The 272,740-nt window shown below is 46.5% G+C and overlaps 4 protein-coding genes and 1 long non-coding RNA gene across 9 annotated transcripts; 2 read left to right on the top strand and 3 right to left on the bottom strand.

Annotated features, from left to right (window-relative positions):
- The first annotated feature begins 28,601 nt into the window (after positions 1 to 28,601).
- Positions 28,602 to 129,198, top strand: Fgd5 (FYVE, RhoGEF and PH domain containing 5). Of its 2 annotated transcripts, none has more exons than XM_048438389.3 (21): positions 28,602 to 28,759; positions 37,041 to 39,696; positions 70,335 to 70,464; positions 83,013 to 83,071; positions 83,175 to 83,205; positions 97,835 to 97,995; positions 98,190 to 98,355; positions 98,884 to 98,971; positions 101,357 to 101,407; positions 101,960 to 102,018; positions 112,277 to 112,348; positions 113,313 to 113,381; positions 115,493 to 115,576; positions 117,095 to 117,174; positions 119,242 to 119,341; positions 119,620 to 119,757; positions 120,175 to 120,304; positions 121,226 to 121,359; positions 123,879 to 124,007; positions 126,273 to 126,427; positions 127,643 to 129,198. In XM_048438389.3, exons 1-21 carry the CDS (start codon positions 28,747 to 28,749, stop codon positions 127,677 to 127,679), a joined length of 4,542 nt encoding a protein of 1,513 aa, XP_048294346.3. In that variant the 5' UTR covers positions 28,602 to 28,746; the 3' UTR covers positions 127,680 to 129,198. The 2 variants fall into 2 exon arrangements, with proteins under 2 accessions (XP_048294346.3, XP_085542866.2); XM_085686740.2 differs by lacking the exon at positions 28,602 to 28,759 and adding an exon at positions 30,236 to 30,256.
- Positions 129,199 to 135,190: 5,992 nt separating this feature from the next.
- Positions 135,191 to 138,700, bottom strand: LOC146895209 (uncharacterized). The gene is made up of 3 exons (XR_015000951.2): positions 136,278 to 138,700; positions 136,011 to 136,156; positions 135,191 to 135,388 (listed from the first exon to the last, which is right to left on the bottom strand). It is a non-coding gene; the product is annotated as an uncharacterized LOC146895209 (long non-coding RNA).
- A 14,788-nt stretch (positions 138,701 to 153,488) lies between these two features.
- Nr2c2 (nuclear receptor subfamily 2 group C member 2) lies at positions 153,489 to 225,612 on the top strand. 4 transcript variants are annotated; one of them, XM_085686742.2, is made up of 16 exons: positions 153,519 to 153,625; positions 167,543 to 167,626; positions 193,391 to 193,430; positions 194,049 to 194,159; positions 200,390 to 200,590; positions 202,882 to 202,984; positions 204,942 to 205,121; positions 206,987 to 207,134; positions 207,761 to 207,854; positions 209,704 to 209,837; positions 210,810 to 210,987; positions 212,227 to 212,348; positions 214,880 to 215,019; positions 215,717 to 215,854; positions 216,752 to 216,857; positions 220,171 to 225,612. In XM_085686742.2, exons 4-16 carry the CDS (start codon positions 194,088 to 194,090, stop codon positions 220,343 to 220,345), a joined length of 1,791 nt encoding a protein of 596 aa, XP_085542868.1. In that variant the 5' UTR covers positions 153,519 to 153,625; positions 167,543 to 167,626; positions 193,391 to 193,430; positions 194,049 to 194,087; the 3' UTR covers positions 220,346 to 225,612. The 4 variants fall into 4 exon arrangements, with proteins under 4 accessions (XP_085542867.1, XP_085542868.1, XP_048294348.1 ...); XM_048438391.3 differs by lacking the exon at positions 153,519 to 153,625 and adding an exon at positions 154,340 to 154,697; XM_085686741.2 differs by lacking the exon at positions 167,543 to 167,626 and having other exon boundaries at positions 153,489 to 153,625.
- A 1,467-nt stretch (positions 225,613 to 227,079) lies between these two features.
- Mrps25 (mitochondrial ribosomal protein S25) lies at positions 227,080 to 239,764 on the bottom strand. The gene is made up of 4 exons (XM_048438394.3): positions 239,574 to 239,764; positions 233,228 to 233,334; positions 227,878 to 227,965; positions 227,080 to 227,408 (listed from the first exon to the last, which is right to left on the bottom strand). Exons 1-4 carry the CDS (start codon positions 239,705 to 239,707, stop codon positions 227,222 to 227,224), a joined length of 516 nt encoding a protein of 171 aa, XP_048294351.1. The 5' UTR covers positions 239,708 to 239,764; the 3' UTR covers positions 227,080 to 227,221.
- Positions 239,765 to 243,651: 3,887 nt separating this feature from the next.
- Positions 243,652 to 269,866, bottom strand: Rbsn (rabenosyn, RAB effector). The gene is made up of 12 exons (XM_048438395.3): positions 269,684 to 269,866; positions 267,575 to 267,887; positions 262,306 to 262,446; positions 260,714 to 260,814; positions 259,955 to 260,000; positions 259,695 to 259,856; positions 256,882 to 257,123; positions 254,933 to 255,003; positions 252,018 to 252,104; positions 251,199 to 251,301; positions 247,909 to 248,013; positions 243,652 to 247,191 (listed from the first exon to the last, which is right to left on the bottom strand). The coding sequence occupies exons 2-12, from the start codon at positions 267,717 to 267,719 to the stop codon at positions 246,058 to 246,060; spliced, it is 2,337 nt and encodes a 778-aa protein (XP_048294352.3). The 5' UTR covers positions 267,720 to 267,887; positions 269,684 to 269,866; the 3' UTR covers positions 243,652 to 246,057.
- Between the last annotated feature and the right edge of the window lie 2,874 nt (positions 269,867 to 272,740).

Genomic DNA, 272,740 nt, shown 5'->3' with positions numbered 1-272,740 from the left:
GTATCTCACCCACTTTCAAGTGGGAAAGACTTCTGGTAGAAAGAAGATGAGAAAGGAGAGGGACAAAGAAACGGAAAAGAGACTGAGGGAGTGGTGAAAAGAAATGAGGAAGCAGACAGGAATGAGGAGGAAGGAGGGGCAGAAAGGGATGATGAAGGAAATGAGAGACAAAGATGAAGAGGAGGAGTGGGCCGAAGGCCAGAGACCAGCAGACACCTTGCAGGCTCTCATCACCATTTAGCTCAGCAATAGAACACATGGCTGGACTGGATTCTCCTTTTTCTGAGTGCATGGGCCTGGGGTATCCTTACCAACATCCAGGGGACCCAGGCAACTGTCTGCTGGGGTGATACTTTGTCCTTACCTCTGAGAGTTGAGTCTCTCACCGCTGTGTGGTTGGTAAGAGCTGTGTCCCCATAGCAAGGATTGTGGAGGCTCTGCCTTGGCCTTTGTGCCTAGAGTAGTCTAGGCCTCAAACAGGCAGTATTTTGTGATGTATTTCACAGATAATCATTTGTGTTTCTTGCTTTTTCAATCTGAATTTGCCACAGCTTAGTATTTTGTTGTTGTTGTTGTTGTTTTCATTTTGTTTTGTAGCTTTCAAAGACATTTTTTGAGTCATGTGTTTCTTCCCCTAGAAGTGTATTTGAAGTGGCCTGCCCTGTTCATAAGTTGCATATGTTGATATTTTCAGGCCTTGAGGTTTGTTAGGGGGTTTAGAGCTCTAAGCATCCCCCATCTTTCCCCTCCAAACACAAAGACAGATAAAAGCAAGAAGACAAGGGGCCAAAGTTCTGTTCTATCCTCGCATCCTCCAGCCTGATGAAGGTCAGAACCAAGGCCTCTGCTTAGGTAGAGTCTGCAATGGCGCCTCTGACCTGTGCCTCTCTGACCTTCAGGCTGTATGCTCTGCTGTGCTCAAGCGAATATGCTAAGTAGTCAGTGCTGTGCCCACCACGAACAGAGGCAGGGCAGGTCCTGGTCCTCTGCAGGGTCCTCTGCAGGGTGCTCATCACCCTGGAGGGCTCTCTGTGAACAGGAACACCTCCCGCTAGCAGAGCAGGCAGTGAATGTTCAGGGCAACACCATCAGATCGCTCCTGGAGGAGTAGGGTAAGGACGAGGAGGAGGACAAGGAGAAAATCCTTCCCCATGGAAATGACAGGAGAGAGAGGTAGGCCTTCTTCCACAATGGCTCCCACAAAGCAGGCAGCTAGGTGTCTGAGCTGTAAACTCTGTTGATTAGAGCAGGGCTTCTTAAACTTTTCTCACTTAGTACCAAGAAATTTCTGCATAATCTTGGGCATATAGGTATGTAAAACAGGTATGCAAATCAGATTATTTACTAATAATAAATAATAAAGAAATTTATTTTAAAGCAATTCTTTGATATACCTATGATTTTCCATTTACTAAGGATGAAAGCAAATTTGCATCCTTATGCAATGAATGTACTTATGTATTTTATGTAAGGAATTAAATCTTGCCGCATATTTAATGCTATAAAAGTTAGAGCATCTTGCCACTTTGCAGAGTTGATAGTCATTCTGATTTTATAATCATCAGTGATAAGAATACCACATTACATAAAGTGACAGAATTACATTTGGGGCCATTTTAGAAATGGCTCGGGAAATTTTAAAATATGCATTACGTCCAAGTAAGGTTTTTCCTAAAGATACAAAGCATCAAACACTAGTCAACATCATGTGATGTTCTGGGATAGTGTGATGTTCCCAAGGACCTGAGCTGGATCAGATACAATGCAGAGAAAGAGGTATATGAGAACAATTATTTGAATTATTAAGCACACCTTCCCATTGCCACAGGACCCACCTCCTTGTGGGTTGTCTCCCAGGCACCAGCATCAGCAAGGGTTAAGGAGCTTGGCTACTAGCCAAGCAGAAATAGTGTTAGCCTTGAGCGACATAACATCCCACTATCTGTGCAATCTCCCGGCCCCTAGCTCAGCCTTTGGAAATGAAAGCTCAGCCTAGCTGAGGCTCCTCTGCCTGCTGCATCCTAATGATCTCCACCCGGAGTGTGGGCACCCCCCACCCGCCACCAGCTCCTTCAGCTCCCCAGTCCTGAGCCTCCCTGAAGCTGTCAACTCCCATGTGGGAAGAAGATTGGGTCGTGCCCGCAGCTGGTCCTTTTTGGAGGGAAGAAACTAGGAAAGGGAGGGCTGAGAGTGGGCTGGGGTCAGGTGCCCAGGGGCCAAGCTCATCCTGTGGGTCTGGGCAGGGGGCTTCCAACTATAGATTATGACCTGCTAATGAGTGAAAAATCCATTTGGAGGATGTGATCCACATTTTGAAGAAGAAAACTGGAATAGGAAATGGCACGATGCATGTAGAAAAGTGGCAGGCTTTGTTTGAGCCACCCTGAGTGTAATATCTGAGACACAGCAGCTTCACCACCCCCTCGCCCCAGCCGTCTGTGCATATGACCTTGGATACTATTTGAAATGAGTAATGTTGGAGGGCCTAGTCTATTGTGGGTGGTACCACCCCTGGGAAGGTGGTTCTGAGTCATATAGAAAAGCAAGCTGAGCAAGCCATAGGAACAAGTCAGTAAGCAGCATCCCTCTAGTGCCTCTGCCTCAGTTCCTGCCTCCAGGTTTCTGCCTTGAGTTCCTGCCCTGACTTCCCTTGATATGGAAGTATAAGTCAAATAAACCGCTTCTTCCCCAGGTTTCCTCTGGTCATGGTCTTTATCACAGACATAGAAAGCAAACTAAGTTTGTGTGGCATATGTGCAAATGTGTGTGAGTGTGCACGGTTGTGCATGCAGAGAGGCCAGAGGAGGACATTGGGTGTCCTTCTCTACCATGCTTCACCCTATTCCCTTGAAGACAGAGTCGCTCCCTAACCTGGAGCTAGGCTAGTGCCATTGTACTGTCTACTGACTCCACCCAAGAGAGTGCAAGAGCTTTGGACTCGGGTCCCCATGCTTGTGCAGCCAGCGCTTTTGGCCCCTGAGCCATCTCCTCAGTCCAGATTTTGGTCAATCTAATAGGCATGCAATGCTACCCCCATTGTCTTTTAAATTGTATTTCCCTAATGAGTATCTTCCTATAAGTCATCTGCCATTTTTATCACTTGTTTTTGGTTTTTCAAGACAGGTTTCCTCTGTGTAGCTGTGGCTGTCCTAGAGATCCACCTGCCTCTGCCTCCCGAGTGCTGGGATTAAAGATGTGAGCCAACCACAGCCTGGCTCTTATCTCTTCTTAAGTGCAGTGCTTATTTGGATGTTTGGTCTATTTTGTTAATAAAGTTGTTTTCTCTTCATCATATTTATATTTATAGATATTGTTTATATATAACCCTTCCCCCCACCCAAGCTGGGTATTGTGCATGCTAGGCAAGTGAGTACTTACCTCTGAGCTTCAGCCTCAGTCCTTGGACAACAGTCCTTTATTGGATATGTGTAACATGAAGGCCGGCCTTCATGTTACGCATATGGCGTCTGCAAATATTTTCTGTCGTGATCAGTGCTGTTTAAATTTTCTCTAGAGTTTTGTAATTTTGCACTCTATGCTTCCATCTATAAATCTATAATCTTTTTTGAATTCGCCTTTATGACAAGCTTGAGTCCTGTGCAGAGTCACTGTTTGGCACTTGCCCGCCCAACATGACTTTCATACTTTCTCCATCATAACACCTTTGCCCCTCTGTGAATGGATGGTTGACAGCATTCTGTGGGTTTAGCTATGGGTTCTCGGTTGTGTTTCATTGATGTGTTGGCTTGTCCTTCACCATGGCCACAGAGACTTGATGTTACCTGTGATACAGTATGTCTTAAGTCTAGGGGTGTCTCCAAGCTTTGTTCTTCTGTCATTTTTCAGAAGTGGGAATTGAGATACCAAGATGTTAAGTTGTTTGCCCAGAGTCATGCAGCCTGCCGTCTTTCTTAGGGCTGGTGGGAATGCAGGCTGACTCAGCACTCGAGAAAGCATTACAGCTCAAGTCATTGGGCTACAAAGCGTGCATCTGGGACCTAGATTAAAACAGGAAATGAAAGGGGAGGGAAAAGGGAGTAAGATATCTTGATCATCAGCTTGACGGGATTTCAGATGATCGTGGAAACAAACTTCTGGGCATGAATATGAGCGATTCTGTAGAGAGGATAATTGGTCAGGCCCACCCTGGATATGAGGGACACCGTCCCTTGTGCTGAGGTCTCGGACCACATGTGGAGAGAAAGTGCACACCAGGACTTGTGCTGCTCCTCCCTGACTGTGGGCCCCGTGTGGCAAACTCTTTTCATTCTCTTGCTAAAAACAGGAGTTTCATGACTTCCTGCCATTGTAGGTGAGCGTTCCTCCTTTAATATGTCAGGTATTTGAAGTTTTCCTTTTGTTGTTTGTATGTGTATGTCAGGCATTTGAAAAAGTAACTTCTACAGGAGATAACAAGAGAATGCCAGGCTCCACTATGTCACACAAAGTCACTAATGGTGGTGAGTAGGGTTGTGCCACAGTGGCCACTTAAGTGGCAGCTAATTCCCCCAGGAAACAAGGGTCTCTTTTCCCAGTGAAATGCGACAATTTGTGTGTACTAGAATGTGTAGCTCCTACCCAACCACAGCAATGAACCAGACAGGAAACCAGCCCCGCCTGTGGGAAGAGAGACCCCAGACCCAGTCAGCATAATGCGTGGTGTATTTGGTATTGACAAGGGCTATGGGACAATGAAGGGGGAGTCTGACTGAAGAGATGGCTTTTGAACAAAACACTGAAGGAAGTGAAAGAGGAGCCATGCAGATGTCTGGAAGGAAAGTCTAAGCAAAGGTCCTGGGGTAGGTACGTGCTTGCAGCAATGACCCAATCAAGGATTTGCCAGGTCTCAGGGGACTAGGATGAAAAGTTAGGGGGCACTGAGGAGAAAGGTGAGTCCTAAGGGAGCAACAGCCTTGGGGGAGGGGTTTGGGGTCCTGGAAGGACTTTGGTTCTTACTCCAGGGAGGAGGAGCCACAGAGGTACTGAGCAAGGTAAGACCACAGTCAGTGTAGTTTTCACAGGGTCCCTGCAGCTGCTGGCAAGAATAGTGTCTGGCCCAAGATGGACGCTGGGAAAGTGTGAATATGTTTTAGGGATCAAGCTGAGATTTCTTAACCAACCACCTGTGGGTGGCAGGGGAAAAGGTGGCAGGAACCTTCCAGAGTTTGTGGAGAAGGTTCTAGAGTCCTAAAAGGAGCATGGGATGCCAGGAACTAGGGCTTGTGTACCTTTGAGAGAAACCTCTGTCCCCCCATAGAGATTGTGCTAGTCTATGGGTCCCAATCCAACCTGTTACCTCTGCTGGTAAAGAAGGCAGAAGGGGTGGGGGAGAGGAAAATCTCTCTATCCAAGGTGTTTGCTGGTGAGGAGAGGCACTGGAGTGTCTGTATCCTGAAGAGAAGGTGTCAGCAATAGTCACACACCCATAAGAGCCAGGTGCAGCCTAGGTCCTAGAGCTCCTCAGGCCAAGATCTAGGGCTGGATGGAGAATTCACACCTTACTGGTATGCTAAAGAGATGTCTTCAGCCGCCAGATGTAAGTGCCTTCCTTGAGTTGAAATACATAGGCCTAGAGAAGAGATACCTTTGCACACTCTCCCCGGCCTCCTGTTGTATCAAACATAGTCTCACTCTGTGGATGCCACTCTGCCTGGAACCCCACCTTGACCTATGCCATCTCCCCTCTTAGCCAAGGGAGAGCAGATCTGCTGAGCCTTCTGAAGCAACATTGTTGGGATGGAATTCAGCATGTTGCTTTGTGCCCTCCCTAACCTCCAATGACCTTGAATTCCTGGAGTCACGGTAAAGACAGACTGTCTCTTCAGTACACCTGAATTGAAAATAGGCACTTGATGTCTGCTGCCGTCTCTCAGTCCCTTCCCTAAGCACAGTGACAGCGTTTGGCTCTGTGGACTCGACTCTGAGCACCCACCAAGCTCCCAGTGTACCACCTTATCTGACCCTTCTTAGTGGGCATGGAACATAGGAACCAGGAAGGCCCTCATTTTACCTATGACAAAACAGAGACAAGAGGTCAGCTCAGCTCAGTTGGTGAGTGGATAACTGGTCCAGGGTGTGTCCGCCCCCATGACAGTGGACGCCAGCCTGGATCCAAGGCCCATGAAAGGATCCCCTAGGACTAAAGGGCAGAAAGAGAATGGATAAAGGGATCTCAGAGCTATGCAGGAGCTCATTCACATGGCCAGTGCCTTTCCGGGCCTCATGCCCATCCTGCTAGGAATGAAGCTGACTCCCAGACATTGGCCCTCCCTTCTCCCCCAGGGAGCTTTACACAGTCAGCCACCATTGCCGACATGAGGAAGGTAAGGCTTTTCTGAGTGTCCTGCTGCTGCTGACCTGGACCACAGCTCTCTGTGCCAGGCACCGTTCTTAGCTCTCTCTGCAGTTACTGGCTGGCTCATGCTTCCTAACAGCACAAAGCTGTGGGTGTTTTACCATCCCCACGGCCAAGCATAGAGAAGCAGAAAACCCCTGCGGCCACTCAGTAGAGCTGCAATAGGACTAGAAGTCAAGCCCAGAGACTCTGACTGCACATGTGCCCAAACCCACTGGCCCGGCCTGTGTGGACAGAGGGGCCAACATCTCCATACTCTTCTAAGTCATGGCCACATTGGCAGGAGTCTGGAAGACCCCTCTGGGCACATGCATCTAACCTGTGTTGCTGGCCCTGAACAGTTTCCCAAGTAGATGGGCATGCCATTGTGTGCATATCCCTAATGACAAGGCTTTCATACTCTCCTGGCTGCCTGTGTCTACTTCAAAGGAACCACCTTCCCCTCTGTGGATGCAGAAACTGGCACATCCTCAGTGCTGACCACTCGCTACTCCCAGACAGTATCTCAGATCCCCAAGGCTATTATCCCACAGCTGCCTGTCCTCTGCACTGGGTCCCTAGTTCTGCGGTTGTGACCCAAAGGCCTCTGAGGCTGCTTGGGTGACTGAAGACTGCCACAGCCACCTGTGTGCTTTTAGGGCTGTTGTGTGTGGTGGCTCTAGCCTCTCCACATGTATTAGTCTGGGTTCTCTAGAGAAACCGAAAACTAATAGAATATATTTGTTATTATATATAGGACTTAGAGTGCCTTACAGGTTTTGGTCCAACTATTCCAACAATGGCTGTCTCCTGTAGGAAGTTCAAGAATCCAGTAGTTTTTCAGTCCATGAAGCTGAATTTCTAAGCAGGTCTTTAGTATACACTAGAACCCAGAAGAAATTGGATCTAATAGTAGTGAAGGAATGAACTTGCAGTGAGAGTGAGGGCATGCAAGCAAAGGCCGAGTGCTTCCTTCTTCCACGTCCTTTACACGGGCTGCCACCAGAGAGTGATGCCCAGATTGAAGGTGGGTCTTCCCGCCTCAAAAGATCCAGACTCAGGGTGGGCCTTGCCTGAGCCTTCAGATCCCTTCATCAACACTAAGCCAAGGGATATCAGGTATCTCTGGCTCCTTTCCAGCAGCCACCTTTTGACAAATGCTTCAGCCAACTATTCGAACAAACTTTGACACCTGTTTTTAAACAGTGCTATATAGACATATTTATTCTGGTTATAGATCTAAAGGCAGCTATGATATGCCGTGAGGTGCATCAGTGTTGCCACGTCTGGCATCTCCTTCAGGGAAAGTCACCGCTGGTTTAGCAAACGATGGATTACTTTCCACAGGCAAAGGAGGAAAAGGCGATACTTCAGGTGTTGGGGGTGTGGGTGTAATTTTCTGCTAAGGGTAGAGAGATTTCTTCCTCAGGTGAGAGAAACCCTTGAAAGTCTGAGGGTTCAAAGTTCTCAGTGCTAGGGCTCTTCCATAGGTCTCCCTCTTGCCATAGGATCCCATTCCTAACTAATGAATGCCTTTAATTGTCCCTATTCTCCAAGGCTAGGACATGAATTTCCGTTACAATTCATCCAATTCATTCCTCTTGTAATGAAGGCTTCAGTTTGATTTTCCACAACTTGAGCTCGATGGCTGCTGGAAAGAAGCTATTTTTCCAGAGCACACTAAGAAACCTTTAGACGGTTTATGTGAACCCAGAGCCACACAGTCTTATCACTGAGTTCGTTGCTGCCCCTCACCATATTCTGAAATGCTAGAAGTTAGCCAATTTTATCACAGAGCTCATTCTTTAACTTGGTCAGTTTATCCAGAGTTGCTAGGAGCAACCCGCCAATCTCGTCATTTTCCTCGCTTATTTTTCCACAAATTCTCAAAAGTTTAGTATACAGAGTCACCAAATCTGTAGCCTCTCATGACTGGTGAATTAGCATAATCAAACGCATTTGTCTCTTTCTGTTTGTAAAATAGTTCACGCCATAGGCTCTCAGTGCTCTTCAAGCTTCTAGGAGGGGCCTCAGTGACTGTTGGCTTCAGCAGTAACTGTAGGCCTCAGTAACAGGAAAGCCTGTTCCAGACACTTAAAGAGAGTCATCCTTATTCTTCTATTGTCTTTCACCATTCCTAGCACCAAAATCTGTATTTAGTCTAGGTTCTCTGAAGAAACAGAACTGATAGAATGTGTGTGTGTGTGTGTGTGTGTGTGTGTAATTTTCAACTATTTCAACAATGACTGTCTCCTGATAGAAAGCTCAGTAATGCAGTAGTTTCTCAGTCCATGAAGTTGGATATCTCTGCTAGTCTTCAAGTATATGCTATAATCTTAGAAAAAAAAAGTAGGCTCTAATACCAGTGAATGACTTGCCAGTGAGAGTAAGGGTGAGCAGGCAAAGATCAAGTGTTCCGTCTTCCATGCCTTTATATAGACTGCCAGCTGAGGTGTGGGCCAGACTCAGGATGGGTCTTCCACCTCAAAAGATTCAATCAAGAAAATTCCTTCACAGGTGGACCCAGAAGTTTGGGTTTTAGTTAATTCCAGATGTAGAAAAGTTGACAACCAAGAATAGCTATCACAGCACCTTTGCCCTTGCAATGAGGCCAGTCTGGTACACTGTTTCCAGGGTCTGGCCCTTTTAAATTTAGCTGCAGGAAAAAGCAGTTTGTGCAGGCCTGGAACTCGCAGACAATCAGCAACAGGAAAAAGTCATCCAAGGGGAGTGCTCAATGAATTATGGAGGCATTGTTCCCGAGCCCAAGGAGCCAGCGTTGCTGCCCTGAGCTCAGTGGCCTGAACCCAGCAGGCTCAACACTGCTGCTTGTGTCAGAACAACACAATGTGGGGAGCCAGAGACAAGAAAGAAAAAAAGAAAAAAACACTAGAGGGAGAAAAATCCTGGAAATTCCCTGTGTCTAGGGACAGAAGAGCCTTTCTAGAAAATCGACAGCCAGGGAAAGGCGGCTTCACTCTAGGGTGGGGGCCTGCTGGAACAAGAGGAAGTTGCAAGCGATATTTTGAGATATTTTCAGTCTAGTGTGATGTCGATTGATTTTCCAAAACACGGGTACCTCCTGGGGTAGGGAGAGCTGAAGTTGAACTGGGGCTGACCAGAGGTGGGGCAGGGTGCAGGACCAGCCTGGACATAAACAGGAGCTGACCCAGTTGGAGAGTTCCAGTGCTGTAGATGGCGGGTTTGCAGCCCCCGGGGAAACAGACTTGTGTTTCAGACCTCACCTGGATGGGAGAACCACAGGTGAAACTGGGGTTCTCTGCTCAGAAAGCCTGAAGCATGTTCGGCTCACCTCCCTCTCCTGGGGGTGCTCTCCATTACACAACCAGTCCTGCTTCTGCACAGCGGATGGGAAAGGTAACCATGTTTCTGGAGAAGATCCAACTGTGAACAGAGCAAGCAAAGGCTGCCCTGGTGGAACAAACACTGAGGGACTTGCTGTGTAAAAGGAATAGCATGTACAGCATGTTGGGTATGAAGGGCACCACGAGAGAAGAAAGCAGAGAGCAGGCTAAGGATGTTTCGGCGCAAACGATCAGGAGGATGTGGCCCCCCCCACCTTGGCACCTGCCCTCCTGCCTTGTGTCACAGCCTCTGTGCTTCTGGCATCTCCTTGCTCCAGGCTAAGCAAGACCAAGCTCCTAAGGGCAGCCCTATCACCCTTCTCCAGGGGCCCAGAGTTGCGCGCTTGCCCAAAAGCAGGTAAACCAACCACTTTACACCCTTCTTATGGAATGCACATACAGGTCCCTTAATAGCTGTCTTAGCAGTTGTATGCCATCGTCTCCTAAAGTCACCAACCTAATGTCATTTATAGTTAACCACATTGATCAACCACCCTATCTCCTTTATCTAGGACAATGTGAACTCACAAACCCAAGAGCTAGAATCTGAATTTGTTTCTACGGTTTCTTCCTGTGGCATTCTATCCACAAAGCTGACAGATGTCGTTTCCATACAGAGGTAAACCTCACATAAGAAAATGAGTTAATATTTACAACACACAGAGAAATTGGTAATAAAATGCAAAACAAAAATAAAGGGCACATGGTCAAAGAATATGATTAGGCCACTCATTGACACATAAATGTAAATGGCTAATAAGCACACAAAAGATGAGGGCCTCCCAGGCAGTCATGGAAATGCAAATTAAAAGAACAATAGAATGCCATTTTCTCACATCAGATTGGAGAAAATATGAAATATTGATGACATCCCATATCAGCAAGGAGTGGGGCAGCAAGCAGTCTTGACACTGCTGTTGGAGTGAGCTACACAATCTTTGGGAACAGCCATCTGTATTAAAGTTTAAAATGTTGTGTGCCCTTTGATCCTGCAATTCTGTTTTGGAGATGTGACTCTGCAAAGCCATCTCCCGGCACAGAAGAAGCTTTGATGGCAAAACCAAAGGGAATGCAAATGCGGACGGTAGAGCGGCGGTGATGGGGCTCCTGCGTCGGCACTGATGAACCTGGGCGAGTTTCTAGAGCATGCTAGGGCTCTAACGGTTTCTGCAGGGCCTGCTCATCTTGAAAGTCTTTCCCTTCACCATGTGTCTGTGGCGTGCAAGCGTATTTGTAGGTGCATCGCCATTTGTATGGGCACATGGGTAGTTGTGCATGTACGTATGCGTGAGTTTGTGTGGAAGCCAGAGGCTAAGATTGGTGTCTTCCCCAGTCACTATCTACCTTTTGTTTACTGAGGCAATCTTTGAACAGACCCAAAGCTTGCTGAATTTGGCTAGTCTAGCTAGCCAGCTTACAGTGCAGAGCCTTTGTCTCTGCCTCCCAAGAGCTAAGATTACAGGGTGACTGTCATTCACACATCGTTTATGTGAGCTCTAGGGAATTTGAATTCTGGTCCTTGTGCTTGGGCGGCAAGCACCTTAGCCACTGAGCCATCTCCCTCACCCTGAAAGTCATTTTGAGCAGTTTCTATTGTGATCTGCCTGTCATACTATCTTGTCATGCTGTTGTAAGACACCAAAGCCAGACTCAGTGCAAGAGCCAGGTGGAAGGACAACCTCCCCCTGCCCAGTGGGAGAAAGGAGGCAGCTTTACCCTGCTCTTCCTGACCGATGCTCAAGTGCACAGTGGCCTTCTCACTCATACTAACAGGAATCCCATGGTTCACTGGGCCTCGTGAGTTTACCCAGCCACCGTTTCTATAGTTTCCTTTCTTATGTCTCATCCTACCTGTCTGTGAATGGAATCAGTTCCTGAAATGGCAGAGGGGCTGGACTTGATTTTCTAATCCAGGACAGCTGTCAGTTATTGCTTCGCATGCCATTTCTGAATACTAGAGGAGTTCCCGGTAGTGCTGTGCTAATTCTAAAGTCATTTCTTGGCTTTACTGTTAAGAGTGCTATGATTGATTAGTGATGTCTGCTCTGGGAAAGCAATGAGAGGAATGCTCAAGTTACTGACTGCTATTGGACATTCTGGGTCAGCACTTCCCGAACCAAATATGCCCAGGAGTCACTTTGAATGTATTGAAATACAGGCGCTTTCCTAGCAAACGTGGGCAGCCTGAGTGTCTGCTGTCCTGACAAGCCCCAACCACGCCATGCTTCTGGTCCTGGAACTACTCTTTGAGGACAAGGAACAAAGATCTTGGAGCTGTCTTTTATAGGTACTCCCTTGTCTCTTCCAACATCTTACACATTTGCAAACAGAAGTGACCAACCCTTAGCATGTGTCCAGTGTTTTGCCTTGTTTTGTTGTTGCTCCCCCTTTTAAATCCATCACAAGTTCTGATTCTTGGAATAGCTCAGGTGGATTTGGTTGGCAGGTGGGAAGCTGTAGGGTGGGGGCAGAATTCACACAAATTCCTTCTGCCAGTATCCCCCGCTGCATTATCTCCTTTTCCTGGAACCAACCACCAGTCAGAGAAGTGCCTGTTAGTGCCTCCGAGAGCCTTACTCAGGGCCATAAATAAGGCTTCAGCCTCGCAGGCTCTTTGCTGTTCCTGTGACATCTCACAGCAGGCTGGGGCTCCCAAAGCCAGGGAGGGAAGGGACACGTGGCCAGACAGTGTGAGTTATGGGCTCCGGGAAGCCCATTAGTCACCCAAGCGAGAGAAGTTAACCCGAGCTTATTAACTCTAAATGTTTATTGTTAACATTGATCACACAGCAGACAGCACCCACCCTCCCACCCCATAGCTGGCCGGTGCATTCTGATGAAGGACAGGGATGCAGGCAAAGGGGCTCCCAGATTCTCCAGGAAATACAGATGACTCAACAACCTCCAAGGGGCCAGAAAGTGTTCTGATCTCTGACACTTGCCCCTCCCCACCTCTCTGCAGACCCTAGACCAGGAGCTGGGGAGCCTGTGGTTGGCACCATCAGGCACCCATTTCATCATCCAGGGCTGCTCAGAGGACCACGGAATAAACAGTCTGACTGTGCCACTAAGCTGATGGTGACCTTATATGTGAGTTATGTGACTTCTCTGAGAATTAGTTTGTCATCTATATAATGAAGATGCATTCTGTCAGTCTACAAATATGGATGAGGTGCCAACTCTGTGCCTGGCACTCTTTAGTCCCTAGGAGCCGGTAAAGATGAAGGCAGACACAAAGCAACTGGTGAGGAAAAGCAAACAACCATTTCATGTAGTGTGGGGTGTGTTGAAAACTATCCCTGCACTGTGATGGAGGTTTGCTGGGGGTGTCAGGACAGTATTGGCAGGTTGTCCTCTCAAAGGAGATGACATTTGAGCTGAGACTTGAGTGACAGGAAGGATGCAGACATGGAAAAAACTGGGCACAGGGGAGCCCAGGCAGAAAGAACAAACACCGAGGATGAAGGCCATGGGTCAGGTAGAGGTGGTATGTACAGTGTGATAATAGAGAAGAACCCAGAGTGGTCCAGAGACACAAGTAAGGGAGCTGATGGGATGGAGATGAGGGATCATCCTAGGCTGATCCTTGTGGGGCTTGGAGCTGCTGGATGAGATGCAATCATCCTAACCCTCCTTGGATGGGTTTTGTGGCAGATAAAGGACACTGGATACATCTATTCCATTCCCTGTTGCAGAGGCATCCACTAAGAGCTATGAGCATTTCCTGGGTGGTCAGTAGGTGTCTTGCTGGAGTTATGTCTCTTCTCAGGGATGCACTCTCTGGATATTGAAGGATGCAGGTTCATAAGGGGCCATAGCTTCCTTCTGCCCTCCTGCTTCTCTTTTTCCAGTGACGGCAGGTTTTCAGTTCATATGAATCTGGATTCCTGGCTCTGATTCTGCTCCCAGAGACCAGGACCCAGCCCATAGAGGTTCAGCCAGATGGTACCTTTACCTGGAACATTGCTGTCTACATCAGAAGTCATACATTCCAGGGAACCTCTCTAGTCATGGCAGTCATGATGCTCGATCACCCTAGGAAACAGCCATTCACGCATCCATCCAGCAAGCACTCCTTCGCCTTCCTTTGTACAGGTTCTGTCATCTGAGCCAAGACTAGCTACTACCTTCCATGTCCTGCTGCGGTCGTGTAGCTGGTGACTCAAGTCTGTGGGTCAGGAGACCCTCCTGAGATAGAAAAATGGGACTTCTCTGAAGGAGGAAAATGGACTGGCAGGCATGGGAAGGTGACGTATAAGTAACAATTCATGGGTTCTGGGGAGTCCTAGCCTAGGCTTTTTCAGGCTCAGTTTTCTTATCCAAGAAGTTCCCTCCACCACAGGAAAAAGGCCCATAATGCCTACAGGGCTCTTGAGGAGGAGTCTAGGACCGCAGGGGCCATCCTGAGCCAACAGGCTCTGTCTCGGTCCAGAGCCCCAGTGACCCAGTCCAGAAGATCTATTGTTCCCTATTTGTGGATGCGGACACTTGGGTGTAAAGAGGAATCAAGAGTTACCTAAAGTCACAGAGGAGAGCAGGGGTGGGGTCCAGGTTCCTTTGGCTCCACAACCTCTGAGCTACTTTAGTCTGAGAGACAAGGAAGGCACCGGCATTTCTGTTCTGGTCTTCTTCAGTGTTGGCTCCTCTCAGCCTCTTGCCTGCTGTGAGGCGGGTGGACCAAAGTACAGCTGCCAGTCAGCTTGCCTGGCCCCACACCTATCATCGCCATGCAGAAGTGTGTGGCCTTATACAAGCAGCCCAGTCCCTTTGTGCCTTGAGTTCCCACGTGCCAGCTTCTAGCATCTGCATCCCTCAAAGGGATGCTGGGAGGATGAAATATGTTGATCTAGACAAAGCATTTACAGCTTGGCACAGTCTGTCTCAACTACAATTACTTTTTTAATTTCCATGACTTAGAATGATGCAACTTGTAACAATAAAACACTGGAAACAATGTAAGTAGTCAGTAATAGGGAGTCACCAAGTCAAGGAGGGTTTACCCATTTTAGTGGATATTGTAGTAATTAAGATGAGGAGGAAAGCTTGGTGCAAAGGGAGATAAAGAGGCTCAAAAAAGGGTAGAAAGTCTTGAATTAGGCCAGCATGTATGGAACCGGCAGATGGCTGACAAGAAGACTCTGCAGTACAACAGTGAAGGATGACGTCAGAGTGGATGGTGTGGCGGTGGTGGTGGTGGGGAACGGGGCAACAGTGAAGGATGACGTCAGAGTGGATGGTGCAGGGAACAGGGCAACAGTGAAGGATGACGTCACAGTGAGTGGTGCAAGGGAACGGTATATTCATGGGGAGGTGGTGAGAGGAGATTCTGAGGGGGCATGTGTACCCCCTAGACCTGTTTCTGTCTCAGTGACTTCTTCCCCAAACACTGGCTATGCATACACACTACCAATTCCCAACACACATGAGAAATGGGGACAGTGAAGCTGTTTGGAGTATGCACAGTGTGTCAACAAAGCTACATGAATTCTGTGGTGTCAGTGGCTCCAGGTGCTCACAACTTGGGTCAGAATCGTTGTCCTTTTAGTGAGAAGAAGACCATTCCTTTGTTTTGGTGTTAATTCAATGTGTTGACCACTTTTCCTCATTGTTGCAACAAAATACCCGTTCCCCCTCCAAAATAAAAAGTTAAGGAAGGGTGGGCTTATTTTGGCTCACAGTTTACAGGGATACCGTCCACCAGGGCAGGAGGCATGGCTGTAAGAGTGTGAGGCAATGGCTACTGCTGCCCATAGTCAGGAATCAGAGGGTGTGAATGCTGACGCCTTGCTTGCTTTTTTCTTTCTATTCAGTCCAGGACCCTAGAACATGGCATGCTGCCCCCCACATTCAGCATGGGTCTTCTCTGCTAGTTAAACCTTTCTGGAAACATCCTCATAGACACACCCAGAGGTGTATTTCCATGGTGATTCTAAATCCAGTCAAGCTGATCATGAAGCTCACCCCTCACTCTCAGATGGCCTCCATCTGAGACCATCATAGAAGGAAAATGCAGTTGAGACAGCAAGTCCTTAACATGAAGCTCCAATTTCCTTTGGAAAAAAAGAAAATGTTTTTGTTGTCGTCCCCCCTACCAGGGCAATGGAAAAATAAAATAACCAAGGGAAAAGTCACCCCACGCTTTCCTCGGAGCAGTGGGCGCTCACCACTGTGGCACCATAAGGAAGTTAAAGGCTGAGTGAGCAAAACATGTTTTCCTTCAGCAGGATGCTGTCGGAACAGTGGGAATCAGTTATTGGGAAGCAAAAAGAAAACAAACCTCAGTCGTAGTAAACACAGCCTTCTTTCTGGGAGCAGGAAAACAAAGGCTGGGGTTGGGGGTCAATGTGTATGAGTGGGCAAGTGTGAGAGGCAGGAATCTGGGCTTGGGGAGATGCTGGGTGAGACAGGTAATGTCTAGAGCAGTAGTTCTCAACCTTCTAATGCCAGGACCCCTTCATACCCCATGTAGTGGTGACCCCCAACCTAAAATTATTTCATTCCTACTTCAAAACTGTAACTTTGCTACTGTTATGAATTGTAATGTAAATATCTGCTGTGTGACCCCAAAAAAGTCATGACCCACAGGTTGAGAACTGTAGTTCTAGAGCATGAGTTTACCTACTTGCAAATTCCCCTATATACCTCACAGAGTCAGGGACAGATACGCTATTTCAGTCACATGTATATCCACCCACACCTGTGCACATGCCCACACAAACATGCATGTGTATACACACACACACACACACACACACACACGAGCATGCCAGCAAGTTAGAAAGAGCAGCACATGGCTAAAACTTCCACCAGCTAAAGGTCAGATCCTAACACAACACCGCCAAGCTCTGTTCCTATGGCGGTGTCTAAGTTACTGAGTGCCAGGACCGAGGCTGAGGCTATGGGGTCATTACCTTTCCTTCTCGATGCATGTGCAGTATGTCTACAGAGAGAGGGTCCCAAAGAGGAAACGACTGCCTTGGAACGTGGGCTGATGTGTGGTGGGGCTGTGGCTCAGAACCCAGTGCTCTGCACTAGCCCAGCACTGTCTGAAGCTCACACTGTGAATTTTCAGTGGGTTTTTTTTTTCTGGTTTTTTGGCTTTGTTTGTTTGTTTGCTTGCTTGCTTGCTTGCTTGCTTGCTTGCTTGCTTGCTTGCTTGCTTGGAGACATGATTTCCCTGTGTAGCAGCCCTGGAATTAGGTCTGTAGACCAGGCCGGTCTTGAACTCACAGAGATCTGCCTGCCTCCGTCTCCAGAGTGCTGGGATCAAAGGCGAGCATCACCACCACCTGGCTTCAGTGGGCTTCTGAACACAGTTCCTGGTGGGGTCCATGAAGAAAGCACCCTCCCCACACTCCTCAGGCAGAGTTCCTACAGTCCCAGTGTGGTGACTAGGCCAGGGCCTAGAGCTTTAATGATGTCTCCAGGTGGGACAAAGCTCATTTCTCTAAGTGTGTGTTTTGTGGAAGGGAATCACAGCAGTTAATGACACCCGTGACAGGGGCTCTATTCGCCTCTGCTGTCCTCCATGTATGTGCACACGGTTGCACACACACACAGGCTTATTAAGCTAATGAAGAATGTTTCTCTAGAGCCGTTTCCCTCACCATTGGCCCTGGCCAGCAAAGGAAGCTCACAGTCTCTCAAATGTGTCCATAAATATGGGCTGTCTGCTGTCTCATCAGAGTGCTCCTTTTTGAGCCAGCACCTTCATGGTTCATTGGGAAAGGTGACATTGCCATTTCTCTCTCCTGCCAGCCCAGCCTTCGAGGGAATAGTTGGCCCCGTGAAGACCTAAGTTCTCTGTTCCTGGGAGGATTCTACACTGGTGACCATAACAAGTTGTTAGGCATCCCACTGCCCCAGCTCTCTGCTGAACATGCAGGGTGTGCCTAGATCCCACCTCTAGGCACAACACACACTTAGCCAGTTATTGGCCATTGGATTTTAATTTGGTGGCCGGTTGAAATTTCAGGGGTAATCCCTTAAGTCCCTGCATTTAGTGAACCCTATTGCTTCCCAGAATGAAGTCTCTCATCCCAGCCCCGAGACTCTTGCCTGGTGTAGCCTTGGAGTTTATAGTTTAATCTGCCCAATCTTATGTGACAGAACTTTTCCTGGTGTATTGAGGAGCTGCAGGCAGGCCTGCTTTTTATCCCACACAGCTCCCGCACGGCTAGCTTAGCCTCAGAAATAACAACACACAAATTGTATTCATTTAAACACTGCCTGGCCCATTATCTCTAGAGAGTTAGTTACTGGCTAACTCTCACATCTTGATTAACCCATTTCTAATTATCTGTGTAGCACCACGAAGTGGTGGCTTACTGGGAAAGATTCAGCATGTCTGACCTGGTGGCTGGCTCCATGGTGTCTGCCTCATTGCCCTCTTCCCAGCATTCTGTTCTGTTTACTCCGCCTACCTAATTTTCTGTCCTATCAAAGGGCCAAGGCAGTCTCTTTATTAACCAATGAAAATATCACATAGACAGAAGGCCCACCTACATCATTTCCCCTTTTTCTATTTAAACAAAAAAGAAAGGCTTTCACTTTAACATAGTAAAATTACATACAACAAAACAGTTATTGAGTAAGAATTACATTTAAAATATTTATAGCTATTTTATCTTTATCATAATAATGGAAAACTATAACTATAACCATTCTTCAACTAAAACTTTTGTTATATGTTTCTTGCTTAATATTGTTTATTGTTTGTAACTTTATATTTATTATTTGCTTCTATTGTATATAGTTGTATTTGGTTTGGTTCTGTCTTATTTTAGAAAAAAAGGGGGAGATGATAGGGGAGTTCAGCCAATCACATTCTGTTCGTGGGGCGTGTCGCCCTTAGGCTAAAGTTTACCTATAAACCTGGCGAATGCGCTTCTGCTTCTGCTAACTCTCTCTCATGCCTGGCTCCTGCGTCCGGATGGATCATTTGGATTCTGGTGTAAGCTGGTGTAAGTCTTCCTTCTGTTTATTAAAGCTGTATATTTTGTATTAAGATAGTCTGGAAACTTTTAATTACCGATCGCCCTGCGGCATCATCCTGGGGAGATGCAACACACATGTTTATTCACCCCAGATAGGGACCACACAACGGCCAAACTATGTACACCACCAGAGTCCACTTGGATGAACCAATGCATCTCACCTACAGGAATACAGGCGAGGAGTTATTTATAAGAGCAGAAATGAATCAAAAAAGTCATGTCACCAAAGCCCGCCCCAGCACAGATGACAGCTCACAAAACCAGGAACTTAGGACTCACTGCACAGCCTGCAGGCAGCTTGACAGGTTGGAGAGCATCCTTTCCAGGGGCCACAGTTCTCTTAACCTCTTCCAGGCAGCTTGGCTGCTTTCTGCTTCTTCCAGGCAGCCAGTCTTGTCTCAAGAGTCTTCTTTGCAGCCTGACTTTGTCTTAGAGGGACTCTTAGCTTATATTGCTTACTCTAGCAGGGAGGGGCCTAGTGGATCTGGTCAATTTCAGGAACTTCCTGAAGTTATTTTGAGTTCTTTACCTTCCTACCTAAGGAGCTTCCCTGATGAATGGAATGTTCCAATCTTTGAGGAAACTGTTACACAATACTGAGATGATGTGGATTTTCTACATCACCCTGAGGGAGGGGACTGTAGCAGTGACCTTGTTGACCCTCCTAAAGCAAATCAAACTGTTCCTTTCCATCTATCTGTACACCCCTACTGGCTTGGTGCGAGGGTGAGGACAAGGGTGGGTATTGGTTTTCTTCTGAGTCTCAGACTATCCCTCTGAGCACGGTTCTTGGTTACCACACTTGCTATGCTAGAAGTCCATGTGTTGAAGACTTGGTATCCAACTTAGTCTTCTGGGAGGTGGTGGGCCCTAGAGGTAGGGTCTAGCAGGAGAACTTCATATCATTGAGAGTGTGCTCTTGTGGATATAGGACCCTGGCCTTGGCTTCTCATTCCTTTCCCTCCCTGGCCATGAGGTGAGTAGGTTTTGCTCTGTCGCACACTCCTGTCGTAATATTCAACGGGGCCAACATATTGTGGACCTGAACCACCAAGTCATGAGGCCCACTCACTATCCTCCTTCCAAGTCGATTACCAGAGTGGTGGAAAGCTGACCTACACAGAAATCAATGGCTCTGCCTTCCAGAGCACAGTGTTGAGGTTTTGCTCTCTGGTCCCCACTACCTCCTCTTGAGAGCATGGTCTGTAGGGAAAGGTCCCCAGCCTCTTCCGCAGATAGAAGCCTAAGGCCAGATATGTGACTTTCCACTGAGCCAGCTTTACCAGCTGTCACCATGGACACTTCCGTATGCTAGACTGTGGCCTTGGGCTGGAGAGACAGCAGAGCAGCAAGGGAGCCTCGGCCCTGTCTGCTAGGGCTGGCATTCTGTTGAGAACACAGGTCACAGTCTGGTCTTGCTGTGCCCCTGTCCAAAGCCTCATTCTCATAGTTCCAGCTGCTCTGAGTCAACAACAGTCCAGAACCGTGAAGTGGAAAATTCCAGACATGAACAGTTCCTAAGTAAAAATTAATTAATTAATAAAAATTGTATTGTGGTTTGTTGTCATTGTTCCGTTAAATAAAATTAGTTGTGGTCACTACTGTGTGTGTGTGTGTGTGTGTGTGTGTGTGTGTGTGTGTGTGTGACTAATTTGCAGATTTCTCTTTATTACAGGTGTGTGAGTGCAGAAAGAACCATTTAGTATCATAGTGCTTGGTACTTTCTGTGAAAGACGTTGGAGCCTAAGCTCCTGATCAAACGGGAGCTCCTGTCCACAGGTGAGTGGAGGGATGCGGTGCGTTTGAAGGGTAAGTTCAAGGAAGGAGGAGATGTGAGCTGATGGGCAGGACAGAGTTGCAATGGTGTTAGGGAAGCATCAGGGAGGAGGTGACAGTTATGCTGGACACCTGGCACGTAAAGGGAGCCATCGTATTTGAAAATTTAGGAAACAATTTTTTCAGGGATGGGGACAGCAGCTAGAAAGGGCCTGGGGATGAAAGAGAGGAGGCTGGCATGGACTGAGTCTGGGGAGGATGGAGATGGGATGGGCTGTGTACAGGGCCAGCAGCCATATTCCCAAAGTAACGTAGGGCTTTGAAAGGCGATGGGTTTAGGCGGGCTAGACCAGGCAGGGACAAGGCTGGACTCCTAAGTAGAGGCATGTTAGGGTCACAGAGTCTCTATTGACTACTACAACACAAGGTTAGTCTTAGATTTCTTCAGGATTCGAATTCTGGGCAAAGTTCCAGAAAAATCACCTTTCAGGGTCCCTAGTGTACGACCCTGAGCTGAATCTACCAGCACCCACAACCAGAGAATTAACTTGTTCTTCTTCCTCCTTTCCTTCCTACTTTCCTCCCTCCCTTCCTCCCTGTTTCCTTCCATATCCCTTCCACTTTCCTTCCTTCCCTTTTTCCTTCCTCTCTCCTTCCTTCCTTCCTCCCTCCTCCTCTCCCTTCTTCCTCTCTTTCTGTCTCTTCCTTCCCCTCTCTATCCTTCCCTCCCTCTCCCTACCCTCCCCCTGTCCCTTCTTGGGGACTGAAGACAAGACTCACACAGGGGAAGAGTGGCAAGGGCTCTGTCCCCTAACCCTACTCCCAGCTCTAATGCAAACTTAAATTCTTTCTTTTCTGCTCCTCCCTTGGGTCTTTCCACTGTTCCCAGATGAACCCCTTAAGCCCTCTCTCACCTCTCTCTATTTCCCCCTCTCCCTGCACCTTGTTGTCCCTTAGAGAGTGCAGACCCTTCCCCACATGGTGGTCACATATCCTCACTGTCCCCTTTCCTGGTGTGCTCTCTTTGGGTTTCCTTCCCAGCAGCATGAGACCTTGTCACACCCCAGCCCTCTTCACTGGGCTCCACTATCCTCTGCTGTCTCTCAGCTGTCCTGAGTGCGGACTCCTGTCCTGGGCCCTCCCCCAAGCACGGTGCTCACCATAGCGGGAGGAGGGATGAGCTGGAGACAGTGGGAATCAACATTTATGAATGGTAACTGCATGTGTGGCCCCTGTCAATGCTCCCAGCAGCCCCTTGGGGTGGCTACTCTTTCATAGGAAGAGAAACGGAGTTTCGAGAAGCCTAAACCATTTGCTCCAGGTACACATCTGGCAATGCACCAACACTTGGAAAAAGCAGTCCCATGTCACCCCCATAGCTGCCTCCCATGTGGTCCTTGGCTATCGTGTGACCTGGCCTTAGCTTGTAGTGTTGTCCAGGGGATATAGTCAACAAGTATACAGCTCTGCCTTGCCCTCAGAATGGCTACCGAGACTGGAGAAGGCTCGCTACGGCCGACTCCCAGTCACCCATGTGAAGCTATACCCAAAGACATTAAGAAACAGCTCCAAGCCAGGCTTGTCCTGAGAAGGGTTAATGTGGCCTCTTTGTCCCACAGTTGCCATGGGGACAGTTCCTGTCCTCCAGGAAGCAGGGAGAGCAGTTTCCTGTTTTGAAGAAGGGCCTGAGTGCTGTTTTCCTCCAATAGGCCTGCCCAGAGAGGGACAGGAAGCCTAGGGCCTGGCTGCCCCTGCTGCGGGTGTGTGGTGGAGTCATGCCCACGCCTGGCCAGCCAGGAGGGGCGGTGTGTGGAAATGGAGCCTCGGGAAAAAGCCAACGTGGCCAGCACCAGCGCAAAGAAAAAAAAATGCCTGGCCGGAAGTGGGTGGCCACTTCCTCCACAGACCTTGAATCCCACCCAGTGATAAAAATCCCACCCAGTGATAAAAAACGCCAAGCTGGACCTTGCCCAGCCCCCAACCCCCTCCTACCCAGAGCTCCACCTTGCCCTGGAGATCAAGTAGAGGGCCTACTGGGCAAATGCTGAGGCCCCTGCCCGCCCCTTGGGCCCCAGTGCATCTCATCCGCACACTAGATAGTCCAGCTAAGAGGCTCCATTCCCATGCCAACCCTGTTTGGTAGCCCTCCTTTGCTTTGCAAGAAATCAAAGCCTCCCTCCCCCACCCAGCCTTCCCAGCTGGTATTTGAGCCCCTATAGCTGTAAGGCAGGACTTTGAGAGTTCAGGTCTAACAGTTCCGTGGCACCCCTGCTTCCACCTCATGGGGGTCACTCCTCTTCCAGGCATGCCCCTTGCTGGCCACACCAACACCTCCCAGTTTTCTCCCTAAGTCTGGCCATGTCACTCCCTCCCTGCCAGCACTCCGGGCTCCCCATCACTTGCAGGATGGGAAGCTGTCACAGTCTTTGGGGTTCTTTCTTGGTGTATGGCTCCTGCTGTGGCTCCAGCCCACTCCTCACTAGGCCTGCCTGTCTTCTGCTCCCATCTCCAAGGTGCTGGCTCCAGCCGGGGCACCTACCTGGACCGGTTACCTCACTCTGCCTCGTAGGAAATGCCATGCGATGCCGAGAGTCCAGTCTGATGCTTCTGTCACTCCAGCCCCCTGGCTGTAGCCCAAGCTGAGCACACTTGAGCAATCCAGAACCTGGTAGAGAAGGGAGAAAGTGTTACGCTCATCTACTGGTTCCCTCATTGTTCCATTGTACAGAGGAGAACACTGAGGCTGGAGAGGCAAAGTGGCTTGTCCCAGGACCACAGGGCCTGTGGCTGTGGGGGCTGGAGGACCCCAAGTCTCCTGATCCTCTCTGAAGCTGCTGGTGCCCCCACCCCCATCTGCGGCACCAGAAGGAAGGGAGGGCCTTGCAAACACTCCATCCCTGCTGGTAGGTATCTGGCTTGCATGTGTCCTTTCTAGAGTCAGGAAGGTTGATGATGCCACAGCCTGCAGTCTGGCCTGAGGAGCAGCAGTTAATGCAGTGGGTCTCAATCTCTCTAATGTTGCGACCCTTTATTGCAACTCATCATGGTGACCCCCAACCATAAAGGTATTTACATTGCTACTTCGTACCTGTAATTTTGCTACTGTTATGAATAATAATATAAATATCTGATATGCAACCCCTTGACCCCCACAAAAGGGTCGCAACCCCCACAAAAGGTTGAGAACCACTGAATTAGAGGCTGTAGGACCAGAGGAATTTCTGTTTCATAGGTACCTTTATCTCTGGTGACAAAAGGCATATCTCATGGAAAACCGGAAGCCCAAGGGGACCCTGCCATAGGACTGGGGAACAGAGGAGGCTAGCAGTGGAGACCTTAGGGAAAGGCCTCTGTCTTGGCAGGAAATGAAGTTGATTGTCACCTCCTCTCAATGGGGACAGGAAGCAAAGCCCAGGCCAGCCCCTGTGTCCCCTGCTGGGCTCCCATAGTGACCTCTACCTCCACCCCCAAGCCGTCCTAGTATTCAGAAGGTGCTCAGTAAGTGCTCTTTTCTGCTCCCAGAGTGTTAGGATTGCCGTTTGTGTATCCCAGTTCCTTCTCCTCTGCAAGCATTTATTAAACATCATTTGTATTCTTACTTACATGACCATAGTATTTTACTGAGCACTGAATGAGGAAGGGACAGCACCAGAATCAGGGTCCAAACTCCCCCACTTAACAGCTATGTGCCTCGGCCTCTGTGCTGTGATCGACTCCCCGGTTACATAAGGTTCTGACAGTGCCTTCCTTTGGAGGGGTCACTGAAAGGCCTGCATAAATTAATCTATACCCCGCATTTCCTGCGCACACAAAGCAAGTACTTAGCAAATATTAGCTATTATGTTTTTTTTTTTTTTATACTGAGTGAAACTGAGTACGTGGCCTGGGGTCGCCACAGGGTTCCATTGCCTGTCTGGGAAGCTTGATGCCAGGTATTCTCCAGTGTGTGGAAAGGCTGAGTGCACGCTTATCTGTGGAGAATGGCCCCACCTTGCCTTTGGGCAGCTTGGCATCGTGTGTGGGCTGCAGGCGGTAGCTTAGGCAGCTGGATTTCAGCACTTAGAATCCAGGCTGCCATTAACCTGGTCCTGTGCAGGGGAATTGGGAGCCTCAGGTTGTCCAAAGATAAAAAAAATGAAGATGGCTTGATACTATGGATAGGGATAGGGAGGGGCATCGGCGGGGGGAAGGAGGGTCCTGGGACCTTGAAGGGTCCAGTGAGGAAGATTGAACTCAGAAGCCCAGGGAGCCATCACAGTACCGTGGGGTCTGATGACCTTCTCTTGTGGGGCATGGGGTCGTATGTTCACATTAGTGCTGTATCAGAGAGCATCTGCTGCCTCAGTTACTCTGGAGCTCTGGTGGGCATGGAGTATCTGTAGCTTGCCCCAGGGCCTGGCTGGGGGTGCAATCAGGAAGCCAGAGAGTGAAAGGGAGGGTGAGCCTAGGATTCTGGCTCTGCCTCTGCTAAGGTGTCTTGAATGGAGAAGGCAGAAGGCAAGCGGTGGGCACAAGCCTGGGAGCTACACTGACTTAGACCCAGCTCCATCCCAACTCCGCGTTCTGGGTGCAACCTGACCTCTCTGCCTCCAGTTTTCTCATCCGCACAGTGGGAAGAGCTACAGCTAGCCTGTTTTGCTGCCCTGAGAAGGATGTAGGATGTGGACGGGTGAGCAGGGAGCCATCGGCGTTAGTAACCACTGCCGTGGCCTTCTTGCCTGACAGGTATTTGGGGTGTCCATCCCAGTTACTTCAGCACCCAGTTCTCCCTGCTCAGATCTCACACCTGACTGTTACTCAGGTACATCAGAGGCATAAAGATGGCACCTTTGGTGCAGAGGTGAGGTGATCTCACTAGGAGGTTCAGACAGGAAGAGCGAGAGGGAAGGAATGAGAAACATAGAAAAAGTGTCTGCTGGGGAGGCTGAGCATCCTGCCTCTGTGGGCATCTGCCTTCAAGGTATCGCTGGTGCCCTGCCCAGCTCCTCTAGAGAAGTGGGGACAGCCTCATGCCCTCACAAGGTAGCTCGGGAGTTGTAGTCAATGGATGGATAGGATTTAAGAACTGACTGGAAGTCCAGAAGCTGGGTATGGTGGCGCACACCTTTAATCCCAGCTCTCAGGAGGCAGAGGCAAGCAGATCTCTGAGTCTCGGACAGCCTGGTCTGCAGAGAGAAACCTTGTCTCACCCCCCGCCCCCAAAAGAACTGACAAGACTGTAGGGCTGCAGTTTCCATCTGTGAAATGGGTACACGGTAACTAGGACTCTTGGCAAAATTGCATTTATTAATGCAATTTATTAAGGCTCAAACAGTAACCACAACCATCATCACTCTGGGCAGGATGGTTGTGAAGTCATAGGCTTTGGGATCCATTTTCCCTCATCAGCGAAAACAAAGAAGTTCAGGTTTGATCCTTGCAGCCTGTCTCTCCTCGCCACCCTCTGCCTCAGTTGAACAAGCTGAGGTTTCCCCCACTGGCCTTGGGGCTGTGCTCACAGGTCCCACATCCAACCATGTTGGGTTGAACTTAGCTGAGCAAAGCATCTGGGTATTTCCCTGCCCCCACGCTGACCCCTTCCCACAAACCCCAGAGCAAAAACAACCCTAGAGACAGCTGAGTCACAGCAGCCTCCTCCCCGTCCTGCTGAGGCTCTGTTCTTGGGACTTTACTGCATATTCTATAAAAAACAAACTAACTTTGTTTCTTTTTGCATCTAATATGGAAAAGATTTACCCACTCTCTCAGCGTCACACATGTTCAAACATAGATATCTCCTTCCCCTCTCTACCACCAACTCCACCACCTCCCTCAAGCTGATGACTGCCATCTCCAGCAATCCATCACCTCCACCATCTCCATCACTCAACCAATCCATCATCTCCACCACTCTCATTACTGTCATCAACCCCACCATCCCCATCAACCCCTTCACCCAGACTGTCACCATCACCTTGACCACCTCCGCCATCTCCATCACCCCAACCAACTCCACCATCCACCATTTCTGTCACTGCCACCATCTCTATTACTTTAACTACTTCCACCACCTCTGCCCATGTTTACTACATGGTCTACCACTATTGCCTGTATCACTAACAACTCTATCACTTGACCATAATCTCCATCACCACCCGGAAACACACACACAAAAACATCTCTACCCTGTATGCTGTCTCCGTCATTACCACCTCTTCTATCACCTCAACCATTTTACTGCCTCAACTCTGCATCTCCCACCACTTTTATCACCTGCTCCATCTTCACTGCCCCTACCATCAACACCTCCACCATCATCACCTCCACCACCACCACCATCACCTCCATCGCCACCATCATCACCTCCATCGCCACCATCACCCTCATCACCTCCATCATCCCTCATCACCTCCATCATTACCATCATCATCACCATCATCACCTCCATCATTACCATCATCACCACCATCATCACCTCCATCATTACCATCATCACCACCATCACCACCTCCACCTCCACCGTCACCACCTCCACCGTCACCACCTCCACCATCATCACCTCCACCGCCGCCATCATCACCTCCATCGCCGCCAACATCACCTCCACTGCCGCCATCATCACCTCCACCGCCGCCATCATCACCTCCATCATCAGCTAACCACCGTGCATCGATCCAAGTCTACTAAGAACTTGTCTTAGGACTGGGTGGTAGTGCGCACTCCTTTAATCACAGCACTCCAGGAGGCAGAGACAGGTGGAGCTTAGTGAGTTTGAGGCCAGCCTCGAACAAAGAGAGTTCCAGGACAGCAAGGCTACACAGAGAACTGTGACTTGAAAAACAAAAGCAAAAGCAAAAACAAACAAACAAAAAAGAACTTGTCTTAGTAACAAAATCCAGCCAGATATTTTCTTTGTTTTAAAAACATTATCTCTTTAGTGTTAGCATGTGGGAACAGGGGCACACAAGTGAGCTATGGTGTACTTGTGGTGGCCAGAAGATAACCTTTGGAATCTGCTCTATCCTTCTACCTTTACATGGGCTCCAGGAACTGAACTCGTGATATGAGGCTGACACAGCAAGCTCCTTATCCACTGAGCCATCTGGCTGACCCCAGCTATAAATTTTCTATTCCAGAGTCATAAGTGTTTCCTTCCAAAAGGCTCGAGGCTTAGGAGTCTGGTGTGGTGTCTCTGGGATGGAAAGGTCATTTGAAAGATTCAAATTTAGTTCTTAATTGTAAAACCGGGAAAACTGAGGCCTACTCTATGCCAAGCCCATACACTTACTGGTTGGTCCTCTCCAACATGCTATGCCTCTTTATGCCTCCAGGTCTGCCCAAGTTATTTCCTTCACCTCTGGTGTGGTTGACCCCTCTCGCTGGGGACCTCTTCTGAGCTCCAGTCTCAAGTAGCAGGACTGTGTAAGTCAGGGTAAACAGTCAAACAGGGTTCCCTAGGGGCAAAGGCATCTATCTACGTAGCCATCAACGGGGCCGTACTGAGGAGATACTGGGCTCCTGTGGAGTGTGAGTCAAGCCTCCTTAGCGACCAGATAGCCCTTTCCAGCCACCTCGAAGAGGTGATGATGGCCGACAGCCATACTCTGCACCAGTGGTTTTGACTTCGGCTTCCTCAGAAAGTCCTGGCAGTTACTGTGAGTCTGCCGAGGGCCCGGAAATGCGCATTTCACACGCTCCCCATGGGCTCTGGCCGAAGAGAGCCTAAGCAGACCTTAGTGTCTTAGTGCCATGGTGTTTGCTGGTTTAATTTGTCTTACGACCCCAACGACCGCCCCATCTGAGCTCCATGAGGACAAGAACTTGTGGCTATCATGCTCCGTGGTCAGCACACCACCTAGCCTAAACTGAATTAACATCTAAATCTGAAAATAAAGGTATATATGGCCTCTGTCCCCAAGCCTTGTACAAACTCCTTAGGTCTCCTTGATCATAGCCCCGGCCCCTTTAAGTGTGCGTGGAGACGCCGGGACCCTCGGTCTCTGACAGCACTGAAGAAAAAAAAAAAAAAGGAAAAAAAAAAGCCTTCCTCTCGGGAGCGGGAGGAAACATCTAGGAGGGGGAGGAGGCGCGGCCAGAGCCTGGAGCCCCGAGCTTGAGCGGACGCCCCGCCCCGCCCAAGCCCCGCGCCCAGCGCCCCTCGCCTTGCAGCGGAGTGCTCTGCCCGGGGCGGGCCGGGCCGGGGCGGGCGCGGGTGCGGTGGACCGGGCGGCAGTGGGACTCCGACAGACGGACCCGCGCGGCACGCAGCGACCAGCCTCGGGCTTCACGGTGGAAGATGCACAGAGCAGGTAAGAACCCGCGCCACCTTCCGCATCGGCGGCAGGCTCCGCAAGTGGAGCCTGCGGAACCGGGGGTCCCTTCTCTAGGAGCCCAAGAGTTGGGATGTCCTGTCCCAGGCACCACGCCGTTTCCCCCGAGGAAGGTCCCCTCGGAAACAGAGGACACCCCTCCCTCCAAAAAGACCTAGTCGTAACCCCTCAGCCCTTCCACTCTGTCCTCTGGGTTCCAGCAGGTCCTCGCTCGCCCTTTGGTGGCCGCGCCTGGCCCCGGGGCGCATCCGCTATGCTTCCCCGACGCCAGAATCTGTTCTGGTACTCTAGGGCCCGACACACCCAACTCGGCCATCAGACGCCGCGAGCTCTGTGGTTGAGCTAGGAAGTCTGAACTGTTTGCCTAGGCTCACCCCTCTTAAAACTCCCTACCGGAGCTCCACTGCCGGACCGAGGCGGGGATCGAGGGGTTGCCTTTCTCCAGGCTCATCGGCGTCCCTCGCACCCTACTCCCCTCACGCCCCATTCTGTGACTCAGACTTCACCGGGTCAGCGAAACCCGAAAGTGTTCTCAAAGAAATTTAGCGATCTCTGCCGAGGAGTATCATTTAGCAGATTGGGAAAGTGAGCCTCAACCAGATGGGCGGTGCCTGGAAGCTGGATTCCCAGACCGTGCCTGGGGAAGCTAGAAAGTTACCCAAGCTGGAGTCTGCTAGCGTTGAATCCTAGCTAATGAAACTCACCTGCTCCAGACCGTCTGCCCTGCTTCTTTTACTGCTACCATTGCGCACAAGGGAAGCCCCTTCCCCACCCAGCACCCTGCCCAATGCCTCACTCCCAACACACATTCCCAAAGAAACAGGAAGCCACCATTTTGGCTGTCTTGGAATCATATCCTGCTGTTGCTGCTGCTGCTGCTGCTGCTTGTGGTGGTGGTGGTGGTGGTGGTGGTTGAGGTTGAGGTTTTTTTCTTTTTAACGTTGTCTTACTAGAAACAGGCATTGTCTTGGGAGTAAGGTGCGGCTAGAGACACTGGACTGGTCTTACAACAGACCAAGGAGTAGAGCTGCCACCTCCCTGTGTCCAGGATCCAGTGTTGCTGGGGGTAATTAATGTGGGCCACAGAATTGGGGGCCATGAGCAGGAGTGTCACTTTATGGGTGTGAAGAGCACTGGAACAGGGTCCCCAGGGTCTGGTTGCCCACTGTTGTCTGGGGAATGTTGCCCTCTGGTGCTGGCACGGTCTGGACAGAGATAGGCTGGCTTTCCCTGCCCTCCTAACAAAACTGCTTTGTAACAATGGAGAGAGCCAGCCCAGCTTCCCCACATTTTCCTGCAGGAGGCCAGAGCAGGCCCTCCTTCCCTGGAAGTCTGGAAGATGGGGGCAGTCCGAACAAATTTAGAGGTCGGTTTGGTCCCAGGAAGCCTTTGCGGTGGCCACCTTTAGCTGTCCTGTAATTTGTTTCTGCAGGCCAGATTCTTTTTCCAGTGCGGCAACCTCACACTGACTGACTGGTGAGTGCCATGCCTGCCCCCTTCTGTAGGACTCCCTGGGGCTGGGTCTCAAAGCCACCACCTGCTTATGTGACCCTGAGCAGGTTCCTCAGTTTATCTCTCTGACAAGTCAGAGTCTATCTCTGATTTGTCGCTAGACCAGAACAGGGTTCATCCTACGCAACCGATGAATACTAACTCATATTTCTCGGGAATTTATAATGAATTAGTTACCACTAGGATATGCTCTTCCCTTTAGTTTAGTTAGTATCCACAGCAACATGATGATGGACAATCGAGGAGTACTGACCTGTTCAGGGGCCAAGACAGGACTGAAACACGGGCCATTCAGTTTCAGACAACCCCCGTCCGTCCCCCCCTTTTATAATCTAGGCCTAACTTGTTGGGGATGTTTGCTTCTTGACTTTGTTGAGTGATTTTTGTCGGTTAGCTTCCTTGAACTCTCAATGGTTCCATGAAAAGATGGATAGTTCTTCCTTTCCCACAAAAGGAAGCTTCCAGAGGCAAAGAGATGTGAACGAGATCACACAGCTGTATGTGAAAAGGCTTGGACCAGACCCCAAGCCTCTCCCTACTCTGTCCCCCACTGTCTTCCCGGGAGGTGCCCTGTTGTGGATCACTGGACAAGCTTAACAGCATCCTAATTAGAAACCAGCAGGCTTAGCTTGGACTCTCCAGCAGGCACCTAGGAATGGATGTTAAATTAAGATGCATTGCGAGGTGAAATTGGAAGATAATTGCTCTTGCAACATATGGTCCTGAGTGTTCCGGGGGCTGTGGCGGGAACGGCAGGTGACACAGACCTGGGGACAGGAGTCAGAGTGTCAAAAGATGCTGCAAGAAGCTCTCTGAGTTGGAAGAGCTAGGGAAATTAACTCTTTGGTCCAGTTCCTTCCCTCTACAGGTGGAGAAACTGTAGAGGCATGTGAAGGGGGAGGCTTGGCCGAGGTGACACCTCCAGTTAGTGGCTTAGCCAGGAAGGGAGGTTAAGGCTCCTGGCTCCCTGTCCAGGGCTCCTTCCCAGACTTCATCTAGCCTGACTCCTGCATGGCTGGGAGGGAGCAGCAGGCATGAATGTATGAGTGACAGATATTTAATTAAAATAGAGAGAGAAAGTAGCAGCTAGTACCAGCAGCGAGTGATTTGTATCATCGGGCGCTATTGAAATGTTCTTCCTTCCTGTGCCCATGCCTGAGTTAGCATTCTGCCTAAGGGTACTCTGCATTCACGCCATCCCCGGGTGTGGCAAATTACCAGGAGTCATGGTGTCAGTGACTTGGCTAGGGCACATTACCTGTAGGGAGAGAGAAGGCCCCTGGGGAGCCAGAGGGTGCAACAGTCAGGCCCATGCTTGGTTCCACATCAGGAAGTCAAGCCCAGCCCATTGCTTAACTCAGGAGCAATCCCTGCGCTGGCTTCCCAAGTACCTCTCAAACCCTAAAAATCTGCCACTGGGTCTGCTCATTCCTCCGGTCTCTGCACACACTGTCACCTCTGCTGACTCCTCTGTCTCCATATTTTCTTCTGTTGTGGTCCCAGTCCCTTAGCATGTCCTCCAGTGCTGCTCAAGATGGCAAACTCTATCTTGGAGGCAGGTGCTTCTTCAGTCAGAGTAACACCAGCTAGGGTGGTGGGCCAGAGCGAGCCAGGCCGTGCTCTATCAGCTAGGGCGGCGGACGAGCAAGCAAGCCAGGCTGTTCTCGCATGCAGCTTGCAGTCTTCATCCTCCTCAGTCTCCTTTGTTGCTCAGGGGCCCTGGGACTCCCTCCTGGGCCCGACTTTTTCCCATCCATGGCTTTCATTACATCCCACTATGTCCGCCTGTAACAGGCCTGCCTCCCGGACCCAGAGGCCCATGGATATCTCTACTAGGTGTGTGATAAGTACTTCGCTTGAACTTGTGCACACTGAAATTCTGGGTCTCCCTTCCTAGCTCTGGCCACCTTGGCTGTTGCAACTTGGCTTTTCTAGGTGCTCGGGGTTAAATTTCAACATGATCTGGGAACTTTTCTCTCTTCCATGTCTGTTCCTCACACACATCCTCCCTCTCGGTTCTGTTTCATCATTGGAATCTGATTCCTTGTCGCACCGGCCTGGCTCAGGCTCCAGCCCTACTGCCAGGAGTAGCGTGAGAGCCTCCTTACTAGACCCTCCTGTCCATCCCCACTCCCATGCATTTCAGGGTATTCAGCCTGTGGGGGGGGGGTCCTCATGGTTAATCCCTGCTCCAGCCTGCTCCTCAGGCCCTTGAAAAACAGCCGTGGAAACCCTAAGCCTCATCTCTTGTCCCCTGCTCCTCCTGTTGTTCCCTCCCAAAAGTGCTGGCTTCCTTCCTGTCTCCTGGACACACTGATGGGTCCCAGCTTCCTTTCTACATCTTTACTGTCCCCTCAGTGAGGCCAGAGGGGTTTGTCGGTATGTCCAGAGACTTTTAACTAGGACCCCATCAGGAGAGGACAGTAAATATTATATCGCATGGAACTGGAGTAGAGAAAACTGAGTGGGAACGGATTGGAGCCAGATAGTCACACTCTAGCCAGCAGGCAGCAGTCAGACCCAGACCACACGTCACCTGACGAGCTGCTCCTAGTTTCTCTGCCTTGGTTTCCATGGATTTTCCCCTTCTCACTGATACTGGGGCTCCTGGAGCCCCACTGAAGGGGGGATACTCTGTGGGAAAAGGGGAGGCAGAGGGCTGGACTTGGAAGTAGACGATCCAGGTTCTCTCCAGGGCTGCTCTGCACCCACTGAGCAACCTCACGCCAGCCAACTGCCAGGGAGGGGCGAGACAAAGTGTCTTTGGTGGCGGCATCTCTTGATCTCCGAGGAGACACGCAGAAGCGTCGTGGCTTCCGTACGGTGCAGGAGCGAAAGGTGCTGAGTGCCTGCCATTCCTTGGGCTCCCGTGCAGAAGGCATTTTCTTGCAGGATCACGCCTCAGACCCTACCATAACCTTTTTCAAGGAACAGGCGCCCACAGATCAATAGCTTGATTGGATGAAGGATGGGTTGGGAATGGGGGCAACGCAGCCAGGGTGACAGTCATTTTTCACAGCCTGTCTGGTCCTCGGTCATGTCTCGTGGAGCCTGTGTGAAATGCCACCTGTTAGGATGAGAAATGGGAGTCCCCACCCCTGAAGAATAAGTCATGCCAATATCTGACACCTGATGTTGTGAGCTGGCAGCTGTCTCAAGCGGCGTACCAGATAGGGCTGGACTCATGCTGGAAAGATAAAGGGGGCAGAAAGGATGTCCCACCCCACAGCAACAGGTACTCCTGTGTGAGCAGTTCCTCTCATGCAAATGCCGACAAGGTCTTCTGCCTTCACAGTACCCCCAAGGGGAGATAAAGGGGAGCTATTTGCTGTCCCCATTTTACAGGGGGTAAAACTGAGGCTCAGTTCTACAGCTCCTAAGCAGCAAAACCAGGGTTTGAACCCAACTCAGCTGTTACCTAACAGTGACCAGTGGTCATTTTGTTAAACTCCCATATATATAAATTAGTAGTATACATATATGTGTACATATATGTATATTACTAATTTGATAAATATTTTTCTAAAGTAGGGATCATCTGAACTTGATAACCTGGTAGTTCTGACACCTAGTCAGGCCTGGGGGTTGATGTGGATGACCTTGGGGTGGGTGGAGTTAATGAGATTTAGTGAGGTTTTTGATAGGTGTCTTCTTTCTCTCTTGCCTTCAAGCTCCTCCTGCATCCCATCTCAGTATCCTATACTAGTGAGCAGACTACCTGACAAACACTTTTGGGCATCACAGGGTCTGTGCAGTCTTGAATGTGCCACGCTGCCCTCTGAATGATAGGGCCCTGACATTTGTGGATCACGATACTGACTTTGGCTTCATACATACTGGCACCGAGGTGTCCATGGGACAGGATCACAGAGTTGTCTGAATCAGAGGTTAGCTGCCAGTACTGAGCCCCGGGCCTGTGGCTGGTGAATAGAGATACTCTATTTTATCTCAAGGTCTTCTTGTGAAAAAGAATGCCAACTAGCTCGCTCAAAATGGCCACAGATGCTCCTTCATTTACAGCAGAGTTACCATCCCATAAAGTCATCCTAAGTCATAAAAACCCGATCAGAAGTGCAGGTCACACACTTAACCTTCCGACCATGCTAGGTCAACTGTGCTCAGAACCCTGCCTTTGCCTGCAGCTGGGTTGAATCATCCCCCACAAAAGCACTTTATACTCACAGCCAGGGTGTCTAGTGTAGCTCACTGGATACTGCATTGGAAGTGAAACACAGAGTTTATTTTTCAAACCATCATAAAGTACAGTTGTCAGGTTGAACTTTACTCAAATAATAATATTTGGAAGTGTGTGTGTGTGTGTGTGCACATGCGCACACATGTGTGCACGCGTGCGTGTGTGCAAATCAGAAGACAACCTCATGTGTCATTTCGCAGGTGCCATCTACCTTGTCTTTTAAGTCAGAATCTCTCACTGGCTTGGAGCTTGACAAGGAGACAATGCTGACTGACCAAAGAATCCTGCAAATCTTTCCTTCCTCAGAGCTTCAGTTCCAAGCTCACACAGTCGACATCTGGCTTTTTTATACCGATTCTGGGTATCGAACTTGAGTCTTCAGCTTGCATGGGAAACACTATGTTAGCCGGGCTATCTCCCCCATGTCCCCTCTTTTTTGGAGACAGCCCTTCTGTAACTGACCTTGGACTCCCGGTCCTTCTGCCTCTCAGGTTCTGAGATGACAGGCGTGCCTGCTGTGCCCTGTGATGCTTGGATTTATGGAGCTGAGTAAAATGTAGTGTTGCTTCCTTTAGTTTGTTTTTGAGACAGGGTCTCACTGTGTAACCTTGTGGTCCTGGAACTCTCTCTACAGACCAGGTTGGCCTTGAACTAGCAGGGATCTGTCTGCCTTTGTGCATTGGTACTAAAGGTGTGCCCCGCCTTACCTGCCTGCGTAAATCAGATTGTGAAAGTCACTTTTACCTACTTCTATTTCACTAAAAAAAAAAAAAAAAAAAAAAAAAAAAAAAAGATGAGGTTTCTCTGTGTTATCCAGGCTGGATGCTGTACTCTTGGGCTCAAATGATCTTCCTGCCTCAAGTTTTTAAGTAGATGGGGTGTTCTTGGGATGAATCACCACACCTGACATTTATTTTATAACATGACTGTGATCATGGATCACATGGATTTCGGCACGGTGTCACACCCATGTAATCTCAAACTCAGGAGACTGAGGTAGGAGGATCATGAGTTTGAGGCCAGCCTAGGCTACTTAGTAAGACTTTCACATGTATCACATACATGTATCGTGTATATCTATCACACGGAGTGATAGATGTGGCCCTTGATTAGAGCTGCTGGTGGTAGCTGTTAAAACACATAGGTGGCTCAGATGCTGAGGGAGGGGCTTCGTTTGCTGAGAGAACCCCAGTCCTCTGCTACATGTCCTCCTGGGTCAGGAGCCGGACTGTCATGTGGAGCTGCCGTCACGCCTAGACCTCAGCAAAGATAGACAGAAGATGAAGCCTGTCCGGGGGGCGTGGGGATTCAAGCCCACTTGAATATATGTTTCAGTTCCGAAGTGAAGGTGTCAGCATGAAGTTCCATGCCTGAGAAATTCATTTTGCTGAAGTGTAGATTGAGGCGTGAGGACCAGGCAAGGAGGCCTGAAAAGCAGGCCCTGATAGTTGCTGAGGAGAGACACAGGACTCGGACCTCGGAAACTGTGCCATTGGTCTGTTTCTTGTCTTAGCATGTCCTACGTCAGTCTTCAAAACTTCCCAGGGGTTCACCTTCTCCTGGAGGCTCCCAGTACTGGCAGTTATCCCTGGCTAACTCCTGATGTGCGTGTGCTCTGCACACATCTTTTATCCACCAGTCTGCAGGCCCCAGCATCCTTGAGGGACATAGGCATTTGCCGCTACCTGTGCTGTTACATCTATTTCCTTTCTTCCATAATATTTGGGGGTCCTCACTGGACACTCTGGAAACATGCAAACACTCTCAGCCAAAGCTCGCAACAGTCATATGTCCTTGGTGTGCCATTCTTGGAGGGACGGAATGATGGCTGTTCAGCCGTAACATCCCAAGGGGCCACAGCTCTCTCTGTTGTTCCAACTCCCCAATGGACTCTCTGCTGGAGCTGGTGAGAGCCTCTCATCGGTAGTGCTGGCCTCTTGCTTGGGGTGCTAATGAATACCAGCTCTGTGAGGACCCCCAGGGCCTGGCTGTCCAGTTCGTCTTTTACTCATGGTGGCAGGACACACAGAGATCATTCACTAAGTAGTGTTGGGTGAATGGATGGAAAGATCTTGGCAAATCGTTCAAGGCACACAGGATTCCGTTCAGCTGGTTCTTGTTAGCTGGACTGTGGAGGAAGCTCTGCATCCCCACTCACAGAATGAACTGTTAATATTAGGTCAAGGATTTCCTGGTTTTCAGATAGGGTCTCAGGTAGCCCAGGCTGGACTTGAACTCACTATGTTGCTGAGGATGACCTTGAACTTTTGATCCCCCAGACTCTACCGCTCCAGTGCTGGAATTACAGGCTCGCATCGTGCTGGGTGGGGAGCAAACTTGGGGCTTCCTGTACGATGGGCAAGTGCTTGACTAAGGCAGCTACATCCCTAGCCCTGCTAAAGGGTTTCGAGGATGTGGTAGAGATAAAAGTCTGAGACAAGTCACAGAGCTGGGGACACTCCTCCATTCTCCCTTCACCAGGCTATGTCAAGAGAGTCTGAGTTTAATTGTGTGGGTTTTTTTCTCCTTTTCTCTGTTTTTTTTCCCCTCTAGATTCACCCAAACCACCAGTTGCTCCCAAACCGAAGGTTACCACCAGTCCTTCTACGCCAGCAGCCAAGTTTCCACCGTCACCCAGGCCTGACAGTTTCCCCAGTCCTAACTTCATGTCCAGGGGCCCCAAACCTCCCATTGCTCCTAAGCCCAGGCTGGCTGGCCCCAGTGAGTGTGGAACTGGTGTGTATCTGAACAACAGCCTCAGCAAATGCAGCAATGGGAGGCTGCCCTGCCAGGACCGGGACCTGTGTGATGGGCACCTCTCCACCCTGAACTGCTCTGAGTTGGAGACTGATGAGGAATACATCATGGTCCCCAGGGCCCCACAGAGAGAGGATGCTCCCATGGATGGGGCTGCTGGAGAGCAGGGGATCGAAGAGGAAGCCCAAGAGCATGGTACAGAGCAGATGGGGACTGAGGGGGACCTGGCAGTTCCAGACGAAGAGGCACCAAGCAGAGACAACGAGGAAGATGTGGGCCACACTCCGGAAGGTGAAGAAGACTGTGATCATGATCCAGAGACCCCAACAGCCCCAGATGAAGGGGCGCTAAGCAGAGATAATGAGGGAGGTGAGGAAGATGGTGACCAGGGCCCAGGAATGGAGGAGCAGCCCGTGAGTGAGGAGGAGGAGGCGGAAGAGCACATGTACAGCCTTGATGATAGGCCCCAGGGTGAAGAGGAGTTCGGCCACAGAGAGGTCGTTCTCACACATGTCTGCTCTGAGCCCTCTGAAGTCCCCTGTTGGGAGCCAGGGCTCCCTGAGACTCCTGGGGAAGTAGAAGAGGATAGTAATGATGAATGTAACAACACAGAAGCTGGGGAGCCCCACCAGGACACTGAACAGGACACAGAGGATGCCAGTGTGCTATCCCCTGAAAATGGGGAGGTGCCCCCAGATATCCAGGAGCAAGAGGTGGCAACTGACAGCCCTGAGATCTTTGAGGAGGACTGTAAAGATGCTGCAGGAGGTGGGGGCCAGGCAGAGCAGGAGGAACCACCTGCTTGCGATGAGGAAGCCTACAATAGAGAAACTGCAGCAACCGCCGTGCAGGTAGGGGAGAACTCTGGAGAGGGTGGAGAGCAGGACCCTGCTGAGGAGGACCCTGCTGAGGAGAACTGCCAGATCATCCCCTTTGAGAGCGCCAGCATGGAGGAGGATTTCGCGTCCACACTCACAGAAAGTCCCTATGAACTCTTCCCAACTGAGAGCACATCCTTCTGCAATGACATCTGTTCCCTTTCGGAGTCAGCCAAGGGGCAGGAGCCAGTGTGCAGAGAGGGGGCTCCTGATACCGACCCTTCACTTAACAAACACGAGCCCGTGCAGGATGGAGCTGGAGATGCACCCCCTGTCCCCGATGTGGTGGTTGTGCCAGAGGATGAGGATGCTGCGGACGATGCACTCAGCAGTCCCTACGTGATGGGAGCTGGCTTGCTGAACCTCGGAGAGGGAACACAGTCAGACACTCAGGCTACGTCAGGCGCTCGAAGTGGGTACAGTACCTGGGAGGAAGGGGACTCTGAGGGTGGCCTGGTCCCAGTGGACAGGAAGAATATTGTCACAAGGGCCCGGCCTCACTCTGGGAAGGTGGCTGGTCATGTTCCAGAAACTGTTCTAGAAGAAATAGGACCAGAAGCCTGTTCATCAGCTGTGGGCACTGGAGACGCCAGTGAGGCGGCGAGAAGGATAGGTGTGTTGCCAGAGGGAAAGCCCCCTGAGTCTGGCCGGGCCTTGCCAGCCAAGCCCAGGGCATTCACTCTGTACCCAAGGTCCTTCTCTGTGGAAGGCCGGGAGAGTCCCCTGTCTTTGTTCCGGGAGCCAGAGGGGGCTGGGCTGGATGGCCACCGTGTGAGAAAGAAAGAAGACAGCCTCTCTCTGCCGGGCGCCATCGGCTCCTCTGGCAGCTTCTCACAACGCAGCCACCTGCCATCCAGTGGCACCTCCACGCCATCCTCTGTGGTTGACATCCCGCCCCCTTTCGACCTGGCCTGCATCACGAAGAAACCCATCACTAAGAGCTCCCCTTCACTCCTGATAGATGGCGACACCCTGGACAAGGCCTCCAAGAAGAAGAAATCCTCCTTCAAGCGCCTCCTGGAGCTGACGTTCAGGAAGAAGACGGAGAATAAGGTGCATATGGACATGAACCTGTCGTCTTCCAGGTCCTCCTCTGAGTCCAGCTACCACGGCCCGGCCAGGGTCCTGGAACTTGACCGCAGGAGCCTCAGCAACTCCCCCCAGCTCAAGTGTCGCACTGGGAAGCTCCGCGCCTCTGACTCTCCCGCCTCCCTCATCTTCTACAGGGACAGCAAGAGGAAAGGGGTCCCTTTCAGTAGGACGGTGTCCAGGGTGGAGTCCTTCGAAGACCGCTCCCGACCACCCTTCCTGCCCCTGCCGCTCACCAAGCCACGGTCCATTTCGTTCCCCAATGCCGACACTTCGGACTACGAGAACATTCCTGCCATGAACTCGGACTATGAGAACATTCAGATCCCGCCTCGCAGGCCGGCGCGGGCCGGCACGTTCACAAAGCTGTTTGAGGAACAGAGTAGAGCCCTGTCTACGGCAAATGAAAATGATGGCTACGTGGACATGAGCAGCTTCAACGCCTTTGAGAGCAAGCAACAGAGTTCAGAGCAGGAAGCCGAAAGGTACGTGAGGGGCAGGCCCTTTCTCAGACTGTGGGCCCAACTGTCTGAGGCAGCTAAGGTGCGAGGTGGGATGGACTTGGTTTGCAGTCTCTGCTTTTTCCTAGCTCACTTCACCTGTGAGTGGGGGCTCATGTTCTCACACTAGAATGTTACACTACAATATAAAACTGCTTATCATTAAGAGGATAGTTCTCATGTCTAAGGGAGATTGCTTTCACACACACACACACACACACACACACACAGAGAGAGAGAGAGAGAGAGAGAGAGAGAGAGAGAGAGAAACCAAGAAAGAAGGTTCTGGAAGCTTGCCAGACTAAATATCTTTCATCATCAGGAAAATACCCTAATTGATTGATATCTTCTTATTGTGTACACATAGAACTAGAAAAGACAATTTATTTAAACTGTCCAAAGAGCTCACAGTGCCTTGAGCTCAATTTCTGAATAGAAGTCTTGAAGAGGTACATCTAAGCTGAGGGGGGAAAAAACCTGGATTACTTTGAAAGTGGGAACAGAACACTGTGGATATCAAGCAATAGTGGGGTTTTCTGCCTCCCTTCCCTCTAGCTAAAAGCCCCCTCATCCCCTGCAGCTTACCTGGACTGACTGCAGCTTTGACAGGACCTTTGCTCTGTGTGCTTGTACCACTCATTGACAGTCCCCAGTAGTACAGTTTAACAGAGGAGCCCCTGGGTTTGTTCTTGTGTGGGGGACCAAACCAACCTGCCTGCCTGGTGACAGCTGCCAGGGGCATCTGTGGAGCTTCAAGGGAACTAGAGAGAGACACGCTGCTGCTGGCCTGGAGTAGACAGCAAAGGTTTACCAACTTCCTGCTCAGGAGTACTCCATGTGGTTCCCACATGGCTTCCCAGTTCTTCCTGTGGCATGGAGGTTTGTTTACAAGAATGACAACAGACACCAGCCTTGGAGAGGGATTGCATTTAATGTGGAGGGGGAGAGGAATAGAGACTGGACCTGGCTGGTTTGGTTCATTAATAATGTCACACGGCCCCAGCTAGGTCCAGCTGATTTCCACCTCTTAGCACTGGTGAAAACAAGACAATTTGAAACACAGAACCTTCAGGCGTAACATGCACTTGCCCAGCTAGTTGGTTCTTGACTTTTCCTCACCACTGGGAACTCACGACTTCCCAGCATTCCCTTGGACTGTGAAAAGAAGGAAGTTCAGTTTCACTTTGTCTCTTTGTGAGTTCTGGCTGTCCCAGAACTCACTATGTAGATCAGAATGGCCTCGAACTCTGCCTGCCTCTGCCTCCTGGGTGCTGGGATTAAAGGCATGAGCTACCATCGCCTGTTTGTCCCCATTTCCCATCCTCACCCTGTTCACACCACCTCTTCTCTTTGCTCGAGGCAGATAAGCTGGCTGGTTTCATCTCTGTGGTGACAGTCTTTCAAAGATTAAGATCCAGTTCTGTGGAGCCACAGTTTTATTGTTGAGGGAAGATTTCCCACACCACCGAGTCCTGCTATGGAAAACCGGGGGTCCGAGAGGAAAAGGGACTTGCCTGAGATCTCACACAAGTTTGGGGGGAATTTGTGCTGGGACTTTTTGACTCTTGACTTAAGAATTTGCAGTGAGTTATGCTAAGGGAGGCAGAACCCCACAGGTAGCGCCTTCCCCATTAGTGTGTACAGGTGATGCCCCATGAGCGGTACACAGGTGCTTGGCCGTATGTACAGGCCATTGCCTTCGTCTGTGCTTTCTCCTCCCCCAGATATAAAAGGTCCACAGTGGGAATAAAATACCCGAGAAAATGCTAATAGTGTTGGGTCTTGACATCCTCTGTGTGCCAGGCAGTGTGCTGGCTGCTTTCCTTGTTGGCTTCCATCTGAGACTGCAGCCAGGGCCTCGCCAGAAGGATCCTGAACTATCTTATTCTGAACTGCAGAAGTATCCCAGCCCCTCTGATGCTGCTGTTCCTCCAAGGGCTGTCTGGGTGACTCTCAATGTCTGTCAGTCAGAAGAGAGCTTAGCTCTCTTCACTTCCTGTCGGGAGACAGATGAAACCAGAGAAGAAAATCCCTGCTCCAGGCACAGCAGGCCTGGGCAAGTGAGAGGCCCAGGATGGTGTGGGACTTCCCCTGCATGGGCGTTGTGAGTGAGGCAGAGGGCATATGGAACACAGGGGCAACAGGGTGCCTGGGGTTGGAGAGCGGGTGAAGCGGGTGGAGGAGAGGCACTGCCTCCTGTCGCCTGCCTTGTCTAGAGCAAGGGTCGGAAACCGAGATCTGAAAGCTCTGAAAACCGAGAGCTCTGAAAGGAGATGGGGCAGAGCCTCTGGAGAAACAGCCTGACCAAGGTCCTGGAAAGAGCTTAGGAAATGGCTGTGGGCCCGGTGTCTGTCGGGGTGGGGTGCAGGGTGCTCTTGTTCAAGTCAGCTCATCTTCACCTCAAAAATGGATAAAGGAAACTTGGTGTGACTGGGGGTTGGGGTGTGTGTGGGTGAAATAAATGGACCCGTTATTATGAACAGAAAACACTAGTAAAAATTAGATTTTTAAAAAGTATATTAACTTAGGAGCAATCTTGCTAGAGTGAATCTGCTAGCAATCTTGCCAGGCTGTGAACCTCAGGCCTGGTGTCTGAATCAGTAGAGCCTGGCTCTGGCCGCTCAGAGTCCACTTACTCAGAGGAGTCAGAGTACTTAAAAGGCACAGAGACCTGTCACCCAGAACCAATACTGCTTTCCACTGAAAGTGTGTCCTACCAAGAAATGGGGCTGACCTGGGTGCTTATAGGACATGGCTTCAGACCTGAAGCTGGCACAGCCTGGGCCAGGGAAGACGGGGAAATTTCCTCTTTGCAGTTGCCCCCCTCTGGCTCCCCAGCACAGAGACAGCGTTTGAGCAGGGAAGTAATAAGCCCCCTGTTATTTCACCAAGTACAAGTGGGAGTTTGTAACAGAGTTTGCCAGCTCTTAATTTGAAATGTATCCCCTATGGATACATTTTTGTTTCCTGAACAGATTCTCTTTCCAGCGGGATGCTATGTGGTCTCAGCAGTTAGGAGTCTCTGTTGGGGTCTTGCATGCCTCCCACAGGATCTATGGTTCACTGATTCAGTTCTCAGGCTGGGAACTGAGCTGGGTTTCACTGGTGATGTGGTACTTTTGAACCTGGAAAAGAACTTTCCTTTGTTAAGTGACCAGACTGAGATTACAGTCCCGGGTACTTCCCATGCCATCAGAGGCTGATGTGACCCAACATGCAGCATGGGACCTTGTCCTAAACACCCCATTTCAACTTGCCTGGTCTTCCTGATTCTTGTATGTTGATGAGCTGGCTTCCATCAGCCTTTGTGCCTCAGAACAGGTTGTCCTTTGGTGTCATTTGTCCTCAAGGTTTACTGTGGAAATACTCAAGTCACTAAAAAGCTCCAGGTTTGATGGCAACTTGTCCTTGTGCCCAGTCCCTAGGTCCTGCTGCACCCTTGCTGCAGGCTGACTGTCTCTTCTCCCTCTGTCCATCTGTCACACAGTGTTCTGCTCTGGGGACACTGACCTGTCCACACAGATACCCGGGAGGTGCTGCTAGGCAAGTAGACTTCTCAGCCATGCCATCCTGTGTCTGCGGCCCTCCCAATGCTTGCCAGCCTCATAACATTGAGTCTGAATCACGGCCAAGTGATTTGGAAGCGTTTGCTGTTAAGTGATGGGGGACCAAGGTCAAGTCTTATGGATATAGGATTTGAACTCGATTCCAGAGTTACTGCTTCAGGGAGGGGGGATCGGGGTCCTTCACCATGGGTCTCTCTCTCTCTCTCTCTCTCTCTCTCTCTCTCCCTCTCTCTCTCTCTCTCTCTCTCTCTCCCTCTTCTTTTCTACCTTTGTGTGCCTTGGTACTCAGGTCTCCATTGTAAGGGCTTAGATTGGGGAACTCTGGCCATGAATTATAGTGGTATCTGCTCTAGTGCTTCCAGGAAGACTCAGGGCTGCAGATAACAGGCTGATGGTACCAATCTAGAGCCCTGGGCAGCACTGCCTCTGACACCAATGCCAAGACCAGAGTTCATGATTCCTTAACTGCACTGGAGCCAGTGCCTGTTACCATGGTGATGGCTAGAGCCAGGCTGTATCTATAGCATGCAATCCCCAGTCCCCAATTTCTTATGGGAAGGCTGAGGCTTGCTAAACTAATGCTGAATGTCCTCTGTCACACAGAGGGTAAGTGGCCAAACCAGGATTGGAACCCAGGCCGGCCTGACTCTCCATTATGGGAGGTTTCTACTGCCGTTTATTCTTCGTAGTGAAAAGACCACACTCTGGTGTTGCTAACTTGATTCTTGCTGAGGAACTCCCTGCAGGAAAGAGGGTGCTCCTCCCGCCCCATTCCCAGTGCTCCTTGCTTGGTGGCCTGGAGGACTCCAGGGTACGCAGAAGAGGGATGCGCTTCCCTGTCTGATGGCAGAGGATTGCAGTGCTTCTGCACCTTATCTATGGACACTAGTGATATGCTAACGGTGTGCCCAGACATCTTCCTTGCTCCAGACCATGGTGGAGACCCCTGATCTCTGGAGGCCACCTGTGCCTGAGGGACAACCAGGAGCCCTGGGTTTGGGGCCTGCCACCTGCAGGGGATCTTCCTGATCTCTGAGGGAATTTTAAGAGCAGGGTCTGAGTGCTTGTGCTTGCAAAGAGAGTCATGAGCGTTCTGAGGGACAAAGCTCAATCCACTCTGACTCCCCTGTCACAAAGCGCTCCAATCAAACTCTAGTGGCAGACGGAATCTTGCTGTGCTCTGTGTGGACATAGAGGCTTGGGACAACCAGGGAGAGGCTGCCTTGACTAGCTAGCGGTGCCCATGTGCAAAGTTCTGTACTGGATCCCATGCTAAGTAATATACAGGAAAAGGGTGGACCAGGGGAAGGAGGAACTTGAAGGATAGTGCAGAACAGTGAGATTTCCACCTATGGACAGAGGAGAGAGGCAAGAACAATCAGGAAGCATGAGACTAACCAGGTGGTGGTGGGGGAGGTGCACACCTTTAATCCCAGCTCTCAGGAGGCAGAAGCAGAGGGATCTTTGTGAGTTCGAGGCCAGCCTGGTCTACAAAGTGAGTACCAGAACAGCCATGGGTACACAGAGAAACCCTGTCTTGAAAAAAAGAGAAAGGAAGGAAGGAAGGAAGAAAGGAAAGAGGGAAGTAGGAAGGAAGGAAGGGAGGGAGGGAGGGAGGGAAGGAAGGAAGGAGGGAAGGAGGAAGATCAGACTCACTGGAAACAGCTAGTTTCCACTGAGAAGCAGCCTCAAGGTCTCGATTCTAGAAAACACTCAGCTCGATGGTAGACATGGAGAATGCATAGAGAAAGCTGTTGATGTGTGCTTTCTCTAATGTCCAGTTCCTATAGAGCTCAGTGGGTCACCCTACTACAAACACCCATGGGGCCTTAGTCCCTTCAGCTCTGTCCAGCTTGCGGGGTAAAGCCTGCCCTCGGTGCCTGTGGTCTAGCTGGCAGAGGGACACTTGGAGATGGGGGAACCCAGGAGGATCTCAGTGCATTCAGTCCTGGAAGAACAGCCTGTACCTGGGAAGCCATCAGCAGAATGGTGATGGACATAGGTGGTCTGGGGACAGCAGCACCTGGCCATGAGTCTGGAGGGCCAACTATGTGACAGTGAGGTGGGACATTAGGTGTGTGGGACAGCTGAGGACGCCTCTAAGTCAGGTTGTGTGACTGCGAGCATCTCAGGGCACAGGAAGGCCACCATGGGCTTCATGCAGGACACTGACACTTTGCTGGCAGATGAGGCCTGGAAGAAAGAGACGGGGCAGTGTTGGGGACTGGTACTGTGGTCCCCTCACAAGATGATGAAGACAAAGCTCGCCGTGGTGTGTGAGGGGGAGGAATGGACTCTGTCTCCAGGACATATGCAGCCCCTCATTCTTCATCAGCGGTCAGCTCTGGTGCCCCATAGATGACCCTGCCTGCGTCTTCCTCTTCTCTTGTGACTCTGGGACAGTCCAGATAAATAAGGCGTGGCTTTGTTTCCCATAAAAGACAGAGGGAGGGATCATAAGAGTTCAAGTCTTTAATATGGACGTGAAAAGAGCGAGCTGGACAATAACCCTGAGGTTGAGGGAGGTGAGTCTGCAGGCAGGCGGACCAAGAAGTCCAGCACAGCAGCGAGCAAGGCCCCTCCAGCCCCAGCCAGCCCCGGACCCTCAGCATCTGTGCACTGCAATGACTGCAGCTAGTACTTCCACAGCCAGGGCTGCAGCCGCCGCTGCTCCCTGTGTCCCTGTAAACAAAGGTGATTTGTAGCCTGAGTGGCAGTGGCTGGGCCTCCTGCTGACGGCCCCATGGTGCTGAGAGCCCTGTGGCAGGCCTTTGCATCTCCTAGCATGGTCTACCTCAGCAGCCTTCCACTATCATTATGTTTTTGACAAATGAATTCATGCAGCGCTTTCATTAAATTCCGTCGGAGGGGCCTGGAACTGCCATAAAGATCATCAGAATCTCGAGACCAGCACGTGCGAGTGCGCGGCCATGCGGCTTGTTGAAATTGACTGATGAGAATATTCAGTTTTTAATTTTCTGACTTAAAATAAGACCATCTGCAGCTGTTTCTTTTAGCAATAATTTTTAATTAAATGCAATAAAATTTACAGGGAACGACCCTAATAAGAAAATTGTGTCAGGAGCACGCTTATTGGAACATCGCTAGTGTGATATTAATCCCCTCCCCCTGACCATTTTTTTTTTTTTACTATAATGTAGATGAAACTGTGATTGTTAATCACGATGTGATTTTCACTTCATAAAGTCAGGGCTTCCCTGTGGGAAGAAGCAGGGACCATTCTAGCTAATAGCAGATGATTTCATGGTAGGAGTCCACTGGTAGAATGTGCAGAATGGTTGCCGTGACCAGCTGAGCCCCAGAGGAGGAGGGGGGCTTTGTTCCAGCCTGTATTTGTGCGTCAAAGCCTGTATTTGTGCGGCCCTCACTTGTCCCGACTTGCTCCATGGGATGAGCCTGTCCTGCACCAGACCAAACCAGAGAGAAAAGTCAGTGGTAGCTCAGGTGGTTGGGCGGTGCCTTGCTGTTGCCACCACAGACTGAGGTTCCGGGCAGCAGTGGGGAGAAAGACTGGGGTCTCACCTGGCAGAGCTGTTGCTGTCCCCCAAGGAGAGGCAAGCCAGAAATATGCATGCCATCGGTCAGCCGGACTATCGTAACTTCTGAGAAAGAGAAAGGAGCTAGCTATGTGCTAATTAGAGAGCAGCTGCCGCCAGGGACATTCCCAGCAAGGCAGTCAGGGAAGGCTTCTCTGAGGGGGTGATGCCTGAGGGGATGCGGAGCAATGGTCAGCTGTCCTCAAGGAGGGTGCACCCCAGGTGGAGGGAACAGCAGGGATGGGGGACCTCCATCTCGAGGCTGAGAAGGCAGGTGGCTCACTGGACCTGTGAGAAGGAGCAGGGAGAGCAAGGCTGGGACAGATGGAGCCTTGAATTTTACTGGAGAGAGACGAGTTGGCAGGGGCACGAGGCTCTGCTGGCCTTTAGATTTGGGGTGACTTCTATGCATTCAGGGCTCAGTCCTCAGCTTGGCGCTCCTGGGAGTGGTGTGGATTGTGTGTGCACATGTGGGTGTATGTGCATGGATGTGCATGTGTGTGTGTGTGTGTGTGTGGTGCACATGTGCCACAGCACACATATGGAGGTCAAAGGGTACCCTGGGTGTCCATCCTCACCTTCCACCTGGATGGGGACAGGGTCCTTCCTTGTTCATTGTCAGCACACACGACAGTCTAGCTGTGAGCCTCCAGGGACTCCCCTGCCTCTGCTGCCTTCTTCCCTTCAGAGCACTGGAATTACAGATGCCAGCACTACTGTATCCAGCTTTCACCTGGATTCTAAGGATCCAAACTTGGGTTATCAGGCTCGCATGGTGAGCACTTTACCCAGTGATGTCTGCCCAGTGCCACTGGTGGGAATTTAGGCAGTGGGGCCACTGGGAGGTCTTCTAGCACACAGGCTCTTCCTCTCTCCTCTTAGCTTTGCTCCACCTTGCACAAGGGTTGTGATTCCTGCCTCACCACAGGAAAGGGGCCAATGAAGCACAGGCTAAACCTTCTGTGGTGGTTTGAAAGAAAATGGCCCCCAAAGGAAATGGCACTATTGGAAGATGGTGTGGTCTTGTTGGCGGAAACATGTCACTATGGAGGCGGGCTTTGAGGTCTCATATATGTTCAAGCCACCCCCAGTGCCCCAGACTACTTCCTGTTGTCCGCAAATCAAGATGTAGAAATTTCATCTCTGTCTTCAGCACTATGCCTGCATGCATGCCACCATGTCGCACAATGAGCTAAACCTCTGAAACTGTAAGCCACCTCAATTAAATGCTTTTCCTTTATAAGAGTTGCCATGGTCATAGTGTCTCTTCACAGCAATAGAAATCTTAACTAAGACGCCCCCAAAAGCTGAGCCAGAGAAATCCTCTTTCTTCATAAGTTGGTGTTCTCACACGTCTCTTACAGGAAGGGAAGACTGGCTCACAGAATCCAAAGCTGCCCCATCATACCGACACTCAGGACTATTTTACTGCTGTTAAGTTCCGTCTAGCTAGCGAATCATTTGAAGCCACTGCAGAGCGCCGGCCACCCAGAACGAATGTCCGCTCTGTGTACCGAGGATTGTCTGCCTCTGGCTGTGCTGTTTGGCCTCGGGTCTCTCTCCTTCCTCGGTCCACTCTGGAGTGAGTAGTTCTGAGTTGCTCCGAGTGACTTTTTAGATAGTGTTGACTCAGCCACTCTGTCAGAGGAGGGGAAGGTGGTGAAAACCCCCCCGGGGGGGGGGGGAAGTCTGAAAAGGAATGTTGCCAAACTGGGACTCTGCTGTAGGAAATCATGTGCTCTGTGAGCAGTGCGGAGCTGTGAAGGTTTTAGAACAAGCGCGAGCCAGCGTAGTCAGTGTCTGTGGAGAAAGAGAAGCCTCCGAAGGGAAGTGTCTAAATGACTGGGGATTGGGACACGGCAGCAGGGCCAGTTCGTTCACCCTGTGTGGTGGGATGGTGCTCCGCCACAGCTGCCATGGCTTAGAGAAGAGTGACCCCAAGCTCTGCTGAGTCTGAACTCCCCAGTGTAGGGGAACTCAGGGTGGCTGACAGTTTGAGTGCCACCCATGGCCCCATCGTGACAGGCAGCACGACACGAGGAGAGACTGAGCTCACTTCGGCTCTCCCTACCTTTCTCCCTACTTGTCCCCCTTGCTCTCCGTCATCTCTGGGCTGCTGGAGTAGCCGTAGGTGACACATGACAAGCACTGGCTTCCAATGGCTGCTCTGCCGCCTGTGTTTTACACGGGTGCCTGCTGTCCTCGTGGTCCTGAGGAGCTCACGATGCACCTACCCTAGCACTGTAGATGGCCCTGTATTAACTACCACCCTGACATACAGACTGTTTTGCATCTGCATTAACAGATGAGAAATTAAGGCACAAAATAGTTGGGTAAAGCCACCAAGGTCTCTCAGCTGATCCACAGCGGGGCCAGGATGTCCCCTTGTAGTGTCCAGCACCGCACTCCTAGTTACATGGCAAGGACCCTACTCACTCCGTCGGTGTCACCTCATTCAACTTGCTGAATGTCCTGTTGGGGATCACAGAGGAAGAAACTGAGGTTCTGGATGGTGGCAGGATTTGTAAGGCAGTGAGTACTGGAACCAGGACCAGAAGGGGCATGTCTGCAGATCTTAGTTCCCCCTCTTTCTGGTTTACCCCCTTTGTAAGCTTGCCAGCTGAAAGTGACCCACTCTCTTGGGTAAAGGTAGGATGCTGCAGTGGAGTTCAAATCTTCAGAATGTCATCGGTGTTCAGAATAAGGCAACTTGTGACCACTACACTCACTGGTTTCTATCTGAGGCAGAAGCTGAGACTCAGTGTGTGCAAGGGCCTGGGTTCAAGTCCCAGCATTACCATCCCCTCAAAAATCCTAATAGACAGTAACACCCACTGTCACAGGGTTAAAGGCCACCCGCTATGTACAGAGTGCCTGGCCACGCTTGGGAAAAGCCCTTGGAAAGCCTATTACCCACGTCTCCCAGATCTTTCTGCTTGGGGAAAGAACATCTGGCTCCTTGAGAACACCCCAGGAGCCATGGTCTTTACAGGATGCAGATGGCCTCAAGACCAAGAGCCGTGTCAGCTGCTGCAGAAAGTGACCAGTCTCCCTGGGCTTGGAGGTACAGCCTGGGCCTCTGGCCCTGCTCCTGTGGATGAGTATCTTGGGCAGAGACTGAGTTCTGTGATGATGTGGCTAGTCTCCATGTAAACAGACCAGCTCTCCACATACACAGGGTTGGTCCAGAGCCCTGGCTAGAGCTCAGGGGGAATTTCTCCAGGTTAAGGCATGACCCAAGAATTTGATATTTCAGATTTGCTTCCATAGTCAATTAAAAAAACAAGTTACAAAATCCACTGGCTCTGTGGATGGAGTGGCAGAAGCAGTAAGGGCCACACGAAGTCCCTCTCATTCACAATGCCAATATACAAACTCACTGAAAAGCCAGCATGGGAAGCATGCTCAGAAGGGACTAGTGGGCTGTGACTGTCCCTCTGGCGTCCCCTGCAAACTGCAGCGTGAGAAGGGGGGGATTCCACCTCCTGGGGCTCAGGCTCTCTGTCCCAGCAGGCTTCTTTCTCAAATGAAATATTTACTTGGAATGTTTCTTGAGCACAGAGGCCAGAGCAGTTTATGCAGTTTATTTCATAAGTTCAACCTCCCTGACTTACTTCCTTCCTTCCTTCCTTCCTTCCTTCCTTCCTTCCTTCCTTCCTTCCTTCCTTCCTTCCTTTCTTCCTATATGAGGGATTGAACCCAGGGTCTCATACATGCTAGGCAAGCACTCTATTGCGGACATAAATCCCCAGCCCTCTTTTTTTTTTCATTTAAGCTTTATCATTTATTATTTGTGTGTGTGTGTGTGTGTAAGAGAGAGAGAGAGAGAGACAGAGAGAGACAGAGAGAGAGAGAGAGCATGTGCATGTGGAGGTCACAGTTTCTCATTTCTCTCCTGCTACCATGGTTCCAGGGATTGAACTCAGGTGGTCAGAATTGTAGAGCAAGTGCTTTTACATGAAGAACCCCCCCAGATCCCCCTCCCTTGCCTCTTTTTTCCTTTCTGTTTTTGAAATAAGATCTAAGTTGCACAGAAGAGCCTTGGACTCACAATGTAGCCCAGGAAGGCCTTGCACTTTTAATCTCCCTGTCTCAGCCCCCAAGTAGAGTAGCTAGGATTACAGGCCTGCACCTCCAGTCCGCAAGATCACACCGAGCAGCCAGCCGCCCTGCGGAGCGGGAGCAAGGGCTGCAGTATACTGTGGGGCCACCCGTGTGTTCCCTAGGGCCATGCAACCAGCCGAGTTTAAACCCCCTTTGTTCTGTGTGTCCTTAGGTCAGTAGTTTAACATCTCTGGGCCTCAGTTTCTTCATCTGTGAAAAATGGAAACTGACATTATCTTAGGAGCCATTTTGAGGTTTGAACACTTGCGGGGTGTTTTGAGAGTGTGGAAGGTGTGCTCTGTGTTTTAGCTGCTGTTGTTGCCGCTCCAGGGTGTGGGTGACACTCTTGGCAGACTGTTGTGACTCCTCCTTCAAGTTAGAGTAGTGCAGCTGGAAAACCTCACCTCAGAAGAGCAGGGCTGGCTTCCTTTAAGAAGAGTGACAAGCTGGGAGCACATATTTATGCTGTACTCTCCAGGACTTCATCCAGGGGTCTGCAGAACCTGGCCTCCTGCCTTGTGTCTTTGTCTTGCATTCTGCGTGTGAGAAGTCATAGGTGTGGCGGGTGTGTGAGTCAGCGCCAGGCATATAATGCTCACCTGCTGCAAGACTGAAAATGAGGCCAGCGGGGAGGCGGCCCAGTGGGCAGTGGGCGAAGCTGCTTGCAGTCAGTCCTGGTGACCTGAGTTAGATTCCCAGGACCCACGTGGTTGAAGGGGAGAAGCGGCTCCCTGTGCTTGTTCTCTGTCCTCCAAACGCACACTGTGACATGTGTTGCATCATGATAAATAAGTAAACTAAAAAATGAACAAAGATGAGGTAATCCATGTGAGGGGGACAGTCATGCTGTGGCCATGCTCCCTGCTGCTGTTTTAACGATCTTGAATCATCAAGCTTCTTGGAAGTCCTAGTGTCCTGAGCCCATTTCACAGGTGAGCAAAGCAAGGATTGTGGTGGAGGAAATGGATGGGCAGACTAAACACCCACAACACTGAGCCATTCCCCCTTCTTTGCACTGGGGAGGAGCAGAGGGCGGCCCAGGGACTTCCTTTCATGGCTCTCAGATCTGGACTGGAACACCTAGAATGCTCAGAAAGTTGGCACCTTAGGCTAGCAGCACATCTTCGTGCCCTTTACAGTTTGCAAAGCATTTCCATGCTTTTCACTCTGCTGGTTCTACGAGTGCTTGCTCAGGATTCCAGTGGGGTGACAGCAGGAGCAGACAGAGGGAAGACGTTAGGGCTGGGAGTCCGTTTCTGTGTTTCTGTTTTCTTCAGGTGAGCAGCTCTCCTAGAATACCTGATTCCTCACTGGACATGGGGCTATAGAAGCAACTGGGCTCTGTGGAGAAACTGGGGCATGTGCCAAGGGCTTGGGGCAGGGCCTGGCATGTGGTTAACTCTCAGTGAATTAACGGCTATCGGTATGATTGTGCCTATGAAGAGGGACCTGAAGAAATGAGGGTGACTTAAGACTCCACAGGGGACCCGGAGGAAGGACCCGGAGCTCCTGGGCTATGAAGCAGGGTCACACTGCTTACAGGGGGCAGGCGGCACTGGACTGAGAGCTCAGGGCTGCTAAACCACTGTGTCTGTCATGCATCTTGAGACTGGCATCTGAGCAAGAACAGGCCCTGGCTCTGACCTAGGAGAGAGTGTGGCCGGCCTCAGCCACACCTGGAACTATTCTGGGTGGTCATGGGAGAAAGAGGGATGATGTCAGTACTGGGAGTCCCTGACCATGTCCCCTTTGGGAAGCCCCTCATAGATGATGCTCCATCTGGTTTCCGAGGAGGTCCCTGTTCCAAAGGCAAACTTCCTTGCTGGCCAGAGGCCAAAGGTCAAGGCCAGTTCAGAGCTGCAGAGTGAGTTAGTAGATTCTTGGGATCAAGAGTTCAGGCAGCTGCTCACTTTCTGGGATGAAGAGCCTTGTCCCTCTGAAGGCCCCCACCTTTGCTAAAGGATGTGACAAGGAGACTACAGAACTACTTTGTGACCTATCTGCACCCTTGCACACAGAAGTCTGAGGCCCAGACAGGGGAGAGAGCTGTACCGCTCTGTAAATGCAAAGAGGAGGGGGAGGGAGCAGGGCGATGCATGGAGTCTGCCATCTGAAAAGGGGATTTGGTCTCTCCACAGGGGACACTCGGGCCTTTTCTCCTCACCTAGGTTCTCATCCTGCCCACCTATGTGTCCAAGGAGTCTCTTCCCTACCCACCACTGACAGCTCATGTGCCCTTGGCACTCCATGAGGAGGGTTTAGGGCCCAGCCTGTGCTAGGTAAAAGGCCTTCAAATCAATTGGTGTCTTCTGAAGGCTGTATCGTGACAGGCCTATGTCATCTCGGAGGGACACATCCTATATCTGTCAGACTTTCACCCCGAAGTATCCTGCCAAGCATCAGCCCTCCCCTAGTGAGTTCAGTCTGCAGGAAGGGGCAGTTGTGAATGCCTAATGGCATTCACTCAGCCCAAATCAGCCATGTCGCATGTCCTGAGAAGTGTGGGGAGACCGAGACTGCTCCTAGGTCCCTTTGCAAATGCCTGCTGAAGCAGGATAAAGGAGTCACTTGGCAGAGAAAGCTGGCAGAGGCTGGGTGACAGGATGAGGACCCGGGCTGGTGAGCAGCCTGGGTGCCAGGTCCCTAGAAGCGAGGTGCATGTGAGAAAACAGGCTTAATGCCATGTCTGGTGCTCCTGGTATTGAGAGCAGAGGCTGGGGTTGCAACTAATCTGCCGGAGTCCAGTCCAGCGCATTTTCCAGCAGGCTCTGCCCTGAATGGGCAGGAAGTTGAGGTACAGAGAACTCTTTATGCCCCCTGCCAGAACAGATCTGACCCTTCTCCTTGCCCTGCACCCGGGGCAGGGAAAGTAGTCAGGCATGAAGGAATGTCTTCCTAGAGGCATTCCCCGGCTTCCTACTGGGCTGTGAGCTGCTCTCAGGGGCGCTTGAGAATCTGGTGAGACTAGGAGTGAGCAGGTTTTGCAAATGTGGGGAGCAGCAGCCTGCCCCAAAACTTCTGAACTAAGGACAAATGCAGTGGCAGATTGAGGGAGACAGAGAAGTCACAGTCTGCCTGGAGGAGGAGAAGCCGGGGGTGACTATCATGTCATCTGCCAGACCCACGCCAGCCGCCACTACCCCCTGCCCTTGCTGCATGCAATGACTGAATTGCCCTGGCCTTTTCCAGCCTCCACTGAAACCACATGTGATTAACTATGAGCCCTTCACCCCTGACAGTTACAGAAAGTGGAGTGGCGAGCCAGACAATGTCCTCTGAGCCTGGGGCCTGGCCAGCCTCCCAGTTATCCCAGGAGAGGGGATTGCTCACCCCAAGGCTGCCTCATCAAGCTGCATTTAACCCACAATGCCGTGGTGACAGGCATGTATTAACCTTTTTTGAATGGGCCAATTAGAGCTAATGACTGGGGGCAGGGTGGTACTGAAGGGCCCCCAGCCTCAGGACCAGCTTTCCTCTCTTTTGTAGCCTCGCTGGGTCTCAGCCTTCATCCCGCCTGCCCCTGTCTGTCCCTCTCTCTTTGCTCTGAAGACCTGCTGCTTTTCATGTAAGTCCCTGAAATGGAGGCAATGATTTTTTTTAAGGCATCTGAAGTGACCAATTATCATCATTCATAAGGTGTCATTTCTGGTCCACTGTTTGGTTTTAGGCTGAGAACCTTGGCTCCCTTCTGAGAGGCAGAACTGGCCCTGTTTTATATCAAGGACTGCACTCTCTGCTGCTTGCCCCGTAACCTTCTCTGCTGGGCCTCACTTCCTGAGATCTTCTTTCCTATTTACGCAATAGAGTGTTTGTCCAAGTGACCCTAAGGGCCATGCTGAGTGTCAGGTGGCATACTTTCTTCCAGCTGCAGAAACTGACCATACCTTTAATGGCTTAAAACTACGTTCATTTCCCTCTGTTCTGTAGCTGAAAAATCCTGCGGCTTAGCCGGGCTCACTGCATAGGGTCTCATTGGGCTAGTGTCAAGGTGACGGTGAGTAGGTGCTTTCATCTGGGCATGGGTGCCGGGTTACAGATGTGAGCCACCATGTCAAGCGAGTTCTCAATTTTACGGAACTGTGTGGTTGGGTCTGGCGTATCCAACTGTGTGGACCCCAGAGGAGCCTATACAGCCATACTGCCGAGGCCAAAGATTCACACCCTGTCTTAGTGGGAAATATAACAGTTCGAAAGGTCTCCCTCCCTGCTGGTCTCCATGCATCAAGACTCATTGGAATCCTATTACTTATGTCACTGAGACCAGGCCTAAGTGAAGTGCTGGGCCTAAGTCATGCTTAGCATAATTCCTGTCTCCCCAAAGGAGTGATAGACAGTCACCAATGTTCCAGTCCAAACAAAGAGAAGGTAGACGACACAGTGTGGTCAGATGGTCCTACTTAAGATTCCCAACCCTACACCCATTCCTAAGCGATGGGGAGCAGTCTTCCATGCATCCAGCCCGCTTCACCCCTGCAACCAGTGTTAGCTGTAAGCAAACCGCTTGCAGACTGTTCTGTCTCGGGAAAGTGTGGCAGGGTCATAGATAAACTAGCTTCACTGATACACAACAGAAAGAATGCAGGCAGGAGGGAGCTGGATGCTTGATCTGAAGAGATTTTGTTGCACAAGAAAGCCTGTCTTTCCAGCACCTCCCCTCCTGCTCAATACTGGAGTGGGAATCATAGACCTCAGGGATATTCTACGTTACTTCCTAGCAGGCAACCAGAAGAATTCATTATACTGAACTGATGCTCACATTTTAGTGACCCTTTGCCAAGTTCAGCTTAGCTCCAGGTTCTCTCACAGCCTCTTCCCTGTGCCTTCAGATAGAGGCCATTTTGCTATTCTTCAGAGCGCTCAAGTGAACCTCTGCCTGTCCTATGTTTGGGCTGTCTCCACAAGCGAGCTGGCAGGGCCGAGGGTGACCCAGGTTGGCCTGGTGCTTCTTAGGAGGGCTGATTTCCAGGAAACACCTGAAGCTCAGTCGAGGTTTCCTGTGAGGGGAACTTTGCTACACCATGATCATTCCTAAGCAGAAAGACAGGGTGGGCTGTGGTGGCTCATGCCTTTAATACCAGGACTGGGGAGGCAGAGACAGTTGGGGCTCTGTGTGTTCAAGGCCAGCCTGGTCTACATAGCCAGTTCTAGATTAGACAGGGCTACATATTAAGAGCATGTGTCCCCACCCCACCAAAAAAGAAAAAAAATAAAAGAAAAAGAAGAAAAATGACAATGACGGCAGGGAAATTATCGCTACCATGTGTGTGACAGATGGTCATTCTCCATTTCTGGGCTGCCTCTGGTTAGCATGTGGTTAAGGATGCCAAGGCTGCTGGATTAAGCCCTGCCCTTCCTTTGCTTGTGTGGAATCATGGGAGACTGACGAGCGGAGATGGACTGTGTGAATAATTCATAATTTAGAGACACAGGATGGAGGAAGGAGATAAGCGGGCTTAGTTAAGAAGTGAGCTTTCTTAAAGTTAAGATTTCAGAAAGATAGAAGAAAAGTCACACCAAAGGACATGGCTAGAACGGTCCTTCCCCCTTATCTAGAAAGGGCACTCGTGGGGGAGGTGTTCTGAGAGCAGTTGCTGTCCTGGGCCAGTATGATCGAGGGACCCGTCTTCCCACATGCCCATGCCTACTGTGGGGGTTAGAGGTTCCCTGCCTGGTCCTCCAGGGTGCCAGGCCCCAGACCATGCTTTTGCCATCCTTCTTGGAAGAGCACCAATGTCCCTGGAAGCCAGATGTCTGGCTCAGGCCCCTGCTCAGCAGGGTGCTCAGCTGGGAGCAAGTGTGGGGTATGCTTTTGTTTAATAGTGTCTGCTCTGACTGCAGCTTTGTGGGACATGAGGAACTGTAACTACACACTCAAAGGTCCTCAGAGCAGCTCACAGTATTCCCAGCTAGGCCTTCCACCCCTGTGGGAAGGCCCCAGAAGGCAGGATGGCATCCCCAGCCTTCAGCAGGGCCAGCAGCCCTGGACTGGAATGGCTTTCCTGGGATGTGTAAGTGTGGCCCTGTCCCACCACAGAAATGGGAACAAGCTTAAAAGCAGAGGCTTTAACCTAAGCTTCTGTACCGCCTCTCAAGCCTGTGAAGACATACACTCCCTCCCTAACCTTCTCTTCCCAGGCGGGGCGCGGATGCCAAGAGGCACCATGAAGGTTTTCCTTGCTTGTCCATTTCAACCTCTCCACACCCCTCAGCCTCTCAGAACCGGTCAGGTCATCTGATGCCTTTGCCCATCCTGAGCATGTATGTCAATGTCACTCTAACACTAGACTTTGAATCAAGAGCCGGGATTCCCTTCTAGGTGTCCCACACTCCCCAAGACGCACAGTAGGCTCTTCTCAAATACAAGTAACCTGTTTTTCCTGTTTATCTAACTTTGCAAACCCTACTATCCTCCCTGGTCTGTGGCAGTGGTGTGTCCTCAAGCTGTCGTGCCCTGCTAGAACAAAGCTCCTCGGGCAGGGATCTGCCCTCTTTCCCTTAGACTGTCAGGTGCCTTGCCTGTTGAACTCTGTCAGAGCCAAGATGAGGCTGGGTGGACAGTAGGTGTCAAGCTAAATCCCTCCATCCACACGGCCACGGGCTGACTGCCCCAGCAATACCCTAAGTCTGCTTCCTCCTCACGGTGGATACAGAAAACAGGGGCCCTGCGAATATATTTGAGCTATTTGTTATATTTATCAAGCAAAGCTTCGTGCTCCTTCTTAATTTGATAATCCCAAGGGTTGAATACTTGGTACGTCTTCAAGAATGAGGGTCTAAATCGGTGACTTTCCTTCTTGGGTTTCGCAGCTCACTTGATTGATTTTCTTATTGTCTTAGTCTGCGGCTCTGGGTGGAGGGAGGGGTCTTCATGCCAAACCTATCCCAGACCTCGGCCACAGCAGAACCCCCACAAGCAGCGAGCCAAACTGCACTGTGCGCAGCAGCATGGTGCCTGGGTTCCCATGGCTTGGAAAGCAGCCTCTGTGTGCATTCATGGGGGTTTTTCTTGCAGACCTGCCACACTGAGCCCAGGCGTTCACCGCACTATGCTCTTTGTTAGTGAGCATGGAAACCTAGTATCCCTTCTCTAGATGCTGAGTTACTCCCCTTCCTAATGTCCTCTGCCTGGCCTGCAGAACACCACCCACCAGCCATGCAGCCCTATTTGCTGGGAGGCCAGGCTCTGGTCTTTCTGTTGTCCCCCAAAGCAGCAATCTGATGAACAGAGGAAACAGAAACCCAGAAGTGGATCTATCCCTGTCTACATGTGTGCAAAAGACTTTCTAACCTTTTTTCCATCTTCATAGCAATTCCTGCCTGACAGGCAGAGACACTGAGGCCCAGAAAAGAGATGGAGGTTTCCCAATTCATGGAGCAGGATTTGAACCTAGTCCCCTAGTCTGTTCATGTATAGTACTGCTTAATTTTTAATATGCTTTTGAACAATCTATCAAAGATGCTCATTTCCAGACCCCACCATGAACACTCTCTCCCTGGATCTGGCATGTGACTCAGAAGTCTGTATTTGTAACAGACGTCCTTAATATTTCCTGCCCACCCCTGCCTAGAGAGATGCCCTGTTACAGTTAGCTTCCTCAACTAGATTCAAGGACATGTCACTCAAAGCACCCTGATCACTCACTCTGAGAATCTAGGACCCAGTTGGGAATAGGAGAGAAACAGCCTGGGTGCTTGGGTGACATTGCTGTATCAACTACATAAGCTTCCCTTGAAGACAGCTGGACCCTTTAGGCAAGTGCAGGCTGTTGTCAGGCAAGCTGGATTTTTGTCTATAATTTACAGGCTGTGTGATTTGAGGCTGATAGCTTCCCGTCTCTGTGCGTGAGTTTTCTCGTTTGTGAGAGGAAGACTCTGGGGAGCTGGGTTGGCAGCATGTGTGGGGAGCTTGAGTGACACAGAGACCCAGATTGTCCCCAGGAGGTTGTGTGTGTGCTGGTTTCTGTCTCTGGGTGTTCTTGACTAAGGACTGTGGTCTGGCCAGTTGCCATAGCCTGTGACCCACATCTCCTAACCTTCTTCGCTGAAGCAAGGATGTCCTCCTCGGTTGTGGAGCATCAGGCAGCAGCACAAATGTCCTCAATGCAGGTTTCTTGGGGCACAATAGATACCAGAAAAGTCCTTACTTCTTCCAGAAAGTCCTGGAGCTTCCAGGTCTGTTTTTTTTTTTTCCTTCCTGTCCCTCAGAGGCCCTGTTCAGAATCCCTCTGCTTCCCCCACCCCATCCCTTGCCGCTTCCATTGGAAGACTGTAAAGGCAGAAGGACCGTGTAGTTATTGAGGAGCTGGGTTGCAGGCAAGGTTTGGTCTTGCTGCACTCCATTGGCTATGCCTTCCCTTTCATCCTCTGCTCCAGGAGTTTGAATGGAGTGGAGGAAGTGATTCGCCTGGAGGCTGAGTGCAGCCTGCTGGTGCTGGGTCCTGGGCCCAGTTGGCTGCAGGTTTCACCTGCACGCAAATGCAGGAATTGACTCCTGCTCTCCACACGCAGGGCAGTTGTGTCTGTCATCATCCTTCTACCCAGTACTTCCTCTTCTGCCCCAAAAGGTTGTAGATGCTTCTTCATACTTGGAGGTGTAGGAAGAGGTGGGCAGGTTGGTGGAAAGTCAGGAGATCCTACTAACTGCAGCTGGGTTTATCGAGACAGGGGCCAGAGCTGGGGGCGCCTGAAGGCAGGCTTTTACCAGAAGTGTCCTCAGTGTTGGGTCCTATAATGCCTCTCAGGGCAGAGTGCAGAGCTATGCTGCAATCCGGCTGATGGCTGGAAAACGGCCTTAAAACATCTGTTCAGATCCCAGGTTTCTAAGTGAGGCTCAGAGCCCGGAGAGGGTGCAGCGAGTTGCACCCTGGGGCTGAGGGTTCCGCAGGCAGAAGATGGATGCAGGATAAGACAGATCATGGGAAGAGGCAGCCTATGGGGCAGAGGGGGAATATGGGTTGAAGCAGATGTTGGGGAGTGGTGTCCAGAGGACAAAAGAGAGGTGCAGGATGGGACAGGGCTTGAGGTAGAAACCCAGGACCACCATCCTGGTGTTTGTGTCCAGACACCTTTCTGTCGGGGAAGCTATCCGACTCATGCTTTGGGCTTGTTCACACAGCTGTCTCTTGCGTCATTAGCTAGGACTGAACTGGTTTCCTTAGGTGGACCTTGGGTGGGTGGCGCTATCTTCAGAGCAAAGAAAATGTTTCACGTAGCATTTGAGGTCCTCTGAGTCGGGTAGAAAGATGAGACTAGGCAGCAAGGCTGGGCGGGGGGCGGGGTGGAGGCCTTGGGTTCTGCTTTTCAGCTCATTGCCTTTCTTCTAGCACTTTCTTTCATCACAAGCCAGAGTGGTCTCCATGGGATGGGTGGTTTCCCCAGCCTTGCATTGTCATGGTCTATCCTGGGTGTGTGAGGCAAGGACCCTGCCAGCTGGCACAGCTGTTGAATTCTCAGAACCCATATTTCAAAGTAATTACTGACCAAAAAAGCAGACTTAGCCACACAACTCATAACCACTTCCAGATACCCAGGCTTGGGAGCTCCAGGAACGCTCCTTTGAGTATAGGGAGAGTGGCCCAACATGTCCTCCATGGAGGTTAGTCTGGGTGCTGTCCAGGGTCCTCCGGGGCTCAGGCAGGGAGTGGGAATTATCCCTCACAGGGAGCGGCTCTGGCTGGTCTGGGTCCTGGTCTAGTTTATGCAGGCCCCTCTGGCTCATCTCTCTCCTTGTTGGGGATGATGGTGCCTGTAGTGTATTCCAGCCAGGAGAATCAGCAGAAATGCAATGTATGAAGGTGTCTAAAAGTCATAAAGCACCATGCAATTCTTAGACTGTAAGGAAATCCTGTTCAGCCTGTAGTTAGTGTCGAAGAGAAATCATAGGAGACCAGACTTCGAAAACTACCTCAAACCCATATCGTGTCATTGGTGACGCAGGAATCAGCTCATGTTCAACCCCCAGAGTCACAGTGAGCAATGACACCAAGCAGAAGAGTGGTGTCTAGGACTAGAGTCTAGAAGCCCTCCAGGGCCCTGTATTAACAGGACACTCAAGAGGACTCAGGCTCTGTGGAGAAGGCAAGGCTAGTGATTGGTTTGGGAATTCTGGCCAAGCCTACATGCCAGCACATAGACCTGAGCTTCCATGCATATCTCCCATTAGCTCCTGGTACAGCAGGCAGGGCAGGGGCTCCAGGCCCCATTAGAGGTGGAAGCAGAGGAACAGAGCAGGGAAATGGAGTTGTCCAAGGTCACTGGGTGAGTATTGCAAAGAGCCTCCCAACCCAACACAGACCATGAGTTTCTCTGAGGTTAGAAGTCCGTCCCCAGATGGATGAATCTCTGTAGGAAGATGCCCTGGAGACTTGAGTCTATGATGGATGGAGCTTGCATTTAACACTTAAAATCAGGAATTCTAACGCACCCTCCACTAACTCCTCACAGTGACCCAGTAAGCAAGGCAGGCAAGTGCTGAAACCATTGATATGGGAAAGACTGACCAAGATCGCATGCCTCGAACATGATAGAGAGCAGGCTGTGTGCACCCAATTGGCCTGTTCCCACTGTGGTTCAAGCTCGCAGCTGCAGACAGTGTACACACAACACCGGAGCAGAGTTGGGTGGTATTGGTCTGGGTCCCTGGGTAGGCTTGGGATGAGGAGTGGCCATCTGGAGCCCCAGCCAGCCATTGTCTGCTGGGCTCTGTCAGGTGGCTGGGTGTGGCCCCAGGGCTGCCAGAACAGTCCCAAGGGAGGAAGTGTCAGTGTTTACAGGAAATGCAGGACAAGGCCTGGGAGGTGGAGGAGGGGTAGGTAGCCAGCCACCCTGAGCTCTGGAGGTAGATTCGGGGCCCTGCTGGGTCCCAGGGCGGGGTGCCCCTCTTCCACTTCAAGGACGAGACTTTTTGTCGTTCTGGGAGGAAAAAGTCCACTTCACAAACAGCCCAGCCCCTTTTTCAAGAGGGCAACACTGTAGTTCCTGAGAGAGCACCCATCTCTTACCCCCACAGTGGACCCTTCTGGAAGCTCTGATCTACCATCTGTACCCCTGGTGTTGTGCCTTGCCTTCCTCACCCGTTTAGAGGGCAGTAGAGCAAACCAGCTCTGTGTAACCCCAGCACCTGAGGGGTGAGGTTGGCTTCATGCCCCAGAAGTTCCCTAAGATGGGTGTGAATATGGAAACTTCCAAAAAAAAAACAACTCTGAAAACCTAAAATAGGTCCAGTGGCCGGTACACACAGGCCTTTCCAAAGCCCCCGTGTAAACATCGCATTGCCTTAGCTGCTTGGACATGCCCAGTGTCATATCACAAGAGAAATAATGACACTGGGCATGGAGGTCAGAATAGTGTGCTTGCCTAAGCGTGAGGAAAACCCTGGGTTAGATCCTTCACAATGCATAAATTGGGCATGGTGACAAATCTCTGGAATCCTAGCACTGGGGAGGTGGAGGCAAAAGGATCAGAAATCCAAGACCATCCTCAGCTACATAACGAGTTCAAGGCCAGATCTGAACTGAGCTATGGCGACTTAGTTTCCCACACTCCGTCCACGCCTCCCTTCTTTCCTGAGCCCACAACCCCTCGTACCACACCTGGACCTCAGCCAGCCTACAGCCTGTCCCCTTTGTGGCTGCTCTCTGGGTTTCCAGTCTCAGAGTGCTAGAACGTAGTAGTGTTACCATGGAAACCGAGGCTGCCTTTTAGGGTTCTTCGTCCTGTTGATAGAAGGATATAGGAATTTTACTAGAGTTTAGGAGAAAAACAGTACAGGTGATGTGAAGATCCTAGCAGCTGCCAAAGAGATGGAGAAGCCATGCCATTCAAGGTAGACATGGAACAACAGTAAATGACGTATTAAGAAAAAAAAATCACTCCCATGAGTGGAAGTAGCTGAGGAGAGAGCCCCCACCCCAAAGCCCCACAGGATGTATGGTCCTTTAGTACCCCCCACTTCGCTGCCAGTTTGTATTCTGTGGACTTGGTTTTGCACATGCTCTGTTCCTTAGATGATGCCAGCGTAAGGCACCCAGTCTTCCTCCACAAAGTCCTCGTCTACATCCTAATCTTGATTTGGACTTCTGCTTTGGCTTTTTTGTTTGGGTTTTTTGTTTTGTTTTGCTGGTTTTTTTGAGACAGGGTTTCTCTCTGAAAAAGTCCTGGCTGTCCTGGAACTCTCATTATAGACCAGGCTGGCCTCGAACTCACAGAGATCCACTTGCCTCTGCCTCCTGAGTAGGGTTAAAGGTATCTACCACTACTTCCTGGCAGGGTTTTGGTTTTGTTGTTGTTGTTGCTCCTATTCTCCTGTTAACAGGATCATTGTCCGGACCAGACCCTCCCTTGGCTACAGAGGTAGGGGCCTGAGTTGCACTCAGAGTCTCCCACCCCCTCCCCCACACTCACCAGCGTCTCATCCCAGCTAAAATCTAGACTGGGTGCTCTTCTTCTGTGCCTTTAGTTGCCTTTCCCCAGGCTAAGCTGTATTTCTACTGGGCATAGCATCCCCCTAGTCATTCCCACACCCAGGTGTTGGGGGGAGGGTATGTATGGGGGTGCTTCTCTGGGCTGTCTACTCTCCAGTAGCTATGAGTTCTGGGTGCAGCTTATCTGCCTATGCGTTCCCAGCAGTGGGTGCAGACAGCTGTATGTTACCATGAGTTGGTTAAAGCTAGCAGGTGTCTGTGGAACATCTGGGGTGTGCAGGCGACTGTGGGATTTGAACACTAGGCACCAGCAAGACAGATTTCAGAGCCCTGTGAGAAGGAAGGCTGAAAGAGCCTAAGAACGCTCCGTGTCAGGGATACCGTGGAACTCAGGCCTTCTAAGAGGCCTAGAACTTGGTAGATCGGGGAGGGGCAGTTGCATGTGGTGGGTTATTATAAAGAAAGGGATAGAAAACTAAGAACATAGGCTAACCTGCAACGCTTGATCCCATGAGCTGGGCAGTGCTTAAGTTGAAGTAACATACTCTGGCTAAGGAAGGCTACCTGGGGGAGGTGGTGAGCTGGACCTGGTGGGTGGGAGGAGTTGGGTCAGCAAACAGTTCCCAAGGTCTGGTCCATTCTCAGGAGGCAGAACAAGAAGTCACAGGACAATAACTTGTGCCCTGCTGAAGTCACCTTACCTTCTGGGCCTGAGTCTCAACATATTCAGGCTTGTTGAATCAGTGTGATGGATCCATGTCTCTGCTTAGCTGTCGCACTCCAGCCACATGTGACTCTTATGTTCAGGCCCATGTGAGCCTTATGTGAGCCTTATGTGTCAGGCCCATGCCCAGGTACCTGCCCTCTTTGTACCTGCTGCTTTGTGGATGTTGCGTGCCTGACACCTCTTGGGTTGTCATACCTTGCAGGATGGGCAACCTGCCTAAGGCATCCGTTCTTGTCCGAGACAAAAGAGGCAACGATGGGCCACATGAAGGAGCGTGGGTCTGACTGCAAGTCATCTGCTCCACTTTGTGTCTGAGAGGTGGATAGCAGGGCACTGGCACAGTGCAGCAGGGTGTGCAACTGGGCGTGCAGCACAGCATGCAGCATGGCATGCAGTAGGGCACTAGCACAGTGCAGCAGCGTGTACAGCAGGGCGTGCCGCAGGGTGTGCAGCGGGGCACTAGCACAGTGATTCATGGCGCTAGCACAGTGCAGCAGGGTGTGCAGCAGGGCACTGGCACAGTGCAGCAGGGCATGCAGCCAGGTGTGCAACAGGGTACTAGCTCAGTGCAGCAGGGCATGCAGCCAGGTGTGCAACAGGGTACTAGCTCAGTGCAGCAGGGCATGCAGCCAGGTGTGCAACAGGGTACTAGCTCAGTGCAGCAGGGCGCTGACATGGAACACCAGGGCGAATGAGTGCCCTGAACAAAGCCTTATTTTCCCCAGCTGAGAATGGCAACTAGATGCCCGATGGGAGGACTCTGCTGAGAGGAAGGGCTTTGAGAGCAGAGGGCACTAAAAGGGGAAGCCTCTGAGGAGGGAGGATCTACAGAGGAGGGCTCTGAGAGTGAAGGAGGACTCTAAGGAAGTCTCTGAAGCCGTGCCCTCCTTTGAGATCCAGTGCACCCTCTCAACTCTTTTTCACCTGAAACGCTTTCATAGAACTTAATGTCAGGAGCCTGCACGATGTCACCTAGTGAGCTGGTGGCAGAGGGAGGTACTAGAAGCCCGTCTGTCACTGTTAAGAGCTCTGTCTGCCTCATGGTTCATCCTGGCCTTCTGGCCACCCTGAAGCAGAATAAAACCAGACATTTCTCTGAGCTGTCCCTGTCTCCATATCCCCGCTGCCAATACTCACATAAACCATGAGTTGGGAGTATCCTTACCACCTCACTTTACAGACTAGGAAACTGAGGCAGGGAGGCATACTATCTTTCCTGGGGTCCTGGAACTGCTAAGTGGCAGAATCAGGTCTGGCTTGAGGAAGGCAGAGTCTATAGCATGTGCCCCGACCTTGACCCTGGGTGTCTAGTTCCACCGGGGACACAGATCAGAGTCTCCTCCAAGAGGTTCTCAGCCTGCAGAACAGGCCTTAGCAGGTGTTGCTGCTGCTGAGTGCATTGTGGCTGGCCGCATCTCTGTGGATAAATTCTGTTTCCCACTGAGCCAGCCTAGAGGCACGCCCAGGTACCAACAGTTTAGCTGCTTCTAAGGATCTGAAATGGAAGCCCCATCTACTGCCCAAACCAGAACCCTGTCTTAAATGTGTTCATCAGTTTTCATCACTGGAACAGAATACCTGAGTGACTCTCCTTCCACATAGAAAAAGGTTGTTTTAGCTCACAGCTTTGGAGCTTTCAGTCCATCCTCAGCTGGGTGCATTGAACTGGGCCTGTGGTAGCACATCTTGATAGGAGCATATGGCAGAACCAAGCTACTCCTGTCACAGCCAGGGATAAAGGGGGAGTGGCAGTCGGGGGAGAGAGGAAGAGGGTGCCAGGGTCCCATTGTCCCCTTCAAGGGCACATCCCCATTAGTGTAACTCCATTCCACCTGGCCTCTTCTAGTGGCACCTTCTAGTGGCACCAACCTAGGAGCCCTAGGGCCTGTGGGGACACTTACCTGATGGGAGCAGAGGCTGTTGTTTGCCCAGGCTGGAACCCAAGGCATCGCTGTATCAGCACGCTCACAGCTCTGGCTTGTGGATTCTTCTAGAATGTTTAGACCAGTTTAGACCTCTTTAGACCAGTCTGTCATTTTATGAGTTCTGCAGATCTTTAAAACATTTTATGTCACTAGACTTCGAGCCTCATCAGTGATCTAGAAATAAGCCTTAATGGCCACAGCCTTGATTCATTTTATTTTCCCCTGACTTTGGCTAGAAGAGGCTGTAGGATTTGAAAGGAGTAAAGAAGGCTGAACTGGGCCCAACAGTCAAAAAATTCTTGGAAAATCCCTTTAAAAATGAAAAATCAACCATGACAAGTGTTTGCTGTGGCGGGGAAGAATCTGGGTGCTTAAGTAAAACCATGGAAAGTTAGTCCTGTGGTCCCTAAAAATTCATAACATGGAGTGATCCTATGCCTGGCAGTCCCACACATTTGTGTGTGGCTTAGAGGAAACATGCACGGCTGCTTAAGACATGGTGCACCAGTGTTCCCAGAAACCTTAGTGACAACAGCATAGCCCAGAGACATTCTGGATTACGGTCTGTCTAGTCGATGGAATATTATTTAGCCATGCAAAAGATAGAAGGGTTGGTGCCTGCTATAGCATAAGTGAAGCCCCAACATACCATATGGGGTGAGAAAAGCTGTACACAAAAGTAATATTGTGGATCTCATTGACATGCGGTTTACAATAGAGAAAGCAGGCTAGCGGCTGCCAGGACCCAGGGACCTCTTGTACACCGTTGAAGGGCATGGGGGTGATGAAAATTTCATCTCATTAGCCCTGATGGCAGGTGAGTAGCCCTCTGAGCACAGTAAAAAGCACCGAGTCGTGCTTGGTGCAAGGGTGAAAATTCACGGTCTGTGAGTCACAGCCCAGAAGAGCTTTCCTAAGTGGAAAACAATCCCTCCAGCCCCCAGCGCTGTTTTGGAGGAGACGTCACAGGTCAGGGAGCAACATGGCTTGTTTTTACTTAGTGAGAAATGGAAACCGAGTTCTCTAAAACGCCGCTCCTTGGAGCCCTTTTCTGGGAAATGTTACAAGGCTATCTACCCCTTGGCTGACCCTGGATGCAGGGGGCGTTCTCCCCAGGAGGAACAGAGCGAGTTCTCTGCGGATGAGACACTGCAGCAGGCGGGCTAGCACAGGCATGATCGGCCCTGCATGTGCTGTCCACCCTCCGCCTCCGTTATACAGATGTGGAAACTGAGGCCCAACATGGCAGCCACAAAGTTGAGTACGCCCTGGCTTGATGGTGAGCCCATCTTCAAGGCTCTTTCCACCTCGTCAGCTCTCCTCCTACTTTGTCTCATTCAGAGCAGCAGGAGGCGACCACTCTCAGGGGCTTGTTCGAGGGGATGGGACACAAGGGAGATTAGTTCTCAATAGAAGATGCCACCTGGGCAGGCCCTAGAGGGATTGTCTGCACGCTGAGAAATGCTGTTCACTGGTGAGGGTGGGTCACGAACGGATGGATGGAATGGACGGTGGTCAGCAGTGAAAGCCAAGTGTTTGGAAATCCAAGTTTTGTCCCCCTCCCTCTGGTCTGTGCTCTCCTTGGCTCTTCAAATTGTTCTGCTAATTGCAATCATCGCGTTTGCTAGCTGTCTCCATCTCGATCTTTCCAGCTTGCAGGGTACTCTGCCTCGGCCCCCTCCTCTCGCTGACAGGCTGGCCTCAGACACAGCTCCAGCTGGAGTGGACTATGGGCTCAAACTCACGCTAACGACTCCCAAGAGGGAACGCTTTTGGATAAGTTATGAGGCCCTTTGGACTGTGTTGCTGGAGATGGAAGTTAATGGTCAGAGTTGGACAGTGTGGGGCCCAGTCACAGAGGAGACATGTATGTCTTTTTATGACTCCAGGCTGCTGGAAAGGCCCCGGGCTCATTTGGCGGGTCGATTAAGGTAACAGCCCTGGGCAGCTTGTTGTGCTCGCTTTAAGCCTAAAACGACATAGAGGGAGGGGAGGATACAACTTGGAAGTTAGAAACTGGCTCTCCATAGGCTGAGACGGACTCCCCTCATGCGAGAAGCCGTCCATCTTTTCTCCCTGGTGCTGCTGTGTGACCCAACGATGCCTATGGACCCCAGCTTGACGCCACAAACAAGTCGTGTGAATTGGTCAACTTTCCCTCTCTGTAACGAAACTCCAGGCACATACCTCAAGCGAGGAGAGGGTGACCATGGCTCATGGTTTCAGATGGTTTCTGTCTGTCATGGAGGGGAGGGTATCATGGAATGACTCATGATGGCCCAGAAGCAGAGACAGAATTCCTCAGGCTAACAGCAACTTCTCCTCTCTCCCCATGCTGGCAGCGACCTCCCCCTCTGTCCCCCTAGACTGGCAGCGACCTCCCTCTCTGTCCCCCTAGACTGGCAGCGACCTCCCTCTCTGTCCCCCTAGACTGGCAGCGACCTCCCTCTCTTTCCCCCTAGACTGGCAGGTTCTGTGATGGTGCTGCCCACATCCACGGCGGCTCTAGTCCTTTGCCGATCGTCTCTGGAAGGCTTCAGACACAACCAACAGTGTGTGTTACACATCTCGTAGGCCCTTCCAAACCCAGTCCAGGAGACAATGAGGCTGATCTCGCCTTGAGTGACTCACCCAAGGTCTCAGCGAGGTCTTTCTTCCTGATGTGTGAGTTCCAGGTCTCTCAGTCACTGAATGTGACCTGACCACCTGACCCCCATACCGTTCTACTCAGCACTAAGTTACTATAGAGATGGGGGCCACCTAGAGTGGGGCACCAGAGAGCAGATGAGGTGCCAACCAATGGGATGGGCCTGCGGCTGATCAAGGCATTCATCTGCAGCTGCAAACTGTGGAAAAAGCATCCTAGCATCTAGTGTGCGTCCTCACCACTCTGCTGAGGGCCTCAGTGCAGTCTCTTCCTCGGTTCTCGGAACACCCTGAACCCCTGCATCACTTCCCAAAATAGAGAGACGAGACACAGAAGGGAGGAACTTGCTTGAAATGATGGAGCCAGGATTCCAGACAAGCTGGCAGGTGTGCGTTCATGAGTTACCATGTTGCTGTGGGCATGTGCTCGTGTGTATATGTGCATGTGTGTGGAGGTCAGAACTCAACAAGGTGTCTTCCTGTCTATTTTTTTTCCACATAGGGTCTCACTGTGTAGCTCTAGCTGGCCTGGAACTTGCTACACGGACCAGGATGGTCTTCAACTCAAAGGTCCCCCTGCTTCTGCCTCCTGAGGGCTGTGATTAAGTTACACGTCACCGCCTTAGTCCCTGCGTCTTCTTCTATTATTGTTCTCTACTTTAGCTCCTTTCCCACACAGATTCTTTCACTAGACATGAAATGTGTCCGCTTGGCCAAGCTGAACTGTGGGAGCCAATCTAGACAATGTCAGGATGCTAACAAAGAGTTTTCAGGGAAGGACCACATGACCAGAGAGGATCTCAAGGTCCCTCTCAGTGGTGAATGACAGTGAGGATGGAATCAGATGTCACAGACCTTGAGGCAGGAGGTGTCTGGCCCATAGGTGATGTGATGGAGACACCAGTGGTCTCAGGGAACCTATGGGGAGGTGAATGTGGGAGGGGCTTGATGCCTGTGAAGTTGGCTGGAAACTTTTCCCCCTTCCCCAGTGTGTTCTACAAAAGGCCTGCCCTTGCCCTATTCTCCTTGACAAGGGTCTAGAAGTTCAGCTGACCACTCCTGCCCTCACTCTTGATGACCAGCGGTCCTGAACAGGCATAGCAGGCTCCCGCTGGACAACCGTGGCCACTTCTCTAAGAGGAAGTGCCCTAGACTCCCTGCCACCTACCTGTGGGACAGATGCAAATGGTTACACATTTCCCCAGGTGGCTCTGGAAGGCAAGACCTGGGCTCGGCCACCTTGCTGTTCATGCTGTCTTCCATCACTGACACCCACAGTGCTGCAGTGGCCAAGAGGGAGGTGTGTAGAGAGGCTCCAGCCTACAATAAACCTGGTCTGGTTTTTTTTTTTTTCCTGTACCATAGAAAGAAGCTCAGGACTTGTGGCAAGAGACACTGTCTGCTCTCATAGTTTAGAAGAAGAGGCCCACATCTAATATTTTGAAATGAAGAACAGAAATGTCTGACATGTTGGGAGGAAGGCGCAGACCTGACAGGGATCTGGGGTTGTCTTTGCCTGTATGTGTAATGGCACCGGGGCCAGAGAGACCCTAGCTTGTCTGATGGACTGAAAGGGAGTCGCTGTGGCCAGGGTGGGGAAGGGAGTGTGCGCTGGTCGGGAGCTAGTGAAATGGGCCTGGACAAGCAACTCTAACCCTCTCTCTTGCTCTGCCTAGCGCCTACACTGAGCCCTACAAGGTCTGTCCCATCTCAGCGGCTCCCAGAGAGGACCTCACATCAGACGAAGAACAGGGAAGCTCAGAGGAGGAGGACAGTGCTTCAAGAGACCCCAGCCTCACACACAAGGTAGGAGGACACCCTCAGGTGAGGGCCTTGGGAAAGGTTTAGGGGGCAGAGATGTAGAAGTGGAGAGAATGGGGAAGACCATACCCCCACCCCTCGCCGTAGCCATTCCTCAGTCGCTGGGCAGTGGTTGGAGACACTTCCTTTGTCTGAAGAAGTGTAAGGCTTCCAAGTCTTTGTCTGTGATGCAGAGTGGAGCTCTGACAAGACAGGCCCAGATTCTAGTGTGTTCGGGCCTCGGTTTCCTTATCTGTGAGGTGGGAGTCAGAACAGGGAGAATGCCTTTAACTGAAAACAATCTGCGGCCCTCGCTGGTTTTGCTTCCCTAAGCAGAAAGCCTACGGCAGGGGTAGGTGTTGGAGAGACTGTTCGGAAGGGACATAGAGTGACCCTGTCCTGGAGGAGACCAGAGCTCCCCATGGCTTGACACCTTCATGTAGATGGAAGCAGACCGCTTTCCACAGGGTGCTCGCGTTGGCTGCACCTCCCCTTCACTGCCTTCCACACTTCAGTCTTCTCAGCACCCCTAGGAGTCAGATGGTTTCCACCTTGGCCATCTGCAGGAGCTGTGGTGATTGTCTGATCACCTTCCCCAGAAGCCTTTCCCGCATCTGTCCGCCCTGTCTTCTCACCATCCCTCCCATGGCTGCTTGGGGTCTCACCGTGGCCAGAAAAGTGGTGGCTATGGAAGCTGGGCTGGGACCTGGCTCTCACCAGGCTTCTGGGAAGCAAACTGTCATTTTGTAGCCAGACTTCGGCTTTTTTTTTAATACACTTGTGTCTTTGAACACTGTTTCCCCAAAGTTACCAACTGTGTAGGAGCCCCAAGGAGTCTGTCCATGCTGACTCACTGCCCTGCCTGTCCCTGCTCTGCCTCCTCTTGCATTGCCCATCCCTACCCTACCTGCCCCTACTATGCTTTCTCCTACCCTTCCTGCCTTTGCCCTGCCCACCCTGCCATACTTGCCCTTGCCCTGCCTGCCCCTACCTGCCCCTGCCCTGCCTCCTCCTGCCCTATCTGCCCCCTCCCTGCCTGCCCTTGCCCTGCCTGCCCTTGCCCTGCCTCCTCCTGCCCTGTCCACCCCTACCCTGCCCACCCCTGTCATGCCTGCCCCTGCCCTACCTACCCCTGCCCTGTTGCTTTTATTCAGGCCTTCCTGCTTTCTCCTCCATCACCCTGGCCCTCAATAGACCCTCCCAGCTCCTCCTGTCCTTCCAAGTTCTCCCGCTGCCATTGCCGCTGCCCTGCCTCTGTCTGTCCCTCCTGCTGCTGAGCTGCAGCATAGCCCTGGAGACTCATAACTGACACAGCCAACTCCCTCCCTGCTTTACAGTTGAAGACACACGCTCAGAATGTTCAAGCCACTGGGCTTGGGGACCCAGAGGTCTGACTGCTTAGTATCTGTCTTTCTCTTCACACCTTCTTCCCCCTAAAAGAATTCCTGAGTCATTGCTGGAAGGAAAGAGATCCCGCCATTGCTAGTACCTCTCAGAGAGTATTTTGGCTTTTCTAGGCATCTCTGTTATTGTGGGGTCTGGAAGCAGGAGACCAATGGCAGGGATCTGGAACTGGTGCCTGCCACTCAGGCTACCTGCTGCCCCTCCTCCAGCTGTGTCACCTTGGCCCATAGCTTCCCCATCTCTAAAATGGGAGTGTTGCTGGGTCTATAGGAGGGTCCAACAAACAGAGTATGGTCACAGGCCAGGGTGGGGACAGGGGTGCAGTTGTCATCTGAATCCAAGGAACAGGAAAGAGGGACAGAAAAAAAGGGAAGAAGAGGGAAGAGAGGTTCAGGAGGAGAGAGACAGCATGGAGGACAGGGAGGTGGAGGGGCTGGCCTGCTTGGGACCACTGTGAAGCAGTGAAGTCCCCAGGCCCTGGACATTCATGGGCACTCGGAGGCAGGAAGCAGGGTAACATGAGACCAAGAGTTGGTTCAACCCTAGCTCTGCCACTTGCCCCCTAAACAACAGACAACTTCTTAACTGCTGATCCTTTGGTTTCCTGTCCGTGAACTTGGACTAGCCACTGTGGCAGCGGCAGCATGACTACAAGATGGGGCTGGTTAGAACACACGGAGGTCAGAGCTCAGGAGTGTGACACTGTGGATCGGGACAGTTAAGACAGTGACAGTTGCCAAGGTCAAGTGACCCCTGGCTGATCTGGCTGGGGTTATACCAGATAGAGTCAATGGGCAGCCGAGGCCAGGCCGAGTCAGCCAGGAGCATCCTGTTATTCTGAGAGCCGAAGGGCTGGGCTCTTCCAGGAGACCTCTTCCCTCTGCAGAACCCCAGCCTTCGGTTGCTGTCCTGTGTGAGACTTACAAGTTATGCCAGAGTGGTCCGCAGCCTTCGGCTGCTGTTATACCAGAGTGGAAATCACCTTTACAACCAGGTTTTCCTGAATTGGAGAAGTGGCCCAGTGGATAATTTCCTCATCAGCCTGTTTGTTCCTTAGTTCCCATGTAAATGCAGTGGCATGTGTCTGTAACCCCAGTACTAGCACCAGGAAGGCAGAGACAGGCAAATCCTTGAAGTTCCCTAGCCTGACAGCCTGGCCAAATAGTGAGCTCCAGATTCAGTGAGAGATTCTGTCCCAAAACACAAGGTGGAGAGTGACCAAGGAATATACACAGGGTTGACCTCTGACCTCCACTCACATACAACCTGCATGCACTCATCTGAGCACATGTGTACACAGGAAGGGCAAACACACAATGAAACAAGCTCATTTCATTTCCCTGCACAGCACATTGCTAGCATCGCTACAGACAGGAGTCAGTGCCCTGCGGTCCTGACTCCTCACCACTCTCAAAGGACTCATTCTTCTAGACCTGGTCCTCACCTCTCCCACGTACATCACCGTGAATGGGAATGGCGTGGACTGGTTGCAGAGTTACTTTTACAGAAATTGGATCCGATTGTCAGGATCTTGAAATGGCTCATTCGATTTTTTTCCCCGAGTCCCTCAAAGGTCTTCCCACGTTAGTACATAGAATCACACATTTTCCATACTGCATAGAATTCCGCTCTTCAGATGTGCTGGCCCCTCTCTTGCCACCCCACTGCAGAGAGACAGTTACGGTGTCCGATTTGTTTGCTGTTCACCTGATAGCATCGTGGTGGCTTGCTCTCTTACCTCCTCATATCCAAGTGCAGGATTTTCCTGGGTGGGAGAGGGGTGCTTGTCTCCTGTACTTGAGGTCCTGGGGTCCATCCCCAGCACCACCAAGCAAAAGCCTTTCCCTTTGGGAAAACTCTCATGAACTAAAAGTGGGCTTGATCCCCACGTGTGCTGCTATGCTGTCCCCAGAGGCTGGGCAGCCCACTCTGGCCATGCTCCCAAGTTCCCAAAGGCCCAAGGCCTTGTGGCCTGTGACAGGCCGTGAAGTCTCCAAGTGGAGCATCTTCCCACTCCGTCACAGTGCTGATGGGATGGGGACTCCAGGGAGGTCTCCCTCGGTCCCTGTCCTCTGTGCTCACCTAGCACTGGCTCCATAGGCAGAGACACCTCCCCCCACCTTCCTACCCCACCCCCACCCCCGTCTCCATGACTGTGTAGCCTTATGCAGGAGACAAGACAGAAGCAGGCCTCCCAGCCCTGAATCCCTCTGAAGAGAAGTAGGCAGTTAGTAGGAGCTCCTGGGAAGGCCGTGGGAACGGTTTTGGGGTACACTAGTGAGCTCCTTGCTTCCCAGATGTTTGGATGCAGGAGCAGGACAGGAAGTCGAGTCCAACTGGTCCACCCCCGTGTCTGGCCTCGCCCTCTCTTACTCAGACACACAAAGGGTGTAGGTTGAAGGAAAGGAGGAGAAAGGAAAAAAGGAAAAGCAAGAAGGACTTAAAAATAGCTCTGCTGTAAAAGACATTCAGAGACCACAGGCTGGCGCACCCTGCCTGCCCAACAATGAGTACGTTTTACAGGCTAACGGGGACTTTTCAGGCAAAATACCAGCTCCCAAGAGACCAGTGCCCAGCCAGGAGCCGGCACCTCCCCACACCTCCTCCCAACAGCCTTACATCTAGCCACACTTCCCTGAGGCCTGGGCCCTTCCCAGCCCTACCCTGCTGGCAGGAAGGTCTCCTAAGGCTGGGCCCACAGGTCCCCCCCCTGCCCACACCATGGTTGACCTTGGCCCCAGCCCTTCCACTTGTAATTTCTCCTTCATCCCTTCCCCAGGTTCATGTCCAGTTGAACCCTGGTGGTTCCCTTAAGTCCTCACACAGACCTGGAGTTCAGGCGTGCACCTGCGTGTTGGCCCACCTGCCCCGCTCAGTGCCCTCGCTCATTTTCCCCCACCACAGCATGCTTCACGGACACTGCACTTGCTGCATGCCGGCACCCTGCCAGAAAGGCTGAGCTCTCCAGGCTGTGCTGGGCTCTCCTTAGTTCTGTAAGACATGAGCCAGGCAACTGGCGGTACAGGAGCTCCTGGGTAAAGATTTGGGGATCCTAGAGGGGAGGACAAAGCCTGATACTGTTTTCTTTCTTTCAGTTTTGGGAAAATGTTGTGATAAAACACACGGCACCAATCCCATTAATATGTGTGTGGCGCTAGAGATGGAACCAGGGCCTTGCATGGGCTGCTCAAGTCCCTGCCCCTGAGCTGTGTTCCCCGGCTGCAGTCGGTTAAGCGCACCCAGTTTGTGTAGCCTCCTCCACCATGCATTTGCAGAACTTCTGCACCTCCCCAAACGGATGCTCCTTCTTCATTAGATGTCCCCCTCTCCAGTCCCTGGGCTCCCACTCTACTGCTTTCTGTCCATGTGAATTTACCCTCCAGGATCCATGAATGTGAGGAGTGGATGGTTGGCCTCTGGCGACTACTAGCCTGGCTTTTATCACAGGGTCCAACCTTGTGGTAGCCCCTCAGACGTCTACTGTCTAGCTAGACCACCTTTCGTCTGTATACTGGGTGGCTTCTGCCTTCTGACCCAGCTGTGTCCCAGCTGTGAATAGTGAGGCTGTCTCTCACTGACCTGGTGTTACTGAGTGTGTATCCAGAAGTGGGTTTGTTCTGCGATGTGATAATTCCATTTTTACTTTTCATACAGTTTTTTGCACCTTCTTACATGCCCACCTATAGTGCAGAAGATTCCAGTCTCCTTCCTGATGAAGGGGCCTCTGAGCTCCACATGGTGAGGCCTGTAGAGAGGCGTGGCTAGAGACACATAGAGCTCGGGAGGGAGGAGATCTTCAGGATCTCCCCAAAGTCCTCACGTGTGCCTTCTCCTTGGCCTTCACATGCACTCTCCACACCCCGACTCTCGCTGATCCAGGCCTTGTCTTCTTGTCCACAGAAGCCCCCATGCTCAGTGCCAGCCCCAGCCTGGTGGCCCCAGCCTCAGAGTTCCTCTTCCATGGTCTTTACAGGCACTGTCACTAGAGAGTCCCCTTTCATTTCTCCAGCTGCCCCGCTTTGTCCCTCTCTGGGTGGGACGTTTCCCAAATCCTTGTCCACACCTCTCTACAGTGCCTCCCTTCATCCTGCATCCTTAGCATCGTAGCTGCAGCCTTCGAGACACGCAGATTCGGAGACACACAAACTGAGCTCACACCCTGTCAGCCCTCTCTTTCTTTCATTTCTGTGGTAACAGTTGATTCCTGGTGTATCACGTTGTTATCACTTTATCTCAGCCACATACCAAATAAAGTGAAACAGTGCCTGGCCTTTGACCAGACGAGGTGAGAGTACAGAACCCAGTGCTGCCTGCCCCGTTGCCACCCCAGGACCTTTGCACTTGCCGTTTCCTCCACTTTCTGCCCTCTCTGCACAACGTCACCTCCTACTGTTCTCGTGGTGGCATTCCTACCCATTTCCTGATCCCGGAATTGTGTCCTTGTATCTGCGTTCACTTGTGTGAGGTTTGGCCTTTCCCTGGTAGAGTAGCCCCAGGAGGGCTGGTTCCACGTGGCCTGGTGCGTAAAAAAGCAGTTGCTATCTATAGATAAACAGAGGAGTGACTGAATATATTAGACTCCATCCCTGCACTTGGTGACGATACATATCTGCTCACGACAATAGAGAGAATATGCCGAACAGCTCCTTCCATACAGTTGCTAAGGCTGGGATCTCTTGGCCCCCAGGAACCTGCAAGGAGGAGGTCACCGCATGCTACCACAACCGGGACACTCTGAGGCAGTGTGGGCAAGGGAGAACTCAGAGCTTAGCTTTGAGGATCCAGGAGGACCCACGGGGTCCAGAGAGGACCGGATGTCATACACCAGTGTTGAGCTTAGAGGTGGACAGAGTAAGGAGCTGGGCATGAGGTTCCTGAGGGTTCCCTGCCTAGTGGTCCCAGCTGTTTGATTGGGCCTCAGGTCACAGTCCCCCTTGCTCCCTCCTTCCTGGTGTTGTGCAGTGATCTGCTTAATATATGGTGTGCATAGAAAACACCCACAGGCCCTGAGTACCTCTTAGATGACCCACGTCCCAGATCCCACCCCAGGCCTCAGTCAGATGGCACAATGCCATGATGCCCGCTGTCCCTGTGTACTCTCTGATGGTCCGCCTCGGCAGCACTCTCTGCCCTGGGAGATGCCAGTGAAGATGCTAATGAAGCATCCAGCCTTGGGGGAGCTGGAGACCACCATTTCCTCCCTTGACAACCTTTAAACTAAGCTTGGCATGCCCATCCAACCAACTTGTCTGTGTGATGTGTCTCTCAGTCCAGCAATGGCTCTGCGGGGCAGGACAGCTGGGGCAGCCCTGGTGCTGTGTGTGAGCGGAGCTTCACTGGAGAGGTGTTTGAGGCTTGGGTTGGTGTATGCAGGTGTTATAGGAGCGAGGGTGGGGGAGCCGTCCTCATAAGAGAATGGGTCATGGTTACAGTTTCTATTGCTATGTAACAACACCGACCAAAAGCAACATGGAGAGGAAAGCATTTAGTTCAGCTTATAGCTTGAAGCTCACCATCCAGGGAAGTCAGGGCAGGAGCTCAAGGTGGGAACCTGGAGGCGGAAGCTGATACAGAGGACCTGGAGGATGCTGCTTACTGGCTTGTTCCCCATGGCTTGCTCAGCCTGCTTTTTTTTTTATACAACCTGGGACCAGCAACCCAGGGATGGCAACACCCACAGTGGGCTGAGCCCTCCCACGCTACTCATTAAACAAACAAACAAACAAATAGATGGACTGAGGCTTACCCACAGGCCAGTCTGGTAGGGACTTTTTTCTCAATTGAGGCTCCCTCTTCCCAAATGATTCTAGCTTGCGTCAAGTTGACATAGAACTAGCCAGCGTGCATGGGAAGGTGATCACGTGTCCACAGGAGGCAGGAGATGACAGGAGAAAGTCTTGCTATCCTGACTTTTGATTAACCTTTGATTAAGGCCATGATTAACCTTCTAGAGCCAGAGTGAGAGGTAGGGACAAGTCAGAGATGTGAGCTGGCTCCTCCTGCTGTCAGCATGGGAGCTTGCAAGTTAGTCACAGCTGCTGCCGTCCTGGATTCCAGAAGGTGGCACACTGGAAGGGGCATTTAGAAGCTCTTGTTTCATAATCACGCTAAGAACACTTAACATGAAGCCTACTCAGTTACTGCCGCCCTGGATTCCAGAAGGTGGCACACTGGAAGGGGCATTTAGAAGCTCTTGTTTCATAATCACGCTAAGAACACTTAACATGAAGCCTACTCTCTGAGTGTCTGTCTGTGGTGGAGGGGTACAGAAAATATGGTACACCCACACACGTATACAAAAGAATATGGTCCCAGCAAGGTTGCTCAGCAAGTCAGGGCACCTGCTGCCGAGCATGACAGCCTGAGTTTGATCCCTGGGACCCACATGGTGGTAAGAGAAAATTGTCTCCCACAAGCTGTTCCCTGGCCTACACACACACACACACACACACACACACACACACACACACACACACACACACGTACACATAGATTAACAGTAGAGTAGTATTCATCCTTTAAGAAGGAGATCCTGCCATTCCTAGGAATGGATGATGTTAGAGGACACTTGACTAAGTGAAGAAGTCAGGCACAGAAGGCCCATTCTGCAGGATTTCACTATTCATGGCCTCTTGTCTATCTTGCACAAGTGGCAAGTAGAAGGTGCTTTCCCAAGGGCTGGGTGGAGACAGGTGGGCAGCAGCTGGTTGGGTGTAGGCGCCACTGACACCGGAGAGTCTTGTGTGTCCCGAGAAGGAACTGAAGCCTAAGCAGCACTCACTTCAGGGCCTGAACAGCTCAGAGGTGACATCAGGAGTAAAGAGAGGTCTTCACTACCGTAAGCACAGAGTTCCAAGACAGCACTTTGCCGCTGCAGGTCTGTCAAAAACTGCAGCCAGACACCGAGTTCCCTCCCAGAATTTTCAGGCCACTTGTCCCTCTCCACTGGGTCACAGGAAGCTATGTATCTGCTGTCCCTTCTCCTTCATGATCCTGCAGACACTTGTTCCTCTTTGACATCCCCCATCCCTCTCCATGTGACACAGAAACAGCAGGTGACCCCTAGTGTGTCTGCTGGACCCAAGTCTCAGGGAGCACCGTGCTGTCCCAAAGCAGGAGCGCTAGGGAACTTGGGGACAAGAACTCCTGGAGTCGTCTGACTGCCTGAGCACTGCCCCTTGTCAGGCATGACCTCGGAACATTTCCAAAGCTCAACGGCAGGCCCTCTACTTGCTGAAGACCGGTGAAATGTCCACAGATATGTGCCCTTCCTGCTCTGGGTGTGGTCGTGTGCCTGAACAGGTTGTCATGAGGAAGTTCAGGGCAGGTCCCCTCTTTGTTACTCCACCCTACCTGGGTCTTAACATTTTGGGGTCCTTGGGAGTTTGAGGGGAAGCTTGTGTTGTTTCTTAGGGCCATCCTAAGAGACAGGCCCCAGCTGGGACTCCCTGGCCTGTGTCACAATGTCACAACGTACTGCCAGTCAGGCTCACAGCCTGAAGCTCTGTGCTCCCTAGGAGGACGTGTCCATTTGTGTCTTATGCCATTGCTGTGGAACAGCCTTCCTCTTCATAATAGAGGCCCCAAGGAATCTTGTCACAAGCCATTTCTCATCCTTTTTTACATCAGAATGCAAACCTGAGGATATTTTAAAGCAAGGGCAGATGTTAGGGCCCAGGTGGTTGAGCATTGGCCTAGCATGCTTGAAGCCCTAGATCTGATTCCTAGTACCACTTAACCTAGATGTCCTGTCACACACCTGTAATCCCAACACTGGGAGGTGGAGGTAGGGAGATCAGAAGTGCAATGTCATCTTCAGCTACATAATGGGTTTGAGGCAAGCCTGAGCTACATCAGACCATTTCAAAAGAAAAAAAAAGCATCTTGTAATTCACTTAAAAATAGAAAAGTTCATGATCTACTGACATAAAAGGCCACTCTGTCTATTCTATGAGTCAAGCGAACAGAAACCAGTGTGGAAAGGAGTACCAGTTACATCTGACTGAGGGAAAGGTGGCTAGGTTCACCTGGCTCCCTGGCTCTTGCTCACTGCTGCCGTAGTCCTGACTAGCTTCAGGGAGGAGCTCCCAGACTCCCACAGATGCCGGTTAGGAAAAGAAGGACCCAAGAGCTCTTAGTGCTCCCTACTTTGACAAGACACGGAGACACTTGGACAAGACACTCTGGACTCTTCCTAGGACCTGCTATTTAATGAGATTCCCTAGCAGAGGGACTGACCTGAGGAGCTGAGCCTAATAGTAACTGACTTGTCTGGAGAGTGGGAAGAAGGGGCAGGACTGATTGGCCCTGGGACAGCTCCGGGTAGGAGCAGGCCGCTGTCTGGTGTCAACACTCCCTATCTGGCTATGGGCAATACCATGTGCAGGCCTTCATGCCCCAAACCGATGCTCCTGGGAGGAGCCCTGTTCCCAGAAGCATGTCCCTGGACACTGCCTTCAGACTCTAAGTTCACTTCCTGGTTAAATAAACATGTGTGGTAAATGGCCCAGTTGGTCCCAACCCAGAAGCAGCTTCGGAGGAGAACCTGGGGCACCAAGCCTGGCAGGCCTCCCCAGTGAAGGCGCATCCATCATCTTGGAGTGCTGAAACAGAGTGGCCTGTGTGTCCCACCCCGAATCTGCCCGTCTGGCAGGAGGGACGTGCAGAGCCGTCCGTGCCAGAGCCCTCCCAGAAGTCTGTCCCCGATGCTGAGATCCTAACAATGGTGATGACAACAACTTTAAAAGTCCGGGAAGAGTGAAACCTCTCCCATCCGTCACCGTGTCCCTGCAGTGGGGGGTAGACACCTTGTTTCTCATGTGCGGCAACCAAGGCATGTTAACACTGGCCCATGGCCACGCGGCTGCCCACAGAACAGAACCAGGCACTAGTCTGTTCACAGCTCTGTGGCAGCCAGAGCTGAGTCTAAGGACACCAGGCTTGCCAGTCCTGCAATGCCAGACCCAGCCAGGTGCCAGACAGGAACACTCACCACCTAGACTGAGCGCAGGCATGCAGAGTTCACTGAGTGCAGATGGTCCCCCACTTACAGTACAGTGGACTGACCTGGGGTGTTTTGATTTTACAGTGGGCTTACTGGGCAACAAGAGCATTTATTGTGTTTAGTTTTGTTTAGAGACAGGGTCTAACTATGGTTCCCAGGCCAGCCCTAAACTCTTGGGCTCAAGTGGTCCTCCTCCTCCCACTAGGACTACAGACAGGTACCTGCTACCACATCTGGCTTAAATATGTCCTGAGTTAACTGTTTCCTGGACTTAAGGCCGGCTTATTAGACACAACCTGGATGTCATGTGTGCTTAGCCATGCTGGCTGTTTGCCAGGGCTTGGACATTGGAGCTAGACCTAGGATGGAATCTTAGCTATGCAAAGGGTAGGATTCATTGGTGCCTCAGTTTCCACATCTGCCAAAAGAGTTGATTGAAGTAGCTGTACTCAGGGAGCTAATGAGTGTACACAGGTCAAGGCTGTGCTTGGCAGTTCCTGAGTGTCCCTACCTAGGAGCTCTTATGCCGTGGGAGATACTATTGTTCCTGTTGACAGTTGAGACTCAGAGAGGAGAAATAATGCCCACAAGCACAAAGACAGGAAGAAGCAGGGCCCAGGATTTGAACCCAGGTCTTCTAACACCAGAGCAGTGACTCTCAACATTGTATAACAGATGAATTCCTGGCCTGTGGGAGACTGAAACCAGTTTGACTCTCTTTCCTCATTTTATAAGAGACAGACACCTTTAAGTCTGCCTACAAAATACCACTGCCTGTGGATGCTTTGCTGTGTGTCCCATGGGCTGTGGAGGCCTGCCCTAGCTAGATGCATCTCCCTTGTGAGGGTTTTCCACCTGCTGGATTCTGTTAGCCTCTGCCTTGTGAGTCTGACATTGGCCCTGCAGATGCAGATGGGATATCAATCTGTTTGGTTTCCATAGGAGGGAAGCGGTGAACAAGCACCAGAGGCTTCCCTGGGTCTCTCGGCTCTCTCTCCTTTCTTCACCCTCCAGCTGGAGACTACAGTGTGCCACAGAAAGGAGACTGACCTGGGCCAGCCTCTGCCCCGACAGAATGGCCGCCGTGACTTAAACTTCCAGGAAGTCATCAGGGACCGGCAGTGGGGGAAAGGCTGTGTTTATTTGGCACCTAATCTATGCCAGACACTGTATCTGATTTTATCAGCATGGGACGTCTGCTTGGCAGTGTCTGAAGATATTTTAGGTGTCACTTGGGATTGGGGTGTTGCTGTCTTCCTGCAGACAGAAGCCATGCCCGCTGTTGATTTTCCTAAGACACATAGGCAAAAACCAATGCTGTGGCCGAAGATGAGAGGATGACTTCTGGCGTTCTCTGTGCTAGGAGCTATGGCGGTTAATTCTGTGGACCTGGCAGGACCTAGAGTCACCTAGAGACGAACTTCTGGCCTTGTCTGTGAGGGAGTTTCTAGGTTGAATTAACTGAAGCTAGGGAAGACCCACCCTAGCTACCAGAGTCCTTATTCCCTGGGCTGGAGTCCTGGACTGAATGAGAAGGAGACGGTGGGCTGAAGTCCAGCACTTGTCTCTCTCTGCTCCATGGTCCTGTAACAGTGTGGCCAGCTGCCATGTTTCCCCCACCTTGTGATAGGCTGACTCCCTGAACTGTGAGCCACAAGACACTGTTCCTTGTTAAGTTGCTTTAGTCAGGGCCTTTTGTGAGAGCAACAAGAAAAGTAAACTGCACAGGTGCTTGTAGATGCTTCACCCTGAAAGAGTCAAAAGGTGGGGAGAGAAGATGTAGGGAAAGACTCTGGAAGAAGATGGGAACGTGTGTCCGGAGACCCCTTAGTATACACACAGCGGGTTGTCGGGCCAGTGAGACGCTGAGCTGATGCCAAGGTCACATCACCATGACAGGGACATTTATTGAGCGCTGTGTCAGGCACCACACAGGGCATCTGTTTGGCAGCCTTCTGGGGTAGATACTCTTCATACCCATGTGTATAAAGGAGGAACTGTGTATAGGTTCAGAGAGGAACTGAATTTGCTGAAGGTCACACTGTTCGTGACAAACACACAGACCCACCTCTTACAGCCTGATTATTTTCAGGGCTGTCCTCTCAACTACCTACCCTGATTCTCACTCTTTTCCGTCCCCCCACAGGTTGAGGGACAGTCCAGAGCCCTTGTCATCGCTCAGGAGCTGCTGTCTTCAGAGAAAGCGTAAGTGCTCCAGCAGCTGCCTGGGGCTGGCCCACAAAGCCCTGCCCCTCCCGGCTTGTCCAGGATGGAGTTAACGCAGCACCGTCCTTCTCTCCTTCCACAGGTATGTGCAGATGCTGCAGCACTTAAGCCTGGTGAGTTCATCATTCTGATCATCTCTGACTAATTGCCCTTTTACAGAGCTGGACTCCAGGAAGCAGAAATCAGGGAGCAGACAGGGGTGGCTACATTAACAGGTTTGGTGGCTGAGGCTCTGGGCCAGGCTTCTCAGATAAGCCTAGTCTACTAATGGATGTACTAGGCAGGGTGACTCTGTGCCTGGGTGGGGTGGGAGCTCTGGCAGGGGGCACTGGGAGGGAGTTTGGATATCGATGAGGACCCTCAAAGCAGTCTGTGTGTTTATGTGGTGCTGGGGATAGAACCTAGGGCTTGCAGCATGCCAGGTGAGCGCTCCACCGTTGCGCCATGCCTAAGTTCCATGCCAGTGCCTTACATGTGGGGTCCTTTTATGAACTACGATGTATCTGCACAATGACAGTTGCTCAGGGAATCAAGGGGCTTTCTCAGTCACCCTGGTCTCCTCTTCCCTAGGAGATCTCTGGCAACAAATGCAGGAAGAAATCATTGAGGGTGCAGGGGCGTGGCCACAATTATGGGGAATCTGGAGAATCTGGGCAGGATCTCCTGAGGAGGTGGTTTTGATTCAGACTGAGTCACAGAGAGGGTTGCATGCAGGGGGATTGGATGTGTAGGCCTATGGCAACTCTCCTAAGTGTCTAAGGATTCCCAGCCCTGTAGCAGTTCAGCCTTGATACTTGATTCCTTGGCTTATTTTATTCAGCTGATAGAATGTCAGAGCCACCAGTAGTGACTGGTGGGCATTTGGCAGGTAGTGGCGTGTAGGCGCAGGGGAAATGACTGGGTCAAGGTCACGTAGTGATAGAGCCAAGGCAGACGTGGATTTCCTAAGCCGTCCATCCTCAGAGCAGAAGACCAGAGGACCACTTCCCAGGGTCCTACACGAAGCCAGGCCTCAGGGTGAACCAGTTAGAGATCATGCTGCTGCGGTGTCCCCATGTGAGCAGGGGGCAGCTGACTCTCTGGATGGAGGACAGAGGAGTCCTCTGGTTTAGCATGGGCATCTGTTTGGGGTTCCAGTTCTGTGTGTGTTTTTAAACCTGAAGTTCCCAGCCCTCCCCACCTTTGCTTCTGAAAGGGTGACTCAGCGTGGCAGAGAAGACTGGACCGCTGAATTCTGCTCCCTCGCTGGCTCCTGCCTGATATCATCACTTGGGCTTGACGCTCTTGTTTTATGAGACACCAGTGTGAGTTTGCAGCACTTCCTGCCAGGTGGAGAGAGGCTAAAGCTTCTGGCAAGCCACAGTGCCATCCTGGGCAGGGCAGAGCCAGGAAATCAGCTCAGAGGCTGCTTTCTGGAACTGCACTGCTGAGCAGTTATCACATCAGAGCTGCGTGGACAGAAGCGGCAGAGACCCCACCACGTGGCTCCAAGCCAGAGATGCTAGTCTTGAAGTAGCCCACAGACTTCAGCATGTAGCACCCAACCCAACCCAGGGTTCATCCCACTCATTAGGGTTGGCAGGTTCTCCCTCAGATCTCTCTACTCCCCCAAGGCCACCGTCCTGTGGGGAGGGGAGCCGTCTTCTGTTTTTCAGACTCAGGATTCAACCTCATGCTTGCCAAATGGTCAGTAGAGCTAATGTGTCAATCAAATCATTCAGGTTGGTTCCTGCCCCTTGGAGACCTGGTTCTGGAAGCCTTTTGGCTGGGAATTGTTTTGTGTTTTTGAATATTTGTGAAGGGAGACAGAGAAGAATGTGAGATTGCCTTTAAAGACCAGTGTGGTTCACAAAGTCTAGAACATTGATTTGCTGGGTCCTGACAAAGGTGCTCCCTTCTATCCTTCCAGAAGCCTGCCATCAAAGCCTCTACCCTCCTGCATGTCCCCTCCTACCCAGTTAGATGGCTTTGGCCACTCATCTCCCTGTCATCTCCACAGCACCAAATACCGTACCCACATAGCCATCCACCACCATTATCTGTCAGCCATCTAACCATTGGCTTGCCATTCCAAACCTTTACCTCTATGCCATCTCTCATCAACCCATCCTTTCTTTCATCCATCTATAAATCCGCACACACACCCTTCCCTCCTTTCCCTATCCATTCACCCATCTGTCCACACACTCATCTCTTGCTTTATCTATTTATCTATGCATTCAACCACCCTTTTCCCTTCCCCATTCATTGATCAATCCATCTTTCTATGGATTCATTCATTCTTCATAAATCTCCCATTCTCGTTCTCTCCCTGACCCCCAGTTCACCCTGAAATATCATAGGCTACTTGGTTGCCATTGTTACTGAAATAGGCCTTGGAGCCCCAAAAATGAAAAAGGACCGAAAGTAGGTCTCAGTGGTGTGTGTGTGTGTGTGAGAGAGAGAGAGAGAGAGAGAGAGAGAGAGAGAGAGAGCGCTATATGCAAGTACACTTGCATGTGTGCAGGCATACATGTATGCATGTATGTGAATGTATATACATGTGTATAGGCCTAAAGTTGAGTCAGTTTCCATCTTTTATTGCTTGAGAGGTTCTCTCACTGAACCCAATGCTCACTAATTCTGACTATTCTTGCTAGCTGATTTACCCCAGGGATCCCTTGTTTTCTGCTTCTCAAGTACTGGGATTGTAGGTGACTATGGCAGCTGCTTGGCTTTAACATGGGTTCCAGGCTGTGCTGGGAGCACATTACCCATGAGCCATCTCCTCAGACTGACAAGTCTCGTTCTTTGTGAAAATAGAGGATGGGGATGGTGAGAAGGCATACTTATATCACTCAGCTTGAATAGAATTTGCACAGCTGTAATTTCATGCAGAATCACAGGGACATGATGGGAACCCAGGATGGCTTATAGGAGAGGTGTCATGGAGGTGGACTTGGGAGGAGAGACTCTCCAGGTGCAGAAGGTGGGGCGGCTGGCATGGGCAGGTGCATGGAGCTTGGAGATGTGTGGTTGAACGATGTATCAGCTGTGTGGTAAAATGTGGCTGTTTCACAGAGGCCAAACCAAGGGTCAGAGAGGGAACCCAGAACCAAGATGGGCAGGCTGCAAAGCCCCCACAATACTCTTGAGGGCTTGTGCTTTTCCTTGTATGGTGAGCTGGTGTTTCAAACAACACTGGTCTCTGATCACCTTTGGTTTTGTTTTCTCGTTTAAAACAAGTTTTCTCCTATTAGAAGCTTAGAACTCCTCCCAGGGGTCCCGCCTCTGGACAGAGGTTCTCCAGACTGCCAGTGGGGAGTAAATGGAGAGTGCCTTCTGTCAGGTCCCCAGGGAGCAGTCCTGGGACCCAGAAGAACTGGTGTCTGGCCCACTCACCCTTTAGCACCACAGCTTTTCTCTGTGCCCTCTGGTTGCCCTCTGGTGTGTGGGGTCTCCTACAGCCGCTGTCTGCTTTTCCATTGGCTCACAGCTTCCACAGCTTGGTTGCCAGTGTCTTCTCTTCATTCGGGCCTCAGCCAAGGGGTCACCAGGGAACAAGCATGTTCAGGACTCAGTGGTGTGCGGTAGCATGCTACTGTGCTCATGAACCCTCAGTGACGTCCCGATGCCATCTCATTCCCAGACCCTCCGTGAAGGCCCCATGGCATCTCCCACACCCTCAGTGAAATCCTTGTGTCATTTTGCTTTCCAGAGATTTTCTCAAGGGTTGGTGGGGAACTCATCTCTGCTTGGCGACATCTGGGCCCTGAACCAGAAGATTCAAAGACCAGTAGTGCCTTGATGACTAGGGACTGTAATCTCCTGTAGGTGTCTTCTCTCACACATCTGGTGGAGGATGGAAGTTACCGTCTGGGGCCTCATCTGGGCCTGTGGCCAGCAAACTTACCTATGGCCTCTCCCTGTGGTCTCCAAATAGGCTGGTCTAGGCTTCCTCCCAGCCAGTGGCTGGGTGCCAAGAGTGATTGTCCCAAGAGAAAGCTGGGAGGAAGTGCGTGCCATTTTTTATGACCCAGGCTTGGAAGTCACGTAGCGCCACTTCCACCATTCTCCACGAGTGGAGACAGTTCGAGAGGTCCACCCAAGTTCAAGGGCGAGGAATATAATCTCCACCATTCAATAGGAGGATTATCAAGCACACATTTCGTAAATATCCTGTAGGAGATACTGTTGTGGTCGTTTTTTTGGAAAACATAACTCACCATAAACACCTTCTAAAAATGACTTTGTGTCTCCAAGGAACGTGTTTGACTTCTGGCAACAAAACTTCAACTATGGCGCCTTAAATAACGTAGAGGTTGTCCTCATGTGTAGCAAATCCAGAAGGCAATTTTGGGGACTCCTCTACATCTCAGAAACTGCATGCATTTCAAGGGTTCCTCATGAACTTGGGTAGCTGCTATGGCCCTAACCTTCATATCCATCTTTCAGGAAGAAAAAAAGAAAAAAGGAGAAAAGTTAAAGCTTCTGACTCCCGGATAGAGTTGGTTCCCTTGAAGATGCCTAGGGTACCACTGGGCAGCTTCTTCCCCTCACTTGCCAAGGCTAGCTTCAGGGGAAGCCAAGACAGAAGGAGTCAGTGGTCAAAGCCAAGTGCAACTCCACGGCTATGCTTCTTTGTGTTTATTCTGGATCTCAGGTGGAGTGGGGGTAGTAGGTACCCCAGAAAAGCTCTTCCTGTTCCCAGTCAGCTAGGTGGGGGTCTTCTGTTCTCCATGCCGGGAAACTGAAGGTAGGCGAGAAGGGGCTCATGCAGGGCAAGGCTTGAGCAGCTTCTGCACCCCTCATCATTTGACAGCAGCCAGTATCAGCAGCATACAGGCAGGACCAGGAGCAGGTCCTAGAGCTATCAGGTCCTAGGTCCCAGCCCCGGTGTAGACCTAGGAAGTGGGTGTGGTGTGTTAAAGAAAATAGCAGGTTTCAGGCTGGGGTAATGGGTCAGTGGTTAAGGTGCTTGTTGCTCTTGCAGAGGATCCTGGGTTCAAATCTCAGCAGCCACATGGGAGTTCATAACTGTACCTGTAATTCCCCCAGGAATTATAACCTATGCCCTCTTCTGTCCTCCTTAGGCACTGCACGTACATGATACACAGAGTATAAACAATAAACACAGACAATAAACAGAAATCTTGAAAGAAAGAGAGAGAAAAAGGGAAAAAGAGAAAACAGTCGGAACATGAGGAGGCAGCAGAGATGAAATTTTGGTTCAGGAAAGTTAGAGGCTCGCGGACAAAGGCAGCCATGATGAAGCCCTTAAGTGGAAGAACAGTAGGGAAGACAGCCATTACATAGAGTAGAACCAGGGGCCCGAAGGAGGAGGGACAGATCCTTCAGGTCTTCAGTTCCCAGGATAGTAGGAGAGTTGCCACGTGATACCATGGGCAGCATCACTGAGTCTTGACGGGAGGAAGAATCTTCAACTCCATAGGACCAGGGAAGTATCTGACTCTTGTAGGTTTGAGGTGTGTGTGGTAAGAGGTAAAACCCTCAAACCAGCCTATGGGCAAGAGGTCACAGGCACTGATAAGTTTAATTGTCACTCAGGGGCGTTTTGGGTATGGAAAGTGGGAAAGGGTAGACCTTGCACGCAGGGGTTGGGAAGAGAACGCAGCAGCTCTCTGTGACTGCGGGGAGGGGAGGGGGTAGCCTAACTTTGAGCACAATGAACATCGCATGTCTGCTCTATAATCTGACAGTGGGGAATTCTCAGCCTTATGGCAGCAGCTAGGGTGTTGGAATTCCCCAGCTCGTGTCAGTGGCTGGTGTGATACCTCCTGGCCCAGTACATCTAAGACCCTTCACCCTTAAGGTCACCACTACTGCTGTGGCTGCTGCCACTACCACCACTAAGATTGGCCACTCCCACTGCCCCTTCCAAATGCTGGTCTTCTGGCACTCTTGCAGGCAGTGTGCGGCACCAGGTCCTGCTGCCAATCTTGTGTTCCATCTCTTCTGCTGCCATTGATGCCCAAAGCCAAGGATACATTCGGAACGCCACCATTTCTGGGGCCCAGCCTCACAGTCCACTCATCTGTGGCTATAGGGACTACTGCTGGCTGGGTACTGCCTCTCTGCCTCACAGGTGGGACATCATAGGAAGGCATTTTGAGCGGCTTTCCGGTGGTCTGAGCAGCCTGTTTCTATAACCAGAGGAGTGTTTGCACCGATCACAACGGGTCATCATGTAAAAGAAGCATGGTGTTTAACACCAGTCACACAGCACTGTTCCTTTCATGCTGGTCACCGCAATCTGTAAACCCAGGGAAGGTTCTCATTCTCTGGTATGGTGGGAAAGTGTTTGTGGGGCTTGGAATTGGAAAAGTCCTTAGTAAACTTTAAGACACTAAGACTGTTGTGGCTGTGGCTGGATGTTCAGAATCTCAACTTCTATAGACACAACCATCCCATGGCTTCCTCACGGTGTCTGGGGTGCTTGGTGCTTGGTAGGCTGGCAGTTTGACTGACAGTCGTCTGCTCAAGGTAGCCCACGGCCAATCAAATCGTCCATCTCCCAACATTTTGCTTGTTTTTAGGAAAATAAAAAGTAGTACTCAAAATATGGACTTGTTGCAAGAATTGATAGCTTGACCATGTTTAGTATGGTTTTGACAATGCTCACTTCCTGCCCAACACTCCGGAGACAGGTGGGCTTCCCTTCCCTGTCTCATCCCCATGGTGGTAGCTTAATAGAGAGTTTCTGAGCCGCAGGCTTTCCAGTTACTCCTTTCTCCCATTCTGCCCCACAGCGTGGGCAGGAGCCTCTCCAAGGGCAGGTGGCCAGACCTCCCTCTCCTATACAGTGTCACACTTCATCATGTCCCTGGTACCTTCCTGGCTGACAGTCCCCCCACCCTGTGCATCTGTTGCCCTGTTACCGTGGGCTTTCATTCCACAGTCTTCGGGGTGCTTCCTAGCTTGAACCTTCCTTTACAGCACAGTATTGTTTGGCTTCCTCCTGTTTGTGGTTCCCCAGACTCCTGCTGCTGCTGGTTTCCTGGTTGCTGCGGGGGGAAGATGCATTTCCCTGTCATTGTAACACATCAAGACTTGGGTTATAGCCAAGCATAAGGTCACCACGGGCCAGCGGCTGCTCCGCTCGTTCTGGTTTCAGGTGTGTCCCCCATACTCGTCGCTCTTTCTGGAGCTGTGTTACTTGAGCCCTCTGAGGTCAGTGCACTTATGAGTTTTTTTCTCTTACTGGGCATCTGTCCCCAGTCTGTCTCATGGAGCGTGGACAGCGTGAGAGGAAGCGGTGCCTAGAGGGAATCCCATGAACAAAAGGTGGGGTTTTACACACTGAAATATCCAGTTCAGATTTCCAGGCGTAAGGGAAGGAGTCTCAGAGGAAGGCGCATCCAGTAGCAGAAAAGGAAGGCTTGTGATTGCAGAGTGCTCGGCGCGTGCACAGGCCCAAAGGCCAGCTAGGTCTGGCACGTTTGGGAATTGAGAGAAGTTCAGCCAGGTGAAGGATGCGATGAGCAGGAAGACAGAGAAAGGTGAGGCCAGCAGGGAAGGGGGAAGGTAGAGAGCCTCTCGGCTTCTGAGGCTTGCTCTCAAGTGTGTGAGAGGCTGCTGGCGGCCCGAGAAAGAGCTGCTGTGGCATGCTGGGAAAGGCTGAGGATTATGTTCCCTTGGTGACCAGCTATGGAGTGAGGAGCCAGATCAATACCAGGTAGTAGGTGGATGAGGCTCTGCCATGGCCCTGTGAGCAGAGCAGACACTGTATGTGGGGAGGAACTCCAGAAGAGGGCCCAAGCAGAGGTGGACGGACACCAGCCCTGCCTGGAGAAGAGGGCGTGGTCTCCTTGTGGAAGACATGGGTGGGGCAGGGTTAGGGAACCCTGGGCAGGATGGAGGATTCATCAGAGACCACAAGGAGATATGTGATCAGGATTTTGGGGTCCTTGCAGTATGGCCCCAAACTAGAGCACTGTCCTCTCTCCCAATTGGCGGGAACTGCAATGAAGCACCTGTAGCCTCCTGGACAGGACTGACCTCTCAAGACAAGCTCGGGGTCTGCAGGGCTCTGGGGTCAGCACATTCATGAATTTCCTTAGCAGAATGTGGCATTGTCTGCCCCACCCATCCCCCATCCATTCACTCAGCCAGCTCCTCCTCAGGCCGTCAGTATCCAAAGTGACAGGTATGGCAGGGTCAGTGGCTGCTGTGCGCCCACCCTCCACCCGTCGTCTCATCTCACTGCACACTGTATATACTTAAGAGATAGATGAGTGCAGGCCCAGACACTGTGTCTCAGAGAAGGTGAGTGACTTTCCCTGGGTCACACAGCCAGGATGAAGTCATGCCAGGGTTTTTTGACTTCAGAGCCCTGGGAGGGAAAGAGGGGTCACTGTGATCTGGAGGAGTGATGTCTGGGAAGACTTTGTAAAGAGATGGGCCTTGCCCACCAGGAAGTAGGGACAAGCCTTACAGAGGGGGAAAACTCCTGGGGGATGGTATGGAGACATTGAGGCACCTAGGAAGTCTCTTCGTGTCTGTGTCAGGTCTCTCAAAGGGACTCAGAGCCCTGATGACTCAGGTAGGCAGGCTTGGGAAGGGAGTTAGGGAAGGATATCCTTGTGGGTTGAGTGATAGTGAGAAATTCTGGGGACCTAAGGTTGACTCAGACAACCTCCTCAGCTGACCATGGCTCTCCTCTACTTCTCTTGCCTCCCTGACTGTGGACACCATTAGGACATTTTTTCATTGTTGTTGTTGTTTTGAGACAGGTTCTCGCTGTGTTGCTCAAGCATTCTTGAGCTCAGGATCCTCCTACCTCTGCGTCCCAGTGTGTGCTCCACTGCACCCTGCTGGGGAAATCATTTTAACTGAGAGGAAAGAGAGTCCTATCTTCTGGGTCTTGCTGGCTCCCCAAGCCATAATGAGCTCTCTAGCTTCTTGAGGGCTTCAGGGGCACATATTTTGGTTCAACCCATGATTGCTCTCCCCCTGGTTAGCAAGGATTGCGGCAGGGGTCCCAGGGAGACCCATGGAGAAGGCCTGGTTCTGGGCGGGTGTTATTGCCTCCGTGTGTTCATGCTGCCCTTCCTCCATGACCCTGATCTCTGAGGAAGCAGGTGATCCTTGGAGGGTTTGGAGGAGAGGCAAAAAGTAGGGTATTCCAACTTGATACCTATCCCCCAGGGGACTCAGAGAATTGTTTGCTTTTAAAAATATTCTTGTAACTTGCCTGTAGTTAGTTAGTGAACTAGTCTTAGCAAAAGAGCTCATGTCTGTGTGCAAGAAAGGCAGACCACTACTTCCATCATCCGAGAAGATTTCTGTCCGTGCCAATGACAGAGGTCACCGGGGTATGTGCATTAATGTTCCTAGCCATCTGTAGTTTCTATAAATGTGCCTCTCTGTGAGAATCTGGGAAGCGGCCCACAGCTGAGAGAGGGGATCTGGGCTGGATGCAAGCACGCAGGCCGGAGGGGAGCTGAAGTGCGCACTTGTTGGGGGTGGGGGGCACAAAGATGCGGGTATCTATGCCCAAATAAATGTGGCACGGCCCCAACTGGCCAGAGCATTAAAGGGCTCTAAAAGCCCCACGTTGGGCACCAAGTATAAGTGTTGGCGTATTCGATCGGTATGCTAAATAACCAGACCAGCTCAAAATAACAGATATAATTTAATAATTGAAAAATGGGGAAACTCACGCTACCAGAGTGGAAGGTCCGAAGTCCAAATGGGTCTGGCGAGCACTGTGTAGAGAGCCTGAGCACCTATCTACCCCTGTTTTTCTACCTGGGCTCCAGGCGGCCACACCCTAGCCAAATGTGATTGGCTGAGCTTCCCCATCATCTCTGGGCATTTCATTTAAATGGCCTCTTAAGCTATGGTCTTTGCAGTTGGCTTCCTCCCTCTAGCATCTGCTGTCAGGGTTCACCCATCTGTGCCTGCTCTGGTCCTCTGTTCACCTGTGACTGAGTACTATTCATTTGGATGCACTACAGTCTGTTTACGCCTTTACCAGAGGATGGACATTGGGCTCTTGTTGGTTGTGGGGAATGCTAAGCTGCAGGAAGCACGTGTGTCTGCAGTTCCCTTGGCCTCACACCTAATGCAGCTGCTGGGTCTCACAGTAACGCTAACCTTTTGAGGAGACTACACGATTTTCCCTAGAGTCTCTTTCCATTCACCCTGGATAAAGAGGGCAACAACAGACTAAAGAACTGATTTCATCACCCAAGTCCTCAAGTCCTGCTTGATGAACCAATGAGTTTGTTGGAATTACTTACAGGAACATGGCTGACTCTCGAAAGCTTGTGCGCTCGCAGACAGCGTTACACTGAAGAGTCTCCTCTCCTGCTCTCATTGACAGCCTTCATGTGACTTACATACCCTCCACTCTGCTCTCTTGAGTGTCTTGAGTCTTGTTTCTTGAGTTTGAAGAGTGCTATGAACCTCCTGCAGGAAGAAGTGCCTCAGTGCAGCGGGGGGGGGGGGGGGGGTGGGAGCCGGGGGGGAGGGGGGATGCAGGCGCACACCCTCATCCCACCAGGCTCCACTGTGAGTCTGTGATAGCTAGCCCGGTAGGTGTGAGACACGTCTCTGTGTTTGGCTTTGCACATTTCCCTAAGGACATGTGGTGCCGAGTGTCTTTTCTTGCGGTTCTTGACCATCTATCTGTATGTGACTCTTTGGAGACCTGTCTTTTCAAGCTCTGTGTTCTACTGGGTGGTTAGTCCTTTTTTTTTTTTTTTTTTTTTTGTATCCCTGTAAATAAGTCCATTATCAAACATGCAATTTACAAACATTTCCTCTCACTCTTTGGGTCTTCTTTACTCCCTTTTCAGGTTCTGTCCATTTGTCCATCCAGCCATCCATCCAGCCATCCATCCATCCATCTGTCCGTCTGTATTAGGTGAAATCCAGTATCGTATGTATGCTAGGCAAATGCTCTACCACTGAACTACATCCCAGTCCTCATCTTCACTCTCTTGATACTGTTCTTTGGAGCACAAAAGTTTTGTTTTGTTTTAATATTGATGTTATCACACTTTATCTCTTCTTTCGTTATTGTTTTGTTTTGGTTTGTTTTGTTTTTGCTGCATGTGGTTTTGGGGCCTCATCTGGAAGGTTCCCTCACTGCTGTGTGCTCTTTGTAAGTTATAACCATTCCCCTTATGCTCACACACCTCTCACCACAGAGCATAAGTCCTCATGGCTTTCTGCACTGTTAGTCCTCTCAGTGGCCAGTGTAGAAGAGTGGCCTGCTCCACAGAAGATAATCCTCAGGATACCCAGTATCCTCTGGTGACTAGTTAGGCTGGGTGAACCTGTGTTCCCAGCGCAGCATACAGCCAGCCTAGACTCTGTTGGCGTAAGTGGGAAATGGCTGAGGACAGTGTGAGGTTAGCTGCGTGGGACTCTAGAGTCCAGTTGACCCAACAGGGACATCCATGTTGACTAGTGTCTTAGTTACTCTTCTCCGGCTGTGAGGAAACACCGTGACCAGACAACATATGAGAGAAAACATTTCATTGGGGTCATGTTTATCGTTTTAGAGGGTGAGTCCATAGCGTCATGGCAGGGCATGTGGTGCCAGGCAGGCAGGCAGGCAGGCAGGCGTGGTTCTGGAGAAGTAGCTGAGAGCTCCCATCCTGACCCTCAGACAGCAGGAAAACGCAAAGCCCATCCCCAGTGATGGAAGGAACTGGCACTTTAGAGTCAGGCAAACATGGACTCAAGAATTAGGACCTTGAGCAAATTACTCCCTCTCCCAAGACCTGGTCTGCTATGGAGAAAATGGAAATTACAACCAGTTGGGGCTGCCATGAATATTAATGAAGAAACTGGGCCTGGGACTGAATGGTAGAAGGCTTTCCTTACATGCATGAGGACCTGGATTCAGTTCTCAGTGCACATGTGCGCGCGCGCTTGTGTGTGTGTGCCTGTGTGTGTGTGTGTGTGTGCGCACGCGCACACACACACACACACACAGAAGGGAGGTATGAAATGTGAGGCACATGATTCTTGGTATGTATGCTCGGTAAATGTCCCCGTTATTATCTCCAAGAACCTTCCTTAGTTGGGTGCTGGAGGTGCTGGTGGGAGACAGGAAACAGTGTTTGTGTCTCCACTTTGGAGTCCAGAGAAGCAGGGGGTCATCTGAGGTCATACAGAAGTGCCTCTGTGGGTAGATACAGGTGTGAGCATTTCTAGGCTTTGACTTAGGGAGTCCTGCAGGTTGGAGTGGGGACCCCACAATACATATACTAAGGGAGTGGAGTGGCCCTGGTCTATCCCTAAAGCCGCATTCCATTCCAGCACTCTGTACTTTGACATGCACACTCATGAACACACATGCACACACAGACGACTCACTATGCACATGCTCATCCTCATGAACTCTCATGACTAAGACCATCTTCAATCTCTCAGATGCTGTGCTGCTCTCCCGTGAGCACTGCCCTTCTGGTCTCCATGGAGGCATGGCCTCCCCGCCAGCCTTCACCAAGCCGGATTCCCCACTTCTGACTTGCCCTAGGTCCCCATTCTGGCCCATGTCATACATGTCTCCTTGTCGGTTTTTTTTTTTATCACAATATTTTGGTGGGCAGAACTACGTGTCTCCACTACTCTCTGTCCTTGGGGTTTGCTGTGGATCAAGCACTCAGAATGTATAATGGAATGTTTGCTGGAATGCCTAAGATGAGGTTTCTGGTATGCCTTCCTCCCTGGGGATGGATACTGAAACCCTGTGGTTTTGCCCAGTGATAGAGGCAGCAGAATCCTTTCCACAGGAGATATCCAGTGCAGTCGGCACTCCATCGTTCCATTAAGAACAAATGTGAGAGTGGATTGTGATTGTCTTGCTGATAGCTGTTCTGTCCTGTAGATGGCCATCTTGTCCTGCAGGTGGCTTCTGTGCCTACTGGGACTGAGCCAGTGAGAATTAATTACCGTGCAGGAAAGGATTTACGGAGCTGTTAACACTGAAGCTCCCCAGAGGACGCTATGCGTGCCACTGTCTGTCTGCCCTTGCTGTTTTCCTTTCTCTCCTTCCCTCTTTGCTCTCCAGCCATTCTCTCCTTGTGCCCCCTCTCTTTGTCTGGGCTATGTGGTGCTTTGGGTGTGAGCCTCACAGTGACAGGATCCCGATCTTGACTTCCCCAGACTCAGGCTCCACTCCTGCCAACTAGCAGTTGTGTGGTTCCCCAAAGGGAATGAAGCTCCTCTCACACTGAAGGTGCCTCTGGGCTCCAAAGACAGCAGACAACAAACCGTGTGTGGGCCCACACACTAAACACAAATCATCTGAAGTGTCTGTAGGGACACCTTCCAAGCCCCCAGTGGATGCCTGAAACCCTACAGGGCACCAATCCTATACATGCTGCTTGTTCCTGTACTTGTGCCCCCATAATATCATAGTTAGCATCAGTTGCCAACTTAACACACCTGGGAAGACAAAACCTCAATTCAGGAGTTGCCTCCTTCAGAATAGCATAGGCATTGTCTTGATTAATGGTTGATGGGAGAGGACCCAGCCCGCTGTGCCAGCCCGCTATGGGACATGCCGCCCCTGGGCAGGTGGTTGGGGTTGTATAAGGAAGCAGTCTGAGCAAGCCATGAGGAGCACATTAGTAAGCAGCACTCCTCCATGGCCTCTGCATCAGCTCCTCCTTCCTCGTTCCTGGCCTTACTTTCCGGGATGATGGACAGTGAGCTGCAAGTTGAAAGAAACCCTTTCCTTCCCAGGTTGCTTTGGGTCATGGTTTTGTCACAGTAATAGAAAGTAAACTAGAACAGGTGACAATGCTTGGTCCTCAAATCATACCCAGCGAGCAATAGCAATTGCTAATGCTAAAATAATGAGAAAAGTTATGAGTTTCCCTCTGTTCCCTCTTTCTTCTGAGGCTGTGAGCTGATGTCTGTACACAAGCTAAAGAAAGAAAATGGCAACGGTGGGTGTCAGGCTCCTTCTTACCTTGGAAGAGACAAGAGGAGAAGTTTGTAGGACTGTGCACACGTGCCCTTACACAAACTCCTCTTTGGCCTTTATGAGCTTCTGCTTTGGTCTCTTGAACTTTGGGGTCACAGACACCTGCTGTGACTTTTCCTTTTAGTGTGTGTACGTGGGGCACGGGTCCCATGTAGTCTAGCCTGACCTCAAACTCTGTGTAGCCCAGAATGACCTTGAACTTCTCATCTACTGTGTCTTTTATTTTAAAATGATACTTTTGTATATGTGTGTGAGAGAGAGCGTGTGACTCTGTGTGTGAGCGTGTGTGTGTTTTTATACACTGATATCACTGTGCACATGTGGAGGTCAGAGGACAACTTGCGGGAGTCAGTTTTCTTCTTCCAGTCTGTGGGTGTTAGGAGTTGAACTCTCCCTGTTTGACAGCAAGTGTCTTAACTCACTAAGCCATCTCACTGGTCCTGCTGGGGCTTTTTAAAGCTCTTTTTTGAAACAACATAGCACTTGAGCTTCTTCCAAGATAGAGAACTAGAAACCAAGGACTTTGCCATTTCCTTAGCGAAGGAATCACCAGCTGATTCCCTATCTTGTAAACAAAGTGTCCTGGCCAAGTCACCACAGTGACACTGCTGTGTGAGCAAGGGTGAAGACAGCCCTGTAGCAAGTGGGTATGAGATGGTCTTCCTGGTCCACAGGTGACAGTGTGGAGCCAATGGCAGTGACTGGCCTCAGTTCTTGCAGCCACCAGGGCTCTGGAGCCTCAAGGGCCCTCCCTGCCTGATGCAGTATGTAACAGGCCTCTGGGGTTGCAGGATTTCCACGGAGCTGTCTTGAGGGCCTTGGAGAACATAGAGCAAGAGGGCAGAGAGCCACTGGCCCAAGAGGAGCTGCGGCAGGGCCTGCGGGAACTTCCGGCTATCTGTGACCTTCACCAGGGCATCCTGGAGAACCTGGAGCAGAGGCTGGGGGATTGGTGAGCAGCCTGGGGTCCCATACCCCACTTATGCCACCTGGGGTGGGGGCGGACAGAAATCTCCACAAATACAAAATGCTGTCTTCTGGAGAGGTGGTAAGTTGTGTACCCCCAAGCAAAGCAGCCCCCAGAAACCCTCCTGTCACCCTTTGTTGGTCCACAGGCTGACTTTTCACTGTCTGTCCTCTCCCTAGCAATGGGGAGGGCCAACAGCCGCAGGTGGCCGACATCTTCCTGGTCCGCGAGCAGGAATTTGAACACCATGCCGCACACATCCTGCAGTTTGACAGGTACCTGGGGCTGCTCGCTGAGAGTTGCCTGCTCTCACCCCGGCTGGCCACCACCGTCCGGGAATTTGAGGTGGGTTCCCAGGTCTTTAGAGACCCTGCTGTAAGGATATTGTGGGGCCCAGACAGGGGGACATGAAAAGACTTAAGAGAAGTAAATGAGACATATAGAAGGACCAATCTGGGCAGCACATAGGGAGACCTGGTGGGGACTCGGAGGAGGGGAACCCAGGACTGAATGACCCCTATTGGGCAATGGGTGGTGAGGTCACAGGAAGAATCTTAGAGTTAGTTCTCCCATTTCTATGAACCAAGCAGGGGCCCAGCCAAAGGGCAACCACAGAAATGGCCAGCACTGGTCACAAACAGGAAGGCTAGCTCCTGCAAAGGGTAGCTTATCCCTGATACTAATGTTGGGGCAGAATAGGACCCCAGAGAACTGAGTTACCGAGAATGACCGTGAACCTGCCAGGATGATCCAAGAGGGCTTCCTGTAGAAGACAGCCTGGGTCTGACAATGTGGGGGATTGCATTGGTCAGAAGCGGGGTGATGTGTGTCTGTGGGTCTCTGATGGCATCTCTCCTCCACTCTTCAAAGCAGCAGAGTTCCCAAGGGGGCGGCCAGAGCATGAAGCATCGGATGCTGCGTGTAGTCCAGCGCCTCTTCCAGTACCAAGTGTTGCTCACTGGTGAGCTGTTAGAGTGCAGGGGGACTGAGGTGGAGCACCATGAGAATAAGACCTTCTTGCAGCTTAGCAGGTGTAGGAAAGACGGCACAGCTCCAGCCCCCCAGGGTCACACAGAGTCACACACACTGCCACCAGAGGTGGCAGAGGTGGCAGAGTCCCTCCTGCCACCTTGGAAGCCTTGCTTCAGTGGCTCTTCCTGGCCCCCAAACCCAGAAACCTGGTGAGACTCTCACTGCGCATTTTCTAACTCAGCTACGTCTTGCAAAAGCTGCCTTCCTAGGCCCCGTCATGGTGAGAATAGTGGACATTTTCCACCTCGGGCCCGCTGCCATCCGGTGGCTTTGCTGTGTGCTACCTCTTGAGGCCTGGCCCTCTCAGCTCTGCAAGGTGCTGGCCAGCCTTCCTCCCAACTTCTGCCCTTTGGCCACTCTGGCTGTCTCTCCTCTTCAGTTTACCAGTGTGACTTCGCCACTGTTCCGTTGCTGCGAAGAGACACCATGACCAAGCACCTCTTATAAGAGGAAGCATTTAATTGGGGACTGGCTTACAGTTCAGAGGGTCAACTCATTGTCATTATTGCAGGGAGTATGGGACAAGCATGGCAGGGGTGGTGATGGAGTCACTGAAAGTGAGATACTGATCTTCAGGGAGGCAGGCAGGCAGACAGACAGACAGATAGATACTTGACCTTGTGTACACTTTTGAACCCTTAAAGCCCACGTCCAACAACACATTTCCTCCAACAAGGTCACACCTCCTAATCTTTCTAATGCTTCTCAAATAGTGCTACTCACTGGTGACTGAGCACTCACACATACAAGCCTATGTGGGGCTTTCTTATTCTTATTCAAACTACCCCACAGGGCCTAGGCCTAAGCCCCCATCTTCCCTTCCCTCTCTACCTTGCAGACACGCCTGCCTCTGTGCCGAGCTCCATGCTCACTGGCCACAGCCTCCCACACAGACGCAGGCCCTATCCTGTTTCTGAGCCTCCCATGAGTGTCTCTTTTACTCCCTTGCAGGGTAGGGCACATGCACTTTGAGGGGTCACAAGGAAATTGTGCTGGGGTTGCAGTCTAAATAATTTACTCATTCGATTCAGCAAGTAGCCACTGAGCACTGCCTAAGTACCAGACCTGTGCTGGATGCTGGCAATGGCAGCAAATGACAGTTACAATGGAGAGATAGAACACTATGACAAGTCATGGGCTTAGTATATGCCAGGCCCTGGGTCCATCCCAATGCTTTTATATCTAAGTATGCAAATATATTTTAAAATATGTGACTACATAATATCTGTGTTGCGAATGCTCCTAAGAAAGCAAGTAGGTTACAGGATTAGGAAATGGGGCTGATGTGTTAGATCTGGCAGAGAAGACCTCTCCCGGGAGGTGACATAAAACAAAGGTGTGTGCAAAGAAAGGGCATGAGCTGTATGAAGCTCTAGAAGAGATTACTAGTAGAGGGGCCCTAGGGCAGGAACATGTTCAAGGGGCAGCAAGACGGTCTATATGGCCAGACTTCAAGGAGCAAAGCAGAAGGCAGGTAGCGGAGTTAGGACCATCTCAAGGGCTGATATCCCCCCACCCTGTAATACAGACCCAGGGCAGGCCCAGCTGCCTGTATCATTATTATTATTATTATCATTCTGTAAATGATAGCCCTGGGATATCTACCTGATATCAAGTCCTTTGAGATGACCTCTGCCATCTTTAGCTGTGGGAGCCTGGGCTCTGTCCAGCAGAGGAAGAGAAAGTCATGGAGTTAGGTGACCCAAGAAGGATGCTTTAAGATGCCCTTTGGGGGGGCTGGAGAGATGGCTCAGAGGTTAAGAGCATTGCCTGCTCTTCCAAAGGTCCTGAGTTCAATTTCCAGCAACCATATGGTGGCTCACAACCATCTGTAATCGGGTCTGGTGCCTCATTCTTCTGGCCTGCAGGCATACACACAGACAGAATATTGTATACATAATAAATAAATAAATATTTTAAAAAAAAAAGATGTCCTTTACGCCCTTATCCACACCCTGCTCCCTCCTAGGCTGGTGCCTCAGGCCCTGCTAGGGTGGATCCACTGTCATATAGTGCTGTGTAGCTTGTCAGGGCTGCTAACCTTGCAACGGACAGTGAATACTTTCTTGGGCCTGTATCCCTGAGGGGTAGCCATCCCAGATCATGACTAGATAAGGGTTGAATGAGTGGGTAGCTGCTGGTGGCAGTCAGGATGCTAAGAGGGTCCTGGTCTCGGGTGGGCTGACGTGGTGAGAAGGTGGGCACTCTATTCTTGTGGAGCTTGTCCATCTCTAGAGAAGTGGGGGTCACTGTGGAGGACAGAAGGCCACTTTACTGCCAGAACTGACTGTTGTCCCTCTCTCTCTCTCCCCAGATTATTTAAACAATCTGTGCCCGGACTCAGCCGAGTATGACAACACTCAGAGTAAGTCTGGAGAGACCCTGGAGGAAGCCATACCTTCTTGTCTTGTCTCCTATCCATTAATCCTCAGGTCTACACCATTGTCCAGTGTAGATATAGAGCAGGCCCAGCTAGGTGCATTCTGCATATGACACCTGGGTTATCTGCCAAGACTCCTCAAGTCTCTTGAGATGACCTCTGCCATCCTTAGCTGTGAAAGCCTAAGGAATCTGTCCAGCAGAGGAAGAGAAAGTCAGAGAGTTGGGTGATGTAAGAAGGATGCTCTAAGATGTTCACTGCTCCCTTAACCACACCATGCCCCTTCCAGGGCTGGTGCCTCAGCCCCTACCAGAGTGGACCCACTGTAATATAGTCAGCAGCCAGGGAAACTGAGGAAGTCACGGAAGGGCTGTGGTTAGGCTTGTGCCCTGGTGCTGAAGTGGGAAAAACTGGTGCCACTCTACCTTCCCGGCCCACCACAGGGGAGACGGAGTAGGCACACAACCAAAGGAGAGGTAAGGGCTGTGGAAGCTGGACTAGCGCTCATAAAGCTTCTGTCTGTCCTTTGCTCCCCAGGCGCTCTGACTCTCATCTCCAAAGTGACAGACCGTGCCAATGAAAGCATGGAGCAAGGGGTGAGTCCAGCCAAGGCTTCTTCTCTGGGGTAGAGACCCCGGGTCCTGCTGCATTCTGCTCATCTGCCTTGTGCTGCCCTACTATCTGTCTCCCAGGATTCTCCAAAGAGCCTTGGTTTCTGGCCTGACATTTGCTGCATGGCCTGTGTGTTCCTCCTTGGGCCTCTGGTTCCATTTAAGCTGTGAAGGGTTATGGACGTGTGCAGACTTGATAGACAGTGCCGCTGTCCACTGTCTCAGTAAGTGACATGTTCCACTCCTAGGAACACCTCATATCCCCAAAGTCAGAATCACTGGTCTGCCGGGTGCCTGAGCTCTGCGTGCACATCTGGTTGTGATGGTATGTGTTCTGTTTGTGGGACACGGGTTTCTGCTGAGGATGTCTGGATCTCTTCCACATACCACCAGCTCTACCTGAGCAGTTTTTATGATCATCTGTATCCACATATTCCCTAGGCTGTTACCACTGGAGCTGTGTGTTGAAAATGAGTCAGAGGCTGATGGGAAGATTCAGCAATCCATTAGTCATGTCTTTCACTGGCATAGAAGGGGATGATAGTGGTGTGTGTGCCAAGACATTGCTTGGCAGTTCTGCTCCAGCAAATACACAGAGAACCCACACCGATTAGAAAATGGAATCTGAGGACATTGACTGTAAGTCAGGTCTTGAGTCCCTCAGAGCAGGGACCATGGATTCAAACAACCATGGCTAATGGTTAGTGAGAGATGATGGGCTGAAAGTTCAGAGGATGGAGTGTCCTGAAGCTAGGGTTAGAGGAGATAGCATCACTTCTGATAAAGGGGACTGCAAGCATGTGCATGTTGATGAGAAGACAAGGAAGCCAGGGCCGAGACTGGGACTGGGAGATCCAGGGTGCATCAGCTGTGTTTTGTTGCTCTGTGTGGTTGGTAGGACTAGATCTGGGAACAGAAGCTAGAGCTGGCTAGGCTGGGCAGCGAAAGCTGAAGGCAACAGGCTCGAAAACACAAGTCAGTGTCTAGAGCTACTTCCAGGAGGATCACAATTGTCACAGCCATCTGGTCCTCTTATCTCCCACGGTGAGGATGTCATACCTTGCTCTTTGTCACCTGGGCATCTTGTGCATGCTGTGAGTCTCCCTCGGTGCAGCAGAAAGATAGAGGTGCTTTGGGACCAGGACCCCACTGCTGTAGAAGCTGGTGGCATTCTCCACATCCTGCTTCAGGAAGTCCTTCCTCTACATTGACAGGAATGTGTCTCCTCCCCTGCCCAGGGAGAGGTGAGGTTCCATGCACAGCACCCATAAGAGGGATGGGGCAGCTACACCTGACTCAAGGTGGGGTGGATGCTGTGGTGGGAGACACAGACAAGCTGCTTCAGGTGAGACCACCCTCACCCCTCCCCATACTTGCTGGTCTAACTGCTTGTGACCCAGAGGACCCAGATAAGCCTGACCCAGAGCTGAGCGCAGAAACTGTACATTCCTAAGGCTAAGCTGAAGCTCTGCCACCATCAGACCAGGTCTCATTACTTCCTGCTTGAAGGAGCCCTCCTGGCTCTGGACTGGCCCTGTCCATCCATTTTCATCTAGCATTCAGGGTGGTCCTATTGATATTAGCATGAATATGTCTGATGGTACCGCTACCCTGTTTGGAAAGCATCGGTGTTTGGATGTCACTTTTCAGAGTTTGGGAATACTTACAGACATTGAGGACAGGGAGGCTTCCTGGAGGGGACAGTGTTGGTGTAGAATTGAGGCTTTGGTCACATAGCTGCCACTGTTCATCTAACATGGATGAAATGACTGGATTTGAACTCAGTGCCTTTCAAAACTAAGTTTAAGTGGTGTGTAAAAACCTGAACATAGCACCTGTTAAGGGTTACCCTGTGGTGTTGCCCCCATGCACACTATGTAATATCTAAGCCAGGCTGCACACAGCTACCTACTTGCACTTGGCATTTCCTCATGGTGCAGTGCTCCATCTTTGTAAGTGTCTTGAGCACAGTTACTACGTGGGTATAGTAGCTCAGCTGAGCTGCCTGCCCCGTCTACCTGTGACTCAGTTCCCAGTGAGTAACACTCTCCCCACTCCCTCTCTCTGGTCTCATAACCATCTCTGCACCCATCTCCAAGTGCAGTCCCCACTGGAGGCCAGGAGATATTTGTCTCTCTGTGCCTGACTTATTTCACTTAACATATTGATCTCTGAATCCTCTTCTTCTTGTTTAAGTGACAGGGCTTTGTTCTTTTTCAGGCTGAATCATTTTCTCGCATGTGTACAGATAGAGTTTTCTATTCTGCTTCCTGTAGACAGGCCATGTATGCTCCCATTTCCCTGCTGTCGAGAGCAATGCTTCAGTAACACGGGGAGTAAGTGTGGATACGTGTATGACATACCCATTCTGATTTCTTAAGATGTAGCTAGTAGGATTGCTGAATCATACAGCAGTTTCAGTGGTTGGAGGAAACTCCATACTAATTGCCACAAGGCTAAATTCACTGACACCCCCCCCCGGGGTCTCTGCTCTCCACACCCTCACCAGCACTCGAGTCTGTCCCCTCTTCTTCAGTACTGCTCTTTCCTATGAAGGAAGTGGTGTCTCACAGGTCTGGTTTGTGTTTCCCAATGGTGAGTGGGTGACATGGAGCCCTTTTGCATACACCTGTCGGCCACTTGTATGTTGTCTTTGCGTAAGTCCATCTTAGCCTTAGCCAGTTGTTGCTGCTGCTGCTGCTGTGTTTTGTTCTGAGACAGAGAGATCTGCCTGCCTCTACTCCCATGTGCTAGGATTGGAAGCATGTACCACTTCTCCCAGCCCTTAGCCCATCTTTAAAATGTGCATTTGTCACAAAGCCCATCTCCAGACTGTCCTCATCTTTCCAACTGAAATTCTGTCTCCTTGTACATCACGCCTCACCCAACCTCTGGAGTTCACCATGCTCTGAACATATTTTATTTTTAGAACAATTTTTAAATTACAGAAAAGCTTAAGAAGATAATACCAAGAGTTCCCATGGGTTCTACTGTTTCCCTGTTGTTAATGTCTTCTATTATTGTGAAGCCCTGGCTGTGTTAAGAGCCCACTAGAAATGGCATTATTACCTATAATTCTCACAAGCCCTATGTCCTATTCCAGGATTCATCACTTTGGTCATTACATCTTTTTTATTGTTTTTATTGAGCTATATATTTTTCTCTGCTTCCCTCCTTTCCCCTCCCCACCCCTTCTACTCTCCCATAATCCCCATGATCCCAATTTACTCAGGAGATCTTATTTCTTTCTACTTCCCATGTAGATTAGATCCATGTATGCCTCTCTTAGAGTCCTCTTTATTGTCTATGTTCTCTGGGATTGTGAACTGTAGGCTGGTTTTCTTTGCTTTGTGTCTAAAAGCCACATATGAGTGAGTACATATTATATTTGTCTTTCTGGGTTACCTCACTCAATATGATGTTTTTTAGATTCATCCATTTGCCCTCAGATTTCAAGATGTCATTATTTTTTTTCTGCTGTGTAGTACTCCATTGTGTAAATGTACCACATTTTCCTTATCCATTATTAGATCAAGGAGCATATAGGTTGTTTCCAGGTTCTGGCTATGACAAACAATGCTGCTATGAACAGTTGAGCACATGTCCTTGTGGTATGATTGAGCATCCTTTGGGTATATATCCAAAAGTGATATCGCTGGGTCTTGAGGAAGGTTGTTTCCTAATTTTCTGAGAAATCACCACACTGACATCCAAAAGGGTTGTACCAGCTTGCATTCCCACCAGCAATGCAGGAGTGTTACCTTTACCCCCACATTCTCTCCAGCATAAGTTATTATCAGTGTTTTTGATCTTGGCCGTTCTTACAGGTATAAGATGGAATCTCAGAGTTGTTTTGATTTGCATTTTTCTGATGGCTAAGGATGTTGAGCACTTCCTTAGGTGTCTTTTACCCATTTTAGATTCATCTGTTGAGAGTTTTCTATTTAGGTCTATACCCCATGTTTTTTATTGAATTATTTGTTCTTTTGATGACCAATTTCTTGAGTTCTTTGTATATTTTGGAGATCATCCCTCTGTCTGATATGTGGGGTTAGTGAAGATATTTTCCCATTCTGTAGGCAGCCATTTTGTCATGTTGGACTTTGGTCATTACATCTTTGAAAGCTCCCTTTGGAGCCAGTTTCTCAGATGGTCCTGGACTTGGATGACTCTGGAGGTCTTGAGGGATCATGATCAAGTATACTGCAGGACACTCACTGTTGGAATCTGAGGTTTTCTTTATTATGAGATCAGATTTGTGGGTATATGGGAAGAGAATCACAAAAATGGGATTCCATATTGTCATGGTATGATATGATCCTGGTCCTCTGACTGAGATCGTGTGTTCCCTGCCTTTTCTGCAGTCTCTGAAGGAAAGTTACTGTGCACATTCCACCCTGAAGTAGTATAAAGAGACTTTCCCTCTTCCTTTAAGCTGATGGCCTCCAAAATGTTCCAGAATTTTATTTGTAGATGTGTCTCTTCCCTCTCAATGATGGGTGCAGCCCATCCTCATACACAAAACAGACCAATCATTTATGTCAGTACCAATTTGTGAATATTTATTTTAGCCCACATTGATTTATTTATTTCTCAAAATAGAGAGGAGTCAAATTAAAACAATTTTTAAACCCAAAATGTTAGGAATGGAAGAATTCCTTTGGCAAGAATTGTTCCAGATTGTTCTTTCAGCTGACCTGTGCTTCCCCCTTTGAATGTGTAGGTGGTTTGTTGTTGGTTCGTTCATTCTTCTCTCCAAGAACAGACCATCTCTCCAAGTTTCCCTGGATGAGAGAGAGCTCAGGGGTAGAGCAGTTGCCTAGAAACCAAGCTACTGTGCTGCAGTCTCATTTCTGTTAGGTGCTCCTGGTTGACAGAGTGAAGAAAAACACGTGTCTACTGACCTATGTGTAGACACATGGTGGATTTCTCTACTGACCTATGTGTAGACACGTGAGTGAATTTCTCTACTGACCCATGTGTAAACACATGGAGAATTTCTCTAGTGACCTATGTGTGGACACATGGTGGGTATTCTCTACTGACCTTTGTGTAGACACATGGGTGGATTTTCTCTACTGATATATGTGTGAACATGTGGGTGAATTTTCTCTACTGACCTATGCTATGTGTAGACACATGGATGGTAGATATTCTCTACTGACCTATGTGTAGACACATGATGGGTATTCTCTACTGACCTATGTGTAGACACATGGTGGATTTCTCTACTGACTATGTGTGGACACGTGGTGGGTATTCCCACACCTAATCAGCCTGTCTGATCACCCTAACCCCTCACCTTACTTGTCAAAAACCTTCACTCCATTCATCTCCCATGCAATTAATTGTGAAGTTTATCTCCACTTCTGAAAAATATCTTTCCTATGTATTAAAAGCTGATTTGGTCAAATTTTTTTCTCTCAGTAACTTGAAAATGACGCAGCATGGTCTTCTGACTCACAGTCCACTAAGACTGTTGTTGGGGTGCTACATTTGCCCTCTGTGCTGTGTGTCCTTCCCTTTTGAATGCCTGTGACTTCTCTGCTAGCTGGCTATGGTAGCTCATGCCCATGAGGCAGGAGGATGGCTGCAAGTTCAAGGCCATCCTGAGCTATGTGGCAGGAGTCTGTCTCAAATAAACAAACAAAAGTTATCTGTTGTTTGACTTGGGGAAGTTCTACTCTTATGCGAGGGGAATGGAGTATGCTCAGCCTGTCAGTCTCAGATTCTTGATTGGATCTGAGCTTTGTTGGTTCTTCTTCTTCTTCTTCTTCTTCTTCTTCTTCTTCTTCTTCTTCTTCTTCTTCTTCTTCTTCTTCTTCTCCTTCTCCTCCTCCTCCTCCTCCTCCTCCTCCTCCTCCTCCTCCTTCTTCTCCTCCTCCTCCTCCTTTTCTTCTTCTTCTTTTTCTCCTTCTCCTCCTCCTCCTCCTCCTTCTTCTCCTCCTCCTCCTCCTCCTTTTCTTCTTCTTCTTCTTCTTCTTCTTCTTCTTCTTCTTCTTCTTCTTCTTCTTCTTCTTCTTCTTCTTCTTCTTCTTCTTCTTCTTCAAAAGCCTCTTGGATGCCCTATTCTCACCCCCATTCTTTCTTTCTCTCTCTCTCATATATATATATATATATATATATATATATATATATATATATATCACACTTTCCTTTTCCTCATTTTTTGTGCAAGTATAGACGTTCACAAATGTGTACACGCACATGGAGGTCAATATTGGTATCTTGCTCAACTCCTCTCCACCTTCTTTTCTTTTTTAATTAGTTATTTGAGGATTTTATACAATGTGTTTTGATCATATTCAACCCCTTCCCCTAGAGCCAACCTCCTCCCCTCCCCACTCTAATTTGTGCTCTCTCTCTTTCTCCCTCTTTCCCTCCCTCACACAGGCGCTCTCACCCCACCCCCACCCCCGCCATTAGGTCCAGCTAATGCTGCCTATACATAAACTCCTGAGTGTGTGGCTTTCCACTGAAACATGATGGACATACTGGGGATCAAATCCTTAAAGAACACTGACTCTCCCTCCACCAGCAACTATCAACTGCCAGTAGCTCCTCAGTGGGGACTCAGTGGGACTTAGTGTCTACCTTCCCTCTGTCTGTGCTGGCTTGGGTCTTTGCAAGTGCATGCTGTTACAGCTGCTATGAGTTCATCTGTGCAGCTGCCCTATTGAGTCTGGAAAACACAGTTTTCTCATAGTCTTCCACCGCCTCTAGTTTTTACAATCTTCTTGCCCCTTCTTCTGCTTTGATCCCTGAGCCTTGCAAGGCAGGAGTGTGATACAGGTGTCCCACTTAGGGCTGATCATTCTGTCGTCTCTCATTCTCTACACCCTGATCAGTTGTGGGTGTTTATTGCTAAAAGCAGCTTCTCGGGTGACGGCTGAAAGACGCACTAATCTATAGGTATAACAATAAATCATTAGATATCCATTTAATATAATGTTCACTTTGCAGAATGACAGTGGCAGGTTCTCCTAGGGCCTATGACCTGTTTAGCCATGGACTTTTGGCTCCAATGATGGGGTTTCGTTTTGCAGAGGAAGCCTCCACTGTTTCTTGGGTTTTTTGTTTTGTTTTGTTTGGTTTGGTTTTTTGGTTTGGGTTGTTGTTTTTGTTTTTCAGGAAGGGTCTATCTATGTAGCTCTGATTGTCCTGAAACTTACTATAGTTATAATTATATATAATAATATAATATAATGTATAATTATATATAATATAATATATAAATATTATATATAATATATAATATAATTTTATATATTTATAAATCTGTGTATTTATATATTTATATATTTAAATAGTATAAATTTATAACTATAAAATGTATATATAATATATGATATGTTATAATTATATAAACTTACTATAATTATCATTATAATGTGGCCTTAACTCAGAACTCAGAGAGATCCACCTGCCTCTGCCTAAAGACATGTGCTTCTTTCTACACCTCGGTGACCTACCTCATTTTTTAAGACAGTCTTTCACTGACCCTGGAACTCACTGATTCAGCTAGACTGGCTGATCAATATCCACTTCCCTGGTGATGGGATTGTAGGTGCCACATCCAGGCTTTTACATGGGTATGGGGGACTGAACTCGTGTCTTCACGCTTGCATTCAAGGCAAGCACGTTAACTACTGAGCTCTCTCCCCGACCCCTCTCTTCACCCTGTGTTCTCATGATCTATCTTTGTGCTCTCTGGCTCTTCCTTTCCTCGGCTCTGTTCAGTCCACAGCTAAGCCTGGGAAGAGTCTCCGTGTCTGGGACTGTGGGTTGTGTGCTTGTGTTCAGTTTCCCTGAGCTCCTCTGTGCAGCCAGCAGCCCCACTTAAGTTCTCCATCCGCTCGTACGAGCCATCTGTCAGCCTTCGCACCGGGCCCAAAGTGTAACGGTTGCTTTGGTTCTTGGCCCAGAGCTCTGATGCTTGTCACCTAGAATGTGTGCACTGCCTTCTCTCTGAAAAAAATAAGTTGCATTTGTCTCCCCAGTTTGGTATTTTTAAAAAAATTTTTATTATTATATTATTCTATGTAATGGGTGTTTTGCCAGCAAAATGTCTAAGTCTGTGTGCCACATGCGTACTTGGAGCCTCTAGAGGCCAACAGAGGACACTAGATCCCCTGGAGCTAGAGTTACAGGTGGTTGTGAGCTGGCATGTGAGTGCTGGGAATCGAACCCAGGTCCCCTGGAAGAGCAGCCAGTGTTCTCTTCTGAGACACCTTTCCAGCCCATTCCCCCAACCCAATTTGGTTTTGGATGTGTGTTCTCGTGATTAAAACAAAAATTGTAGCATATTTTTTATTTGCTATTTGATAATTTCATGCACATAAAAATTTATTTTGATTATATCTATCCCCAACCCCTTTCTAATCCTCCCAAGCATCCCCGGTATATATCTCCCTTAATGTTCTTCTTTTTATTATTGTAACTCACCGAATCCAATTAGTTCTGCCTGCTGCAGTGGTGACTAACCTTGTTGACTTGATATTTGGCAGGCCTTAGTCAGGTGACCCTAGCTGCTGTGAATACAATGACCACATCATGTCTAGAAGATGGCATTTCCGTGTTCTCTGAGCCTTGGGAGTCAGGGGTTGATGTAGATGTCCCACTTATGGCTGAACACTTAGTCATCATGTATACTCAGCACTTGACAGTTAGGAGTCTGGACCACTGCAGGGAGAAGCTTCTCTGATCGAGATGGAGGGGAGCACTAATCTATATGTATAAACAGATACTTAGAATGTACTTTGACAACATGGCCATTTATCAAGGCAGCGGTATTGATTCTCTCCTATGGCCTATCACCGCCCTAGCCATGGGCTTTTGACTAAGGCTTCAGTGACAGACATGACTTCCCTTCTGTGGGAATCCAATCCCAAAGTGGCTGGTTGCCCCCACAACCTTCATGCCACTATTGTACCAGTGGGCACATCTTGCCTAGCAGGATGGTTTGTAACATGCAGAGTTTGTCAATGAGTAATACTATTGATAGCTTTTCTCCCCTAGCAACCTGCATAGCCCTATGGAAGCTAGCCATCTGGAAGGAAGAGTTCAGGTCAGCTCCAACTTGGTTTCTTTATGCCCTGCAACCAATGTGTTCTTGTGACTTTTGGTTGAATACCAGACGCTGTGAACATAAGTTCTGTGGAGGCTGTGGAGAACAGCATTTACATCTTGTTTTGATTGTGCTATGTGTGGTGGGATGTGGGGAGTGTGACCAGTTGATCCAGGCCGGCCATAGATGATGATGGGGCTGGATACTCATCTGATCTCCGTCCTTGTCAGCCTTCATCTCTCTCCGGGTCCCGTGCATCTGCAGGGCTCTAAGACCTGAGCTGCCTCACATTCAACTCCATTCCTGGTTTCCAGAAATATCTGCAGGCAGAAAGGCCCTCTCCCCATGTGTGCCTTCTCTGGGGAAGGGCATGTCTGGTGGCCTCGTGCCCTGTGGCAGCCCCATTCTACCTTGAGCCTGAGGCTGGGCTTGGACAGGTCTCTGCCCGTCTTCTGGGGTAGTCAGCTTCTGTGTGGTATCAGGGCACAGACCAGAGCCCTCTTCTCAGAGTACATGATCTTTGCCTAAAGGGCTGGTGGGCTTCTGGCCTCTGAAACCTTATGCAGCCTGCTCACTGGCATCTCAGAGGACTCTGTCCCCCATACGCCCTCGGTGCCTGTCAGACAGCTGCAAGAGCTTGCAGGTTGGTTCCTGACCACAGTGTCCGTAGCTCCATTACCCTGAATTGTGCTACCAGCCCACACTTGGCCTTCACAAGCTCAAGAACATTTCAACTGCCCTCCACTCTAAAAATAACCTCTTTACGTTTATTGTGTTCATACATTTGAAGGTCAGAGACCAAACAACTTGTGGTGTCAGCTCTCTTTTTCCACCGAGTGGGTTCTGAGAGAACTCAGGTCGTCAGGCCTGGCAGCAAGCTCCTTTGCCCACGGAACCATCTCCCACTGGCCCTTCATTCTCATCACTTCCCTCTGCCAGCCTCCTCTCCCTGTAATGTGGCAAAGGTGCAGCAGTCCCTTCGTCTTTCATCGCTGGGAAATCCCAGGCCAAGAACCCCATGCCGCCTGCCATCTCAGAGCTTGGGTTTGGGCTGGGCCTTTCTGAGCTCTGTTTTCTTCCTCTGTAGTGGAAGCAATGTCTCCACCCCCCTTGCAGAGGATACACAGCACTGGGTAGGGGAGTGGAAGGGTGACCATCTCCTGTTCCTGCCCACAGGAAAACCTGCAGAAGCTGGTCCACATCGAGTACAGTGTGCGGGGCCAAGGGGACCTCCTCCAGCCAGGAAGGGTGAGTGCTGTCTGGGTAAGGCCGAGGGCCAGCTTGACTCTGATAAGCCCATTGTTCAGCTGGGCTGGCCCCAGACAGGCCTGGCTGCAGGTGCTGGTTAGGAGGGGTAGGGGACATGGTGCACCACCCTAGAGCTTGTCTGCACCCCTCCTTGCACGATGCCCTCTCGGGGCAGTTCAAGAAACAGTGCCAGTCAGTTTTGCTCACCATAACTGCCCTGGGGTAGCTCTCTCCAGTGAGGAAAGACAAATGTACCAAGTGTTTCTAGCTCCAGATTGCCAGGAAAGCAGAGATCCGAGCAGCTCTCAGAGGCAAGCCCCAAGAAACAGCATAAAAATAGCGTCTTAACAAAACAGGGATGGGTGACGCTTTGGGAGTGGAGCACATGGTTAGTGTAGGCAAGGTCCTGGGTTCTCTGCCCAGAAAGGGAGGGGTGGGAGAGAGATTGATTGATTTACGTTTTAGCTTCCAGATGGAAAACATACAACTCCGCTCAGAAAATAGCTTGAAGTGTGATCATTGCCAGTTGGAATGAGGGCTTGAGCCGCATGGGCAGGATGTTCCTAGTCTAGGATTCTGTGAAATCTCAGACGCAGTTCTGACTGAGGTCCTGTGCCCCGAAGTCCTTCCTACATCCGTGTTTGTATCCTTCAGAAGGATGGGGCTGGAGTCACTATTCACAGTCCAGATGTTCAGCAAACCTTCAAAGGCCATGTTCCGAATGGACCCTTTGTGGTGCCACTTAGGGAGAGAGTCATAGCCTGGACACATGCTTGGTGGCCAGAGCAGCGTTGACTTGGTGCTGCATGAGGAGGCTCTAGAAGGCCGGGCTACCCAGCTAGGGTTCCTGATCCCAGCGTCTCCGTGAGCTGTTCGTGGGTACTGTGGCAGCTATGGTGACGGCTTCCTACACAGAACCTGCCCAGACTTTCTCGCCTTCTGAGGCTGGCTTCTCTCCCTCCAGGAGTTTCTGAAGGAAGGAACGCTGATGAGAGTGAGAGGCAAAAGCCGACACCCCCGGCACCTGTTTCTGGTAAGCACTGGCTGTACGCCACGCCCCACTGTTGGCTTTCTAGGGCCACCGGAGGAGCTAGGACAGTCTTCAGGGTGTATAACTGAGCCCTAAAAACAAAAGAAAACAAAAATCATTGCTTATCTGTTACTTGAATGGTTGGCGGTGGTGCTGCTGAAGTAAATACCTCACGTGCCTCCATGAAGCAGCTCCATCCAGGGCCACCTTAGGGTACCATAGGCACTTTCTATGGTGTGTGAGACAGCAGAGGGCTGAGGAGACCAACTTGTCTAGGTTGGTGGCCCAGAGAGTAGCCAGGATCATGGTTCTGATCCACCACTCCGTGCAGGTGGGCACACCTGACACATCTGAGGACACACGGCCACACTTTGAACATCAGGGAGTATCCAAGACCTGTGGGGTGGGGATGCCAACCTCAGGCTCTTAATACTGCAAGTAGCTCTTTGTCCCCTCTGTCATGACACTGTACCTTCTGTGTTGACTGTCCCTAGAACAAGTGTCGGAGACGGTCAGGCTTTAAAGAGGAAAGGCAGCATCTACCTCCCAGTTGTGGAGGTACCAGCCCTTGATGGGGTGGCACCGAAGTTTTGGGCCTATGGCCAAGAAGCACAACAAGGCAGAGTCATTGCTCACCTCGTGGCTAGGAAGTAAGACAGGAAGGGGAAGGGGCTGGGTTCCAACAGTCTCCTCAAGGTCGTGCCCCATGACCTAACTTCCCCTCACTAGGCCCCACCCCTAAAGGTGCCACCCTGTGGACCACGCCTTCAACACAGAGGCCTTTAAGGGACCCCCAAGAGCCAAACTATAGGCCTGCTGTCTGCTGGGTGTCTCTGTTTCCTCACTCCTGTGACACGCCCTGCGCCTCTCCCTGCTGTGCCTGTGCCGTCAGCTGCCTCCCACACTGCTGGAGTTGTAGGCAGCACGGTGGAGGGCAGCTTAGAGCTCTGTGGTTCCAGGATTCACCAGGCAACACCTCGGTGCCAGGACACGAGCACAAAGATCGCTCGCAGCCTTGCTCGCAGCCTTTAGGATGTAAGAGTAGGGAAACGCACAGACTGACGACCGAGAATCGTGAGATGGAGTAGAGGGGTTCTTAGAAGAGGCTAAGAATCAGTGGCAGAGAGTCAGGCATTGAAGTGAAGAACGGAAGCCACAGCAGCTGTGCACAAGGATTGCCCAGGGGATGCGCCAAGGGCCTTGTACACATTTCCTAAATGGGCCGCCTGAATTAGACCCTGAAGCAAGGAAGGTGGTCCCCCTTCTCCTCCTACCATGTGGGTTCCCGGGATTAAACTGAACAGTCTTACTGGCCCCTATTTTCTTTCTTTTCTTTTTTTTAAAGGTGTGGTCTCACTATGTAGCGCTGGCTGGTTTGGAACTTGCCATATAGACCAGGCTGGCTTCCAATTCAGAGACTCACCTGCCTCTGTCTCCTGAGTACTGGTGTTAAAGGCATGGGCCACTTTACCAGTCCCCACTTCCTTTCTTAACTATTTTGTTTATTGAGTTATATGTGCCAGTCTTAAGTTATGGTGTTGGTGTTTGTTGACTAGTGTATGCCATTCTATAATTACCACTCGGATCAGGGTTGAGAACATTTGCAATAGTTCCAGAAAGCTCTGCTAATACTGGCAGTCAGTCCTCCCCACTCTCAGGTACCCACTAGCCTAATTGCTAGTTGGACCTTCAGATAAAGACATTGGGCATGCGCTCACATGTCTGACTCCCCCCACCCCAGCATGCCTGTGATTTGGCCTTGTGGCTAGAGAGTCTGGCAGCCTACTCCTTTGGGTTGCTATATGATATCCCACAGCCTGACTGAACCACAAGTTCTTTATCCATCAGCTGTCAAGGCATTTGTTTTGTTCCACTTTTAGGGCTGTTATACATAAAGCTGTTCTAACACTTGGTACCAGAGCCTTGGCAAACGCGCCGAGTCCTCTTGGGTGTTCCCCACGGGAGTAGAACTGTGGTGATGGTTTCACAGGATGGTTTTACTCCTTGGTGGGGTGTCACTGAGGATTGCCAGGTGCCTGCACCCCAGAGCCCAGGGACGTGCTTGCTGCAGCCTTCAGGGCTAGGACTGGTGTGATTCAGTTCCTTCTGTGCAGATGAACGACACGCTCCTCTACACACATCCCCAGAAGGATGGGAAGTACCGTCTGAAGAGCTCGCTGCCAGTGGCCAGCATGAAGGTAGATATCTAACGCTGGGTAGCCTGGGACTAGGGCCAGCAGTGGTGGGAAAGTCCTCACAAGGAGATGCTGGCGAGATGGAGCCAACCTTGCTCCTCTTCACTGAGGCCCAAGGCCCAAGGATACAGTATTCAGTGAGGACTGCAACGCTTAAACACAGGGTTGCCCAGATACAACTAGGGACCAATGATATACTCTCAGAGCGGATGGTGCATAGGGAAGGGTGGCCCTACAAGGAGGACAGTAATGCAGGGACCGCTTGGAGGGAGCAAACAATCAGGTTTGGGTTATATCATTAAATGTGGTAAGATATACATGCCACATAACCCTCTGCACCATTGTAAGGACAGAGCTCAGTGACGAGAACCAGTGCTGAACCAGCAGCTCCACCCAGCTCTAGAACCTTTCTGTCTTCCGAAACAGTCCATTGAACACTGAGTCCCATCCCTGCTCCCAGCCTGGTACCCACTGTTTGTTCTATTGCTATGAATTTGACTGACTGAGTGACCTCATATAGGTAGAATTCCACAGCAGTTGTCTTCTTGGAGCGACTGGCTTCACTTAGCTTTGTGGTCAAGATTTCCATGTGGCAGCTTGGTCAGGTTCTTCTTGCTTTTCTAGGCGCGCACATTTGCTCCCTCACGTGCTCAGGCTCCTCTGTCTCTGTCTCTCTGTGTGTCTCATCTTTCTGTTTTTCCATCTGTGCCTGTTTTTATCTCTTTGTTTCTCTCTCTCTCTCTCTCTCTCTCTCTCTCTCTCGTGTGTGTGTGTGTGTGTGTGTGTGTGTGTGTGTGTGTTCCATTCATCTACCACTGGACACCTCTCAGCTGTTATATGTGTAGTGAGGAGTTGCGGGCAGGCCTGCTTTTCATCCTGCTCAGCTCCCACACGGCTAGCTTAGCCCCAGAAATAATAACACACAAGTTGTATTCATTTAAACACTGTCTGGCCCATTATCTCTAGAGAGTTAGTTACTGGCTAACTCTCACATCTTGATTAACCCATTTCTAATAATCTGTATAGCACCACAAGGTGTGGCTTACCGGGAAAAATTCAGCATGTCTGACCTGGTGGCTGGCTCCATGGCGTCTGCCCCATTGCCCTCTTCCCAGCATTCTGTTCTGTTTACTCCGCCTACCTAATTTTCTGTCCTATCAAAGGGTCAAGGCAGTCTCTTTATTGACCAATGAAAATAACACAATAGACAGATAACCCTCCTCCACTATATATGTGTAATGTGTGGACTAGCCTGACTTATCTTGGTTTCAAGCATAAGGATGTGTGAGTACTTTGGGGAATTCTGGAGACAGAGAACATTTTGGAATGTTAATTTTGATGCCATCTGAGGCTGGTGACTGAGAAGGGCATGCTGAGGAGAGACAGCAGAGCAGCAGGTAATGGAAGCACGCATGTCAATCAGAACCCTGTCTACCCACTAGCAGTGGACAAAGCTGTCTGTGTTAAACCACCCCACACACACACGCACCCTGAAGTCGATGCTGTTGGTTTTCCTGGCAGGTCAGCCGCCCCGTGATGGATAAAGTGCCCTACGCTCTGAAGATCGAAACTCCTGAGACCTGCCTGACACTGTCTGCGAGGTATGGGGAACAGGGGCATCAGGGTGGGAGCATTCAGGGGAGCAGAGGCGGCGGATGGCGTCATTTCTGTCCTGGTGTCCTTTTGGAAAGGGCTCTTTCTCTCCCGGTTGTCAGTGTTTCTTGAGTGCTATGTGGTTGCAGACCTCTGTGGAATATAATTTATAGAAAAATGCCAAAAAAGAGGAAAGAAATAAAGAAAGAGAAAATGCCTAGCATTGAGGCAGGCACAGAGGCAGGAGGATCATAAGTCCAAGGCATGCCTGAATAATATAGCAAGACCTTTTCTCAAATCACAAAAGAGTCGGTGTGGTTCCAACACTCAGAAGGCTGAGGAGGAAAGATAAAGATCCTGCCTCAAAAAGTCAAAACCAGGACCAGCAGAGATAGGGCAATAGGTAAAGCAATAGAAAAAGTGATTGTCACACAAAAGTGAGGGCCTGAGTTTGATTATCAAAATCCATGTGAAAAGCCAGGAGTGGTGCTGCATGCTGGGAACCCCTGCACTGGGCAGGCAGGGCTAGGAGACTCTCACAGGCAAGCCAGTGTATTAGAATAAACAGACTCCAGGTTTAGTGGGAGACCCTGTCTCAAAAAATAGAGGGGCTACAGAGATGGTTCAGAAGTTAAAGAGCACTTGCTATGCTCTGGAGAACCTGGGTTCAGTTCCCAGAAGCCCTATAGCAGTTCACAACTGCCTGTAACTCCAGTTACAATGCCCTCTTCTGGCCACCATGGGTACTGCATGTGAATGCTGCTTCTGGGCACATGCAGGCAAAACACACATAAAATAAATCTTTTTAAAAATAAAGAAAGGTGAAAATGATTGAGGACGATACATGATATTGAGCTCTGATATCTACACTCGTGTACACATGTGTACACTCAGAGCTATGCATTCATACACACACACACACACACACACACACACACACACACACAGAGGCAGAGGCTCAAATAGAAAATAATAACCAAAGAAAAAATTCCCTGGGGGTTGGGACTTAGCTCAATGGTAAAGCACCTCCCCGAGAGACTCAAAGTCCTGGTTTGGTCCTCAGCCACATAAAACCAAACATAAATGCTGGTTCCTATGCCGAGAGGACTGTATGCCCCATGAAAGTAGCTCATCAAAAATTGCTATAGACAATTTGGCTCAGTGTGAGATTCTCAGGTGACTTAGATGTGCCGTGTGCTCAGTGGGCTGTGCTGTCAGCTTTGGTACTTTCCTCTCAACAGGGCAAGAAGGAAGTGATGAGTGACCACCCATCACTGACCGCTCTGTCTTTGGGGGAGGGTCTCAGGACGTGGGAGAAGGCTGTAATTAAAACCCCATGAACTAGCTGTTGGAGAAACAAAATCTGCTTCTCTCAGTCCAGGAGTTGGAAAATGAAAGGCCGAAATACCAGTCTATTTGGGGTCTGGTGAGAGCCCCATGTTTGTGGGTGGTAACTTCTTGTAATCCTACAGGATAGAAGGGACAAGGGATGTCCCACAACAGGGAGGGAAGACTTCCTGGAAGAGCCTCCTGGAGTTGCTCCTTGGCCTCTTTTCTTTGCTTGATGCAATTAGGGCTTCAGGGCTCAGGGTATAGTTTCTGAGTGCCCAGCCATGACAGGGGTGACAGACCACAATGACTGTCTACTCCTGACTGAGGCACTACTGTCTGTCTAGCTTGTGGCCTGGAGGACCAGCTGCCATTGTCAGGTCTGCTTTCCTAATAGCCCAGACCCCACACACTGAAGGAGAGATATCTGTCCCCTTTAAGCAGTATGACCCTGGCTGTCTGCCATACCCGTTTGCCCTCTGAATGACAGACCAAAGTGGTCTCCCTGCCTGGGCTTTTCTGGACTATGCAACCTGAACAATCCTGTGCAGGGTGAGAGCGACACCTAGTGGCCACTTAGAATTTCCACCCAGCTTCCCCCTGGGCTGCCCTCGGCTCTCTAGGTAGAGAGGGACTCGGACATCGGGCAAGACTCAGCCCAGAGGCTGCTAACCAAGAACTCACAGCAACAAGGAGGGTGCCAGGGAGATCTACAGCACTGTGGTTCACCCAGCCTGTGCCTACAGCTCCTGCACAGAGAGGGACGAATGGCACTACTGTCTGAGCAGAGCCCTCCCGGAGGACTACAAGACCCAGGCGCTGGCTGCCTTCCACCACAGTGTGGAGGTGAGTGAAGGCCACCCCAGGGTGCTATAGGCTACTTACAGCAGGAGGTCAAGTGTGTGCTGTCATAGGGACCCTGGCAATGCCCCCATCCTGGCCCCTCTACCATGCTCCAGTCAGACAGAGTATGGCACCACAGTTCAACCCAGGACCATACCTTGTGGTTTGGAGAGCAGGTCAAGGGATGTCGGAGGCTTTGCTCAGAATTAGGGAGAAAGGGGGCCTTGCTTTCCCAGCTGTCCGCCTGGCTCTCTCCTAACTGTGGTTGCTGGTTGCCACAGATCCGGGAGAGGCTGGGGATCAGCCTCGGGGAGAGGCTTCCCACCCTGGTACCTGTCACGCATGCCATGATGTGCATGAACTGCGGATGTGACTTCTCGCTCACCGTGAGGCGCCACCACTGCCACGCCTGTGGCAAGGTGAGTGGCAGACTGGGCGAGGGTGTGCTCAGGAAGGGGAGGGCATGTCCCTGACCACGGGGCCTGGGGAGCCTGAAGAAGAGTTCAAGACCACCCTGAGAAGTAGAGCTTCCTGTCCGTGTCACTGAGATCCACCAATCACGGCCAGTCCCAGGCCCCTTCTGCTACCACCACGCCATGTTAAGAGCCCCAGAGCTCACTGTTATGGTTGTTGGAGGAGAGGGTATTACTTCGTGGGTAAGGGCACTTGCTCAGAGACACTCTGTAGCCCGGCCTGGAAAAGCAAGGGTCCACATGACACAGAGCAGCTGGGAACCTGGGACTCTCAGCAGGAGGTGAAGAGTGGGTTAACTAGCTGACAGCACATGCTGAGAGGGCGACCCACAGCTTACATGTGTGATCCTAACATGAACTCAGATTGTGTGCCGGAACTGTTCTCGAAACAAGTACCCACTGAAGTGCCTCAAGAACCGGATGGCCAAGGTCTGTGATGGCTGCTTCCGGGAGCTGAAGCTGAGGAATGGGCCTGTCCCAGGCCCCATGAGAGGTAACTGACATCTTCCAGGCCTGATGACTTCTCCCCAAGTTCTCGTGAACCTCTAGGGTATCCTGCTTGAACCTGCTTTCTCCTGAAGAAGGGAGAAAAGGTTCTGCATTAAGGCGCCACTGGGGAAACTAAGGCTCAAGACTGGGGCTCCATGGGAACCTAATAGCTGCTGTGTCCCTGTGAAGCCACAGAGAAGACAGGGCTGCTGTGACTGTCTACCATAGATGACCCTTTCAGGGTATTCCATAAGCCTATGTTTTCTGGAACTTTTTTTTAAAAAGATCTATTTTTAATAATGTGTGTCTGTGTGTGGATATGTGCACATGAATGCAGGTTTCCAAAGAGGCCAGAAGAAGACGTCAGATCCCCTGGAACTGGAGTTACAGGCATCTGTGAGCCACCTGATATGGGTGCTGAGAACCAAACTCAGGTACACTGCAAGAGCAGTGTATACTCTTAACTGCTGAGCCATCTCCACAGCTCCTGTGGGATTCCCAGGAATAGTCCACGGGTGTGCTGTCTTTGGGATCTTTTGGCAGGATTGTGAGGCTGCTGGGAGGGTCTCAGGGGTCAGGAAAGGACAGAGAGCCCCTTAGAAACTGAATTGACCCTTGAGACTTGATACTTAAGTAATAAACTGTGCCCAGAATTATCAGGCAGGAGGGACAGTAGGTGCAGTTTGGACCATCGCGAGGCCACACGAAGGTCTTCAGGGGAGGCATAGTCCTGCTAGTGGATCCAGGACAGCTGTCCAGTATCCTAGGAAAGTGGCTCCCATCCCCCAAACCTAGGTACAGCATCAGCAGGAAGGAGCATGCCATCCATTCTGGTCCCATTGACTCCCACTCCTACCCCTGTGAGCCTTGGAGGCACCTGAGCCAGCAGTCCAGACACCCTTCCCCTGGTTTCTTACCTCTGCAGAGCGTCCAGTCAGCATGAGCTTCCCACTGTCGTCGTCCCGCTTCTCCTCGGGCAGCACCTTCTCCTCCGTCTTCCACAGCATTAGTCCTTCAACTTTCAAGAAGCAGAAAAAAGTCCCTTCAGCCTTGGCGGAGGTAAGGCATACATGGCAGACAGTGGCAAGTCGCTGTCCCAGGAAAGACCCCAATATTGAGGCTAGGTGGTGCCATCCCTAAGAGTAATCCTGTCTGCCGAAGACCTCTGGGGCTGAAAAGGAGCTTGAGAGGCATCTTTGTGTCCCTCTTTGTCTTTCTTTTTCTCTGTCCCCATAACATAGAATTAGTGCCCATGGGTCTGCTCAGGTCACTGGTGAGTTGCAGTCACCATTAATTGTCCCACGAAGTTATGGTTAATTGTCCCAAGTTAGCATGTGTGAGTTGTGTGTTCTCAGACTGCAGGAAGCGGATAGCACAGGTGCGAGCCTCCCTGAGACTATTAAATTCTTCAAAAAACCTCAAAACTGGCTAAATGCAGGTCTGTCTTGCAGGTAGGAACCCAAGCCCATGAGGAGTAGAGCCTTCCCAAGAGGCATAGCCAGCTGTATTCAAGTCCCCATTAATAGTCACCATCAAGCAAGCAGTGGGTGTGAAGATGTGTTAGGCCAGTGGTTTTCAACCTTCCTAAGGCTGCGACCCTTTAATACAGTTCCTCATGTTATGGTAACTCCCAACCATAAAATCATTCTGTTGCTACTTCATAACTGTAACTTTGCTACTATTATGAATCATAATATAAATATCTGATATGCAGAAAATCTGATATGCAACTCCCCCAAAGGAGTCACGACCACAAGTTGAGAACCACTGAGTTAGGAAGTGACTGTCTGTGAGTGAGTGCTGTTTTAGCCATTAACTTTTTCCATTTGCAAACTCAAGACCTTGGAAATATGGCTAAGATAAAGCTTAGTGGTAAAGGGCCTGCCTGTTGATAGTGTGTCAAGTTCTGATCACGCCCCAAAAATCTTGAAAATAATATATATATATGGTAAGAAAAAATCTGCAAAATAGACAAAACAATATACAATCTAGAAGTGAGTTTTTCTACCTCTCCAGCCATGACCAAAATCCTTATGGCTCCTTCAAGAAATGTTCACATGTTCATAGCACAGAAATATGCCCACAGGCCCTTGCTTACTTCTGCCAGCCCCTGGTCCAGTAGAGAATCCAGGAGAGGGGTGCCCACAGCTCCACTCCCAGTACCCCCTCCCATTACAGGGGCTCTGCCTCTGCAGTGTTGCTTCCCAGGGGGATGTTGAGAAAGACTCTGAAAACCCAAGTATCTAGCTCTCAGGAGGCTGCAGATCAGATCTGTGGGAGTACTCCATGGGATCTTTGGAGGTGCTCCATTGTATCTGTGGAGGGGCTTCATCAGGGCAGGTGGGGTGAGAGCCCAGGCAGAAATTAGCATATAAGATTCTGCATACCAGGCTACCTTCCCTTTCAAAAGGTGGGGGGGGCACCTTACCCATCTCCTGTCTCTTTCTTTCCCTCTCTTTCTGCTTCTCTCTGCCTCTCTCCCTCCCTCCCTCCCTCCCTCTCTCTCTCTCTCTCTCTCTCTCCCTCTCTCTCTCTCTCTCTCTCTCTCTCTCTCTCTCTCTCTCTCTCTCTGCCTGCCTCTCTTCTCTTCTGCCATTCCTGTCCCCAGAGGCTGGTCTCCCCTCTCCCCTCACCCCTATTCCTGTTCATTTTCCCCCAATTAAAAAAAAAGAAAAAAAAGATTCTGCATAGCAAATAGATTATGATTCATAATAGTAGCAAAATCACAGTTACGAAGTAGCAACATTCAGGTTAGAGCCTAGAACCTCCAACCAGCTCGTGCTGGAAATGAAGCCTGGCTTAATTTCAACCTGAATGTTTGATGAAAGAACCGAGTGTCCTCCTCCTTTAAGTTAAGGAGGGACTGAACTACAGGAAATCCCTCTGGGCCTCAGTTCCCCTGTCTGTAAAATGAGAAAATCAGAGGAAATTATCCCTAAACTTGGCCATGTTGCTTTCCAACTCACTCAGTGTAAATCAGGCATGGTACCTGTCAGGACGCCTCCTGCTTTTCACTAGTGAGAAAATGGAGGCCCGCAGGAGGTCAATAAACTGCTTGGTAATGTGCATAGTTACTGCTGGAGCCTGACGGGACCCCTGGATTGCAGCCCTCCAAACCAAACTGGAGGTTTCTTTTGTTTTCTTTGTTTTCTGGTGCTGGTGGTGGAACCCAGGGCCTCATACATACTCACACAGTGAACCGGAGCCCCATTCAGTGTTAGCCACAGCCAGAGCCTTGCAAAGGGATGTCACCTAACACAGACAGCAGTATGACACCGTAGGATTGCATCTACTCTGCCAGGCAAGGGGACTCCCCCTACCCCCCACACTCCCTTCTTAAGTGTGAAGTCCTTCTAAGCAGAAAGTGGATGAATCCATCTTGCGTCCTGGGAAGGAGTAGGATCCCAGTAGCAGCAGCCCTCCTGGAGGCAGCTTTAGACGTTCACATCGGCTTCTAAGACCCCTGAAGTAGCTTTACTGACCGCAAGAGACCATCAATCGGAGCAGCTTTCAAACTCCCCTGCCGAGGGTCTGCCCTGGCCGGTTTGTCTGTTTACCTGCTTTTTTCTCCCCACCAGGTGGCCGCATCTGGGGAGGGCTCGGCCATCAGTGGCTACTTGAGCCGCTGTAAGAGTGGCAAGCGACGCTGGAAGAAGCTCTGGCTGGTCATCAAGGGCAAAGTGCTCTACACCTACCTGGCCAGTGAGGTACATCCTTTCCGCAGCTGTTATCTCCGGGAGGCCTGTGTTAAGTATGAGTGTGGCAATAGGGGTGGGGGTGGAGGAGCAACCAGCTAGGGTCTCCCTGTGTCTGCAGGCATGAGTTCTGGATTCTACTGGGACCTCTGCTGGTGGGATTCAAGTCTTTGGGTTAGAATGTGGCTGTGAGCATTCACAGAGTACTTAAATGTCACAGGCTCAGCAGGCAGGGCAAGGTCATAAGAGAGAACTTGCCTCTGTTCTCTATCTCGGTTGCTTGGGACAACATGTGGCAGCTCAGAAAAAACTGCTCCCTTTGTGCCTCTCCGTTGCTTTTACTAAAATAACCACAGGTTCCAGTGAGGCTTCTAAATAAAAGCACATTGCTACTTTTATAGGACATATTGGTTTTAGTGTCTAAAATACAAGCAAGGGCTGGGCTGCAGCTCGGTTATTGGAATGCTAGCTCAGCATGTAGGAAGCCTGGGATCGGTACCCAGCACTCCATAGCCTAGGTGTAGTGGTGCAAGTCTATAATTCCAGCACAGAGGCAGGAGGAACAGAAGTTCAAGGTCATCCTCAGCTACAGAGTGAATTCAAAGCCAGCCTGGATAACATGAGCTCTCTCAAAAATAAAATATAATAAACAAGAGAGCCCTTGGGCCCAGCCTCTTCCCAGGGTAGACAGCTGTGGGCTGTGGTGGTGTAATCCTGCTGGCTAGTCCTTCAGAGACTGAATGGGCTGGACAATAAGGTGGTTTCCGTCTCCAGGTCCTACCACCTTGGGGCTTCCATAAGCCCAATCCACGTGACAATCAAGACTTAAATGTGTCCTGACCATTGGTGGAGGACCTGCTCTTGACAGACCTGCAGCTGTGGTGGTCCCTGTGGGTCTCATCCTCACACACAGAGGAGCAGGCAGATAGAGGGGACCTTTGTTCCTTTGTCCACAGTGGGGCTTCCTGCGTCGGGGACAGGGGCTCGTCTTTCCAGTCTGAAAGTTGAAACACAGCTCAAAACAGCCACATCCTAAGAAGGCATGTCACTGAGCCAAGCATGGTGCTGCATGCCTATGGGTCCTTGCACTCAGAAGCTGAGCAGGGGAGTTACCATGAGTCCTGTGTAAGGATTTGTCTCAAGCGGGGGAGGGGAGAAAGCAAGCCAGGACAGTGGCAGGGCATTTTGTAATCTGTCAGGGTAGGGGAAATCTAGCTTGGTGAGATTCTGTGTCTGAGCAAAGGGTTGAGGTCTGCCAGGTGCTTTCTCAAGGCATGGTTTACCCCCTCCGCTTGTGCTGCTGGCCCTTCTGCTGGGCTGGAGTAACTCCCTTGGGTCTGTTTTATTATGGTGTCTTCAGTGTCTATAAACATGCACTTTTTCCTCTCCATAAAAAATCTACCTTCTTCATAAGGAAAAAATCTTGGGTTTTCCGCTGGGCACTGTATTTCCAGTGTCCTGTGTATTTTCTGGGTTCATCTCATGAGTGCTCATGGCATCATAGCCTAGACAGTAGAGGGGTTTTGCTGAGACACCCTAAACAAAGGCTTCATGAAATGCATACAGAATGTGTTGCCAGAACAAACTCTGGGATACAAAGTCATTGACCACTCCAGTCCATGGGAAGAATACTAGAAGGCTATGAATTCAAATCCTGGATCTTCCTCTTATGCTAGTTGTGTGACATTGAGCATTCTCTGTCTACGGTGAGAATTTAAAAGATATTGGCAATGCGCACATCTAGCCCTAGTTGGCTGTCAGAACTTAAGTCCCTTTCCTTTCCGGGACTGGTCCTGGCGGGAAGCAAGGGTGATTAGAGATGCTCTTCCACTGGAGGCCAGGATCAATGTGAGGGGCTGATACAGGTGTGGCTTTTTAAATCTTTTATTTATTATTTGACAATTTCACATTTGTATACAATGTACCTTGATCTTATCCACTTCCCCAACACCCCTAAATATGCCCCTCCCACTTTCATGTCCTTGTGTGTGTGTGTGTGTGTCTGTGTGTGTGTGTCAATGACACATTGAATCCAGTTAGTGCTGCCTGTTGGATGCTGTCTGACCTTGTTGGCTTGACCTTGTGCAGGGACCATAGCTTCAGGGAGTTCATGGTACAATGGCATGTCACGTCCAGAAGAGAGTTCCACAGCGTCTTCCCTATCTTTCAGCGCTTTCATTCTTTCTCTCCCCATCCTTTTGTGATGTTCCCTGAGCCTAGGGGGATGGAGGGTTATGGGTGTGGTTTTAACATCAGATTTCCTTCTGTCCCCTGTAGGACAAAGTGGCCATGGAGAGCATCCCTCTGCTGGGTTTCACTATTGCTCCAGAAAAGGAGGCCGGCAGCAATGAAGCAGGACCAGTCTTTCACCTTTACCACAAGAAAACCCTGTTTTATAGCTTCAAAGCAGAGGACAGCAGTTCTGCTCAGAGGTACCAGCAGCAGCTAGTCTTCTATTCCTGTGTCTGTCTTACGGAGAAGCGCAGTGTCACCCTGCACTATCCTGTGCAGTAAGAGGAGCAGCGGGCTGTGTCCCGCCACCCGGCTAGCTTAACCCCCGAGATAACCACACAGAAAACTGTATTAATTAAATTACTGCCTGGCCCATTATCTCTAGCCTCTTATTGGCCAACTCTCACATATTAGTTTAACCCATTTCCATTAATGTGTATCGCCACTTGACTGTGGCTTACCAGCATGGGTCTAAACAGCATCCATCTCGAGCAGGAGAATCATGGTGTCTGCCACTCTGCCCTTCCTCCCAGAATTTTGTTCTGTCTACTCCGCCCATCTAAGGGCTGCCCTATCAAAAGGCCAAGGGAGTTTCTTTATTCAACCAATGAAAGCAACGCAAATACAGAAGGACCTCCTACAGCAGTCCTGTTCCAGCCCCTGGGGGTCCTAGCACAGCTGCAGGCATGCATGTTCTGGGCCATGAGATGTTGCTCGTTGTTTTACTTTCTTGACTTTTAGGGGGGGCACCAAATAAATCACACATGGAGTTTTATTCTTTCTTATAGATGCCTGGCATTGGCTTGGCTTCTTTCTAGCCAGCGTTTCTTAACTTAAATTATCCCATCTACCTTTCACTTCTGGGCTTTTTCCTTTTCTTACTTCTGTAATCTTAGTTTCACTCTTCCTCTGTGGTCGGCTGGGTAGCTGGCCCCTTCTTTTCTCAATCCTTCATCTCTCTTCCTTTCTCTCTTTTTCTCCTTCTATTTATTTGCTCTACCTGCCAGCCACACCTATTCTTTCCCCTGCCTTGCTATTGGCCATCTAACACTTTATTAAACCAATCAGGTGTTTTAGACAGGCAAAGTAACACAGCTTCACAGAGTTAAACAAATGCAACATAAAAGAATGCAACATAGCCAGGCAGTGGTGGCACAGCACTCAGTGAGGCAGAGGGAGGTGGATCGCTGAGTTCAAGGCCAGCCTGATCTACAGAGCGAGTTCCAGGACAGCCGGAGACACTCATGATTCCTTTATGTGGGCATTGATTCAGTCAACTTTCATACTATCCCAGCTGTTTTCTAAATACAGAAAAGTTTGGGAAATGTATACAAACGTGGCCCATTTCTTGGCTTCAGGCTAGCAAGAATCTAGTCCAGTCACAAAGATACCCAATGCTGTCTTCTGTTTTCTAGGTGGATGGAGGCCATGGAAGATGCCAGTGTGTTATAGCAGTCACCAGGCACATGGACTCACAAAAAAAAAACCCCTCTTACATTAACGTGTGAACCCTTCCAGAGGCTGCTCCTGGTCTCAGCTCATCTGGATGCACGCATGGGTTTATGGGTTCTGCGGGGGCTTGACCTTTCCCCTCCCAGGTAGAACCCTAAGGGATATTTATGGACCTCTTTTTTTCTGCCTCCATGTTTCCCAGCCCCCATCACAAACTGTACCCTTATCTAAAAGTGAGTTAGAATTTAGTACCTTGAAGACATGGAAACCAAGAGAAAAGGACATTTAGCAACATGGACTTTTTTTTAGCAGAAACTGGCTTTTCCTGGTTTTACTCCTGGCGAATAGGACCACTTCCGACTTTCTGCAATGTCCATACGGTGCCTCAGGTGATGTGGGAACCAGCCAAAAGGAACAGCTGCTCATAGAAACACCTCACCATCCTGCTGAGCTGCAGCCTACTGTGTCTTCTGAGAGATGGACAGGAGTTGGCCACAGGCAGGTCCAGGGACTCGCTCACTGTGGAAAGTTGACTCTTACAGCCTTTCAGCGACTTGCCAGGCTTAGGAGGGAGGGGAGCCTCTTCCCTTCCTCAGGTCCTGCCACCTGTACTGTTGCAACTCAGCAAGAGAGTGGTTCCCTTCCTCCCAGAATCTTCAGCACCACACCAGGGCTTCAGCAGCACAGAGCCCTCCAAGATAGATGGTCTACATCTGCTTTCATTTCTGCGTGCCTTCCTGTGTATATGCTGTGCACACGGACCATGCTGTTGATGGGAACACGTGTCCTCGAGCTGTGTCACCCATGCCAGTTTACTTTTTGAGAGTGGCAAAGAAGAAAAAGAGAAGTGGGTCATCAGAAAGTGGTCTGGGCAGGTAGATGGCAGAAGCACTGTGTGGCTGGAAATCACTTTGCACACCTAGGCTGAACCACCTTGGAGCTGGAAGATGCTTTGCACACCCAGACAAAGTGCCCCATCTCCCTCTGGGCACCTCCCTCTGGGCACGTGAGGCAGAGCCACCTCCTGCTGGTCAGTTCTTTACGCTGGATGGATTTTACACAATGTATTGAGGAGGGACAGGATTCCTCCTCATTCTCACCGCCTCTGAAAAAAATAGTTATTGTCGTCATTTCCTGAAATCTCTTATTACCTTCCCTCCTATAAAAAGGATTTTTGTAAAACGTACCATCTCAAGGACTTATTTACATTAAATATGTTCAGGGATTTCTTTTTCTAGTTTGCAGTTCTTTTTAAATGTTTTGCAGTCAGCGTATAATTAATAATTCAAGTCGGATGGACCCACAGGTGTTCCTGTTAGCTTCTGAGAGTGTCATCACCCTAGGATCCTTCCCAGAGTCACTCACATGTGACTGGGCCGACGAGACCCATGAACCTTTATGGAGTGGAGCAGGACTCGAGTATAGCAGTCCCCCTTTGCTACGGTTTCATTTTCTGTGATTTCAATTGCTAGGGGTCAACTCTGGACTGAAAATATTAAATAGAAAATTCTAGAAATAAGAGTGTGTAAGTTTCCGGTCGTTTTTATTGTGGTACTAGTGTTCTTCTTTGTTAGTAACTTCCCAAGGGTCTAATCGATGCATTATACCTCCCCGAGAGTACCCGTGTATGCACAGGAACAGCACAGTATTGACCCAGTACTGATGCCTTCTTCTGTTTGTCTGTCTGTTTTCATTTTTGGAGACAGGGTTTCGCTGTAGCTTTGGAGCCTGTCCTAAGTGGAACTAGCACTTGTAGTCAAAGCTAGCCTCAAACTCACAGAGATCCGCCTGCCTCTGCCTCCCAAGTGCTGGTATTAAAGGCGTGCATTACCACTGCCCAAGGCTCACTGGGGCACTCGGGGTGCTGCTGTCCAGGCAATGGGAATATCCTGACCTGCCTTGTACCATTGCCAAGGGTTACTTTCCAATTCTAACTAGGAAAGTTGTTTGAGGACCTTTATTTTACTCGATTGATTGATTGATTGATTTAGTGCTGGCTATGGAACCCAGGGCCTCACATGTTAGACCAGTACTCTGAGGCTAACCCATACCTGGCAATTCTTACCCTATAACATCCGTTAACTGATACGTAAGTAGGGTTTTTATTTCTGTGTGAATATTTATCTTGATTTTAAAAAAATGCCTGGATCATCCATAAAACATAGAAGACAGGGTCACCAAGACAGTCCCCAGCTCCTAGGGAACTGGACCAGGCTCTGCCTGGTTGGATCTTTGTTGCCTCATCTTTTTGCAGTTCTCTGTGTTCTGGTTTCAGGCTCATATCTTCCTGACCACTCTCAGTGGCCCTTGTCCATCCTAGTTCACATGTCCAGGTTGCCTGTCTGTCCACTGAGTCTGCCCAGAATCGCTAGGGATGAAGCCACCTCACCAGGTCTGAGGGCATGCCTGTCCCCTGGGCCCAAATGCCGCAGAAACAACTGTGGTGCCACACAATCTCCCTGAAGCTCCTGCAAGCGCAGAGCAGCCCTGCATTGCGTATTCCAGCAGCAGCGCTCACCCAGGAAGTAAAGGACCCAGACCCTGGACTCCTGCCGGGAAAGCTGGGCACCTGTTGGTCTCTTCCGCAAGCTGGGGAGACGGGTACACACTGAGCAGTAACAACAGCCCATCCACAGGTCCTGCTCAGGTATAGGGAGGACAATCTCAGGAAGACCTTCCTCTTTCTCAGGACGGGATCAGGATAGTCAGTGGCAATGAAACTGGTGTCCCGGTCCATCAGTTCCCTCTCCCTTCATCTTCAAAGCCTTAAAGAACCTTTCAAGCATGACCTTGCCTGCTTCACAGAGGCTTTTCTCAAATCAGATGGCCTTGCTTGGGGTTGGGATGAAGAGGGCAGTGGCTTCAGGGGTTCCCACATATTGCAGTTGCTGCAGGCTCTGATGATCTGAAGAAGTGGGAAGGATTCTATGCCTGTCACTAAGGCACTGCCCAGAAATGGCAGTGCTGGCCGGGATGCATTCTGGTCCTAACAAGAATTCTGACATGTCAGAAATAAACTGAGTTTTTCTGGTGGTGACAAACCTCCAGAGACAAACTTTGCCTGGCATGGTCTGCGGGAGGCCCAGGAGGAGGGTGATGCTGGCCCATGTCTGAGCATGGCCACGAGGAAGGTGTGGGGGCCAGCAGCATAGCTGGTTACTCTGTATCCTTTTTTTATCCAGCTTTACTGATCTGGTCATGTAAATGTCAGTAAGCAGAGACATCCTGATGCAGACTGAGGCCCCTGAGGCTGATGGTGGATGGTGGATGATGGTTGAGCTTGCAACCCAAGTTGCTTTCTGAAGAACAAGGCCAGCAATGGGCTGGTTGTCACCAGCTAACACACTGCTAACTGATTCAGCCACATCCTGTGGCTCTTGAATTCTCACTGCCAGAAGGGGACAGCTGTGTCCACGCTCAGGTGTCTGCTCTTAACCCAGGTCTTACATTGGCTTAAGCAGGTGGGAAACTAGCAAGTCCCAAAAGACCAGAAGCAAGTTCTTTGGGATTTTCTGACTTATCTAGTGTCAGAGGTGGTTCCCCCGAGACTGCCTGCCACTGCACCTGGGACTACAGACATTCCTGTCTATAGCTACCAGGGAAGGCCAGTGAAGCTTCTTGGAGCCAGCGTGCTCTCAACAGCCCTCACCAAGCTCCCTGCACTCTCATAGTCTACTGGCTCTTGGACTGGTCGTTGAGGAAGGACCACTAAGAGTGGCACGTCACGTGTTTAAGGTTTAGTCAACAGGGTGCTACTATTGGTGTGGTGTAACACCTGCGTTACTCTCTACGGTACCCCGGGAGGAGGGGTAGACCAATAGGCCCTACAGGTTCCCCTTTTATATAAATTATATGACTAGGCCTGTCTTAGGTGGCATTGGACATCAGGCAACACCCCTTACCTGTCATGGGAAAGCATCCAGGTCAAAACACATTTCCTGTCTTAGGTTGGAGCAGCCCCCCAAAAACCTCTCCCGTCATTGGCTCACTAGTCACTCATCACCAAGTTCAGACAGATTTATGCTGAAAGATCCTCTGAGGAAATAGCTAAGAGGACTCGCCAAGTGGTGACATTGACCTGAGCTTGCCTCTGGCTCTGGCGCCATGAAAACATGGATGATGCTCCAGCACATATAAGCACTCCAAAGAGGCTGAGCCTGCTCAATCCTTAATGAGTCTGCCCACAAAATGGAGCCCTTTAAATAAGGTCTCAGCACTGGCGAGAGGAACCCTAGTATAGTTAACTAGAATAATCTCATGAGCCAATTTGTAAATTGTGTACTCCAGGGTCCATGAATAACAGCATTAAACCTTTTTTATTGTATATGTAAGTTGTAACCTTACAGTGGTCTTGAACCACTGCAAATTGCACCAATTGCAAATTTAACTGCAATATTCATTTGTGAATTTAGCTCTTTTATGATTTAAAAAATGCTGGCGTGCCCCAGGCGGCAGCTGTAGGCAGGCAGCGGACCCTGGGAGCAGCCAGTTCCAAGGCAGAGACGACTGTGGGTCCCTGCAAGATCCCCGGGGGCCATGTGAGCAGGTGGCGAGCTCACAGAGCAGTGGAAGCCCAGCAGGTCCCCAGCTGCTCGCTCCAAGGTCCCTGGTGGGGCGTGCTGCTCGCCATGCAGTGAGGTGGCAGAGACAGCTCTCGGTGGGTCCAGGAGACAGGAGACATAGACATGGACAGACTCAACATGTTAAATATTTATTCAGGGGGTTATGGAGGGTAAAGGGGGGGCAGAGAAAGAAAGGGGGAGAGAGAGGGAGAGAGAGAGAGAGAGTCATTTTGAGTGGTCAAGGTATTTGCAACCTGCCCCATAAGGTATCCATTGTGCTAGCAGAAGCAACTGACTGACCAGTGGTAAATCCAGCAGTCGTAGCCATTCTGGCAGCCTTAGTAATGGCCGCCATTAAGGCTGTTGTAAAGCCAAAATCTCTTCTTTTTTGATACAGGATGACTTGATCATCATGAGATGATAGATTGATAGGAATAATCCTTGGTACTCGGAAAACCACAGCTAGCTCCTTAGGACCCCAGCAACTCTTCAGTTGACAAACCAGTGTCTATTTGATCTCTTGGTTCTGTCCTGCCCTCAGGCTCCTGGACAGGAAAATCTACAGCACGCACCAGGTGCTCAGGTACCCATACTGGATTGTCAGCATCCTGTGGGAAATTACAAACAGCCCCTCTCCCCTACATCAATATGGGATCTGAACCACAAGTGTTATCTGCTAGATTCTTCCGTTTGACATGAGGCATCCCAGAAGAAACTGGTAGCCAATGCAAGTCAGCAGCAGTACAAGATTAAGCATCAACAGTCAAAACAAATTTTAAATGTATAAAATAAAAGATAAATGGTCTCTGGTGGTGGAACCAAATTCCCCCTTTTTCATTTTATGCAAATACGCTTTGAACATACTATGCGCTCGCTCCACTATAGCTTGTCCTTGAGGATTATAAGGTATTTCTGTTTTATGAGAAATAGAGAACTCAGAGCAAAATTTAGCAAAGCCAATGCTGATGTAGGCTGACCCATTGTCAGTTTTTACAGTTTTTGGAACTCCTATGTAGGCAAAAGCCCAGAGACAGTGACTTTTAACATCTCATAATTTTTCTCCTGTATGAGCTGAGGCAAAAATAAGATGAGAATATGTATCCACGGTTATGTGAACATATTGCATACACCCAAAAGAAGGAACATGGGTAACATCCATTTGCCGTAAGTGATTAGGAGCAAGCCCACAAATATTAACTCCCAGATGGGGAACAGCTAAAAGTTCTGTACACAGAGAGCATTTTTTTACAATATCAATGACCTGCTCTAGAGAGATCTTAAAATGAAAATTTAAGCATTGAGAAGAAAACAATTATGAGCTTTTTCTGCAGCTTCATAAGATTCTTGACTAACTGCACAAATTTGGTGAGTAAGCTGATCCACCAATGCATTCCCCTCACTCAAGGGACCAGGCAGGTCAGTATGAGCCCGCAAATGCCCTATGTAAATGGGAACAGATTGGGCCCAAAGCAAAGTTTGAATAGCCAATAACTGCCTCTGGGCTCGAGATACAGAGGCAATATAAGCTGCAGTTTCCAAAGGTACAAGAATTTTTGCTTACATAGTGACTGTCAGTAAAAAGGTTAAATGGAATATAAGCGTAATTCTCTAGGGCCATTTGTACAGCGATCAATTCAGCCACCTGAGCAGATTTAGCATCAACAGGCTGAATATCAAAATCAGGAGGGAAGGCCACCACAGCTCTCCCAGTGGAAGACCCATCAGTAAACAACTCCGAGCCCCTGCCAGAGGTTGCAAAGAAATAACCTTAGGGAAGCATACCGGATGATTTTTGAAAAAGGTGACTAACTTATCAGAAGGATAATGATTATCAAACCTGCAGGGATTAGTGCATAAAAATGAGGCCCAGTCTTCAGCAAATTGTGCAGCCACGTTATTTCTGCCTGGGTATTTGGTGTAATAACCTTATCAGGTAACAGTCCAAAGGTTTGCAAACTAAGTTTATACCCTTTCTGAATAACACATAGCACAGTAGATGGATACGAGATCACAATTTTTGCAGGTGACACATGTTCATGTACCCAGAATGGGTCCTTGCTGCCAAAAAACTCCATTAGGACTATGCAGAGAGGGGAAAAAAAATTAAGGCTCCAGTAGGAATTTTCAAACTGGGCTAGACCCTATTGAGGTCTACCTTTACCTGCAGGAAAATTCCTTTTGAAAGGTCCCTGAGGCCCACATTGAAAAACAAGTCCTTGTCCTAACTCCACCTTGACTCCTCCTAAGGGCAGAAACAATTACTGCTCCATCACATGAGTGCCATCAATGTCCCTGCATAACCAGATATAGTCATTTAAACTCCTATTTCTATGGGGACGCATAGCCTCCTGACAGCATTTGTTAGCATTTTCATAGGCCAATTGCTTTATGACAGCCACAGCTGTGTCCACATTCCCAAAAATGTGACCTCCCAGCTGTAACATTCAACAAACTCAGAATAAGGTTATGAGGGTCCTTGAAGAACCTTAGAAAGCTGTTCTCATGTTCCTTTATTGTGTAAAGCTTTATAGCAACTGTCCTCAAGATGAACCCATGGGCCCTACAGTGTGGTATGATGGGGGGGCGTAAAGTGGGAGACCCTTGGAGGGTACCTTACTCTCCCGCTCCTGGCTCTGAGCAGTTTGCTCTCTATGGGTTTCTGTCATTGCCATCCAGTGTCCTCTCCCCAAAGGTCCAAAGCCACAAGTGTCTTGATCTTGGACAAGAACCTCCTTCTCACAAAAGCTGTGAGTTAAACCCTTTCTCTGTTTAAGTCATCAATCCCGTGCTGTGCATGGTGGCACACATCTTTAATCCCAGCACTTGGGAGGCAGAGGCAGGCGAATCTCTATGAGTTCGAGGCCAGCCGGGTCCACAGTGTGAGTTCCAGGATAGCCAAAGATACACAGGGAAACCCTGTCTCAAAAAACCAAAAATGCAAACAAACGATTAACTAAACAATCACAGGTATTTTATTCTAGTGATGGAAAAGTGACTAATGCAACCAGTCAGTAGGGGCTGGAGGGAGATGGTCCTTGCAGAATTACCATCACTTCTTCACCCTCTGGACCAGATTTTCTGGAAGGACACTCCGGTTTGGATTAGAAGCATGCAAGAGTTTTGCCTTGCCTTGGATTTGGGGATGACCTGCGATAGAATAGTTAGAGGTTAGTTATTTGGATCTTCGTAGGATATTTGCTTGGGTGTCTTGTAAGGGTTGATTTGGTAGTTGCTAATCAAACAACTGTCAATTATCAGCAACTGAGGTCTGTGTGATATTCAGCAACCAGAGGTACCCAATGTCTTGACCTCATTATGCTTTTTAGTGATCCCCAAAAGTTCAATGAAGCAAATATTATTGCTTGAACTTTGCAGATAAGGAAGCCAGGGGTTTGAAATAGGTCTTTTCCCCCGGGGTCTCACACTTGTCGTCTGCCCTAAGCAGAGCCTTGCCATGGTTGCTTCCTAAGTGCTTCTCTGAACTTATGTCAGTGGAGGCTGAGGATCTTTCTGATGCCCACAGTGTCGCATCCGCCTCGCCAGCAAGGAAGATGCAACACCTGACTCTTCTTTCTGCCGTTTATTCAGGAGCCTTCAACAATCTTCTGACCTCTCGCCCCGGGGAAAGCCAGCCCACAGCTTAAATAACCTCTGGGTAGCCAACCCCAGCAAGCCACGTGGGAAATGCAGATAGGTCCAGAAACGTGGAAGCAAGCCAGATCCTTAGTGTTAGCCATATATGGAGTTGTTTACGACTGAGAACACTCACCATCGGGGAGGTGGAAGGCAGAAACCAGCGCCATCTTTAAGGCACAGCATTACACAGCTCTCTACACCACAGTACTAATCATACTGATCACGACTAAAAACCCAGATGCAGAGGGTCAGTCCACAGGTCCTTTCTTCCAAAATCATCTACAAAACAATTACATTTCATCACATAAATCTATTAACATAATCTAATATATTCTCAAAACAAATATAATTCTATTTTCTACTAACATATTTAAGATTTACTTCATGCGGTGGTGCATACCTTTAATCCAAGCACTCGGGAGACAGAGGCCAGCCTGATCTACAGAGTGAATTCCAAGGCAGCCAGGCTACACACACTGTGCCTTAAAAAATAAGCAAACAAGCAAAAACAAAAACAAACAAAAGATCAGCACTAATATTTATCTCCACTGCATCTAGAAATCTGGATATTTAAAAACTAAAGTAAATGTGCTTTATAAAATGCCCTTTAAAGTTAAAGGCAGTGGTGGCACATGTCTTTAATCCCAGCACTTGGGAGGCAGACACAGGCCTTTCTGTGAATTTGAGGCCAAACTTGTATACAGAGTGAATTCCAGGACAGCCAGAGCTGTTACACAGAGAAACCCTGTCTCATAAAGCAAAAATAAAAGCAATTAAACTAGAGTTCTCTCTTTACTTTTCTTAAAGACAGAATCCTACCATGTTGCCCAGGCTGCTCTTGAATACCAAGGTTCAAGTGATTTTCCTGCCGTAGTTGTGACTACAGGCATGCAATACCATGCCTGGCTTTAAAGAAGTTTGTTGTTTGTTTTGTTTAGTTTTAAACATACATCCCTGGTGTTATTCAGTATTTGACATGCTAGGATGACCACTCAAACAGAGGTCTTTAAGGGGGCTGGGGAGATGACTCGATGATTAAGAACATTTGTGTCTCTGGTAAAAGACAGGTTTAGTTCCAAGCACCCACATCAGGTAGCTCACAACTGCCTTTAACTCTAGATATGGGGATCTGATGCACTCTTCTGGACTGTTTGGGCACCTTCATGCATGTGCACATATTAATACACACACATGCACACATATGTTGGGGCCTGCAGACCACCAGATTCTGAATTTCTTGTAAATAACTTGAGACCCTGACGACAGGGACACGGCCAAAGCCCTATGTAAGCTGCTTCTGAGCATAATAAAGTGGGCATTCTTGGCATTCTTGTCTCGAGGACGTTAAATTTTCAGCCTAGTTCCCATAGTGAGTAGAGCAAGGAACAGAACCAGTGTTGTTTTACACACATACACATAAAAATATTCTTTTTAAATAAAGGGATTTCAGGATTTAGCACATTTTTCTCCCGGATTTAAAAGGAAAATTTCTCAGATGAATTCAGAAGCACCAGTAACCTAATAAATCTACTTCTTGATGTTCTCAGACCCTTAGAAATTTGTGTCATGTGTGAAAGACTGTGTGAGGGCTGTGACTCACCACACAGTCCCAAGCACAACAGTATACTTGTTCACAGAACACCTCAGTGGCCTGGGGACTCACAAAAACCAGAGCAGCATGCCTGGGAGGAGACACCACAGATCTACAACTGACCAAGTTTGCCTGAGAGGACCAATCAAAGCAGGAAGCTGCTGGGGAATAGCCTGGGGATTCATATGGAAGTCTCTGACCTGTGTCAGTCTTCCTACAAGCACGCTTGGCCTAGGAGGGCCTGGCTATCTTCTAGTGGCACACACGGGGCCAACTTTTGAGGCTCCCTCTCTGGTAGGTCGATACAGAGTGCAGCCCACACATCTGACTTCTTCAAGTGCCTCGGAAGTTCTGCCCATCAGGAGGATGGAAAGAAAACAGAAGAGGAAGAAGGGCAGTATCTAAGCTGCCTGGGAGCACTGAGTGAAATCTTAGCTGTCTTTGGCAGGGCTGTCGGTGGGAGCAGCACCTTTGCCAGCAGTGTCTAGTCAGAGCCACAGAAGAAAGGTGAGACCCAAGGGCACTGGAAAATGATGCTGCAGTGCAGAAGAGCTGTCAGTTGTATCAAGCAAGGCAGTAAGGCACTTTTCAGGATCCATCATGCAGCAGAGTGGGTAGCTCAGTTAGTAGACTGTTGCCTAGTGTATGTGAAGCACTGGATTTGATCCCCAGTACAGTAAAACTGGATGCAGTGGCACTTGCTTATAATCCCAGCACTTGAGAGGTAGAGGCAGGAGGATCAGTGACGTCCTTGGCTACAGAGCAAGTCTGAGACTAGCGTAGGCTACATGAAACCCTGTCTCAAAAACAAAAAAGACTCCTGTAACTGCAGCTGACACAGGAGAACCAAGGTGTTACCAAGTCAGCTGTCTCCTGGAGACACTCCCTGTGGCCCCCTGGCCACTGACATGATATCCTGGTAATCACAGGGAGTTCCCTATACAGACTTTGGTGCCATCAGACTGGAAAAGGTGTCGTGTCTCTAGAGCAGAATGCGGCAGATTCACCCTGTTCTGATCTCCACGCACAGGCACTGTTAGAATTGATGAACATGACCAGTGGGGAAAGCAGACATGGCCCCTCCACAGGAGCAGGCGAGAGGCTGCTATGGAATAAAACCCATAGGAAGAAGTCAACAAGGATACTGCAGCCAGGTGCCATGTTTTTCACCTGACACACATACATGACACATATATATGCACACACAGATACATATATGTTTGCATGTGTTCATTCTTTCTCTGAAGAAAAAAGAATATGACAGTGCCTTCACTGTCCCTCAGGACTAATCTATTATTTTTTTATTTTAATTGTATTACAATGTACGTGTATTTGTGGGTGTGCGTGTGTGTGTGTGTGTGTGTGTGTGTGTGTTGTTAGGGGCCTTGTGCATATTAGGCAAGTGTTCCATCAGTGCCTCTCTCCAGTAACCCAGCCTCCCCCCCCCCAAAGCTTTTAAGGCAGGATCTTGCTTAGCTGTCCAGTTTGACCTTGAACTTGTGAACCTCCTGCCTCAATCTCCTAGGTAGCTTGAATTACAGATCTGTACCAATAGCCTTAGTTATGATATACTATAATTATTGATATAAAATGTATTGATACTTATGGACTGTGGTCATTACAATTTTGGGCTGGATATGTCACTCATCGGTAGATGCTCAATACCAGCAACCCCTGAACATTTACAATCTTATCTTTTGAATGGCTTCATATAACACAATTTGGGGGAAATTTTTCATTATATAGTTAAGCTACACGATGGTTCTTTAGATCAGGAACTGGTGCAGGAGAATTGTCTGTATTCTGTCAATCATGTATTTTAATAAAACGCTGATTGGCCAGGCAGGAAGTATAGGCGGGTCAAACAGACAGGAAGTAGAGGCAGAGCAATGAGAATAGGAGAAGGCTAGGGAGGAGGAAGTTCCCTCCACCACTCCTGCGCAGACCACCGAAGAGGCAACATGTAACTTGCCCAGCTGAGAAAGGTATTGAGCCATGTGGCTAATGTAGATAAGGATAATGGGGTAACATAAGTTATAAGAGCTAATAAGTAGCCTGACCTAATGAGCCAATCAGTTTATAATCTTATGGAGTCTTGTGTGTGATTTTCTTTGGGATTTGCTGGTTGTGGGGTACTAGGCGGGACAGATACCCCAACAAGCCAGTCCATCATGTTACAAGGAACCATTCTGCAATAATTCAGGGAAATTCCTAACCTTTATGCATAATAAAAATTATCCAGGAGACTGGCAAATCTTAAAATATTGTTTTGAACTGGGCATGGTAGTGCTTGTGTGTAGTCCTGGCACTTGGGAAGCCAAGGGAGAAGCATCACCAGGTCCTATCTCTAACAAAATGAAAACCAAGTCAAACAAAAGTGTATTTTCATCACCAGGGGAGGCATTGAGACGGTTAAGTAGCACTCCCTCCCAATTGAATTTAGAGGGAAAAATGCAGGAAGAGTTGGCTACAGACTGGGTGGTAGTGGTGCACGCCTTTAATCCCAGCACTCGGGAGACAGAAGCAGGCGGATCTCTGTGTGTTTGAAGCCAGCCTGGTCTACTGGTCTACAAGAGCTAGTTCCAGGACAAGCTCCAAAGCTACACAGAGAAACCCTGTCTCAAAAAACAAAAACAAAAACAAAGAGTTGGCTATAATTTTCTAGGTCTATCCATCAACAGCTGTGTCTGTAAACCTGTCCTGGAGTAAAGTGAGAGCAGTGAGCTGTAAGAAGTGTGCAGGGGACTGGTTAATCTGGGCCCTCATGCCCATTATGCACACTGAAGTACACTATGATCCACAGATGTGCATTGAGCGATCCTAAACAAATGACTTTCTACATTGCTATGTGGTAATTGGCCATGCCCTAGGGCATGGAACCTCATTATTCCAACATATATAATTATGCAAGTTTTCATGGGTATAAAATTAGACAGCTTTTAGAAATAAAATCAGTAACTACTTGGTGTGACCCTGAATTTTACTTTGCAGGGCCTGGTGAAAAATGACGCTTGGTTTTCACTGAAATAATTTTATTAATTTCCTTTAAATATCGTCCTGTCACCTGTTTAACAAAGATGTCCCTTTTTTTAAATTACAGAGCTATTGCTGTACCACCCTGCAGCCTGTCCCTCCCAGAGACACAGACTCTGTACGTCCTAATGAGGGACAGGAAGAATTGATCTTTTTGTTTGTATTTTGGTTTCTCAAGACAGGATTTCTCTGCATAGCCCTAGCTGTCCTGGAACTCACTCTGTAGACCAGGCATGCCTTGAATTCACAGAGATCCTCCTGCCTCTGCCTCATGAGTGCACCACCACTACCTGACAAGAATTGATCTTTTAAAAAATAGTTTTTCATCTGCTGTACTGGTGCATATCTGTAATCCAAGCCCTTGGGAGCTGAGGTAGGATGGTCATGAATTGAACATCAGCCTGGGCTCCACAATCAGACTCTGTCTCAAAAAAATTCTGTTTAAAGGAGTGGCTGAGCCATTGGGGTTGTGCCAAGTATGAACAAGGTCCTGGGTTCAATTCCCAGTACATGCACATGTACATTGGTCTGTCCTGTCCCTTTAAGAGACAAGTCCCACCCACTCCCTTCCCCATCTGCTGAGACAAGCAGATCTTCTGCTTCCAATCTGAGCCTTCCTTTCTCTCTCTGTCTCTGTCTCTGTCTCTGTCTCTCTCTCTCTCTCTCTCTCAGAGGTAGCTGCTGCCATGGCTCCTCTCCTTCCCTGCCCCTGCCCCCCTTTCTCTCTCTCTCTCTGTTTCTCCCTATTTTTCTTTGTCAGTTTCTCTCTCTCTCTCTCTCTCTCTGTTTCTCTTTTTCTCTCCCTGCCTCTCTCTGTTCTTCCCCTCCTCCCCTTTCTTTTCCCTTAACCTCACTCTGCATGTCATGCCTATCCATCTGTCTTTGACCAGCAGGGCTGAAGCTCCTCATGGGACTGGCTGCCCTGCCGAGGTTTCTCACCCACCACGCAGCTCCCTGCCTGGGACTTGCTGTTCTTGGTCTCTCATCCACCATGAGGCTTCTGGCCTAAGACCCGCTGACCCTTGTGGCTCACGGGCCACTTGGGGGCTCCCTTCCTGGGACTGGCTGCTTTCGTGGCCCAACGTGGTCTCGGGACCTGCTGCCCACTGCCTGCCACTGCTCTGAGACCTGCAGCATTTCTGCTGCGGCAGCCACTCAGCGACCTGCAGCATTTTCCTTAAACCATAACATTGGTGCCATGACTTGAGAGGCTCTCCCGCCCTTCTCCCAGGGTTGGGATCTAGAACCGGGTATTTTTTTCCACAACAACCATGTGTTCCATCTGCCTGAACACTGACCTCTATGCACATCAGCAGCTTTTGTGGTGAGTTTTCCCCTTCCAGCCCCCAACCACAGCCTTCATGGCGACGATTGAACCCTTTGCTAACATTCACCTCTGGTTGCTTTCTATAGCTAAAAACAGACAACCAGGGGTCAGTCCTCCCATGCTAGCACTACACACACTGTGTGGTGTATTCGACTGGGGGCTCAGGGTCGCCCGGATTTTTCTTTCTCTTTTTTTCCCTTTCTTTTGGACCACTTGTTAGTGGTCCCCACCATGAGAGACCACTCAGAGGGGCCTCAAGCCTCTCTGGCTTCTGAATCACCCAGACCACAGCCAGATAATCTGAAACACCCTGCCTATAGAGAGAGGATGCTCTTCTACACACCCTGCGGTGTTTGCCACTGTTCATGTTTTCACGTTTTCAGCTATGGTATAAACCCTCACTCCACTGGTGTCCCGCCGGCTCTGCTTTATCTCAAACTGTCCCTGCCACCACTACTGCTGCCAACAAGATTGGTTGAATCCATGAGGTGGCTGTTTTCAGTTCCAACCTTTGCTCCCCCCCCACAGCTTGTAGTGCGGCAGCTTGGCAACAGGGCGGATCATGCCTCTTAAGTCTCTCTTCCATATAACATATGATTGCTGACATTTTGACTGAGGTCAGGTGACCTTACCACCATCTTAACTGAGGTCAGTTGACTTTGCCACCATCTTGATTGAGAACCAGGTCAGGTGACTAAGTTCCAACATCTTTACTGAGGTATTCCCTGCCTGGCTCCCTGGTGTTAACTCTGCTACACAAGTGACCTTATTGCCATCTTGACTGAGGTCTGGTGACTTCACCACCATCTTAACTGAGAGGTCAGGTGACCAAGTCCTACCATTTTTAATGAGGTATTACCTGCCTGATTCCCCAGTGTTGACTCTGTTGCATGTGTGTTTTGTGCAGTGGCATGCCTTTGGTAGGGTCCACCAAAGCATCTACTTCACTCAATTCCTGTTCACTGTGTGTGTATGTTTGTACATATGTGTAACTTAAATACGCCTATGTTTACTGTTAAATGTTATAATTGTCCATTGTAATACTTTCAGACTACAAAAGTAATGTCTCATGTTTTAGATCAGTATGTACTTTTAAGTCTCTTATAAAAAATACTATATATGTAATCCAACCCTGATTTAAAATATATTAAGCTGCTCTCTATTATTTGCCAGTTCTGCCACTAACCTTCTATTGCAAGCAGTTTTTTCTTCTTTTCTGTCTTTTTATGAGCATAACTCTTACCTGCTAAGTTGAGAGCCAGTAGAGTCAAGCTCAAACCCAGATCTCCAGGCAAATTCCATACTATAGTTATACCTAATAAACAGCCCTCAACTGTTTGAGGAATCTTGGGAATATGGCATTTAAATATTTAATTATTAAAAGACTTTTCATAACAAAAAGAGACAGGTTGGCTCCTAGCAGCAGCACTCTATTTCATCCAAAGAAGATAGAAGACAAATGGACACAAAACAACATCCATCCACACTTTGTTTCAACTGCCAAGCACTGACCACTGGGAAAAACTTCCTTTCATCTAAACTGAAGATCTCCAGACAGTAGACAGAATCACTGGAATCAACAGCCTAGCTTCTCAGGTCAAAGTAGATTTCTTCCTACAGATTTCTTAGTGCACAGGATTTTCTGGAGCCTAACAGGCCCTGCGCTAAATAGCAAAAGGCAAATACAACCCTCAGTGATCATGGAGGACCCCGAGGAGTAGCTCTAGGTGCCAACCAAGTAAGTTCTCTTTTGTTTTTTAATCAATAACTCAAGTAAAATTTTATCCTTCTCAAAGATTGTTCAGTTTGATGGCTGAGAGGTTTTGTCATTTAAAAAGGATACCCTCATCAAACAAATTTCTTTCTTTCTTTTTCTTTTCTTTTTTCTTTTTTGGTTTTTCAAGACACGGTTTCTCTATAGCATTGGAGCCTGTCCTGGAACCAGCTCTTGTAGACCAGGCTGACCTCAAACTCACAGAGATCCACCTGTCTCTGCCTCCCAAATGCTGGGATTAAAGGCTTGTGCCACCACCGCCCGGGGCTCTCATCAAATAAATTTCATAAGCTACAAGTTAACAAAATTCTCTCTCACGTTGCCTTTTAAGTCTTAAAGATACTTTTCATTATACAAAATATCTGTCATGGTCATTCTGACATAAATGTATACAATGTATATGTCTAAAACTTCTGTTTTCAGAAACCCAAAGAATTCTTGTAAGTTCCAGGGAACTGAATTGAAGGATCCACCTTAAACAGGTCAGATACACCCCTCTCAATTCCCTGGTCCTAAATATTTTTTTCCTAAACTTAACTTTGTCTTCTGTTCTGCCAATACCTTAAACAGGTGTGAGAGACACCAGACATTCCCATACCACAAACACTGAACAGGAACAAAGAGACCAGCTACACCAGGATGTGACCAGCACCCAGCTTTCTCAGGTTTCCCCCCCAAGACAACACCCACAAATAAGCAGGAAGCAGTCTTGAGAATCTGCTGCCCCAATTCCTTTAACCTGTTGTGCCTAACTTCCTGCCTTTTGGGGGGGGGGGGTTTCAAGACAGGGTTTCTCTGTAGCTTTGGAGCCTGTCCTGGAACTAGCTCTTGTAGACCAGGCTGGCCTTGAACTCACAGAGATCCACCTGCCTCTGCCTCCCAAGTGCTGGGATTAAAGGTGTGTGCCACCACTGACTGGCTTTACCTTCTGCCTTTTTATTATAATGAAGAGATGGGAATATAATGGTCTGTCCTGTCCCTTTAAGAGACAAGTCCTGCCCACTCCCCCCATCTGCTGAGGCAAGCAGATCTTTTCCAGTCTGAGCCTTCCTTTTGGTCTCTCAAAGAGGTAGCCGCTGTCATGGCTCCTCTCCTCCACCCCCACCTCTCTCTCTCTTTCTCTGCTCTTCCCCCTTCTCCCCTTTCCTTTCCCTTCCACAACCCACTAAATAAATATCCAACCTTACTCTGCATGCCTATCCATCTGTCTTTCACCAGCAGGGGCTGTAGCTCCTCATGGGACTGGCTGCCCCACGGAGGTCTCTCACCTGCCATGAGGCTCCCTGCCTAAGACCCGTTGGCCCCTGTAGCCTACAGACCACTCGGTCGAGGGCTCCCTGCCTGGGATTTGCTGCTCCTCTTGGCCCACTGCCCGCTGCTGCCACTCAGGGACCTGCGGCATTTTTTTTTATCATAACAACATGTACGCATACTTTAATCTAGCACAGCAAATATTCAGCGTTCCTTGTCTGTCAGTGATGGTGACTGAGTCAGGATTTAAGTCAGGAGCTCTGAGTTGAGATGTATCTTTTGAGTGCCTTAGTTTACCATGTACAAAGGTGTTTCCAACTGTTTCTCTCCACGGGCATCCTCTGTAGGTGGTGAAGCACAAGTGACCTCAGCAAACAGACTTGAAGCTGACTTTGGTGTTACCACCAGTGCTGGTGGCTCTAGAAAAAGACAGCCACATGAGTCTCCCCAGTCAGGGTATCTTCCTCAGTTAATGGTCATTAATTTTCAGTTATTCTGGAAATTGCCTGTAAATGGAAATTTCTGTTCTGTCCGGTCTCACAGCTGTTCAGTGTGGAGGCCCCAAAAAGGCCTATTTCCACATTGACCAAAGGTCAGAGAGTTGGGGCTTGTTTCTAGTTCCTTCAAGGTTATTGTGCTTCTACCTCACACAAAGGTCCCACCTAGCTGTTGATCAGAGAGTTCTGCTCTCTCAAAGTTATTGTCAACAGGTGTGGCTAATAGCCAGACCTCCTGGAATAAAGAAGTAGATCTGTTCCTTCCTCAAACAAAAGTCTAAGAATCCAACTAAGTTCCAGTTCCCTTTATGGAGATAACTTGGGATTCCACCCAGGGAGTGGTTTGTCTACAGAGTATTTTAGTTTAGGGTGTGAACGTGACTTGGTGACTTGTTTTGTTCTAGCAACAGAATGTTTAATTATGAATGTAGCTTGTGACTTTCAATTGGTGTGTTCATTTCCTTGTATCATGTTAATCCAGTCTTTGGTCTTACTCCTACTTTTTGGGGTCACAGATATTTTAAGCAGTTAGAAATTAAATACAGGCGAATTTTCAGTACTCACAGAAATCCCTCCCCATACTATTTTATGTTTCTCCATTTTATTATTTTCATTCATGTCTTCATATTCTTTACTGTGTTTCTAAATCCCCAAGCCCTTACCCTGGTGAGAGGTATTTTTGTCAAGGCTGGTCCCCAACAGTTCAGTCCCAAAGAAATACATAGAGGCTTATAACTTGTTTGGCCTATTAGCTCAGGCTTATTATTAACTAGATCTTACAACTTAAATTAACTCATAATTCTTGTCTATGTTTAGCTATGTGGATTAGTACCTTACCTCAGCAAGGCATTTTCATCTTGCTTCCTCTACCTCTTGCTGGTGACTGACTCTGCCTTTCCTCTTCCCAAAATTTTCGCCTTGTAGCCTCGCCTATACTTCCTGCCTGACCACTGGCCAATCAGAGTTTTATTAAACTAATACAAGTGACAAATCTTTACAATATACAAGAGCATTATCCCACAACAATTACCCTTGCTGACTGAAACTCTGATAGACCACAAGTCATTAAATGAACGCTGACTATCCTAATACCTTCATCATAATGGAAACATCCACAAACAAAGATTAATGTTGAAACCTGGGGTCTTGAGAAATACTGATATTCAATACCAGGATTAGTTGGTGGGAAAGTGGGCTTTGCATGATAAACCTTGCTTCTGAGTGCTGGAGCTTCCAGTTGGTCACCAGAAGGTGAATGAGCGTTGAGCTCTGTAGATGCCAAGCTAATAGGAGACAAGTAACTCAGAACATGGTTATACCCAGGTACTCTCTCCGGTGATTCTGAGCTGGTAAACACCACTAGGGACAGGTACTGTGACCCTAGCAGAGGAGAAGTCACAATGGAGACAGGTAGCTGCATTGTGTCTGGGATAGCCAGGAGCAACTTAAGGTAAAACTTGTGAGCTGGGGCTGGACCTAGCAGGGGGTTGTCTCACGGGGAAAGAGTACTGGAGAGGTCTGTACAGGAAGACAGTAGGAGAGAGAGCAGCAGACTCAGGAAGAGCAGTAGTTTGAAAGAAGCAGAGTGCCAGAAAGTCCCCAAAGTGACACTCAGAAAGGCTGTATGGAGTCAGGTCCCTCGGGGTCACTGATGCCACCTTATAGTCACTAGATTGTGAGACCTTTAGATGGTTTAGAAGAACAGATATGACTTTTGGAAAATCCATTCTGGTCCTCTGTTTAAACATAACTGAAAGCATGGTTGGTTCTGTACAGCTACTTACCATGATCCCTCTCAAGTGGGTTTTTTTTTTTTTTTGGTTTTTCAAGACAGGGTTTCTCTGTAGCTTTGGAGCCTGGCCTGGAATTAGCTCTTGTAGACCAGGCTGGTCTTGAACTCACAGAGATCCGCCTGCCTCTGCCTCCCAAGTGCTGGGATTAAGGCGTGCACCACCACCACCCGACTCAAGTGTTCTTTATTCTTGGATCTGTACCTGTGGTGGCTAATCTTAGTTGTCAACTAATACATCTGGAATTAACTAAAACTCAAGAAGCTGGGCATGCATATGAGCGACTTTCTTGATCAGATCATTTGAGGTGGGGAGGCCAACCCTAAATCTGGGTCACACCTTATGGTGGCAGTTCCCATAAAAAGACATGAAAGAAGGAAGCTTTTACTTTTTACCTTTGCCCTCCCCCTCACTGCTGCTCTCATCTATTCTGCTGTGGAGGCATTCCTTTGCTGGAATTAAAACCGACTTCTCCAGGATTCCAGCATAGACTGATGACCAGTCTCAAGGAATCTTCTGAGACTCCAGCAGCAGATTGGGACTGCTGAGATATCCAGTCTGAACAACTACTGGGTTCTTGGCCTTTTCGTTGGGAGACAGTCATTGTTGGACGACTTGGACCACAGCCTGGAAGCCACTCTAATAAATCCCAATATACATTCTTTCTACCCATTCTGTTCCTTTAGAGAACAGAGCACCTTCCCCCAGTGTGGTGGGATCCTATTCCCTCCCTCAAACCTGAAAAGACCTTGGTGATGATCTCAGGAAGGAGCAAACAGAGGAAGTGATGTGGAGTGTTTGCTTTCTGTGACACTCACTTCTTGAATCCACTGTGCTATGATGGATGGAGCTGGCCACATACAGAGACCACATGGAAGTTCAAACTGACAGCATCAGTCAGACATGGATGTCTCCAGGTCCAGTCATCACATATCTGATCCTAGAAGTCCAGATTGTAATTTGCCAGAAAGGTGACTGTTGGTTTTGAGGCCATATAATTTGGGTGTTGCATAGTAAGAGCCAAAAAATGTGCATTTCTGGGCTCTCTTCCCAAACAGGAAAGATGACAAATGAACATAATCCAGAGGGTGACAGGAGGGGAATGCAGAAAATATCCACTTGTTTTTTGGAAGAGCACTTCACACCACAGCAATTGGCTTAGCAAGGGAGAAACATTACCAGTGTGCCTGCAGAGGGGCATACAAAGGACCCTGCCCATGGATAGGCTCAGAATTGAGGCACAGGCCTATTGGAAGGGCAGGATAGGACGAAAGACAGGATTAACCTAAGGTCAGCAAGAAGATGCAGATCCCTGTTCCCCACACAAAGACAAGCAACTGCACTTCTACTTAGCAGCAAGTTTTTTTTTTTTTTTGAAAAAAAAATCAGGAGGCAGGGCTGGAGAGATGACTCAGAGGTTAAAAGCACTGGCTATTCTTCCAAAGAGCCTGAGTTCAGTTCCCAGCAACCGCATGGCGGCTCACAACCATCTATAAGGCCTGATGCCCTCTTCTGGTGAACAGGCATGCATGCAGACAGAAAACTGTATACATAATGAATAAATCTTACACATACACACACACACACACACACACACACACACACACACACAAAAGAAAGCTTTTTAAAAAAATCTAGAGGCTGAGGACCTTGTGGCTGGGAGCTTGGATGCCTCAGGCTAGAGCTGCACTGCTCACAGAGGTCTGCCCCGTTCCTCAGGCTAGAGCTGCACTGCTCACAGAGGGCCACTTCATTTGTCCTCCCAGCCCTTCGCTGATTTCCTAGTTAGACAATATTCAAGAAAGCAAAACCACTTCATGACTATGCTCGCTCTGAGAGCTGGGGATCAGGGCCATGTACAGCTTTCTAAGAACATAATCTATTTTCCATTAGAATCTCAAGATTCATGCCTCCTCCACAAACTAACTCTGGCTCTAAGATATCTGAGCCAAATGTAACTTGGAAATCTCCCCACGCCCCCTGCCGCTTCTTCTGCGAGGTCTGGGTATTTCAGGTCAAAACAATTCACGAAGGGGCAATACTTCCCATGTCCCTGTGTTCTGGAGCCATCATCCACCTTCAGGACTTCAGTTTCCTTAAGAAAGGAGGCTGGCTACTCAAATAGAATAGACATTGTGACCTGCCCAAGTACCCTTGACAGAGGCCAACTCTGACAGAAACATGAAGGTGGGGGTAGTTTTCTCAGTCTTCAAGGGCAGAAATATCTATTAGTAAGCGCTTCACTTGCCAACACGTGACTTCGGGGAAAGTCATCCTCCTATGTTGGGCCTTGACCTCTCCAGCTGTAAAAACAGAACAATACCATACGCTTCACAAGGTTGTTGTAAGATGAAGCAGTATAAACATGCCAGGATCACGCAGTCTGCTATTCACGCTGTCTGTTCTAATTCCACGTTTTTAACAATAAGCCTAACAACTACACGAGCTTCATGTTTATTTTGCAAGCATGTAATAATTATACAAGCAACATGAAGAGAGGTCTGATGAAATGATTGCTACATAGTAATAAAGCATGAGCCATTACAGAAAACCTGACATTCCTACATGTTTATGAAAGGTAATTATTAAGCCTTCCCTCTAAGAAAATACAGACACTATCAGCTTTATGTTACAAAAAAAGGGAAAACATTTTCTTACTGCAGTGTTGGGGGGTGGAGTACCTAGCACCTATGCTAGGCAAGGCCCCAGTCACTGAGCTGCACTGTGGCCCGAAACTGCTGCCTATACTATCATAAAAGCAGTACATTAAAAAGCAGCATCTGCTCCTTAACAGTAACTTAATTTTATGTTCATTGAGTCAGGATTTTCAGTTAGATGTAGATGTAAAATAACATCAAATGTAAGTGTTTATTTCATGTTAGGTTCAACGATGAAACACTAGTTACAGTTCCTTCTCTAAAGGTCTCAGATCAACCACTGATCACAAACTATATTGGTACGATGAAAAAGACCTGCTCAAGGGACCACTGAGTCAGAGAACCACTCATCCATAGAGTGTGCAAGGAGCCAGAAGACCCAGGCTCTTATCCCAGCTGAGGACTATCACTGGACCTAGTTTCTCTGAGGTCCTTGGTAAAGATGGGACAGCATGGAGACCATTGTTGTCCCGCGCTGCTGCTGGACAGCCTCCACATTCACACTACAGCATCACGGCTGAGACAGGGACAGGGTACATTTTCCATGGCCCACAGTGCGGGGAGAGTCTCAGATAACCTTCACCCAAGAGTGCACAGGCTCACACACCACTCCCAAGTCCCAGTCCATGACAGAGCAATTCACAATTCACTAAATGGTCAGAATTTAAAAACAAAAAAAAATCTTCTCAAACTACACTTTGAAAGGTTAAGCAGTTTTGTTTTGGGCTGAGGACGCTGCTCAACTGGAAGGGTGCTTGCCTAGTGTGCATTCAGCCCTGGGTTCCATCCCATGCTGGCTAGTTTTTATGTCAACTTAACACAAGCTAGTGTCCTCTGAGAGAAAAGAACCTCAACTGAGAAAATACCTCTATAACACTGGGCTGGCAAGCCTGTAGGGCACTTTCTTAATTAGTACTTGACATGGAAGGGCCTAGCCCATTGGGAGAGTGCCACCCGAGGCTGGTAGTCCTGAGTTCTATTAGAAAGCAGGCTTGGCAAGCCAGTAAGCAGCATTACTGCAAGGCTTCTGCATCAGCTCCCGCCACCAGGATCTTGCCCTGTTTGAGTTTCTACCCAGACCACCTTTGATGATGATCTATGATACAGAAGTGTAAGCAAAATAAAACTTTTCCTCTCCAAGTTGCTTTTGGAATTGGTGTTTCACCCCAGTAAGGGAAACCCTAGGACACACCCAAAGCATTACCTAAACTGGACGTGGTGGTACATTCCAGTATTTCAGAGATGGAGGGTCAGAAGTTCAAGGTTATCCTTAACTACACAGTGAATTTCAAGGACAAATTGGGACACATTTTAAAAAATTTGTTTTACCTTATACATTTTGGCAATGAGATCATTGATTAAAGCATGGGACACATCAGTGTCATCTGTGGTGTCGAAGAGAAATGTTGATGGCAGCCCCAACAGACCCTGGCTGGACACTGCTGCAGAACAAACGAGACTGGCAGTCCGGAAGTACACCCCAGTGGAAAAACCTTATATCAAAGGCTGGTAATTAATGTTGATGGCATTGTAAAATGAAGCAGTGAAGCAGGCCTTTTAGACCAGCATTTGGGAGGTAAGGGACAGGTCTAGCTGTGAGTTGAGACCAGTTCCCCCTGCTCCCCCCACCAAAGGTTCTTTCTACATAACTCTGGCTGTCCTGGAACTGCGTAGAGCAGGCTGATCTTGAACTCAGAGATTGGTCTGCATTTGTCTCCCAAGTGCTGGAACTAAAAGGGTGCACCATCACACCAGAGTTCTAAGCCAGCTAGAACATAGTGAGATCCTGTTTCTAAATAAAAGCACTACAAATTCAAATGTGGATGGTAACAGAAACCACCAGGTAAGCTTATAACCAATATAATCCTCTTTAGGACGTGCCATTTTCTATGTGACCCTAAATGTATTAAAATGTTACAAAGCCTTGCAAACTCAGATAGCAAACTCGCTACTTGCTAACAATGTATCTGTGCAGATGTGTTCATATGCTAGTTTCAAGAGAAAAGTTGCTACAATTTACCCAAAAAGCTACTTACTATTACTGCAAATGTGGTCAACTCTACCACTAGTAGCTTCAAATGGCTGATAGGAGCCCTGGTTTTGCTTACTGTGCATACATTATTGGTTTGGTTACTTAATGTGGATTCCATCCAGTTCCTGTGTTGAAGTGGCAGTTTAAGAATGGTGCATTTGCAGGGTGGTTGTGCGAACACCTTTAATCCCAGCACTCGGGAGTCAGATGCAGGTGGATCTCTGTGAGTTGGAGGCACGCCTAGTCTACTGAGCTAGTGCCAGGACAGTGTCCAAAGCTACACAGAGAAACCCTGTTTCGAAAAATCGAAAAAAAAAGGTGCATTTGCAGAGCCAGAATATTAACTGAAGAAAATGAAAACTATAAGCCAAGATAGGTACATTCATTACAATTTATTTGTAAATCTTGTACAATTATAATGTTCCTCCCAAAAGCTCATTTAATGTGAATTTTTACACTATATCTCTAAGTATTATTTAGCATTACAAACTTAAATTCTTGGAAAAGTACATATACATATATACCAGAGCGTTCCATATTTACAAAGATTTGTATACAGACTTATATGTGGGCTACCGAGGGCATGACACTGAGCTCTCTGGGTCACATGTCCTATAAATGAGAAAAACTTCCTTGTCATTTTACCAGATCCCGTGGAGGCTCCTTCTAAAGCTTCAGGGTCTGTAGGGCACAGAGACACACTTTTCTAGGTGAGGAGAGAACAGGGAAGTGCGTTTAAAACACATGATACCAAATAGAAATTCAACTAAGATTACGGCCAGAATACTCAGATTTGGAGTCACGCTGATGAAAGCCCGTCTAACGCAACATTTGGTTAACCTATTATCTGGAGGCTTTTATTTCTAATGAGCAAGAAGCGGGAGGAGTGCTCAATTGATAGAGTATCTACAATCTACACACCACGGAAAGCGTGCGGGAATGGCTGAACATTTGCGGGCAGGCACCGAGGACCGCCGGCACCTTCCCAAGCCCAATCAAAACTAACTTGAGAACTATAACCCAGAAGTTGTGAGATCAAGGAGCCAGAGGCTTTCCGGAACCACACTCAGTGCGTGACCAGCTGGCGCAGGGGAGGGGCACGGGACCCCTCCTCAAGGTCGCGTGCCAAGGTTGAGCAGCTATTTGAAAAACCGGCCCCGGGGCGTCAGCACACTTGCCTGGTCCCGCCAGAAGCTGGCGCGTCCCCGGAGCTTTAAAATACAAAATTTCCCGTCCACCCGAAGCCGGTACCGGGAGCTCGGGGCCCTCCCCGGAAACTGCCGGTTCGCCACCTCCCGGCTCAGCGCCAGCCGCGGGCCGTTTCTTCAGTCGGCGAGCGGGGCCTGCGGGAGCCACCGCACCTGCCCGGCTCAGGCCCGCGGCCCTCAACTCCGGCGGCAGCCGCGGCGTTCCGGTGCACGCGCGCGCTCAGCCAATCGCGTGCTCGCCCGCCCCCCGCCGCCGCGGTGAGGCTGGCGCCGGGAAGAGGAAGAGGAACATTCGCCCTCCTCCTCCCAGCGCGCGGGCGGCGGCGGCAGCGGCACCGGGGTCACGAACTCTGACCTTTCACTGACAAAAACAATAACAAAGCGCGGTCCCTCCGCGACCCCGGCGGCGCCAGGGCCCGGCCCGCCGCCCCGCTCCGCACCGGCCCGCCGCGGCGTCCCGGCCGCCCGAGCCCCCCCAGGCTCCTGCCCTCCGGCGCCCGTCCGGCTCCGCGTCTCGCCCTCCGTGCCGGGGGCGCCCGCCGCAGACACGGGACCTGCTCCGAGACTGTTGTGGCGCCAGAGCCTGAGGTAAGAGCAAGCCCGCGGGGCAGGGCCGCGGCGCGGCGGAGGGCGGGCCTGCGCCGCCATGGAGGCCGCGGAGGCCGAACGCGGCCTTTTACCTTTGCCACGGGGCGGTAGCGGCGGCGGCGGCGGCGGCGGGCGCTTTGCATAGTGGGCCGGGCCGCGCCCTCCCCTCCCCTCTCTTCCACTCCCCTCCCCGCCCGCAGCCGAGTCCTGCGAGCCGCTGCCCTGACCGGGCCGGCCGCGCGCCGCGGGGGCGGAGGGGGGGAATGTCCGCGGCCCCGCCTCACGCCTGGCCCTCCGCCAGCGCCGCCATCTTGTTCCCGCGGCGCCGAACGGCCGGGTTCCCCTCGGCGCGCGCGCATGGCCTGCCCCGCCGGCTTCTTCCTGTGCTTCCCCGCTCCTCACCCCGGCGCTCCCCGCCTGCCGTTGGCTGCCACCCTGGCCCAACCGCCGTTTTTTCCTGACTGGGAGGGTGGAGTGGAAGGGAGGGAGGCGTGGGCAGGGCGCGACCTCCTGAGTGACGGCCGGGCTGGCCAATCGCCCCCCGACGGGAGGGTCGCGGCCCGCGGCGCCGCCCCGGGGCTGTGCTGGTTGGTCCGGGCGGGAGAGGGAGGTCCCCGGGGGCCGCCGGTGAGGGGCGTGAGGCCGGGCGGGCCAGCCTCGCTAGGGAAGGCGGTGGGGCTCGGGCCGGGGAGCCGATGACGCCTTTTGAACCTATGGCGCGGCCCGGAGGGAAGAGCTCGTCGGCACGCGGAGGCTCTTTGGGGTTCGCGCTTGCCTCCCGCTTCTGTATGGAGTCCCTCTCGCAGGCTCGGTTTCAGTCAGTGAAATCGGGACGCCAGGCGTTTTTGCCAAGCCGCGCCTCTCTCCTCAGCATTGTTTGAGGGCCTATTCTCAGAAAATGGAGTCCAGGCTCCTCTTCGAGCCGCAGAGTCATTTGCAAATGGTGGTGTTAGCTGTTTTTCCTTTTTATTGTGGTGTTGAGGCCGGCTCTACCATTGAGTTACATCCCTAGCTCTAAAATGGTGTTGTGGAAAAATAACGATATGGAACCGACTGGAGTGGAAAACTTGAGGTGATTCTCTTCCCCTTCGTTCATTCAACACAGACGTACTTAGTTTTTGGCGCCGGGGATCCATCCGGATTTTCAGCTGGTCACGGAGCCATTCGCTCCCAGAGGGTTGGGTGCTGGCGGGGGAGGGGAGGTTGCAAAGGCTCCGAGGGTAGTCAGTTCCACGAAAGAAACTGGGTAATGTGCTGAAGGAGTCGAGAGGGCATTAGATTAGCCTGGAGGACCGGGAAGGCGGGCTTCTCTGAGAATCGAGTTCAGGAAAAGAGCAGGGTTCCAGAGTGCGGGTTTGAACATAGGAAAGGAAGGCTTTGGACGTGAACGCCTGGCTTGGAGGGAGAGCCTCAGAAAAACTACTTTACTTCCAGATTTAAAGCCTTTCTCGACTTTTTGTGCCCCTTTGAAGCTGTCAGCTATCTGCTGAACTCCACTAATGCTCTAGCGCTAGGCCAGAGTACGAAGATGACTGAGCCATGAATCCCCAAATAACGCATGAATTCTTTTCTTTCCAACTCTGGATGCAACAAAGTAGACGTCAACCATAGTGATTAATAGCTCAGTTTACTAAGCAGTATGATTTGGGGCAAGTTACTTAACTGTTTGAGCCTCAGTATTCTCATCTGTACAATAGAACCCTCCCTCCAGAATTGAGGGCTAAATGAGTTTATGTAAATAGTTTATAGTGCCTGGTGTATAGTGTGTACTGAATGTAAAACATTATGAAACAGTAGTTATCCGTTCAGGACATTGGCATGTGTAGGAAGGAGCATAGGCACTGGATTGGAGCACTGGGATTTGACTCCTTTTTTCCGATAGTTGTTTAGTACTCAATACAAAAGTTTATTTAGAAAACTTTGGACCCAGTAATAATAACAAAAATATGGCGTGCTTTATAATTTACAAGTTACATTAGTGGTAGAAGCCCTACTGAGGCTTGTTTTTCTTATCCCGGGGCTGCGTAATTCTCTGTGCTCTTGACACACTGGCCCACTATCTTCTTGACAAAGTGGCTTTCATCTATCTTCTCCAGGCCTTTCACTCTGATATCAAATGCCTGCCCCTCATATTCCTCCTCCAGCCCTAGTCATGCAGATCTACGCCAGAGCATGCCTTTCTGGGGACATTCTTCTTGGTTTCCAATGCCATTCTAGGACAGATTCTTTATATTGTGTTCTTTTCCTTTATAGCTTTTTATCTCACTTTGCAATTACTCCCTTATGTGATTGCTTGATTAATGTCTAGCTTCACAAGTACAGTATTAGCTTTAGGCAGACAGGGTTATTTTGGAAATCATTATGCATCTAGTACTTAACAGAATGCCTGACACTTTCTGGCGAGTAAATTGTTAATTGATGATACTGCTGATAGCTAAGTGCTGCATGTTTAATTGGTGCCTTTTTAGGAATGGTTATTTGGCAGCTGGGTTAGCACAAACAACAATAAAATGTCTGATATACCTTGCAGGGAATTTGAATTGGACTTCAGCAGACATTCTTTTTACATTTTTATTTTTACCAGAGATAAAATTGATTGACATGAAGTTATTGGAAACCTCATTTTAATTGTTTACCAAAGTGAAAAGCAAATTTTACAAACTATGTCAGGCTTCCATTGGAAAATTTGATAACTAAAATATTTGTATTTAATATAATAGGAAGGGCTAGCTAGCATGCGAGGAGCCTCAAATTCCATTCCTAACACTGCATAAACCTGTTGTAGTGATGCATATCTGTAACCCCAGCATTGGGGAGGTGGAGGCAGAATCAGAAGTTCAGTGGCATCCTTGACTACACAGAAAGTTTGAGGTCAGCCTGGGCTACATAAGAGCAGCCTGTGTCCAAAAAAAAAAAAAAAGTACAAATATTTGAAATAAAACAACAGTGTCTTTTTAAGTAATATTAGCAGTCACAGTTTTAATTCTTTTGGATGTTTCAAGAAACCACTTAAGTTAAACTAAGCAAACACTACCAGAAAAAGAGATTACTGTAGTAGGCTGTCCCAAAGTGACTTGCAGCCCAGTTCATTCTATATTGTGAATTTTAAACTTTTCCTGAATATTTATGAGGTGATAGAATATTCATGGAGTAAGGTGACCTCTTTTTCCCCTCCCAAAGCATGGTGACTTTTCCTTTTGGACTTTCTGTTTCCAAAAGCTGGAGATGTCAAAATGACAATGCGATTGGTACTGTAATATCAGATACTTTGAGGATGCAGACCCTTGCTTCATGGACACGTGTGAAAAAGGTCTTAGTTTCTGATATAGCAAGAACAGCCCATTTGAAGTTTAACCACTAAGGGACATTTTAATAGGAGACACAGCTACCTAATATGCAGCTGCTGTTTTCCCCTATTTACTTGGTCTCCAACTCTTTGTCAGCCTGTAGTCATTCATACCTTAAAGAAGAGACCCCACCAGGTGTGCTGGCGGTGCAGGACTCCATACATAAAAGGCAGAGGCAGGTGTATCTCTGAATTCTAGGCTAGCCTGCTCTACATAGTTCCAGGCCAGCTAGGTCTACATAATGAGAACTCTGTATTGAAGTTTTAGTAGGGTCTATGTCTATAGTTTCTTCACGTAGAAGAGTAATTCTAGGAATTTTGAGTTTTTTTTGTTTGTTTGTTTGTTTTGTTTAGTTCTGTTGGTTTGAGATTATTGCTTATCTGACCTTTATACCTTGGCCCTTAGTGATCCTCCTGAGCTTCTGGGACTATAGGCAGGTCTTGTGTGGGGAAATTTTTAATGTTGTCTTCAAGGAGCCAAGTGACCGGATGTGATAGAAGGAGTTTGGGCAGTGACATCCAGAAACTTGATAAGTAGCCTTTTTGAGGTTTATCTATTTGTAGACTGGGAGAAAGGGAGCCAGCACTAAGATGGGAGAGAGCTGGGTGAGGAGTTGCCCCAGTGAAGGCAGACAAGAAAGGTGAGCCTGTGGTGAGGAGCTGGCCTATGTCTTGTTTCAGTTGTTCCACATATGAGAATTATTTTTGGGTATTTGTCTTGGAGTTCTCCTATGTGCCATTTGCTCCAAAGGTTGTTTTAAGCATCAGAGTGAAGACCAATGTGGTTTCAGTAAATACCAGCAGGGACCATCTGTGAAGGAGTGAGAAGTGAATGAGGGGACTGGAGCCGGTCTGGGCCATATAATTGAGTTCCAGGCCTGCAACCCTGTTTTGAAAAACAGAGTGGGAATTGGTGTTGAAGCTCATTGAAACCAGCCTCATATCTGATATAAATTCCTTCCATTTTAGTGTCTTGCTTTATCGCTGGTTTCCTATTTATGTATTTATTTATTTAGAGACAGGGTTATTTATTTAGAGACTCTGGGCTGGTCTGAAACTCTCAGATCTACTTGCCTCTGCCTCTCCAGTGCTGTGATCAAAGGGGTGTGCCATTATATCCCACTTACCGGCTGACTGTTTTCTTCTGTGTGTGATCATCATCTGAAATTCATATTCCTGTTACACCTGATAAGAATTTTTTTTTTTTTTCTGAGACAGGGTTTCTCAGTAGCTATGGAACGAGTCCTGGAACTCGCTCAGCAGACCAGGCTGGCCTCAAACTCAGAGCCCTTCCTGCCTCTGCCTCCCAAGTGGTGGGATTAAAGGCATGTGCCACCACCTCCTGACAGTATAGGATTTTTTTTTTTAAAGATTTACATGTACAGCGTCCTGCATGCACATACGCCTGAAGGCCAGAAGTAAATGAAAATAAATAAAAGGGCTTGGGAGTGAATGTCAGTGGTAAAATTTGTACTTATGCCCAAGTCCCCTCAAGGCCAACAAGGAAACAAGTCCTTTACGTAAAAGCAAAGAGCCTTTATTTTAATCAAGTCTGCAAACTCGGTCTCTCCGCATGTCCAATGTATTGGAATAACCAGAGAGCCCCGAGCTCAATTAGAATTGGGTTTTATAGTAGTAAAGGTGGGGGTGAGGGGTCTCCGAGGTTCAGGACATTTGTCTAGGGTGTCCTGGTGAATGTGTGCTGACAGGTGTCTCTATCTACAGAGCTTGGAATGCCAGGCATTTCCTTTGAATGATCTGCTCTTGAATGGGGGTCGCGTTATCTTAGCTTGTGGTTGTTTCCTGCTACTAGGTATTACTTCAGGGTAAACTACTGAGACTCAGGCCTCTTATTAAATTTATTGAGGACCAGTTCTACTCTGGCAGGTAATAATGGTTGGAAATAAAGAATTTCCTTTGGGTGACCTGTCCATACTTAGCTTATCATGGCTGGCCCCCACACCTACCACGTATGAAGACCTAAGTTCTGTCTCTTAACACCACAAATAAAAAGTAAGGTCTGATGGGCATTGATTCCAGCAGAGACAGGAAGATAATTGAGTTAGAGACAAGCCAGGACAAGATCTCAGTTACCACAAGGCATGAGTAAACACTGGTCATAAGAACTCCAGACTACAAACAAGCTGAAAACTCAAAAGCTGTAAATGAGTGGCTTGTGGTATAGTCATATGTTAGATTCCTAGGCAGTAATGAAAATGGACTGACTGCTCATGGTTTTCACAAAACAGTGATGAACATGAGGAGTCAGACCTAAAGTATATTACATATAGTTCAATAGCAAGCAAAAATCTTCTTGATAATAGATGTGAGGAGAACAAAGGAAAAGTTAGTGACAATGGGAGGTGCATCAGAGACTTCAGGCTGCTGTTACTTTTGTTTTCTGGTGTGATCATGTGTTCTGTTAGTAGAGTGTCATCACAGTGTTTACAGCTTGAACACTTCTGTATTTGTATGTTGTAGTTCAGTAAAATTTTTTATTTAAAAGTGTTAAAATAAAACCCTGTTTTATTTTTTATCTTCACAGTTTCTGCTTAGTATAGATTCTGTGTAGCTAAAATAGTAAAAGTATTTTTGGATTCCTAAGAAATTGTGGTAGAGCTAGGTCATAAATTCCTGATGGCAGTAATGAAGTGTGTCACATGTAGGAATTAGTAGTTGTTTATATTCGTTATTAAATGTTCTAGCCTGTGAATGAAAGAGATTGGTTACTATTTCTGGTTTTCTTTCTTGACTTTTTGTTTTTCTTGGGAAGTTATTTTGAAGAGTATTGTGATCTAGAGGCAGTAGTGTGAGTCAGAGAGAGATGAGATGGAAGCCTAGCACTTCATTAGCATCTGGATCACTTTAAGTTTACTTGTGAGTTTGTTCTCCTGCCTTCCTTGTTGGAGCGTATATGTGCTGAAGATCAAAGCATGCATAGTTTGACACAAAATATGTTATACTTGCCCAGAAGTTTATTCTGCTATTCCAGTTGTCTACCCCAACATACATAACAGAAACAATTGGTATCGCCATTATTACACTGGGGTCTTTGGTAGGATGAGGAAACCAACCCACAGTGTGCAAATTTAGGAGCAATCTTCACACAGAAACCTTTAGCAATGCCCCAGTAGCATAGGAACAACAGGGCTGTGAGAGCTCTTTGTTTTGCCTGCTCTCCCTTCTTTGTTCTACCCCATCCCCTCACATGAATATCATTTCTCCTTTTACTTACTGGAAGAAACTAGTTTCCTTTGTATGGCCGTGGTGGGCAGGAAATAACATGACCCAGAGACTTAAAAGTGATTTTGAGTCTTAAAAATCATCACGATTTTGATGTCTGGGTATTGATCTAAACTTGGCTTAAAAAGCACCGAAGCAACATGTTTTCTATTGAAGAACAGTTGTATTATACAGAACTTGGATTTTTCATGTCTTAATTTCAAATCCTGTTCTGATGTAGTTTGTGGTTTCCCAGATTTTTATTTTGTTATGAACATAAATAGGTTTCTAACAGAACATAATTAAACTATACTAAGAAATTCTAGCCTGTAGTATCTTTCCTTTTCCTCTTTCCTTTTTTCTTTTTTTTTTTTGATGTTTGTGGTTTTTTTTTTTGTGAGACAGGTGTAATGATCTGTTCTGTCTCTTTAAGAGACAAGCCATGCCCACTCCCTCCCCCATCCGCTGAGGCAGGCAGATCTTCCTTCCTGCTTGCAGCCTGAGTCTTGTCTCTTCCCCTTTTCCATCTCCCTCTCGAAGAGGCAGCTTCTACCTCTCCCCACTTCTGCCCTTCTCTCTCTCTCTCTCTCTCTCTCTCTCTCTCTCTCTCTCTCTCTCAGAGGCAGGCCTCTCCCCACTTGTCCCCTCCCTCCCTCCCTCTCTCTGCTCTTCTTTCCTTCTCCCTCCCCGCTCCATAACCCATTGAATAAATATCCAACCTCACTCTGCATGATGTGCCTATCCATGTCTCTGTCTCAGGCCCACTGCCTGGGACCAGCTGCCTTTGGAGACCTACGGTGTGGTCTCATGGTGTGCCCATCTGTCTGTCTCTCTTTGTGGGACTGGCTGCCCCATGGAGGCCACTCACCCACCATGCAGCTCCCTGCCTGAGACTGGGGCCCACTGTCTGCCCCCACTCGGGGACTGCTGCTACAGCAGCCAGGGATCCTGCAGCATTTTTATTTAATCCATTTCAACAAGGGCTTACCATGTAACTTTGGCTGACTTGGAATACACTATATAGACCAGGATGGTCAATTCATAGGCAATGGCCTGCCTCTACCTCCTAAATGCTGGGATTAAAGATGTGTGCCATCTCAACCAGTCTGCCTACCTGCCCTTCTTCCCTTCCCTTTGTATCTTTCTTATTAAAATATTTGTTTGTTTATTAATTATGCAGTGTTCTGCCTGCATGTATCCCTGCAGTCCAGAAGAGGGCACCAGATCTCATTAAGGATGGTTGTGTGTCACCATGTGGTTGCTGGGAATTGAACTCAAGACCTGGAAGAACAGCCAGTGCTCTTAACAGTTGAGCCATCTCTTCAGCCCCCTACCCCCCTTTGTGTCTTTCAGATGTTCATTAGATATTTTTTTAGTTAGGGTCTTACAACCTTATGCTTGCTGATCTTGAAGCCACTATGTATGTAGATCAAGCTAGCTTCAGACTTAGAGATCCACCTGCCTCTGCCTCCTGGGTACTGGGTTCAAAGGCATGCACACTATGCCTGGCCCTGATTTGTTTTTATTTTTTTTTAAATATTTTTTTTGTTTATTTATTTATTTATTATGTATACAATATTCTGTCTGTGTTTATGTCTGCAGGCCAGAAGAGGGCACCAGACCTCATTACAGATGGTTGTGAGCCACCATGTGGTTGCCGGGAATTGAACTCAGGACCTTTGGAAGAGCAGATAATGCTCTTTACCACTGAGCCATCTCTCCAGCCCCCCTGATTTGTTTTTAATTATTTGAGATTATACCCTAATTCAGCCCTTTCATTTTGCCCAACTTGCAGTTTAACAGTGTGAATTACAGTTGCCTCTTGACTTTTGTATAATGTACTTATAGTTCAATCTCAGGTAGATCTTAAGGTATGCTTCACAGCTTTAGTTTCTGCCGTCAGATTTTTTTTTTTTTTGAGAAGGTAAAAGTAGCACCTTCAAACAAATAGTAGCTGCAACATACTGAGAGTTCTAGGTCCAATATAAACATTTTACCTAGTCTTGACAGTCTGATGTGGTCAGTATTAGGTCAGCTTAGCGTCTGAGCTTCAGAACCAGGGGAGACTTGCTCAGGACAGTAGGCACTTTGACTTTTGTGAAGTTCTGCATCAGGCAATCTGTGCATAAGCATGAGTGATCTAAATCACTTGTTCATGGAAGGAAAGATAGGATCCTAGATTCCTGTTAGTGAAGGCAGTTTTTATGTTTCTGAGTGGTATAGCTACACTTCCTGGCCACTGAGAGAGACCAGGTATTCTCCATCAAGAGCCTGGTTCACTGTTAGGATCAGTAAGCCTGCTTAACTGAAGACAGGGTTTCATCAACTGTCAGTCTTTTGTGAATCTGTTACCCTGTGGTCTGCACCAGTTTTTACTTATGCCCTGCTGTCAATCATGTGCTGTCCTGGATAAACTCATTAGTTTAAATTAAATTTAAGGATCTACCTTCATTTCGTACTGTCGTGGATTCCTCACTGGCCCCTGTCTGTAATACTCCTTTTTATGTCACCTCTACCCTGCTATCATAAAAGAATTTCTTTTGTTGAGGATCAGATATGATCATGTTAAAACTATTGATGGTTCCCCCAGCCTCCACAGTGTCAGCCTCTGACCTCTCACATAGTTTTTGGCATATTGTTTGCTGTCCCTCAAATACCCTATTCTATGTCAGACCTAGTTTGTTAAGAACAAAACTGTCTGCTTAGAATATTCTCCACTCTCCCTTTCTTTGATAAATTTTTACTTTTCAAATCCTAGCTTAAAGATATCTTTATTGTATTTGTGCCCAGAAGGAGAGCATGCACATAGAGGACAACTTGAGGGAGTTCTTTCCTTTTACCATGCAGATCCTGGGAATCTAACTCAGGTTGTCAGGCTTGAGGGCAAGGCCGCTTTTACTCACTGAGGCCTCTCAGTTATCCGTCTTTTAAGATCTTCATATTAGTTCCTCAGCAGAAGGAGTTACTTTCTTGGGACACTAACCATAGCGTTTAAATTGTATCAGATTCATCAAGGACAAGGACTCCCTTATTTTGTTAATTCTCAACCTTCAGCTCATTGTCTGGTCATAGCAATTACTTAATAAGGGTTGGTGGGACTAGTTGGAATTTTAAACATGATTTTACTTTCAGTGCTGTGTCTTTATAACTTTTCTGGCAATTAGTTGGGTTTTCTTCTATCAGTATAGCTCTGGGTACAGTCTTAGCTAGCAATCTTTATGTTTCTCTATCACCAGAACTAGCTGTGTTCTGTCCACAGTGCGTATTAATACAACAACAGCTGTTGGTTACTATTGGTCTTGCTAAGCTTACCTCCACAAGCCAAGAAGGCTTTCCTTAAAAGCTGTTTCTCTTTTTGGTGATAGGGATCAAACCCAAGGCCTTGCACGCGCTAAGCAGGCTCTCTATTGCTGAACCACACCTCGAGGTCTCCCAGGTCTTAAAAGCCTGTCTTTGTAATAATAGATTTTAGTTTTGGTGTTCTGTTGTTTCTGAATTTCAGTTATGAAGTTAGTGACTACAATTTTTCAAACTACCACTATTCTTTGAAGCTTGTCATATTTGGAAAGGAGATGTCCTCTAATTGAAAACTTGTGCTCCATATTTTGCTCAAGGCTCTGACCTTCCTCTTGCTGTATGACTTTTGTATCTGTGGGCTGTCCTGTGGTTGTATCATACAACCACATACAAGAGAGAATCTTGTCCACATTATCTTTATTTCAGGAGCACTGAGTTAAAGGCACCCCCACAGCCCTGCTTCCTGACATCACTTGAGATTTTATTTTGCTTTGTTTTTGCATTGTGTTGTCCTACAAAAAGAAGTTTCCATTTGTTTTGGTTTATGACAACATATTTTCTAACATGGTTAAATCAGAACCAGTTTTGACACCCCACTCTCTCGGTCTGTTATAGTTGGATATAAGTCTTCAGTTGGAATTGTGGTTGTCTGCAGTTTCTCTGCTCTTACTCTCACCATCTCTCCTTGTCTTTTCAGGAGGCATACATTCCTCCTCTTTCATTTTTATTTAGCAGTTGATGACTGAAGCTGCTTGGGAGGTAGAAAACCAACATTGAGATCAAGAATTATGGGAATTCAAGAGATGCCTCAGGAAGTGGACAAGATCTGTAAAGGTGTGACAGTGAAATAATGGTGGAAATAAATAGAAAAATAGCACTAGTAGTGGAATAGAGAGCCTGGCATTATATCCACACTCAGAAGGAAACTTGAGTTACAGCAGGCTTGGTGTTACAGTTCAGTAATGAAAAGAACACATTGTTCTTGCATGGTGCTGGCAAATTAAGATGTCTGTGTCTCACTCATCAAACTCAACCAATGGGAAGATGGATCAAGAGGTTAAAAATGTAAGTGACAGCCGGGCATGGTGGTACATGCCTTTTAATCCCAGCATGTGGCCAGCCTGGTCTACAAAGTGAGTTCCAGGATAGCCAACAATACACAGAGAAACCCTGTCTTGAAAAACCAAACCAACCAAACAAAACAAACAACAACAAAACAATTGCTGTTAATATTACTTTTGAGAGCTGCAGAAATGACTCAGTGGTTAAGAACATTGTCTGCTCGTCCAGAGGACCCGGGTTCAGTTCCCAGCACTCACATGGCAGCTCACACCTGTCTGTAACTCCCAGTTCCAGGGCTTCTGACACTGTTACACAGACATACACACATGCAAAACACCAATGAACATAAAATAAAAATACATTATATATTTAAAAAATAAAATTTATTTAAAAATGTAATAGCACTCTTTAGCATTTATAATAAAAATACTTAATATGGTATTTATAACCCTAGGGTGGGATAGAATGTCCTTAAAACATAAACATGTAGGCTGCCAGGGTTGGCAGGATGGTGCTTGCAGGCTTGGTGATCTGAGTTCAGTCTTTAGAACCCTTGTAAAGGCAGAAAGGATCAACTGCAAGTTGTTCTCTAACCTCTACATGTGCATCGTCACATACACATGCTCCCCTCATTGTATGCTAATAAGTGAAAAAATTAATATAAACTGCTCAAATATTGACCCATTCAGCATTAGTATCATACCTCAGTTCATCAAGACATGTTAAAGAAAGTAAACAGAAAATGGAGATGTTTACAAATGAATACATTTACACAATCAAATAGTATCCAGAATGATTAGCTTTGTAAAGCCTGCAGGTATACTCTTTTCTGACTTAATATTTACAGATACTGGTTATTAGAATTATTTTGAGACTCGTAACTCTAAAGTTGTTTGACCCAACAGATTTAAAGTGATTAAAGCTAGGGGTGCAGTTTGGTGATAGCATGTTTAAGGCTGTAAATTTGGTCCTCAACAATATAAATCAAAAGCAAAAAGAAGCCATAAAGTGAACCATTACAGTAAGTTTCTGAGTTGCTAAGCATGAAATTCAGACAATTGTCTGTAGGAAACCCCCATGGAAAGATGGGCCTTTTAAAGAATATTCTGATGTTTCTATAATATTCAGTAATAAATCTCTAACAATATCTTTCATATTCAGAGTCACTTATTTTTTTAATCAAAGTACAGTTAGCAGCAGAAACACTGATAATGTTTCAGAGTTATAAAATGAGTGGCTCTCTGTCTGGATTTTAGTCCTTGCTATATGTTAACCTACTGACTATAATGTACTCTGAGTTATTTTCTTTGTTGAATAGTGCAAATCTAAACTTCGCACATGTAGATGTTTCTCAAAGTTAGAACCAAATCATAGTGAGACCTAAAACAACACAAAAACCAAAATGTTCCTTGTTGCATCTTGTTTTTTTCCCTCTAGAAACAAAAGTTTTACCTACTTATTAAAAAAATAAACAGGCTGGTAATGTAGCTTACTGGTAGAACATATGCTTATCATGTGTGATGGGCTCTAGATTTGATCCCACATACCCTGAAAGAAAACAGAGTAAAAAGAAGGGAAGGACTAAAGTGCTACCACACAGTTCATACCTGGCCTTATGTGAGGTGTGAATCACTGATTATCTGTGACCTGACATTATGTTCCTGTTGATGCAGGACCTGTGCTTACAGGTTTTGGTCTTTTATGTTGTCAGCCACAGTTTCACACTTCATTCACTACTTATCGTTTAGGCAATAAAACAATCTGAATGGGAATTACAATAATAGAAGTGGTTACCTAATAGTGGGTAGAAAAATACAGAGAATAACCACGGTCAAGAAGCTTGGAGATCTGTGCCTTATAGGTAGGAATGCTATAGAAAGATACTTTGTGAAACTGTATTCATTGTATAATAGTCCAAGCAAGCAAATGAGCTCGGTGTACATCTGTGTATTATTAAAAGCAGATATATTGTGCAGTAACACTTAATGGTTTTTATGTGCAAATCTTTAACATAATTCAGCTAGAGCTTGTTTTCATGTTCAACCTGGGACCTGCCTAGATGATCATGAATTGTTCCAAATAAACCTGGCTTCTCTGTGGTTTTGAATTTATTGAAAATTGTATTTAGTTTGTGACCAGAACAGATGAAGATTCTATTTGATCAGCAGTGACTGTGTTTAGTGACTTTGATTTAGGAGGCTAGCAGACTTTTTGATCTTTAGATGATCTTCTTCAAATTTTGTAAATGATGGCATCAAATATACTTTTTCTATTAGTGTAATATTAGGAACTTAATTATGTATAATAACTTATATATATATGTAGCCAGGTGTGGTTGTATACTTTTTTAATCCCAGCACTAGGGAGGCAGAGGCAGGTGTGGAGTTCAAGGCCAGCCAGAATTACACAGTGAGAACCTGTCTCAAATATATATTAATAAACTGATGGGCACTTTGTTCTTGTTAACATAGTCTTTGTCTCTCTTTGGTGATTATCATTTGTCTTTCAGTCTGTAAATGAAGTGTGTAAGCTGGGCATGGTTTTGCTTCTCCTATTGCCACTAGTAGTAAAGGTTTAGTTGATAACACTCTAACAAGCTAGTACTCTATCTAAAGTTGACCTCAGACTTTTCTCAAATAGCCACCTTTTTACTCAGTGTGCTGTGACCAAGAGCTATCCAAAAAGATACATGTAGTTCCCACCTCTGAGAGGTAAACCCAGCAATCAAAACCAAGAAGATCTGATAGGTAAAGTCCCTCATTCCTCCATATTTATATCTGCCAAGAGAAATTTCCTAATTGAAATGTTTTTTACAAATTTTGGTACACTGATTTTATGGCATATCTGGATATGCTTACCCTATTGGCTTTGTCTCCTGCAAAAGGCATAGTCCTTGTAAGACAGTATCAAAGATGAATTTTGATGAGTGATAAGTTTCAAGTAGCCTGGTTTTCCACACCTGATAGAAGTTGCTGCATCTTTCCAAACAGGTTCTCTAATGATCTTGCTTCACCATGGCTACAAATATGGAGGGGCTGGTTCAGCACAGAGTGGGGACCCAGCAGGTGGCTGAGGTGAGTGACAGGGGCTAGCACAATAGCTGGCACCCTTGCTTTTGAAAGGGTAGAAATCAGTGTGCTCTGTGGTTTTCAAAATAGTACCGAGGAAGTCAGCATATAATTCATATCCAAAGAAGGATGCTGACACTAAATAAAAATAAAATGGCAAGAGCAGATGTTGATAAGATTTTTCTGCATGGGCAGGGTGGCTATGTACAATAAGGCAACTTGAAAATTTACCTCAGCCCCAAGTCAACAGAATCTGGTTCTTATTATGCACTATTGTGTCTTAGTTTCTTATATACTTGTTACTGTGCAATGGTAGACCAGGTTATTTAACCAATTGCTACTGTCTGCAGTACTGAAATATGAGGGTACTCACCAGACCCAGATAAGGAGTACCAGTAAGTATAACACTAGATGGCTCTTCAATGACCAACATTTATCGGACTTAGGTAAGTGGAGTGAGGAATTTTGTGGCAGATTCTAGGCAGGTTAACATGAGGTGAAACTTAGACAAAAAGTTGAGGCATGATACACCTTGGTATCTGTGTGCAAAGCGAGGTGTAGAAGGTGTAGTCAAGGTCAGTCCTTGAAAAGTGTCATTGCTCTATTGTCACTTATAGCATACTTGAATATTCAGTAAACCAGGATCTATGCAAGGTTAACTCTGACGATAACCTTTTGAAGTTGGTACTGTTACTATTTACGTTTTATAGATGAGAAACCAAGCCTCAAAAACATATTATTGACCAAGAGCTTATTGTAGCAGAAGGAGACTCTGACCTAGGTCTTTGTACTTTTCTAAACCTCCCTGTTTTATATTACAACCAACCATGTACCCTTTGAAAAAACAAAGATTTGCATTTTTGGATTACATTTCTGAAGCAAAGACAAATGTACCAAAGAATGGACATTCAAAGAAAAGACATTTGAATGAATCTATGTGTGTTTTGCTTGAATGTATGTCTGTGCACCATGTGTGCAGAGGTCAGAAGAGGGCATTGGATCCCCGGGAACTAAAGTAAAGATGGTTGTGAGCTACCATGTGGGTGTTAAGAGTTGAACTCCAGTTCACTGGAAGAGCAGCCAGTGCTTTTAACCACTGAGCTATTTCTCTGGCCTCTAGAAATATATATATGAATTATTTGTATTTTATGTGCATTGGTGTTTTGCCTGCATGTATATCTGCATGTGAGGGTGTCAGATCCCCTGGAACAGGAATTACAGATAGTTGTGAGCTGCCATGTGGATGCTGGGGATTGAACCCAGGTCCTCTGGAAGAGCAGCCAGTGCTCTCTTAACTGCTAAGCCATTTCTCCAGCCAATAGAAATATATTTTAAAAGAAATAGCAGAACTATGAAAATATTGAGGCTTAAATGTTTATATTTGTTACTTTAATTTGTGATAGGAATAATTACTTTGATAATAATTGTTGGTTTTTCAAGTATTCAGGATCATTTTACATTTAATAAGGATTTTCTATTGAGGCTGATTTGATATGTATGTACATTGCCCAAAAAGGCCATCATGAATTCTTTAGGGGAAAAAATTTACATTAGTATCAATTCCATGGCTATATTCATGGATCTGTACATATATGCTAGCTAAAGTTTACTCCTAGGTACCACTCCTAGCCTCATAGTCACTCTTTGATCTGTGGAGAAAGTCTAAATCTTAACAACCTTCATTGCTCTTTTATCATCAGGGCTTTTATTTTCATTGCAGAAAACTTACTGTTTCTGAGTAAGGGAATATTTTAAAATACATCTCTCCCAGCTCTGAAACAGCAGTCAGTACTGGTAAGGACATATCCTAAAAGGGAAGAAAGCAGTCATTCCACCAATGTCAGATATCTAAGTCTTGGATTGTCCAGCTTTTATGAATAAATTTGATTTCTCTGCCTTCTTAGGTTCTAGACATATAAGTTCTCATGTTATTTCCAAAGAAGTACATATATATCATGAATTTAGGCCAACATTACTATAGACTTGCAGCACAAACATAGTAAGCTCATGAACCAGGCCTACCTCACCCTGTCCTTACCCCTAAATTTGCTATCTTTATTTACCTTCTGCTTATAAAAATGTCTTCATCCTGTTCTTAACTTAATTAAGTGTAGACAATATCTTTTTCTTTAAGAACTTTTTTCTTTGAGATAAAATGTACAGATCTTAAGAGTCTCATTGTAACCATTTTTATTGCTGTAAAATAGATACTAAGTTGCAAAGCAGAAGCCCAGCTCAGTGACACTAAGTATATTTACTTGGTATATATACACTACCCATTTCTAGAACTTTGTCATTATCTATCCCAAGTAGAAACTCTGTTCCTGTTAAATACTTAAACTCCCCCCCCCCCCCCCCCCCCCCCCCCCCCGACCCCATTCGCCGCTTAGGTTCCTAATAACCACTGTTCTGTTTCTGTGAATTTAATTACTCTAGATAGCTCATATTAATAGAATTATGGGATTATCATTTTGTGTCCGACATATTTGAGTGAGCATAATGCTCATAAGATTGCTCTATGTTGTCACATGTCATGACTTCTTTCCTTTTTAGGGTCGAATAATAATGGGTTTGAAGCTTTATACCATGTTTTGTTTGTTCATTCACTGATTTGGGTTACTTTCTCTTTTACCTCTTTACTACTGGAATGTAGCCTGCTACCAGTTCTGGTGGATAGATTCTAAGAGTGAAATTACTGGACTATGTGATGATTCTGTACTTCAGATTTTAGAGACTACCTTTACTGTTTTCCATGCTGACACACCTTTTTAATTTCCAACTGGAGCGTACAAGTATTACTTTCATGTCCTCGGTAGCTCTTGTTTTGTGTTTTGACAAATGCCATTCTAATAAATAATGATGTGGTATCTCACTGTGATTTTCATTTGTGTTTCCCTAACAATTAGTGACATCCAGCAGCACTTCATGTGCTTATTGATCATATATATGTTGTCTTTGGATAAATAAATACCTATTCAGTCTCTTTGTTCATTAGCTTTTTTTGATTATTAAACTTACTGTATATTTACTTTGCAAATATGATTCCTTTTCTGTGGCTTGCTTTTTTATTCTCTCAGTAGTGTCCTTTAAAAATTTATTTATTTTTGTGTATGGGTGTGTGCCTGTGTGAGTTCATGTGCCCCCAGAGGCTCTGGAGCTGGAGCTACAAGTGGTTGTGAACCACCTGAGTAATGCTCTGTTAAACTTTGTTCATTAATTTAGTACCCATCAACCCACCTTTTCCATTCTTCTTTCTTTCTTTACCTATTTTCACCAAAAGTTTATTTTTGATGAATTCTAATTTTTTCCATTTGATTCCTTGATTTTGGTATCATATCCAAGGATTTATTGCAAAATCCAATGTCATGAAGGATTTTCTATGATTTTAAGGCATAAACTTGGCAGCATTCTTTTTTGTTTTCTTTTTTCTTCTTCTTTTAATTGATATTTAGTGAACTCTACATTTTTCTCTGCTCCCCTCCCTGACTCTCCCACCCCCACTCCCTTCAACCCTCCCCTAAGGTCCCCATGCTCCCAATTTACTCAAGATATCTTGTCTTTTTCTACTTTCTACTTCCCATGTAGATTAGATGTATGTAAGTCTCTCAGTGTCCTCATTGTTGTCTAAGTTCTCTGGGATTGTAGTTTGTAGGCTGGTTTTCTTTGCCTTATGTTTAGGCAGCATTCTTTTTGTATGTATTGTTCTTAACCCAACTTTCTGAAAAATTGCCCTTTTCCCTATTGAATGACATTTGACTGACTTTGCTGTTCAAATCTTGTATTCCACAGTAAACTAAACTTGACTTGATCTTTGTACTTACATTTTTTATTTGCATGTGTTGGTAAATTAGATTAACTTTGAGTTTTTCTTAAGTTTGGTATTAGTATTGCTAGCCTCATAATGAAATGAGAGAATGGTCCTTCGGTTTCTATCCTTTGATAGTTTATATGAAATTGGAATTGGCACTCCTAAAATGCTCATAGAATTTGCCTGTAAAACTCTTGAAGTTTGGAAAGATCTTTTTAACTACCCTTTAAAAAAGTAATTTGTTTATTCTACTTAAGTTTTAAGATTTATCAGCACATAATTGTTGAGAATGATTTTACTGTATATTTTAATATTTGAAGCCATCGCTAGTTATACCCTTTCCATTCCTTTTTGTATAATGTGTCTCTTTTATAATGAACTTATTCTTTGACAAGCTTATACATGTATATGATAAATAATGCTTATACCCACTATCCCACCCTCCTTATCTCTGTGCTAGATAGTTTTTATGTCAGCTTGATAAAAAGCAGAGTTATTTTGGAAGCAGGAACTTCGGTTGCGAAAATGCCCCTACCAGATTGGCCTGTGGTCAAGTCTGTGGGGCATTTTCTTGACGATTATGTGAAGGATTACTATAGATTACCCCTATATTACTGTGGGGTACCAACCCTGGATAGGTGATCCTGGGTGCTATAAGAAAACTGAACAAGCCAGTAAGAAATTTCTTCATAGCCTCTACTTTAGTTCCTGCCTTCAATTCCTACCCCGACTTCCCTCAGTGATGGACCTGGAAGTTTAAGATTTTTAAATAAACCCTGTCTTCCCCAGTTTGATTTTGGTCAGGGTACTTATCACAGAAATAGAAACCTTAATAAGACATTCCCCTCTTCCTCTAGAGCTACTGTGTGGTCATGGTGTGACAAATCTTTTGGTATTTGGGTAACTTGTCAGTGGCTATACCACTGAAAACAGTGACTTTCACCCCTAGCACCCATCCCCTTCCAATATCTCTCTGGGAGAAGGGCCAGGGACCTATGAACCTCTCCTTACCCTTTTCCTATACAGGTAACTACAACTGCTATGAGTTTATAAGTACAGTGTCAATCTTAGAAGACAATTTTTTTACAGCTTTCTCCCACTCTCTGCCTCTTACTCAGTGTAACCCTGAGCCTTGAAAGAAGCAATATAGATGTTCTTTTGAGGATGGAGCACTCAACAGTCACTCATTCTTAGCATCTTAACTAGCCATAGGTCTGCATTAATCATTGTTCACTATAGAAACAAGCATTTGACCAAGCCAGTCACAAACAATCTATAAATATAGACCTAAATATTTAGGATGCAGTTTGAGTCCTAAATTGTTTTCCAAAATGTTTGTCATTTTATATTTCTGTCAACAGTGTAGGAGACTTTGAGTTATTGCAAACTCTTGATATGGTCAATATTTGCAATCTGAGGCTTTATGACAGATGTGTAGTAGCAAATGTGTACCACCTGCTTCTGACAATTGATGCTGAGCATCCTTTCTTGTGATTACTTGCCATCATATATTATCTTTGATGATGTGTCTGTTCAAGTCTTTTGCCCATTTTTTGAGTTGCTCTCTTACTGCATTTTAAGAGATTTTTTTCCTTGTTGTTACTGGTTTTTTGTCTTTTGACTGGTTTGTTTTTGAGACAGGGTTCAGTATGTAGCCCTGACTAGCCTCAAACTTAAGATATACCCTCCTCCTCTACCTCCTGGGTCTGGTATTAAAGCATAATGCGTAGTCTGGATTATGTGTTCTTCAACAAAAAATGAAATTTGGAGATACCTTCTCTTAATCTTTTCTTTTGTGTGTGCTTGTGCTCGAGAATATGTATGTACACTTGCTGCAGCACAAGGACAACCTGTGGGAGTCAGTTCTCTCTACCAGGTAGGTCCTGGTGTGTGAACTCAGGTTGTCTGTTTTGGCAGCAAGTGCCTTTACCTTTCCAACCATCTCATCTTTTAATTTTCTTGACAAATCTTTTAAAGAACAAAAGATTTCTATTTTAATGACAATTTATTGATTTATTTTTTATGAATTATACTTTTGATTTATATCTAATATTTTTATTTAACCCGAGGTCACAAGTTTTATAGTTCTAGAGTTTACATTGGTGATCTTTACATTTTAACCTCAGTTAAAATACAATCAGCATCTGATGTATCTGGGATCACTTTAACATTTTAGCCTGGTGTGTTAATTTGGAGCCTTCCCTATACACATGGATGCACATATAATTTAGAAGCCTCCACTTTTCCCTGTCAGGGTATTGCTTTGTTTTAGTGGTCATAGGGATGGGCCTTACATGTATGCCAGATAAGTATTCTATCACTGAATTACACCTTAAGCCCCAGAAACAAAGTTTTTAAGTTTAATATAAGCATATGCTTCATTGATCATTAGGATCAATCATTTAACTTGTTGGATTTAGTGGCCTCAAATACAGACATACTGGTTCTTCTTGCTGGGTTGTAATGTTGCATAGGTTGGATCTGTATTTGTCCACTCCGTTGTGATACATATTTAAGTTGTTTTTAATTTTTTTAAGATGTTTGTGGTGCTGTAAAGAACATCTTTGTATGCTTCAGTGGATTCACATGTGGGAGTATTTCTATAGACTAAAAATAAAATTACTAAATCAAGAACTGTGAGAGTGAAGTTGGGTCTTTCAAGCTTTTATTCTTAATGATTTTTTAAAAATAATTATATAGCTTTATATTCAAGAAGTAGATAGACCAGAAGTTTGCTCAGATTTAGTATATAATTCATCGAACATGAATTGTGATTTCATTTCCTTCAAATCTAGCGCCCTCTTTATATATTGGCATTTTTTACATCCTTTTATTATCCCACAATGATATTAATAGAAATATAGTCATTTGTGTCCTAATGATATATTGTAACTATATTCAGGAGAAATAAAAAGAAAACAATCTATTTCAATACATGTTTCATATTAGTGCTCAGGCCTAATTACCGTGGCTGATAGGATGAGAGAGAACAACTGGTTGTACATCCTTAAATAAACTGTGACTTAAGAGCAATAAACAAATGAAATACATGCTGTGAATCTATGATAAAATTGATGTTAGAAAAAGTAAGACTATAGTAGTGATATGAGAGAGGAGTTGACTAGTGGGCTTGTTTCTCAGAAGGAAGTAAATGAGGAAGCGTGGCATCCTTGCATGAGAGTTATAGCTTATGGAGAAATTTGCCAAAATAATACCTGTGCTGTATCTTGACACAAAAGAAATGCTGCTCTTTCCTAGAGAGTACCAGCTGTCTTGAATTTTCACTGCATTTGAAGTCTATTTATTTTATAAAGATTTGGGCAAGTGCACCCTTTTACTTGTCATTAGAAATAGTGAATTAGAAAATAAAACCATTTTGTTGACAAAAATATCAGAAATGGAGCATTTGCTGCTGGATGAGAGTATCTTCCTTGGTCCTAGGTTAGCAGTGAACTTGATTTCTTCCAAGAAATAAGTATATGAGTGCTGTACATTTTAAAATACATCACATTTTGTACTTAACTGCTTGATTTAGTCCTTTGAATGAACCAAGGGGGCATTCTCAGTATTACAAGTAAGCAGAGATTTAAAATAATCAAAGAATGGACCCAAAGCTACCTGCATAGGAATCATGATACTTAGTTTGGATAGTTTCGATAAAAACTAAGCTGCTTACCAGGACGGTTCTGTATAGCTTTGTAGGTGAAGAAACAGCCTAGTTTTTAAAAATCTTCAGTAGCAATTCCTTAATAGTCAAGAGGACTATTATATACTTCTATATATTAAATACTTCTATACTTTAATAATAATAATAGTTTTCTTGTTCCCTCAATGGGCTACAAGATAAGCTCTTTTTTAAAAAATAAGGAAAATACGAAGAATGCCTATTTAGATTTGTTAAAAATAAGATCATTTGTAGTACCAAACTTTAGCAATATCTGGTTTTGGAGGGTAAACTTCATTAGAAGTTTTTTAATTATAAGAACATCAGAGAGGACGGGCAGTGGTGGTGCACACTTTAATTCCAGCACTTGGGAGACAGAGGCAGGCAGATCTCTGTGAATTCGAGGTCAGCCTGGTCTACAAGAGCTAGTTCCAGAACTTCTAGGACTGCTGCACAGAGAAATCCTGTCTTGAAAAGCAAACAAAACAGAGAGAGAGAGAGAGAGAGAGAGAGAGAGAGAGAGAGAGGAGAGATAAGATGGCTACCACCTGTATCTCCTTAGCCACCTATCCACCCCAGAGAGAGAGAGAGAGAGAGAGAGAGAGAGAGAGGAGAGATAAGATGGCTACCACCTGTATCTCCTTAGCCACCTATCCACCCCAGTTACACTTGCAGTTTTCCTCTGTGAGTTTATTATCTATAGGCCTAGCCCTTTATCACATAAAAAGTAAGCTTTAGGAAGACCAAGACTTTTGTTATATTTGCTGTTGTGTTCCCCGAGTCCTATACATTTGTTTGGAGTATAGTGAGCACTTAAAATTTTGCTTATTGGGTTAGGCATAATAGTGCACTTCCAGCTCTTGGGGGGCAGGTGTATCTCTATAAGTTTGAGGCCATTTTGATCTATGTAGTTCCATGGTGTGGGAGAATTGCCTGTATTCTGTCAATCATATTTTAATAAAACGCTGATTGGCCAGGCAGGCAGTATAGGCAGGAAAGCCAGACAGGAAGTAGGGGTGGAGCAAAGAGACTGGGAGTATTCTGGAAGCAGAAGCTCCCTCTGTCACTCCTGCGCAGACCACCGAAGAGGCAGCATGTAACCTGCCCTGCTGAGAAAGGTACGGAGCCATATGCTAACACAGATAAGGATAATGGGGTAACATAAGTTATAAGAGTTAGCAAGAAGCCTGACCTAATGGGCCAATCAGTTTATAACCTTATGGAGTCCTGTGTGTGATTTTCTTTGTTGCTTGCCGGCTGTTGGGGTACTGGGAGGGACAGAAACCCCAACAAGCCAGCCCTCATACTACAGTTCCAGGCTAGCCAGGGCTGTGCAATGAGACCTGTCTCCAGAAGTAAAACAGAAATTGCTTATTGGATGAGTAAATTCTTTTTGGCCTTTTTTCATATCCATTTATCCAGTTTAACCACAGTGCGCATGCTATGAAATAATAATGTTATTTCACAGAATATTCTATCTGCAGGTTGCTACATAACCTGCATGAATATAATTTTTCATAACACATGAGAGAATATAGCATAACTTGCCAACACATTACCTAGTGTGGGACATAGAAGTTACTCTAACCTTTCTCTGTTACAAAACACCAATACATTATCCATTCTATTAGTCAAGTCGTCTAATAGCAAGTAATGGAAACCACAGTCATATTGAGTGTGTGGAGGTGGATGGAAGGATGGAAAGAGTGAGATAAATGCTGCATAAAACTAGGCAGAGTTACACTAGAGAGCCAGTCTAATGGCCTGAGTATCTGATGGACTGCCGCTTTCCATGGAACTACAAGTATCTGGAATTTTTCTGCTTCTGCAGCTGGTGGTGGACTATTCCCCACCAGACCTGATGAGGAGTCCCTTTTTATTTCTTAGAAAGGTAATTCGGGATAAAGCCGTTTGTGTATAATCAGTCCCATCAGTAGAATCATGAAGTCAGAACATGAAGAGATTTTTGTGCAGAGCCCTTTTTGGTTCTCAGAAGTTTGGTTCTGGAGCTTTTGGCTTCTCCTCATCCTTCTTTCCTTTCACAGGCTCTTAGTGGATATAGTCAGTGAATTCTTGGAGCTCTTAGTTGTTGATGGAGGGACTTTTCGGTTTACCTTCTCTAAAAGAAGGCTTCATCTTCCTGAAATGTTCTTTTGAATTATAGTACCTGAATTCTAGAATCTAAGGAATGTATGGGTATTTAACGTACATTGTTTTAAATCATCGCACATACAAAAATCTGAAGTGGAAAGAGAAAAAAAATTGACACAGTCCTATGTATCAACCCAATCTGGCCCTAGAATCCATTGTGTAGCCAATGACACCATTGAACTTCTGATGCCCTTGCCTCTGTAAGTGCTGGAACCACACACAAGCCTTTGTTATGGACTGCTAACTAACCTAGGGCATACTAAATGCAAAGCAAGCACTCTCTGCACTGATCTACTTCCCTAGTCCAAACTTGAACTTGTACTGGTTGTTGAAAGTGCTGTGTGCCTGTTTCAAACAGAAGAGTACCCTCCGGCTTACTAGCAGATATTCTTGTCTCAAAACCAGAGAATCTGTGTTAGTATTTGCAAAACTGCACCTCTAAACTCAGGAGCTCTTTCCTCAGTAGCCATTAGAAGAGTTGGCTGAAACTTGAAGCCATCCTTTGCACTTCTGTATCCTTTATGCACTGACACATTTGTTGCCATCTTTCTACCCAGACTTTAGACTGGGACCCCAGCTCTGTCCTGTGTTTGCCAGCTGTGCATGTGTTGAGTGAATGTAGTAGGTAAACAAGGCCGTTCTGTCATTCTTGGAGTGGTTTTGTATGTTACCTGTGCCTTGAAGATTCCATATCTGTAGAAGTACTAGCTTTAGCATAGTGAAGATAAAGATAAACGTCTGTGTTCCCCAAATCTCTCTGTACCATATAGTTCAAAATCGTTTCTAGTTGTTTGGATCCCTTGATAACGTTCTGCAAGCTCACTAAAGGAAGGTGGTGTGGGAGAGGATTTAACAAAGCCACAGAGGTCTAGGTAAAGGGAAGCTTGGTAGAGTAGCATACATCTTCCCTAGAAGCAGGTCATCATGATAGTCAACAGACTGCTTTGGTAGCTGGCAGAACAGCATGGACACTTCAATTTTAATTCCTTGGTTACAAGGAATGATAGTGTACTTGACCATCAGCAAAGCAGGGTCACAAAAAGAGCATCTTTATAAACAGCCCTGCCTGAATGGTAAATGAAATCTACACTGCAGAGTTTGAAGACACAGGTCTACCAACTCTTGGCTGATTTGGCTTGGGAAGTTGCTGAAGGGAAAAAAAAAATAAAGTTGCTGGGAATAATTGGCTGTTGATGGGGTTAGGGTTGGGTAGAAGGAAGCAAACCCATAGAGTACTACAAGAAATCTTTTCTGCTTCTCCAACCCTATCCCGGGGCCACTAAGCACTGTATTTCAGAAGAAGCATGTTTCTGAAGCTGTTAATAAAACTGCACAGTATTTGAAATTCAGTTGTATATTTGGAGGAATTCATATATGTTGTTATGCTAAACTACTAGCAGACATTTTTCTTTTTAGGGACTAATATGAAAGTATGAGTACATTATTTTTGGCTGGTTAATCTGCCTGTGAACATCTGACTGTTTTTAAATACCTAATTGTGAAGAATAGTTGCCCTCCCCACCCCACCCAGTGTGTATCTGTTTCGAGATAAGGTCTCCTTTGGAGCCCTGGCTGACTCATTATCCTTCTGCCTAACAGATTTTGTGTGCGTGCTTGTGCGTGTGCATCTATATTTAAATTTGAACTTAAGAGCTGAATTTGCAGGTCATCAATAGAGCCTAGCTCACCAGCCAGCCTAATAACCCTTCCCTTTGTTTTACACAAGGAGTTGTCCTGGTTAGTTTTTGTCAGCTTAAGAAAGAACCATAGTTGAGAAAATGCCTCTTTGAAAATGGCCTATAGGCAAGCCTGTGGGGCGTGTTTTTTGGTTAATGATTAATATGGGTGGACCCATCCCATTGTGGGTGGTACCACCCCTTGGGAGTGTATAAAAACACAGTTGAGCAGCCTTTAATCCCAGCCCTCAGGAGACAGAGGCAGGTGGATCTAAGAGCTAGTTCCAGGAGGCTCCTAAGCTACAGAGAGAAACCCTGTCTGGAAAAAACTAACTAACTAACTAACTAACTAAAACTAACTAACTAAAGAAAGAAAGAAAGAAAGAAACCACAGACACACTGAGCAAGCCTTGAAAAACTAGCCAGTAAGCAGCATTCCTCCATGGCCTTTGCTTCAGTTTTCCTGCTTCCAAGTTCCTCCTCTGTCTTCCCTGGTTGATGTGAGGTGAAACAAATCATTTCTTTTCTATGTTGCTTTTAGTCATGGTGTTTATCACACCAATAGAAACCCCAAATAAACAGGGATAGATTCTAAAGACTAGGAACAGCATATCAGTTCCCCTCTGATGAAACCTGCACAGATGATGCAAAAGAGTATCCCTCCAGTGACCCTCCAGTGACCTTCTGCCATACTAACTTTGGTCATTTGAAACAGATACCAAAGGAGAATGTGGTTCATTTCAGTCTAGGCTCCTTGCAACCCTTCCCCTTTTAGTCATTCACATTGTTTATTATTTCGCCCAGCAGTTACAAATTCAGAAGTTTCTTGTTGAGATTTCAACATGTTAGGTCTGTTTGCTGATTTTCTATACTGTGTTTGAACTGTTTTGCCCCATGGAAATGTTGCAACCTAAATCCAGAGCAAATTGTTTATTTAGAAGTCTTGTTACCTGCACATTGACTCCATGTTTTGCAGATATTCCTCAACCTAAATGTTTTTCAGCAGATGACTGTGTGAGAGGCAGTGCTGAACAGTGATGGATTTAGAAGAACCCATCCGTGTCCTTGGTTTATGTTATAAACTGGAAGACAGGCACTGAGCTGTACTTACAGGATGTCTAATTAGCAGACCGAAGAACTAGGCAAAGTTCCAGGATTAAGTCTGCAAAGCACAAAGACATTGTATTCTTTCTCTAAGATAGTGTTGTTCATTCACTAAGCATTCACTGTGTGCCTAGAGGAGAAATAGTCATGTATTTCTGTTCTTAGGTCATTGAACAGATCGGCTAGTGCCCTGTAATGAGTGCCAAGATCCAGGACTTTGGAGCCTATAGGAGACATTCAGGCCACAGGAACAGGGTTTTAGTTAGACTCTGGAAACAGTAAAGGTGACCCCTGTGTCAGAAAGGCACATGTAATTTTAGAAAGAAGTGAAGTTCAACTACTGCCTTCACCCTTTCAGTCTGAGCTGATAAGGTCTTTGTCCAAATACATCTTCATAATCTAGTCTGCACACAGCTTTATAGGATTCTTGATTTATTTGTTTTGCAGTACAGTGCTGTCTCTTCCTTCTCCGTTTCCTTCTCCTCCTCCTTCCTCCCCCACCCCCACCATTGTGTTTTTCTGTGTATCCCTGACTGTCCTGGAACTTGCTCTGTAGACCAAGCTGGCCTTGAATTTAAGAGATCCACCTGCCACTGGCTCTCAAAGACTGGGATTAAAGGTGTGCACCACCACCCAGCTCAAATTTATGATTCTGTGTAGCCCGAATTTCTGATTCTAGTCTCCCTAACCACAGCCTCCTTGGTGCTGGGGCTATAGGAGTGTCACCACACCCAAATATGTATTGCTCGATATTGGAACTCAGGACCTTTTCATATTAGACAAGGCTCTACCATTGAGTCACATTCTCAACTCCTAGAGTTCTTTGTACTAGCAATTTTCTCATTAAAGCATAAGTATTCTACTCAGGGTATAACACACACACACACACACACACCTGCACGTCGTCTGGAAGTTATACCTGACAAGTATTTCTGTCCTCTGCAAAGTAAGAAGTTGAAGAGGTAAAGTTAGCCAGGGCTGTGACAAAAACTGTTAGCTGGCACTGAGGTGGCACACAGGGAAAGATAGAAAGCAGAGGCTTAGACTATGTGGAAGTATATCTAGCGTTTTTATATTTTGTTTATCAGGCTGACCTTTTATCACTGTGCTGAATGGATCTCAATATACATATGGATCTCCAGGTCTATTTTTAATGCTAGTCTCTAAATTCAGATGCCTACAAGCATTTCTTAGAGGTTCTGTTATGAGACCACTTAACCTTCAAGTAAGACCATTTTTATGCTACTTCTGACATTGTGATGTTTGACCTTAGTTGTCAATTTAACTAGGACTGAGAAATGGAAGATCAGTAGAAAGTACACCCTCTTGTATTTGCAGAAGCATTTCACGAGACAGATATATGAAGACATTGTCCTGTCAAATGGATCCATCCTTGATGGAATTATAATGTGATGACATTAGTGGGAAGTGGTGAAATGGAGGTCGTGGTGCTATCTCTAAGGCTTTAGGAATCTAAGACTACTAATCTATCACTTCCAGAGTTGAGTATGCGTACACTGACTCCCAAAGATGCTTGAAGCTGTTCATTCAATCTAAATTTAATACTGTACCCACTGCAAGTACAATCCCTTGTTGTATGAGGTTGCTTTTTTTGTTCCTGACTGCTCAGAACTGAAATAATGACACAGACATCATATTATTTGCAATACTGTTTGGTCAATAGCTTAAGCGTATTTCTGGCTAACTCATATCTTAAATTAACCCATCTCTATTAATCTGTGTTTTGCCACAAGGCAGTGGTTTACCGGGTAAAGTTCCGGCGGTTGTCTCTGGTGGGACTACATGGCTTCTCCCTGACACTGCCTTTTTTCCCCAGCATTCAATTTAGTTTTCCTCATCTACCTCTATTCTGCCCTGCACAGGCCTAAGATAGTTTATTAACCAATGATATTCACAGCATACAGAGGGGAATCCACATCGATCCCTTACCCAATCCAGGTAGAGTCCTTTGGGCTTCTGATATAAATGAGATTGAACATAGGGCATTTGTGCAGTTAGGCAAGTACTATATCATTGTGCTTCATCTGTAGCCATATGTTTCTGAAATAAAAGGAGTCAATGAAAGAAAGAGAATGTTTCCATGTAACTGTTAACCAGGTTGAGAATAGAGGACTTGGGATGTAGCTCAGTTAGTAGAGTGCTTGGCTAGCATATACAAATCACCTACATGTAATTCCAGTATTTGGGTGGTGAAGATCAAAAACTATCCTAGGCTGCATAATGGGTTTGACTTGTCTTGCATACATGATACCCTGTCTCCAAAAGACAAAAAGGGATGCCAGGGAAGAGAAGGAGGGAGAGAAAAAATAATTTTCTCAATTCCAGAGTCTCTTAATACTTTTCATTCACTCCTCCGTCCTTCTCAGAGCTGACCTCAACACTGTTTCTTATACTAGTAATTAAATGGGGGTTTTGGCTTTTTGAGACAGGATCTTTCTTGCTCTATAGCCTAGACTGGCTTCCAACTCTGGATTTTTATGTCTTGGCCACTAAGTGCTGAGATTAGAGGTATACAAACCTAACTCCAAGTGGGGAATTTTGTTCATTTGTTTAAAAAAAAATTAAACATGATTCACAGTAATATAATTCACATATTTTATCTCTTCTTTCTAAATCCAGAGCATTTTCAGCAAGCCTCAAAGAAACTTGAAACTTCTTAGCTTTCAGCCTGTTTTATATAGTCTGGAGAGAGAAGTACAATGCCCATATTTTTGTTTTTGAATGAGTATTTACGTAAAAGAGGGAATGGTAAGAGATAGACAAACATAATCAAAACTAGTGCCCAAAACATCTCGAAGAAATTGACTGGGGTCATTAAGGCAGTTGTCTGGAATTTCCAGTAAAGACAGTTTCCAGAGCAAAGTGTTCCTGTTGTAGAATATTATTTTAACTGGGCAAAGCTGTGTTACATTTGTTTATGCTGCATTTTTTAAAATTATGTAAAGATATGTTGCATTTGTTTCACCTTGCCTTCCTAAGGCACCTGATTGGTTTAATAAAAAGCCAAATGACCAGTAGCTAGGCAGGAGAGGGATAGGCAGTGCTGGCAGGCAGAGATAATTAGTAGGATAAGAAATCTAGGCTCAAGAAAAAGGAGAAGAGGAATGAAGAGAATGAGTGAGAAAGAGAGGGACATACCTGGAGCCAGAAGCCAGGGCCTCGAGGCAGCCAGACAAGAGAGGCAGTGAAAGTAAGATATACAGAAGGAAAGAAAGGTAAAAAAGTCCTGAGCAAAACACAGATTATAGGTGGAGTTTTCTTATGCCAGCAGCTGCTTCCAAATAATCACTCAGAAACATAAAATATTAATTGTAAATGCTTAACTGATAGTTCAGGCTTGTTACCAGCTATAACTCTTACATTTAAATTAATCCATTTTTTTTTTATTTATGCTTTGCCATGTGGCTTGGTACCTTCTCTCAGCATGGTGTGCTCATCTTGCTTCTCCCTACATCTGCTGATGACGCCTCTGATTCCTCCCTTCATCCCAGCATCCTTAGTTTGGTTGTCCTGACTATGCTTTCTGCCTGCCTACTAGCCAGTCAGCTTTTTATTAAACCAATTTGAGTGACAAATCTTTACAGTGTACAAAAGGATTATTCCACAGCAGTAGATTGTTGTAGAATATTATTTTAAGATATGTTGCATTTATTGATATTATGCTATGGGGTATTTGTTTAATAATGCAAAGTTGTGTTGCATTCTTTTATGTTGCATTTGTTTATTTTAAATAATAATAAAGCTGTGTTATTTTGCCTGTCTTAAACACTTGATGGTCTAATAAAGAGTTGAACAGCCAGTAACAAGTCAGGAGCAAGGATGTGGGACTGCCAGGCAGAGAGAATAAATAGAAGGAGAAATCTGGGAGGCATGAAGGAGCAAGAAAACAAGAAGGATGTTAGGGGCCAGCCACACAGCCACACAACCACACAGCCAGCCATGGAGTAAGAGTGAAAGTAAGATAAAAGAAAAGGAAAAAGCCAGAGGCAAAAGGTAGATGGAATACTTTAAGAAAAGTTAAACAAGCTAAGCTAAGACTGAACATTCATAGCTAAGAATAAGCCTTTGTGTATTTATTTGGGAGCTGGGTAGTGGAGCCACCCACAAAAAAAGCCAAAAGAATAAAGAGCCCAACGAGTCAAAAAAAAAAATTCAACATTTTGGCATTCCAAGGTGGGACTAGAGTAAAAGAAAATCCAACAATAGTAGGTAAAGAGAAACAGATTAAAATAAGAGCTAAGTTAAGGCTGAACGTTCAAAAGTAATAATAAGACTTCGTGCTGCGATTTGGGAGCTGGTTGGTGACCCACAAGAAAAAACCTGGTACTTTTTTTTTTTTTTTTGTGAAAACCTGCAAGCTTAGGGTTAATATAGCAGCTGGCTAACTTTCTCTCTTTACTGGCATCTCCCTAACTCTTTGCTTTCACACAGCCCCAGCTATTAAAAAAACAAAGCAACAACAACAACAACAACAAAAACCACGCTAAGATCCTCCCTGTTACTTCCTGCCAACCAGTTGCTAACTCAGCCTCTCTGAGCACATTGAATTTATTTATTTATTTAATTTATTTATTTATTATGTATACAGTATTCTTGGTATTCTGCCTGAATATATCCCTGCAAGCCAGAAGAGGGCACCAGATCTCATTACAAATGGTTGTGAGCTACCATGTGGTTGCTAGGAACTGAATTCAGGACCTTTGGAAGAGCAGGCAGTGCTCTTAACACTGAGCCATCTCTCCAGCCCTATTTAATAAATTTAATGAGTTAATTTTTCATTTTTTGTCTAAATAAAAATGTTTTGACCTTAACATAATAAGACTATATACAATAGGAACAGTTACCAAGTAAGAATTATGTTTACAATATCCAGTCCATTTGTATTTGTCAAATTCAGAGAAAATACTCCATTATGAATCCTATCTTGGTGAGTTCAAAGTTTTGTACCTAGTTTACCTTCTATCATAACTAAGGACAAGTATAAATAATCTAGTCTTCAACGTCATAAAAGACCCAAGAAGGATATAATATTACCTTGAGTAAACAGGAGGTGCAGTGCAAGCCACTTCCAAAACGACAGAGTCGCCTGGCTGCCTGGACAAGTCACCCAGTGTTCCTCTGCAACCAATCTTTGGCCTACAGGCTTAGAATGTCTGGCAGACTTTTCTATGAAGCAGGAATTTTGAAGGACTGTCATGCCTAGTCTTAACAAAGTTTCACAGTTATTTTCCTTTGTGTCCTGCAGAATATCTGGCACACTTTTCTATAAAGCATACATTTTGAAGGACTTTCCTCCTGTGGTTTGGCAAAGTTTGGCAGTCTTTTTCCTTTGTGCCCTATGTGCGCAGTTTTTACAACATACTGTCATCAGTCAAGGCAAGAACAGTTTTTTTTTTTTGTTTTTTGTTTTTTTTTTTTTGCCCAGTGACTAACCTTGCCATAATAAGTGAACTCCATATGGAGTTTCTTTGATGCCCATTATCTTCTCTGAAGTAAACTGGTGCTGCTGCTAGGATCAGACATGCTTCACTATCATGAAAAGCTTCAGGTTATTGAACATCTTAAATGCCATATTCTGTAGGTCTTTGAAGTGTTTGAAGATCACCTATCTGTTTAAAATATATGTTTGACTTGAAAACATACCTAATATAACTACAGGTTTGATTATTATAGATGACTAACTACTTACTAACTTGGCATCTCTTAATTATGCATTACATTTTTAAATGAGCTTCATAAGCACATTACCCCAAATAAGAGTAGAAAAATATGTACAGTATAATAAAAATAACCTTAAATTGGTATCAGTCTACAAAGTTTTTCCTTCGACCTATTTTGCTGTTTTCTTCCCTCCTTGTCACAGAGTTAGAGGGTCAGCCTGTACCCAACACAAGGAATTTTATAGAACATCTTGAGACAAATATATCTGAAAGTAGTATGGGGGACTAAAACCCTACTTTCATAGCCAGCTTATCAAACAGTTGACAGTTTACTGATATAGATCAATACAGCCATAGCCTTTCTTTATGTTCTTAAAGATGTGTCTAATGTAGGCATCTCATAAATGGAATCATACAGTATGTGTTCTTTAATGGCTAACTTTTACTTAATATATGTATGTGAGGGCTTTCTATATTGTAGTATACTAGTAGTTCCTTCCTTTTTATTATGAAATAATATAATTTGGGGACTATAAAGTACTTTATTCATTCATGAGATGATGGCTATTGGGTTGTTTTTATTTTTTTTTCCACTGTTAGGATAATATCTGTCAGATTTTTGTGGGCCTATGTTTTCTTTCGTGTATGTTTCTAAGGGTTGCTATTAGTGTTAGTTTTATTTTCTAAATGATTTTCTGAGCTGTGTATGTGGCTATGAATATATATGTAGTGTACATATTTATGTGCACATGTAGAAGCCAGAGAATAACCTTGGAGTCATTCCCCAGGCACAGGTTTTCTCATTGGCCTAAACCTTAGCCTAGTGTAGGCTAGTCTAGCTGGCAAGTGAGCCTGAGGGAATCTGCCTGTCTCTGCCTCCCCAGTGTTGAACTTATGCACATACGATCTCTGTGTGTGTGTCTGTCTGTCTGTGTGCACCATAGCAAGCATGTGAAGGGAGGTGTTATGTGGGTTCTGGGAATCAAACTCAGAATTATCTCTCTAGTCCCTGGCCTGAAAGTAAAGTGGGTCCCGAGGACTGAACTCAGATCGTTGGATTTGTGCTTTACTGACTGAGTTTTTCTCCCAGGCTTGTTTTCTAACTTCCAAGGAAATGCCAAACTGCTTTTCAAAGTGACTGTATCTTGTTACATTTCTTGTCAGCAAAGTTATGAGGGTCTATTTTCTCCATATCCTTCCCAACACCAATGGGTATGAATTGATATCTACTGAGATTGTGATTTGCATTTCCAATGATGTTTTCTTACCAATTATATAATTTTGTAAATCACTTTTTGATATTCTATAGGTTTCCTTTTACTTTTAAGGCCAAAAGTTCTTAATAGTGGCAAATAGCATGTGTAAAAGGAGAGACTGCTTGTTTGTTTCCTGGCTTCCCGTACACAAATAATCATACAGAAACCATATTAATTACAACACTGCTTGACCTGTTAATTCAGGCTTCTTATTAAGTAACCCTTACATCATAAATTAACCCATTTCTGTTAATCTATGTATCACCATGAGGCTGTGGCTTACAGGTCAGATTGATAAGGTTCCAGGCATCCTTCTTCGTCATTGTGGTGTCTCTCTGTCTCCGCCTACTCGCTATATATCTCTGTTCGGATTTCCCTCCTGGCTTTATTCTGCCTTGCCATAGTCCAAAGTAGCTTTATTCATCAATTCATAAAGCAACACATATACAAAAGGACATCTCACATCATGGGTGTGCCTGTTTTTTGCTCCTGCTTGCTTGTGCTTTAAGCACAACATAGTCCAAAACTACAGATTTATAGTATGGCTTTAAATTTTTGTGTATGGTTTGATGTCAAAATTAGATTTTTTTTTTTTTGTAACAGGAAAGAAATGAAAAGGGCTGGGCATAGTGAAACACACATGTAATCCTAGCATGTGGGAGGCAAGGCAGGAGAATTTCAAGTTTAAGGTCAGTTTGTACTACATAGTGAGCTGGACTGTCAGATAGGAGAGAAAAGGAAATGAAAAGTTCTGTTTAGAGGCTCAACCATACAATTCATCATATTGTAGCAACAATATTTCAACTCTGTTTAATTGAACTTAGGGAATTTTTCAGGAAGTTTATGATAATGATGGCTGCCATTTGAGTGTAGACTAAGTGCTTGCTATTCATTGAGCCTCACACCATTCTATGAAATGATAGCAGTATGTCATTATTGAATTTGAGGAAATTGAAATTTATATAAACTGGCTCGTTCAGGGTATTTTAGGGTCCTGTGTCAGCCAGCTTTTCAAGATTTCATAGTCTGTGGGAACTCAAGCAATGCTGGCCGCTTTAAAAACTAGTTGCAATTAAGATTAAAAAAAAAAGCTTCTGAGTGGAGAGGAGACTTAGCAGTTAAAAGTACTCACTCCTCTCACTCCGAACCTAAGTTCAATTTCCAGCACCCACATGGTAGCTCACAACCACCTTTAACTCTATTTCTTCTTCTTGCCTCTGTTGGCACAGATATACATGCAGGCAAAACACTCATGCACATAAAATAAAAATAAATCATTTTTGAAATAAGGTTTCTCACTGATCTCTTGGCCTATTTATCAGTGAAGGCTTTTAGATCTTTGAAGCTGGCAGAATTAATTTGGAGACTAATATTAGATGAACCCAAAATCTAAATGTTCACTATTTAGAAGCATATAATGGTCAAAACTTTTTATCCTTATAGACAAACTATGTACACGAACAATGCTAGAAGAGAGGTCTTAGGATGCAGCTTCAGCATATCTGTAAAGCACTTCTGTACTGTCTATCTTAGTCAAGAGAGCAAAGGAGTCTGTATGAAGCTTTCCTAAGCTAACTACCACTATAATATTGTGTGCTCTGTTATCTTTTGAACTGAACTTGTTGATAAAGTTAATGCTTATGAAAGAAAACATTTTAATATATCTAGTCATTTCCATATACTTTTTTAGTTTGAGATACCCTTTTACAATATAAGGTTTAGTGGCACTATTCCTATTATCTAATTCAAATTTATTTCATCATCCCATATTGTCTTAGTTAGGGTTTCAATTGCTGTGAAAAGACACCAGGACAACTCTTATAAATGAGAACACTTAATTGTAGTGACTTACAGTTCAGAAGTTTAGTCTATTATTGTCATGACCAGACATGGAGGCAGACATGCTGCTGGAGCTGAGAGAATCCCACTTCTTGATACACAGGCAACAGGATGTGAACTGAGGCACTGGCATAACTTGAGCATACATGAGACCTTAAAGCCCACCTTCATAGTGACACACTTCCTCCAACAAGACCATACAAGGCCACACATCCTAATGGTGCCACTCCCTTTGGGGCCATTTTCTTTCAAACCACCACATACATTGAAGCATCCCCCACTCCCTACGTTGCCTCAGCCCAAAGTAACCAGTGATCTATTTTCTTCCTTTATGGATTTGTATTCTGGACATATTATATAAATGGGATGAAACTAGTCTTCTGTGAATGGTTTATCTGAGTTGTAGCATGTGTCAATACACATCTTTTTCTAAATTTTTTTAGATTTATTTATGTGTATGAATGTTTTGCCTGCATGTATGTATATTTTGTTCATGCCTGATAGCCATGAAAGTTAGGAGAGGGCTTTAGATTCTCTGGAACTGAAGTTATAGACAGTTTCAAGTAATTATGGGGTGCTAGGACTCAAACCTGGGTCTTGCAAGAACAACAGTGCTCTTAACCACTGAATTAACTCTATAGCCCCCATACCCTTTCCTATTATCAAGCAGTATTCATTGTTGTCTGGACTCTCTTGTGTGAATACCTACCACAGTTAATATATTGTCTTAAGCATACTTAGCAGTATAATTGCAGAATTATGTTGCAGCTGTTTCAGTCTGTCCACATTGTCACCAGTACTTGTAATTGACCTATATTTTCATTGCTGTTGTGGTCATCCCAATGGATGTGAAATGATATCTTACTGTGATTTTTTTTTTTGACTTGCATTTTCTAGTAACTAAGGATATATAGGGGATCTTTTACTGTGCTTATTAGTCATTTGTATATTTTGTTAATAGACAGCCCCCTATGTACATGTTGTGTGATGCAGTCCTGATAATTGAACCCCATAGCCTAGTATGCGGTAGGCACATGATCTACCACTCGGCTACATTTTAATTTAAAGCAATGCTTTATATGTTATGTGTAGATCTTCATAATGCGATTTTCAAGAATTTCTCCCATTTATATGGTTCATCTTTTCTTGTTGGTGTTAGTATCTTTGGGCATAGAAGTTTTTAATTGGGTGCTGGAAAGATGCTAGTCAGTAAAGTGCTTGCTGGATGTAGTGATATGAGTTAGTAATTCCAGCCTTGAAGAGGTAGAGAAGATGGGCATCTGGGACTCTCTGGCCAGCCAGTCTAGCCTTCCTAGTAAGTTCTAGGCCAGTGAGAGGTTTAACCTAAACATAGGTCAATGGTACCTGAGGAACAACACCTGAGATTATTATCTGTCCTGTACAAACACATACACATTAATTTTTAATTTTGAAAATGTGCACTTATCAGATTTTTTTGCTGTTACTTATGCTCTCAGTGACATCCAAAAACCATCACTTAAATCCAAGTTATACCTGTTTTCTTGCGAGAGTTTTAATGTTTTAACTCTTGTATTTTGATTTTTAATCCATTTAGAGCAGCATTTATTTATTTTTTATGGTTTTTTGAGGCAGGGTTTCTGCTTTAATCTTGTATTGCAATCTTTAATCCATTTTGAATTTTGTTTTATTTATTTATTTGTTTGGTTTCGTTTTTTGGAGACAGGGTTTTTCTGAGTAACAGTTCTGGCTACCCTGAAACTTACTTTGTAGACCAGACTGGCCTTGAACTCACAGAGATCCACCTGCTTCTGCCTCCTGAGTACTGGGATTAAAGGCGTGTGTTACCACAGCCCTCCTGAATTTTATTTATGATGTGTAGCTATCACCATTTGTTATTTGTTCTTTGCCCACTTATAACCAAATTTGGTCCTTTGGTGAGTGAACACAGCCGGTAGATACAACCAGAAAATGGAACTGGAGGGACTCCTAACTACTCTTACTCTGACAGCAAGTAAGGAGAGCCCTTACAATGATTCAAAGCATTGCACCCTGAGCAAGGATTTTTATCAGGAAAGCCCATGTATGTTCACTTGTGAAGACTCATTCCTGGAGGTAAGCATACTTTCTGAGCATGCTCAGTTTGAAGTCATGCTTCATTCATTGTGTGTTCAAAAAATGACATACAGGAATGCATCCTGCATAGGGGTTTTAATTTTAATATGACAAGGAACAAACTTTACTCTAGGTCACATGACCTAAATATTTTAAGGTGGGTCAGAATACCTTGGAGAAATTTTGGCACCTTCCTTGAATTTTTCTCTGGAGGGCCTATTTTTATTTTTTTATTCTGTGAATGCCATGCATTACTCGTGTATAGAAAACAGAAGATAACTCACAGGAATGGGTTCTCTCCTCCTACCATGTGGGTCTTAGGGATTGAACTGAAGTCATTAGGCTTGGAAGCAGGTACCATATGAAAACTAATGTGGATGATATATATATATATATATTTTACGTTCCTAGGTTCTCTGTTCTGTTCTATTGATCTCTGTGTTTTATCTTTATAATAATCACTCATTCTGTTTCACTTTTTGGCTTTTAAATTAACAACTTATTACTTTTATATGTTTGTAGAATACACAGTAACACTGCATATTTTTAATACAAAGCAGAACATTAAGTCAAGCTACTTAACATTCAGCACTTTAAATATTTTGCGAGAACACCTGAAATGTATTCTTATTGCTTTTTAGGTGTGTCAAACATTCTCATTAACCTTGTTCACTAGACTGTGCAGTAGAACTCAATAACACCCAAGTAAATAGAATGAGAGTTGATAATTCTTGACATATCTTCCTGTTTCCGTCATTCTACTCTTCTGTGTTTTTGTTTGAGGACAGTGTGGGTATCTGTTCTTGACATATTTCATTTAGCATAGTGTTCTCTAGTTCCATCCATGTTGTCATAACTGACATTGTTAAATAGTTCATTGTATGGGCATACCCATATTTTCTTTTTCATATACCATTTAAAATATTGTTGTTTTATATGTATGAATGTTTGCCTGTGGTAAGTATGCGCACCATGTATGTACAGTGCCCAAGGAGGCCAGAAAACTATGTCAGGTTCTCTGAAACTGGAGTTGAGGTTGACTGTGAGCTGGCATATGGGTGCCGAGAAGCAAACCTGGGTCCTCACAGAATAGCTAGTGTTTTTAATTGCTGAGCCATCTCTCGGTTTCTGTGTTTTCTTTATCCATTCATCTGTTAATGACACTTGAGTGATCCCGTAACTTTGTTATTTTGAATACTACACTGAAATGTAAACAGTGCTTCCATTTTAGATCTTGTAGCTAAACACTAGAAGTGAGAGTGGTGGATCCCAGATTTCTTTGATTATATAGGTTTTAGTAATCAAATGTAGAAGTGTGAGTCCTCCTACATCTTCATTTTCTTTTTTCAGGATTGTTTCGTTCTGGGTTCCTTGCATTTCACATGAACTTTATGATCAGCAGATCAAATTATGGAAGGGGAAAAAGTACCTGGGATTTCAACAGGGATGACACTGAATTTGTCAGTTTAGGAAATGGTGCTAATTAGCATTATGCTTTGGTCTATGAACATAGTTGTGTTTCTATTTAAGCTGTCTTAATTCTTGCAGTGGTATTTTCTGGAGATTTTTGTGTTTGTTTGCTGGGTGTTTTTTGTTTGTTTGTTTTCTTTTTTTCCTTTTGGACAAGTTCTCACTCTATAGCCCAGTCAGAGGTTCATAGAATTTATGTGTCTCTGGTTGGCCTCTCACTTTCTGCTGCCTCAAGTTTCTGAGATTACATGTTTGAGCCATTACATCTGGCTTGTTTATACTTACTTTGTTAAATTTATTCCCACATTTTGTTCTTTTTTATGTTATCAGTGAGATTATTTCCTTAATTTTGTTTTTAGATTGTTTATTGCCAGTGTATAGAATACAGTTATCTTATACCCTATGATCAGTTGTGAAGTTTTGTGGATTCTGTAAGGTTTTATGTAAGAACATGCATATGGAGATTATTGATACATTCTGCTTCCCTCCTTTTTCTTCCTTTCTTCTCTTTTCTCTCATTTTTCCTCCTTATAGTTTTCTTTTCTCTCCATCTTCTTTCTTGACTAGCAGTTCCAGTACATTTATATAGTGATAAAAACATACCTTGTCTTGTTTCTCACCTTGGGGAAAAGCTTTGTTCCCTATCTTCTATCAGATTGAGTGCACTCCCTATTTCTAACGTGTTGTCTTTCTTTTATAAATCATGAAAGAGTGTTGGATTTTGTCAAATGCTTTCTGTCTGTTCTGTCCATTAAAGTGATCTTGCAGCCTTTGGCAAACTGATTCATGCTTTGAACCAGCCTTGCGCTCTTTGGGTAAGCTGCAGTTAGGATTCAGTTTCCTTTCTTTGATTTAGTTTTTATATCTATATTTGTAAGATAATGTTCATTACATTTTTAGTTTTGAGCAATATTTACCTCACAGAGTAAATTATGGGAACATATTTTTACGTGAGGGGGACAAGACACCTTTGTCTGGTGTTGGTTCATGATAGCCTTTTAATCAAAATACTGTCTTCTCACTTCAGGTACCCAGGTGACCACTCAGCACGTTGACCCTCACCTTTGGTAGGTATCTTTGTATTTGTGGTGAACTTTGCCCAACTTCATTCTTCCTGGGTCTAGGAGGTTGTCACGACGCTTGAGTAATTTTCAGGGCCATGCTGGCTCTTTGCCATCCATCCCTTGCAATGTTGTGAAAGACTTTCTATTAAAAGTCATCACAGAGGAGAGTTTTACAGCTGACTTTGGAAACAGTGAAAAAAAAATTCAAAGAGCACCTCCTAAAAAAAGTTATTTTTGATAGCTTTTTTTTTTTCTTTTTTAAAGGTCATGAAAAGCAATATTGATTTGGTTTGTCCTTGTGCTTTCAACATCAGAAGCAGCTATTTTAAGTGGTGTTTTCTTGGTACAATCATGGACAGTATCTCACTACTTCCTTTGTTGTCCTATTTTGATACCTCAAAATTCAGATTTATCACTCAAGGCCACACCAGAACAAGGGCCATGCTTATGCTAGGCAAGATAGTGCATACTTGTAATCCTGGTACTTGGGAGGTAGAGACAGGATAATCAGTAGTTCAGTAGTTCAAACCCAGCATGAAGACCAGACCCTGCCTTTTAAAAAAGAAAGAAAAGTATAGTCCTCAGGAAATCACTTCCTAAGCCTCATATTCTCATCCATAGGTACCACGTACACAGACCTCTCGGCCGGAATCTCCAGGGATGACCAGCCCCTCCCCGCGCATCCAGATAATTTCCACCGACTCTGCGGTAGCCTCACCTCAGCGCATTCAGGTACTTAAGTTAGTTCCATTGGATTTCTTCATTCTGTCCAAAACCAAACTTGTGTAAGAGTTTCTTGGCATCAAGTAGAAGTGTGAGCTCATTTGTTTAGAAAGCAACAGTTAACAGTTTGTTTAAGTTACTTTTAAAGCAAAAGTATGGACTGTTGCTTCAAATTCCTGGATGATGTACCATTTTATTATTTACTTCTTTCCAAATTGAGAGGATATATATATATGGGACTCCTGCTTGTAGTCACATCCAGTGCCCTGACTTCATAGGTTTTTCAGTTGGAGCAATGACAGTTTTAATGCTTCACTTTTTCTATTTGGAAGATATATATATATGTATGTATGTATGTAGATCTTGCCCCAGGATTTTGTGAGGAATCAGCAGGTATAATGTTTTTAAAATGCTTAGAAAGATGTCTTGTACATAATCATGTTAAATATGTATTATCTATACATAGTAACTAGTAGTAGCAGTAGCAGCAGTAGTGTTAACTGTTACTTAAGCAGGGACAGAGCTGTGAATCTGCTCTTAACAAAAAGACTTTGAAAATTATGGCAAGAAACTGGGAGGAAGGGATAACACATTGATGTTTGATTACTCAGCTGAATCAGAACATATGAACAGAAATGAACAACCATAAAACAACAACAACAAAAAACACCTGTTACATGAGTGTGGAAAATAGCAAGGTTGGGACAACAGGATGCCTCAGCAAGTAAAAACACCTGCTAAGAAACCATGGTGATTTGAGCTCTGTCATAGAACCTAAGGAGGAGAGAAGAGACTCCTAAAAGTTGTCCTCGAATCTCTGCATGGGCACCATGGCATGCATGTACCTTCACACACACACACACACACACACACACATTGCATGCATTTGTGTGCATGCTCACACACACATGTACAAACTCACAATAATAAAAACTTTAAAGATTTTTTTTTTAAAAAGTGAAATAATTTCTGTGTTTTTAGTGTTTATGCAGATAACCTCATTCTTAGCCCATGCCTTGTCAGTGAACATTGCTTCCCTTAGAACCTGGAAAGAGAATACATTTTAATAATTTAGTGCATGACAGCAGTGCTTAGAACCTAAATAGTGGCTTCTCTGGAAAGGCTAAGAGGGAAAAGATGTCAGACTTTTTAGCCTGAATTGATCCATACTTGTGACTAGTCAGCAATATGACCTAGGGACTGTTTCCAAAACTTCTATTTCTGAACAGTGTCACTGCAGATAGTGCTGGTGTTATATGAGTGCAGAAGAATAAAGTATGGTAAGGTGTGCAGCTCTGCAAATGAGCACCAGGAAATGCTAGTAATTGTGCTATAGGAGGTTTTGTTTGTTTTTGTGTTTTGCAGTGGGCTCTCCTGTATCTCAGACTGACCTAAACTTGTTGTCTAGCTGAAGTTAGCCTTGAAGTCCTGATTCTTCTGCTTTCACATCCCTAGTAATGGAAATACAAACTGGTGCTAACACACTTAGATTTGTGCTATAGCTTGTTTTGTTTTGTTTTGTTTTTTTCGATACAGTGTTTGTATCTTTGGAGCCTGTCCTCTTACAGCCCAGGCTGACTTCAAACTCACAGAGATTTGCCTTTCTCTGCTTTCTGAGTGCTGGGATTAAAGGCGTGTGCCACCACTGCCCAGCTATGCTATAGCTTTTAATGTCCTATTTTTATTCTGCTTCAAGTTTACAGAAAATAGTAAATAAAATTTTGTTATAACCTTTACTCAGATTCACTGTTTGCCATCCAATTCTGAATGTATGCTATATATAATGGTTGACTTGATCACAAACTGCAGGCATCATTCCTTTGCACTGGATCATTTGTACAGATTTCTTAAGAATGATGGCATTCTTTATATGATCATACTTATGTAAAGAAATATTAATACTAAAATATGCCATTGTAGGATACTCATAATCCTCATTCCACAACTTCCAGAGTTGGTTGTTTTTTGGTTTTTCGAGGCAGGGTTTCTCTGTAGCTTTGGAGCCTGTCCTGGAACTAGCTCTAGTAGACCAGGCTGGCCTCAAACTCAGAGAGATCTGCCTGCCTTTGCCTCCTGAGTGCTGGGATTAACGGTGTGTGCCACCACTGCCCGACTCAGAGTTGTTTTTTTTTAATGAGTTCCTTCCTTCCTTCCTTCCTTCCTTCCTTCCTTCCTTCCTTCATCTGTTGAAATTCATTATTGATTACAATAATAATAATAATTAGGTGCCAGGCAACATAAAACACCATCCCTTGTCATGCAGGTTAGCACAGGTCACCAGAAGCATTGCTGGTGTTCTTTGTATTGTTTTAAGGAGGAGAAAGAACACAGTCCCTCAGTGGAGGAACAACTGAGGCTCAGAGCTGCTGCCTTGGGGATAGAGATGTAGGTCAGGAGCTGAAGAGATGATGGAGAATACAGGAAACATTAGGTTTAATTTTTACTTTTTAATCCAGCTTTTAAAAGGAAGGTAAGTTAAGGGAGAAGGGATTGCATAATGTTCCATTTTGAAGATGATTGTGAAATTTTCTCCCTTGTTCGTTCTTCAGTGGTGACTTTGTATGAATCCTCTGTGTTTTGAGGTTCTCCTGGGATGGTCCTTCATCTCCCCTTTTTTCAGAAAAGCCTTATTGTAATCATTGACCAACTTAAGTGCTTGTTTCTAAAGTACATTTACATATATAACATTCAACTATATTATATATTGAGATTCATATACAATTTTGTTAGAAATAACTGTGCAGTTACATTGTTTGACATCTTGTGATCTCAATTAGACAGCTTCTAGGACTTTTTTTATATATATAAAAGATATATATATCCTTTCTAGATCTGCTTCCTACTTGCAGTAGCATTGTGTTTTGTGCTTTCTAGTCTACTACTTTCTGCTGTTTTTTTTTCTAATTCTTATACTCCAGGGGCCTCTCTTGATACCCAGAAGAGTTGTTGCTTGCTTGTGAGGGTTGTATAGGCAATATGTGCATTCTGTACCAGAGTTCCACCATACAAGGCACAGGATTGACATGTTTCTCTCAATAGATCTGTTTTTGGCCTCAAACTGTGTAGCTGAGGATACCTTAACTATCCATGTGCCTCCTAAGTAATAGAATTAGAGGTGTGTACCACCACACCTATTTTATATTGTGCTTGAGGATCAAATATAGGGCCATGTGCATGTCAGGCCAGATATCTAATGTATTTTTGTTATTTGTTGTTTGGCGCATATGGATTAGGATTGTTACATCTTTCTGGTGAGAATTGATTCTCATTATGTAGTGCCTCTATACAGGACCTGATAGTTTCCTTGTTTTGAAGTTTATTTTGTTTGAGATTAATATAGTTTCTCCATTTTTTGTTGTTATGTTAATCCCACTGATTGAGAATAAGACTACTACCACAATTTAAAGCCAAATTTGAAGCAAGTTTTTATTAAATACTGGCCAGGTGGATGGGCTCTGACCAGCTCCATATCCAAAGTTCCTGAAAAATGGCCCCTGAATCAAGTTTTGCAAGGGCCTAAAAAGGAAAACCCATAATTCATTGCATTTTTCATCAGGTCCAATTGGGCAAGTATGCATCCTGATGTATTTCCTTCCTGTGAACCACCTGCTCACATGTGATCGAGCACATCCAGTGCAGATGGATCAAACAACCTTGTTTAGAGGAGTGAAACCTGTGGCTTGTTATCTCTCATAAACAACAGCTTTCAGCATTTCAGGAACTGTCTGTCTGTCTTTCTTGGGCAAGGGGCTTACAGATCAGAGACATTTTTTGTTTCATGAATCTCTTAGGCATAGTAATTAACTTGGACGCTACAGTTACTGTTTTTGTTTTGCTTTTTATCTTTATGTACAAGGTACATCTCTCTTCATCTGTTCATTTGTGTCTCTATATATGAAATGTGTTGTCTTGTTTTACTTAATAATCTTTGTATTTTCATTGGTATATGCAGACCGGTCATTCATATTTATGTGGTTATCAATAACTTAAGGTTAATATCACCCTTTTGTGTAACTTCTGTGTTAATTGCCAGAGGTTTTTCTTTCTGGTTTTAGTGGAGATAGTTATGTGATTTCTTTTGCTGCATATCAAATATATATCTTCTTAAAATGCTTTCAGTTGTTGCCTTAGTGCTTACAATTTACATTTTAATACTTTAAGGCCACCTACAAATGATACATAATTGTTAGTGATATGCACATTACAAAAAAAAAAAGAAAAACTTTTTAAATTACACTTCAGTAGCATTGTGGTCTGTTTACCCTGTTCAGTCATCCCTGCCTTATCTAGTTCTATCCATCACTACTTAAAAAGCAGTTTTCTACCCTTTTCCCCTTCACTTTATTCCCTGGAAGCCAGTAGTCTGAAGAACACAGATGTGTGTTGTGCCCAGCTCTTTTCACTAATCTGTGAAAAGTGCCCATCATCTCTGAATGGGTAGAAGGTCACAGAGAACAGGATTTCTCCTCCTCAATCCTCTCCACCGCAGTTCTCTCTTATTGGTTGGCAAAGAGCATGGCCATTGTTTCAGACAGGAAAATCTGGACTTGCCTCTTAGCATAAGCTTCCCAAGAGAGACTGCAGTATAAGCTTCCCCAAACTTTGTAATATAACAGAAACAGTTCTCCACAGCTCAGGAGGCCAAGCATGTGAATAAAATTGAGGTGCTGTAGTGATGTGGGAGTCTCCTCTGTGTGCTGTGATTACCATTAATGAATAAAGAAACTGCCTTGGCCGGTTGACAGGGCAGAACAGGGGAAAACTGGACTGAATGCTGGGAGAAGGAAGGCAGAGGGAGATGCTGTGGAGCCACTAGAGATAGACGTGCTGAAACTTTGCTGGTAGGACACAACCTCGTGGTGATACACAAATTAATGGAGATGGGTTAAATTAATTAGCCACTAAGAAGTTAGAGCTAATGGGCCAAGCAGTGTTTTAAATAATAGAGTTTCTGTGTGACTATTTCGGGGCCAAGCTAGTCGGGCGGTTGAGACAAACAAGCAGCTCTCCCCTGCAGCACTGCAGTGTCTTAGGGAAGCCCCTTCTTAGCTTCCCTACTTACTTGCAGCTGTTTCTCTCCAAGCTTGCTTCTGTTGTCTCATAGTCTTTTGTGAACTCTAGGCAAGGATGGATGTGACTTTGTGCAATATTCCCCATGTCCTGTGTTTACTTAGTGTTCCTCATAGAAGAAATGGTACATAAAAGCTAAGTGTGGTGTCACACACCTGTAATCCCAGTCTTGAGAATCTGAGGGATAAGAATTATGAGTTCAAGGAAGAAGAGGCTCTGAGTTTTTGAGGAATTATAATCAGGCCTTCTTCCGAGTCTGCATTCCACCTTCTTTTATTATCTTCACTCCATGCGCTAGGACTCTTCTGGCCCTGACCATACAACAGTAACGTTAGATGTGGCCTCTAAGATCTCAGAGTCAGAACATGAAGAGGGCTGGTGATGAATCACAGTGGAAAGCTAAGTGAATTCTGTCACCCAAGACAAGGTTCCTTAACAGGACCTTCCCTTCAAAAGTATCATTTCTTTAAAGCAATATCTCCCGGTTTTTGAAGAGTTATGGCTGCTTTCTTTTTTGACTATAAGATTGGGGACAGGGGGAACTTTTTGCTTCCTTTTTTTAATGTTTAAGTCTTATCCATTATGATTGTCTTCACAAAGGGCTTTTAATTCTAAAAAAAGTAAAGATTGAAACTAATTGATGAAAAAATAATTTCTGAAAACATCACTAGCCTACTTCACCATGGACCATGTATGTTAGTTACTTTTCTTGTTGTTTTGACAAAATGACAAAGTAAATTTACAAAAAGAGGGACTTTTATTTTGGTTCAGATTTAGGATACAATCATGTACCCTAAAAGTTATGACAGCAGAAACATAAGGTAGCTGGTCACATTGCATCCATAGTAAGACAGCAGAATGGCTGATTGCTGATCCTCGGCCCATTTTTCTCCTTTTAATTCTATTCAGTTCAGGGTCCCAGTTCATGGAATGGCACCACTCCATAGTCAAATCTTTCTGGAAGGACTCCCTTAGATATATATAGAGGTGTGCTTCTGCACTGATTCTAGCTCCAGTCAGGTTGGCAGTGAAGATTAGCCATCACAATTTATCTTAGACCAGCATTGATTCTAGTGATCCCCTCCTGGAGCACTGCCTGCAGGTGCAAATGTAAGTGCACAGATCTGAAGACACACCACACAAAGGGGCTTGCTTGTTGTATCTTATAGATTGTAACAGATCAGCAGACAGGACAGAAGATCCAGATAGTCACCGCAGTGGACGCCTCTGGATCTTCCAAACAGCAGTTCATCCTGACCAGCCCAGATGGAGCGGGAACTGGGAAGGTGATCCTGGCGTCTCCAGAGACATCCAGTGCCAAGCAGCTCATATTCACCACCTCGGACAACCTTGTCCCTGGCAGGATCCAGGTAAGGCCTGTTGATTGGTGGCTGTTTCTGTACTTGATACTTGAACTGCTTCTCAGCTACGTTTTGCCCTCCCTCCGAGGCCTTCCTTGGAGGCCATATCTACCCCTAGGAAGGCCCTTGGGGATTTACAAGCATGGCAGGATTGCTGCTTAAGATAACTAAAGTAAAAACCAGTAAATTGAGTGGCTACACCCAGAAGGCAGTCAGCAAGAACAATAACTAGGAATAGAAGCTAAGCCAAGGAAAAGGCACTGGCATAAGCAAGGTCATAGTGAGGGCCACTGGAGAACTGATCTTAAAAGACCACATGGTGAAACCATTAGTGTATATATATATATATATATATATATATATATATATATATATATTCCTTTTGTGCTTTAACCTACCAGTTTTCTTTTTTTTATTGATTTTTATTGATCTCTACATTTTTCTCTGCCCCCCCCCCACCTCTCCCCTCCGCTCCCCTTCAACCCTCTCCCAAGGTCCCCATGCTCCCAATTTACTCAGGAGATCTTGTTTTTTTTCTACTTCCCATTAGCCTATATTTTTAAGACACCCTCTAGAGCTGACCACCTGCTCTTTCTTACTAATAAGTTTTCTGCCTCCTGATAATAGGTTTCTCCACCAATGTAATAAGCGAGATTAAGCCAAATTGAAAAAGTATAACAGGTTTATTTGAGCAAAGCAACTCCCAGATGAGTTCTCCAGTCCCAGAGAATATTTTCAGGAACTACTCTGTACTTCCTATCTCCAGCTTTGTCCTATTTATCTCTACTCTGGGAGGGAGAAGCAAGATGGGATTAGGGAAGCCACAAAAATATGAGTGGACACTGAAGGAAAGCAGGACCAATGTTCAGTGTGAATTTGGAGGCTCAATGCCAGTATTCCAGAGTGACCATGCATGGAGCATATTTTGACATAGTCAAGAGGAAATCGGTATTAATGTGTTTTTGGTTTTTAAATGTATTTTGATGTTTTTGAGACAGGATCTCTCTTTATAGCCTTGGCTGTCCTGGAACTCACTATGTAGACCAGGCTGGCCTCCAACTCACAAGAGTTCTGCCTGCCTCTGCCTTTTGAGTGTGTGATTAAAGGTGCGTGCCACTATGCCCAGCTTCGTTTTTTGGTTTTTTTTTAATTTATGGTAAATTGTACATAATACAAAATTTACCATCTTAACCATTATTGTACTATACCACCTGTAACTCTTTTCATCTTCCCACACTAAAACTCTGTACCTGTTGGGGCTCTCACACATAAACTACAGTAAAGAGATCTGAAGATTTAGAGTTCTGTTCCTCTTCCCTCAAGTTCCTTCCTCTGTCATATCCCCTGCCTCCACCCCTGCCCAAATGTGAATGTCTTTGTAGGATATGTTCAGGCGAATGTTTTTCGCAAGTTTAGGTTCCTGCAGAAGCCAAAGAAGTGTTGGCTCCCTCTAGAGTGGTTGTGGAGTGCCTGAACTTGAATGCTGGGAACTGAATTTAAGTCCTTCACAAGAGTACTCCTAACTGCTCTTCAGACTCTTTGTTTAGATTTTTTTTGATATTTTTGTATTTATGAGAGCTAGCAAGCATGATGTCTCATCCTCCCTCTCCCAAAGTGAGTTTTGATCCTTTGATATTAAACTACCCAGCTTATTAAAAGCACAGGTTTGTGAAAGACTGCCTGCTGATGTCATATTTCATAGGTGGTTTTACCTGATTTCTGTATATGGTTCACGTGAGATTCATTTGAAGGTTTATTGTGTGCTCAAATTAAGTACATTGTTAAAAAAATGTTCTTTAAACTTTCTCAAGCTGGTATCAGTTATGTTTTCTCTGAGGTAGATAGAACGCGTTATCATCTAGAGAATTACCTGTGAGAGGGAATAGCAGGCTTCTGCTGTCACCTGTACAAGTCCTATCACCAGTGCTTTAACAAGAGATAAAGTCAGGAAAGCCTGGGTATAGCTCTGGAAACACCAGGTTCATATTTACATTTTGTGTGATGGGATGAGAAGAATAGCTGACGAACTTCACCTGTCTTTACCTCAGAGAATCCATATGTGATCCCCATGTGGCTTTCAGTCTTGGTGATGTTCACAAGACAGGAGAGCAGTCACTGACATGTGCAGGCCAGTGGGGAAGCAGAATAACCTGGCTATTGAATGGATCTGTCAGAATATTCCCAATAATTCCCAGAGAGTTCTTTGGTTTAGATACCCAAGACTGGGAATGTACAACTAGATATTACTTTACTTAGTTATCTAGATTTTAATTGACAGTGTTTGTTTGCTGACATCTTAGATCGTCACGGATTCTGCTTCTGTGGAGCGTTTACTGGGGAAGGCAGACGTCCAGCGGCCCCAGGTGGTGGAGTACTGTGTGGTCTGTGGTGACAAAGCCTCTGGTATGTGACTCTGGCTTCTGGCTCCTATCATGGAGCAACAGCATGACCTTTTATAGGGTAGGGAAGTGGGTAGTTGAGAAAGAATGTTATATGTAGGTTTAAAATATGAATCTTACATCATAAGCAAAATAGTATGTCAGATTATTCAATCTGATAGGAAAAGTCAAGAAACTCTGATTTGTTTCCAAGTATTTATATGCTCTTAAGAAAATAAAACTTTCTTTCATCTTGTTTGTATCTTCCAAGGTGTATTATGTATATAAATTCCCTCACCCAAGCTATCTTACTTTTTATCCGTTTACTGTACCATCTGTGTAAGCTTCTGTAAAGGAGGAGTAGGAACCACGCAGTTCCCCTTGGAAAAGTATACACATATGCCTGTGTGTTGAGTAAAGACCCAAGGCTTTTGTGTGTGTGGTGGGTGTGTGTGTGTGTGTGTGTGTGTGTGTGTGTGTGTGTGTGTGTGTGTGCTGAGTGAAGACCCAAGGCCTGTAGAGAGCCATTTACGTTTGTGCTTCTGGTGTCCTCAAGGAGAGCTCAAAGGCTTCCACATTTAGTATTCTGGTGAAGGGAGACAGAGGCTTGCTAGCACTGGAGAGCTACAGAAGGTAAGTGAGTCAGTAAGGCAGGCAGTGAGTGGGAAATGAGAATCTCAGCTCAGGAAAGCTGAGTTCCGAGGCAGCTTTATTCCAAAGTCTGGAAGTTTTGTTGTCTTGGATTACATTTTGTCTTTTTGAAAGGGGGGCAGGGCTAGACCTTGGAAGAATCTCCATTTTGAAAGAGGGGGCTAGACCTAGGAAGAATCTCCATAAGCTCTAGTTTTCCCCCTCTAAGCTGGTTGTGCCATTTCTCTGCCTTTGGTGCCTGCCTCTGATCCTACCCTTTCTTTGTCTTGGTAAAGTTAGTCTATCCTACCACTTAAAATCCCATCTTCCCTTGGAAGCAGGTAGATAGTGCTGCCACTGGTCCCGATTGCTTTTCTCCAGTCCATCCTTGGCATCTGTTACATGCTCTAAAAATTGACACTAACTTTCCCATTGGAGTGTTTGAGTAAAGCCTATGCACACTCAACAAGGATACACACTTTGCAAATTGTGAAATACATGAAGCAGAAATGGCCAAAGACTGCCTGGTTTTCTTGTTGATCAGTTCCTTTGAGCTTCAAGCAAAGGCCTCATTACATACATAGACTTATAGTGCCACTGTCTCCAGCTATTAGAAGTCATCCAGAGATAACAAGCTCAAGGAGACATTGCAAAGAAGGTCAAGGAAATACTGACAGGGTTCATTTCATACCACAATGCTTTAAAGGAAAAGGAAAATGAGATCCTCCCAGTTACCTCTGTAGTCAGTGTGAACAGTGATGCTGTGAAATCTTCTTAACAGTTCATTCAGCTCCACAAGCAAGAGGAGTTCAGAATGTGTACAGACAGTCTCAGTGAGCTGCAGGCTTCTGCTGATGTATAACAGCACTTGGTCAGCTAGGAAGGGTGAGCTGAGGTATCACTGACTAAAGACCACTGTACTGAGTAAATGAGAGTAGAGAAGTAAGCTGTGGTTTATAACTGTGTTTCTCGAAGGGCTTGAGTAATTCACTCAGGGGCATGCTTGGGGAAATGGACATGACTCAGAGATCAAGCAAGAATGAAGGAATATATATGCCATTTACTCTGTAAGTAAGGGTGGGCATCAAGCAACTTCTATAGCCAAAATGTGTGCACTGGAGCAATGTCGACTGAGCTGCTCTGTGTGTTGGGATGGTTGTGTGCCAAGGGCAGTCACGTCCTGTATGAGCTTTGGATTTTCATTGTGTTATGAGGTAGACATATTGTTGGGCTACCATTAACCCCTATGGTGGCAGCTTCTGACAGGGTGCACTCCAAGTGGGAGTAGGGCTGAGCAGCTCTCATTTCTGCTCATGATGAACTAGATCATGTGCTCACTTATTTCTCTTCAGGCCGTCACTATGGGGCTGTCAGTTGTGAAGGTTGCAAAGGTTTCTTTAAAAGGAGCGTGAGAAAGAATCTGACCTACAGCTGCCGAAGCAGCCAGGACTGTATTATCAACAAGCATCACCGAAACCGCTGCCAGTTCTGCAGGCTGAAGAAGTGCCTGGAGATGGGCATGAAAATGGAATGTGAGTAGCAGGGCCCCACCATGCTTGCTAAGTAAGGTGTTTACATTTGACTGTAAATGAAAGGGGAAAATACTCAAACAAGCTTCACTATCCTTCTGGGGCAGCCACCTGATCCAGAGCTGACACTGCTGAGTTTGGTCAGTTTTCATGGTATGTATGAAGCCCCTTTTCTAGATGAATCAGAAAACAGGCCAAGAGGAATGGAGGGTGGGTAATGCCAGCTTCAGAATAAAGCTGAGACCAAGTCATTCTAGCCCTGCTACCAAAGAGCCCACATGGTCCCTAGGCCTCATCTGTGACCCAGCACTAGATTCCATTGCTATAGCCGTCCCATTCTAAAGAAGGTCCCCAAGCAGGGGCAGCCACAGAACTGAAACCCTCCTCTTAGCTCTTAACAGCCATACTTTTGAGGGGTCAGATATTCCCAAACCAGTCCCTCATCCACAAGGACCAGTCATCAGGTCAGTTCTTGATGACGGAATCATAAGAACCAGGTACCAAAGTAGCAACACAAGTCAAGGAGAGCAGAGCTGTTTTTTTTAAGAGAACAACAGGGATGGAGAGGTCGCTAACAGTGCTGCATGATTCCTGGGAAGATTAGAGCTAATAGATTTCATTCAGTATTGTTTCCCATTCTAGGAATGGGACAATGCAAAACCCGCTGGGGAACAAGAACTATGTTCGTAACCTGTTTTACCACAGTTAGTACAGTACGTACATGACTAACTTAGGGTAGGGTTGCCCTGTCATATTTTCAGGCTGTTCTTATTTGTAAACAGTGATGGAGCTAAACTGGAGCAATCACAGGCATAGTTGCAAATTCAAAATCCAACTGCATTTCAGCTTAGTAGTAGGGCATCTTGATCCAAGGCTTCACTGCTTTCTTTTAAGAATAGTTTGTGGGCTGGGAGATAACTCAGTATGTAAAGTGCCTGCTGCACTAGAAATAGGTTGTGAGTTCTGATCTCCAACAACCATGTAAAAAGCTGGGTGTTGTTACTCATGCTTGTAATTTCTAGGAGACAGGTAGATCACCAAAGCTTGCTGGCTAGCCATTCTATCCAATCAGTGATTTCCATGGTCACTGAGAGACTCTGAAAGCAATAGTAGAAAACTCTCAATGTACATACATGTTCTGTACACCCTACCCTACCCCAAGATCTGCTTTTTAGTTGCTTGTAACAAACATACCTATCATTTTCTAAAGTTATTTTTGTTTTAGTTATATATATGTATATCTATGTGTGTTACGTACAGGTACTCACAGAGGACTTGGATCTCCTTAGAACTGGAGTTATAGGCAGTTGTGAGCTGTCTGATGTGAGTGCTGGGAATTGAACTCTGGTCCTCTTCACAAGCAATATGTTTTGAATTGCTGAGCCTTCTCTAGCTCCTATATACCCATTCTTACAATAGGCTGCTGGAAGAGAAATTGCTGCATACAATAACACCCTTTGGTTTTCTGAAACTCTTTAGGCTGGAATTGGACTCTGGAAAGGTTGCTCTGCCATTTGTGTCATGGGATAATCTCTATGAAGGGTCCACTTTGAAGTAGGTATTTATCCTGGGCTGAGCCCAACTGGTTAGTGACAGAAGTAAAAAACCCAGTGGACTATGTTGGTCTTCTCAGGTCACAGCACAATGACAGTTTCTAAGCAGGTAGCTCCTGCCATCTCGAGCCATCTATATACTTTTAGGTTTGTATTGCAAGAAGTTATTTGATTTTTACTCTCCTTTCCATTGTTTGGAAAGCCCATGGTGACCAAACACTAGATTTACAGATTTGCTAAAAGAGACCACTTTATGTTATGGTGTTTATTCATTTTACTCCTTTTTTAAAACGTGACTATATGTTGTAATTTAAGCTGTGCAAAGTGAACGAAAGCCCTTTGATGTTCAACGGGAGAAACCAAGCAATTGTGCTGCTTCGACTGAGAAGATCTATATCCGGAAAGACCTGAGAAGTCCTCTGATAGCCACTCCCACATTTGTGGCAGACAAGGATGGAGCAAGGTCAGTCAAACTGGCAAGGAAGTGCAGATATCCCTGGAAAGGACACAAACATGGCCGTCACCTGCCTGACACAGCCCTGGCATCCCTTTGAGTTCACTTTGCTGGGTATCACTCCAGGGCACAGTTGATCCTACAGTTTAGGCTTCATTCCTGTAGGAAAATAGCTGTCTGTAACACAAAGTACAGACCTTTTATTACTATTATTATTTTTTACAGTATATACAAAAGGCCCAGATAATGCCACAAACTAGCTTGTACATTCTTTTTACCATACGGTTGAACTGGTTTTTAAAGAGAACAGAAATAAGAAAAACCAGAAATCTAAAATGTATTACACAAAAAGCTAAAGTTAAGAGTCTCTGAACAATTCTTTGAATTTTAACTTTGGGGAGAATGGCCACAATTGGTGTAGAAGGCCTAGGGATATGCATATGTTCTGACCTCCCTCAGCCTGTAACCTGGGTTTGTGAGACACTCATCAGCAAGAGCAGAGAGATGGCCACTCTTGAGTGTTAGAGCTTTTCTCTTAGCAGACAGCCTTGCAGATTAAGTCAGGTGAATGCAGCATGAGCATACTGTGCAGAAAATGTTAGAAGCTACTCTGAGTTTCTTTGTGTCTTAAATAGACAAACAGGTCTTCTTGATCCAGGGATGCTTGTGAATATCCAGCAGCCTTTGATACGTGAGGATGGTACAGTTCTCCTAGCCACGGATTCCAAGGTAATGCTCTCTGCTCCTGTGTGCTGTAGGTTGCTTTTCCAACTACACCTGCCCTCTTGACCATCAGAGATGATGCTGAAAGCATAGTGTCCTATAGCTGTTAGCTTCTCATGATGTAGCCATTCTTGGATTTGTTCTAAAGATGCTGCTGGTTTTTCAGACACCCCAGTCAGGGCTGTCTGGCCATAGTCACATTCAATGGTTCTATTCCCTATTAATTTTTCCCCTTTTTATACATACTGGCAGACTACCAGCATGCTAAGAAAGTAGCTACTTTTTCTAAGGCAGCCTTTTGCAGAAGCTCCAGTCCCTTTCCATTTGATAATCTGCAATAGGCTGACAAATGAGCCAGAGAGAATGAACTTGTAGATAGAGATTTCTGTTGGTCCAAGAGGTCACTCCCATTGTGGTGACCTGTATTCTGTGGTTCTGTCATAATTTATTAAGCAGCTTTATGCTTAAGACTTTTCTATTGATTTTAGTTTTTCATTTCTGTTACCAAAACACAGGTTTATGTGTACATACACACAAAAAGAAAAACAAAGCAAAACCCCACATGCACAGAGGATAGATGCATGTGCATATATTTCATGATTTATTTTTGGCTTTCTTTTTATGATTATAAATTACATATAATTCATAGTCCATCACCCTTACAGTGTATAAATTTGTGGTATTTTAGTATATTTTCATGATTCTGGACCAAACCACCACCAATTCCAGAATACCCTCATCTTCCTAAAAGAAACTCATCAAACAGGCCAACTACTAACCTACTTTTTGGTTTGTAACATTACTTGTTTGTAACGATTACTTAATAATACATTCCACTTGAAGGGAATCATGTAAGTATGGTTCCTTCACAACTTGTTTCTTTCATTAGTATATTATCTTTAAGGTTCATCCATGACATAGCATGTTCATTCCTTTCATTGCCAAAAAGCATGCCACTGCCTGGCTGCCTCGTACTGTGTATCTGTTCACCAGATGATTAGTATTTGGATTGTCTGTGTTTGAAGAATAGACTTGCTGGCAACGAGCAACTTTTAAACTTGGAGGAGCTGCTAGACTGCTTATGAACGTGACTACACCAATTTGTAGACCCATCAACAATATGTTCTTTCTCCACATCTAGGAAAACATGTTTCTTTCTTGGATTAGGATCCAATTTATGTGAAGCATCATTGAAGTTTTGTATTTCAAGTAAAGTTGAACACATTTATTGTCCATCCATCTGTACACTTCTTTAGAGAAGCGTCTTCAGATCCTTATCCCTTTTAAAATTATGTTTTTGTTGATTTGTATTTCAAGTAAGGTTGAACAGTTATTAGTCATCTGTACATCTTCTTTGGAGAAGTGTCTTCATATCTTCAGAGCCCTTTTAAAATTATGTTGATTTTTGTATTGTGTTATTGAGATCTTTTAGTATTCTCACTATTACCAGACATGTGACTTGAAGATATTTCCTCCATTCTTCTGGGATGTTTCTTTACTACTTTCTTAATATTTCTTGAGCACAAAAGTTGTGACTTAGAGAAGTCTACTTTATCTGGGGTTTTTGTTGTTTTTGTCATTTTATCACTGTATCACTGCATCACACGTGTGAATTTGTGTGTGTGACCTCAATCAAGATACCAAAAAACAAAACAAAAAAAACCTGATCTATTCTGATCCAGTGGATACACAGAACGATCTCCCTGGTGTGATTCTTCATTCGCACCTTCTAGACCCTGGCCTTGAATAAACATGATACCTTCTTCACTTCGTTGCCCTTAAGTCATTCAAATGTGTGTGTTAGTTTTTTAATGTTACTATTTATTTTTTTATATTACTATTACTTATTTAATAGGCTGAAACAAGCCAAGGAGCTCTGGGCACACTGGCAAATGTAGTGACTTCTCTGGCCAACCTGAGTGAATCTTTGAACAATGGTGACACTTCAGAAATGCAGCCAGAGGACCAATCTGCAAGTGAGATTACTCGGTATGAGCCTTTCTGATACCCTATATTCCCCATTGTTTTAAGGATGGATGCCAGCATTTGGCACTTACATTATAAATATGTTTTTGTTTCTTGATGTTGGAATTGATGCCTCCTGCATACAAGACAAGTGCTGTGTCACTGAATTACAAACTTTAAAAGTCCCCCTGTTGTGTAATTAAGAACTATAAAGTTGTCATAACAACCCCACACATTGCTGGTCTTATACATTTAACTGTGAGCACCCACACTGGAAGAGGACCTGCTTATATCATGTGACATAAGGCAATCAGAACTGTTGTTCATTCCCGACACTAGGGCCTTCATCAGAAAAATGTTCTTTGTCTTGAGCACTGTGTAATGAATGCATCTGCACCAAACTGTGTATCTTTTTCCTCTTTCTGTTTCTATTTGCTTGCATCTGTTTTCTGAATGCTAGTTGATGGATAGCACTAGCTGGTTCCAGGTGGCATTGGCTCAGGGCGTTTCTTTCCTGTAGGTTGGCCCTTGTGTTTTACTCTTCCATTCTAACCTTGGTGTCAAGCCGGATAAGGTACATGCTGGGAGCCATACAAGTCCTCTGCTTGGTCCTCCTATTAATTTGCAATCTGACAGCAATATTCAGATCTAGGCATAGGGGAAAGAACATGAGATCTCAATTATAAAGAATTCTGGTTACCTTGGGAGTGGTATTGGAAAAGGTAATATCTATGAACCTCAGCACTCATATCTATAAAGTGTAGATAATTTAGGAGTATTTAGTGTAATAATCTTAGGAGGGTATTTATGAAAAATAAAATTATATGTGCAGATAGAAAGTACATAGCTCAGTGCCTAAATATACGATGAAGAAGATCTTCACTGCCTTCTGAGTGGAACTGGATTGTCTGTCTCCATTTGTTTCTTCTGTAAGTAGAATCAGCTGGAGCTCTCTTACTGACTTGCCATGGGTTTCTGCTTTGTTTTTGTTCACAGGGCATTTGACACTTTAGCTAAAGCACTGAATACCACAGATAGTGCTTCACCTCCAAGCCTGGCAGATGGGATAGATGCTAGTGGAGGAGGGAGCATCCATGTCATCAGCAGAGACCAGTCAACACCCATCATTGAAGTTGAAGGCCCCCTCCTTTCAGACACACACGTCACATTTAAGGTGAGTGCACATAATTAGCAGGTGCCACCCGCCTCCCCAGTATACTGGAACCAGGTACCTTGCTATGAGCCCATTTTCTTTATTTTTGTTTTTTTTTTACACCCCCCCCCCCCCCCAAGGAAAGGTTTTACTATAACAGCTCTGATTTTCCTAGAACTCAACTTTGTAGACTGGCCTTGAACTCACAGAGGTTCACCTGCCTCTGCTTCCTGAGTGTTGGGATTAAAGGTGTGTGCCACTACCACCTAGCATGAGCTCATTTTTAAATTGTGGCAGAATCTTGAATTTCAAAGCATATATATTCCTGTTCCTTCTTTACACAACTGTTTCATAGTGCCATTGATTCGGAAATGACCCTCCAATAAGTGTGGCACATCACTGCCAAAATAGACTGCCATAGTGCTAGCTACTAAGGATCAAAGGCTGGCTGCTCTGCCTCTTCCTTCCTGTGACAGCCTGACTCCAACATAAGCTCAGGTGGGCACCTTGTTGCCTCTCTACTATGTAAAAAAGTCATCAAATAAACTTGTTAGCAAGTAGGCAGCTAGACTTTGATCTTAAGCATATTGCCCACTAGAGCCGTAGCCACCTCACCATCTTTGAAGAGTACTGGTAGGTCCTCAGTCTTTCCCATGTTCTTTCTGTGTCTGCCTTACTGACAGGGCATCAGCAGGCTTTCCAGTGTGTAATCTTCAGAATGAGTCTCTTGTCTCAGTGCTCTGTACTGGAGAGATCTAGTCAGTCACTTGAGTAGATAGGGTGTCTGACTATAGCTACCCAAGACTTACTTCTCAAGTTGCTTCCCAGAGTACTAGAGAGCCCTTGTGGACATGAGAGCATCTGGAACCCTGGCAGGCTGTTCTTCCAATGAGATGTTATCTTCTCATATGGGCTTTTACCCAGCACCCTTTCATTATCTTGAAGTCACCTTTAAAAACACTTGTCAGTGAATTCAGACAAGTAACAATATAGCTGTGGGTGAGAGCTGTTGAAGGCACCTTTGATGAGTGAGCTGACCTCTGAACCTGCAAGACTCAAGTCGCTGAGCAAGAAACCATAGGAGCTGGCAAGAGCCATGGCTAAAAGGCTCCATGGACACATATTTCATTAATGATAGGTGTTTGGAAGTTCTTTGAGATCTGAGACAGCTACTTTGACTGTTACCTTTGTAACAAAAGGAAAGGATGTGTTTACGTGGGCACTTGCCCCTCCTTTAGCTTGTGTTGTCCTTTTTTCCAGCTTACGATGCCCAGCCCTATGCCGGAGTACCTCAATGTGCATTACATCTGTGAGTCTGCATCCCGCCTGCTTTTCCTCTCCATGCACTGGGCAAGATCAATCCCAGCCTTCCAGGCACTTGGGTAAGTGTATTCCTGGGTGTCTTGAGTAGTGGCATTCTCTCCTCCAAGAATGGCCAACAAGGTTTCTGAGGGCCTTTTCAGTGTGATTGTTCTGGTTTACCTTATTCAGAGACCAAAGTTTTATTAAATGAAGTCAGTAGACTGGAGGAAACAGTATTTCTTGTACGCAGTAAGGACTTACTGCTAGGAGCGGTGTCTGGCCTTTGATAGGATGAGTGTATCAGAGTACTGGTTTGTGTTCACACACACCCTTGCCTGTGTTGGCCAGCCTGTGAGGACTACTGGCTTGTGTCATTGTTGCAGGAAGCCCATCCTGCTTACTTGTTCATGAACATCACTGTATTTGGTGATCCTGTTTCCTTGTCATTCCCAATACCAGCTCTGCTATTGTGCTAAGTAACTAATGTCCAGTTGGAGCAGGCTGTCATTGTGACTTATAGTCTGCCTGGAACATAAACAATCACATGGAACTGAAAATGTAGTGAATGGATACATGCTGAAGGGTAACCAGCACAGGTTATATATATATATATATATATATGAAACATATATATGTGTAAGAAACACTGGTTGTTCATTGGTTTACAGCACTGGTCTAGGGTAAGAGATCCAGGTTGAGAATCATAATAGCATTTGGCATTTGTAAGGTTGTAGGAAAGTCATTTAATTCACGTGAACTCTACGACAATAGCCTGCCCTTGATGCCATCTGGGAGATAGTTTACATCTCAGGGTTATCAGTACTGTTAGGTGAAGATGTCCTGATGTGTGGCTAAACAGTGATGCTCCCACTTCCTTGAGTGGGCTTTTTTTTAATTGTTATTATTTGTTTCCATTAGAACAAGAAGAAACCTCCTCCAGAATTTCTTTGAAAGTCCAGAGTAACACATTTTAAATCCATACATGGTCAGGATACTGATCCTAACAGAATAAAGGCTGTACTTGAGACATGGAATGGCTCCATGTAGCTAGGCTGAAGCAACTAGAAGATACATCTCTGTCTATAAAAGCCAGTTTCTTCTGCAGCTTTCTGGCAACTAGGGAAATAACAGGTTTTACAGTGTGCCGCCTACAGTAACTCTCATGAGTATTAACTAAACAAAGAACTGCTTCAGTTCCAGCACTAGCTCTTTTCCCTGCCAGCACTGTTAATGGAGTTTCTGCTCTTCACAATCTGTAGTCAGGGTTTGTCATTTGATTTGTCCAGCTTCTCATCTTTGCTGGAGGACCTGAGTCACAGACACCATATACCCAGAGCCAAGCTAGGACTTAATTAGTATATAGAATGTTATGGGAAACCAACTTTAACGGAGAAGCAGGGGATATGGCTTTGTGGTAGAATGTTTGCTTTATTTATGCAATCCCACAAAAACAAACTTTAGAGGGGTTGTGTACACATGTATATGAATGTGTGTGCATGCCTGTGTGTAGGAGAGAAGACAACCTGAGGTATTTTTCCCAGGTCCTGTATACTTTTTGAAACATAGTCTCTCACTAGCCTGATATTCCCACATAGGCTTAGTTGTCTAGCAAGAGAGTGCTATGGATCTCCATCTGTTGCAGCCTCCCCAGTGATAAGATTTTAAAGTGTATCACTACTACTTCTATGCCTGGCTTAATAAATTTTAAGAAAACCTTAATATGACCATTCCTTTTAAAGTTTTTAGCCAGGTATAATGGTGCATGCCTTTAGTCTCAGCACTCAGGAGACAGAGGCAGGAAGATTTAGTTAGTCTGGTCTACATAGTGAGATAGATCTCATAATGTAGGTTGGCCTCAAATTCTCTATGCTGAGGACAACCTTGCACTTCTGATGATCTTACCTCACTTCCTGAGTGTTGGAATGACAAGTATACCACCCAGTTTTACTCAGGGCTTTCTGTGTGCCAGACAAGAATTCTACCCTGAGAGTCTGTTGAACCCTTATTGAAGTTTCTTATTTCTGGGGCTTGGGGCATGGATCAATAAAGAGCCTGTGTAAAAGTGTAAAGACCTAAGTTCAGATCCCCAGGACCCATGTAAAAGCCAGGCATAAAAGTATATGTCTGTAAAACTCAAAACTGGGCAGGTAAAGTTAAGAGATGCCTCTGGAGCTCAAGAGACCAGCCTGCCTAGCCAAATCTGTAAGCATCAGATTCAGTAAGAGACCCTGTCTCAAAAATAAGGTGAAGCATGGTTGAGGAAGACATCTGATGTTGACCTTTGGCCTAAATGCAAATGTACATATGGGGGAATTGATTCTCTCTACCACATGGATTTTAGGGATAGAACTCAGGTCACTAGGCTTACTGGCAAGCATCTTTCTCTGTTGGGCCATCTTGCTAGCCCTAAGAAGTCTTAAGAGAATAATTTATCATCTCTTCATGGACTTACTCAAGGACTTGGTCATCTTCCTGGAAATGACCCTGGACATATGACCATTATCATACCTTTGCTACATGGTGGATGGTGCTGAGGCTTTGAACCCATACAGCTGACATACTTAAGAGGCAGCCACATGCTTCACACTCAGTCTTATCCTTATGTTCCTAGACAGGACTGCAATACCAGCCTGGTACGGGCCTGCTGGAATGAGCTTTTCACTCTTGGCCTAGCCCAGTGTGCCCAGGTCATGAGTCTCTCCACCATCCTGGCAGCCATTGTCAACCACCTGCAGAACAGCATCCAGGAAGGTAGGTCCTAGAGATACGGGAGTAGAATATATCTTGATCCAATCTGTACCTGGATAACAAAGTTCAGCCTGTGTCAGAGCTGACCCAGCTGTTTTTCATGAACGCACAACTGTCCTCTAGTAAGAGCTGCAGTGGCCATCTAAGCGGAATAGCAGCTGAGGCAGTAGAATACTCATTATGGCCCTGCAGAGGCTAGCCCATATAAACTGGGGTATGCTGTCATAAAGGAATTACCCCTTGGCAACTACAGGCTGAATTAGCTGCATTACTGAAGCAAGTGTGGACAAGGCAGCTACTTAAGTACCTTTTAAAAAAAAAAATAAGTTTTTATTTCGTGTGTGTGTGTGTGCCTGAGTGTATGCCTGCACCACATATGTACAATGCCCATAGAGATCCAAAGAAGGTATCAAATCTCCTAGAACTGACATAGATTATTGTAAGCCATTGTTTGGTGCTGGGAACTGAAACCAAGTCCTCTACATGAGCAGTGAGTGCTCTTTAACTCCTGAACCATCTCTCCAGGCACAAGCACCTCTTACTACTTCACTTTCATCTGGAAGTACAGCTCTTGACCAGCTTGAAGTGACATGGTTCTCTTTAGAAAGTGAACTTAACCTTCATTTGTCTATGTAGCTCCTCAAAAGACTGTCTTGTTCTTAGCAATTTTCCTCAGGGGCTCTATGATATTTGTTTCTAGATAAACTTTCTGGTGACCGGATAAAGCAAGTCATGGAGCACATCTGGAAGCTGCAGGAATTCTGTAACAGCATGGCGAAACTGGATATAGACGGCTATGAGTACGCATACCTTAAAGCTATAGTTCTCTTTAGCCCCGGTAAGATATGCGGAGGGGACTTGTGACACTTTGCACTGTGTCTGCTGATGTTTCTGAATACGGCCATGTTGTCATCAGTTCTGTAGGAGAGCCCTTCAATATTTTACATACCCCATTGTGTTCATAATAAGTGCTTTGCTATCTAGCTAGCATCAATACAGCATTTGTCAAATCCTTGCCTTTATAGCACTGAAGAAATGTGCCTGGGGATTCATGTTGTAACCAAGACATTGGCCAAATAAGACCACCATCCTGTAGTCCTTTTTGTTTGGCTCTGCCAGTTTCCAGGTTCTCTGAGCACATATAATCCAGGCAGACTGAAACTCAGCTTTACTATCTCTGTGGATAGCAATAGCTACTAGGCCTGACTATTTCTGGTGGAAAGAAAAGATGCCTGAACTGGCTTCACATTCTTCATCTCTATAACTGGTTCTCAAAGCCTCTGGAGAAGTCACTTGGGCTGATCATTTACCTCAACAGCAAGGGCTGAAAGTAGCATAACCTTTCTCTTCTTCCTCAGACTCCTCACTCTATAACAAAAGTATCTATTAAGAAAGAGTTATTGTGTAATTAAACATCTAAAAAGAAATGGTTCCTCATTTATCTTTTAAAATTTGTGTTTCCTAGTATAGCAAAAAGCAAGAAGTGTAGAGCCAATGCAGGGGGCTGATTAGGTGGGGTCACCTAGTAGGAGTCAGGTGTTAAGTGTTTCTTACAGCCTTGGAAAAATAGAGGCAAAGCCAGTATTCTGACAACTTCCCAGTTCATTGAGCCAGCCTTCAGAGCTTAATTGCTTATATTTGATAAGTTTATCAAGTTAAGAATAAAAAGAAAGATTAAGGTGTCTGACACTTTCTAAATACAAAGAGAAACTTGGGGTTACTTTTCTGTTTTCAGATCATCCAGGTTTGACGGGCACAAGCCAGATTGAGAAATTTCAGGAGAAGGCACAGATGGAGCTACAGGACTATGTTCAGAAAACCTACTCAGAAGACACATACAGGTGAAGCATGGGGGTCTGCCCAACACAGACAGGGGTGGGTATGGCTGGGTCAGATTCTAGCAATTTGGTACAGCCTCCATTAGATTGCTGACATCTCCAGGTGTAGAGGTAAGAGTGTGTAAGTATAAGGGAATGCTAGGTGGGAAGCTTAAGACTACTGGTGATAGCCAGAAATGGAGTGCTTTCCTGAAACTAATTCCTTGAGGCTCAGTTCTCCCACTTTACAGAGGTGCTCAGCACCCATGGGGAAAGGCAACACTAGAGTATTTGACAGAAATGAAATCTGGCCCCTATAAAGGAGGAGAGTGAGTTACATAAGGTAATTTTAACAATAGGGTCTGTATATTAGCCTAATACAGATTTAGACAGTATTATAGTTGATCTGCCAAAGAATAGAATGCATGGCAAGCTTTTCCAGGCCAAATTTTTAATTCTACCTTTCCTCCAAAGTAAACAAATCAACAATCCAAAAAGACATTTAGCCTGCTTTCCCCAGACTTCTTTCTGTCCTCTGTGTAGAATTCTGTTGTAGGTTCACTGAGTCACCAGGACTTCCTCTCCCGTCCTGTACCAATCAGTGGCTCTGGTAGGTTTTTCTGTGTAACGTCAAAACAGTTTTATGCCCATCTTTTTAGCCTGCATGCAAATTCCCCAAACCAACTTCCACTGTGATCACTGAAGACCTGGAGTCACACAGGAGAGTGACTTCAGTCTCTGGTACACAGATTGTCTGCTTAAGCACCCATTCCCATAATTCCAGTCTGGCCTGGTGTGCAAGGAAATTGTTCTCTTAGGAGGCCACAGTGCTCCCATAGTTCCTGTAGTCCATAGATGTCTCATTTTGAAGCCTGAGCCATTTGTGGCCCAGTCATGGACCAGGAAAGAGGGTAGAGGTGAAGACATCATGGGATTCAGGGCCAAAAATGAGGAAAGCTTCCCTATAGACATCAGAAACCCACTTAGGCATTTCTTCAGGGGAGGACTTTCATATGTATAGCATATTCTGTTGCAATTCTCTGTCTGTGTTTACAATATGTAAATATGGGTGTACATGAGCAAGGTGCCTCATTGGATGCCAGAGGACAACCCTTGGAAGTTTTCTTTCATCCTGGGGCTTGAACACATGGTCACGCTCTTTGGCATACTTCTTTACCTACTGAGCCAGCTCATAGTCCCTGTAACTCACTTTTCAGGCTTTCCAATCCTTTGCTTTTTTCATATTAGTTCTCCTGAAGTACCCTGGCTTGCCTCCTTATTCAGCCTCTGAGGCCCAGCTCCAGGAAGTCCAGCCTGATTTGCCTTGCTGACTTCGTGGGACCACTTAATCTGTTTAGCTCCTTAGGTCTTATGTGGTGGCTTTACACCTTTACCCTCAGGACTGAAGCATAGAGACGGAGGGTGACTGAATGAATGAATGGGAGTATGCTTATGGAAAGTATATATTTTAATTTAAAAAGGTTGATGACAGAGTCTCACTATGCTGAGACTGAATACACTTGGTAGACAGGGGTGGCCTCACACTCACAGAGATCCATCTCCCTTGCCTCCCAAGTGCTGTGATTAAAGGCATCTACCGCCATGCATGGGACATACTTCCTCTTTGTATGTCTGTGTTGGTACACACATGCCGTGGGGTTCTGGGAATCAAATTCAGGTTAAAATCAACCTTGGCAATTGTACCTTTACCCACTAAGCCATCTTATCAGGTTCCTACTCCCTTTTTTAAAAACAAGGGGCTAGAGCGGTATTTCTCTACCTTCCTAATGCTGTGACCCTTTAATGCGGTTCCTCATGTTGTGGTGCCTCCCTCCTCCCCCAGCCATAGAGGCAAGCAGATCTCTGAGAGTTTGAGGCTACTGAGTTAGTTTCAGAACAGCCAAGGCTGCCTTGAAAAACAAAACAAAATCTGTTGGTGCTTCATAACTGTAGTTTTACTGTTATGAATTGTAAACATCTGCTTTTTTTTTTTTGATGGTCTTAGGCCACCCCTGTGAAAAGATCATTCATCCCTACCTCCCCACCCCCAAGGGGTCTCGACCCACAGGTTGAAAACCACTGGACTAGAGAGATGGTTCAACAGGGCACTTACTGCCCTTGCAGAAGACCAGGGTTCAGTTCCCAGAACCCATACCATATGACCTGTCTGTAACTCAGTATCCAAGGATCAGACATCCTCTTCTGACCTCTGTAGGCATCTGGCATTCATGTGATGCATATACATATATGCAGGTGAAACATTCATATACATAACCTAAAATTTTTTTCATAAACAACTTAGGCACTGTAGTAAACTTGGAACATTCTAGAAAGCAAAAAAGGGAAAGAAAATTACCTCATCATTCAAGGATGCCTACTATTAATATGTATATATTTACTTTCAAAACATGTTTAATTTATATGTAATTGAGATCATAAATTCCAGAAGGGTTTTAACCTTTTTTCACTTGGCTACTGACATACTTTGCCTACTTTCCCATGGCTAACATGTCAAGAGGAGCCAACCATGAGCATGTCGTGAGCATTCTTCCAGATGCTTCCTTTACACACATACAACACACAACTGTGCTCCTTTTAAGTATGCATTCATTGAGCAATATGGATCTCCGCTTACCAGTAACTACAGAAGTTATGCCTCACTATATAGCACAAACTGGTCTCCCTCCAGCCTTTATACCTCTTGCATCAGCTTCCCGAATGCTGTGGTTACAGATAGGCACCACCACAGTATTCTTCCTTTAATGAGTTTGTAGAGATATTCCATACAGTAACCTATGGTCTGTTGATGAACCTTCAATTTGTGTGCAGGTGGGAAGAGTAGCTTTAAATAGCACAGGAACTTCATACTTATCATTAAACTCTTTTTACAAGCTGGGTGGTGGTGGTGGTGTATACCTTTAATCTCAGCACGTGGGAGACAGAGGCAGGCAGATTTCTGTGAGTTCAAGGCCAGCCTGGTCTACAGAGCAAATTCCAGGACAACCAGAGCTGTTATACAGAGAAACCCTGTCTCCCCCAAAAATTTAAAAAAAAAAAAACCTCTTTACATTCATGTTGTATGTGTGTGGGCGCACATGTGTGTACTTGTGGAAGGGCCAAGGACAGCTTGTAGAAGTCAGTTTTCTTTCCACCATATGGAATCTCAGGTTGTCAGGCACTGTGGCTAGTGCCTTTATCCACTGTCAATATTTTTTTTTTCTTTTTCATGTTAGACTTTTGTTTGTTATTTCAACAACAAGAGGCAGGTAGATGTAGGTTTGTTAGGAGCTGGCCTGGATTGGGACTCCATTTCTCTAATGCCTGCTCTCTCTTCCAGATTGGCAAGGATTCTTGTCCGCCTGCCAGCTCTCAGGCTCATGAGCTCCAACATAACAGAAGAACTTTTTTTTACTGGTCTCATTGGCAATGTTTCAATAGACAGCATAATTCCCTACATCCTCAAGATGGAGACAGCAGAATATAATGGCCAGATCACCGGAGCCAGTCTATAGCGCACAAACGGCAGCTGCCAACAGTAGGATGCCTCCTAGGACTGCAGGTGCAAGAGAAGGGAAGTAGCTGTGTCTTGGTGTGTGCAGGTGTCTCCAGTGTGTTAGCCACTTCCTCCTGTTCATCCCAGACATAGCAACTAAAGACATGAACACTTCCCTGCCCTAGGAAATGTTTTGATGCCTTTTGGTGAAGATTTTGGAACAATCTTTTAATTCAATTTGTATTTAGAAGTTCTCAAAGGGCAAAAAACAATACTCAAGTTTTATAATGTCAGAGACTAGTATTAAAAGAACCTAAGAACAGTATGTGTAAATACATTTAAAAAGAAAAAAAAAAAAAAGAGTCCTTGGAATTAATAGCTACTAATTACCAGGGTAATGTTAGCACTTTCTAAGCACTTCTTTTCAAATCTGCAATGTTAACATCTTTGCCTATGGACAGGGCAAATGGAAAACGGTGTGTCCTTTTTGTCAAAATGCTAATGATTTCTGTGAAAACTCACTAGGGTACAGGAGACAATCGTTGACATTTAGAAGAGAGCTTCGCTCCTAGCTTTGTGCAGTGGCGGTGCTGGGCTAAATTCCTGTGAGTGAAATGTGGATGGCTGGCACTGTCCCAGTAAGAGCTTCTGTGCCAGCCAGAGAGGCATCTGTTGATTCTTCCAGAACCTGGACTTCACTGGTTTTCAAAATTAGACTGCAGCTTGCCGAGTTCCTGTGATGAGAGTAATTCCTTAGTGACTGAAAAGTATGCCCAGGTCCCGCTCCAAATCCATAGGAACTTGAGCCTTTGACCAAAAAGTACAAGGTGGGTGATATGCACCCTTAGACAACACTTCATGAGTATGACCTGTAGTAGTTCATGCCATCCAGGGGCAGTGAGGGTTTCTATTCCTGGTAGGCCTGGGAGTATCTGTGATCACTCAGAGCCTACAGCTGAATGGGAGCTATGTATCCTTGCTGCCTGTTGAGGGGATGGGCCTTAGATAGATGAACAAAAGCTATCAAGATAAATTCTTTCTGATCTTAAAAGTATTAACCATTTTTTGGTGTACTGGGACTCCCTCCTATGTGCTAGTCCAACAAAGCTCTGCAGGACATTTGAAGTAATAGAAGCAAACCACCCTCCCTTTCAAAAGAGGATCCAAAAGCAATCCTCAGACAGGGCACATAGTGCAGGCCTGTAACCTCAGTACTTGGGAGGCTGAGGAAGGAGGATTATAGATTCAGGGCCAACCTGAGCAACTTAATGAAACTCCTTTTGAGTTTTAAAGGGATCTGGGGAGTGGGGTGGGATGGTGATTTAGTGGTAGAGTACTTGCCTAGCATGCACTAGGTCCTGGGTTTCATCCCCAGTACCCAAATCAGAAAGAAAAAGCAAAATAGTTAAATGGCCATAGTTTCCAACAGAGTTCATAATTCAGTTCCAAGGAAGTTAGATCTTACTTAAAGTTCTCTGCATTCCCATGGGTACAAGTCTGCAGCAGCTGGAAAAAAAGTGGAAGGTTAGGACAGGTATTTGGTGTTTGCTTTTTGATTAGAGAAATTAAGAAAATTACCTCCTATAAGGTTAAGTTTGTACCTGTTAAAGGACATTTATGGGCTTAAGGCTAGGCAGGCTGATTCCTTTTGAGAGTTAATGACACTTTACTCACTGTTAGTGGGACTTAAGTGCAGATAGTATCTTTAGCTTCTAAATTCTGCGCTGGATTTTGAAGCCAGTGTTGGAAAATAGTAGAAATGGCCAGTAAAAAAATGATGGAAAGGACTTAATTTTGCCAGCTTAAAAGTTTTCTTTTTGTATGTATTCAAAATTAAGACAAAATGACTGGACATGAGTATAGTATAGTGGGCCTGTTTCATCTCTTTAGAGGGTTCTATAGTACATCTATACATCTTATAGTTGCTGGCTTTGCTTCTCTTAGGATTGTACAGTGTGAGGATGCCAGTCATTTCTAGGCCCCCCCGAGAGGGCCTGGGCATCCCCTATCAGGCTATTTAGACCATGGTTGGATAAGAAGTACCAATCTCTGATAAGATAGAACTGGAGGGGGAAAAAAGATTTTGCTTGGAAAAAAGCTGGTGAATCTAACCTGCCTGATCTTTTTTAAGTCCCATCATTGGTAATGGATAATTTACAGAGCCGCTTTCGGCCAAACTCCTAAACTGATTGTCCAGATCTTCATGGCCTTACCATTGTATCCTCACAATGTTCTCGTTAACTGAAATCACTGCAAACTTTGAGTGCTTCTCCATTCCATCTTGTCAGATCTAGGAAGGTCAGCCCCAGTCGTTTCTTAAGAGAGAACCTAATCCAATCCAGTCAGTGCCTGGGCTCCAGTTTTCAGGGGTTTCCATCCTATTGGGCCTGTGATACTCCAAATCTGATAAAGCAGGACAGGCCTGTCTAAACACTCCTCTCAGGTAGGTGGACAGACACACACTGACGTGGCTACTGGCTAACTGGGCTTTTCCAGAAGTATCTCAAATAATGTTAAGATATTTCCAAGTTGAAATTCGGAATAAAACAGGCTAGGATATGTAGACAAAGACCAAATTCCCTAAACACGTCACCTTAGTTACTCAGCAAGGTGTTCAATATAGTGTGTCACCATCCTTCCAGTTTGCAGTGTGTTGAGGGGGCTTATTTACTATCTAGTCTCTTCCTGAGGCTACAGTTGGGGTTGTGCTGTCTGGGTTTCTGTATTGAAGTTCAAGTGGAATCACTTACACCCTTGGGATGGTTCTCTAGTTTGTCAGTGTCAGTATTAGATGTGGACAGTATTCTGGGGTAGACACTACATCAACCAGGGTGGCCAGTGTGGTCCCCAAGTAGAGCAGCAGCATCTATACTACACACACTTGTTTCTTGAAGGGAAGCCCTGATCAGCATCCCTGATAGCAAGATCCTGTCTTCTGGGATCTGATGTCGGGGAGTTTGGAAGCCTGTTGCTGCTTTCCAGTGGCTGGTTGTGCAGTGGGGCTATTGGTGCTGCTGAATCTCTTCTCTTAAGTCCAGGCCATGAAAAGCACCATCTGACTGCTGCTTTTCTCCAGGGGGAGGGTCCTGGGAGCATGCCACACTGGCAGAAAAGGTGCCCCACCTCTTCGTTTGCCTAACTTCCAGTCTCTAGATTTTGTGGCTCTTTGCAAAAGTCTTAACTCTTATGTTAGTTTCTACATAAGTCAATTCCAAAATGAGATGGAGTTGGCCTAGGTGTTTTGTACAAGTTTCTGGACTTCCTCATTGAGTGCCTCCCATCAGTGTGTACTTTCTGTGCACAACCTGTCCCTTCAGCCGCACTGTGCATGTCCAGATTTATAGGCCTAGATGACTGAATGAATGTACATGTGTTCATATTATCTTTGTACAGTGTATATAATGTATGTACATAGGTGTACATTATGTATACAGACATGTAGCCATGTATCCAAACTTCTATGTTGTCAAGAGTTGATGCTAGCGTTGCTAATGTGAATGAATGTGGGTGTTGCAAGGGTCCCCTGACAGGGATATACTGGTGAATTTCTTACCAACTTCATTTTCCTAGGACAGGGAGCTATATAGAAAGGGCCAAGTGCCACTCACTCCTGCATAAGGAAGCCTCAAGCCAGAAAGGTCCTGACAGGAGGGCAGTTCTCTAGGTTTAGAAGGGCCCAGAAGTTGGTGGAAGAGATGTTAGCCTAATATCCAAAAGTAGTAACTATAAGCCTGCTTTCCACAAACCAGTTTACCCTAACTGGAGGGAATTTAGTGGCTGAGACAGGCACTCAGGGATCCAGAGGGCTGCTGCAGTCTCTCTTGTTTACCTTGTGCTCTGTCAGTTAGACTTGGGTACTGTCTAGTGGTAAAAATAACCAGCCTACCAAACAATGTTAGCTTTTAACTTGTGGCATATAAACCACAAATAGTCAATTGTTTCTTTAACTAGAAGCATGTGAGGGGTTATCCTGACTTAACTACATTCTATAAAAGTTGTGATTAACAGTAAGAAAGCAAAGGCTGACATATTTTCCTCATTCACCAGGTCTATTCTGATGAAATTTGTTCCCTATGATTGAGATTTTAGCCTGAGATGGAATTTGGGAGCCAGGGCCCAGCCTGGCAGAGCTGCTAGTGGCCATGGTGAATAAGCGCCTGTCTTGGAGGAAGCCAAGTGCATAAATCTTGCCTGACCCACAGGTTGTTGCTCTTTGTGTTTTAAGAATAATTATTAAGACTGTAGTCCTCAGTGCCTTTGGTGAGACGTGGGTCATTTGGCTTCAGCTTCCAACTTGTGTCCCTGGCCTCACCGTTCATGGTTGTTCAATCTTGCCTGTGTCATTGCCTGTTGTGACAATCACACTATTCGAAGTGGCTTTCCAAGTAAAACACAGGGAAGCTTGGCAGTCTCTAAACAAATCCTTTCATTTTCTTTGGGGGCTATTGTCTTAGCAGCAACCTAAGAGTGAATTTAAAAATGGCTTAGGAAGAAGAACATCAGACATTTCTAATGCTCAGCAATACGCACTTTCAGTTAATTTTCAAGAATTTTGGTATTTATACATGGGATGTAGGAAAAATGTTCAACATTATATCAAGTTTTAGTGTTTGGGTAACATTTGGTATAGACTGCACATTAAAAATGGCCTTTCTTTGGGAAATTATTGTCATCAGTTGTCATCCCAACAGCCTGCTCATTCACAGATGCCAATGTACACACAACTCAAGTGCTGGAATATTTTTCTAGTTTGTTTTCCCAATTAACTTGTAAATCAGTGTTCAACTAGTTTTATAACTGAAGAGCTGCACATTTTTCATAGTATCAACTAGTTTGTACCTGTAGTTTGGATTTCTCTGTTAAGATACAGCGCATTATCTGCCCCCCACCCAACCCCTCTTCCTTTTTAAAGGACATCTAAAAGAAAGTCCAGTGTGGAATTTTCTTGGGATCGGTTGTATAACTTCTGCCCTTTACACCATAGATGCCATTACCTTTTGAATTCAGGTTTAAAACCTGTGGAGAGCTGCCATTTTGTACAGCTTTTCTCCCTGTGTAAATGAGTTATGTGATGGCATTTAAAACCCGCATGTTCTTTTTAAATTGAATTTTCTATCTAATCAATGTCTTCAGTTTTGAAGGAGAATCTGCATTGTTGTGTCTGTGTAGAGAGTTGCTGTGCATGGTTATGAGCGCCTTTTACTAAACGCTGTTCAATGTGGCTTTGTTGTTGTGGCTTAATACTACCTACATGAGGTTTATACTATTAAAGTAAATTAAAGACTAGCATGTGTATCGCTTATCATTTTTTCCTCAAAACAGTAATGTGGCCTGAGCCCATTCTCTGCCCTCCATCAGCACCTTAACCTTGGCCAAGGTAACCTCCATCAGTTTGAAAGACCTTTGGAAAAACTCAGACTGAATTCTACCATGGCCATCCGGAATGGAGGTAAGGACTACCTACACAGACATTTCCAGAGCATAGCGAGCCTTACATTTAGGTGTGCAGTCAGACCCACATACTAGGTAACTGCTGTGGAGTAAAAACTGTGTCCTCAGATTCAGTAATTGAACAAACTGCTCTCACATCTTCTGGTCTTTACAATGAGGGTTGAGAGACCCGAAGCAGATCCTGACAGAGTTCATGGCTGCCTATGACACCTCAATATGAAAATTGTCACTTCAGAAGAACATCATGTCAACTCAAGTCCTTGTGTGGTCAGTTAGGTTCACGTGTGTAAAATCTATCATTCCTAAATTAAAAAAAAAAAGCAAAAACAGATTTAAAGAGATGATTTCTCCCAGTGCCATTGATTTCCTCACACATGCATCTGCTGCTCACAGAAGTCCAAGTCATCAGTAACAATGGTTCTGTAGAAGTTATCAGCTGCCCGTATGTTGTTCCTGTAGCCTTGTCACAACTTTGGCAGGTGTCAGGATCAGGACTGAAATCAAGCACTCCTGTTCCTTATACATTAGAGCCACAAGCACCCATTCCACTGCAGCCCCTTCAGGCCACCTGAGCACAGGTGCAAAATCACAAACCAGAACCAGAGCAGAGAATGAAAGGCACAATTCTGTACATCTAAGCATGCCAGCTTCACAGAGGCCCCTGCACAGAGAAGCTGAGTTAGGACCAGGAGAGTGGGAGTGACTTGGGTTTGAGTAGAGGAGGGCAGTAGCTCTGTTCTGTTGTATCTGAAGGGCCTTGGGCATTTTTTAACAACTAATGCTTTTGCTATGCCCCTGGAAGGTTGCTGCCCACGAATGATGGAGCCAGCATAGCTAAAATGGTAATGACAACTAGGGAAAATAACTACTAAGAAGTCACACATAGTCTTTTTCAGTCTAGTAACCAAGGACTGAAAATCAAGTCAAATGGGCTCCAAGTTATCACCCAGGTGGCATCTTCACTATCAAGTTCAGAAAGATCCTTTGCTACAGCCAACGGAGTGCCATTGACCCCTCCAGCCACAGGCATGGACTTCCCGGGAAGAAGCAAGGATTACTGGGCTTTAGAACACTGTCCACATGCTCTCTTTGGACTGTAAGTACAAAAGAATCTACATGGAAGAACTCTACCAGCCACAGGCTCACCAAATAAAGTAGCTCTCAACAGTTCCCAGAGTGGGGACTGAAGGAAGATGTAATGCAAGAACCAGGGGACATGTTATTGGCAGACTGCTTTGCACCCTCAGCCCAAAGCTTTTTGCCACAGATGGTCTTTGTACCAGCAGGACCAGACTTACCATGTACAGGAAGACAATCTTTTATTGACATCTGTTCAGCAGCTGGCAACTCTGGCCTTCTCCCCATGTCCTTTAAATGGTTGTGCAAGCAGGCCTTCCCATTGCAGAGAGTTCCATCAGTCCATCACAAATGACCTTGCCCAGACCTAAGTGCTGGCTTCCAGAGTAGCTTTGTACTTCCCTGTCATCTCCTTGGGTAAGGGCACCAGGCCAGGGCAGGGCACCTGACCTTCCACTTCACACATGCACTCCCTCAAGCAGTACTTCCGGGGGCCAAAGTTGGCTGGATGAGATCGCTGCTGTTTCTCTAGCTCCTCCTCCCTGAGGGTCTCCCTGCCAAGGAACATACACAGTAGCAAAGCATGACCAGGGGCTCCAGACAACAGGCAGCCTCTTCCATGTGAGGGAAAGGCACCAGGAAGCATCCCACTGGAGCATCCTACAGGGACCAGGCAAAGGAGCCTGGATCTTCAGAGACTTTCTTGCCTTCACTTCCTTCCTGTCCTTCCTCATTGAAGGAGTAAAAAGAAAATTTGTGAACAGGCTTTAAGCTTCCCTTTAGCTGCATGCATGTCAAAGTAGGGACCACTCTTGTTACAGCAAGGGAGTAGACAAAAGATTTGGTGAATTGTTTACATCTGCTGATCAGAAAGAACAGGTCTGAATTGATCCTGCCACCCAAGGTCTTGTTACTAACTGGAGCTAAAGAACTTTCCCTCTCCACCCCCTCTCTGCACATTCCCTTCACCCTCACATTTTTGGGGCTAAGGCTTGCTCCTGTCAGGTCAACCCAGTAACTCACTCTTTCTTGCCCAAAATTTTCTTTATGTGCTCCATGATCTCTTTATTGCTCTTGGTCTCCACGTCTACCAGCACCTGCTCCCCAGAATCTGTAAACAAGAGGCACAAAGGGACGAGAGCTGATTCAGGCATACTTTTCAGTCTCAACAGGTTGGGGCTGCCGGGTGTAACACACCTGTAGCCTCATGAGGTAGGATGATTGACATATAAAGACCAGCTTAGTCTTCAATTTTCTTAGTAGTACAATTCAGTATTTTTTAAATTATGTATATATGTGCATTCGTGCATGAAAGTACAGGTACTTGAGTCAAGAAGAGAGTTACCAGACCCCCAGGAGCTGAAGTTACAGGCAACTGTGAGGCATCTGACTCAGGTCTTCTAGAAGACGACCTTAATTTTAAGTGCTCTTAATTGCTGAGCCATCACTCCAATAATTTTTGCAGAACTGATGATGATACCCTCTCACTTTCCATTTTTAAAAAACATGAGCAGACAAATTCCTCTATAGATCACTGTAGTCCATCCCTATAACAATGCAATTTTTGTTTGTTTCTAGACAGGGTTTCTCTGTGTAGCCCTGGCTGTCCTAAAACTCTCTATGGAGAACACGCTAGCCTCTAACTCAGAAATCTGCCTATCTCTACAATACAGTTTTTATGGAAGCTTAACAAAATGAGCCTACAATTCATACGGAAATGAAAAACTACAATTTTGAAATGAAAGAAAATAGGAAAGTTGGAGGTACAGCTCAAGGCCAGCCTTCCAAGACCCTAAGAGCTTGACACTCAAAAATAAGATAAGGGCTTGTCTGCTTCCCAAGTGTTCTATAGCTAAAGGTTACTGTAACAATAGGCATACCACCAAATGGGACAAAACCAAGCCCAACACCAAATAAACCCTTCTACTGGCAACTGTTTCCAGCAAAGATGGCAAGAAAATTTCAACTTGAGTTTTTTCATCAAACACTAGAACTGGCTACTAACAGATAAAAGAAAAAAATAAAATGGACCAGAATTGTAAGGCTGCTTGTGTGTGTGCCCACATGTGGAGAACAGGATAAATCTGTGTTGTTTTCAAGTGCTAAGTCATTTAGCTGGCCTGTGCTAAAACATTTTACAAAATTTATAAAAGAATGTAGTTCACCAGACAGTGCTTGCCCTGCATATAGAGGCACTGGGTACAGCCCCCAGCATAGCAAACAAACAAAAACACCACAAGAGAAAATCTTCATGACCTTTAACCAAGGAGCAATATTTTTTCAGGCATAATATCTAAAATGTGATCCATAAAGTCCATCAGTAACTTGAATTTGAAATTCCTTACTTGGTGTTATAGAAGGCACGTAAGCCAGAGACTGGGAAAATGCACATATATCTGATTGAATTCACAACTAAGGAAGATAACTTGACTAAATTAGATATTTTGCCCAGTTTTTAAATTAAATAAAATAGCTAATGGCAAGCACATGAAAAAGCAGTCAATATTAGTCATTAAGAAAATACAATATTACAAAAGAACAGACACTAGTGAAGAGGCTCGACAGCAGATGGAGACACTATTTGTGGAGATGCACAACACTACTACTGCCTAGAAAAATGAACTGAGACAAGAAAACTGCCAAGATTAGTGAAGCAGTGCCATGCTTTGTTTGTATATGATGTTACTATAAGTAAAATGTCCTAAGCAATCTATAAAATTACCAGAAATAATGTCAAGGGATAAGGTGCAAATAGAAAAACTAACTACCACCAAACCACAAGAAAATGAAAATTTCAAAATACTAAAAGCAAAACCATAGCCAGCCTTCTTCTAGAAATTGGCAAACATCTTCAAGTTTATATAATCCCAGCACTCAGCAGACCAAGGCAGGAGCACCACAAATTTAAGGCTAGCCCCTGAACATTAAAACAAAAAACAAAAAACCAACAACCAAAGAACCAAGAATAACAAAGTAACTTGGGGAGGGGAGATAGAGATAAAATCAGTACCCAATTCGATGAAAGAATTCAGAAATTAAGTAATAAAGTAGCTTTTGTGTAAAACATGCAGTTGGGGGGTCTGGCAAGATGGCTCAATGGTTAAGGGCACTTCCCTTCCCAACACCCATATAATGGTTAACAACTATCTGTAACTTCAGCTGCAGATGATCCAATGCTGTCTTCTTACCTCCCAGGTACCATGCATACATGTAGTACACATACATACAGATATAAATCTTTAAAAAAGAAGCATACATTTGACTATTTCAAATAAAACACATAACTCAGTGATTTTAATAATACAAACACACCCTGTACCTACTTACCACAGTCACTATCCCCACTCCTGGCTAGCACTTCAATATTCTGAAAGTTACCTCTTTTGGAAATTTCCGGTCTACCAGGTTGAAGCAGATATCAGCACTTAGTCTTTTGCCACAGCACATAGATCACACTGTTGCTCCCCATCATGGTGAATGATTTTGAACAAAGATACTAAGGAAATCCAGTGAGACAAAGTAGCAGTGTTCAACAGCTGGGTATCCTCAGTGCAAAAACCAAAACTCAACTTCCATCCTGCCTTTAGTACACAGGAAAGAACTTGAAAAGTGTATCACAGGCAGGGTGGAGAGGGCTCAATGGTTAAGGGTGTTTGTTGTGCAATCAATCATGAGGACCAGAGTTAAGATCCCAGCACAAACGAAACAAGCGGGTGGGTCACGCTATACCTATAATCCTAGTTCAAAGCAGGGGCGCAAACAAGGATTGGTGGGGCTTGTTGACTTCCAGCCTACCCAAAAACACAATCCTGAAGTTCACAGAGAGACCCTACCTTAAAGTAATAGGCAGAGGGATAGAGGAAGACATCCAAAACCCTCTTCTGGCCTCCATGTGTGCACACAGGCACTTGTACCAGCACACACAAATTTCAACAAATATATCTCAGGCTGGGAAGATGGCTTAACACTTAATGCTTTTGCAGAGGACCCAGCTTTGATCCCCAGCATCCACTTAGAAACTCAAAACATGTTAACCTGTTTTAGAAGATCTTGCCTTTGTTGGCTCTTGCATGCATCTGGTATACATAAACTCATGCAAGCAAACCCACATCACAAACTTAAAAATCTAAAGTATCACAGGGACATAAAACATAGTTATACTATTATCCTAAGGAAAAATGAGAGAGGCATCATGGATAGGCCACAGACCCACTAAACCAGAAGAAAAGTGGATGATCTAGCACTGATAACAAATTAAAATCTTCAAGCCCCCACATGGGGGTTGGGAGTTAAGAGGCCACAGATTTGAAAGTTGCCATACACCTACTGCCTCACAGAGAACTGTACCCAGGTGCTACACAACGAACAGTGAGAAGACAGTCCACAGCGGCTCCTAAAGGACACTGCCAGAACAAAAAGGGACTTTGCAGATGTGTTCAACTGAATATGACCTCAAAAGTTGTGTTGGAAATTCCTGATGGCATCTGCAGGGGGGACCTCTAGGAGGTGACCAGGATTGGATGAGGCCATGAAGGTGAGTCCCAGGAAGGCAGCAGTGATTGTGTGAAGAGGAAGGACAAGTCACCAGCTTGCTATCTGGTCAAATGACCTTCTACTCTTTTTTGTTACACAACAAAAATAATGCTCTGTACATGTGGTCCCTTCAACCTTTGTTTCCTGAGCCCACACCTTGTTTCTGTTCTCTGTGGCTGCTCATGCCCACTATAGAAACAAAGCATTTCCCTGGACTGAGCAAGCCTCTCAGTGCTGTGTCACCATCTCTACTGCTCTTTTCACCCAGGGGTAGGTCCTGCCACTTTCCCTGCACAAATCTTTATCAAGGTCTCAGCACTTAAAAGCTCGCGCAGAGCTCATCAATAGGTGACTGGATGGGCTGAGAGACTAACATAGTGGAAGATGCTCAGCTGCAACAAATCATGAGAAGCTGGGGTCCTCCAGGCTGGGAGTCCTAGCACTCAGAAAGCTGAAGCAGGAGCCAAGGAGTTTGAGGTCAACCTGGCAATATAACAAGACCCTGCCTCTAAAAGGATAAAGTGGATGGGATGTGACTGTGTGGTCACACTTAGCACTTGAAAGACCCTGGGTTTAGCCTTAGATGATTCGAAAACAATGTATGTTTTTGCAAAAGAAAATGTACCAGGCTCCTCCCAGCCCTCCTTGCATTTGGGCTGTGGTTCCTAGGGACCAAGATACAGCCCTATGGTATAGTCAGTCTTTCCCACAGGGCACAGGGACTACCAGCACAAGCAGATGGCCTTGCTATGTCATGGGCAGAGTTTTGAGGGCAGGTCCTAGAACAATTCCTAGCCAGGGACGGGTTCTTTCTCCCACTGACTCTATTATCCATAAATGGAAAAGAAATTTTCCCAATAGATTCTTATCCATATGAAATTCAGAGGCAAAGCAGGCAGGTATATAGTGGCCATATCTAACCTCAGCACTTGAAAGTCTCAGCCAGGAGGACTCAAAAGTTTGAGGCCAGTCTGTGCTACACATTCCTATCTCAAACAAAAAGTCCTAAGCTACTACCCATGTGGAAAGGGGCTCTCACTACAGACCCATCCTATGTCATGCAGTGGCTTCATCACTTCTCCAGAGCTGGCTGTGACTCCAATCTGCAACATTTGCCGAGAAATCTCACTGAGGCCCTAAGAACACTTCCTTCACCACAGGACTGGCTGACCTGTATACTCTGTCTCCCTCATACACAGAACACCTTCACACACACGCACGCATGCACCAGAGCATTTGCCCATGGACTTCTGACTGCCTGGCACCTGGCTCTAAGCTGCCCCTCAGCAACACTCCTTATGAACAGATGTACTCCTTATGTGCACAGATGTATAATGATCCTTCTTCCTGTGGTACTTTCTACTCATTATTCATGAACCAGTAATGGGCTGCTGGTGCCTGGCATCAGGACAAGCAAGCTGAGTCCCAATAAGACACCTAGTGGGACCAGAAAGGAGACTGTGGTCAGCACTGAGGGGCACTAGGTGCCTGAGGGCCAAATCCAGGCTTAGAGAATATTTGGTTTTGAGGTTTTGTAGGATAGTGCACACTTTACCACTGGAGCAATGGACACACACCCCAGCAAAGGAATCTGCTTTCATTCTTTAAGCTCATGGACAGAGAGCAGCAAAGGAAACATGGGTAGATTGGCCCACATGATAGGCAGAGAACAACAGGAGATAAGCTGGAGAAAGACAGGTGAGAGAGCTGGGTCCAGATCTCAGCAGCCACTGGGTACCTGGAGAGGGAAGTTAAGGGCCATATTGCTGTTTAGATAGCTTGACTGTTACCTTCACAAAGGGCTGGAAAAGGGCAGGTGGTCCTTCCATGTCTCACTCACCTAGATAGAACCGCAGGAAAGGTGATGGCGTCATATTCTTAAACAGCATGATCTGCACCCAAGGGTTCTTATACTGGATCTGAGGGATGTTGAAAAACACAAATTTCCTGCAAAAGGCAAGAAATGAACCCATGTAACAGCTTTCTAGAAATGAACCTGTGTGCACCTCCATGTCTAATGTCAGAGCACTCCAAATCTCCAGCTCCTTTCTTTCTGCTTTCTTGACTGCAATACAGTTCTTTCTCTTAGGCTGGTTCCACTCCCCGTTAGCAGCTCTTTGGGAGGTATTCCAAATTCTGGCATCTCCAGTGCAATCCAGGCTTCACCTTCACAGTTTCATAAAATGGGCTCTTAGGAACTCCATGTAGGAACTGCCCTGCCAAATGCCTGGCTTCAACAGCTTTCTTTGACCTTTCCTTAACCTTCCATAACCCCTTCTTGATTCCTTCTTGACTAAATCCAGAACTACATGGCTGAAGCTGTCAAGTTATTCTTGCTTGGGCTGAAACCTGACCACCTCTAAGACTTGTATTTGCATAAACCTTGACTGGTTGATGGGTTTCTTTCTCTTTTTTCCCCCATTTGGTTTTTCAAGACAGGGTTTCTCTGTATGAAACCCTGTCTAAATGTCTTAGAACTAACTCTGTAGACAAGACTGGCCTTGTACTCAGAAATCCACCTGCCGGGGCTGGAAAGATGGCTCAGCAGTTATGAGCACTGACTGTTTTCCCAAAGGACCCAGATTCAAATCCCAGCACCCAAATGGCAGCTAACAACTGTCTGTATCTCCAAGATCTGACACTCTCACATTGACTTACCTGCAGGCAAAACATCAATGCACATAAAAGTAGATTAGAAAAAGAAGAAATCTCCCTGCCTCTGCCTCTCTGAGAGTAAGGGTGTGTGCCACCACTGCCTGGCCTGGCTGATGGTTTCTAAAGAGAGAAAATCTATCAGGCTCATTCTCTTCATAGGAACTGTTGCAGGATTAGGAGGGTGGTGTCGTTCCCTTAGGTAACACTCCCTTTATTCCGCTCTTTAAACGTTTGTCTCCTTGAGCACAGCACATCATCACATATCCTAGTGCTCTTCTCCAATTATGCATTTTATACTTTTCTTTGCCCTATATCTTCCTTTTCATTGTAAACCTGCATAACCACTTGACACAGTCAATACTAGGCTGTCTTGAAATCCCTGCCAACATCATCAATCCAAATCTCCTCAAGTTAGCCTCAGGAAGATTTTTTTTTTTGAACAAGGGCAAAAAGCAGCCACATTCTTGTCAAAATATCACAGTGCTCTCTAGGCCAACTGCTAATATTTTTCCCCTCTGAATTCTCCTGAGTTAGTTCCCCACAGTTTACAGTGCCCTCATCACCACTGTCTTCCATGTTCCTGCTAGGATAGCTCAGTAAGCCTCAATTAAAAGTGTTCAAATGTGTTCTAGTCCAAAGTCCCAAAGTCTTCCATATTCTTCCAATAAACATCATGGTAAGGCCAGTCCTTGGTACCAACTTCTGTTTTAGTTACTATTCTATTAATGTGAAGAGACCATGACTAAGGAAACCTTTATAAAAGAAAGCATTTAATTGGGAGCTTGCTTAGAGTTCAGAGGGTTATTCCATTATTATCATCTAAGGGAGTTTGGTGGTAGGCAGACAGGCATGGTGCTGAAGAGGTAGCCAAGGGCTTATATCTGATCTCTAAGTTGCAAGTAGAGGCAATGAGCCTTGCATGGGCTTTTAAAACCTCAAAGCCCACTCTCAGCAACATGCATCCTCCAACAAGGCCACACCTCCTAATTCTTCTAATCCTTCACAAACCTTGCCACTCCTTGGTGACTAAGCCTTCTCATTCAAACCACCACACCATGTGACAGCTTTCAAAAAAAATGAACCTATGTAAATCTATGTAACAGTTTTTTTCCCCAGAAATTCTATGCATACCTTTTCCCTGTGCATACCTTTTCCATGGAGAAAGTCCGAGATTTGCCACAGATTCTAAGAAGGACCTGCCTCCCAAAACAGGCAGAGGACTGTCCCCAAGTTCAGTGTCCCCAGCACTTGCACTTCTGTAAGCATCAGGACTCTCGATTGGTCACTAAGGAAAACAAACCAATGCTCCTTGCAGGGCATTCAGACTCTCCAGCAAAAGGCCAGAGTCCTTGGTATTTCATTTGTATTTTGATAAATAAAGTCTGCCTGAAGATCAGAGTGTTAAAAAAAAAAAAAAAAAGCCAGAGTCCTAGGCACACAGGGTTGCATCTCCATGTGTCTAGTGACCATGTTACTGAGGAAGCTCCTTAGAGCACTGTGTAGAGGAATGACCTGAGGATCACATGAGTGTTTATAATATAGACATGAAAGAAAACTTTGAATTATAGAAGGCTGAAATCAGATAACTTTGAATACATTAAAATATTTACATGGCAAAAAATGACAAAAATTCAACATCTGCTGAATAGGTGTGGTGGCACAACTAGAACCCAGCAGCACGACAGTGCCTAAGGCAGGAGGGGAGAGTCCAAGGCCAGCCTGGCTACACAGCATTCAAACAAAAAGCATTAACATTTTCTAAGTCATTAAAAAATATATTCGTTAAACATTAAAAAGTGATAATTCTGCTAAAATAGCATTGTGCACACCATCAGTAAAAGTGACATAGCTCGAGGCTGTCGCAGAGGGTGTGTGCGAACCGCCTTAACCTGTCCAGCAGCCAGGTTATGACTAGAAGCTTTAAAGCATCCTGACTCTAACTTCATCCCCCTTTTAGATAGCTCTGTATCTAAATGAACAACATGGAACAGAAGGTGAAAACGCTGGCGTGCAGGCTACAGTGTTCAGGTCAGCACGGTGCACCAGGAGAGATTTGGCACAGCTCCATACAGCAGGGCACCTCACCAGCATGCACAAGGCTCAGGACTTCATCCCAGAACCACAAAGCAATAAAGCATACATAGCTGTCCACAACATAGAGTACATCTAGGCCACTCCTGGCTCTGCATACTGAGCCCTCACCACCCTTAGCCTGCCTTGTATAAGGACTACCCTGCTGTCTGGCTTCTGGATTCAAAGGGCTGACAGGAAGTACCAGGAAAAGGCAGCTACTTCTTTTCCTGGCTCAGCCCTGGCATGACCAACCTGAAGGCCCCTGTGCACAGAACCCCTGGTCCTCAGGCTCCAACAGACATTCTTTCCCTCACCTGTCCAGCCTAGGCTAGGGTCTATACTTCCCCTCAAGGTGTCTTTTCTCCATTTCTGTGCACACTTAATTAAGGCTCGTCAAATGGCCTTACTCAAAGGCATCCCTGATTCCTGCTCAGTCTGCCTCCCACCCAGACAGGACTCTGGACACATGGAACAGAAGCTTGGCCTCAGACATTCTGTTTGGCTATAGATCCTGGCTTTCTACTTCTAGTCACGCAAACCAGGGCAGGGAATGGCTCTTTGCCTCAGTGATTATGCCAAGAGGGCAGCCGTCTTGGTCATCAGGTTCCTACACCATCAGTCCAGATTGAAGCATCTAAAAATAATTTCAGGGATGAAACTGACTCAACAGAAAGCCTGCCTGAAACCACTTAAAACACTGCCACAACTGGGACAGAATCTGCAATTAAAGTGACAAAAACAAAATGGTCATTTCCAGTAAAACAAAAGGACTTGTTAAAACCAGAAAATTAGTCATAGTATTTTCTTTTGCTCAGTCACAGTAACATGAATATTCTTGTGCTTAATCAGAGAATTCGGGACAGTGGTGGTGCAGGTCTTTAATCCCAGCACTCGGGAGGAAGAGGCAGGCGAATCTCTGTGAATTCGAGGCCAGCCCGGTCTACAGAGTGAGTTCCAGGACAGACTCCAAAGCTACAAAGAAACCCTGGCTTGAAAAAAACAAAAAACAACAACAAAAAATTATCAGAGAATTCATGTTCTCTCTGAAGTTCAGAAGTAACCTAGGGAGGGCAGGCTGAGAAGGATGGAGGTGTGGGCAGTGACAAAGGCCATGAGAGCTACATTCCTCTTCCGGCAGGGCAAGTCTGCAAGCTGGGTTCAATCTAAAACATTTAAAGGGTGCTAGGGAGATGCCTCAGTCAGTAAAGTGCTTGCTGCACAAGCATGAAGACCAGTTTGAACCCCAGAACCCACACAAAAACAAACTAACAAAAAACTAGGGGGCTACAGAGATGGCTCAGTGGTTAAGAGCACTTATTGCTCTTGCAGAAGACTTGGGTTCAGTTCCCAGCACCCACATGGTAGCTCACTACTGTCTGTAACTCTAATTCCAGAGATCTGATTCCCTCTTCTGACTTTTATAGGCACTAGGCATGCATGCTGTGCACATACATACATGGAGGCAAAACACTCACATATAAATTTTTTAAAAGCCAGTGAGGTGTGTTGTTATACACCTTTAAACTCTGTAGTCAGGAAGCAGAGAGAGGCAAGAAGATCTCTCATGAGTTGGAGGCTAGCCTGGTCTATACCAGAGTTCCAGGCCAGTTAAGGACACACAATGAGACTCTGTCTCAGCTAAAACTTAAAGATTCTATTTGGGACTGGAGAAATGGCCCAGCAGTTAGGAGTGCTTACTGAGTCAGGCGGTGGTGATACACACCTTTAATCCCAGCACTCAGGAGGCAAAGGCAGGTAGATTTCTGTGAATTCGAGACCAGCCTAGTCTATAGAATTAGTTCCAGGACAGCTAGGTCTATCACATAGAGAAATATAGTCTTGAAAAACCAATAGATAGAAAGATAGATAGACAGGGAATATTTACTGTTCTTCCAGTGGATCTTAGTTCAGTTCCCAGTACCCACCCATATCAGGCACCTCACAACCACCTGTGACTCCAGTTCCAGGGGATTCAACACCCTATGGCCTCAGAAGGCACCTGCGCACACATTCCTGCACACCACACGCATGTACACACACACACACACACACACACACACACACACACATAGTGTGAATAAGTTCACAGAGGCATATAACACACCCACAGAGATAAGAATAAATCTAGAAAAAGAAGGCCAGTTGTGGTGGCACTTGTGATCTCAGCACTAGGAGGGAGGGATGTAGACCAGAAACTTCTCCAGGGCTTGCTGACCAGCCTACCCGAATCCATGAAGCCCAAGGAAAAGAACCTATTTCAAAAAGAAAAAAACAAACAAACAAGTTTTCCAGTTCCTTAGAAACACGACATTTGGTTGAACGCTGGTGTACGTACACACACACACACACACACACAGAGCTCTCTGAGTAAGTATTACATCAACAAACTTGAAAAGCTCCAAGTCCTGCTTCTGGGAAAGAAACATAGCCCTGAAGACTCCCAAAGCACACCCTCCAAAAGCTCAAAGGCAGAACGTACACCTCAGTGGGTCTCTGCTCCTTCCTGTCCCAAAGCAGAGTGATGCCCCTACACCACAGAGCCTTGTGCAAACAAACCAGAGCATAGCCAAATACTGGAAACAGTCTGGCACTAAGACTCTTAGAACAGTTCTTACTGTGAGCCAAAGGCCAAAGGTCACCTATTGCACTCTACCAGGTATTTTATGAACCCCCGCCCCAAGACACTGACTTTGTGGTGTTACAACTCAAAAAGGTTTTCCAGAAGTTGAGCAAACGGCTGCAAGGTCACACAACTAATTAGGGAGAGGCCTCGGCTGTTCCTGCTCTGGGCTTCTACCATACAGGCCTGTCACTCAGAGGATCACGCTTTGCAGCCTGAGAGCTTCCTCTTAAGAGCATGAATCTCTGAAAAGAAAGCAGAGTTCAAGCCCTCTGGTCCACCGACACACAGTCTTCCAGAAGGTCCTCACCTCAACAGATCCCAGGCTAGCAGTTCCTAGCTCTTGGGGGGTCACTTGACCAGAAAAAATGGGTAGCAGTCAAGGCCGGATCACTCTCCGACCAGGAATTACTCTTTTCTCATCTTGATTCGTCCCACAACCCCATTTCTGTCTACAGCCATGGGCTGGTTTCTCCCGCACTGTTGGAACCTGGCGTTTCGGGTGCCCAATAAATGATCAGTGAGTGCAGAAGGATCCAAGGCAGCACTCAGGGATGCTAATCGGTCAAAGAAACCTTTCAGTCGGCCGCTGTCCTAAGCTGCAGCAAGCCATGGTGTGCACGGGTGCGGAAACTTAGCCACTCCGCTCCCAACGCGAAAGTTTCCCGCGCCACACAGCGGCTCGCGTCGCCTGGTTCGCGTTGTACGAGCTGCCAGCCCAGAAGCCGCAACCCATCCCTAGGGTGGAGTGGCTCTCGGGTTTCTATCCGAACCTGTCGGGATGGCCTCCACCGCGTCAACTTCTCCCTGAACCCCGCCGGGTGGGACGCACACTGACCTGGCGCCTTCGCCCAGCTCCCCGTGCGTGTTGTAGTTCACAGTCATGATCTTCACCGAGTCCTTGAACACCACGTCCCCTCGGCTCAAGTACTGCAGCGTGCGGCGGATAGGGAAGCGGCCCTTCATCGGCATGGCGGCGGCGTCACCAGCTTCTCAAGCCGCGGCCCGCGGGTCTCCCCGACGCGCGGAATCTCGGGAGGCGCCTCCCGGCGGGCCGCGCAGCCGCGGAGCAGCCTGGGACTCGTAGTCCCGACCCGGGGTTGCAACCGCTCCCGCTCTGGAAGTCAACTGGTCGGTTTGTCCTTGTAGAAACCAAGTGTCCTCTCCCGAGATCTCCAGTTCTGAAATGAAGAGCTCGACTGAGAAGTCCTATTGAGTCATAAAAAACTGATTTGCAAAGGAGGAAAGAACGTTGACTTGCTCTGTCGCGTCCGGGTTGGCTCTGAAGGACTTTGCTCAGAAGAAGGGTCTTTCTCTTTTGCTTGTGAAGTCTTTATGACAGATACTGCACTCTAGGACGGCAAGTCAACAACCAAAGTCACTCTGCGCTGTAACGTTTTAAAGATTTTTTTTCTGTTTTCTTTTTGTTTTTTTCGAGACAGAGTTTCTCTGTAGCTTTGGAACCTGTCCTGAAACTAGCTCTTGTAGTAAAGATTTATTTTTCTGGCGTCTTGCCTGTGTGTTTTGTTTATGCATTACGTGCATGCAGTGCCCACAAAGGCCGGAAGGGGGCGTGAAATTAGCGTTACTGATGGTTAGGAACAGCTGGAAACTGAATCCAGGTCCTCTGCAAGAGCAGCCAAGTGCACTTAACTGCTGAACCATTTTTCCAGTCCCTCATACTGTAATCTTACTGTAATTTTTATCATTGTTTATAGGTGAAATGGGTTTTTTTCAGGCTTCCCAAGATCTTTCCTTTGTGTTTATCTTATGAAGTTTGAGATATGCAGAGTATAGTTTTAGTATTTGTCCTGCTTTGTGTTCTCTGAGCTTCCTGGCTGTTTGGCTTCCAGCTTATCACTCAGTTTTTGGTTTCAGTTGAGACAGAAGTCCTGATCCTCATGTCTCTGCAGACTCCCAAGTATAGGCATGAGTTTTTATATGTTTTAATTCAAACTCTAAGTTCCTGCCCCACCCCCACCACATTCTAAACTTTGCTTTTTACATTTCCACGGACTTCCCCAGCTTTGTAGATGAACTTTCTACTGATAAGCATATTACAGAATTTTCCATTTGTTAATCTTTTATTTCTAGTATTTTCTTTCCAGACTTAGGTGTTTTTACCTCTGCCCACATTATCCAACTGCTCTGGGGGTGTCCTGTGCACACATGGAGGCGGGGGGGGGAGTGTCCAGTTCTATTTCTGCCTGTTTCCTTGAGACAAGGTCTTTCACTGATCCTGGAGCTAGGTTGCTAGGTTGGTGGCCAGAAGTTCCAGCAATCAGGACTGTAATCCTTACTCCTGGGGTTACAGGCACAAATGACCTCATAGACTTTTACATAGGTGCTGGGATCCAAACTCAGACCCTCATGGTTTTTGTTTTTGTTTTTTTTGAGACAGGGTGTCTTTGTGTAACAGCTCTAGCTTCATAGATCAGGCTGACTTTGTACTCACAGAGACCCGCCTGCCTCTGCCTCCCAAGTCCTGGGATTAAAGGCGTGTGCCACCACTGCCTGGCAGGCCCTCATGTTTGTGTAGCAAGCATTCTTATCCACTGAGCCAGCTCCCCACTGTTTTTGTTTTATTTTAGATTTGAATGTTTTGCTTGCATGTGTGTAGGTGCATCACTAATAAGCTCCAGCCAGGACTACATAGTGAGAGCCTGTCTGGAAAGAGGGAAAAAGTAAGCTTCTTGAGCATACTGCAAGAGTGCAGCAGGCGCAAAGAACTGCCTGCTGTCCAACTATTCTTACATGCTGTTCGCTTGGAATTGTCTCTGTAAGGCACAACTTGCAGTTCAATTTCCTGGTAATTCGAATGTGGATGGAATTATGTTGCTTGCTCACCTTTTAGGATGCTTGTAACTATTTGTGAAGCACTGGTTATGTGGGGAGTAGTCTAAGTCTCTAGAGTGAAGACTGTTTGCTTCCTGGCTGCTCCTCTGCAGTCTCTTGTTGCTGTGATCTTGTCTATCCTGCATCCCTGGGGGATTATGAGGTACAGAGAGAGGCACATGTTCTGTGATTCAGGATTAATTCTCAAGACATGGTCTTCAAATATTTCATTATTCAGACAAAGAAGGTTGCAGATGACTGGGGTGGGGGCATTATGTTAGACCCAAATGAGTAAGTTTGGTGAAATTTCTCACCAAACTTTTGCAGAAACCTTTGTTAGGATGATTCACCATTAGAACCAATAGAAACAGTCTCTTCAGGAAGCAAAGCTTCCCCTGGTGGACAGTCCGCCTCCAGGACTCATCAAGGCTTCTACCAGGCTTAGTCGGGCAGACCCTACAACTCTGGAGACTGAAGCAGAGGATCCTAAGTTCAAGGCCTGCATGGGCTACAAAGTGAATTCAAAGTCAGCTGAGGGAACTCTGTAAGACCCTGCTTGAAAAAGAAAGAGCTAGGAACATAGCCCAGCAGCAGAGCACGTCTGGTATGTATGTGCAAGGCCCTATCCTCAATCACAGTCCTGAAACAATGAATCAAAAAGCTGGCATTCCAACCAGCCATGGCTTCTGCTGCAGTCATCAGATCCTGGCTGACTCTGGGCTCACCACTCCAGATGTTGGGGGGAAACTAAACCCTGCAAATCAGTCCCCTAATAGTTCCAAGAAAGGTTACTGGTTTTCATTTTGTCCAGCTGCTGCTTCTAAGAAGAGTGACAACTTCCAAAAGACGTTTCAGCTAAAATCAGAAGTGCTATCCTAAAATTTGGAGGTGACTAAACATTCTGCTAGGCTCTTGAGGAGGCTGTAGTCACAGATGGCACTGCATCCACAGGAAAACCCAGTGCCCCACACAAATGGCTTGGGTTCCCGTATCAGACAGGCCTGGGGAAGGTCCCAGGACAACACTGAGCAAGTTGTGTTACCACTTCCTTCACTTGTTAGCTGGGGAGATTCAATGAGGTGATCACCAATCATAGTGAGCACTGGATACAAAGCCCCTCCTCAGCCTCTAGGCCAAGGTGAAATCACTGTAGAAACCTTAGTCGTACCCAACCTCTTTCTAGATTGTTCATCTGCTCTTTTGGTCAGCATAGTAGCAGAGCCCCCCTAACCTATTCCTGAGCCAACCTAACCTGCCTTGGAACTGTTGGCAAAGTGAAAATCATGAGTTTCCAATCTGTCCTTTGTCAAGGAACACAAAGGCCTGTGGGCAGAGCTGGTGTGACATGCATGAGTGCCTTCCAGTGGAAATCCCAGGTTCCTCACTGAGCCTGTTTCTGGTGGAGGTGGGGATAGGACTGCAAAGGGTCCTCAGTATGCTAGAAGCAGACACGACAAAGCTTCTAAGAGCAAGGCCAGCTTCATGTGATTGCCAGAACCCTTCAGTTTCTGTAGGGAAGGGGATGATAGGGCTGGACAGGGCTCTGGGCTGTGTTTGGGTAAAATAGCTCCATTAGCGCTTACTTTGCAACACAAGGATTCTCAGAACCCACAAAAGTGTTGAGCAGCGTTGGGGAGGGAAAGACAAGAGGACCCTTGGACCTCGCTGACCAGCCAGTCTAGCCTAACTGGACAGAGTTTTAGGATCAGAAACTTTGCCTAAAAGAAGGTAGATGGAGACCAGGCAGTGGTGGCACACACCTTTAATCCCAGCACTTGGGAAGGAGAGGCAGACAGATTTCTGTGAGTTCAAGGCCAGCCTGGTCTACAGAGCAAGTTCCAGGACAGGTTCCAAAGCTACAGAGAAGCCCTGCCTTGAAAAACAAAAACAAAAAGAGAAGGTAGATGACTTTCCTAAGGCTAATTACCCAAAGTTGTCCTCTGGCCTCCATGTGCACATATGAACATGTGTGCATGCACACACACACATACATACACACACTACAAAAGGGGGATGGAGGGATGTTTTAAGCACATATACACTCAGCCACAAAATGTCATTTCTTTAATAAAAGACTCATATACATGTTATTTTATTTTTTTAATAAAAGCCTGATACAAGACCCCAGTGTAGTGCATGCACATCAATGGCCATCAAGCTGACAGTCACCATGATTACCAAGACATCATCATGTTCCTCTAGTCTGCCTAGTACAGACACCAAATCCTCAATTCAAATAGAATGACCTAGCTGTGCCACACGGCTCATGATGACTTAGAAAGACGTGTTAGCATCTGACGACAAAGACATGATGAGCAGTAAGTGCAGTGAGTGGGGCTCCAGGTCCTTAGTGTGTTAGGAGGGGCAAAGCCAGATGCCCTTCCGCAGATGAAACTGTCCTCCATCTAGGGGGTGTGCCAACTCCCTCTCAAGAACGTGCTCCTTCATGGAAGCACCTCTGAAATCATGAAGGGTTCACATGAGGTATCCTATGTAGTTACACTCCCAGGCAATCACCCTCTGCAAACCAACCTTGACCTACATAAATTCTAGAAAGTGATACAGTCAAAGGGTAGACAAGTCTCCCCTGTCATGTCTGACTTACAGATATGGCCAAAGAGGAATTCAAAGAGAAACTCAGTGAAACCTCTGGTATCTGAGTTTACTTGGTTTACTATTCAGTGAGTTGAGATTTAAAAATAGTTGTTAAAAGCATTAGTTTTTCTCCATGCTCTCAGTCACAGACTGCTACCTGGAGGTGAGTTTCAGGAAAGGTTTCATTTAGTGAGTCACCAGCTAATTAAGAAGCCCTGTCTCAAAAGAAAAGCATTGTCTACAGCCATACCAGCCTGAACACCTGGATCTGTGTCAGGAAAAGTAGTGGTGGGAACCAGTATTCAGCTTCATTCTGTGTTGAGAGCTGCCTCCTCTTTGATCAGACAAAAGGCAGTCCAAGCAGGGTGGATATCCTGGACATGCCTGGAACCCGAGGGCAACAGCATCTAGAGCCTGGGCCTTAAGAAGAGAAGAGACCTACCCCAGGAAACATGGATCCAGGTTGCCCATGTCTCAGAACAGCCCGTGACACCAACAGAGCTGGCAACTGACTGGCACTGGTAATACACTCACAGGTCAGTAAACACGTGCTGTTGACAGAACCCAAAGGGTCCTCCATTACCCTCCCCCCTCAGCCCTTCCCACATCCCCAAACAGGACTTCCTATCCAGTCAAAGCCCCAACAGGTACTAAACTAATCAACAGCTGCCAAAATAAAGTTCTTTGCACCCAGATGCCACTCTTATCGCCAAGATGGATCTTCACCAGAATGTGACGAAAGAATTTCAGCTCACATGCCAATACCCAACAGAAGCCTTGGCTAAGGCAGAAAGGGACTAGTGGTCAGTTATTGTCCATTAACTAAAGAGTATCACTGAAGAGATGATGCAAAGCTGAGCACACCAGGATCTTACAGTGTCATCTGTCAACCCCTCTGTTCCTGTAAACTAAGCACTAAGCTATATAACTTCCCTTTCTGTCCCTATCAGAGTTCAAGTACTTCAGGACTGTGGAATGATCAGAGGCTGTGCATCAAATAGTTCTGTTTCTCAGTACTCAAAGCAGTAAGAAAACATCTGCCCAGTTTCCCAGGTCAGGATAAACCACAGTGAAGAAGGCTGACTGGGGAGCTGACTCAGAAGTCCATCTGATGCCAATACTCCACAAAAGCTTCCTGGTCAGATTCCCAAATAACACCACAGGTCCTTCAGTGTGACCTTTGGTCATTCTGCCAAAGTCCTGGAAAGAGGTTTCCACGGACAGACAACTGTTCAGGTAGAAACTTCTCCAAACCATAACATCCACCAAAAAGCTGATCACTCCTATCTCATAATCAAGCTCACAGTGACACCCGTGCACTTGGAAACTTTCCTTCCTTTAACTGGGAGGGGACAACACTCAAACATCCCCGCCATCTATAAAGAGGCACTGGTTGCCTTGGGTCCAGACCTCCCTTCATAGCAGCTTCTCCCTAAGTGTCCAGGAGACAGCCCCAGCAAGAAGGCAGTGAAAGGGAGCAGCCAAACTGGGACAGACTTCTGCCAGAGCCCCTACCTGTCTTGGCTACAGGAAGGGGCCCACCAAGAGCTGACCTGTAATACTGCATCATGACCAAGAACAGTCAGCAGAAAAGAGACCAAGAGGTGCCCAGGAACCCTTTCTACCTTGGCCCAACAGAGCTGCACTGAGCTGTATCTTGGAAATAAAATGGTAAAGTTCCCTGAAAAGGGAATGCTTTGTTAAAAAAATAATACAGAAAAACCAGCAAGCGAGTGCTGATTTGTTTCCTGTTTTTGTTCAGTTGTAGTGGAAATGCCTCACAGTGCACTGCAACAAGAGACTACTGCTGTCCACCTCACCATGGGCATCATCAGATGCCCACCCATCTCCTCCTCCTGCTTGGCACCCTGCCCAGTACTGGCCCACTGCCCTCAGTTAGGGCCCCCCTTCTGCTTAGCCAGGGTACACTTCAGCTCCCGAAGGTTCTCAGTCAGCACCTCAACCTCGTCCATTCGACCGCACTGCTTGGCATCAAAAATATAAGCCTTGATGTTGTCAATCTGCTGCAGGAGCAGCTCCTCCTCGATGTGCTCCTCAGCCTCCGTGCCACTGTCACTGTCCACCTCGAAGGGGTTGGTGCAGGGGCACTCCTCAAAAGGATTTCCAGGGGCAGGTGGGCTGGCAGGCCCGGGATGGTCATCCTCATCAAAGGGATTGGGTGCTGGACTGTTTGGGTCAGTGAAGGGATTCCCTGCCCCCAACTCTGTAGCCTCCTCTTCCTCAGCATCTTCCTCAAAAGGATTGTATTCTCTGGTGGCAGCAGCTGAAGGGCTCAGGAAAGTTTCTGTAGCAGCAGGGCTGGCAGCACCCTCTGCAGGGCTGGAGAGGTCTTCTTCATCAAACGGGTTGAGAGAGGTCTTTTCACTTTGCTGTGGTACAGTGTTCTGGCTAAGGGCTGGGGGTCCAGACCACAAGCGGATGGGTGCTAGAGTGGAGCCAGGTGAAAGGGTACCGGGAGCAGCACTGCCCTGAACTGGGGAGGAGTCCTGGTCCCAGGCACAGGCAAGATCACCGTGAGGCGCTCGGCTGGGCTCCAGCTGGAAGGGGATGACTTCTCTGAGGTCTAGAGCACGAGTCCGTGGGTGCACAGACGCCGCCAGGAACTGCTCTTGTTCTCGTTCCAGTTCCCGTTTGCGGAGCATCTGTAGCTGCTCCCGCTGCAGCTCCTCCTCCTCAGCCTGCCTCCGGGACAGCTCAATGGCCTTCTCAGTCTGCTGCTGGTCGTATTCATCTTGCAGCTGCCGCAGGTTTTCCTGAAGTGTGCGCACTTCATCTGTGCGGCCTGCAGCCTTGGCCTGCCTGATGAAGGACGTAATGTTGTAGATCTGTTGGAGGAGAGGGTCAGGGTCTTCACTCTGTCCCTGACCTTCTGACAGTGGGAGCCAGCCCTCAGTTTTTCGCAAGGGGGCAGGGATGCCTCGGAGAGACCTCACTTCTCCATTGGCTGCACGAGATGTCAAACCACTCTGCCTTTCCTCAAGCTTCGATCGGGACTCCAGAGCAGCCTGCAGAGACAGCACACACCACCAGGGTTACCACGGTCACCACGCCAGCAATCTTCCCTGTCCACCACCCTCCATGGGTCCCACAACACTAAGATAATTCAACTGCGGAAACAAGTAGTCACAGAAGGGCAGGTTTAGATTTGCAGAAATAAAACATAAGTTGGGATTTTCTCCAACTCAGTTTCACTGGTTGTACACTTCTTAAACTTTCAAAGACTGGCGTCTTTATTTACATAAGGTTAGCATTTCACATGATACTAGATTCTGTTTTCATTTTGTTTTTTGTGGTGCTGGGGATAGAACCAAGGGCCTTGAGCATGCTAAGCAAGCATTCTATCACCAAGCTATGAAACAACACTCTCATTTGCTTGCAAATGACAGGACCTCACTAGTAGCCCAGGCTGGGCTGGAACTTAAAAGAATTCCTTTCTCAGCCCCCTGAGTGCTGGGATCCAGGCGTGTACCACCACACCTGCTCTTTTCTGTTTAATAATGCACATTCCAAGGTCTTCTGGAACTTTCCTGCAAGCCTTCCAGAGGGAGAATTGCCAGTTCCTGTGGTGGTCTAAGCAGGAGAGCATCAGCAGGAAAAACAACTATTTTTCTAAGGCCACAACAGAAGCCAGCTTGAAAAGGAGATTCAGCAGCAGAGGGGTGGGGTATGAGAGTAGGGAGGCAACAGGCTACAGGGTGACCGGGTGACTGGGTGCCATGTACCTGTCTCTCCATGGTCCTCTTCTGTTCCAAGTCCTGCTTCCTTTTCTTTTTTAGTTCTTCAAACTGTTCTTTGGTTGGCAGTGACATCAAACCCAGTAATTTTTCCTGTAGGAGAGTAATAGATAATTCTACACTTAAGTGGTTTCTTTGGGGGTGGGGATGGCTGGGCCTTAAACCTTATACGTTCAAGCTAAGCCACTCCACCCACTGACAGGAAGGACACTGTTTGGCTAGGGGCTTCACCCCAGCTCCTGGCATAAGCCCCCTCCCCTGGGAGTTGCCTCAATCCAAACTCCACCTCCAAGAAAGCCCGCCAAACGGTGACCCCTCCCCAGGGAGGGTCAAGACCACTCCCACAGGCTATTTAAACTACTTCCCAGAGAATGAACACATGATATCCCAGTTTTCCATGGTCTTTCAGTTCTCTGTTCCCCTCTTCGTGTTTTCCAGGGGGGAGGGGCCACCTGGGAGTGCTGGCACCCATTAAACCTGGGCATCTTTTAATTTGGTCTGATATGGTTTGATTTGGATTATTGCATCAGCAATAATAGAGGTTTGTTGGTTTGAAAAATACTTAATGCACTCATGCTAATTGGCAGTCACCTTTCAGATGGACCCACCCTTTCCTCATGAGATGGTCACATCAGATCTCCAAGTATTCCTCAGGACTATGCCAGCTTTTCCCTGAGGTCATCTACCTATATCCACCTAGACTCCAGCACTCCCTGCCACCCTTTGTGCTTAATTACCAACCTCAGACCTCTCCCTAGTACGCCATACTCTCTAACTACAACATGTTTTACTACCATGTTTTAGTAATTTAGTAATGTGTTGTTTATTCCTTGCTATGTAACCACATTCTACCAATGGAAATAGTCCCTCCTGGAGGACTTTTACTTTTTTTGGTGGGGAGGGGATAGATAAAATCTTTTACTTAAAAATTGATAAAATACAGTTTCTATGCTTATGTAGTTAAAAAGCATATGCCATCGTTTTGGAATATAACAATGTAAAATAATCTAATCAAGATAATTATCATATCTGTCAACCCAAATATCTCCAATTTTTTTTATATTTTATTTTATTTACATAACATTTTTTCATTGATTTTACATACCAACCACAGTTTCCCCTCCCTCCTCTCTTCTGGGTCATGTCCCCCCATCTACATCCACCCCACCCCCACCTTCCACTCCTCCTCCACTGTCTCCATTTCGAAAGGGGCAGGCCTCCCATGGGCAAAGCATGGCACATCAAATTGAGGCTCCTCCCCTTGTGTCAAGACTGGGCAAGGAGAACAGGTTCCCAAAAGTCAGCTAAGCATCAGGAACTGACAGGTCCTGATCTCACTGCTAGGAGCCTTACAAAGAGACCAAGCCACACAACTGTTACACACATGCAGAAGGCCTAAATCCATTCCAGAAAGGCTCCCTAACTGTTGGTTCAGAGTCCATGAGCTTCCAAGAGCTCAGATCAGTTGTCTCTTGGGTTCCCCATCATGACCCCTTGGTTTGTACAATCCCTCCTCCCTTTCTTCAGCAAGATTCCTGGAGCTCAGTCCAGTGCTTGGCTGTGGACCTCTGCATTTGCTTCCAACAGTTACTGGATAGGGTATCTCTGGTGACAATTAGGAAAGTCAGCATTCTGCTTACAATAGATGGCCAGTTCAGGCACCCTCTCCACTATTGCTAGGAGTCTTAACTGGGGTCCTCCTTGTGGATTCCTGGGAGTTTCCCTAGCACTAAGTTTCTCTCTAACCCCAAAATGGCTCCTCCCATAGATATGTCTTCTTTGTTATTCTCGCCCTTCCTGTCCTGACCCCAATCGGCCTCCTGCACTCAGCTAGCTCAAGTTCCCTCAAGCTCCCATCTTTGCATCTCCCCATCCTGGAGGACTTTTAAAGTCATGAAACTTGAAACTGACAAGACTCAGGAAGCTCATGAAACTTCCAGGACTCCTAGCTTTCCTCAGACTATCTAAGCAGGAAACAACTGACAGGGAGAGGAGTCCCCTTAGAGCTACTTTAACCAAATCATCCAGAGACTCCAACAATGCAGGGACATAGGAGGTATAAAAATGCAACTCAGATCTAGTTACCTAGGTTTAGACTGCTCTTGAACCATTAGCTAATGGCCCAGAACAAGTCCCTGAGGAGGAAACATCACTTACTGATAATAGCAAAAACTTAGAATCCATCAACTCCCCAATGAAAATGAAACAGTTCAATAAAGGAGAGTAGACAGAGCCAAAGAAGCACTTCATGGCCAACAAAGCATAGAAGATTCAGTGATTAAAATGATTCAAGTTTGCAGGTATGTATGGAAGGGTGGTTCTTCCTTGTCCGCCTGAATGGGTTTAGAATTGAAACACACCTCTGGGTGTGTCCATAAAGGTCTTTCCAAAAAAGTTTGAGGCAGGAAGACCCACTCTGGTGTGGATAGCTCTGTTCTACGAGCTGGGCTCCATGACTGAATAAAAAGAGAGCTAGCTGAGCACCAGCACTCGTCTGTCTGTATTTCCTGACTGCAGATACGTGACCAGTTGCCTCAAACTCCTGCCACCATGACCAGTCCACCATGACAGATCCAAACTTCAAATAAAGTCTTCCTTAAGTTTAAAGTATTTTATCACAGCAATGAGAAAACTCATGCAATGAACTAATTGTAAATATTGCATGTAAAAATGTAAATAGAGAAAAAGAATTCAGAATGAAAATGTACCAGAATGAAGAACAATTGTATTGGAGACATAGGATTAAAAGCTATTTTAAACACAAGAACTGGGGCTGCAAAGATGGCTCAGGGTGAAGAGGACCTGAACTTGGTTCCCAGCTCCAACATCAGGCAGCGCAAGACTGCCTGTCACTCCAGATCAATGCCCTCTCTGGACTCTGCAGCACTAGCACTCACATGTGCATCAAACCACATGCAGACACACACACACACACACACACACAATCTAAAAGAAAATCTAAAAAACACAACAATACTAGACCTCCACACAAAATAAATACATACACAATGAACAAATAAATACACAAATAAATAAAGTAAAATAAAAGGCATGAAGCAGGAGGGAGACCAACTGGGACGAAGTTGTTAGCAGGAATGGAGGCAGATGAGAGTGTACCCACTCTCATGGGGGTGAATATGACCACGATAATTGTATGCGTGTTTTACCTACGTTCCAGCTTTTTCTCCAAATGTAGCATTCATAATTTCAAGAAATAATAAATGTACCAACAGAAAACAAGCAAGCCACACACTTACGTTACCCCATAATGACTTTACCTGCACAAATAGTGTAGCTGAGTATCTGATCATTCTCTGTAGTCGCACAGTATTTGGATGTGGTGAAGGGTCCTGGTTCAAGCCCAACGTTAAGATCTTCTTACTATATTGGGAAAAAACGCATCAAGGTAATAGGTGCTATTAGCCTCAAAAACAGAGTGAAGTCTCTAGAGCTTCCAGGTTTTCATACCATGAGGATGTGGAACAACCCAGGAGAAACTGAAGTGTCCCTCATACACAGCAAGGCCCACTCCTTTCCCTCTGGCTTCTCTAACACTGCACAGATGAATGTTTGGTCACAGGAGTAGCAACACAGGAAAGCTTGGCTTCACAGGTGAACACAGGGTGTGTCAACTAACAACCCATACTTTCATGCCTTGCTGTCACTGTCCTAAAATATTCAAGAGTGCAGCCACACAAAGAGCCTATGTTTCTGTCAAAGCAGCTCTCCTATGAGCTGAAGGTTTCATGAGGACAGGTACACGGGCAGTACGGCAGCTAGCTCTTATTTCTTTACTACTAATGAACATCAGAAATCTTTTTCTCTGGTCCTCTGCATGCTAGGAACAGAACCCAGGGCATGTACATGCTAGGAGCATACTCTATTACTGACCTGCACACCACCCCCAAACACTCCAAATCCTTACCCAGAAGTTACAGAGCTATAGCAGACAGCAAAGCAGGCAGCATCCCTCCTCCACTGTTCTGTCACCAGTAATCTAGATAAGCCCAAAGCTGCTCCCCACCACTCACTGTTTGGTCCAAACACCATCTTCTTCCCATTAGCCAGCAGCAGAAACATGATCTAGCAAACTTTACCTCAGAGCGTCTATTAGCTCATACACTTTCTGCACTTCCACTCGAAGGTCATTGGCATGCTCCAGACTGTAGGTTGTCTCACCAGCACTAAGGAGAAATCATAAATGTTTGACCTAAGTTTCATGATGCCATCTGTAGAGCACAGTGTTTACATCCTCAGACACAGGTGGTTAATTCTAAGGCATTGTAGACTTGAGGAGACAATGCAATAATTCCTCAAGATACAGTAATCAAGCAAAAGCCATTTTTCTGTATATACACCTCAGGGACAGATCACTGACCAGGCCTCTGAGGACCACCTCTTTTATTTTTTAAGATTTATTTTACTGTTTTTAGGTATGTGTATGGGTGAGTATCTACACCTGTGGGAGCCAGAAGTGTCAGACCCCTAGAGTGGGAGTTACAGGAGGTTGTGAGGTTGTGAGCCACCTGACATAGGTGCTGGATTTTGTTTTTCTTTTGAAGTGGAACCTTCTTGCTATGATGAACACCTCCGCTCCAGGAATCATGTCTCAGCCTCCAAAGAAACTAGCATTGAAAGTTAACCATTTGGAAATGTGCTCAGCAATGGCAGTCCCCACTGGCCAGGGAAAATCACAGAATGTAGACATGCAGCACTAACCACGGATGCATGAACCTCACTCATACACAAGAGCATGCACACACATCATAGAGATGCACCACACACACTGAATAAATATATAAGAAACATGGAGCCACAAGAGTTAGCCAGGCTGTGGAGCAACAAAGTTATAAAATGTCAAGACAAAGATCTATCCACACAGTTATTTGGAACATAATTTTGTAGTTCCTCAAAAAGTTAAAAGCAGCCAAGTGGTGGCAGTGCATACCTTTAATCCCAGCACTCGGGAGGCAAAGGCAAGTGAATCTCTGTGAGTTCGAGGCCAGCCTGGTCTACAAGAGTAAGTTCCAGGATGGTCTACAAGAGTGAGTTCCAGGACAGTCTACAAAGCTACAGAGAAATCCTGTCTCAAAAAATCACAAACAAACAAACAAACAAAAAACCAAAAAGTTAAAAGCTGAGTCACCATAAAACCAGCATAAGTTATATTCCTAGGTATGCTGTAAGACAACAGTCTTGTACCCTGTAAAGATTTATCAGTTGTACTGCTTAATAAAATGCTGATTAGCCAGTAGCCAGACAGGAAGTATAGGTGGGGCAACCAGAACAGGAGAATTCTGGGAAGAGAAAAGGCTGAGTCTGCAGTTGTCACCCAGATGCAGAAGAAGCAAGATAAGAATGCCTCACCGATAAAGGTACCAAACCACATGGCTAACACAGACAAGAATTATGGGCTAATTTAAGATAAAAGAATTAGTTAATAAGAAAGCCTGAGCTGCTAGGCCAACCAGTTTATAATTATTGTAGGCCTCTGTGTGTTTCTTTGGGACTGAACAACTGTGGAACCAGGCTGGACAGAAACCTCTGTCAACATACGTACATATACACAGGTTCATATGTACACACACACAATCATGAAAGGTGCAATAATCCTGGCCAGCCAGTACTTGGAGGTAAGGACAGGAAGATCAAAAGATCAAAGCCAGCTTCAACTACAGAGTGAGTTTAAGACCAGTCTGGACTACATAAAAACTTACCTCAAAAACAAACAAAAATAAAAAAATGTGCTATCCATAATAGTTAAAAGTAGGGGGAAAACTCAAACATCAATTGACAAAAGACTAAACAAATAAATGTGATAAATAAATCTACATTTTAATACAAGGACAATAACATAGTGCATGCTACAACATGAATGAATGTTGAAAACACTGATGTACGTAGAAGGAGCCAGACACAAAAGGTCATATAATTTCATTTATCACATACTGTCAAATCCAGGCAGACCAGATTGTGAGCAAGAGGAAAAGTTGCTTACAGGTATGAGGTTACTCACTAGACTGATAAAAATGTTTGCAATTAAGATGGTAGTGATGCCAGGCAGAGAAACTTCTCAAAAAACCAAACCAAACCAAACCAAACAACTCTAAACCGGATTATGGTGGTACACACTTTTAATCCCAGCACTTGGGAGGCAGAGGCAAGTGGATCTCTGTGAATTCGAGGCCAGCCTGGTCTATAGAGCTAGTTCCAAGACATGTTCCAAAGGTGCACCGAGAAACACTGTCTCGAAAAAACAAAAAACAAACAAAAACAAAACAACAAAAAACAAATGGTAGTGACAATTGGACAACCCTGTGGCCATACTATCATAAACATCCCTGAATTATAAACTAGAAAGTATGTGAACCACACCTTAATTTTAGAAAAGAAACCTAAGATAGGCTACATTTGCACACTGCCTCTGTGTACCCATCTGTGCTCAAAATGAAAAGCCTGTTATAAGTCTGACATTACAAGGCATTCTTACGAGGCACCTTGGCAAGCTGGGCATGAGATGGGCTGCCCTTCCTCACCTATTTCCAAGTACTGCACTGAGCAGAGGCACTTATGGTCTGAGCCTCCCCCACACCCAAATCTGCCTTATCAGAATGGCCCTAACACATGAACATGAATGGTTTTTCAAAAATCATGTGACAAAAACGTGTATCCATCAATGTACAAATGTGAAAAGTCAGAGTTAAGGTTCTATTTTCGACTTTACATCTTTAAGTGCTCCCATAGGTAAGAGGCTTGGGGTTAGGAGTTGAAGAGGCGGTCTGGAACCAAATACATACTAATGGATCTATTAACATTAATCTCCTAAAATCTTTTGGCAGGGGTGTATCCAGTGGTGGAGCATGAGCTAAGCATATACAAGGATAGCACCCATTTTTAGCACCAAAGAGGAAAAAAAATAAAAAACAAGTAAAAAGATTTCTGTCTCCACTTTCAATTAGTGAAGAATTAGCCTTTCCACCAGTGAGTCAGAAAACAGAGAAGTGTGGCTTACTTTAAAGATGCTGCCATCCTGATGTATTCAGGAGCTTTCTGGTCAACTTTCTCCATGCAAAGTCGTAGTTTCTAAGAACAAAAGAGTAGAGGTAAGTGCTGGCTGAAGACAGAAACTCTGATCTAGACGTCAAGCTACACTAGAGATATAAGCAAAAGGCCCCCTTTAAAACAGTAGGGATTTTGTTTTGTTTTGTTATTGTTAGTTTCCTTATGGATAGATCTATTTTCTAAGCAGAAAATCTTTCAGGAAGGAAAGAACACAGGGCCTTTAGACCAGGTGCTTTTGAGAGGCAGCCTCCCAGAGCACAATGTGCCTAGATAGGGAAGAACAGTCAGCCACTGTGTTCTCTGCTAGGTGATGCCAGCTAACATCAAGCTATCAGCACATGGCACTGCCAAGGCTCTCCTCAAAACAGCAGGTAAGTATGAATAATGGCTAGTTATGAAAGAGACACCAGCTTACGAACGCCATACAGGATGGAGGACAGCTACAGCTGCAGTCACCACTGATCTCACACCACCTCTGGCAGTGTCAGTATTTATACTGCGCAATAGAAGCAGCCATTATGACCTGCAGAGACGTTGAGTGGCTGTTCAGTGCTGAGAACATTCTTCCTCGCCTCAGAGTTTTGCTCAAGTAATTTCCTCTGCCCAGGCTAATCCCCACTCTCAGTGTCCTTACCTCCCTACCTGTCTCCCAAACTAGTTCTTCTCAGCCTACAGGTCTCAGCTGGTCATTAAGAGGCTGAAGTAGCCTCATTCTCAGAGGTTTTTTTTTTTTAATTTTTCTCCATTTTCCTTTATCTATCTATCTATTAGATTTTTTTGAGGAAGGGTTTCTCTATGAAACAGTTCTGGTTGTCCTGAAACTCACTCTGTACACCAGGGTGGTCTCAAACTCAAAGAGATCCACCTGCCTCTGCCTCCCGAGTGCTGGGATTAAAGGCATGTGCCAACATCACCCAGTTTTTTCATTCATTCATGTATTTATTTATTTAGTAGAACTTCAAGATAGTGTATTGTAGAATCATGGTCATTCTCCATCTTTCACTGTAATCATTTCTTAATGCATTTAATTTAGATGGACAAGCTTTCTGGCAAAAGAGATAAATATACATGCATACACATTAAGGTATGCACACACATACACACACATATATATATATGAAAAATTTAAAGGATTTTTTATTTTTAATTTATTTAATTTTTGTTTATTTTAAATAGAGTCTTTCTACGTAGCCCTGGCTGGCCTGGAACTTACTATGTAAACCAGGCTGTCATCAAACTCAGAGATCCACCCGCTTCTGCCTCCTAAATGGCGTACACCACCATGCCCAGTACAGATGTTCTTTACATATTCTATTTCCTCTTGCATACCAACTGATTTTAGATGTGTACTGGGGAGAAGATCTACATATCCACATCTCTACACCTGAGGTCTACCACAGAGCCACATTCCCTTCCCTTCCTCTCAGTGTGCCTCCACTTAGGTGCTCTGGGGTGACTGGGGGCAATGAAGACTAAGGCATTTGAGACTCAGAAGAGACTCTCGGCTGACAGGCAGAAAACATACAAGCCCTGAAAACACATAACAGCTCAAACTGATCAAGACCAAAACTCCCAAGTGGGGTTCCCAGGACCCTTTCAGCCCACAGTTCACTACACCTTCCGTCTTTCTACAGAACCTGGCCATGCACAGGACAACCACCTTTCCCCATTTGTCTTGGACCTCCTTCCTCTTCAGTGGGTAAGGGAAGGTAGGAAAACGAGCTTGCTACCACACAACCAGGATGACTCTATAAATCACCCAAGGCCCTAGCTGGGAAATCATACCATGGCCCTTGGGCAGGAACTAAAAGTGATTCAAGGGAACAACTTCCCAGAGCAGTCTCTAGAATGTGCAGGCAGGTGTCCAGCAAACAGCCAAATCTGCCTGGCATGCATCACCTCGTAGAGCTTCACGATGTCAGGTGTGTGCTCCTTCTCGTCCATCTGCTGCTCTCTCTTGAGCAGCTTGTCCTTGCAGTGTATGCAGCAGCGGATGCGGTCATCATCCTTCTCGTCCAGGACTGAGCTGACACTGCTCATGCTACTGATGCTGCCCCGGCGGGAGCCATGGACACTGTTAGGTGACTGGTTGGGGCTGGTATGGGTGCTCAGGGAGTCCTTGCTGGCACTGGTGAGCTTATCTACAAACCATAACAGACAGGCAGCAGTGACCCCTCAGCAGCCACTTATCCCACCAACTGTGACTGCAGCACTCAGGCCACAGATGTAACTTGGGATAATAAGAGCAGGCTTCACCTCTGGACAAGAAGGAACTATTCCTATGCCATTGGGGTTAGACTATGATGGGATAAGAATCCTGGTGCCAAGCAGATCAGGTCCTAACAGCCTGTAGTGACCTGTCTTTGGGGCTTGCAATACTAATCCTAACCTGGCCATCCAATACTCACTTCCTCAGTTTGCCTATCTCCACAGAATCCACATTCTCCAGAGGCTTTCCTCTGGAGCCCTCCCACCAGTCCCCAACATCTGGTGTTCACCCTTTACAAGCTTAGCTCAGATACGCACCCTCTAGGACGCCTTCCTAGGTTGTCGCAAGCAAGATCTGCCCTCAAATCATTTACCCATCTGAAGCACACTCCTTTTTTCCCTGTCCAACAGCTGTATGTACAGAACTGTTCTGGGAATCAGCAACTATTGGGTAGAAACTGTGTGCATAGCCCTATCAAGGTCACCTGATAGCATCTCCCCAGGTAAAAAGAACAAGAGTAGAAAGGTGAACAGGTCCTGAGATGAGTAGGTCTCAGGGAGAAAGGAAAGTATCAAATGATAAAGTAAGCAGACACAAGAACTAGGCAGAGAAAAGTGACTTTGCCCCCATGTTGTCCACAAGCCATATTGTCCATCGCCAAGTGTGTAGAAATAATAAAACTCTTTGGTGTTGCTAGTCTGTGCTGAGATGGAACCCAGAGCCTTGACCACACTAGGCAGGAGCTCTTCCACTGATCTGAACCCCAGCCCCCCTTTAGCTGTGTCTAAGAGGTTGATCTGCAAACACTAGAGCATCTGGTCCACTTGTGCTTTAACAGCCTTGTTCTTCCAGGTTATCCACAGCCTGCACCTTTCCCACAGCAAATCTCCCTCAAGCCTCCATGGCACTTAGCACTTCCCAAACGCCATTAGTCTTTCTGTATAACATTGGGATGTCTGAAAATTTTATCATAAAGGAAGAACAGAATCACTGCTTATTTTTCAAATTCTCTGACCCAAAACCTCACCTGCACTTCTAGGCAAAGCTGACAGAGCTGCCTAGCCTCTCCTTTATGAAGCAATTGTGTGAGTCTCTATCTCCCCTGCTATATTTCCTTGGTGAAACAAACAATGCTTTACAAGACTAGAAATGCTCAAATAACCACTTGAGAGCCAACTGAGCCTCTGCCCTGTTTTTTATTTTTCGGTTTTTCCGAGACTGGGTTTCGCTGTGGTTTTGAAGCCTGTCCTGGAACTAGCTCTTATAGCTCTTATAGACCAGGCTGACCGGCTGACCTCGAACTCCCAGAGATCCGCCTGCCTCTGCCTCTCGAGTGCTGGGATTAAAGGTGTGTGCCATCACCGCCCAGTTTTTTGTACAGCTCTTAAATTAAGTATGTTTTTTACTCCTTTTTACTTTTGTTTTGAGACAGGATCATCTCACTCTGTAGCCCAGGCTCAATCTTACGGTAGTTTTCCAGCCTCAGCCTCCATGTGCTGAGGTTACAGGCAGAAGCCACTACATCTAGCTTGTTTTATTTTTGCTTGTTTGGTTTCAGTTTGAGATCAAGCCTCACTACGTAGTCCAGGCTGATATTAACCATGCTGGAACCCTCTGATTCTGTCTCCCAAGTATGCAAACACTTGGGTTATTTTTAAGAAGTTGCTCTTCTTTTGTTTTCTGTTTTGTTTTAGTAAGAAGAAAGGAAAGAGACCATGTGTGCTCACAAAACCTGAAATAGTTCTCATCTGATTCTTTATTTAAAAAAAAAAAAATCTCAGGGCTGGGTGGTGACACATGCCTTTAATCCCAGCTCTTGGCAAGCAGAGGCATGTGAATCTCTGAGTTAGAGGCCAGTCTGATCTACAGAGTGAGGTCCAAGAAAGCCAGGCCAACAGAGAACCACTGGGGAAAAAAAAAAGAAAGAAAAGAAAAAACAGGACTGGATAGATGGTTCAGAGGTTAAGAGCACTGATTGTTCTTCCAGAGGCCCTGAGTTCAATCCCCAGTGACCACATGGTGACTCACAACCATCTGTAATAAGATCTGGTGCCCTCTTCTGGCCTGCAGGCATACAGGCAGAACATTGTATACATAACAAAAAAAAAAGAAAAAAGGAAAAACAATTAAAAAAAAAGGAAAAACAATAATAAAAAAAAAGGCTCAGAACTGGTTAAAAGTACTGATTGCTCTTGCAGAGGACCCAGGTTCAGTTCCCAGGATCCATATAGGGGCTTACAACTATCTGTAACTCCAGTTCCAGAGACTCTAACACCCTTTTCTAAAGAAAGAAAAGAAAAAAAAAATGCTCATCAGCCTATACAAGCCACTACATTCTTGGGCCTTAACACACTGTCCAGGCTGTAGTGGGCTTCTTGAACTCAACAAGTAGATGAAGGAAGATCCTGTGGGCCATTAGTTAAACAAGTGGTCCTAAGGGCCTAGCCACACTCACTAATCCCCAAAGAGATTAGGGTCCAGGGCCCACAGCCACATCACCTACTTGCCAAGGGCAGGCCAATGAGCTCCATACATTTCTTGCACATGATAGACCCACAGAGGCGGCAGTGGTGACGACGGTTCCTGATGCTGAACTTATTCCCACAGTCTGGACAGAAAGGGACATCCTGGTCATTGACCCAAGGCACCACGGACTTTTCTATTGCTTTGGAAGGAAAAAAGAAAAAAGCAGTTCAGCATTCTGAAGTTATTCTCAGGGAAAAAGCCAAAATGGAATGACTGTGAGCAAAGGTCTGGATTCACCTCTAATTTTTGAAGTCTCAGTATTTGCTCTGTCAAATGCAGTGAGCTAAACAGGAAAACATAAAGCCAAACAGAGTTAATAGAGGGACACGCTGCTCCACACTTCTGCCACTCATACTCATACTCACATTTGCATTGTTAAGGCTCACAGTCAGTCCCAACCCCGGTTACCCAAACAATTTCACAAGGTACATGTTAGTTTCACAAACAGCAGAAACCTCTATACCTGTAAGAACTTTTCTGGTCTGGGACTTGGTTGGTGGTGGAGTACTTGCTGGGGCACCATGAAAATGAAAACAGAGACTGTGCCTACAACTGCTACCTCATGCCCCCACATAATTCAGATATATAACAAGTGTATCTAGGGTCAGGGTACAACCCAAACATGGCAGTGCTGCAGGCATAATCTAGCACTACAGGGCAAGAAAGGCTCCCCAAAATGGCCTAGCCTACACACACCAGCCCCAGCCCTGACTGAGAACTCACAGAGCTGCACACTGCTTGTTTGCTATCAAATGACATCACACACTGTGCCCCAGAGTGACTGCCCAGAACAACTCCAGAACATAAAGTTTTAAAGCAGTAAGTGGAGGTAAAAGGCGGAAAAGGGGAGCTGGGCACATGGCAAGTCTATCAGTGTGAGCCATTCACTTCAGGAAGGCTAGTCTAGGCCAAGCCTGTCCTGTGCAGCTCTCTCAGAATCAGATATACATCATTCACATAACACACGCTGTAGAAATTTGTACTTGCAAAATTTACCTTCTCCAACCTGATTATTAATTTGTTAACTTCAACAACATAGTGGTCAATTCTTGCAGCACGATGTTTTTTGAAGTCAGAAAGATGGCTTCTCACAGCACCTAAGGGGGAAGGGAAAATAAATGAACTGTTAATGATTCTCATGAGGCCTCTCTAGATCCTTGATGAATTGAAAAACAAGTAAAAAATTAAGGGGTTTAGCAACTTACCAAAAATTTAAAGGTCTCAAAGCACAGCAAATGAGGTCATATTAGAGCTAGTCTGAGCTCAAATTTCAATTCTGCTAGATACTAAGTAACCTCAGATAAGTTACTAGACTACTTTGTGGCTTAATACAATGTAGTTTTTTATCAAAATAAAAAGCTGGGCAACGGTGGCTCTCACCTTTAATTCCAGCACTTGGGAGGCAGAGGCAGGTAGATCTCAAGACCAAGCAGTTTGGTCTCAGAGTGAGTTCCAGGACAAAGGAAATTGCATAGCAAGACTCTATCTCAAAAATAAATAAAAATTAAAAATCAAGTAAAGCTGGATATAGCGCTGTAGCACAGCCAAGGTCCTGGATTTTATCCCCAGCACTTCCAGTTAAAGTAACTAAGTAGATAAATTCATAATTATGCACATCAGAAAAGTAAAGTACACAGTGCCTCTCACTTGTCAGGTAATCTAAAAGGAGACAGATCTGTCAATGGGGTCTGTGGCTAGGCTGACATGAGATGGACCCCAGAATCACACTCTACTGCTGCAGCTTAACAGCTGTTGATCCTCAGCAGGTTCCTCTAGAGGACAGTGACACTCCAAGGAAGACACACATACAGAGCATTTAACACAGGGCCTAACTTAAAAGAGTTCTCAGCTCATTCCCTTCTGTTTCTCTCCCTGTGAGGACATAAGGCCAATTACAATGCTTGACTCTTAGGGCTTACTGAAGCTTTCTCAATCAGCTCTAAAACAATGAAAGGATGTCCTGTTGGGAAGAAGGGGTTCACTGGGAGAGGGGAGGGGAGCAGAGAGGTTGGTAGAAGAGGGATGTGATGACTAATTCTGGTTGTCAATTGTCTGTATATGAAACAACTAAAATCCACGTTGCTGGCGACTCCTGTGAAGGATTTTCTTAGATTATTTGAAACAAGATCTGTCCTAAATCTGGGCCACACCTTCTGGTGACAGTCCACATGAGAGACTGGAAGAAGGAGACTTTGCTATTAGACTGCTTGTCCTCCCTCTCCCTGGCAAGTTCATCTATCCTGCTGCTCCAGCCGCCACTAAATCCACATGTACATTCTTCAGGATTCCAACACAGACTGAAGACTAACAGCTCTCCAGGAGTCCTCAAGAATACTGAACCAGTTTGTGACTACAGAGATGAACACCTACCAGATTCTCAGCCTTTCAGACTTGAGACAGTCATTGGACTACAAGGACCATAGCCTATTGGTTCTGTTTCTTTAGAGAACCTGACTAATACAGGGAAAATAGAATCAAAGTGTGTGCACGTAGTAATTGTGAAATAAAATTTTAAAGTTGAAAAAAATGACCTAAAATGGGTGGATATTTTATAAGCACTGAATGAATGAATGAATGAGTATTCTTACCAAGCTCCTGGGGTTCCCACATGTAAGGATCAACCCCTCCATAGCTGAATGACTCATATCCTTGGGCCCCTGGCTCCACTCGATCATCCCCTTCACGCTTCAGCAACTTGTTCTTTGCTTTCCTAGCCTTCTGAACAAGATCTTAAAGAAATGAAACAAGCATCACAAATGAGCCCAAGATTATACAAAATAATCATCCTTATTTTAAAATGCATAAAAATATTCCCCAAAGAAATGAAGCAGTGAAAGAAAACATATTGCCAACCCCACAGAAGTCAGCACCAGCAAAATGCTGTTCATAAGCCAAGTTAGTGCTTTCCCCAAGTTTAGTAGTCCATCTACACAAAAGGAGCCAAATCAAACTCAATGAGGATGGTAGATTTGTTTGTTTAAGACAGGGTCTCTCTACATACTTCTGACTATCTTAGAACTTGCCACATAGAACACCCTTGCCTTGAACTAGAAGAGAGAGATCCACTTAGCTCTGCCCCTCACGTGCTCACGTGCTGGCATTAAAGATGTGTGCTACTACACCTAGTATAACTCTTCATTTTGCAAACAAGGCTGAACTACTTTGGATGATAAAGGAACTGTCCAGCAGCCTTCTCAGAGTTGATACAGCCATTCCCAAAAGGCCCAGTTAACTAATCCATACATTTTCAAAAACAAAACAGAAGCTACAACTAACTTTCAACCACCTTTTCCTTTGCCTACTGAAAAACGGCTTAACTTCACCTGGACCAGGGCCAGGGTTCAAACCTACAGACCACCTTTCAGAAATGGTGAGTTAGTCTTGGCTGTTTAAAACTGCCCCCGAGAGGCCAGTGAGATAGCTCGGCCAGTAAAAAGCTGTGCTGGAGCCCCAGGACCCACATGGTAGAAGAGAACTTATTCCCATAAGTTGTCCTCTGACCTCCACATATGCACCGTGGCACATGCCTGAACCAAAATAAAAATAAATGAATGAATGTAATTTTAATAACTGTCTTTGAAACCTGATACCTATGTGCGATGTTTTAGTGCTCCATTTCTTATTGTTTACAAATATAATACCTATGGGAATGATGGTACACACCTTTGGTAATAGCACTCAGAAGGCAGAAACAGGCAGATCTCTGTGGGTTCAAGGCCATCTGGTCTACCTTAGTGAGTTCCAGGCTAGCCAGAGCTACACAGAGAGACCTTATTTCAAAATAAATTAAATAAATAAAACTTCTGAAGGATCAACAGACCAAATGGAGAGAGATGAAATGCTTTTAAAAAGGCTTCTCAAAAAATTCTATGTCAATTTTTCCTACTTTCTCTCTCACTTCCTCTATTGGTTTTTTTTTGAAAGACTAGCTTCTAACCTGCAGCTAGCTACATTCCCACCTCCGCCTCTCCAGCACTAGGAAAACTAGAGCACAAAGACCTGCAATCTAAGAATTCTACCCAACCAGGGCATGGTGAGACATACCTATAATCCAAGAACTTGTAAGTGGAGGTAGGTAGATCAGTACAAGGATATCCACCACTATGTTAAAGGCCAACCTGGGATACTATAAGAAACTCTGTTTGAAAACAAAAATGCGGCCTTCCAAATGGCTCAGGAGGTAATGCTTAAAGCCAAACCTGAGTGTCCGAGTTTAAACTCCAGGACCCTCATAGTATAAGGAGAGAACCAACTATCACAAGTTGTCCTCTAACCATCACACACTGCCACAGTATGTGTGTTCACATAATAAATACATACACTAAATAAATGTAACAAAAAAGTTTATACCAGAAACATTTAAAAAAAAAAAGGAATTTCATCTTAACAAAATAACTACTAGTGTTAAAAGAATGTTGGAGCCGGGTGGTGGTGGTGCACGCCTTTAATCCCAGCACTCGGGAGGCAGAGGCAAGCAGATCTCTGTGAGTTCGAGGCCAGCCTGGTCTACAGAGCAAGCTCCAGGACAGGCCCCAAAGCTACAGAGAAACCCTGTCTTGAAAAACAAAAAAAACAAACAAACAAAGAATGTTAGTTCTCTTGAGGTAGAAATAAAAAGAATAAAAACAAGAGGATTTTTTTTCCTTCTGTGTGGAAGTCAGGGCCCAGCAAGTGCGCTAAGCCATGCCCCACTCAGTAGAAGGCTCATCCTGGAGAACTTTTAAAAGTTTCTTTCCACAAAACATATTCATGTTATGTGTATTTTCTAGATTCACATCTCTAACATTCTATAAACAGTGAACACTTTCCTTGTTTAGAAAAGTTCCTGTAAAGGGCTTTAGAGATGGCTCAGCTAAAAGCATTTGCTGCCCTTCCGAGGACCTGGGTTCAATTCACAGCATCCACATGGGGGCTCACAACTGTCTGTAACTACAGTTTCAGGGGATCTAGTGTTCTCTTCCAGCCTCTGTGAGTACCAGGCATACAAATAGTGTATAGAAATTTATACAGGCAAAACATCAATATCCATAAAATAAAAATAATAAAAATTTAAAAAGTAAAAGGTTACCATGGAAGTCTGAGGGCACTTCTAACCTTTTCACAGTCTGGCCTATCTAGACCTCTGAGTAGCATGGTATATAGTTGAGGTCAGCAATGCCAAGATAGGAAGCTCTTTCAAACCCTTTGGCTGGCCACAGGAAGCTTAGAAAATCTGGTTTGGGGCTCCTCCCTCCCTTTTTTCCCCCTGGAAGTTGCAAAGTATGCTCTGATCAGACTAGAGAGAGGGTCTTTCACCATCAGAGATGCCCTGCAGAAAAAGCTGCACTGGCCTTCCATGTGGCAGAAGATCTGGGGTCCATGTCTATTTCTGCCAATGGCTGTGTGGCTTTGAGAACATTACTGGTCAACTTTAAGTCACACTTCCATGTAAAATTACACCAAGATCCTCCAGTAGGGTGCTGGGAGAGCTGATGACATGACAGTGCATATGAAAGAAACTGCAAACATTACAAAGCACCACCCTTTCCTGCACTCCCTTTAGCAGTTCCTGGTTCTGTGTCAGCATCTAGAGTCAGCAGGTTTCTGGACAATCAGCCCTGAGGATTCTGAAAATGTCAGACTCCATGTTTTTGTATTGAAAATTGTAACTAATGCTATATTGATATTCCCAGCATTTTTGTTTTGTTTTGGGAGACAAGGTTTCTCTGTGTGTTCTTGGCTGTCCTGGAACTTGATAACTAGACTAGGTTGGCTTTGAACTCAGATATCCACCTGCCTCTACAGCTGAACTGCTGGGACAAAAGGCATTCACCACCATCACCTGGCTCCTTTTTTTTTTTTAATTAATTGAAAAATGGAGTCTAGAAGTCCAGGGACAAATATTTGATTATAAGGAACATGTGAGTCACATGTCTAGAGAACAGAGTCCACTAGAAACACCATCTAATGGTTCAGCCTTCTTTCCACCCAGTATAGATTATAAATCCAGTGTCCATACTCTGTGACTCTTAGGGCTTTCAGAAATGCTGCCAAGTGGGAGATGAAACTTAGCTCACTAGGATAGTAAGCTCTAGAGAAGCAGTGATTTATCTGGAGGTTAGAACATTAGATACAGCCAAAATTACCTTTAAAGATTTCTCTGTACAACTGGAAGCTTAAAAAAAAATGCTGCCGGGCAATGGTGGCCCACACCTTTAATCCCAGCACTTTGGAGGCAGAGGCAGGCAGATAGAACTCAGTGAGTTCGAATCCAGCCTGGTCTCTAAAGTGAGTTCCAGGACAGCCAGAACTATTACAAAGAGAAACACTGGCTTGGTGGGATACTGACTGGGTCAGTGGTGGTGTTGCACACCTTAAATCCCAGCACTCAGGAGGCAGAGGCAGGCAGATCTCTGAGTTCAAGGCCAGCCTGGTCTACAGAGGGAGTTCCTGGACAGTCATGGCTACACAGAGAAATACTGTCTCAAAAAACAAAAACAACAATGACAACAAAAAATGAACTTTGGGAGTTGTTTCTCTTTGCTTTCAACTATTACATTCCTTTTCCCAGGCTTCAAAAGGCAAAGTCTAGTCAGGGAAGCAGGGCTTAAATCAGTGACAGGCAAATGATATGTATTGAGTGTCCACTTTTTGTTGTTGTTTTGTTTTGCTTTGTTTGGAGACAGTCTTGATTGTGCTAAAATTTACTTTGTAGACCAGGCTGGCCTTCAACTCATGGACCTCTGCCTCCCAGGTGCTGGGATTAAAGGACTGTAAGACTTTTTAAGACAATTCTGAAGCCATTTCTGACAATTCTGAACCCTCTCAGCCTCCGTGCCATAGTGTTTACCCTCTTTCCTTGGGAACCAAGGACCTAACGGCTACACATGCACGTATGTTCTCCAGAAATTGAGGCAAGATAACCTTTAAGATATTGACTCAGTTCCTGAACAATTACCCATACACATATGTTTTGATTCAGTCCCCTGGGAAACGGGGTCAAAATGACCTCTTACTTCATCTGATCTGACAATAGCTCTCCAGCCAATTATTGGTATTAGCCCTTTTCGAATAAGCCAGTCATAATGGTCAAAGAACAACCCCCCTTGCTTCTGTGGCCTTCTCCTTTAAAAGTAGATTGTACCAGTTATTCGAGGTCTCTCGGCTTTCCCGAATGCTGAGGGACCCTGTCATGACAGAATTAATAAAATCCTCATGCTTTTGCATCAGCTGTGGTATATGAGATGGTCTCTGGGGGCGACTCCTTCTTGGTGTTTGGACGCTAAAGTCCAACAGGACTACAACACCACTGCCCGGCTGGGTCTCCACTTTTATAGCAAAGGATGAGCATTCCTGCCCAAACCATTCCAGGTTGTAGGTGAGATAATCTGAGTAATCTAGTAAGAGACAACAGATCACAGTGGTTATATTATTAGCTTATTTATTAGCTTAAAGCCAGGTTTACTCCATTTGGGTAACTGGGTAGGCTATCTTATCTCTCTTAATCTGGTAACCTAGCCAGCAAAATGAAACTCACAGTAGCACAGCTGCCATGTGTATTAAATAAGATAAATAAGTGCCCGGCCTGGTGGCACATGCCTTTAACCCCAGCCAGCACTCAGGAGGTAGAAGCAGATGGATCTCTGTGAGGCCAGCCTGGTTTACATACTGAGTTTAAGGACAGTCGGGACTACATATAGAGTGACTCTGTCTCAAAAAGAGCAAATAAATACACAGAGAACCAACAACACAGAACACAGAATAAGTACTAGATATCTGCTTGCTAGTAATTATTACCAGCATCATAACCCAATAAATCTATTCCATTAAGTAAGGTCTCTTTAATAGAATGGAATGAGCAAAACCCTTGCTTCTTACTTTTAATTTGTCCTTTGACATCACGATCTTCTGAGTGTTCGTCCTCATAATGTGACTGAAGTTGGTAGAAAGACTGAAGGTCCTTCAGGCACAAAGGGCACAGGAAGCCTTCCCTCACTTCCCCTGGGTCATCAAGAGAAGACATAGTTGCGCTTCTTTCAACCCCAGGAAGGCAGGAACCTCATGCCAAGTCAGCTTGATTCCTCCCAAGGGAGCAGGATTCTGGCAGTGTTGGCTTAAGCAGGCAGCATTGGATAATTGGGAAGTGACATTGTGGCCTTGAATGAGGTTTCCTCTCTTTAGCAGGAGGAATCTAAGAAAAACACAAAACACAAGCCAATTGAGGCAAATTAGCAGCAAACAAAAGGTTTCTTTGCTCTTCCCACAGCTCAACAACCACCTGTAATGAAATCTGGTGCCCTTTTCTGATCTGCAAGGACACATGCAGGCAGAACACTGTATACTTAATAAATCTTTTTTTTTAAAAAAAAAAAAGAAAGTAAGTAAAATAAAATAAAAAAAAGAAAGAAACATAATAGAAAAAAAAAGTCAAGAGTCATCTCTCTGGCTCAGTGTAAAGGCACCTGCCACCAAGCCTGATCATCATCAGATGCTAAATAAAAGTGGGAGGAAAGAACTGATTTCTGAAAGTTGTCCTCTAATCTCCAGTCAGTGACATACGTATGCCCCCTCACACAAAATAAATGTTTATTCTTTTGATTAAGAGAAGGAGAGGAATCTGTGTAGTGTGGTGATGTGTGCATACAGTTACAGCAATTTGAAAGGCTGAGGCAGGAGATCCTCACTAGAGCCTAGGAATTCAAAACCAGCCTGGTCAACAAAAAAAATCTAATACTTAAACATTTCAGGACTTAATAAGTTACATTTTCTGTCTTACTGGGTCATGACAAAGTCACAGTTAATGTGACCTTGGAAGACTCCTAGCCATAGAAAACAAAGACAAAAATCATTTCACAGAAGCTAAGAAATCTGTCCCCAACACCATGTGACCGCAAATCACAGCCCGGAGTGGGAGAGTTAGTGTAGCTAGACTTGCGGTGTGTGCTTTGGATGGACTGCAGAGGGCACCATATAGTCCTCAAAGCTGAAGGGTGGCAGCAACTCAGAAAATAAGTAAATGGAACAACCAGATGCCTGTTGTTTCCCTTAAGAATCAGATTAATAAATTCCCTTAAGATTAAGAAATCTGACAGGCGTGATGGCTCAAGTCTTTAATCCCAGTAGAGAGATGTCTGTTAAGTTTGATGGCAGCCTGGTTTAAAGGCAAGTTCCAGGCCCGACATGACTACCTAGTGAGACCCTGTCTCGAAAATAAATTGATAAACAAATCCTAATACTACACACATGCAGACTCCGCCCAGAAAGGGATCTGAGGCATCACTGAAACAGCGCCAGGTTCAACCTGTTCTATCCCCAGGATGGGCTCCTCTGAAGGTGACGGCCTCCTCCTCCCCTGCACGCATCCCTAACAAGAAGTCAAACAGAAGCCCCCCCCCACCCCCCCCACCCCCGTTCACCTTGGCCACACACCGCAGCTCAAATGTCACTCTGGAGAAACGCCCCTTACTCAAGACAGACTCCGGTCAAGATGCCTCTACAACAGCTGCCTTGGGGTGCCAGGTGAAATGCATGTGAAATGACTAAATAATACAAGACCAGAGCCAGTGAGGGGAGCCTGGGATTTTCGCCATCACCACCAGAGCTCAGTGGTCTGACACACACACTGACACACACACACACACACACACACACACACACACACACACACACACGAGAGGGGGGCATAATAGGACTTCATGAATGTACGAAGTGGGGGACCCTAAGATAAAGTCACTTAATTATGCGCCACCACAATCCACCGAAACCGATGCCGCAACCAGAAGCCCAGAGGTGCAAACCCTCGCATCCGGATTGGCGTGAAGAAACCCAGTCACGGGCACCGCAGAGGTCCGCACGGTCACGCGCACCCGCAGGACCGCGACTCTGCGGGCGCCACGCAACACGCCAGGGGCAGGGACGCGCCGTCGAGGCCCAAGAGCCTCTCAGCTCCCCACCGCCTAGTCGCTTCAAGTCACACGTCACACCCACCTCAGCCACCGCCGCCTTCTCGGTGGCGGCTCCGAGCTGGCCGATACCCTCCCTCACGCCCTGCGGCTTCCGAAACGCGGCCGGCAGTCTACTCTCGAATTCCGGCCGCGACTCCGGGCCCCCGAGATCCCTCAGAGACTCGCGGCAGACATAGCCATCGGCGGCTCGGCGCTCGGCAGGCACACCAGGGGGAAACCGGAAGGCAGACTGACACACGATGGTCGAGCGCCGAATCCTCGAGCGCTCAGAGCGGCCCGACACTGTGATTTGAAACTGGCAGGCAGAGGATTCTACGCAGGCGCGGCCTCAATGGGGCGGGCCCGGGAGGAGGAGGCGGAGCGTTGTAAATTTTCTCAGGTTCTAGCAACTCACAGGTTTGGAAAGCTTACCGCTCGCCCTTCACTCAGCCCGTAGGTGGGGAAAACGAAGCTTTGACTCTTAAACAATATACCTGCAACGTTAACTTTATTCAGAGGCAATTAAAAAGTTCCTGAGGATTTTTGAGGCTGGATCAGTGATTTATAGTACTGGCTGTTTTTTCCAAAGGACTCAGTTTGAGTAAACACTTTGCTGCTGCCAACTGTCTGTAATTCCAGTTCCGGAATATCTGATGCCCTCTCTGGCCTCCGTGGGTACTGCACTCATGTGGTGCACAGACATGCATGCAATCAAAACACACACAAAATTTTGTTTAAAAAGAATTTTTAGTTTCTGAGTGAGAGGGACTGAAGGTATGTTCAGCATACTAAGGAGACAGAAAGACATGGGCTAGAGCCACAGAGAGGCTGAGAAGGAGTGTCAGGGACTGGGAGTTGGCCCGATTGATCCTGCTTGGGATTCAGTTTCCACCATATGCCCATGCCTGTAACCCCAAACTCTAAGGATGGAGGTCAGAGAATCAAAAGTTTAAGATAATTTTCAACTATATAGCAAGTTCAAGGCCAGACAGGGATACATGAGATCACATCTTAAAAAGGAAAAGAAAAGATATGGAGTTGGTTAGATCTCTGCAAAATAAGCGGCATATACAAGACAGTGTGGTAGATCAGTCACCTCTGCACTTAGTTGCACCATGAAACAACCACAAGGTAGAGACAGACTCATCTGTTACTGAGGACTGTAGCACAAGTAATGAAAACCTAAAGAGAGAAATTGGGGTTCAACCTAAAGGTCAGAGAAGCAAAACAGCCAGCCACTGGCTCTTACCTCTACCTCAGTCCAATATGGTGGTCCTGCCTCCAGAAATCTCACAGTGAGACTGTGTCTTAGAGCCGGCTCCTCCTGTTTTATAAGCCTCTCTAGGGATGGGATTAAAGGAGTGCACCACTGGGATCAAAGACATGCTGTGCCCAGTTTCTTTGGCAACTTGTGTGGCTACTGGGATTAAAGGTGTGTGTTACCACTGCCTGGTCTGTAAGGTTGACCAGTGGGATTATTTTACTCTTTGATCTTCAGGCAAATTTTATTTATTAAAATACAAATGACATACCACTACAGAGGTCTGTTTGCTTTATAGCCAGCACACCATCTAGACTTTGCAGTAACCAGGCTCCAGAAACAGGAGCTTCAGGGAAGATCCAGGGCTTTAGAATGAGAGAGTGGCCTTCATCCCAGTCCATCATGGCTGTGGCTCTTGACCCATTTGACGCTGGGAATTACTGTCTGAAGGTGACCTGTAGTCATAAAAGACCCCCGTCTGGCTTAGCTGCTGTAATGCCATTTTATAGCAAGGCTTGAACCAAGAACTAGGGGCTCATAATAAGGTCTTGGGGCTCATAATAAGGTCACAGACGATATTGTCAAGTCTGCATAAACAGGATGCCTGCGGTTAGACACCAGGAGTTATGCCACTCGCATGAGAAAGATTAAGGGGGAGGAACAGAAAGTCCCCAAGCTGCCAGGCACCCAGCGGAGAGCCAACACCCTGTCTCAGGCATGACCTCATGGCCTCATTAAAATTGACCAATGAGACCCCTGTAACTATGCATCTGCTTCTGTACGCCTGCTTCTGCCTACTCCAACCCCATATAATCTACCCCAAAACCCAGCCCGGGGCGCTCAGTCCTCCATGTGACTGCAGCACCCACAGGCCCTGTGTGAACAATAAAAATTGCCTCTTGCTCTTGCATCCAGTGGCTCGGACTTGGTTCTTGGGCGAGGGTCTCCAAGTGTTAAAGACACCCTCTGGGGGTCTTTCAGTCACAGTCTCTACCTCCTTGTGTCAATGAAGCGAAGTGACACTCTCTCCAGCAGGTCTCTGGCCTAGGCTGATCCTCCCCAGCTCAACACTTATGCAACTGGGGCTCCAACTTGGAGGCAGTGTTGAGTGTGGAGAGGACAACTGCTGAGAGAAGGGAAAGAACTAGGGCTCCACAGACCCGAGTTCCATGCAAGAGAACCTTACTTTGAAACTCCTAACATGTCCCTTTCCTTCTGTTCTTCAGTTCTCCCACACGCACATGTGAAGTGGTCCAAAATAGTCCATTTTTATTTCCAAATTGGTGACTATTTTTGTCTGTTTAGTTTTGGACTTACTGTTTTCCAGCGCTGAAGTTGGAACCCAGGGTACCACACAGACTAAATTAATGCTATGCACTGAGTCACATCTCAACCCTGTATTCTCCATAACTTTGCACTCTGCTGAGACAGTGACTTTTGCCAACAAGCCAGAGGCAAGCATATCTTTGCCTGTCACAAACCTTTGCCTTGTCACTTTCAGAGTGTCCCTCTCTGATGTGGGATTCCCTCTGTATGCTGTGAATACCATTGGTTAATAAAGAAACTGTCTTAGGCCTGTGATAGGGTAGAGTAAAGCTACCTGGGGAAACTAAACTGAATGCTGGGAGAAAGGAGGCAGAGTCAAGGAGAAGCCACCAGAGACAGACATGCTGAGTAGACCAGGAGCCTCATGGTAAAATATAAAATAATGGAGATGGGTTAATTCTAGACATAAGAGCTAGCTAGCAATACACTTAAATAATTGGCCAAGCAGTGACTTTATTAATACAGTTTCTATGTGGTTATTTCGGGAGTCTGGGCAACTGGGAAATGAACAAG

The sequence above is a fragment of the Myodes glareolus genome, chromosome 3 (genome assembly GCF_982192425.1).
Source record: "Myodes glareolus chromosome 3, mMyoGla1.1, whole genome shotgun sequence".
Lineage (NCBI taxonomy): Eukaryota > Metazoa > Chordata > Mammalia > Rodentia > Cricetidae > Myodes > Myodes glareolus.
Note: the sequence above shows the minus strand (reverse complement) of the source record. Positions and strands in the feature narration are given on the sequence as shown.

Excerpts from the sequence above, each read along its gene's own strand:
- Fgd5 (XM_048438389.3), top strand. Across the intron at positions 98,972-101,356 it reads GTACCAAGTGTTGCTCACTG|ATTATTTAAACAATCTGTGC; the intron begins GTGAGCTGTTAG and ends CTCTCTCCCCAG. Across the intron at positions 101,408-101,959 it reads CGAGTATGACAACACTCAGA|GCGCTCTGACTCTCATCTCC; the intron begins GTAAGTCTGGAG and ends TTTGCTCCCCAG.
- Nr2c2 (XM_085686741.2), top strand. The coding sequence starts at position 194,088 with ATGACCAGCCCCTCCCCGCGCATCCAGATAATTTCCACCGACTCTGCG. Across the intron at positions 207,135-207,760 it reads GCAGACAAGGATGGAGCAAG|ACAAACAGGTCTTCTTGATC; the intron begins GTCAGTCAAACT and ends TGTCTTAAATAG. Across the intron at positions 216,858-220,170 it reads TACTCAGAAGACACATACAG|ATTGGCAAGGATTCTTGTCC; the intron begins GTGAAGCATGGG and ends TCTCTCTTCCAG.
- Mrps25 (XM_048438394.3), bottom strand. The coding sequence starts at position 239,707 with ATGCCGATGAAGGGCCGCTTCCCTATCCGCCGCACGCTGCAGTACTTG. Across the intron at positions 233,335-239,573 it reads GAGCTGGGCGAAGGCGCCAG|GAAATTTGTGTTTTTCAACA; the intron begins GTCAGTGTGCGT and ends TGCCTTTTGCAG. Across the intron at positions 227,409-227,877 it reads AAAATTTTGGGCAAGAAAGA|GGAGACCCTCAGGGAGGAGG; the intron begins GTGAGTTACTGG and ends GTTCCTTGGCAG.
- Rbsn (XM_048438395.3), bottom strand. The coding sequence starts at position 267,719 with ATGTCTTCTCTTGATGACCCAGGGGAAGTGAGGGAAGGCTTCCTGTGC. Across the intron at positions 260,815-262,305 it reads GTGGGAACCCCAGGAGCTTG|GTGCTGTGAGAAGCCATCTT; the intron begins GTAAGAATACTC and ends CTTCCCCCTTAG. Across the intron at positions 260,001-260,713 it reads TAATAATCAGGTTGGAGAAG|CTCACTGCATTTGACAGAGC; the intron begins GTAAATTTTGCA and ends TTTCCTGTTTAG.